The sequence below is a fragment of the Marmota flaviventris genome, chromosome 2, assembly GCF_047511675.1.
Source record: "Marmota flaviventris isolate mMarFla1 chromosome 2, mMarFla1.hap1, whole genome shotgun sequence".
Classification (NCBI taxonomy): Eukaryota; Metazoa; Chordata; class Mammalia; order Rodentia; family Sciuridae; genus Marmota; species Marmota flaviventris.
Window position 1 is genome coordinate 96,260,963 of NC_092499.1, and position 288,358 is coordinate 96,549,320.

The 288,358-nt window shown below is 38.6% G+C and overlaps 1 protein-coding gene across 1 annotated transcript; it reads right to left on the reverse strand.

Annotated features, from left to right (window-relative positions):
* Positions 1-16,288: 16,288 nt before the first annotated feature.
* On the reverse strand, positions 16,289-239,930 carry Fbn1 (fibrillin 1). Its single transcript, XM_027925732.3, has 66 exons — positions 239,776-239,930; positions 238,810-239,154; positions 211,645-211,727; positions 209,406-209,504; positions 198,847-198,942; positions 195,096-195,191; positions 136,889-137,086; positions 133,279-133,404; positions 125,300-125,425; positions 120,141-120,299; positions 116,835-117,011; positions 116,049-116,189; positions 114,277-114,396; positions 111,032-111,157; positions 109,424-109,546; positions 106,200-106,322; positions 104,987-105,139; positions 101,169-101,222; positions 99,466-99,591; positions 97,464-97,589; positions 96,803-96,922; positions 96,445-96,582; positions 95,588-95,638; positions 93,187-93,312; positions 90,405-90,632; positions 89,605-89,730; positions 89,354-89,482; positions 88,409-88,534; positions 88,180-88,305; positions 86,842-86,964; positions 85,604-85,729; positions 83,420-83,545; positions 76,990-77,112; positions 76,712-76,834; positions 74,760-74,885; positions 73,032-73,154; positions 71,208-71,330; positions 70,797-70,961; positions 68,875-68,943; positions 68,654-68,779; positions 67,383-67,505; positions 66,366-66,524; positions 63,292-63,363; positions 59,510-59,635; positions 55,664-55,786; positions 52,349-52,474; positions 50,585-50,701; positions 49,627-49,755; positions 48,728-48,847; positions 46,162-46,287; positions 42,290-42,439; positions 41,869-41,934; positions 41,512-41,628; positions 39,593-39,712; positions 37,965-38,087; positions 36,405-36,536; positions 36,158-36,283; positions 35,391-35,597; positions 33,609-33,734; positions 32,539-32,661; positions 28,163-28,279; positions 27,635-27,763; positions 26,559-26,678; positions 21,884-22,115; positions 18,789-18,963; positions 16,289-17,604 (listed from the first exon to the last, which is right to left on the reverse strand). Exons 2-66 carry the CDS (start codon positions 238,971-238,973, stop codon positions 17,215-17,217), a joined length of 8,613 nt encoding a protein of 2,870 aa, XP_027781533.2. The 5' UTR covers positions 238,974-239,154; positions 239,776-239,930; the 3' UTR covers positions 16,289-17,214.
* Between the last annotated feature and the right edge of the window lie 48,428 nt (positions 239,931-288,358).

Genomic DNA, 288,358 nt, shown 5'->3' on the forward strand with positions numbered 1-288,358 from the left:
TACAGGGCTCTACTCATCCTGTCTTCAGTCCTGAACCGGGCCAGTGACTGAAAACAGTTTTTAGGAAGTAGAAAGGACTTTGGAGCACTCTATTCCAAATCACACCCAGTAAAGGGATAGACATCATTGTCCCTCCCAATTTTGGTTAAGAGGCCTCTCTTTGGACACCCAATGTTGTCTCTATATGGTGACTTTATTTCTTGGAGGAGATAGACTCACTTTCAATGATGTTAGACAGAATGACAGAAAGATTCAAATCCAAATCTGTCAGTCCTTCCGTCCAATAATCCATCCATCCATTCATTCATCCACTCATCCATTCATGCTTTGATAAATATTTGAGCACCTTTAGTCAGGCAGGCTTTGTGTTGTATTTAAATGTGTTCTCTGTCCTCAGCGATAGGGAGTGGGAGGGTGGAGGTGTAGGGGGGAGTGGGTAGAAGAGGTGGACACTAACCAAGTAGGTCAGGAACAACTAATTAACAATTTACAGTTACAATAAATGGCATGAAGGACAAGTAGCAGGGTGGGTGATGGGGCTAATTGTAGGAAGACATAACCTAGACTGGGGATCAGTTGGAACTATTTACTAAAATTCTTTGAGTTTTTCTCTTATCACCCAAAGGAAGCCTGGGGTATAAAAGTCTGGCTTAGAATTTCTTAAAGTAACTATTCATGAAAAGGAGCAAGAAGTTTTATAAATGAGACAGAAATAAAACAACCTGGATGTTCTCAATAAGGGGATACAGAGTACTTTATAATATACACTATTTGGCAATATTATATAGCCTGAAAACTAACTTGGAAAAGAGCTTTTTATTAATATAAGAAAATACTTATGTATAAGTATAATACTTATACTTATGTATCAGTACTTCATTACTTTTTTTTTTGCGAAAAATATTCCACTACCTGATGACAATACATTTTATTTAAACTGTTTACATGTTTTTGAGTAGACCTAAGTTTTTATTTCTCAAGAACTTCTTTTTTTTATCAATTCATAAAATATTTTCTTTTTTTTCTGCAGTGCTGGTGGTCAAACCCAGGCCCTTGTGCTTGCTAGGTAAGTGCTTTATCACTGAGCTATCCTCTAAGCCCTGGGTTCATTATATATTCTGGTTACTAGTCCTTTGTCAGCCATATATGTGGATAATATTTTCTCTAACTAGTTGCTTTTCTTTTTACCCTCCTTATATGGTCTTTGATGAACAGAAGTTTCTAACTGTGAAGAAGTTGAATCGATCAACTTTTCTGTATTGTTAGTGTCTTTGGTACCTAATTTAAGAACCCTTCTCTAAGTTCATGATAATATTTTCTCCTATGTTTTCTATGGGACATATAGCTTATATTTAGATTTAGGATATACATATATTTGCCAGAAGAAATCGTGCAAATGAAAATTTTTTATTTCTTTTGCAAATGGATCTACTTATCACCATTTATTGAAAAATTCACTTTTCCCATCTATCTACAGTGTAAGTTTATTGTAACACAAGTTTCCATATATGTATGAGTTTCTTATAACAGAATATTATTGATCTGAGAAATTGTGATTTCCTTCTATATGCCTTTTTGTAGTTTTCAAATTTCCTGCAATGAGGAAATATTATTTATATAATTAGAAAACATTACCTCTAGAAAAAAACTAAACGTTGAAGATTAAAGGTGCACACAGGACATTTAAAAATCTTCAGACACCTAAAAGAGTCCTATCTTTTTTGCTTCCCCTGCCTTATATCCTATTATTCTCATTACTAGTGGCAAGTGGTCAAGAACCTTTTTTCTGCAGCAGGGAGAAGAAATGGAACCTCCTGCCCAGACTTCTAAGAAATCTGGGTCTCATCTTCTCTCCCATACCCTGTTTCTCCAGGTTCAGTCTAAGGCTACCTTCTTCCTCTAGAGCTTTATGTATTTTCTGGGCTTTGCTCTGACCTAAGTCCAGAGACCATGACTTCCAGAGCAAAGCATGAAATAGACCATCCTCTCTCAGTGCCCAGATACTATCCATCTAATCATTAGTGAAGCCTTTCCATTTGCTTCCTCTCTCCTTCCGTCCTCTGCTTCTCACACAGATGGTCCAGCTATTCGTGTAGGAGTTCTTCACTCTTTCCCAGTGGTGCTGGGTCTTCTTGGGGATCTAGACAGGCACTAGCAGTGAGTGTGGGCCTGGAGTCAGGCTGCCTGGGCTCAAATCCCATTCCTGTTATTTATTAGCTGTGTACCCTTGGAGAAGTTACTTTACCACTCAGTCTTTAATAACTTTTTCTAGTGTGTAAATGGAAATAATTGTGTGGATAAAATTACTTACATGAATGACTTAATAGTGTTTGGCACATGGTAAATTCTTGTTAGCTTTAACATCGACCCCCTGTCATGAAAGAGATGTCATATGTTTAGCCACATGTAGTAGCAACATGCTCCTTGAAAAAGCCCAAAGGCAAGCAGACATAAGAATAAAACATTGTTATCCATACAACTGCTTTACACCATTGGGGTGTAGCCTCTCCTTTCTCTCCTCTCCAACCCAAATCCTTCAAAGTCTACTTTGAAATTGAGGAGGGCGGAGGTGTGTAAAAATAGAAGGTGGCTGTTGTGTTTCATATCTGAGTCACAATGATGCATAACAGACAAAACACACTAGAAAATAGAGGCGTGGGTGCTAAGGACAAAATGATAATACAAGCTTCAGGAATTCATAGAAATTGGAGGGAGAACTTTGGAGTCCACAGGCTAATAGTGGGTAAGGGAGTGTGTGTGATAGGATTCAAACCTAGTGTACCAGATTGAAGGGGCAGAGACACCCCATCTGAATTATTCAGGAAGGAAAGCCCAGAATGCATCACTGCTCCTGTTGAGGGCGCTAAGCAAGGAGCCCTGAGTCTCCTCTCCTCTCCCTGCTGTGTTCTATCTGGGCAATGCTCCTTATGCATAGGCCATGTGTGCAGCTTTGGATCCTGTATTTGCTCTGCCATGGTGGTTTGTCACTTACTTCCTGTAAACATTTCTATACTTCTCACCCCAGAATACAGACTCTCTGAGTGCCACCTGTTCCTTCTCTTCTCTGTGCCCATAGTCTTAGCTTTCTGATTTCTCCATCAATTGCTTGACTCTTGACTGGGACGCAAATTTAACTTCTGTCCAAAGATTTTTCCATCTGAACTTCTGTTTGGAGCAGATAGTATTTCACTGTCATGGGCCTTTATTGGGACAGAAGGGGGTAACAGGAGTGGTACTAAAAAATCAAGTTCATTTATCCAAATGACTTTCAAGTAAGATCTGAAAAAAATCACTTCCCTTGGATTTCTGTCCAAAAAGCTTCAGGCCCCCTGTAGAGGCAATTATAGCATTGAACTTTAGGCCAAAGACAGCTTAGGAGTGGACAGAGGCTTATGGCTGACACACATGTCTTTGGGTTCTCTCACATTTCACCTTTCTGGGTCTTCTTAACCCTGGCTGTTGGCCTAGAAAGAGTGCCAGGCCAGACCAGGCCACAGTCCAAGGCCAATGCGTGTACTAAAACACCACACCCCACATGTTGCATGACATGTTCTGACGACTCACCAACCACTTGGGTGTTCCCTTCCTCTGGGAGGATTCACACGAGAGCTTTTAGGTTGGCCACCTCCTCCTGGCTTTCCCATCTTCCTCATGTCCAGCTCCATAGGGAACCAAATGTACCTACCTAAGGAACATCTTTCCTTGACTTTAACTCAGATAGGTGTCCCAATCACAACTGCTCTAGCATGAGGGAGCAGTCCTGTGGAGAGTGTGTTCAGAGTGCAGGTTTGAATCCCATGTCTACCATGTATTAGCTGTATGACCTTGAACAATTCCCTTAGCATCACTGACCAGTTGCTTTGTTTGCAAAATGAAAATAACACAAAGAGGTGTGAGAATTTAGAAAGATTGCCCACAAATAATAAGGTGGGGTGACTTCTTGAGAAGCATGCCAGTTGTGTTGAAAAAATAGTATTGGTGTCACATATGTAGAGGGGGCCCTTCCATACATATGGGGATGAGATCCTTATTTCAGTAGAAAGTGTAGTGGGAAGCTGGGACAGGAAGAATGATTTTGTGTGTGGAATCAGAGCACTGTGTGTAAGGAGCAGATCTGGGAACCGATGCTTGACAACTGAGGGTCGCTGTGTTGAACTGGCATAGACAGAGGACAGTGGTGTATAGCAGGTGTATGTTTTGACATCCCTAGTGCCTTTGGCCTTGTTGGCATTGCTAGGAATGCCTGTGTGAAGGGGTCTGGCTCCTGGAATAAGAGGCTGCCTCAGGTCCAGGTCATTGGTTTCATTGGGGGGGGGGGTGCCTCCAGTGGGGGGTTTGTGACTATGAGCAGAGGCAACTAATGCCAAAAAACAAAAACAAAAACAAAAACATGAGGCTCCTTGGAAGAAGAAAGGAGGTGTTGTGCTCAATGCCATGGAGCCATGCCCAACTGGACTGACCCTTTGGACTGAAGAAGACTCGTGGGGGTCTTGGATCCTTCACAGACATTGCAGGGGCTGAGGCATTTAGTGTGCATGCACAAGAGAATGTGACTATATTTTATATCCCAAGCTAGTGAATCAGTTATGTTTGTGAAGTGGTTATAGCAGGCTGCCTGACACATTTCAAGGGTTCCATAAACAATGCTCATTACTAGTAAGCACACGTGCCTTAGCAGCCAGAGGACAGAGCAGTGTTCCTTGGCAGCTGGAGCTCCCTAAGGGGAGGGCGGCGTCTTAGGAGCTGGGAGAAGAGAGTGGAATCTTTTAGCAGCCGACACATACCCAGTGACTCCAAGGAATCTCCCATCCAGGCACAGAAGTCTGACCCAATTTGCTGGGCTCCTCTCCTGAGACCCTCTGGTTCCAGCTTCAAATCCGAGGCAGGAATGTCCGTTAGTGGGCTGCAGCTAGGAGGTGGAGGGAGTGGTCCAGAGCTGCCAGAGCTGGGAGCCTTGAGCGCTAGCTCATCTCCTCCAGCACTCCCTGGGGGGTAGGAGGCTGTGAGAAAGGGAGGAGAGAGGGTGTGGGGTGCCTCTTGCGGTCAGGAAGGCTTCCCCTCCCTTGGAACACACAGCAGCCAGGTCATGGGCTCCACTGTCGCTGTTTATCATCCTCAGTCTTAGGAAGAACAGGCCTGCATGACAGCGCTTTGCAAGTTGGAAAGTTCTTTCCAAACAAAGCCTGGGCCTGAGAGTTAACTGTAGGACTTTTAGAACTTTGGAGCGCAGGGTCCTGTGTCATTTCTCTCAGAAGGAGATTGACATTGATCACACAAGTCAGGTCAGGGTGGAGCTGCCAAACTATCTACGGCAGTTTGCAACACCTGGGTTCCTTATTCTTTCCTGCACCTTCTCTGTGCCCCTAAAGAAACCAGAGAGGTGGAGAAAGACTTGTGGGGAGCTATCCCAGTCATGGATTCTCACAGGATGTGAGAGCTGGGAGTACAAGGGATGGTGGCAGAAGGAGGAGATGGGAACAGGTAGATGCGGAAGGTCTCCAGGGTGTCTTCCAGACAGAGCCGAGGCACCTTCCCTTTACAGATGTGCCTCAGAGGCACAGACCTGCTGCACCCTCCCCACCCAACGAACGCCATGATACAAACAAAAGGGTTCATCTTGTTTATGTGGAATTGGTGATTGGTAGAATGTGGTTTTGCCTTGGTGGCTGGGAAAAAAATAGGAGCAGATAGATAGGAAGTAAAACATTTGACTCTTGTGAAAGTTTAGGTGGATACAAGGAGACAGACTGGAGCGCAGCAGGAAGAGGCAGCAGGTGGGTGGCAGGTCTGGTCTAGTGGCTGCTGGAGGGGCACAGGGAGGGTCCTGGCAAGGCAGAGTGCCCAAGGCTTGTTGGGCTAATGTGGCAGCTCCAGGTCCACTCCAACTAGTCACACGGCTTCACCTCCCTTTTCTTTTAACAAGGTCCTGCATGTGCCCTTTTGCGTTTAGTCTTCCACAGTCTTCTCTGCGATTCCATCTCCTCTGTCCCACCTCCTGGAATCTTGTAAGGAACTACAATAAAGATGGAAAACCCGAGACCCCAAGAACAGTGGCTTTGCCTAGGTTCCTGCACAACCAAGCAGTAAAAGGACCTCTTCATCCACGCGTGCCTCCCTCTGCCCAATGCCACCACCTGGCTGAGGCCCTCCTGCATGGACTCCTGAGGGACTGCACTCCCAGTGAGTGACTGAGGCCCACACAGCCCTTTCCCTCAGGCCTTAGTGACCAGTGTGATAGGTGGGCCTGGGGGTGGGCCATGGACAAGTGACTGTCAATGAGCAAAGGGGAGTCAGGGGCTTCCTGATGTAGTCCACCACCTCATGCCTTGGCTTTTCAGACATCCTGTGCACCCCCGCTGGATCAGTATTCCTAATAGTCCCACAGCAGCCCACGGTATTCCAAGTTACTCCAGACAGGCATTCTATCCCCCGCCCCCACAACCACAACCTCATAACCCAGCTCCATTTCCACACGGAACCTGCCAGCTGGCCAAAGCCACTCTGTTCTTGCCCACTTCAGTGCCTCACTCAGGATGTCCACTCCATGGAAAAGCCCAGCTCAGCCACCACATCCCCAGGAAGTGTTGGCCAACACTTGCAATGGGAAGGACCTCTCACCACCTCTGCTATAACACCACACCAAATTTTAGGAGCTTGGAAAGGATATATGCTACATGACTTGAGGAAGTTCTGACTCTTTTTTTCAGGTAATGAAAAACCCAATCCTAGACAGGATGAAACTGAAAGACCTTGTACTATCTGTCTCTCTGGAAGTTCTTGAAAGCCCAACCATGTCTACAGAACACTCATAATTCATCTCTTTTGAACAATTTCCAAGTCCTGGGTACATCAGAGCAAATACAGCATGCAGAGCAGGACCCCTGGCCTCTGTGTGTTTACATTTTTGAGAAATTCCTGAAACGTCTACAGAGTCTGCAGCAGCTGAAAATCATTTACTAAGCTCTATTTTTTTCAGAGAGCTGTCCTTCCCTGGGAACTTAGCCTGTGATATATATCATGAAGCATCACATGAACATCACTGGGAGTGGCCATGAACACACCAATTCTGGATATCCACTCTGGTTCTTCTCAGCCACTGCTGTCTTCCTCACTCTCACTTTTCAGCACCGTACTCGGGTTCCCTTTTTCTGTTCCAAACTTATGATCTCCTACTCCTTTCAACTTCTTTCAGGATTTGTAATTTAGCACCACATAATTTAGCTCTTCCTCTTAAGTGATTTAAAAGCAGTGAGGTTTAGTGGCTTTGGAGCTTATATCAGAGAACCAGATTATTTGCCCTCCTTCCATTAGAGTGAGTTGTTTCTGGGACACAGCTCCCAAATCACTCCATTCCCAACTCCCGCACTTCTTACTATAACTAATTTACATGTGACTAATTATGGACAGTATAATGAAGTGACTTATGTCACTTTGGGGTAGGGTTGTTACAGTATCTAACATGCCATCATCGCTCACCCTTCCTTTTTGATGATCTCGGATGCCATATGTTGGAAATTATGGGACTTCAAGATGGAACGAACCTGGATTCCTGAGTCACACTTGGAGAATGATCTTCCAAAATGGTCTTGCCAAACAGGAACAGCTGCAGAGGACTTTGGGCAAGAAACAGATTTTCACTAGGTTAAACCACTGAGATTTTCCTTGACCAAAACATAAATTTAGAACTGAATCCCATCTCTGCCGCTTGTTAGTGGTGTGATGTTGGGAAGATTATTACCAAACTTACATTTCAGATTATCCATCAATAATAAGGGGTCAGGAGAACTTAACTTTGCAGGATGGTTGTGAAGAATAAAGAGCATATTTCTGAAGTGCTTGGGATACTGTAGAAACCAAATATTTGATTTATGTGTGTGTATGTTCCGACATAGTAGCTTCCCATATGCTAATCTTGCTACTGAAGTATAGATTTCTTGAGTAGTAACTCAACGTTATGAACCTTCTGCATTCTCCATTGAGTCTAGCACAGTGCAAAGCTCATAGAATGTCTCGATAATTGTTTGCTAAGAAGAACAACCACCTTGTTTTCAAACAGGTGAAATGAGCTTCCTGCACTCCCTAAGATATCCCCCATGCCATCCCAACCCTTCCCATCACAAATCTTCTCCCTTTACTCTCTTCTACCCCAACTCTCTCCACAGGCCCAGTTCTACCCTTGGATTTCAAAGTGTATTTTTGTGTAACTTACTGCTCAATATGTAAGTAAATGGGTAGATCCAATTTGGATAAAAATGCTTTTGTGGCTTGGAACAAACGAAGCAAAGGCCAGACAGGGAAGGGAGAGGCAGAATATAGAGCTCTTTGGGAATAGACGGTGCGGAAGCCATGCCAGAGGTGACCTTGTTTCATATTTTTATAACAAGCTGTAGACACGAACTATATGATGAAATCTCTGAATTGGAAGATGTTACTAAGCCCTCCTGCCCAGTGTAAAATATCAAGTTGATGAGGATCGACCATCTCATCAGATTGGTATGTTGAGATTTTGGGCATTGTGTCAATGTTTTTTGAAAAGAGGACACATATTTAAAGAATATGAGCAATGAAGGAATGATGGATTATCTGAGGTTGTCATAAGCCAACACAGTTAGTTAATCTTAAGGAAATTCAGACTGTTGAGGAGGCCTTTGTAGCTCCACTTCAGTCTGCCAGTTTTTTTTTTTTAATATTTATTTATTTATTTTTTTAGTTTTCAGCAGACACAACATCTTTGTATGTGGTGCTGAGGATCGAACCCGGGCCGCACGCATGCCAGGCGAGCGCACTACCGCTTGAGCCACATCCCCAGCCCAAGTCTGCCAGTTTTGACATGCCTTTTGCATATTAATATACCTCATCTCACAAAAGCCCTTTAAGAAAAGGACGGTAACACTGACAACTCTTCCAATGATAGTAGATAGGGGAAAAAGGCCCAACCAAAAGGAAACATTTCAGACTATTCAAAAAAATTTTTTCAAATGTATATGGACTTAATTTTGAAAGGGGATAGATACACAACACACATACATGCAAGCACACATACAGCATCAGAGAACATAACAGCTATACTTGGAGTAAAGTCTTTACAATCATTTCCCTGATAGAAGGAGTTTCATTGAGGGGGAGCTACAATTTCACAAACAACATACACATATATGTAAATAGTACACATTACAGTATCACTTTGCAATTTTCAGCCCTCAAACACATTTTGTGTGACTTGAGGACTGGTGATGTTGAGTCGGGGTAGACTTGAGAGACTTTAATGGATTTGAACATCAAGATTAGAAACTGTAAATAAAGAACCAGACCTGGTGGACATGCTGTGTGGTCTGAGGCTGCACCCAAGGTTGGGAATAGGGCAAGGATAGTGAGGCACCATTATCAGGTACACCAGAAAAAGCTCAGGAACCATGCATACAATGTTTTAAAGCAATATTTTAAAAATTCAGACTGCAAACTACCAACTGTGGTCTGGGTGCCTGTTTTGTTAAGTAGAGGTTTATTGGTGCAGTGTGGGCATCTCATAGGTGTCAGAAATGCAGACTCTCAGATCCTCTTCTAGCTCTTCAGACTCAAAAGTCTGTTTTAACAAACACAGCTGATGTGTATGCCCATTAGAGCCAGGAGATTTACAGGTAGGCTCTACTGACGTGTGGCTGCTTCAGGCAGGCTAATAATTTGATGCCCTTCAAGTGGATAGTCATTAAACATTTATTATTAATCATTTATTTACTAAGGACAGGAAGACATTAAAATAGATCTCTTTGTATTCATAGGGAAATTATTACATGCAGGTAACATAACATTTAAACATACTTGGAATGACTTTTTTTATCACATCTTTTCAATCATCTATAATTGCAGTGTTAACCTCACATAATTTAGTTTTCTTATTCAGAATATATTTTAAATTCCTTTTCAGACCCTCTATTGGGAAAGACGTTCCAATTTTCTATGATTCTTGCTTTGATTTTTGTGATTTTCTGAATCATAAAACTAAAACTTAAGGTCTAAGTTTTAGGTAAAAGAATGTATCACCTGTTCCAGGCTGCAATTTCAATATTTCAAGACCAACCACCTGAGCCTGGAGGCTGGGTGGCAGGCTGTTGGTGGCTGGGCCCAGTATCCCATCATGTGACTTGTGCATTCTTAGAAGAAACTGATGGCTTTTCAAAAAAGGGGTTATTTTTACTCCAAAGAACTATCTGCTTCAAAGGAAATAATTGTATCTCCCAGTTTTGTAATGAGTAAACCTGGGTTAAGTGGACCGTATTTCTGATTAACATTTTTAGGAGGCATCCTCAGCATTTTGCTATGAACAGTCTTCTCATTGGAGATGATGACTCCATGGGAACAACCCAAAATGAAGGCTAGTGGGAGAGATGACTTGTATCTGGCCATGAGTCCAGCCTCACGTGTGCTTGGTTGTTCTCTGACAATGCTGCACCAAAAGCCCCAGTGCAAAGATACAGTTTTCAGAGTCAAGAAGCATCATGTGTTATTATGGAATAACAGTGTCCTGTGGAATAGCAGCAGCAGTGGAAAGGGTACATATCAGAATTACCTGGTGAAGTTTCCCGAGAGAACACAATCATGTGCCTAACTTCCAGAGTCTTCAGAGATTTAAGGCAGTGGTTCTCAACCATGGCTGCAAAATTGGAACCACCTGGATAGCTTTCAAAAATGATAATGACTGGAGCTCAAATCCAGATTCTGATTTAATTTGGTCTGGGGTGCCACCTGGACATTGGGATTTCTCAAAAGTACACCAAACATTTCTAACATGCAATCAGTGTGAAAACTGAAGAGGTGAACACTTTGTAGTTGAAAAGGGGTGTGTGTGTGTGTGTGTGTGTGTGTGTGTGAATTAGGGTAATGGTAGCTGCTATAACAACAACAAAAATCCCAAAATAATATCATTGGTTTAATGCAATGAACTCTATTTCTTGTGTGAATGAGTGCATGTTTTTCCCACCAGACCTGGAAGTGGCATATATCACTTCTCCTGACATCCCACTGGTTAGAATCCCACCACATAATCCCACACTAACTGCAGAGGAAGTTGAAATATATAGACTTTTAATGGGCCAAGGGGAAATAAACAGGGTTAGTGAACATCTCCTTAGTTTCTATCACAAATAACATAAAAATATTTAAGGTTCCTTTTTGTTGACATGATATTTATCACTCCATAATTTAAGAACCATGGGCTTAGAGTTTTGGTATCAATGCCTAAAATTAATTTTATGTATTATTTTTTCTCACATTTGTGGAACAAATAATACTCTAAGAAACCTTTTAGTTGTAATTTTTAATAGGAATTTTTTCAGAGCAGTGAGAAGAGGGACTCCAGGCTGCTGAGCTTTGCTTTAACTTACGCAGCTCTGCCTATATGTTATATATTGGACTTCAGGGTGAATTTCATTTAGTCTTATGAATCTAATTCTGAAAAAAGAACTCACCCATGAAACTCACCACTTTCTGTGGAAATTGCCACAGTATAATGTGGAGGAGATATGGTAGAATGGTGTTTCTAGTTTTGGTGATTCATAAAGGTCTAGACAAAAGGCCTTACAGATGTGCAGGGTAGACTTACTACAGAAGTTTCCTGTTTCCTGTACCTTGACTTCTGTCTCTTAGGACTGTGGAACTGAGGATCACACATCCTGCTACTTCCTTCAAGAGCTTACCAAGTGTAACCATGTCCCCACTAAAGTACTATTGGTGGAGTGAGGCTCCACCACCTCTTATTTAAAGTGTCAATGAGCTAGGAACCTGACTTTGTTCATAGTTGTCCCTAGTGCTTCATGCAGAAGCATAATGCAAATTTCCAAAAATATTTGCTGAGAAAAACAAAGAAGGGAAGGGAGATAAAAAGAGAGGGGCAAAGCGGGCAGAGGGGAAGAAATTGCTCTTATGAAGGTATTTTTCCTATTTCACAACCTCCAATATCACTCATTGAAACTTTCAACATGTATCCAGTGTCTACTGTGTGCCAGGCACTGAGCTGCGTGATGGAGCAGGACAAAGCAGGCCCAGTCCTTGAAAGCAGAGGCCTCTCATGGTGCAGGGGAGGAGACAGTGGGTTACAGAGGCTATGATGAGAGTGGGCAAGGGGAGAAGAAAGAGGGCTGAGAAGTGTGTGACTCACTCTCCCTTGACCTTCTCTTGGTTCCCGGAAGAGCAAAGGTGAGCCTAGATTTTGAATCACAAGTGAAATTTGTAGCTTTATTGGTTCGTATTTTGCTTCCATACGTGGTAGTTTATTCATCCTTCTTTAGACCTGTGCAGTGAATCAAGTACATGTGGTGGTATTGGAAAATCACAGGTTTTTCAGTCTCAGTTCAACCTCTTTAAGGCAAGAGACCTCAATTCTGTGCACAATGAGGATTATAAACTTCAAGGATCAAGGTAAGGGTCAGAGGCAGACATAGTTCACATGTGCTTTTGAAACTATGAAGCTCTGTAGAGGAATTAGATTCAGAAGAATGTATATAGTGGGTAGTAGTTATGCTGTGGGAGTGTAGAGAAGGTATTGCTATTATTCACAATTACCAGGCTCAGAGCCTTCGAGGAGGTGCAACTGAGACTTGAGCACAGCTTTTTGACCTCAGGTGTCCTGCAGTCTCAGGACTTGTGGTCAAGCCTCCTCAGAGGACCAGATTAAGATCTTAGTGAACTAAGAAAGGTCAAACTCTGTAAACCAAGAATCATATGCCCTGGGCAGGGGAGGGAGGGGAAGAGGTTGGAAAACCTTACAGCTGAGAACATATGCCCTTGAGAATGGTGCACCATGTCCTCTCCCAGCAGGTATGAGACTGTGTGGGTGGGTGGGTGAGCAGGTAGGCACAAACTGGAGCTACTGTTTCCTGGGAAGCTGGTTCCACAGTCCATTGCTGCCCTACCTGGTGGTCCACACTTGCTTGTGAATAATCCTGCTGCAGCTAATCTCCAAAATTGCAGGAAGCAGCAGGCCTCAGGAAGGAGCTTCCCACCTTGGCTGAGGCCTGATCAGGGAACAGCCCTAGAAAAATGCAGCACACACAGCACACATCTTGAAGGGGACCAAAAACATAAAGGGTGAAGAACACCTCATACTGATTTCATGTAGTTACAAAAATACACAGATACAAACCCAGTCCAGTGTGAGATTCTGATGTATCAAGATCTCATTAATCTTCCCTGGCAGGTCTGGCCTTCTCCACAGCAGAGCTATTGGGGACACCCAGAGCAGAGCTCACTCTGTAGACACAACTACACAGGCCTATGACCTCTTTCTGTCAATGTTTGGTTGGATGGATGAGATGTGTGATTATCATCAGGATGTTTTCAAATGTCTCCATTTCCAGGAGAAGAAAAAGTTTAATCATTTAGGTTTGATTTGATTCTCCCTGGGAGAGTATTTTACGGTGAAAAGGAAACAGATCTCCTCTTATTTCTGAAACTCCCAGCACAGCTGCAAAGAGCACATCAGGTGGGACATGGAAGTCAGGCAGGAATTGCTGAATGGAGCAGCTGCTTTCTGCCTAATGTTGCCATCTTAGTGTTGTTTGGCTTCAAACCCAAGCTCTGGATTTGAGAAGGAGTTAGAAGTTTTTGTGGTGTCTGGCTGGCACTATAATCCTTCTCCAAGGGGTAAAGTGGGGGCATAGATAGAGTGATGTTGCATTCTTTTATGAAATGGGAATAGTCACAGGAATGAAATATAACAATGAAGAAAGAGCAGCTAGCTGCAAATCACACCCACTTACCTGCTATGACTTCATTCAACTGAAAAGGATCCACCTTCCACTGTCCAACTGTAAAACTGAACTGACATCGACTTACAGAGTCATAATTCAGGTTTGGATCAAGGATGCAAAACAGCCATGTCCTAAAAAGCTTTATGATTTTCTTTGCAAAAAAAAAAATTGGATTCATTAGTAGTTGAAATAATAGATTTTGTGATATTGCCAGGTTATGACAAAACCATGTTGGGTGTCAAATGTACAAGACCCCTGTGTTTATTCAGACATTTGTAACAATGTCAGAAACTTTAATAGAGACCCAGTCTTGTAATGAATCCAGTCGTGGATACATATAGGAATTTGCAAAATCAAATTCATAGCCTTCTGATTTTTCTCAAACTCTATAGTCAAAATAATATTGAGAATCTGCTCATAACTCATAAACGTTAGGCTTATACTGTGTTTCAAAAAATTTTAACAAGATATATTGGTTTGCTTTTTTCAAATTGTATCTAAAATTGGCAAATAATTAATAATGTTCTTCAACTATGCATGCAAAATCTTATCTGATCATGAGCAGTAATGATTTTCTAACTTTAGAAACAATGTCCTTAAACTATTTAATAATTGCATTTTTAACATAGAACTATACTTTAATTAAATAAAAACTAAATTAAACCCAGAATAGAGTACATTCTCTGGAAAAGCTGTGATTGTAGTGTAGTGGTTTTAATGTATATTTTAATATATGTGGTTTATAGATATGTAACTTTTAAGTATATTAACATAGTATCAACCTAATTGTCCTTCAAGTTGGCTCATTTGATTTACAAACATGGTTTCTGAAGTTTAATAGTATTTGTAATGGCAAAGTCCAAAGCAATTTTGGCTGAGCAAAGCGCTATTTGTTGAACAAAAATGTAGTTGTTTGTGCAAGTTTAAACATCTCACAAGGCCAGCTGAGTTCATTTCAACCCTACTTACAAAATAATTATTGGCAAATGAAATGGGCTAGGGGTAGAGACAAGATATTTTCAAGCTTCTGAGAGGTTCACAAAACCAAATTTTTGCTTATTGAAAGTGAAATTAAAAGGTCACAGACAATTGAAAGGTACATATTGAAATCTCAGGATTAAAAAGGGTTTTGACAAGAGGAATATTTACAATGGAACAATGAGGAAAATGTTATGTTACAGTCAGAAACATGGAAAATATGCTGTTCAAAATTGTTGGCTCTGGAATAAATAAAATCCAGACTTAGACTATTAAAAATATCAAAGTGATCCACTATGTGCCAACTCCATTTTCTTCTGTTGTTTGTTATAAAGAAAATCCATTATTAAATATAATACAGTTCTGGCTAAATTATCAAAGACATTTTCCATATGCAAACTGTAGTTTACCATATGCTATATATTCTCTAACAATTTTAATACCCTTCTATCACAAAACATAGATGTAGAGTTAAAAGGAAATTTCGAGTTTTATTTCAACCTCTTATTCAGGGCACAAGTCCCTCCCTTCCGAGTCATTCAACTCATGATTATTAGCACCTATCATGAGAAAGAGTTTTTGGATGGAAATTAAAGATTAAACAAACAAACAAATAAAAATCTTCAAGATGTTCCCCACCTGTTAGGTGGAAGAAAGTATCCTTGTCCAGTGATTGTCATTAAGCCTAGACTGACACTCTGCTAGCTCATGACAGAAGCTCACCACATTGAAGGAAGCGCATCCTTTCAATGGGTCACTTCATAATTAGGAAGGTGCATATTAAACTGAGACTTGCATCAGCTTACCCTGGTTTTGCCTTCGGGAACTACACAGAACATACCTATTCTATTTTCTTCAGCTTAACTCTTCAAAGAATTTGAGAGGACTTTCCTATGTCTTGTAGTTTTCCCCCTTTGAGCAATAATCTTAATTTAGCTTATTTTCACTACCATAGAATTCTTTCATTACACTTAGGGATTTCAAAAACTACCTCATATCAACCTTAACAGTTCAGTATTGCACTAAAATAAAACAGCATTTTCAAATTAGGACATTTAGAAACCAAGAGTTATAGCATTCAATTGGATTTGATTTGACATTAGTCTTTTGTAATCAGGCTAGCATTGACCAACAACAGATGTTTAGGGAAAAAAGATGAAACACCTAAGTCTTGCCAACACTGGGTATTTGAGGGAAAGGGGCATAAATCTTCTTTAATGAAATTTGAGTGATCTAAGACAATGACAACTTCATATTTGGAAGTATTTAAATCTGGGAGTTTATAAAGTCTCAGGATTAATGAGATCATGTTTTAGAAATGACAGTCTAAATTTCTTATTAGTAAGTGAGGTTATTATGACCAGCACTCTGCCATCTTTAATGAATATAGTAAGGGACTAATTCAGATGTGTTCATTTGTTCTTCTAGTGGTTATACATATGGCACCTTTATTATCCATAAATAACAGACCCCAGAATAATTTAAATCCAGGAGACTTTATTTAGCCTCCAGAAAGGCCCCTCCAACCCCAAATCCATGCAAGAACACAAAGCCAAGGGGTAAACTAAAAAAAAAGAAGAGATTGTTTTATTGTGACACTTATGACATTGACCCCTTGCTGACAGGAATGACCTAGAGTAATTTTGGCATATTGCACATTCTGCGACGAAGGGTGCACTGGTAATCCTCTGGCTGCTGAGGTGGGTTCCTGGTCCTTCCCAACCTCAGTGCACATGTGGGCCAGTCACGGAAATTCCATTACCACTTGGTGTAGACATTTAACAAGTCTTTGGTCTTAATAAGCACCATTACAAACCCTCACATTAAGGGCATTATTATTCTAGTTTATAAATGTTTCAATGATAAAAAATAGCACGATTACAGTATACACACACTTAATTTACATGAAATGTATTATACTCATAACTGAGATAAGCTATTGAACTAACTTTGGTTGATTGAAATTAATGAAGTATTTGAACTGGAGACTTGCAATTTGGTTTCTAGGTTGTGTAAATATTACAGTGCATTTATAAATCTAGTTTGAAAATTTACTAGCACCAAATAGGTATGATAAATGGCCAATCTAATACTTGTATTTGGAGAAGCAGAGTTTCAAAATTTGAAGAGAAAAAAAACCAATAACAACAGAATAGTCCATCAAATGAAAGCACATTCCTGTCCACCTGCTGGGAGGGACACATTGGCAAGATGGGCCAAGACCCCCCAGTGGATATACAGGTCCCAGTTTTCAAGAATCAACACATGACCAGGTAGCTTAGCTACACATATGAGAAGCCTGAGAAAGTGGTTGTTCAACTAGGGTAACCGCCTGTACCTTGCTTTTGAAATACAAGAATAGTGCCTATTTATAAAAATTTACTTGGTGAAAGACTGTACCTATAATATGAAGATTCTGATGGGGGGAGGAATATAATTCTACCTATCTATAGTTGTTTTTCTTTTAATTATTTGGTCTCTGGATGGTGAATTAATGAAGCAAAATCTGAATTTTCATCTTCAGATTATCACCCAGTTCACCACTGAGGTAGTCTTTGTCATGTCTGTCTTCTAGCTGGTCAAGTTCTTTCTTTCTGTAAAGAGGAGTACTACTGATTTGTAACGAGTAGGTTCCAGCCACTGGCTTCTTCTTGGTAAAGTGGAGGTAGCTGATCCCTTCCTTTTGGTTGATTTTAAAGAAGCCATCTTCATTTCCAGATTCAATCAAGTATCTGTTGTGATTCGTCAGAGTTGTGAGGGCTGGAAGGAGTTCTAGGATTCGGACCTTATTACTGACATGGGAAATATTGAAAGCAAAGGTGGCTGTCTTCTCAACATCCCAACTTGCAAGACTCACGTTGGCTTCTGTTTCAGACAGATCCTGGGGAGATACGAAAATGTTTTAAATTCTGTGTAAATATGCCACTTCATTCTCATATTAAAGAAAAAGGGAATAGACTTTTATGCTAATACAAATTTCTGTCCATGTTGTACATGCTGTGGTGAAAATGCACATTCATCAAGCACTTTGTTTAAACCACAAATGTGTTTAAATCAGCACATATTAATAATACTAAAAACTGTTAAACTGAACTCAGGAAGGAAGTCACCCGTCTTTGAAGCCACTTGTATGTTTCTGAACCAGCAGTATCAGCATCACCTGGGAATCTGTTAGATGTGCAAATTCTCAGCACCACCCAGACCTACTGAATCAAATTCCCTGAATCAAATCTCCCGGCATTCCATGTTAATAACCCTTCCAGGTGATTCAGAGGCATGCTCAAGTTTGAGAACTGCTGTTCTAATAGATTATTTTCTTTCCAAAGACTAATCTCATTTCCCAAACCACAGCAGGTGGTTGTACCACTGATACTAAGAACCAGTCTCTTTTAATTTTGTTCACTGACACACTACCACCCCCTCCTCAGGACACACCTAGGAACCTACTTCCTGACTGTGATGACCTGCTAATAGTCAATGCTTTTCACCTGGCTTCTTGCTTGCCTCTCTGGGACCACATGTGCTGGATTCTCCGGCCAGGAGCCAGAGGGCTGGGTGAATATCTGTGCATTTCCGAGTTGACTGAGAGGCTGCTGCAGCCGCAGGCAAAGAAAGCCAGGCTGCTTGAGCTCTGTGTTGTTCTTGTCTACAGTCCAAGTTCCCTCACACTCCACATGGTTCCTTTCAGTAGAGGAGCCTCTAGCTTTCAGAACTTGGCGTCCCTGTGTAGGGAGCACTATGTCACTTCGCTATTCTGCCCACTTGCTGTGCTGGATCTCAGGCCTTGTCTTTTCAGCAGACTTTGGGTGGGTGTTTGACTTTCTTTTTGGCCAGACAGAGGAAATGAGTAAGTATGTGAAAACCTTCGGATGGCCACTCCCGAAAAGAGTAAGGAACTTCAGAAAGCCTCACAACCTCTTATAAAATGCAGCCCAGAGCTCAGGGAATGTCTGGATTTTCTCCCTGGGGAGGTTTTTCACACTTTGGAGCATCCTTAGAGGAAACCACAGGAATCTGGGAAGGGTTTCCACAATAGGATACAGCAGGAGAAACCTTCTGACCTACCTTGATATTGGAGGCATCTGTTTCATTAGCACTTCTTCGTTTCCTGCCTCGTTTGGGGTAGCCATTGATCTTACACTCATAGCAAGCCTCTGGGGAAAGTGAATTGTCATCCATTTCACCACTAACAGGTGCATCTGAGCCTCCTCGGCCCATGCCCATTCCAGAAACACAGTGCCTGCATCAAAAGGGAGCATAAGCGTTTTTCATTAAGACCAGGGCACAAGGGATGCCATATGAGAATTCTGGAGAAGCCTGATCTGAGCACGTTGACTATTTGTCCGTTGGATGATCAGCTGGTGCTAGAACCACACCAAGGTCTTCTATTTTGGGTCTCTCATTCCCAGTCTTGTGAGTTTATTGATTTTTTTTTCTATTACATCTCAAGATGCTGTTTTGCATATTTATTTATCCCTTCATTTCCCAAACCAACCAGGGTAGGAATTTTGTAATACTTGTTCAGGGGAGGGGGATACAAATTGAAAACCAAAGAAGAATGGGGGATGAAGGGACACTAAGTTAAATATGCCTTATTTTTGTGAATCAGACTCTATGCATGTGAGAAAGGTCTTTTCCCATCTCCACCTCCAGGAAACATCAAGGACTTGGACGAATGGGCCATGTTTGGGGCATCTTGCCTGGACACTGTATTTGTTCTTCATTCTCTACTTTGACCTTGTTGTGGTTAGAACTCGTCAGTTCTCACTGCTACCGCTACTACTACTTCTACTACTACTACTACTACTACTACTACTACTACTACTGCTACTACCACCACCACCACTACTACTGCCCCCTGCTGGTTTGAGAAGGTTATTGTAAGTTCAGAGTGTTCCTTCCTTAGCTCTCTGTGTCTCTGGGTTCACTGTCCAAGTTCTTGGCCTCTTCCAGTGCCAATACCACCTTTCCTTACTCAAGCCCCCAAGCAATCACTTCTAGTCTTTGACCTCTCATTTTTACTTACTCTAGGTAAGAAAGTCATAAGAAATAATTGAGGGTTAATTTAGTAATAAACTGTGAAGATGTGCAATGTGTATTACATATACTACACTATACATATAATTAGTATATATATCAACATATAAAATGCTTGAAGAATCAGAGCTTGCCCAAGTGTGGGAAACTGTTTCAAGTCATTCAAAACCACTAGGGCCATTGGCTTTGACTCATGTGAAGCTGGATAAACAAACCCATGCCCAGGAGAGATCCAGTTCAGCTGTTTTTCTTTGCCTTTCAATTATCAAAGCCAAGTTATGGAGTGAGGCTTGCATGTTTCACAAGTACCTTGTTTTGTTATTCTGCTTACTATTTCAGAGGCCACTTGGAATGTGTATTTATCAGGTTCCCCTTTCCAAATGTGTTGAAACATTTGAATGATCCTATAAAAAGTCTTTATTTTGGGGTAGAATCCACTCTAGTGAGTAGAAGCCAAAACTGTTATAAAGGGTAGATTTCTACTAATGCAGCTAAATGTAGACCAAATATTACTTATCTATTTTTCTGTAATAGTTGACCTACTCTTTACAACTAATTTTCCCTGTATGCCCTTAGGATTCAAATTACAATACCAATGAGTAAAATATTGTATTTCATAGCAATTTATAGGTTCCTACTATTTTCCACAATCTTGCTCAGGTCCAACACATTTTCTTCCTTGTTTATCTTGCAATATGAAATAATAAAACAATAAAATGCTAGAAACAATAAAATGGATGAAATGATATATGCTCATTCTCATAATGATTAAGTTATTGGGAGGTTAAATCAAAATATTCAGGCTTTGATTCTTTTCTCAGAACTTCTTTTCATATCCCAAGAGCACTACTTATAAGAAGTGTGACTAAAATCCCACTGGCCAAAAGCCAATTTGGAGTGTCACAATTTTTGCTGGGAAAAATGTTCTGGCATTAAACTATAAAGTATGAATGGACCGAGAGTCAGACACCACCACCTGGGGAATTTGTGTTCTGTTGCTGGCATCCTGTATACTTTCCCAGGAAACATTCTTTTATCTTCAAGTTTACCCAGACCCACGACAAATCACATGCCCAGGAAATCAAGACCACTAAATCAATAATTTGGTATGAGTGTGTATATGTGTGTGTGCATATGTAACTCTGTGGGTGCTTGTGTGTGTGTGAATGAGGAGAGTATGCAGGAGTGCATGTAGATTTAGTGTCTGTGTGTTCCTAACTGAAAATTGAAGTCAGAACTCTTCACAGGATAGCTAAAACTAGATGGACACCCAAGTCAGATTAATTCAGCAGGGGAAAATATCTAAACTTTGAAAACTTACCTCTAAAGTTTGAAATCATTGAGTTGAATTAAAAAATGCCTTCCCTGTTCCAACTCTCACATACACATGCATATAATTTGGTGAGACTTTCTTTTCTTTTTTTCTTAGATGACATTTATTTAGTTAGTTAGTTATGGGGAGTGAACCCAGGGTGCTTTACTACGGAGTTATATCCCAAGCCCTTTTCTTCTTTCCTTTGTTTTACTTTGAGACAGAGTCTTGCTAAATTTCTCAGACTGTCCTCCAACTTGTGATCCTCCTGCTGTAGGCTCTTGAATTGCTGGGATTATGGCATGTGCCACCATACCTTGCTAAAATTTGGTGAAATTTTCTACCTGGAAAATACCTTAATTACTTCAACTCAATGTTTAATGCTCAGTTGATAATTTTTAATATAAATTCAAATTTATATTATCTGGACTAGTTCTCTGTATGACTTATCCTCGGGGGAGCTGGACAAGAGGGCATCCGAAGCTAGGAGGATCCTGCCTGCCCCAGCACAAGGGTGGGCCAACAGTGGGCAGCCTGAGTCCAGTTGTGCCATGGAGAGAAGAATAACTTCCCAACAAGATCTGAAGATCAAGAGAATGGGACTGAGAAGTCACACAGTGGGAAATTTACAATACAGTTTCCTTGGTTCGATGTTCTAGACATCTTCAGAAATCCAGATGCCTCCTTACAAATAAAATAACCTAAGGGAACAAACAGTATGGTTCTCCTCTCATGAGACAGGCAATGTTGAGTTAAATATACTCCTATGGTATGAATACAAGCATTGTCAACCAGGAGGAGTAGTGCTTACCCTTGGCCTATTCGGAAGTAACCAGGTGGACAGCCACACAGGTAGCCACCTTCGGTGTTAGAGCAGCCATAACTGCAGGGGGCCTGTGAGGAGCCACATTCATTGATGTCTTGGCAGCCCCCACTGAACTGTTCGTACTGGAAGCCAGCAGGACACATGCACTTGTAGCTTCCCAGGGTGTTGTGACAGGAGGCTCCTCCGCAGATGTGAGCACTGAGGCATTCGTTTTCATCTGCAGGGAAAACAAGAAGACAGGGATGTGTGACACTGACCGGAGATTTCTAATGAGGGGTCTGGGCCAGGCCACTATGGCTGGCCACTGGCCTCCAGCTAAGCTCTCAGGAGGGGAAGGCAGGCAGGGGTGGCCAGGGTGGAGAGAAGAACAACAGAGCAAGATGTGGACGTGGATGCGGCCTCTTGCCATGTCATGACTAATTGTGGCAGATGAGGTCTAAAGTGCTGGGAGGAGAGGACTGGAGGATGGCATTCTGAGGAGCAGCAGACTCCAGTTCTCATAGGAAACTAACACTAGTATGTTCTGCTCCATGCAAACATCCAGTAAGGAATGTGGGGCTGGTTCACAGCTCAGATTCAGGGTCCAGGGATGTAATGGAAGGAAGAATTTGTGTAGTTCTCTGTACTCTTGCTTCACAAGTGCCCAGCAATGGGACAAGTATCTCAAAAGCAGAAACAAAATATTTCCCTGGAGGTTACTCTTTCAGCCCTCTTTTCACGGGATGTGCAGCATTGGGGAGGGCTATTATTCTGCAGGAAGTGTCCGCCCCATTTGGACTTCCTTTTCAACAATCCGCAAAAGCCCTTAGGTGCTTGTTCTTGAGATGAATAGTGCCTTCTGGTATGTCTGTTCCCATCTCTGAGTGGCACACCCCACTGCATCCAAACCAGCCTCCTTCCCCGAGTGTCTGAACCATGTTGAAAGTTATTTGAGGCTGGAAGAGATTTGGTGCAGACTTCTGGAGCAATTAACTGTGGGAAACCCACAAGACAGACAGATGCTGCAGGACTGGATACCCACAGCGACCTGCCAAATCTGGTGGTAAGAAGAAGGGAAAATAATCTAACTTTAAAAAATTCAACTCAAAGGAAGAAAACTGAATTTCTCATTACTTCCAATTTATACTTTTTTTGAAATCTCCAATACAGTTTTGTAGACCTGCCTTTGTATGGCAGGTTGGAAACTTGCTGGTAAGACATTTCTTAATTGCTCCAGCCCATTTCCAAGCACATGTTCATGTGACTACAGGTAGATTGGATTGCTCTTCACTTAGTGAATATTTGCTTAGCAAGAGGGGAAGGAAAAGAACCTTATTAGATACCCACTGACCAACAGATAAGATAGTAGGTGTTTCACACTCCTTTAGGCAACCTTCCTACAGTCCTGAGAGGTGGGGGTCCTATTCCCTGTTCTATAAACAGAGAAGGTAAGGTTTAGAGAGCTTCTCCTGATCTCACAGCTGGTTGCAGCAAGGCTGAGATTCACAGGCAGCTGTTTCTGACTGTGAAAGGTGATTTTCTTCACACCACTGCTACTCTCAAGAAACTCGCTCACATTTAAATTGGTGCTGCCTTTCTCCCATAATTAGCTTTACCTTCTTTGCTAAGGCATATTCATCTGTAATGGAAAAAAATACCCAATAAATCTATTTTTATTCTTTTTTTTTTTAAGTTAGAACATAGGTGAGTAAAAGTGGTGGGGGCAGGGTGCTTGATTGTATCTTTTCCTCCTTCCCTCTGCCCCTCCAACTATGGGTGTGTGAGCCTGACTATATCTGTTTGAAGATCCTCTGTATCCAAGGATTCTAAAGTCCCCCACCTGAGGCTACAGGTTTCTAAAATATAAATAGTGGAATGGGCCACTATCTGTGTTCTTTTTCCCCTAATTTTAAATTAGGGATGAGATGTGTGATAGAGGCTCATGAAGACCACGGGCACTAAGCCCTCTGTCAGACTCCAGGGCTGAGGGTGTTTTCTTGGGTAGGGAGAAGCCCTGGCCTGGCCCTCTTTTCCCGGCTCCTCCAGGGCACACTCTCAGGAAGCTGATCTTTGTGGAGTGTCTACAGCTCTGTTTCCTTGTCCTCCACTCTGGATTGGGCTCAGCCATGTGTTTCTTGCTGGGACCCTGACTGATAAAGCCTATAAGGCATGGGTGGACAAAGGGAAAGATCTCTCAATACATCGCTCAGTTTATTCTGCTTTTTGACAAAAGGCAAAAGGACCATTGGTTAGAAGTTAGGGGGAGGGAAAGTTTGTCCCTTATAAAAAAGACATTTCTAAGTATTAAAGTTGTCTGTATCTAGATTGGGCTATCTGGGGAGAAAATAAGTGCCTTTCAAAGTGGTCTTCAGGTCAAACTGGAATGATGAGGAGGCTGGAGAGGGGTTTATATGTTAGGAAAGAGGTCAGACTAGATAATCTCTGAGGTTCTTCTTAATTTAGAGCCTCTGTCTGTGTTATTACAAACACTCATCCCAACCAGGAACTCTCCTCCTTCCCTTTCATAATTTTTCTATCGTATTTTACTTTTTTTTCCCTCCTGAGAATTTAATAAAAGTGTAAATTAAATTTACTGATCTGGCTCAGAGAGTTGTGACGGAGTGAAGCACAGATTAAGATAAGAAATCGGCAGATGTTCAGTGTTTACAGCTAGAAAACCTGTTCACCAAACCTTCTCATCAATATCCACACTCCTCAATTTGGTGAATGTGTTCTGCATTTTTTTCAACCTTTTTCATCCCATGTATCCAGGGGCAAATGGCTCTGCAGGGAATTTTTCTACACTCTGAAATATTTGTCTTATTCTTTCATTTGGTATTTCAATCGATAAAGGGTCTGTTCTTTTTATAAAAAAGAGACAATTCTACTTTTATTGAAACAGCATTAGGGTCTCTGAAAACTACTTCACAAAAGTGAATCAATAGCACCAGTTTGACCTCTACAATTGGAGGCTCCAGTATCAGCTCAGAGTGTAAATTAGCTGTGGTATTAGGGAGTACCAGCAGGAAAAACTCAAATGCCTGATCAGGTTCTTTTTAGTAAATTTGTCTAGGGCAAAATGGGCTGACTCCAACTGCAAGCTTAAAATTTGGTATTTGCAATGAAATCAGTGGCACTTTTCTCCAAACCCAGGCATTGGGGAGAGTGAACCTGAGGACAGATAGGAGTGAGATTCAGGTGGGGCTGGTGCAACAGATCTGTTCTGCATGGCTCTTAGGAAGCCATTCTAAGCCCAGGGCAGTACTCATTCTGGAGAACTCTAATTCTTGAGATTTATGAGGTCAGTTTGCTTTTGGGGGGACATCAGGATCCCCAAACTTCTTCCTAATCAACTTATTCTTTCAGATCATCCAGCCAGGAAATGATCTTCATAGGACCAAAACAGATTCTCCAGGCAACTAGGGCAAAGCCTGACGGTCTCTAATATCCCTGGACTAAAGTTGTCCTCTTTAACAATTTTCCTTATAGCTCCAAATTTGTTCAAGCAACCTGCATAACGATAACAAAAAGGCTCATATACTGGGTATCGAATCAATGAAGTTCACTCTGAAGTTTTGTGAGCAATGTCAGAAACTGCTGATCCAAATCAAAGACCCCCACCTCCACCATCCTTAAGTTGATAATGAACAAAGATGTTTTTATTAAAACCGGATTGCACAGACAGTTGTGTAATCTAAACTCTTCTAGCACTGGGGCCACTTAGCCAGCCCACACACCTCTCTGAAAAACTGTCTCCTACAGAATCAAACTAGATGAGAGACAATTTGGTAAGTGAAAACACACTAAATATGTCTTCATTCGGGGTAAAGTAGAACATTTGCCCAGGAAGCAATAATTTCTCGAGTTTTTGCTAAGGAGGTCTCTGTACCTAAGAATGCATCAGCTAGAACAGGTTACCCAAGCACCAAGCTTGTGGTGGTGCTCCTAGATAACTTGCTGAATGAAAAAATAAGTGACCATGGTACTTGAAAGTTAAAGGCCTTGGGTTCCAGTTCCAGACATGTCATAAAAGAACAAAGACATCTTATTCCTTCCCCGAGCTTCTGGATCCTCATTAGTTAAACCAAAGGGCTTGAGCTAGATCATCTCTGGTGTCCTTCTGATATGTATTAAGAGTTATTTTCCCATGACATTGTGGAATCAAAGATTGTATCATTTCAACTTAATGAGGGAGTCTGTTGATCTCCCTTAATTATCAAAAGAATTTAGCCATCCTGAAAAAATTCTGTCTCTGCAGTTTGCTTTCTGCCTCAAGGATGCGTAGGGCTGAACAGAACTACTTCCGTTTCTTCAGGTCAATGAGTCACCCAAAATAGCCTCTGGCTGATATTTCAGTCAGAAGTAGAATTTGTTGGCCTCTGATATAAAGAGAATGCAAGTGTTCTAGAAGGCCCCAGAAAGGCAGGGGGGTGTTGATAGTCAAGGAATTCTAAGGACATTTCATTACAGATGCTTTCAAAGCTACTTCATCATAATATTTTTTCTTAGTTTGCTATTTTGCAAAGACTGTTACTCCCCTTTGGTTTTAATCAGGTTAGGGCAATTTGAAATTAGTACTTGTTGCTTCAATAACCAAACAAAGGTTTTCAGAAAGAGCCAAGTTTGCCTCATAGAAGTTGAGAGTGATACACTGAAACAAGTAAAAGTAGAAGCTACTTGCCGACACACTGGTTCCACTGGTAATGCTGAAGGTAGCCCTGGGGACAGCTGCACCTATAGCCTCCAATGATGTTCTGGCAGCCATGCTGGCAGCGGTGGTTGCCTTCACACTCATCCACATCTGAAAAAGAAGTAGAGTTGACTTTAAGCCACATCAACATTGATCTCGGAGTCACTCTCTGAAGCCACAGGTATGTGCATGTGGAGGTGAATGGCAATTCTAGTGAGAATCTGTTTCCTAAAAATTATTCTACCACCCAAAACTTCAAAATATCTACTATAGAGCTTTTAATAAGTCTAAGAAGAAAAACATTCAGGGATTCCCAATAAAGTCTACAAAATAAAGATCATGTTGAAATTTGTGCAAAGCTCAAAGCATTCTGTGGGACAGCTCTATACATTATTTGTGTTTCCTTACCTGTACTAGAATTAGAAGTCAAAAGGTGTCAATGCAAAAATAAAATCCTAAAAATGTCATTTAAACTTTTAATTACCTATTAGTAGAAGAGTTATTCCTTATATGTTTAGTGCACATTGGGGAAATTCCTTTATGGCTCAGGACACAATAACCAGGAATCTAGCTATTTTTCTTGACTGAGTTATTCCCATTAGATCACATTATTAACTTAGCAGAAAAGTTTTGTTATACCTAGGAAGAGTATATTATAGCTGGGCGCCATGATGCACGCTGGTAATCCCAGTGGCTCAGGAGGCTAAGGCTGGGGGATCACAAGTTCAAAGCCAGTCTCAGTAAATTAGTGAGGCCCTAACTGAGCAACTGAGACTCTATCTCAAAATAAAATACAAAAAAAATGGCTGAGGATGTGGCTTCAGTGGTTGAATACCCCTGGGTTCAATCCCTAGTATAACAAAAGCATGTTATAAACACAACCATGCATCAATCTCTAAGGTATGGGACCTATGCAAACCAGGCAAAATGTTGCCAGCTTCAGCTGGGTGCTTCCCCTGAGCTCAGCCCTGACATCTCATAGAAGATGACGATTGAAGGTGGTGATAGCCACATAGTCCCCCTCCACAAGGGTCTGCTAGCTACACGCAACTGAGGACTCCACCCACCTTCACAGCTGGCACCACTCTGGTCAAGGGAGAATCCCCGCTGGCATTCACAGGTGAAGCTTCCAGGAGTGTTCTGGCAAATGCCCTTAGAGCCACACAGGTTGATGTCGGAGGTGCATTCATTGTTATCTATGAGAAGCAGAGGGAGAAAACAGGATTAAAATTCCCCAAAGTGCTCTTTGTTCTGTTTAAAAGAAAAGAACAGGGCTGGGGTTGTGGCTCAGTGGTAGAGCACTTGCCTAGCACATGCAAGGCCCTGGGTTTGATCCTCAGCACCACATAAAAATAAATAAATAAAATACATGTATTTTGTTCAACTACAACTAAAAAATAAATATTAAAAAAAGGAAAGGGACACAATGATTTAGAATAGGCCAAATAAGACCAATAACCCTTATATATGTCCACACACACACTAACACATTTTTCAATATTTTTGTTTTCTTATCCCAACAGCAGAGGAAATAGAAAATAATCCCTTAAGTGAATAGCTATTATTCACACAGGGCTCTTTTCTTTTCCACTTACCAATGCAGGCAGTGTGGTGCTGGGTAAATCCAGGAGGACATTTACAAGTGAAGCCACCAATGGTGTTAACACACAGGAACTGGCAGTTGTGCTGCTTAGTAGCACACTCATCAAGATCTACAAGAAAATGCAAGATGGCATTGGAGTTGGGCTGACCACACAGACAGCTGCCCCTAGGTAGCAGCCCTAAGTTTTTATTTGTAATTCTTACATGACACTGGCCAGAACACAGCCACAGAAAATGGCTAGAAATAACCTTGGTGATAAGACATTGAAAGATAAAACAAGATTTCAATCTAGACAAAATAAATAAATAAATTAATTAATTAATAAAAAATAAGATAGCTCTTTGTGTGACCCAAGGATAACCTAATTCCCTTTAGCAATGTAGGAATTTTTCAACAAAGGAATTTCAAATACATTCTAACATTTTAAACAAACTAGAAAGCGAAGGAAAAACTGATCCTGAAAAATTTCTAGAGCATTGAAAAGATGCATTTAAGTTGAAACTTAAAAAGAAATGTTGAGGCTGGAAATTAATTTGTTTAGCCCTTTTCTGTTTGCTGTTTTTAATCTACTCAAATGAAGTAGTCAAAAATTTCTGACTTCTTTGGTTAGGGATTCTCCTTTGGATAAAACAAAATTGAGCAATCCAGAAGGAAATATGGGAAAGGGAAAAACAAAAACAAAAACAAAACCCTCATCTGATATGCTAAGAGCACTTTAGAAAATGCTGACTACAATATTTATTCAACATTATTTCTCATCTCATAAACTTCCTCTATTATAACTGGGCTTCTCTCCTCATAGTCTCAACTTCTAGGCTCATTTTGAACTGCAAAAGTATTTAAAAATATCTAGCTTTTAATTGAATTTTAGTAAATTTTAAAAATTATTTTTTGTTTATATATAATAGCAGAATGCATTACAATTCTTATTATACATATAGAGCACAATTTTTCATATCTCTGGTTGTACACAGTTTTTCATATCTGTTTGTATATATAGTATGTTCACACCAATTCCTGTCTTCATACATGTACTTTGGATAATAATGATCATCACATTCCACCATCATTTCTAATCCCCTGCCCCCTCCCTTTTCCTCCCACCCCTCTGCCCTATCTAGAGTTTGTCTATTCCTCCCATGCTCCCCCTCCCTACCCCACTATGAGTCAGCCTCCTTATTATCAGAGTAAATATTCAGCATATGGTTTTTTGGGATTGGCTAACTTCACTTAGCATTATCTTCTCTAACTCCATCCATTTACCTACAAATGCCATGATTTTATTCTCTTTTATTGTGAATAATATTCCATTGTGTATATATGCCACATTTTTAATCCATTCATCCACTGAAGGGCATCTAGGTTGCTCCCATAGTTTAGCTATTGTGAATTGTGCTGCTATAAACATTAATGTGGCTGTGTCTCTGTAGCATGCTGATTTTAAGTCCTTTGGGTATAGATTGAGGAGAGGGATAGCTGGGTCAAATGGTGGTTCCATTCCCAGTTTTCCAAGGAATCTCCATATTGGCTGCACCAATTTGCAGTCCCACCAGCAGTGGATGAGTGTACCTTTTTCCCCACATCCTCACCAACACTTATTGTTGTTTGACTTCATAACTGCTGCCATTATGACTGGAGTGAGTGCAAGAATTAAAATGAAGAATCAATAAATGGGATGGACTCAAACTAAAAAGTTTCTTCTTGCAAAAGAAACAATCTGTGAGGTGAATAGAGAGTCTACATCTTGGGAGCAAATCTTTACCCCTCACACATCAGATAGAGCACTAATCTCTAGGGTACATAAAGAACTCAAAAAGCTAAGCACAAAAAAAAAAAAAAACAACAACAACAAATAATCCAATCAATAAATGGGCCAAGGAATGAACAGACACTTCTTAGAAGATGATATTCAATCAATCAACAAATATATGAAAAAAATGTTCATCATCGCTAGCAATTAGAGAAATGCAAAGCAAAACTAAACTTTCATCTCACTCCAGTTAGTAATTATTTTTAAATAGCTGTGTATTCAGACATGCTTTGTCACAAATTCAGCCACCAAGCACCCACCTCTCAGAGGGCTGACTGTTGGAGCTGCAGCTCAGTTCTAGGTCTGTTAGTGACTGCATCTGCTCCACTGTGCCTACATCCTGGCTTGTGTGACATCTGGAATGGACCTGCCCTGAGAGAACCTCCCCATGCTGTGCTCCATGGGTCAGAGAGGCTGACCCATGTTAAGGTCTCTCAGAACCCATGGACCAGCTTCCCCTCTCTTGGGCCCTAGGAACCTTGCTAAAGCAACATCACACATTCACTGATGCTCACCTGCACCAGGTGAGAGAGGAAACTCTATGATCTCTTAAAACAATGCAACTTCATAAAAGTGACACAGTTAAGAACAGCAGCACTCTATCTTTTCCCTCCTCCTTTCCTCTTAACTGGAGCCCTCCCTTTCTTTTACAGAGAAGATGCTCCCAAGTCCTTCTAGCTTCTTTCTTCACAATTTCAATGGGATATATGTCTGTACCACTTATTTTGATTTTTAGTCAGCTATGTTAAGTATGTGGAGAAATTTGGAATTTAGGAGGAAAAGGGGAGAAAGGACTTATCTTGTAAATGGATGTGTAAAAATCATATAATTGCTTTCTACATTCCTAAAGCCTTAAAGAGGGATTTACTGATGCTTTTTTTTCCTTTGTGAAAGAACATAATGACCACTATGTATTTAACTTCCATTCTTGAATCTCTTAATTGCTAGGAACTTTTTGAGGATTTTGTGCCACTGAGGTTATGAAAATGTTGAAAATTTATTTTGTTACAGATAACACACTCAATGAGAGGTATTCTTTCCCTTGAATTTGTTTCATTTACATGGATAAAATTCTGGCTCTGAGTTGTAACCTCACATTGCCTGGGACTCGCTGATCCATAAAAGAATGAGTTCCATGTTTGAGAAGAATAAAACTAGGAGCAACTTTTCATTTAAGATGGTTAGAATTTTTAGTAGGTCTCTCAACTTCCTTTCCTAAAACTACAGGATTATATAGGATTTGTGCTGTACAGGACAGTCTCACGCAGTTGCCCTTTATTTCATCCTCTCACATGCCTCTTAACTCAGACACAGGAAAGAGGTCCAGGGCCTATTTCTCACTGCTCTCAACCCCAACTCCACCCCATCCTTTATCTTCCCTTACTTCTCTGGGAAAATGCAATAACTCTTGTTCTACCATCAGGTCTACGTTTCTTTCTCCAAACCCCTCATTTCCCAAATATATCCTTAAGAATAACTCATTTATGCCACTCACTCAATATGGAGTTCTTATTGTTGAGGAAGATATTTACAGGAATAAATTTACACAAAAAGAATTTGCAAAGGGTAACTTCTAGTGGAGAAGGGATTCCTGCCCCGAGTTGTGCTGTTTCTTAATTTTTATCCTTCAGGTAAGCTCCTAGAAGGCAGGAATGGTTTTCATTTGCAGAAAAAATCTGGACATGGTGTTTAATTAATCAGGCACAATGTCTTCTGGGATCGTGGCACTGATTATTCTAAAGCTGTACTTTGCTGGAGATTGAGACTATATAATTTTTGAATAATTAAGACAGCATAACTGCAATAAATAGAAAGCAGAGAGGAGGTAATCAATTAAGAATCGGCCTCAACAGAGAGTCTTAGAGAGAGGTTATAGCCATCTCTGAGACTCACATGAATGGCCCCTGGGAATTTAACAAATATATGAAAAAATGTGCATCATCACTAGCAATTAGAGAAATGCAAATCAAAACTACAATTTCATCTCACTCCAGTCATAATGGCAGCTATTATGAAGACAAACAACAATAAGTGTTGGCAAGGGTGTGGAGAAAAAGGTTTACTCATACACTGCTGGTGGGACTGCAAATTGGTGCAGCCAATATGGAAAGCAGTATAGAGATTCCTTGGAAAACTGGGAATGGAACCACCATTTGACCCAGCCTGTAGTATGCTGTTTTTAAGTCCTTTGTCTATACACAAAGGACTTAAAAACAGCATACTACAGGGACACAGCCACATCAATGTGTATAGCAGCACAATTCACAATAGCTAAACTGTGGAGCCAACCTAGATGCCCTTCAATAGATGAATGGATAAAAAAATGTGGCATATGAATGGCCCCTGGGATGATTGTGGGTGTCCAGTGAGGTGGATGCTGCCACTACTCCTCTGCAACCTCCCTCTCTTCCTATAAAGGCACTACCCCCAGGGAAGAACCTCTTGCTTATAGAGCAGAGGTCTTTTGGCTTGTCTATGGATTCCTCCTAGGCACAAGGAATGGGATGATATGGCAGGTGAATGGGCAAGGGGATCAGGAAGGGCAAATTCTACTTTACCTTTGCAGCTTCTTCCATCCTCTTGCAGAATGTAGCCTTTCGGACAGGAACACTGGTAACTCCCTTCTGTGTTTTTGCAGATAAAATTGCATGGTTTGGGAGCCTGGTTGCACTCATTCAGATCTATGGTTAAAGAGATACAGTGTGACTGCCCATCTAAACAGACGTCTAAATGTTCAACATTTACAGGGTTTAATAAAGAAATAAACTCCGTGTTACCTTTGATCACGGTCCTACCCTTTCCTATGAAATAACACAGTTTGTTAAGATTTTTAGTTGGGGAATTTTCCTTTTTTTGCCATAATCTAAAATTTCCACTCAGGAAAAAACCACCAGAATTTGTGATAGAGGATAATTCAATACTGGTCTTCTATCTCAACTTTAAAGATTAATACTAATTCTTATGTCATGAAACTTAAAGCCACATAGAAATGTTGAAATATGGTTGTCGGGGGCCACCCTGAACAGGAACTGAGCACACCCTCTTAGCCTTGAGTAATGGGCTTGTGGAACTGCATTGCACACAGTGCGAGGGGAGGCAGGTGGGCCTCACCTTCGATAGGCAAGGAAGTGCAGTTCTTGGAGTGGGCATCAACCAATGGGACTGCGCTACACCCCTGTGTTTGCTGTAACACAATCCCTTGCCTTATTTGGGTGGAATTTTCTATCCAATGTCTTTCCCCTAAATAAAAACAAGGGTTTTGGGTGCACTCACTCTCTTGCCTCTTGCCTTCCCTGATCCCCTTGCCCTCCAGTGTGGGAGATCAGGTCTCAGAGCCATCTTTGACCCCTGAAAAAGGTATTTCTGTGTTTGTGTGGTCTTTTTGTTGCCAGCCCAATTCACATGGAGTGACCCTGCCTGCGCAGGATGTGGGCGATATATGGTTGTTCATAAAACCTTTTGTTTCCATGGAAATATTTGAGTAGCATCTTTATTTTCTGAAAGGACTCTGTATTTGTGAATTTTCTTCTTGAATTGTAAAAAGTCCATAAAGTTTTCTTTCCTTCTTTGTATGTGAACAATGGATTTGAATGATTTGAGTTCTTTGGATTTTGTTTAGAGCACTCACCGACACAGGAAGTCCCAGTTATATCTGGAGTATAGCCAGTTTTACAGATACAGTGATATGATCCTCTGTCATTGACACATTCTCCATTTCGGCAAACATCATGAATAACCTTGCATTCATCAATATCTGTAAGTTAATAAATATAAATTTAAATAATAAAGATATTATTATTAAATAGCCAGCATGACTATATAGGGGTCACTTCAGTATAAATTCTAACAGATTGTGTTGAATTTATATTATTGTCCTACCAAATTAAACCAAAGGGATGACAGCATAAATTACATATGCAATAGTGGTTATATTGAAATGCAGACTAATATCTTCATGAGACCATTGTGACAAACTAATCAGGCTAGAGGAAAACTTTTAAAAATAATTGCTCTTCTAAATTTATATTGTTTTTCTCTTCTGGACCCCTCAAACAACGCCCCACTTAGACACATGGGTTTTTTGCTGTCCTCTGCCATCCAGCTTGCCCACTGCTGACACGTCATAATCAAATCACAGCAGTGGGCCCTTTTGATAGGGAAACTCCATTCCCCCTCTAATACTGCATGTTCAGAATAAAAAAGAAAATTCTTTTACATTCTCCCTGTTGTGTTTGAAGTTAATTCTGAAGAATATCTAATTATGTAATATTGGGGAAATGAGATAAACTTGCTTCCTTTGGTGAGGAAGGAGATGAACCAGGGCTCTGGGGTGGAGGAGAGACTCTTATTCAGGGCTCCACCCGTTGACACGGTCAGTGTGCATTGCTGAGCATTAAAGCCACTGTTCTTCACCTTTTGACCCATCTTTCTCCTTCCTGTGTGGTAGGGTGCCAAGACAAGTAGTTTGCACACGAGTTATCAGTCCCTGATGGCCAAATAACCATTCTATATCAATGGCTGGGTGTGCCTGACCTTTCCAAGTTTACTCTGAAGTGTCATTTAGCACACTCTCTTTGGTCTCAGGAAATGAGTCTTTTCCACCACCTCATTTTGACATCCTCCAAAGAAGCATAAATTGCTTTTGGGCACTCCATCCTATCTGTCCACTTCTGTCTTTTACCACACCCAGTTTCACTAGTCGGCTTTCTGCCACATCTTTCTAACAGAAAAACAAAACCTTTTAAAACTCTTTTCTTTCTTGAAAACCTACAATTTCCTCCTCCCAAGGAGCTCAGTAAAACAAAACAAACCCAGTAAAAAACAGCAATAACAATGACAAAAAAAAAAAAAAAAACCCAACTCTCATTTTCTCAGTCCTTTTATGAACTAAGAACCATTGCTAAACATGGAAATACACAGTAACAGGCCTGAGACACTGAACAGCCTCCTTACCTCCTCCTGGTTGAAGCAGCTTGTGCTTAAAGATACAATTGTTCTAATTGCTGGCATAACGTCATTATTTATAATTTTGATGCTATATGTTTTAGATAATTTTATGAGTCAAAATACATATTTATTGGCGGACTGGATTTAACAATCCCATATGTCAAAAGATTTATCTAAAAAATTACCTGAGTAACCTACAACTGATTTACAGAAAACTTCTATTTAAATAGTTGAAGATTCTTGCTATGCAGAGGCAGGGGTCCAAGCACACACAACTTCATCTAGTGGACCACTGACACTTTGGCAAATGAACTTGAATGTCTAAAACACTATAATGAAGAGTTCTTATTAATCTCAAATAAGCAACTCAACCTAGGCCCCATATCATAGATTACACATTCTCATCTGTATTTCACAGAGAAATAGTTTCCTTGAAAGTACTTTTGCATGATAAATCAAGTACCTGCTCCATTGGTCATGAATCCTCGGCCATGGGGACAGAGTTTCTTGAAAGCCACGGTGCCCTGGAAAGGGCAGATCTCACAGTGGGGACCCCAACCTCTCCCTCCGTCACAGCAGCACTCAGACTTGGTAACGGGGTTCCTGTTGCTCGAGCCGATCTGACACATGTTTTGCAGCACCTCTGTGAAGCAGTACCCTTCCCGGTTGTCTGGAAGGTACATTATGTAGCAAAGAGGATTTAGAGAATTTTATGAGCATACTCGGGTTTTAAGAATTTGGTCAGATATAAAAACCAAAAAGAATGTAACACTTTACCCTGGGCAAGAAGGGGCGAGAAGGGAAAGCTGGAGACAGCAGTGAGAGAGAAAGGATGACGTCTGAAGGAAACAAGACAAGAAATTCAGTAAATTGGCAGAAAGACATCGGCCTAGACAAGCTTATAACTCTATGTGCTCCCCAAAAGATGGAGAAATAGCCTTAATAGTCATGCTATTGCAAGAGGGGCAGAGAAACTTGGAAATGGAGGCTGGTCACCAAGGGCTCAACAAAGGCAGCCAACAAAGAAATTCCAAGCAAGTGATTCAGTGATACAATTAGTAAAGGAAGAATTTAGCTGCAGGGTGGTGCTTAGCCCAGGGGACAATCACAGTCACTAAGTCATCTCCAAAATATGAACATTTTAACCCTTCCTCAATTTTGACATTTTCTCTTGTTTTCCAAGCAGAGACCCGGGTCTCAAGCATCCCAGTGTGGGGTGGAGGTACTCACCCAGGCACTCATCTTGGGTGGGGCTGGGGGTGAATCCATCATTGCACTCGCAGGTGTAGCTCCCCAGGGTGTTGAGGCAGCGCCCGTTCTCACAGATCCCTGGCTTGGTCTGACACTCGTTCTCATCTGTTTGGTTTCATCAAGGGCCCAAAAAAAAAAGAGTCAGCTGACTGTTTTATAGAAAGATGGATTCCTCTTCTTCCTCATTTCTGTCTCCCCTAAGCTCCTTGCACAGAGATCCTCTTACCGACACAGCCTTCTCCATCAGGTCTCCGCTGGTACCCAGGCCCACAGATGCACATATATGTGCCAATGAGGTTCTTGCATTCCATTTGCTTTTCAGTACATTCATGTTTTCCCTCTTCACATTCATCCTCATCTGTAAAGAATGCATAATCATAAGTTCATAAAAGAAGTTGCATAAAAATGCCTGCCTTTTAAACTGAACAGTAGTAAGTAAGCAATTTTCATCTATGTTATTTCAGCATTGGCCTTATTTCCTTCATTATTTCTTGAACGCTGACCTCTTAATAATGGGAAGGAGTCTTCTAACCACCTTTGAACTTGAAGTAATTGCTCCCTAACCAACAGATAACCCCTTCAGAAGCATGATTCTAATCATGCCTTTCCTCTATTCCCTTCCTTGTTTACATTTCTTTGTTGAAGCATTTTGATTCTTTTTGACTAAAGGTCTTGTTATTATATTATACTATTTTATAACATAATGATAATATAACAGCATTATAGTCACAACATATGATAATATGTTATTATATAAGCATAATGGATTATGATATAATAAACCCAAACTTCCATTATACAATAGTTATAACATGATATGCTATAATTCAGTCTTATTTTAATATTGTCAGATTCATTAATATGATATAATATTTGGGATAATAAAAGCTTTGTTTGTTATATGTGGATGAAAAGACAAGCATCCACAATATCTTATTTTCCACTGGTTCTTCTCTCTTTCATTTCCTTTTTTTCTGGGGTTGGCTGGTCTTCTTTGCTCTTTACTTTCCATTGTGTTGCATTTCCTTCTTTTGTTACTCTTCCCTTGAATGTGTTCTGAGCTAAGGAATTTTGACTTTATCCTGCATGTGATCAGGAGCTCCCACTTAGGAAATCTCCCCATTCTCCAGCATAATTGGATTGAAGCCACCTGAGAGAACAGGTGTCTGCTCATTTAAGACCTTGGGAGGAACACACTGGAGCTCTTCAAGGGCCAGGTGCAGGATTATCCAGGTTTGCATAATGCAGAATAGTCAGAGCTTTGGAAACTGCATGTGTAGTATTTTTAATGGATGTGGTTTAAGTAGGGTAGATCCATGTGCTAGCCCATTTTTGGAACACAATATCCATTGGTGAGGGGGGATATCTTCTCTTTGTTTTCTCATATACTCCTTCCTTCATAGCCTTGGATCATTGTGTCTATATGACCCCCATAGCACTTATCACACTGTATTATGCTTACTTATTTATATCTTATCTCATATTGCTTCATATTGATGTGAAAAAATTTTTCCCATGGACGTGGGAAAATATTTTTTCTTTATATCTTCACATCTGGTGGAATGACAGGCAATTTCAGGCAGGATCTGCACAGTGAACTGACAAAGGAACTGCAGTGCTAGAGCTTAGGGAAAAGGTGGCAGGGACAACCCCTAAATTATCCATGGCCTGTATGTTTACAAATTCCCAGCTCTCCTCTACCAAGGAAAGCTTTGGAGGGACATCTCTCATCATAGATAGCATTAGAGCTTCCTGGCTTAGCTGAGCTTGAACGTGGATATCTCACCTTTGCACATCCTCTTGTCTTCTCTCAAAACATATCCAGTGGGACATTTGCATTCATAGGACCCATAAGTGTTCACACATCGGAAGGCACAGAGCAGAGGATTCTGGGCACATTCATTTATATCTGCAGGAGAAAATAATGGATAATGGACATCAACAGCAACAGAAGAAGAAACCTACTCTAATCAAAAGTCAAAATTGTCATAAGCCTGGATGATTTCCAGGAAATTATCAAATGAATTGATTATTATATTTGGTATAAGTAGGGTGATCAAACATACAGTTTTGTTTGTTGTCCTGGTGTAATTATTAATGGTTATTTAGGTGGATGAGAAATCATAAGTCACCCTCATCCAGGGGACTTTTCTGAATTTATGGCTTAGAAAACTCAGGCTAACCACCTACTACCTCCTACAGTTATATGGAATTGGGATCTGTTTTGCCCCATTTAGTCAAAACCATTGTGTCGGAGCAGCAGCTGATCCCTCTAATATTGTTAACTGCCTCTCCTCATACCAAAAGGTTCCTGTTTGAGATAACAGTGATTCTTCTGCTCAAGAAAAAAAGCATTCTGGATCACTATATTCTTACAGAGAGACCTAGATCACAGAGAGGTCTTGGTTACAGCCTTAAATAGATAAGAATGACTTCATCATTAATAGACAAAAGTGATTTCAGGGTTTAGAACCATTAGAATATGTTTTTGAAAAGGAGGGTTAAGCAGACCACCTTGATGATCCTGTTGCTCTCCAAGACCAATCTAACTGACTGAGAATATATTGATAGCCCTGATCAGGTTTTAGTCAAAACCTTTAAAGACTCACCAACAACTCTGAAAATGGGTATTGATGGTCTTTATCTGTGATGAAGAGCTCCCTTTAACACCAACTTGGCCAGGTACCTCCCCACACCCTACTTCATTTTTTTCGAAGGCTAGTGAATTCAACTTGAGAGGGTATTAGATCACCTGGAAGATCTCCAGACCCCACTCTAACAGTTTCTTATCCAGTAGAGATCAGAGGCTGACATTTTGTGTTTCTAGCAAGTTCCCAGGTGAGGCTGAGGTAAATGGTCCAGACACCACCCTTGGAGAACACCACTCTTCCAGACCTGCCTGCCCCTTTCTTCTTTCTATACATTCTACCAGGCTCAATGATGAACAGTTTGAGATGAGAGGCTTTGGCAACCTCATGCTGTGACTGCCTCCAGATAGCTATAGGATGTTGTGGTTATCTCGGTGTGCAAATGTTTCTACAAATAGAAAAGAAGAGAAAAGGAGACAAGAAAAAGAAAGTGATCAAAGGAGACAAAGAAAAAGAAGAGGAAATAGAAACTAAGACAGAAGATGGTATATAAGACAGGAGCTGTATCCAAATACAAGTAGTGGGGACACACCAACCAGAACTCTGTGTGATATACAGTGTAACTTATGCCTTGGCTCACCTACATCTTTCTTTGATGCTCTTCAGAGAGAAGGCCCCATAGAGAAGAAATGATGGAATGGTCCATCAGGTCCACATGATTTTTATTCTACACATTTTGCCTGGTACTTAATATTAAAGAACTTCATCAACCAAATTGTTCCTATTATCAATACACCTACCCACCTACTGTGTTTAAGAGATTTACCTTCACATGTCATCATTGGACCAGGCTCAAATCCTTCCTCACAGGTACACTCAAATCCTCCAATCACATTCTTGCAGGTTCCATTTCCACAGGGATTGCCCACAGAACATTCATCGGTATCTGCAAGTGACCAAGAGTATGTCCAAAACATGATGCACTGAGATGAAATGAGCTTGGATTCAGATATTCCTTTTCATTCTATCAGAGCACTCTGGTCTATAATATCTTATCTCATTCTTATTCTATTCTTACAGGGAAGGAATTTGCATATCTTTGATCACAGGTTTGTAGGTGAAATTTGACTTGCTCTGTGGCACTGACAGTGAGCATACCTAAACTTCTGGTCCTTATACTGCCTTTCTGCATGTCTCCAGTCTCCCACATTATAAAGAAGTGCTATCTTCTCCTGGAGGTGGATGCCCTAATGGTTAACACAAGGCTTCTATAAGCAGTCAGAAGTTTCTGCTTGTTTAAAGATAGAAATACATCTCCAGTTCAGCCCTACATTACATCACTCTACAAGAAGCTTTAAACATGGTGGATTCTTGCCAGATATAAAATAGAAGACTAAACTTACGCAAAATAAGAGACCAGAGGTTAAGCAGAATTAATACACTGGATAAAATCAAGATTCAAGCAGATTTTGTTGATTCCGTTAAAACCAGATGGTTTACATTAGGCAGAAGAAAGGCTAGAAAAAAATATATTTAGGGTATGACCTCTCTAAACAACTGTAGAGAGAGAAGACATCTTAGCAAGGAGACATAAAAAATATATATGCCCCCTAACCCATCCACCTGGAGTATTCTGTCCTTGATGCTGACGTATCCCTTGGGGAGAGTATCTTCCCTTGGGAAAGGAAAGATTTTATAGAAATAACACTGTTATTTTAGCAATCCAACATTCAGAAAAGTGGTGGACTATCATAGGGTTACATCTTATGTTGGGGTCCTCAAGTCAGAGAGCGAAGGCAAGAGGAGGACATCGGAGAGAGATCCAAGGCAATGGGTTTCATTATGCGCATGAACTTGAGTACTAACTGAAGACTCCCAAAGGAAAGTGTTGACAAATGGGCTTTTGTTCTGCCACTAATTCACATTTCACAGTCAAGAGTATTATTTCTCCTTCAAGTTGATAAAAATGACAATATCATTGCATTTTAGAGTGCAAAGGTAATTAGAAATAAATTAGTTCATCTGCATAATACTACATTCCGAGGCCTAGAAAGGCTTAAGAACTTGCCTGAATTCTCTTGCCTTAGCTGGGGCTGAAATCCTCAAACCTGTTTCCTTGTGTGAAGGAGCACTTTTTAATTTACACAAACTCTGAGCACTTTTGCCACTGTTAAGTCAGGTTACACCGAATTGCTTTGGAATTCTTTGATAAATAAAAACAACACTTGGATTTAACTTGTAGTTAGTCTGGATTAAGAGTCAGAGGTCCGCCACAGAAGCTATTCTTTGAAATTTTAATAAGAAGGTTAAAGCAAGAGGAATTTAAACTGGGCCTTTCATATTACTCAATGTATAAAATCCAGATAGATTTTGTATTTTACATGTTAACAGAATGAGATTATTGACCATATATATATATATATTTTGAATTTCATAAAGACTTTCATTATGGTGTCATCCTATCCTCTCTCTCTTAAGACATGTCCTGTGTCTGTCTTCCTTATGAGATGGTGAGGTCTGTGTCAGGAAGGACCTTCTCTGCTCGGTTCACTTCAGCAGCCCCAGAGCTTAGCATTGTGGGGGGCAAATGACGGAGACTTAGCTATGTGTTCTAAGTGAAGGAAACATGAATGGAAAGACGGACCTAAAGTGCCATGTTGGTAGTTATACTTCCCAGTATGAATGCTGTGTAGCTTAATTTTTAATCTGCAACATCCTAATGGAAGAAACTGACTGATTACTCACCCACACATTCATTCCCTTCTAGAATATAACCAAAGGGACACTCGCAGCGATAGGAGCCGTCTGTGTTGATACATTGCCCATGTTTACAGACATCAGGTTCTTTGCACTCATCCATATCTTAAGGGAAGGAAAAAATGGTGAATAAAAAGGTATTTTTTCTTAACAAAAAATAAGTTATGATCATTGCAGTTTAACCAATACATATTTGTGTCAAATATAATTGGTATCTGAATGAAATAACAAAAATGTGGAGCTTAACTTTTCAAGACAGATGTGGAAAAATAAGAACTGGAGAAAGGCAAAGAAGAGGCTAGCTGAGAATACAGAAATGTTGAGAATCTACCACAAGCTACTCACCAACTGCTGAATCATCAGGTCCCACAATGATCCCACTTCCATAGGGACAGATCTGGCGGAAAGCCTCTGCATCGGAGACACAAGCTCATTAACAGACTAGTGGCAATTAGTCACAGGCTTTCCCCCAAGCATTTTGTAATAGTAAAATGGCCGCATGCTGCACATACTGAGAAGTAACAAATAAGATAGACCCAGAAACCCAGGGAAGTTAACAAGACTCCCAAAGGTATGGTGCCTACTCCTTAGGCATCTCTGATTCATAACCAAGAAGATACCTAGCCCCTGTGAGAAAATGAATTTTAATGAACATTCTAATTATACCTCAAATTAAATTGTCTTATTCTGTGAGCCTATAATCTTAATTATTTCACGGCCCTTTTGTACATGGAATGGTGCAGAGAAATAGAGACGTCAGACGTACCATCAGGCTCCGTGGGACATAGCTCACAGGGATCTCCCCAGCCTTCTCCCTTCAAGGCACAGCAGCATTCCTGTTTGGAGTGATTTCTGGATTTGGGGGATGAACACTTGCCTCCTTCAAACTTCGCATAACAGTAGCTCATTCGCAAATCTGCAGCATAAATTCATGATATCCTTCAGTTACTTTTCTACTGAAACTTTGTTGTATAATAGTCAATAGGAAACAACCTACCAAGTCAAATATGTTCTCTCATTACTATAGCAATACTCCATAAGTGACTAAGTGCCTTAGCCGAGATGGTTAAAGTCCTGGGTAACATCTGATGAACAAACCAATGCAGTTTTAATCTTATTATTTCTTGTTTCAGCCAGTATGTCAAAATAATCTGATGTGGATAATAAAATCCAACAATGTCAGTTTTCAAAACTGATATCCATTAGTGACTTCAGGATTGGAATGTTCACAGATGGAATCATTCAGAAGATCCCCTCATGATAGCTATGCTTCCACGGGTTTTCATATAACACTTGGCAAGCACATAGGGTAAGAAAGACTTATGGTCCTAATATGTAGGTGATAGCACACTTTAGTTGTCGATTCTGAACCTCCTAAGCTGTGGAACCAAAACAAAAACCCCAGTTCACAGGTGTAGAGCAAGTAAAGAAATGGCAATTTTGTGGATTGTCGAAAACAACATAAAGGTCAGTCACTGAAGTAGCTGTTGGGGACAAGCTGCAAGTGGGGCTTTCTGCAGATTCTACAAACACATGCACACATGGCCACATCAGTTAAATTTTCAACAGATGTTTGTTTAGCTCAACAGAGCGGGAAGGAAGGAAAAAGGAGGGCAGAGCTATAGGTGGGTGGGAGTAGAACAATCTTTCTTTCAAAGAACATACATATTTCTTTAATATTGATTATTGCTTGGTGACTCCAAGGAAGATGGGATCTCTTTCTTAAAAAATTCTCCAACATTTTGCTTGACATAATTTTGGAAACTGACTTTTCCATTCTTACAGAACAAATTGGGTGATTCTAAGAAGTGAGCTCATCCAGTGGTCTGGAATGTGTTTTCGTTCAAGCTCGACTTCCAAGGCCTTGCACAACTCCTCTCATTACACAAAGGCTGCAATCTGCAGGCATTAGGGAAATGCTTTCATATCCATTTTCTTAAATGCTGACTATCTCTGCCTTCTTCATTCTCTCCCATGATTGTTTTCCAATCCCAGGAAGCCTACTGTGTGTGAGAACCACCTGTGCAATTATGTTAAGGCAAGTTCACCAGCCTTAATTACAAAAGCTAAAAACACAGTTGCTACAGATCGTGGAAGAAAAATCTTCATGAGTTAAATTTAAAAATTATCTATGGATCTATCTATCTTTCAAACTTTGTTAGTCAAATTCAGTTGGCCTCCCCAATGAACTTGTTCACCTCTTCCTGGCTACCCACTATTCCAGAGAAATCGTCTCTGCAGTTTCCACTCCACTTCCCACCTGCTGAGGTCAGTTTCTAACAGGCCCCCTTCAGTGAACTACCCTTTTGAAGATCAAGAGTGATAAAATTTAGTCCTTGTTCTTCAGCATATCTGCCACCCATGTTAACTTTGCTGAGAAACTTGAAGATTTAACAAACTTTTATTTCTTGGAGGACACTTTTTGGTTTCCTTTATTCAAGTTTTTGTTGTTGTTGTCATTAGAGTTGCTTTATTATTTATGCCCAGGACTGTCAACAATTTTATAAAACTTAACTCTCCCCTTTGTCTTCTACTTTGTTGTATTTCTATTAAGCCTAGATCTATTCATGTTCTACTGCTGAGGTGTTAAAATTCCCTCTCTTTTCCTTCAATTGCTGACCTTATTCCAGACCCCTGCCCTATCTTCCCCACCCCATTTCACTGTACCACCCTAGGCCCAAATCTTGGATTTAGATAGATTTAAATGCATGAAGTTTCAAGTCAGTGTAAGTGACAAATTCCCTTCATTAAACTTTGCAAGTGGGAGTGGCTCATTTACACCTGTGGTCTCCAGGAACAGTATCTGTCCACCTGAGTGCCATGGCATTTGCTGCTTCAAAAATATAATCCATGGTTCTGTGGAATTTTCTCCCCGGCTCCTAATTTGTCATCTTACAAGAAAAACCCAGGCCTTAGTTTCCGGGCTCCAGCAAAATCCGCGCTCTGTGGGAGATTTACTTTTGCTGGTGGTGGTTCTCTAGACTGGGTTTGTTAATCAAAGGTGCTTGCATTGGGAAGGAGAGCCTTGCTGGCACAGGTAGGTACTTCAGGGCTTGCTAGGCCGCCTGTTTACCAGTCCATCTGCAAAGAGCCCTCACTGACCTCTGAAATTTCTTCAGAACTACGAAAGTCACTTTCCCTGCTTGCATTCCTCCACTCTGGCTCTGCCTCCTGGAGCTGAGCATGTGGCAGGGCTGCTCACAGCTGGGCTGATTCTCCCTGTAATGTCAGCTTGCTCTGTGACAGGCCAGTGCAAATTGAATTAATAGCCTCAGCGTTTCCTCTGGGCTGCCACATCGGCAGATTCACACCTGGTTTCTCACTGCTTTCTTTCCAAGCCCGGGCTGAGCCAAAGGCACACACAAATAAGGGAGCCGGAGCTAGACTTTATCTGGGCTGTCTGTGCCATCCATACAGAATATCTGCTTGAATCAAGCTCCACCCTACTCACCACCCTGAAATCCATGTGGACCTCTGATAGGGACCTACAAGACCAAACTAACCAAAGGACTCTCAACTCTGGATTTATGAATGACCAACTGAAAGGTAAACAGCTAATCAGACAGAATAATAGTAACAAGGGTCTATAGAGGACTCAGAAACTAACAAAGCTTTGTCACATATTCAATAAGATCAGTTGGGCAGGTATTACTATTGTTTGAAATGAGGAAACTGAGCTCCCAAAACATTAAAGGACTTGCTCCAGGCTAAAACATGGTACGCTGGGCCCCCAAACTCAATTTTTGGAATCTTAAACGATACCCAGCAACTCTTATGTGGTAATATGGAAGTAAGAACAAAAATACCCACATACACTAAACAACAACAGAAAACTCTAACTCCACACCAAAAACCATTGGTAGGGAAAAACAACAACAACAACAACAAAAACCAACAAGACAACAACAAAAACAACAAAAATGTGTATTTCTGGGTCCCCTGGAATTCATGAGACTTAATTTGTATATGTGGATAGCCATCTAAAAATCCCATTGTTTAGAAACAGCTAAGGTGTTTTCTGAGACTTAAGTATATATTATGTCATGTTTAAGTTCAGGCTCTTTTTGATTTGTTTTTTAATTTGAAAGTCAACCTGGTGAACCTTGAAAATCTTTACTGAAATAGTTGACACATAGTATTCTTGAAAATGGACTGTGACTCAGCAAGAATCCTGGGCCCTTCATATATATTTTTCTGCTCTTTTAGAGAATTTGTGATGTAGGGGATGGACACCTGATCCTGAGGGCACATGGGTGAATCTGCATATTTTTCTGTCTGAAGGTCTAGGTTTGCATCCACAGTTATGCAGGGCAAGTGTGGCTGAGTGTCACCTAGGCTTTAGTATTTCAGTGGCTCCTGGTGATACTCCACTGATAGGTTTATCATCATCCGTGTTCTTAGGGGCAGAAGGGGTTTAAGTACTGAGACAGTTTAAGCAATCATACTTGATGGATGAGTTTTTAATCTTAAAAACCTTAAAAATTAACCTTCTAATATATGGTTATCATTAGACCTTGGTGAATGAAAACTCTCCATCTTCCCATTCACAAAGAATCAGAGCTTTGCCATGTTAAAAATGGAAGACCACAACAAATAAACACAGGATAACAAACCTCTGAAGCCTTCAAATGCATTTACCTTGGCATCGTCTTCCAGTAGAGGACAAGGAGAACCCTTCTGGACACAGACATTTGAAGCTGCCTTCAGTGTTACTGCATGTGCCCAAGGCACAGATTTCTGGCTCCTCCACACACTCATCAATATCTAAAAGAATTACACGTGTCAAACAAAGTCAAAGTAAAATGGAGACACCATCAGGTACCAAATGCAAAACGTACAAGAACAAAGTGCAATGGAACTTCAAAATTTCCAATAATGAAAGCTTTTCCCTGTGTCATAACACTGTGAGCTGAACTTCTAAGTTGTGGTGATGTTTTAAAAATTAGTTTTGATCGTTCTTGATGTAAAAATGGTTACCTGCGAAGGTCTTCTAAGAGGTGCAATGACAAATCTCTCACTGGTTGCTTAGTTAATTGAAAAACTGGAACAATACTGCCCTGGGCTAAGAAAGCGGCAAGAAACTCCACTTCACCACTATACAGTACACAGAAATTCTTCTTTCCCCCTTTTTTACTTCCTTTTGCTTAGGATTGAACCTGGGACCTCACACGTGCTGGGTTACCACATGTCCTACTTTGCTTGGGAGACTCTCAGCTTATACTTGTTAACCTCACTTCATCATTGATAGTGCCCTTTTTCACTTCCAAAATTGCCTCAATTTGGTCTATAAATTGCATGATCACTTTGCTTTTAGAAAAAGTGTGGCCAGTCTCTCTGAAAAAAAATCACTCATCACATCTCCCTCCCCAACTTTTTGCAGGAATTTGCAGTGAAGAAATATTTAAATTGAATCCCGAGCCATTCTCTTTTGGGGAAAGTTTTTTTCTATCAAAATATGAAATATCTTGCTTGGTGCAGTGGCTCACAACTGTAATCCCAGCAGCTCAGGAGGCTGAGGCAGGAGTATCACCAAGTTCAAGGCCAGCCTCAGCAAGTGAGGAAGGCTAAATTAGTGAGACTAAAAAGGGCTAGGAATGTGGCTTGGTGGTTGAGAGCCCCTTCTTTCAATCTCCAGTGCCATAAATAAATAAATAAATAAATAAATAAATAAATAAATAAAATATCTCTTATATCAAGGGACTCTAATTTTAATGTGCTTGTGCCAATAGTTCTGCTCATGTTAAAATGTATTTGCATTACATGACTTTATTTGTAAAACATCCAGCTCAGGAAAAGTTAAGAAATTAACTTATTATCTTGATTTCATATGGTAAATAACACAATTAGATATTCTAGAAATATCTATGCAATTCAAAGTAATCATCTTATACAATGCAAAGTCAGTTTTTCCATCACTACATATTATCAGATTGTTTTTAAAATTGTATTATATTCCTTGTGGTTTATTAATGAACTCAACTGCTCTCAATTGAATTATTCTAATCCCACACACCCTCCATTCCCACATCCAACCTTTTCTGTAAAAATGCTCAAATATTTATTTTTGGTTGTTGTTTTTGTCATTGGTTAATTCTTTTTCTTATAGTAGAAATTAGCTTGTAGGTGCCAGCTTTTTAATAATGAGAACAAATATTGTAGAGTGGGCAGATCTGTTGACCATTTAAGAGGTCACTTTCCTTTCTATATATTTTTATTCTGTTCAGATAGGGACATTATTCATTAATTAAAGAGTAAATAAAATCAGTCTTTAATAAAAGTAATATAATACTTAATAAATTTCATTTAGACTTAATTTGGACAAAATATTTCCATTTTTAATATATCACCACTTGACAGTGATATTAATTGGATATAAAATAAAATTCCTCATCGACAAATATTAAGAGTAGAGAAAATGTAAATTTTCTGATTTCACTCTGGAATTTATTTAGTCACTCATATAAAATGTTTACATATAAAGCAAACTATTATGTTATGGTTATGGTTTGTAAATATTTAAAACTGATAACTATTTTGAGCTCCATATGATTAGAAGAAATAAAATATAAAAAAAGAAAGAAAAAAAAAGAAAATGGGTACTCATTGTGGATGAGTTTAAAGACTGGTGAGTTAGCTGACTTCTTGAAAATCCATTTAACCCTGTGTATTTATGAAGTTCTGACAATTATTACTATTAACTTAATGCCATGACATGTGTTGAGAGTAAAGGAATGCAAAACTACAAAATTTACTAAGAATTTATTTGTAGTAACACATTTCCACTGCTCTATAGGTTAAAAAAAATGAGAAATTCTATAACCACTTTCATTCAATTTCAAATGTGGTCACTTAAAGATTTTAAGTGGGTTCAGGAGTTATTATTAGTTTTCACCTATTGCCACTTAAAAACATACGGTTCAAGTATACCGCCAGAGGAACACAGCATGTTCATAAGCTGTAGAAGAGCACAACAAAAAAGAATCAAGGTCATATGACCAGCCATATGACCAACTACATCAGAGATTAGTACAAGGATAAGCTACTTCTGTCTCTCCAAAAGGATGAAACTATATCTACCTTTTGACTTTGGATTTTTTAAAATAAAGTATTTAAAAATGAAAACACCATTACAGAAAGGCTACTGTGGTGATTCTAGTACGATACCCAAATGCAGCTCATTTCCAAGCATGGATAACTCTCCTACCTTCACACTTGTCATTCTGCAGACTGTATCCAGGGGGGCAAATGCATCTGTAGGACCCATCCAAGTTTTGACAGGTTCCTGGTGCACATTTTCCCGGTTCTAGAAGACATTCATTAATATCTGCAAAGTAAAGGGAAAAAGAAGGAAAGGTTTCTTACGGGCATGATTTCTACCAAGCAATTCAAATTCAAAGAAACTGGAATCAAATAAAACACAAACATAAAGCTAATTAAAGTCCACAATTCTACCAAAGAGAAAAATAAATAATTCAATTAAAAAATATCAGCTTTCCAAGGTATATAATAACCATATTTTATTCTATCTACCACAAATTAAATGTATCTTGGAAAATGTAGTATATGAAAAGTCAGTGAGTACAATGAATTTAAGGGCACACAAAAGATTATATGACCCAGGCACAGTGGTTCACGCCAGTAATCCCAGTGACTTGGGAGGCTGAAGCAGGAGGGTCACAAATTCAAAGGCAGCCTCATTAATTTAGCTACCCGCTAAGCAACTTAGCTCTGGAAATGAAAAATAAAAAGGCTGGGGAGGTGGCTAGGTGGTTAAGTGTCATTGGGTTCTATCCCTGATTCCAAAATAAATACATAAAATAAAATAAAATAATATGAGCATACTACAAAAGTATTTGAAATAAACAGATAATAAATAGAACTGCAACTGCTTAATTATTGATTTAAACAGTTAATTGTTTTTATTTTAAGTATGATAATTTAATGTTTAAGAATAAGAAGAAAAGTCTTCACAGGCCTGATAAGTAAGATTCTTCTCTGATTTTTCCTCCAGGCTTCTAGAAGGAAGGGTTAGAATGGAGACCCCTGATTCTGTGATTGGTCTCCAGAACATCTTTTCCAGGGTCTTCCTGAGCTTGTACTTACCCACACAGGTCCTCCCATCTGGAGCCACCTCATAACCTTCATTGCACTGACACTGGAAGGACCCTACTGTGTTGATGCACTGGCCATTGCGGCAAAGGTTCCCATTTCCAGTTGCACATTCATCAACATCTGCCAACAAACAAAACAACAACAATAAAACACTTTGTTTTTTTGATATTTTCCAAAGAAAATGTCAAAATTCCAGCAGTATCTATTTTGAATTTCCATGGCCTTTGTGGACTCAGCCAAACATAAGAAATTACAATGAAGGTCTGGTTTGCATCAACAGACCTGGCTTTATGCATCTATCCAGATATAGCAACAAGGTGACATTATTATATTAGAGGTTGATATTTTACTTTAGAAATTTATATCAATTTCACATTGATATTCATTTATATTTTATTTTTAAAAGCTAAAATGAATATCCTGAATTATGTAAAACTGATTATTCAAGTCAGCTTAAAATATTCTTTAATATTCTTACAATTAGAGGTCTATAAAATGAGCTTCTAGCTCAATTCAATATTTGGTTCATTACTGTTCCCTAGCATAAGGGAATTTTATACACTTGGTCATTTACTTTTTTTAAAAGAGGCTGCAGTGAAACATCTAAATGAGAAGGTCTACATTACTCCTGAATTGTGTAGCTTCTACATAAAGAATTGCTTTTGCATATTTTAAAACTTAATTCCATTTATTTTGAAACTGAATTAATAAACAGCAAAGTAGATACAAAAATGATAGCTGAATGAGCATTTTAGTAAAAGTAATGGATGTAGTTACTGTAGCTGACTTTCAATGAGCACATTATATTTGACAAGTCCTGTAACCAACTGTATGCACAAAACGTATATATTTTTTCAAAAACCATCTGGCACACTGATGATGATCCTAATTACAAAGAACACAGATAAAAACTGATGTCCCTTGGTAATGCGCTATTTTGCACACGCACCTATACAGTCATTGTTGTGAGAAAGGATGAAGCCATGATTGCAGCGGCAGTTGAAGGAACCAATTGTGTTGCGGCATGTTCCGTTCCCACAGGCATCTCTTTCACATTCATTTATGTCTAGAAGGAAGAAAGGCCATAATTATTAATGAGAAACGTGGTCATGGGGTTACTGAAGTTAAAGAGCACTCCTATGCAGGTTGAGAGCTTCTCCATATTGGCAGCAGCTCCACACACAGTAGAGGAAGCTCCTATGAGAAACCAAAGAGGCCAGGTTCTAAATTTTGGGAGTAAACGGTTTCCTTGGTTGGCACATGAAAGGAGGCAAGCTGAGGACATGAGAACTAGACGAGAATTACTTTATTCTATTTACTTCTAGAATTCTCTTCCCTTGCCACTTTTCTCAAATATTTTCACTTAAAAATGGAAAAAATTCTGTGTGCATCTGGGTCTTGATTCGTTGCCACCTTTGGCAAACTTCAACTTTTGGGATTTTCACTCCAATTTACCAAAAAGCAGTGACTCACCTGGCATTACTCTGCAATCAGCAACAAAATAACTGGCACCTTAAATGTTTTTGTACCTCACCACGGCAGCTAGCATCTTTGTTAAAAAGAGTTGGTGAATGTCATATCATGTTAAGGAAATAAAAAAAAAATTAAGTGAAAGAAAGTTGCTACCACTGGCTTGAAAGAGTGAGGCACAACGAGGAGAGGCAAGAATGAAGGAAGAGAGGGGATGGGGAAGCAACACTTAAGGAGAGCAAAAGGTGACGATTAGAGTTAGGATCAGATTGTGGGCATGAAGATAGATTATCTGTGATCTGAATCAGGAAGTGATTACTGTCTCCAAAGTGACTCTAACCAGTGTCTGTTGAAGACTGCCTCCAGATGAGCCAGCCACTGTGCCAGCAGTCAAGAGCCTCTGCCTGGATTTTTCTTTAGCCAAGCTGGTGGAGTTCTTTATTAGGACACATTCTTTGTTAGGAGATTCCAGAAAATTCAGGTGGATCAAGGAGAAAAAAAGTGGGGAGCATCTCAGAGCTATGCAAGGGTTAGATCAGCAGGGCTGATTATGTTCCTTTAACTTGACTCTGGAGAAGATGAAACTTGATGAGAATGCTGTCTGATGGATGAACTAGTTATCGTCAAGGGCGAGCGGTTTAAACATTGCTCTACTGATTCTTCTTCTTCCAGATGTGAAATTAATTCATGTTTTTTAAAGCCCCCAAAAGACGTAATGGTAGAAAAGGACTTTAAAGTAGAAAAAAAAGGAAGAAGGTGAGAAAATGAGTGATTACATATTGGAAGTTTATTCTAGGTCAGTATCCTGACATTACTGAAACCAAGGAAGAGATTTAAAATCTTCTTTTTCCTCTAGAAAAATGATTCTTCAAAAATTTTTCTTTGCCTTCATGGGATATGTAACTTTATCCTTTGGTCAAAAGTTTTTTTAGGACTGGGGTGTGGCTCAATGATAGAATTTTTGCCTAGCATGCACGAGGTTCTGGGTATAATCACCACCACCACCACACACAAAAAGTTTTTCTAAAACTGTGACAGCCTAACGAATATCAAGAAAGAGGCATATTATACTCAGATTGCTAAAGATTAAACAATATATCACTACTATGTACCTGCCTGTGTTTTTATTTTATAAATAGCAGAATAACTATAGAAAGACCAATGTTCAATTTCATACCTATTCAGATGCAAATAAATTTCTAATAAAGATGTGAAAAAAATGAAATGATAATCACATACTTACCCAAACACATGGTTTGATCAGCATTTGTTTTGAAACCAGTATGGCAAAGGCAGTAGAAGCTTCCCACAGTGTCAATACACTGTCCATGGCTGCATATATTGGGGATTTCTTGACATTCATTGCGATCTGCAAAACAAAGCATTTTAAGTGAGATTTAGAAGACAAAAATCAGACAAATCTGGATGCTGAAATTTAGTTTTTCTTGATGGTCACTCATATTGTCCCATGTCACCATTGCTTTATCTAATTCCTTTATCTTTTAATTCTATCTGATCAAGTCTTCATCTCTCCAACAACTCCTTTTAGCCCTTGACAATCCTAATGTGTCTTTCTTTTTATTCATATTTATTCATAGGAGAGCTCTCTTGCTTTGCTTCTGCTGGCCTTTAAGCTCTAAATTAGATTTGTGATCAACTGAATCTCTTGCTTTCCTGAAATCTGATTATCTGAGGGGTGGAATTTAATGCATAGGTTCACAAGAGACATGATTACATGCTATTTATCATCTCTATTTTTTAAAAAAGCTTTCAAGACTCTAGGTTTAGAGTAAATGTAATTTGAATGGCTTTAGATCTTCATGATTTTCCTATTATCACAAAGGAAAACATCTCTACACAGGTGCCATTGACCATACAGTGTCCTGCTTTTGGTTGAAAATTCAGACTGTTTGCCTGCCCTCTCTACCGAGCACACAACAATTGGGAATGAACTCTTTTTGCTACATAGAGCAACGCTGCTTGTCCCAGGACAGATATCTCCTCTGTTTGGTGTGTGCAGGCTGCCATTTTTGTAACTCTTAGCAGAGCCTATGGATCACCATACTGTTTAAAAGTTCTGAATGAGGTTAAAGATATCATTATGAGAAGGAAATTGGGATTGAGCAGCTCAGGACTTATGGCTAGCCTGTGCAGAAATGCTAGTTAACAAATTGTGATTACTCTTATTTTAGAAAATGAATTTAAAATGAGAAAACTGCTTCCTACGATGGGCAGAGGAAATCAATTTTCAATCCCAATTCCAGTGAAGGGAGAAGAGCTTGAGGAAGGCCTTTATCACTTTCAGGGAGAACTGGATCAGGAAGTGTGCAGGGGACCAGAACTGCCTTGTGTCTGGGTCCCTCAAGGAAATAGAGAGCACTGAGGATCTTCATAAAAAGGGACTCTCAGTGCTTTTTTCTCCTTTATTGCCCTACTTCATTCTAGTTAAAAAATAAATAAGAAAATATGTAGTATTCTGAGGTTCCTGAGGTGAAATAAAAGTTACCATTCTAGAGAACTCCCTTGCTAAATTCTTGCTTTGTCTTGAGACCAGAAAACTAGGTTTCTACAAGCACCAAGATTTGAACTCCAAGGAGACAATTTTTGAAGTTGGAATAAGAGGTTTGGCCATACTACCAGGGGGAAAAAACCCAAATAGTCAGTGGAGAGAGAGGAGACCACTAGGAAATGGCTGGGAAGAAACTGTTTCCTCTCTTGAGATAGACATTTCAGAAGGTGGCTGCATTTGCTATCCACCTCTGAGGTCAGACTAACATCCTGAGCAGAGATATCTAGTTATTCTCTCAGCAGCAATGCAGTTGCTAAAGTCAGTCATGATTTGGGATTAGAATCAATCTATTTACTAATTCAAATAAAAATCATATGATAGAAGGTTTTAGTTCTTTCCCTTTTAAGCATAGGCAGAGAGGAGTACTTTACAATATGCCTGAAAACTGCCAGGTAGAGGTTAGCATTTCAAGATATTTAAAAAAGATTTTTGAAGTAGGATGTAAATGAAGACGTTTCCAGAATAAAGTCTTCAACCCTAGGGGCCAAATAGTTACACAACTCAAATACATTTCCTTTCTTCAGAGGATTTCAATGAATGAAGGAAATCGAGCTTTGGGCTACAAAAACAGTCACTCACTACACTTATCCTGATAGAACCAGATGCATTTTATGTATTTTAATATTCTTCAAGAAAATGTGAAAGGGCTTAAGCCCCAGCAGGCTATGGCGGGATGTCTTATCTTGATGTATAAATAGCTCTGTCCCATTTCATGCCCAAGTGTGAAAAGGTGTGAAATGGCACATTCTATATTATCAGCAGTTCTTTATTTTGACTGGAATTATTTCACCCAGTTCCAAAGAAATATAAATTAAGAGTAAAATGCAGGGAAATGGTATCAATGCCAAGTTTCACTGAGGGTATTGTGGTTCATATCAGAGACGTCCCCACTTTTCCTGTCCCGTATTTTTAATATGGATAACAACAGCTCTGTTGACAAAATGCTAAATACTTGCACATGTTCCTTTAAACTCAACAAAACAAGTCTTGATTCTCAAAGTGATTTTTTGTTCTGCTCTTACACCCGCTTCCCACCAAGGTCTCATAAAACAATGCAAAATACCCTTCAGAGAGCACTGCACTTCCTACCACTTAATCACTGGCAGGCAAGGAAATCCAAGGAAAATCTGACCATGTTCCCTTGAGTTGTTTCATTCACAAATGCATAAAATATCCAGGAAACTCACTTGGAAATGATCCGTAAGCAGAATAACACATTTTTCCTGACCTCTTTACTAAATATACAATGATTTATAATTACTTTAAAACTTACAGGAAAATTATTCTGAGGTATTATTTTGCTTCTGGTTTGAAACACCGGTGTTTTAAGCTTCATGCCACTGGCTACAAAATACCATCGAACACGGAACAAATACACTATCAATATAAGTTGACAAGGCAACCATCCTTATTTCTATCACATCCTTGACCAAAGTGAACCATGAACAACTCTAACCTCTAGGGAACACAGTTTCTCATTTACTATAGGTGTATTACAGCTAATAAAAGATTATTGATGTTTGCTGCCTTCAGTGGGTGATCTTTTGTCTGTAAGACATTTGGGAAGACAAGTAATGCTTCTCTTCAGGTTGATCTGGTCCAGCTTGAGAATCGAGATTGGGGTATGAGGTGGAGAAGCCTCCCCTGCTGCTCAGGGAGAAGGTATGGAAGTAAAAAAAGTAATTTGATCCTGAATACTGAGTATATGTGAGGGTAGGTGTTTGCATGTGGGACAGTAGATAGGCAAACCTGAAATGTATTTATGTAAACAATCTCCTTCTTGTTTTACAAATATCATCAATAAAGTGGCAAAAAGCTAGGTGTTTAGACATTTTGACAATTTTCCATTTTTCTCATTTTGCTAGAGTTTATCTATTTCAATCATATCTCATATATTCTTCAGCCTTAGATCTCAAAAGAAATCTAGTTATCAGAGGCTTGTGAAGATGACCTGCAGGGGGATAAGAGTGGCTGGTGGGCACCACTTACCGTTGCACTGTCCTGTGGGCGTGAGGCGATAGCCAGGCTTACAGTCGCAGCGGTAGCTGCCTGCAGTGTTGATGCACTCGGCACTGCGCTGGCACACGGGGCCGTTCTGACACTCGTCAATATCTGCAAGCAGAAGAGAATGTAATTCCAAAGAGCACAGAATCTGGCGTCCAGGCAATGCAGTCTTACTTACATCTGATCTACTGAAAAGTCAATATGGATGTTTCATAGCACATTTATTCATAATTGCTAGAACTTGGAAGCAACCAAAATGGCTTTCTGAGGTGAATGTATGATAAGTAAACTGTGGTACATCTAGATGGAATATTAATGAATATTCTAAATTTCTAAAAAAGCAATGAGCTATCAAGCCATGAAAAGTTATGGAAGAAACTTAAATGCATGTTATTATAAGTGAAAGAAGAAAATCTGAACAGGTTATATAGTATATTATTTCAAGTACAAGACATTCTAGAAAAGAGGACACTGTGGAGACAGTAAATAGGACAAAGTAGTTTCCAATAGTTAGGAAAGAAAGAGGGATGAACAGGCAGAGCATGGGAAGTATCAGGGCAGCAAAACTATGCTATCATACTGTACTGATAGATATGTGGCATTACAAATGTATTCAAACTCACAGAATCTACAATAGAAACAGTGAACTGTGGACTATGGGTGATAAGGACACGTCGGTATAGGTTTATTGATTATAACAAATGCAAGAAGGTTGTAGATAATGGAAGAGACTATGCATGTATAGGGCTGTGGGTATATGGCAAATATCTGTACTTTCTTCTCAATTTTATTGTGAACCTAAAACTACCCTAGAAAATAAAGTTTACTTTTAAAAAAAGAGAAGACTGAAAACCCATTATCTAAAAACTCCAGAGCTCCTCTACTTCAGTATTATCATTCATATAGGCAATTTCTTGATAATAATTACACATGGACTCTGATGATGCTCATATCTTTAAAACAAAAAAGTCATTTGGGGTTAGGGATACAGGTCAATAATGGCATGCCTGCCTAGTATGCACAGGCCCTGGGCTCAATCCCCAGAAAAAACAAACAAAAAGCTAAGTCTGAAACTCAGCTTTTTAAGGCCAGGACTTGATATAGGTATAGTCTAATGATCCCCAAGATTTTATGATTCAACAGGGCTGCTTTGGTCTGGAAGAGTGTAAGATCTGCAGAGCATTTCAAACTTTAATGTCCATATGAATTACTTGGGATCTTGTTAAAAAGCAGATTCTAACTCAACACATCTGGGGAATGGTCCCAGAGTCTCTATTTCTAGTAAGCGCCCAGGTGACTGGGGTGCTCCCTGTCTTCCAGCTGCAGGGTTACAGAGACTGCTGCTTAAATTACTGCCACAAGACAGTCCAATCAAGAAAGCAAACATGGGAGATTGCACATAAAACTACTGAAAACAATCCAACTCTCAATATCAAAGCAAAGAATAAAATGAATATCATGTGTTCTAGAGCTTTTACTTTGCTCAGGAGTTGTTTGCCTGCTTTTATTTTATTTTATTTTTTTAAACTGGGACCAATGTCTGCATTGGCTATCTCTTTAGAGGTGTTCTGAATGGCTTTCACCCCCATTCCCACAACAAACACAATAGGCAGGGAAGTGACATGTGCGAATTTCTCTTAAACACTTGTTTAAACAACAAAAACCCCAGATACCTGATATAGTTCAATTTCATGACATCACAAAAGTTCTTGCACAACTCATGGGGCAAAATACATGCTCCCCTCTCTCCTGCTTCAACAAAATGATCTAGTCGTTTATGTCCAGTAAAGGGAATATCTGGAACATTGGTGAGAAGTCCTTAGCACCAGTTTTGGGTTTTCACACAGAAGTGGACTCAGCCAAAGAAGTCCCACCAGGAGGTGGCAAATGCATCAGCAGATGCCTCTCAGGTGTGTTTTCTGTGGTGGGAGAACTGAAGGACCATTAGTATGAGCTTCAGTAAGTGAGAGTTCCTATGAGAGGTGGGGTGGATCACGCCTCTCCATGCAAGAGATAGAGCAAAAGTATGCTGCCTTGTTATGATGGACCCAGCACCACCTCACTCACTCGGTCTGTCCTGATCTTAACCAAGACCATAAAGAAACACAGAGGAGAAGCCATTGGAGAAGCCAAACAGTGTCATGGACAAGCACTTCTGTGATGCATCAGCCTAAAGTCTGATCAAACACACACGTGGGGAGAGCAGACATATGGAAGCTCCCTAAACCACTTCCAGAATCCATTCCAGTTTCAGTGCTACTGAGGCATGTATTAAATCAACCTTCATTTTCCGATTTTCTAAGAGTGTGTTTCCAAGAGCTAAGAGTGTGTTGGGAAGCAGCTGAGCCTGATTAGTTTTTCACATTGAAGAAGAAGAGTGTATGAAACCAAAAATTGGAGCCCTCAGCCATCTTACTGGCCACTAAATGCTACCCTGACAGCAAGGTGACAACTCCACTTGTCCTTAGCACTCTGACAAATGGTATTTGCAACTCATGTATGTCGCAAGGTCTAGGTTGACTCTGGCCATGGCTGCTGCTTTAGCATATATAAGTAGTGAAGAGGTACCAAGGTAATCACCCAAGAGACCTCTGAGTGGAAGGGAAGAGGAAATGCCATGAGAAGTTGACAAACATCCTGGTGGGGTAAGTACCAGGGGGAAAGAATATGACCAAAAGGAAGACGGCCACCTCCAGCACTATAAGATCATTGCCATGGCCTCCTTTCTCCTCTCCAGTGTCCACGTTTCCTCTCCAGGAGCCTGGTCTTTGATGACCTCCAGAAGGTGGGGACTGGGACCAAGGTCTGCACTGGCAATCTCTTTAGAGGTGTTCTGAATGGCTGTCACCCCCATTCTCACAACCAACACAGCAGACAGGGAAGTGACATGTGCAAAGTTCTCTTAAACACTTGTTAAGAAAACTTAACAGGTATGTGGTTACTAACAAACTAGAACTTTCCCTGTGGTATATAAATCGTCTTTAGTTTAGAAAACCAAATGTTTTTTTTTAAATATTAAAATGTTGACACATGCTATAATATGTGCCCTAAGAGGATGATAACCTTTTCTATAATGCATAATACTCTACCAGAAGACCAAAGTTCAAGTATTAAATAGAAAATTATTCCAGTTATTCTCAGGCACATCACATATTTAATATCCAGTAATGTCTCCCTGTTATAAAAATATAGAAGAATACTATCTTCCCCAGATGTAGGAAGAAATATGAAGTGCTATAAGGAATGTTCAGACTCATAACATAGGAGAGAGAGTGAGTGTGTGTGTGTGTGTACACAGCAATAGGAGGTAATTTGAAAATGAAAAAAAGTACCTTTTGCATGCATGCCAACATTTTTCATATAAAATCAAATTTGCTGTCCTTGCCATTTGGAATTCTCTCATGCATTTGGAATATTTGCACTAACCTTGTTTTCACTTGGGAGTAGCAAAGTCTCCATTTGTTGGAAGAGAACACTGACTTTAAGATTCAAGTAAAGATGACTGTCCACTGATGTTTACTTTCAAGCAATGTGAAACAAAAGAAATCTATGTGACACACCCAGGAACTCAAAAGATTTTTCATATCAGTCAGGAAATCTAATACATTGTGTCTTGGGGGAGGGGGCTGCGGAATGCACATCCTGGCTTTTCCACTGGGAGTTAGAGAGGTTTTTGCATGAAACTTCATGTTGTTCCACACCATGCCCTTCACTATACCTAGAGTTTGAAGCACTTCTGAAATTTCAAGTTATGAAGTTTGGTGAGCGTGTGTTTAAGAAGCTCGTCAGCTGGCTCACTGCTGGATATGACATAGTTACAATGCCACTTACCTTCACAAACCAACAACTTGTCATTATAGAAGAACCCCACTGGACATTCACATCTGAAGCTGCCAACCATGTTGATACACACTCCATTTTCACAGACTCCTGGGATTTCCCGGCATTCATCAATATCTAGAAACAGAGAGTTGCTTGTGAGTGATGGTGCAACATGTGATCCCTGCACAGGGAAAGAGAGGACTGAAAGGGCATGCGTGCATGTGTGTATGTGTTTGTGTGTGATGGGAGGAGGAAAAAATCAATGAAGAGCAAATTGAAATAACTAAGCTACTTTCCAAACATTCATGTGTCTATGTGGATTTAGTATCTTTTTGGCTTTGTTTCAGAACACCAACTTTGCACAGGTAAGGGCCATCTTCATATCCACTGGGCACTGTGGATATACCAGATGAGTAGGTTAAAAGTGACTGTTAAGAGGAAATGGCCTCTTGCCTCCAAGTATGCAGCGGTGTTTGGCAAAAATGGAAAGGTGACTTGAGGAACAGAAGAGAAGTCCAAGGTTATGGAGAAATGCCATCTTTCAAGTTCTACTTCTAATTCCCCTTCCTCCTTCATGTGGCTATAGAAAGGAGTAAATGAGATGTGGGGCTGTAAGCTGGGCTGGAGTTGAATGTGAAGACAGGGTTAGCACCAAGGAAGGATGTCACTGCAGACTGTGTGCTTCCTGAAGCTGGGGGCTGGGACAGCTCTACTTGTCCTTAGCACTCTGACAAATGGTAAGTGGCTAATTCTAATTTGTTACATCAAGAACCAGTGTCTGGCTGGGTGTGGTGGCGCATGCCTGTAAGCCGCTAGGGAGGCTTGGGAAGCTGAGGCAGGAGAATCTCGAGTTCAAGCCAGCCTCAACAAAAGTGAGGCACCAAGCAACTCAAGGGGACCCTGTCTCTAAATAAAATATAAAATAGGGTTGGGGATGTGACTCAGTGACTGAGTGCCCCTGAGTTCAATCCCTGGTATCAAAAAAAAAAGAAAAAAGAACCCGTGTCTGGAAATGGGTTGGTAAACATTAAAACAGGACCAAGGTAGGAATGAAAGCAGAGCCAGGATCCTGGCATTCATCAATATCTGAAGCTATAAAGGGATACCTGCGAGCAAGTCTCAGAGCCTCCTCACCAGCCTGGCTTGCCTCATCTGTTTCCTACCTGTTTCCTACTCCAGGCCATATAAATGTCCTCTGAAATAACAGTAAAAATAGTAATAATAATAGTATTCACAGTCTCTGGCTGCATGGCTAGTGTGCTTCTCAAGGAGTTGACCTGTATCTATTCACTGAATCAGCATAGCCACCCTGTGAAATGGTGTCTAGGTCCTATGCCTGTCTTCACTGTGCAGATGAGGCAACTGAGGCCAAGCCAGAGGAGGTAACCTGCCAAAGAGCACGTAGTCAATGAGAGACAGAGTCAGGATTTGATGGAACCTGCTAACAGGATATCCTGCTCCCTTATGCTTCTCCACATCACCATCCTATATTCTTCACAGGATGGTTTTCAAAGTGCTTGTTCCCCTGGAGGACTGCTCCAGCAATCCCTTGACAGTGTAACAGAACACTTCCACTGTAGTTTACGTAAAGCTACAGTCTAGGATACAAGTCACCCTTTCACTAGGCTTCTATTACTATTGTTGAGCCTCTTGGTTTACTTATAGCAAGGAGCCTCTGCAAGGTACTTTGCATAAATTGTAGGAAGATGCTCATAGATTCTAGGGTACCTGGAGGAGCTGCTGCAGATTCAGAAAAATCACATTTAAAACCAACCTGTTTCAAAGGAGAAATTTCAAAGGCCACAGGTAGATTTAAGACCCTTTTTCAAAGGGCTTGATTCTGTTTGAAAGCAAATTGAGCTACTTAATGGGGGGGAAAAGTTTTGAATCTCAAAGGGTACAATCTCAAAACACTGCTATTTTGAATACAGGCACTCATGTTTTCAGTCTTTTCACACTTTTCTCATGTTATTAAACATCTATGAGAAATCAAATCACAACTTTATATTATCAGCAAGAAAACAAGCAAAAAAGCCAAGTAGAATCCATTCTGTTGGTGCAGATTAAAACATGAAATATCATATTCATATTCATTTGTTTAAATGTAAGTGATATATATTACCAAGACTAACAATAACAGGCTGAGTCAAATCTCTAGCCATTTCTAGGTGTAAAATAGCAAAAAGATATATTAACAATCTTGCTTTCTTTTCCTGTCTGGATTTTATTTGAACTTCAACTTAGAGAAGTTTATATTTTAAGACAAGATTAATAAACATACTATGATTTTAGTCCCATATGAATGGACTCTATATGCCAACAATCTTAAAACCTTTCAGAAAGAAAATATAAAGCTTAAATAAAACAAAGTTTTTCAGCCATCTAAATATTTTGTCATTGATGGAATTTGGTAACAGTAAGCATATTGCTAAATACCATGTTTCCAGTTTTCAAGAGCTCGAGGCAAAGCAAGCCATGAGTCAGGGCTGGGTTCAGGTCCCAGCTCTGTTATTAATTAGCTAGGTGGCCTTGGATGTGTCCATTTCCCTCTCTGGGCCTCTGTGCCCTCAACTGTAAAGCAAGATATTTGAACTGGATGGCGTTTGAGGTCTTTCCAGCTCTACTAGTGGACAATGCTAATGCAGTTTCAAGCTGCTTCCTGCCCATCCTGGAGGGCAAGTCTTATAGAGTACACGCCTAATCTGCCCATGGAGAACCAGTACTACCAAAGACCACTTATCTGCTGATCACAGATTCTAAGGAGATTAAAAGATCTGTTTCGGGAAGGGGAAAAACAAAATAGCTAGGGCCAGGTGTTTCATGCCAATGTCATTTAGCAGTTTTTCTTTCCAAACCATGAAGTTTCTTTGGATGTTGACTAGACTGTGGAGCTATATGGATTTGGCACTAAGGAAGCCAGGCTGATTTCTGGACCAGATCCTTGTTTTCTTAAACAAGGTCATTGGAAAGGCTGATGTAGTTTTCAGTTTACTTATTAGGAACAAGGTAGAACAAAGCAAGTGGTGATCTTTGCTACCACACACAATAGCTCAGACTTAGGGGCATCTAAGGATACATATAAATCACACCAGGGAAAAACTCTGAGATCACAACAGCTTTCCATCACTTTTATGTTATTTGGTTTAAACCACAAGGGCACTGCCTACACAGCTGAATGCTGTGTAATACTTGTGAATCTTACATAAGCACCTCTATCACAGTGGTGGTTTCTGCTCCAGTTATCAGACAAGGTCTTAGATGGAGAAGATTTTTAGTTTAATTCTGAAATTCTCCAAGCAGGTGATCCAAGGAGAATCCATGTAAGATAAATTTGATCCACAAGAAGGACTTTACATGAACAACCCACATGTAAGGTATTGGTGTGAAAAATTCATGTAAACTCATCTTAGAAGGAAGGAATGGGAATTACAGTCAAATCAAATGTCAACTGGCCATACTCCCAGAATCTCTCTCTTTGTTGATGCCTAGGCTTGGTTTAACTAAGCTTGATTGTAATTTTGTGAAAAGCTTTCCAGTCCCCTTAATCATGAGCAGCAAATGCTTCTGCCAATTAGGTGGAGCAACACAGGGTGTTTGCACAGCTTATTCCAAACTGAGAATCCATGTTTCAATAAAGCTAAAGGCATGGTTTCACATTTTTTTTTCTTCTAAGAAGAAGAAGAAGACAAAGAAAATAAACAGAAAATGACTGTACGCACTCCCTTTTCTAACACAAGGACAAGGAGGGAAAGTCCTGACAACGCTCACGTGCACGTCGTCTCCTAACTCACCAACGGGTAAGCCGGTGTAAATGTCGATGACAAAGCCTGGCCTCTGGCTTCCACAGAGCGTAGCAAATTCATCTGCAATAAATGAACAACAGGAGGGGTGGGGATCAGTAAAAGAGCAAGAATTGGCTGAAAGAAATTACTTTTTCTTTTTCCCAAAAGGTTTGGTGTGGAAACCTTTTAAACAATATTACAATACTGAAATGGTCTCTCTTTTGAAGAATTGACAATGAGAAGTAAACCTGGAAATTCCTACAGATGTAACTCTCTCTCTATAAGACAAACGCTGAAGGAAGAATGGTATGTAGACTGATAACGAGGGAGAAGTAGAAGTCTCCACGTCGCATGCCACAGGCTCCTCTGAGCTGCCTCTGAATTGGCTTTCTATTTGAATACTGTTCAGGTCTGAAACCAGAGACTGACAAGAGTGCCTCTCTCCACTCTGTAATGAGGGATCTATATAGGGTCCAAGGAATGCTTACAGAAGCCATTTTCTCAGTAGACTGGAGGCAGATTGTGGCAAGTTCTTAACATCAGATCTATTAATGGCCAATTCATGTCTATAAACCAACCTCATCATTAATTTGGTTTTTGGACCTGGATTTTACTCGGAATGGCACTCATGTACTCCTGTTCTCTCTCTTCCGTGAATTCATCAAAGTTGGTAATAAAAGATGAGCTAAATGTTATTGGTGATCTGCTCTAACTCTGAGATTTTGTAACTCCAGGTAAGCACGACTGGTAAGGTATGGTATCAGTCTAAATCCAAGATGGCCATTGCCTTTCTGGTCATGCCTGGAGAAAATGAGTAAAAGCTTTCTGGAATTATTTGAATTAGAAAATAGCCTGAGCCAGGCATGGTGGCACATGTAAATCCCAGCTACTTGGGAGGCTGAGGCAAAGGATTGTTTGATGCCAGGAGTTCAAGGCCAGCTTGGGCAGTATAGTGAGACCCTATCTCTAGAACATTTTTTTTTCTAAAACATTTTTTAAAATCCTAACATATAGCATGTTATTCTCCTAGTGCTTTATTTTCTTAGACTATGAGTATCCACTTAGAGCAACTGCCACAACAGCTGACATTTTTCATCCAGAGAAATTACAAGAACTCCTAAAATATGTGCAAATTTCAGAGTTAGTGAAAGGCCAAAACTAGATTTGGCCAATATTTATCATGAAGAAGAAATCTTGAATTTTAAATGATGCATATATAGGTTCTTAAAACTCAAAGACAGTCATTTCTGAAAGTAAATATTGTCTATATCAAGGGTTTCCAAAGTGGCCTCCAGGAGAATTGAAATGACCTATTAGGACAAAATAGAAAACAGTTGAAATTCTATTTTTGTAGAATCTGATCTCTTTAAAAATGTATTTTCTGTATATTTTATATTGGAACAGTTCTCAAAAAACAAATGCAATTTTCAAGATAACTTAAAACAAATACATACACATACTTTTATATATAAACACACATGCCAAATTTGTATACCCTCCAGATTTTTCATTAAGATTATATGATCCTGAAGACCATTATTCAGTCAGGGTCAGCAAACTTTTTCTTAAAGGACTAGAGTAAATATTTTAGGCTTTGCAAGCCGCAAGGTCTCTGTCAAAACTTTTTAACTCTTCCATGAAAGCAGCTGTAGATAATGGGTCAATAAATTAGTGTGGTTGTGTTTTAATAAAATTTTATTCATGGATACCAAGATTTGAAGTACATGTAACTTGCATATGGCATGAAATATTATTCTTGTGATTTTTCCACCCATTTAAAGTGTAAAAATTGTTCTTAGTTTGTGGGCCATTCAAACACAGGTGGTAGATTGAATTTGGCCCATAAGCTTTAGTTTGTCAACCCTGCTCTAGACACTTTTTGAGGGGTGAGGTAAATCACAATTCTAAGTGGTGGTTATTACATTATTTCTGGAGCAAACAATGGATATAATGGTATAATTTAGTAAAAAAGAATGTTCTGTTGCATAAATGATCAGACAGAATCCAAAAATAAATTTAAAATTTTACATATCACTGTGTGGGATGGGATAGGTACTACAGAATACCTTAATCAATATCTTGCATGGATTAAATTTAATGCAAATCATAATATTGGCAAATGATCCCATCATAATATCTTTGATGCATAACATGTATCACATGATATAAGAATACTGCACCAAATTTTTTACTTTATATATTTATTTAAAGAATATCATTTGGGTCTTTTAAAAAATGAATGACATGGGCTGGAGTTGTGGCTCAGTGGTAGAGCGCTCGCCTAGCACATGCGAGGCGCTGGGTTTGATCTTCAGCACCACATAAAAATAAATAAATAAATAAATAAATGTACTTAAAAAAATGAATGACATAGTATAATTCTTTCCTTTACAAAAAATGTAAGAAGAAATTTTTCTTCTCTCAATATAAAAAAGAGATGTACTTTTTTTCAGTGTTTAATTTGCTCTATAGTTACTGAGGATTACTTGATCAGGTTTCCTTTTTCAAATGAGCTGCTAGGAAGTTTGGAACCAAAGTCACTGCTCATCTCTGGCAACTGTGTAGGAATTCCCGGTTTGGATTTTGTGTATTGGCCTTGTTCCTTGTGTAATTTTCTTACTCTTCTTTGTTATTTGCCTTACAGTTATTTCTTATTTTACAATTGCATCTTTATAGACTGGCCTTAATTCTTTTGGGAATAAGACTAGTTTTGAATATTACATTAAAAACAAGAAGAGTTATCGTTTGTTTATTTATCACTTTGGTTTGCCTGTTTCCAGTCTTTTAATTATTATATGAATTCTGAAACAATGATAACAATGTTTATATTTTTGTGATATGCTATAGTCCACAGTTCTGGTTATGAATTAGGGTACACATTAGTAAGTATATTCTGTGATTCCAGTTTTCAGCTGGATAGACAATGGTCAACTCTGAACTAAACAGTTGCCTTTGTGAATCAATTTTTTCCTTATGCAAATGAGCATGCACACTTTTCTTTCTTTGCTGAGACTGATTTCTCCTAACAATTCATGGGTGATCGATCAACCTCTATTGTTAGTAGTAGTGAAGCTAAAGTTCACCTGTGCTTGGGATGGGACACTGTTCACAGGGCTTATTCCAGGCTCGGCCAATGTTGTAAGAGCAGCAGCACATCTTCTTGGTCATATTGAACAAGAGCTCTCCATCACAGGTCTGGTTGTCAGCATAATAGTTTCTGTAGCACAAACTTCTTCTCATATCTAGAAGAGAAAAGGAAAAAAGGATAGGAAGTCGGGAACAGTGGTCCACGTCTGTAATGCCAGCAGCTGGGGAGGCTGAGGCAGGAGGATTACGAGTTCAAAGCCAGCCTTAGCGAAAGTGAGGCACTAAGCACCTCAACAAGACCCTGTCTCTAAATAAAATACAAAATAGGGCTGGGGATGTGGCTCAGTGGTCAAGTGCCCCTGAGTTCAATCCCCAGTACCACCACCCCCCACCCCTGCCAAAAAAAAAAAAGGATTGGATATGCCCTTGGGGAAGCATAACACATGTTAAAGGGATACTCAAAGAGAAAGCTCTTTTGAGTTGTATTGTAAGCTGACTTTAATACGGGCAGGAAAAGCCTACTCAGACACAACATTTTAGCTATCAATACTGTTACAAGAAAAGGACTTTGAGGAATGTATTCCCTGGTATTTTATGCCACAGAACTAAGTCATTATGTGGCTGTAGCATTAATAAACTTTACATGACTCTCCACCCTGTCTCCTAGTAACAATTCTCCACTGCTATTTGGCAGTAAGTTTCTCATTTCCGACTCACGATGTTTTAATACTGTAGGTCTGTGCTGTAAATATAATTGTATAAAGATACACCCAAAAGTAAAACAAAAGAAGCACTATTCAACTTTTGTTTGGGATTTTCCAACATTACACTTAAAAGAAAACTCCCAACCACCCACACAAGGTGCTGAAAAATACTTAAGCTCACGGTCTACAGGGGAGGAGGCTCTCAGTGAGACAGTGAGGATGGCAGCACTCAGTCTAGCACTCAGGACCATTTGCTGGGCTTTCTACACAAGAACCAAACATGCCTAACCAAGAAAAACTTAGACTTACCCATGCAATTATTTCCCCCATTCACTTGCATGTAATCTGGAGGACAAATACAGGTGTAGTTGCCAACAGTGTTGTAACATGTCCCTGGGCCACAGATTCCAGGCGTGTCACATTCATTCACATCTATAATCCAAAGAGAAAGTGGTATGTGAATATGAAAACATCACTCTCTGGAGTGGCCTGGTCCTCAATGTCAATACAAATGTTGACACAACAAAGGAGAAAATCCACAGGGCACTTTATAATCCAGATGTGAAAAGCATGTGTTTAGTTCATCAGGGTCCTTCATCTATGCAAATGCATGCAATTTCAGGAAAGAAGGTTTTAGAAAGGAACTCCTGCCTTCTGATAAGAATTCCTAACAAATGAGTCCATAACATCCTCAAAGGCATGCAGATATGGAACCATACAGAAAGTCTAATTCTCAATATCCTTCAGAAAGACAATGATATCCTTAAGCCATTAACAGCCAGCTTCAGGAATCTCCACTGGTAAGGGAACATGGAAGCAGGTACTTTGTCCCCTTTCCCATTTTCAAATAAAGGGGATGATTTGATGTTTGTTAACTCAGTGAGTCTGAGAGCTATGTCTTATGTACTGGATGCTCAACTTAAATTTAATGAGGTTGTCATGGTCCTGTGTCACTTAATAAGACTTTGGGAGAGCCAGGGGAACTTTTCTTATACAGAACACAAGGACTTCTCTTCCCTAACTACTCATGTGATTCTCATATCTACATAAAACCCACCGCTCTTGCCCTGGTCCATGGCTCAAGTGCTCTAAAACCGTAAAATGGTCGATATTCTCCATCTTCCCAGTAATAGAGGTGAAGAAGGGCCGCAGAGCTGTCAGCAGTATCATGAAGCCAAAGCTTTCCGAAAGAATCTCATCTAGGTGCATTAGTACAGATGGTTAAGAAGAGGAGCCCTGAACACACAGGTTACTGAAATGGGGCCTGTGCTACTCTCATTAGAGTAGCTTTGCTGAGGACCATGGAAAACTGTTTTGTAGGCATAAGTGGGACTATGGCCCAGCATAATAAAACTCCACTTTTCTCAGGAAAAGAAGGAGATTTAGGACTTACTGGAAATGACATCATTTCAGTAACATTAGTGCAAGTGACCACATGTGTGGCATATTTACCTGGCTATGTTCATGTTTAGACCACTGCGCTACGTTGCTAAGTCCTCAGTTCCTAGTTTACTGTACTCTGGTTTTTCAGGCGAGTTCTCACTATTTGAAAGATCATGTCTTCCTATGGGGCCACTTACCATCACACACTCGGGTGTCCTCGTTCAGGTAGTAGCCCGTTGGACAGCGGCACTGGAAACTGCCGAAAGTGTTGATACACTTTCCCCCTTGGCACAGCCCTGGCAGCTCCTGGCACTCATCAATGTCTATCAAAAGAAAACAAAAGAATTTCTTCAGCATTGTAAATATATCCAAGGAAATTCAAAATGTGCACATTTTAGGAGGAAGGAAAAAGAATTACCTTCCAGTATTACAGTGATAGGGTTTGGGCGAAAGCCTTCTCCTCCAGGGCACAGAATTTTGTACTCAGCTATTGAAACAAAAAATTTGAAGAGAGTTATTTCAAATCTAAAATTTCTAGAAATAATATTCTTAAGAGAAATGAACTGAAATATTCACTCTCAGGAAGCTTTAGCCCTCACTCCACCCAGCTGAAGTTAAGTTGACATCTTAGTGCACACTGGTCATTTTCTAAGGGTAGTTGCCAGTGTCCTCAGTCTTCGGACCCTCTAATGACTAGAGTCCTTATGTTCTTCTGAACCATTTTGTTCCTTATCTCCATCACTATTTCTTTTAAAATGTTCTCTTTCCCTTTTTATTTTCCATTAAACTCATCTCCATTTGTATGTTCTACTCAGCTTTTCTTCCCTCGAATCACAGCTCCCATTAGTAGTGTTCCTCAGCCTGTCTCCAAAACTTTTTCCAAACAGAGCTTAGGTAAAAGTGCCTCTTTGGGTTCCCATCCCACTGCCCTCCTCAATACCTAGAGAGCGTTCTTACCCCTCTATTTCTACAGATGGCAATATTAATTCTCCTGGTTTCCAAAAGCAACTTTCTATAGTGTCTTTTATTCCACCATTCCTCTATTCCTCCAGGTTTTCCACTCAGAAACATTTATTCCAGTGCCATGCACTGGCACTGTGATACACATAAGAACACACGAATAAGAGTGACCCTAATTGGCAGCAGCATCTTTTCATAATCATGCTGGTCCTTCCAAATCTGATCATCCCTGCCCTGGCTTTCTGAAATCATATGTACCGTGTGCATATGTGTAAGTATGTACACATTCTCTTTCTAATTTTGATACAGATTTGGGGTGGGTGGTTCTTTAAATCGAAGGCTCAATTTAAAATTGCACAGTTATCAGTCCCCTTTTCCAACATGAACTGATCCATCTCTCTGAAAAGAAGAGGGAAGGCAGTGCCTGCTAAGCTCTGGGGCCCATACTGGGGACTTTATCCTAGGAGGTATTCTACGATGCTAAGTAACTTGCCCAGGGTTACATGGAAGCAAGTGGTAGAGTTCGAATTTGAACTTGGTGTGCTCTTTGGCAAATCATAGACCATGTCTGCTCTTGTTTCTTCTATTTTTGAGACTTATGTTAGACTATAGCTCTGATGTTTGGGTAATATTTTGCCTATTAAGCTGCGCACTCCTGGAAGATGCAGGATCTAGTCTAATTCATCTTTGAACATTCAAAATAGGTGCAATAGGTACTTGACAAACATTTTCAGAAGAAACGAATAAATGACCCTTCTGCAAGGAAAAAATTGAGTGCCTCCTACAATACATCCCATAAGCAGCAGCCTCTGACTTTTGCCAAAGAGGTGGCATATGACTGAATTGTAATATAGGACTCACTTAGAAAAACAGAAAGTCCTTTTATTTATTTATTTATTTATTTTGGAGATGTATTATTTATGTTTTAAAAATCACATTTGAGAGCTTTCTTTCAAGCCCCACCCTAAGAATGGAATAATCTTCCATTTAATAGTTGCTTAATGAATTACTTCTCTTTTGCCCAGGGATACTCTGAGTTTGTTCCAGAGTTTCCCAAACCACCCGACAGATAAGAAGAGGAGAGATCAACCCATGTGTCCCTGGAAGGGAAGCAATTGGGAAGAGCAACCTCACCTGGAAAATCTTTAAGCCATGCTATCTGCCTGTTTCTCAACAGAGAGAAGTGAGATACTCCCTGTTCCACCTGAGCTTTTAGTGAAAGACAAAAGGGGCACTTTCTGATTCCCAAGTAGGAAATGAGGTCCCTCCATGGGGCGAGAACATGATCTCCCTTTCCTGATGGAGGCATAAAGACTACAGGTGCTCCCTCCCTTGGTGAGTATGCTTGGAATAATAAGGAACAGGAGGATGCCCACTTACTTGTGTTCACAGCAGGGCACAGCTCACAGGGAGTACCCCAGGCTCTACCCAGAGAACAGCAGCAGGAAGCCTTGGAAACACCAACTCCGATTTCATTGCTACAGGCTGTATCTCCATTGTCTCCTCGGGGCCGAATATCCAAATAGCAATTTCCAGAGCGGGTATCTATTTACCGTATATAAACAAAAAAGTGTCATGCAGATTCTTTCTTCTTGAGGGTTGAAAATTTAAACTAATTTCCTAAACTGTTGAAAAACTATGATTTCCTTTTACTTAGAAACTAAAACATGTCCAAGAATATATAATAGGAATTTTCTATATTATTATTTTGCAAATTTTGAAAATAGGATGTTCAATACTATTTAAACATAATAAACAGCCTGCACCTCTGAAAACTTTTTAAGATCTTACCAACACAGCCAACTCGAGTAGGATTCAGCTCAAAATCAGGTGGACAGTCACAGGTATAGCTGCCCGGAGTGTTGATACAGTTCCCACTGATACACGTGGTTGGATCCAGACACTCATTAACATCTAAAACCAAATAGCCAGGGCCAGAATTACCAGTGAGTCAATGTGGGGCCAACATCACCATAAACCACGCCACCCAGTCTAGGGCTCCCAACAAGAACTTTTAAGAATCACTAGTTGTAATTATACCTAGAAATGTCATCCTCCACTTCTGAAATAAAACCCCTCAGGAAGGAAATATGTCATAGTCTTTGATCTCCCCCACCCCTAGAACATATTGACTATCCAAACTTGTCATCAGGATAAAATATAACTTTGGAACTAGGAAAAATATTCCAGTGAAGGTAACTGAAGGCAAAACATTGCTGTGACCTCAGTTAACCAAAATTTCAGACACAGGTTTTGAAAAAATATATTTAATATGTGTGGCTTGTTATTTTGTCAAATTAGAGCAAGATGTCCCAGAGAACTCTCTGGAGCAGGTAATTTCTGCTGTTTCTTCCACATAAACGCATGGGGCTTAGAGTGTGTCTTCAAGTCTGCAAAGAGTCTCTCTCTCATCACTGATGCTGAGTTGAATGTTTCCCTTTCAATTTCTATTCCAAAAATTTGTACAGAGTTCCAGATATTTAGGACATGGGTTTTGGCAAATACCACCCCTGTACAATCCTTCTGTCTCTTTTGAACACTTAGGAAATAATCAACACTGGATAAATGGATTCAGAGAATAGAGGTTGGGGACTGGGGACACCTTGTCCTTGGGTGTTCCCTGTGGAACTGGTAACCCCCCCATGGGTTCCAAAACAAACAATTCTTTAGCTCAAATCTCACATAAATTTGGATGGACAGGGCCAGGCCAAGAGAAACAAGGTTAGAATGATGCTGACAGGGACTGAGGTTGACGAGAAGGCATGCACCATGGAGAGGTGACTTCCTGAGGTCTTCTAGAGACCTGATTGGTGTCATCCTACTGCTTAGAAAAGTAGGATATATGCCTAGAGAAGATGTGGGCCTAGGGAGGAATACTCCAGTCCATAGCATTTGTGGGGAGGAGGTGGTGGTGGTGGTGGTCTTGATCTGGAGAGCCACTGAGTCATGGCTTGTTTAGGTGGCTAGAAAAAAAATTCTCCTGACTCCTAAACTCCTACAGAATGGGACCTATTTCCTCAATACCCTTGAACAGAAGGGTGGACCAGGAGAATTACAAATGGCTGTCACTACCAAAGAGGACTAAAGGCAATCTGCTGGGTGCTTGTGGCTTTTCTAATTTTTTCCCTTATATTCCCTGAGAGTCCTTGTTCTTCAAGAAAATGTCTTATACATTAGAAATGGGTAATGACTCTCTGTATCAGCACTCTGGTGACCACTGTCAGGGGCAGGGGTGGGAAGAAGTGGGTATTGCAGTGTAAAAGTACAAGGAGAAAACCCTTGATCCTAGAGCATGGCCGTCTGAAGAAAACTCTGAAAATGCACCCATGAAGAAAAGGAAATGGCTGGGAAGCCATATGGCTGGAGCACACCGATTCCTCCACAGCCAGAAGAGCAATTCTAAGGCTTCGAGCTCTGTTCTTTCCTGTCTTTGACTCTTTCCTCTGCATCTTCATATTTAATCAGTTCCGAGTCTGAGAATATGTAGTCTGGGTTCCTGTTCCCTCACCCTGCTTTAGTTTTCTTCTCTGTCTAGTCTTGTATGGTCCCAATGATGCCCCAACTGTAGGGTTCCCTGGGACACCTGGGAGCCAACCATGATAACAGATGTCTTACCTGTGCAGTTTCCACCACTTCTGTCCAGTTCATAGCCTATCTCACACTCGCAGCGGAACAGGCCGGGAAGGTTGTGGCAAGTTCCAAAGACACAGATGTTTGGAAGGGAGCACTCATCAATATCTTGAGGGAGGAGTAAAAAAGGGAGAAGTTAGATTCATTTTTTGCTAAAGAAACTGCCTACTATAATTAGGCAAATCAATATCAGTGTTGGGAAAATGAAGTCTACCTGAGCTAAACAGGTCAAGGGAGACTAAGTTCTTTTGGTTATTCTTCATATATATATGGTGCTTTTGTTGTGAGATTAAATTTTAAGCATCACAAAGACTTTTCTTTGTGATAACTTTTATAACCGGCTTTATAATCCTTGCCCCTAGTACTATGGTATGTGCTTGGTATTGATAGACAGCTAAAAACTGCAGATATCCCCTCCAGGCCTCTGCCCTGCTTCACATTAATATCTGCTTATGCAATTGTTACATGGGCACATTTTCAGACTTGAGACTGACTTTAAATAGCCATGACTACTCTGCCAGTGGTGATTTATATTACGAACAAACAAACAAAACTTTTCCTTATAGCATTAAAAGAAGCAAAACTTTCACCGTGACTATTTGTATTACCAAAGGTGGCGCAGTACCTGTTTTCCTTGGATATTTGGAGTAACAAAAGTAAACAAGGCATCAGGCACATGATCAAGAACATAATCTAGTTTCTTGCCTCAGAAGGAGTCTTACATCAACTCTGCATATTAAATATAAGCTGTACAAAGAACCCAATGGTTCCATAACAAAATGAAGTATTTTCATAGAAATACATGAAGAAATTGGTATATATGTTATAGCTGAAGACTGATTCTGAGTTCACATCTTGTTAACGAGCAATGACTATTAGCTAATACATTAATCAGGACCTTGTTTAAACTTCCAAATGATGTTATCACTTGTTTATTTCTACTGAATTCTTTTTAGTTCATTGTAGTCACTAATTATTTTCAAGGAAAAATAATGTGCTTTAAACTTTTAAGTGTTGGTAAAGAGAAGAATCTTAGTTTCCTAACTGAATTTATCCTTAGCCAACAGGTCCCTGGGGTCCTGTTTGACCAACACTTCACAGAAAGACAGAGTCTGGAGCTTAGGGACACCATGATACATGGCATTAGTCCAGGGGGTTCTCTACTGAGCAGGTTTGCAAAATAATACTCCATGTTCATATATGTTAGATGTTTAGAGAATGTTCTGAGACATCCTCAGGTCATTATTTTGTATAAGGAGAAGACTATCTGCTCTGTCATTATTTTAAAGGCTTTATTTCTAGAAACCAAACCATGGTAGAAATTGACAACTGCATTTATAAAGATAATCCTCCAACAGCACACTAAGGGACCTAATGTTACTTTGAGTTCTTTTCCCCCAGCATTAGAAACAGTTGAGTCTCACTGGGTTAGTCACACTTGGATATTCTCTTTTTCTTATTCCTGATGGTATACTCCTGCAGACCATTGGCCAAGACTGGATGTGTAGCTTATGGCAAGACAGCAGACATTTTTCTCTGCCCAAAGAGAAATGGTCCTGCTGGAGACCTAAACCCTCCACAAACCGAACTGACCAACTTAGATGTGAAGCCCCAACAAACCTCAGTTTTTTAAAAAGAAAAGCACCAGAAGTGTTAGGATAACCCAATCTCATGGAGTTCTGCAAGATTCCCAGCAGCTTCTTCAGCAGTTACCTTCACAGGCCTTTCCATCGGCACTGGGCACGAAGCCCATGTCACATTCACAGCGGTACCCTCCAGGGGCATTGAGGCACTGGCCATTGCCACAGAGATTCAGGTTCTCAGAGCACTCATCAAGGTCTATAGGCAGAAAGAAGCACAAGTCATGCTTTCTCAGATTCTACAATTTTTACAACTGTCAATGTCCTGAGTGCAGCCATGTTTTGTCATAACTTCTATTTGATATATTTAAACTCATTTGCTTTTCTCATTTGAATGCTAATCTTTTTTTTTAAAATTTTTTATTGTTGGTTGTTCAAAACATTACATAGTTCTTGATATATCATATTTCACACTTTGATTCAAGTGGGTTATGAACTCCCATTTTTACCCCATATACAGATTGCAGAATCACATCAGTTACACATCCATTGATTTACATATTGCCATACTAGTGTCTGTTGTGTTCTGCTGCCTTTCCTATCCTCTACTATCCCCCCTCCCCGCCTCCCCTCCCCTCTTCTCTCTCTGCCCCCTCTACTGTCATTCATTTGTCCCCCTTGTATTATTTTTCCCTTTCCCCTCACTTCCTCTTGTATGTACTTTTGTATAACCCTGAGGGTCTCCTTCCATTTCCATGCAATTTCCCTTCTCTCTCCCTTTCCCTCCCACCTCTCATCCCTGTTTAATGTTAATCTTCTTCTCCTGCTCTTCGTCCCTACTCTGTTCTTAGTTACTCTCCTTATATCAAAGAAGACATTTGGCATTTGTTTTTTAGGGATTGGCTAGCTTCACTTAGCATAATCTGCTCTAATGCCATCCATTTCCCTGCAATGAATGCTAATCTTGAATGTGCAATAAACTTGGGGTTCAGATTCAGAATCTCAGATGCTAAAGTATCCCTAATGCTGTAAAATGAATATTAAGACAAGTGAATTATTTTAGTCCCCTTCAAGAAGGGTCATCCACATGGATGACATATCCCTGACCAGAAATAACAAGTCCATCATGAAACTGCAGGTTCATGATGACAAAGCACCATTGAGCAGAAATGATTTCAACTATGATAAAACTTTCAGTGAGTTAAAAAAATTCTAAATGAATCACTTAATAAGCCTTAACCTCTTTTGTGCTTAAGTGACATCTTATTAACAAAGTGTTCAGGATAAATTAATGTTTTAAGTCATATAAGTAGCTATTCTACTTGATGCCAAGTAATGCATCTCACTGTTATTTAATCCCAAAGCTCTGACATAACAAGTGCCATTTGTGTATATATGCTATAAGTATATGTATAGTTTATATACAATCATGTCTCAATCATATATATCAAAATATATGTAGTAGCACGTTAATCTTGTGACTGTTAATTAAAGCTAAAAAGGAAGAACATTTCATTGATATATTATAAGACTGGAAGTGGATGAATTCCTTAAAGACATTATGGATTGTTACTTATACCAATATAAAATATTGATTGTGATGAAAATGGCTAGTAGAAGTAAAATGTACACTGTTCTCACCCAGAACATCTCACCCTTTTTCTTTACATAGCTTCCTACAGCCAGTTTATCCCTGAAAGCAAGTTATCAGTGAGAACGAGGCACAAAAATACAAAGGTGAAGACATGTAAAAAGAAGTGTGGTTTGTTTGAAGCTAAAAACACCATCATATGCAATAATATATATGAATGAAAAATATAATGTGTGTGTGTATGTGTGTATGTGTGTGTGGGGAGAGGGAGAGGGAGAGGGAGAGGGAGAGGGAGAGGGAGAGGGAGAGGGAGAGGGAGAGAGAAAGAAAGAAAGTTTCTGAGACCTCTCTAATTCCCTAATTGACCTGGCTCCAAATCCAGTCTGTTTTCTGTTAACTGACTCAGACTTTTAAAAGAACTGTTAGTCTGAGAGATGTGGAATACCTTGCTTTTTGGACTAAGGTTTCCCCAGCTGTTTTCAGGGCAAGCTTACCTGTGCAAGTGAAGCCATCACCTGTGTATCCTTCCTTACAGAGACAGCGGTAAGATCCCATGGTATTCCTGCAGTCTGCATGTTGGCTGCACATGTGGGTTCCATTGGAGCATTCGTCCAAATCTGAAGGAAAAAGGTTCATATTTTTATTAGCACAAAGTGTGGCATTTAAATTCAATAGTGCACAAATTAAATTTGACTTTACAGGATTAATATTTTCATATTAATTGCTTGTTCCTGACAAGCCATTGCTGAATTGCTATTATTTTCCAAGTCACCTGTGCACTTAATGCCATCTCCAATCCATCCGGGGCTGCAGCTACATTTGAAGCTTCCTGCCGTGTTGGTACATACAGCATGTCTGCCACAGTTGTGTGCTCCAATTTCACATTCATTGATGTCTGGAAAAATAACCAGTGGTTTAGAAAAAAAAATTGGCACAAATGCCTTTTTTGGTCTTTAAATATCTAAACAATATTCAAAAGCTGACCAGCCTTCACACTGGCCATAGAATAGTACAGATTGGTTTAGTATCCACATGTAAACTCTCCACATACTCAACAGCTTCACATTTCAATTTATAAAGAACTATTTGATAGTATTTGCTATGATTAACTCTAATTATTTTCCATATTTTAATGTAAGTGTCTAGTCAACACAAAGAAAAATAAACTTCTTTCCAGGCAAAGACCTTAAAAAGTGAGTTGCCAAAAGAACTTCAGTACTAATGCTTATGGTTAATAAAAACATTTCTATTTCCAATATTTTTATTATTGTCTACTACAGAGTTATGATGCACAATCTTTTCATATCCTACGTACACAAAGGAATACAATGTTTTTGATATACCAGAAAACTTGCATCATATTAATATCAGATATATTTTATTCTTAAACTTCAAACATTTTTATTATAATTATGCTTTATTCCTGTACACTGTTCTCACCCAGAGCATCTCACCCTGTTAGGTATTGCTCATTCAAACATATGCAGAAAATGTTCCTTAAGGAAGATGTGAACCATTTTACTCTAGTTTCTGAGAGTCCTTCCACATTGGAGAGCCAAGCTTTCTTGCATATTTCATGTAAAACTCAAGTCAACCCAGTGGGAATTGTGTCAGAAGGAGGAGTAGCAGATCAGGGTCACATTACTACAAGATGCCAAATTCTCTAGAATTTTCCATTCTTCAAAATTCCATTTCCACATTTAGCCAACAGAGACTATATCACATAAAAGTGTTATAGAAATATAAGGTATGAAGTGAAATATGTGTATTTCTCCAAATTAACCCATTACATTAACAGGTTACCCTCATAATCAACTTTGTCATTTATTAGAACAAGAACTCACAGATAGGATCTATGACTCTTAATGAAAACCAATACTTCACACAAAACTTAGGTCAAGTAGGATAATTTTGACATATAAAATGTTGCAAGAATTTCCAGGGATCACTTGAATAGTGGCATGAGAAAGAAACTGGGCAAGCAACTTATGTTTACCCTTTTGTTTACTTAAGAAGCCCAATTAAATGATTTGAACGTGTTTGGGAAAATGCTGTTTGCCAAATTTCCATCTGAAGTCCTGAAATGGTCCTGGGATTTTTGGCTTCTTCATAGCTTCTAGAGCAAACATAAAATAAAACAATGACAGATTTCTCCTGCAGAAATTTTTTTTGTAATGTCACTAATAATCACAAGATGAAAATGTGCCAGGAAGAATGTCCTTAGAATTACACGTATGGTATAACTGAATTTTAACATGCACTTACTGAGTACTTAAGGAAGGTTGAGGGAGGCTTGCAGCTTTAGACTTGTGACAGGGAGCTTTAACCAACTGAATAACTGAGCACTGTATATTCCAAGGCAAGGAGGAGGAAGGCCAACCCAGGGACAAGAGTGGTGAGCAGGTCCAGGGATTCAGAGGGTGAGCCTTCCTATGCCCGACATATGCATTTCCTATGCAGAACTGGCACAGATGCATTCTTTTTCCTCAGATAATCACTTCCCTCAGAAGTAAAGGCACAACCACCACTTTTGGGCAGTCCTGCTTTAATTTCACTTCCTATTTGTCAGGATTGCTGGCAAATCATCTTAGGTGTAAACAATGAGCTTCAATTGCATAAGTATTCAAAGGCTTTAGACTTTTAGAGAATCTAGGAATTTTCTAAGTGGAAAGAACTCAGAATCCCACTCTCCCCATCCTTAGTTTGTCAGAGGAGGACACAGGGGTGGGGTCCCACAGACAGTGAGGGACAGAGCCAGAAAAGGCTGGGATTCAGTTTTCCTGTCTCCTGATTGGCATTCTTTCCTTGGGGCATAGCTGCCCAATTGAGCCAATTTATTTCTTTAGGAACTTCAGGATTTTATTCTAAACTGGGCTTTAGAGAGTTCTTAAAATTTGGTAAATATCGACGGACTTACAGGAATATGAATCTCTTCTAAGCACAATTTTCAGAGATGATCAGAACCTATCAATGTAGTAATTCTGTAATCTTTTCCTTTCCAATTTTCTAAGGCCAAAGATACCTTTATTTTCATATGGCTTTCATCTTCCATATTTAATCTGGCATTTAAGAAAATTTTCATTTGGTTTAAATGGAGAATCTCCCATTATTATTTATTTTTAACAATATGTTAATTTTGTAATTAAGATTCTAATTTACAAAATATTTTAAATTTTTACTGAAATGTTTTCAAGGTAAAAAAAATATATATTTGTAAGAGACTGTGTATCATGGGCTTTGGGGTGCTAGGAGAGGGTAACTCAGCCAACATTCACTTTTCCATTTTGTGACCATTTGTGTAAGTCACCTTCTTAATGCCTTACATTCTCATTGTGTAAAAAGTGAATGAGAAAGATAATATGGTCATAAAATAGAGGCATTTCTGAATAAAATGTTTTTACATGTGTGTGTATGTGCATGCATGCACCAATTATTATTAATTGCTTCTATACCCAACTTGGGCCTAGAGATGTACTTCATTATAGAGGTAATAAAAGGGGAAACTGAGCCATAAGGAAAACAAACAAAATCACTGTATTGAAACACTTCAATAATGTGAAGGAAACCGCCCACGCTTGCCAAGAACATCTCTTTCTGTGCAAATGTTCTCTTCCCCCACAAGTTTGCTCCACACAGAAAATTCCTTTTTAAGATTAAGAATATGCATAAGCCAAGAAAAGCAAAGAAATTCAAATTTTAGGCTGACACTGCAACCTCCTTAACCCCACCAATCCTTTGCCACAAGGTTCTATGAGCCCCGCTCCCTTGAAGGGCAAGGGCATGGGCTGAGCAAGCCCTGGGTGCAGGCTCTGTGTGCCCCATGTGAGTCTGCCACTCAAGGGAGGATTTGTGCTCTGAGCTGCTATGGCCTGGTACTGACATACAGGGAGAGGCCATATCACCCACACAGGGCCTGCCTTCCGGCCACCTGAACCTCCATCACGTGGATCCTGATTCAGCAGAGCTGGCACACTGCAGTCTCCATTAGGGCTGAGGAAGAGGATGTAACAGCAAATGGAGAGGCCAAGTGCAAAGGCTACTTGGATTTCTTAGTTTGGATTGAAATTTGGGCCAAATCTATTAACCGAACACCCATGGAGTTTTCACAGGCTGACAGCCAGAGGAGGAGAATTAGCAATGATAAGAAACTAGAAGGAAATGAACACCAATTCTCACTGACTGCTGGTGGATGAAGTCCATGATTTTCTCCCATGGACTTGAGACCCACCAGAAACATTTCTCACATGAAAGGAATCAGATAGTTGGAGAAATGCATTTATCCAGAAACCCAGCTATTTTAATTGAAAACAATTCTGATTTTATTCTACCTAATGGCATGCTTTATTCACTAAGCATATGATAGCAGGTAGGTTCTTACAAAGGAGCTTGTGGGAGCCAAGACCTGCTCAGGATGGCAACCAGCAGCAACCTTTTTTTTTTCTTCTTCCAATTACAATTATGTAGAATGAGCAGCAGGAGGCTTATATTGGGTCACAGGAAAATTGCAATCCAGTCCGCTTCAGCCAAGGATAGAAGGGCTGTGCTTTAGGATTCCAGCAAAGGAACATTCTCTCTTGGTTAAATCAAACATTCCTCTCATCGATACCCACAATTTGGACAAAGCTTAAGGAGAGTAAAAGAAACCCTGAGCATCTGTGTGGGCTGGGAATGTAAGTCAGTGGGTGGATTCTTAACACTGCTGAAGTGATTGGGGGGAAAGCCATGTTTATTTGTTAAAATGGAAACAATCAGTAATGACAAGGAAGCTGAAACATTTGGACAAAGCTGTGATGGAGCCCAGAGGACATTCTTCAGTTCTCATGAAACAAAGCTCCTCCTTATGAAATAGCATGCATGTTTTCCTAATTCCTTTCCAGAGTGCTCATTAAAAAAAAGTCTATATAAACAAATAAATAAGTAGACATATTCCCTTTGTCTATGATCACAGCACAGTTCTTGAAGTCTGTATTTGCTGTTAGTTGTCCTGTGGCTTGATTACGCAATTAGGCCAGATACATATCTCTATTTACATTAGTTGCCTGGAACATTATAGAATTCAGGGTTCTACCCTTTAGATGAGAATATCACATTATGTTACTGATGTCAAAGGGGTCACGAAGCTCAAGTCTTCTTCTAACAGTGCTAAATGAATTTTATCAAACTGAAAAATCATCCAGGTTGCAAGTTAAAAAAAAATGGGAGGAAGCCATTGACCTTTTGTAAAGCTAAAGTATTTCTTCAAATTCATATCTAGTTTCCGTGGCATTTACTAAAGGGCTGCTGTTATTAATATAAAACTGATGTCATCTCATCTAACATGCAGTACACAGCTCTTGTCACCAAAGCCTCAATATCTCTGTAAATTCAATTATGAAAAACAAGCCTTCAATATACAGAGTAAAATTTTTCCTTTTTTAAAAAACTGATTTTAAGCATGTGCCAATAGACAGACAGTAATGTAGAATTTTTGCTGGACTAGAAATTATGTCTTTCATTAAAATGGCCTCCAGACCTGGCGTCTGTATGCCTCATTTAATATGACAGCAATAACTCTTATTTATTGGTCAGCAGTATGCCAAGGGTGTTATATACATTATATCTCATTTACCTAAAATGATATTAACATGGCATGAAAATTTTAGTTTTCTTCATGGTAAGAGATCTAGAATAATCAGTCACTACCTACGTCCCAATTGGCTGAAGTTTGGAGAACAAAATTCTAGAAAGCCTTTCTTTTAAGCAATGGGGACTGTCCCATGAGATGAACTTCTCCCTTCATTTGTATCACTGCCCTTGCCCTGAACTTCAGTGAGCTCAGCTGAGCCAGACAATGGTGTTACCCTTTAATAGGTAAAACACAGCATAGAGCTATCCTACCTTTTCCTTCATTACTGGCAGACCACTGCCGCTTACCAAGTCCTGTATTTACACTCAAAGCTAAAAATAAAGCTTGAACCACAGACATACAGAGCTAACATCACTTGGACCTGTGAGGCCACATGGGGGAGTTGAAATTTTAAACACTATGCCATTTATCAGAATGGACCCCTAGTCAGGCTTCCTATGAAGAGCAACATAGCATGAAAACATTTCAGCTTTATGCTTCTTTTCATGGTTTGGATAGAGTCTGTCAGTTTTGAACCAACAGCAATATTACTGCCATTATTCCATGTGTTAGTAAATTTGACACAGCACCATCGGCCAGTTCGTGAGGATGAGAGATATATTTTAGTGCTTTCTTGAAATATGTTGATACTGTGAAGAGGAAGATCTGTACATTTACCACTGCCAATCTGCAAATATTTTAATGTTTGTTTTAAGTCACAAGGGCTTGCCAAACTGGCTTTTGGAATTAAAGCATGTTATTTGAAAACAAAAAATTATACGGTTACCTAATTCAAGCTTACCATCGTCTCCACTATGTTTTAAATTATGTTATATGCCATAATCTGTTATGTTAATATATTACCATGGGAAAAATTTATTATGCTATTCCATACACTTAATATCATTGCCTCATGTTTGGAAATAGCAACTGAACACTTAAAAAACAATGTCATTGCCATAGAGTGACTGCTTCCATTTGGCATTTAACAAGATGGTCTCCTACAAATATTGTGAAAGATTTTCTCGGGTGCCATTGGTATTAGACAAGCAAAACTGCAAATGATTCAATTAGCACTTCACAAGATTTGTTAAGTCCAATGAATAAACACTTATTTGGGTAAATTGATACATCAAAGTGCTCTAATTTAAGGAATTGGAAGATTGGGGAGAATTGATGAAATGTAGGAACTCTCAGATGTATTTATTTAAAAGACAAGTTCAGCTATACAACCTTAAATGAAATATTGGCAAAGGAGATTATTGAGAAAGAAATACTTTGATAAAGGGATATGAATATTTGATAATTACCATGTTCACTATTTAGATATGAAAATTAATTTTAACCTTTTAAAAATTGTATCATTTGTAGTGTTATTCTATACATCTTTTTTTTCTACAGGAAAAGAAAAAAACTACAACTTGGAGCTAATATAAACTGGCAAATTTCAAAGATGTAAAAGCTAAATTTAATGGAAAGTGGTATACAAAACACTTTATATTGCAGTCAAAATGTTAGTAGTTTTAAAACTTGTGTTAATCTATAATTATGATAGCAGCCTCTTAACCACTTTTTATTTTATTGAAAAAACCCACACCTGTACAGCCGGTTTTCCCTTTTTTGCCTGAATAGCCCATATCACAGTGGCAGATGAATGAGCCTTTAGTGTTTTCACAGGTCCCACTTAGGCAGATATTCGGATTTAGGTCACACTCATTGACATCTGTAAAACATAAATGTTATTAATATACAAAACTGTTTTATACAAATTAATACTTTCTCTCTGAGATAAAATAAATATGTCAAATAAATTAGAAAAGGTGAAATACTTTCACTCAGCAAAAATATTATTAAGTACTACATTTAGATGTTTTCACTCAGCAAAAAAAAAACAAAAAACAAACAAACAAAAAAAACCTTAAGGATCCCAGTTCACATTGGCTTTCGAGATTGCAGGCTAATTACATAAATTGGCTTTTACGTGGTCTAAAAGGAGGGGCTCAGGTGATCAAATAAGGATCAACTCAAGGGTGAGTGTAGAGCTTGTTCATGTGACAGTCTAGAAAACTTTTTAAAACAGCATACTCTATTGCAAAATAAAAATTTTAATTCAGTCTGCCAATGCTGATAATTTAGTTTCCATAGTTTAAAGAAAAGATAAATTTGCTAAGTGTAAGTAATTATAAACTCAATTTCTTTCCCAAGTTAAAAAATTATTTATTTTTTAAGTGTTCATTTCTATTCCTAGGACTTATAAATTTTCAGTAAAGGTTTTCAGAAGAGATAAACATGGTAAGAATTTAGATACAAGCAGTTCTAGACTCTTGCTTCTGGACAAGATGGAATGACCTTCCCACCCAAAACAAGGAAAAAGTTGGACATGCAACATGATTCTCTAGACAGTGGACACTGAGCAACAAAATATAGTGATCTCTGAGAGAAATAAAATAAACTGGGTGAGTTCCAGATTGCCCCCAGGTTACTGTATGGAGGAAGTTTTAAGACAGTGGCATAAAGAGGGGCATGCCGAATGGAACAAGGTGATGTTACGGAGATGAGGAGATGAACCTAGAAGTCCTTGAAGGTCAAGATAATAACTGGAGTTCACAGGCAAAGAAAAGGACAGAAGAGAGCTGCACAGAGGAAGAGCTCCAGAGATCTGTAGAGGGTCTTCCTCAAGTGATCAGAAGAGCAGGCACGCACACACTCATAAGGAAACAAACCTCTTGAGGCTGGGGAAAGCATGACCCAAAAGAATGAGGGAGACAACGATCCTGAAAGTTCATAGAAGGCCTGGAATTGTGCCTGTTTTCAACAGTCAAACTGGAAAACCTCATAATTCACAGGGAACTGGATACAGTATCCAGAAGGGTCTTGCCTCAGTAATGCAGCAAAATTAGCCCAAGACTAGCTGCTGCTTAAAAGCTTAAAAGGAAGACTTTGAAAGAATCAATCTGTTTCCAAGTAACCTAATTGCATTCCAGAACAAAGCTCAAGAGTATTTCTAGGAATATGAAAATATCCAGCACCTACTAAGGTAAAATTTACAATATCTGGCTAACAATCAAAATTACCAGGCATTCAATGAAGGAGGAAAACATGAACCAAAATGGGAAAGTCAGTTTATTAAAATGACCCAGAATTAACAAGAATGATGAAATTAGTAGGCAAGAACACGAAAACAGTCACAACTACATTCCATGTGTTCTAAAAGCAAGAGGAATGATTAAACATAGTAAGCAGAGACAAGGAAGATATGAAAAAAAGACCCAAAGTAAAATTTTAGTGATGAAAACTACAATGTCTGAGATGAAAAATACAATGATAGAATGAAAGGCAGATTCGTTATTGCAGAAGAAAAGCTAACCAATTGAAGGCACGGCAATGGAAACTATCCAAAACACATATGGTCAATTCTAGAGTTCACTGCATTCTTGTCGAAGATAAAATCTTGTGTGGCTTCAGACAAGCATTTTAAAAGCTTGAACTCTAGTCAGAGCAAAAGAAGGATTAAGTAGACAGAAATAATGGATAGATATTTAAGATATATCTACATGGAGTTGATCAGTGATTGGCTCAACCCACATAACATATCTGACAAAAGCATCATCACAGAAACAAGAAAGTACCTCTTTGGAAAGCTGTCTTTAAAATATGAGTACCATCTCCTTAAATATTCTTGCTTTCTTCAAGGGATCTATGTTTCAACTAAACAAACTAATCTTTATGTCATTTAACAATGCTTGTGAGTAACCAGACAAATGGAAAATTCTTTGCTTACCTACACAAGTTTTCATATCTTCAGAAGCCATAAATCCATCATAGCACAAGCACCTGTATTCTCCAGGAATGTTTGTACACTGACCACCATCACAGATATTGGGGTTATCTTCACATTCATCGATGTCTACAAGGAATAAAACCAACAATGTTGTTGGTATTGGGTCCATTATTCAGTGAGAATTTGACCCAACCCAAATAAATTCCGCCTGCTAGCATAAGACAAGTAACTCTCAAATCCAAATGAAACTATATATAAATTGTCCTTTCAGGTTATCCTGGGTGAAAAGGAGAAAAACTTTCCAGATTCACTATACTATTTAAGGATGAGATCCACACCCACTCAAAGTCCATCATTTAAATCATAAATTTTAACTCATATGAATTCATCATTCAAAAATGATTATGAATCTTATTTTCTCATTGTCAACTCACAAATGCCAAAGATCTATCATCTTCTGTTTTACTTACACTTTAAGATATGAAAAAAGGTGAAAATTGCTTGAAACAAGAATCTACTTAAATGAAATTTTAGTAAAAATACTAATTTTTAACATTTGCTTTTTATAGTTAATATCAAGAGTTTTTTTTAGGGAGAGTTTTCTAGGTCCCATAAAATAATTGTGGTTCCTCAGCCCAAATTTTCTTCTTGGCCCAAGCCAAAATCAAAGTCTGTATCACCCATTTCCTCTCATTTCTAGTTGGTTATATGGCTCTTCCAGCCCTGTGTGATACAATGGAAAGTAGGACAGAGGCTCTCAAACTTTAGAATGCATCCAAATGATTCGGAGAGCTTATGAAGACACAGATTACTGAGACAACCCAGTAATATCTGATTCAGTGGATCTTGGATGGGTCTTGAGATTTTACATTTCTAACAAGTCCTCAGGTGATGCTGATGCTGTTGGTCCAGGGAACACATCCAGAGAAGCATGGAATTTGCTCAAAAGATTGAACTCTTTCAAATTTTGATTAATGGAGAAAATGCATTTTATACTTCGCTTATTATATATCAGGTGCTATATTAAGTTTTGTACATACTCTTTCACACAGGCAGCCTAAACTCATTATAGATGAAAAATCTGGTGCTAAGTATCCTCATCAAAAATGCACAGCTAAAATGTGTGACAAAAGAGGATTTGAACCTCAAACTGTCTGACTCCAAAGCCCAAATCCTGAACCACTATACTTAGGGAGCTTTTATTGAGAGATTTCAACATGAAACTAAAACCCACTCACCAGTGCAAGATCTCTGGTCAGGCATTAGTGCAAATCCTGGCTGACAGCTACACTCATAGCTGCCTTCAGAGTTTGTGCAGAAGGTTTCACATCCACCATTCATTATGCTGCATTCATCAATGTCTAAGAGAAAAGATTTAAATGTTTATTCCCTTCAAAATTCAATTTATTCATTCAAGGATATGTAAATACCATTACGACAGTATTAACAGGTGGGCCCTTTAAGAGGGGTTTGGGCCACGAGGACTCTGCCCTCACAGGTGGCACTGGTGCCATTTAAAAAGGGTGCATTGGCCCCCTCTTGCTTTCTCTCACCCTCTTGCCTTCTGCCATGTTATGGCACAGCAAGAAGGCCATGGCCAATGCCAGCACGTTGATACTGGACTTCTCGGTCTCAAAAACTGTGAGCCAATGAATTTCTGTTCATTGTAAATTATCCAGTCTCAAGCATTTTGTTGTAGCAGCACAAAAACGGACCAGGACACCTTCTTCTGTGTTTATGATCATGGCAATGCTCTCGGTCACAGATTCAGTTATAAACCTGCAATTTGGTTTGACTGACTGAGTTTCCAATCATTTTCAAGAACCCGAGTTGAAGTTCTGAGTTGTCCTGGGCCATGTTTCAGAAGAATTTGTGCTGATTTATGGTTTTGGGTGGAAACCATGTGAAACTTGGCAGTTCCACACGGTGTACACCCCAAACCAGGCAAAAACTGGCAGCATCTACAAAATTTCACTTTGACTTTAGGCACAATTAAGCCACAGGGCCTCTGTGCCACCCTTCACAGCATGACTAAACCTACAGAGGTCCAACCACAAAACAAAATGCTTGTCCCACAAAAACCCATCTTTAAGGAGAGCCAGGCATGGTCTCTATTTCAATATAAGATATGAATGTTCCATGGGCTTCTTTCTCATAGTTATTCTTTGAATCTTTTAGCTGATTTATACCACCCACAATGAAGACCTCACTCTAGGCTTTTCTTTTCGATAGCACTCATCATGTGAAATATATCTCAGGTGGTCAGGAACCACTGGATGACGGGCCTTGGCAAGCATATACATGAACAAGGCACCTACTATGGCCCATTTTTCAAAACTACTTGGGTCAACTTATATTTGTTATAGCAAAAACATCTGATACCCTTCAGTGGTTCTTTAAAACAGGTAGGGAAGGTGACATCTAAAGCTCATGAGCCACTATTTAAAGAGTTTTATGTATAGGAAAAAAAAAGAAATATTAAGTAAAAGTAATGAGTGAGGAAAGAATTACATTGCTTATTTTATAAAGAGACTAATTAAGATAAAAGAGTAAATAAAAAGAAGTTTAGGACTCACCAACACAAAACAGTCTATCGGGCGTTGAATGATAGCCAGGGTTGCAGGCACACTGATACTTCCCTATGAGGTTCACACAGCGGCCATTGGGACAGAGGTTCCCGCTCAGTTCACACTCATTGATGTCTATTTAGGAACAAAGAAGAGCAAACATAAGCTGCTGACTCTGGAAGAGATGTGGGTCAAACAACTGACCTAGAGCAAGCGGTCTGAAGGTCTTCCTCCTTACCAATACATGCAGAGATGTTTGGGGACAGCTGATGACCAGGTGGGCATTCGCAGCGGTAACTGCCTTCTGTATTAAGGCAAACACCGCCTCGGCAGAGGAGTGGATCTCTCTGACACTCATCAATATCTGAAAAATGGAAATGACCTGTGTTTAATACACTGGTGGGTCCCTTTCCCTTTCCAGGCCATCCCCTTTACCATCCCTCAGTTGCTGGGAGTCCTGGCTGCTAATGGCCAGTCCACCACACTCAAAAATGCCTAGGATGTGAGAGACTGGACCCCTCTCCCAAGCCAGTGACCACCCCTGGTGAAAAATTGATTGAACTGACATGGAAGATTAAAATCTTGACCTTGTCTCAACATGGGACACCTCTCTGGGGCCATATATACCCCAGAGCTTCCTGTGGGATCAGACTAAAGTTGCAAGACAGCCAAATGCTTGGCTTATCTTCTTCTCTTGCACTAACCTTGCTCCTCTCACTTTCTCACTTCCTGACAGGCTCTTCCCCAGAACACTCTCGCAAAACAAAACACTCTTGCAAGAATCCTCATTTCAGACTCTGTTTTTTTAAGGGAATCTGATCTAAGGCAGTCAGATTAATCAATCTCTTTTTTCTAGAAATGCTGGGTAAAAGCCAGAAGTCCTCTAATGGGACTTCTTTTATAGCTTAAGTTTCAATGGTTCTCAATGTACTGTCTATTCCAGGCATTGATTTCACTTCTCAAGGGATCACAACTGATTTTCAAAATTACCCACAACCCTACAACACAAATTCCCTCACTTCTTCTGCATGTCGCTTTCCCTCTACCACAGACTGATTTCTGACTCCCTGGTCAGGAGCACAGTGTGGTAGGCAGCTGGAAGAACCTGTGACAGAGGCTATGAGGCACCCAAGCTTCTTGAATTCCTTTTCTTCCTGTGTGGATCACATGACCACAAACCTACCCATGCAGTTCTTCATCATCATGAATCCACTCTCATAGCCTTCATCACACTTGCATTCAAAGTCCCCTGGGGTGTTCACACACTGGCCTCGGCCACAGAGGTCGGGAGATATGCGGCATTCATCAATATCTGCACAAAAAGAACAAGTGGCAGCAAATGAGTAATGGGATGGCCTTAACACTTGTGGCAATATGAAAGAGGATGGGTTTTAAAGAATGTAACCTCTCTTGCCCCTGGAAGCTCACACTGACCTGTGCAGTTCCTTTCTTCAGAATCAAGAGCAAAGCCACTGTCACACCTGCACTTGAAGCTGCCAATGGTATTTCTGCACTTGCCATGGGTGCAGAGGCTGGGTATCATCTTGCACTCATTGATATCTTCAAGAAAAACATGGGGGAGAAAAGTTTATAAGCAACCAGTTGGGTGGTCTCAGTGAGTTAACTTACCCAGTAAGTTGAGATGGTAGCAATACTCATTTCAAAGAATGTGTGATGACCCATAAGGCATGACTTTATAAACATCTCTAGCCTTTTCAACTTCTCCATTATAGAAAACATTGTTAGAGAAGCAAAGTGTGCTTGAGAAATGACATTTGCTGCATTTGAATAGAGGACTTAGCACTGGTTTCTTATACCACTTACCCTCCATTATACACTACGGTGGGTGGCAGTGATATGGATGCTTCAAGCCAAGAGACAGATGGTCATATCACTTGATTTTAGTAGATGGCATGTAAATTTTCCTGGCAGATTTTTCTTTGATTTACTTCTGGCTTAGGATAGTATAAAATTTTATTTTACCACTTAATGACTAAATAGGAGAAGCAAGAGACCCCGGGAAAATCTGGAGAAGTGGAAGTGGGGACGGTCTATCACAGAGTAAACGTTTTGCCATATATAATTCAGAAAGCTAAAAATCCATGCTGAGATGACCAAAGGATGGCCACACTGATAATGTTCATGGTAATTTTTCTGTTAGTAGAACTCTGGGATCATGAAAAGGCACCTGTTGATCTAAAAAGAAAACCAACTGACCATTCAAAACATTGTACCTTTGAAGAAAGGTTTTCCATTTGTAATATCTTTCGTAGCAAATCCTGGTCCTCTGGGGCAGAGCTCCTCATACTCTGGGGTGTTTCTCATGGGACACTCCTCACACTCCTCCGTGCCCCAGGCTCCACCTACAGAGCAGCAGCAGGCATCCATGCGGTGGCGTCCAGCAATAGGCAGAGTGCACTCCTCATCATCATACCTCAGGTAACATGTTTCTAGGCGGATATCTGTCAGAGGAACAGAGGGAGGCTGAGGAGGGAGCTATGGTTTGGATATGAGGTATCACCCAAGAAGCTCATTTTAGGCAATGCAGGAATGTTCAGAAGTGAAATGATGAGATTATGAGAGCTGTAATCTCATCAGTGGATTAATCCATTTGATGGATTAATCTATTTGATGGATTAATATTTCAAATCGAATACTGGGTGGGGGGTGGCTGAAAGAAGTAGGTCACTGAGGGCATGCCCTTGAGAATTATATTTTGTCCCTGGTTGAGCAGCCTTCCTCTGCCACACCCTTCCACTATGATCCTCTGCCTCACCTCAGGTCCAGAGCAATGGAGACGGCCAACCATGGTTTCAGACAGCTCTGAAACCATGAGCCCAAATTAACTTTTCCTCCTCTAAGTTATTCTCATCAGGTAATTTTTTCATAGTGATGAAAAACTGACTAACACAGAGGGCCACTCTGTTTTTACTACCCCTAACTGCAAATTTTGTTAGGCAAAGGATAATACATGGACTAATTTTCTATCTACTTATTGACTGGAATAAGTCTTTTCCTTCAAAAGAAACCAAATGTGTGGTAAATATTCCTGACTAATAAGCACTCTCTTTTCTTTGTAGGTCCATATTTGCCCCTCTTATTTGAAGAAAGCTCCCTTTCAACCTCAGGTACTTTCTAATAGTCTTACATAAGGAGTGGTACTCTGAAAACCCCCACAGTGCTCCCTGACACATTTAGCACTAAGTCATACAGTCCAGAATGTCTTGGCATGTCCTCCCCAGTGTAAAGCAAACTGCACTCTTTGTTGTTGGATCACATCTAAGCTAGCTCCATCACCTCTTCCTCAGATGCACTTCATTTTGTAAAGTCTGCCCTACTTGGAGGAACCACAGCACAGAAAAGCCATCCACTCTTCTCAAGTATTCCTTTCACCTCAACATGTGATCATGTGCACATTTCTTCAGGATACAAATAGAATTCTTCTTGCCCCAACTCCAAATTCATGGCATTGTGAGGAAGAATAGAAAGACCAAAGGCCTAGAAGACCTGGATTCTGGAAATATTCTACAACTAAGTTGTTTGTCTTAGACAAATGATTACCTGGATCATTAATTTCTACATTTGTTAAATAATGTTGCACCCATCTCTCAGGAGGTACTGTGAAGCTCAGGTGAGATTATGCACCTGAAAACTAAAGTATAATTAAAATGTAAGTTGTCCTCTTTCTTCTCTGTCTCTTTTGCCATGGGATTACTGACTATTCACTGCAATGTCTGAACCTCTCGTATTGGATGGAAAGTTGCTGAAGTTTCAACTTTATGTTCAGTTTTGCCTATATCAAGATGGGTCATTAAAAAACAAATCCTAAATTAAATAACTGAAGAACCTAGAAGAAGATTTTTATTAAATGCTGATTCCCCCTAAACAAAGAAACTAAAACTAAGAATGTGATTAACTGACATTCTCAGTTACAAAAAGCTTCTGGGCTCTGAACTTGCCCTTCTATTTCATATTGCGTATGCCTTAAGCTTAAAAGTTCTCTCTGTAGGGCTGGGGTTGTGGCTCAGCGGTAGAGTGCTTGCGTAGCATGTGTGAGGCCTTGGGTTCCATCCTTAGCACCATGTATAAATAAATAAAATAAAGGTACTGTGTCCACCTACAACTAAAATATATATTTAAAAAGTTCTCTCTATAAAGGTTTGTTAGCTCTAATTTGTAAATGATCAAAACCTTGAACTGCATGAACTCTTTTCACCTCCTACACTGACTAGTGATGCTCTTAGAGTGGTTTAGTTTCAGATATGCAAAAGCCGAGCACCATTTCCAGAGTCATGGGCTCAGATATGAGCAATATAAGGGGCATATTCCTGACAGTCAGAAGCTACAGTAGTTATACCAAGAAATGCTGCTGGATAGCATAAGTGGCACTTAAATTTGCTGCCCCTGGGTCAGCCTTCTAAAGACAGCATTCTGGATTCCGCATCCAATCTCTTCCATTTCATTCTGATGGGATGACTGGGTTTGAGGTGCTTCTTTGGGCTCCAGCAGTTGGCCTGGAGGATCCCACGTAACTGGCAGTGACAATAGCTCTGGATTCCCTCAGGTTTACTCCCCAAGGCAGTGGTATCTTTGCTCCTGATACCCACATGCATTTGCTTTCTGGCCAATGACAGGACATGTCTAGAAGTCATTGGTTATAGTTTTCTATTAAGTGCAAATGTTGATCTTCTTGTCACCATTCACCTGGTATCCTATATTCCATGGCATCTGGGGACAGATCTCAGAACTCTGGAATAATAGCTGTGATAAGACTGATTTAAGGAATGTCTATATAACAACAAAGGCCTAAAGTTTCTTCTCAATAACCTTTTCTATACACTTTTTGTAAAGGGGAACATAAAACTTGAGTTAGGAAGGCCATCTGTCAAGGAAATTACCATGGATCCTAATGTTGCAGTCTGAATTTGGTGCTTAGAACCAAATATTCAGCTGTGTCTTATTAAGAGTTTTGAATATTTAAGAAAGGATTATTAGAAAAATGAGCTCAGTATTTACCAAGGCAGATCCTTCCTGTGGCATCCAAAGTCATTCCATTGGGACACTGACACTTGAACGATCCCCTGGTGTTGACACACAGGCCATTTTTGCACACTCCTGGGAACACTTCACATTCGTCTATATCTAAAAAGAAAAGGAAAAAAAGCATGAAGTTAACATACATGTATAAGGTAATTTTACCTTAGTCCACTTATAGACTCATAATTATTCTCACAATAGAAAAGGCCACTCTGCAGTTGTGGAGGATGCCACAGGGTTTGTGCTTGGGAACAAATTAGATTCCTTGGACTTTACAAAATCATTAACTTCACGATCACATTTTCAGTATGACATATGGTTAGACAACTGTTTGCTATTTTCTTTTGGTCAAATATTTTACATGTAATTTCATGTAAATTTCAACCAAACAGCATAAGTGAAGGAGGCAGTGGGGGGGGGGGAGATATTGGTGGTTTGATATTATGGTAAGGGGATGGTTAAACATGAATCATTTTACTCCATGTCAGCTAATGTACACACTTTGATTATACTATGAGATAAAAAAATCAGAACTCATCATATTGTTTGATTGTTGTTACCATAGTTACATATTTCTCCTAATTTCCTAGATGATTATTTCAAACGCTTTTGCTGCCCTTAATTCACCAAAATCTTTCTCTTCCATCTAAGATGAAGATTGTTTGCTATTTCATTAGAACAGAAGTCTAGTGAAATTTCTATAAGCTTCTACTGCATCCATCCCTGCATGCCCCACTGGGCCAACATTCTCTGTCTTCCCTCTGGTTACCATCATATTAAACTTTGGGTCTCCAACCAAAAAAAAAAAGAAAAGGACACTTTGAAGCTGATAAGTTCAAAAAACTAGTTTCCATACAAGCAGTTCACGTAGAATTTCTAGGGTGTCTAAATAGCAACCTATTACTAATAATAAAAGAGATTCTCCATCAGTCTCAGGGGTAACTTTTGAGTCAGAGAGTGGGTATGTGAGTTCTTGGGGACAGATCTAGTAGCTATAAACAGGTGATGTTCCCAGGGGCCATATAATTAGCTTTATGAGATGAGGTGTCTCATAAAACTTAAAAGTTCTATCTATAGGGCTGGGGTTATGGCTCAGCAGTAGAGTGCTTGCCTAGCATGTGTGTCTAGAAACAGAGAATTAGAAACCTGCTATTTCAAGCTAGCAAAGAAAAGAACAGCCTGAAGATGAGCACAGAAAATAATCCTGAGGGATATGTGGGTCAGTCGGGAGTCTCTTTTGATAAGTGCTAAATCACTAGAAATTATGTAACTAGTTCTAACCTAGCAGTGGTCTCATGCTATCCTGGCAATATCATGGTGGTCCCTGCCTGGATCAAGGAGAGTCCAAAGGTGCTCACTCATGTGCATCCATTCATCACTCACCCAATCTCTCTCAAGTGGACCAATCCTTCCCTGTCTGCTTAATGGGAGCCGTGTGCTCACTGTACTTAATTTGGAAAAACATTCATCATCCAGTTAGTCCAAAGAAAGGTACTTACTTGCCAGTGCCAAAAAGGAGAACATTAGTTAAGAAACACACAAACTGTGTCCCTATTTTGAAGAAATAACTTTCTAAGCCAGGAATGTTGAAAAAAATTTCTGTATCTTTCCTTGGAGTGGAGAAACTATACCTTTCTGGTTTTTGTTTAATTGCTTGTTTTGTTGTTGTTATTCTGGCCACTCAAATACCAAAATGTGCTGTTGAGCTCAGATAAGTTATTATAGCGGGTCTGGACCAGGAAAAGGCCAAAGGATTCAGTCATCATTTGGAAAGCAAGACCTTGGGTGGGGGTTGTAGTGTTCTTTGTTTTAACAGGGAAAGAACTTCATTTCATCCCACATATGGGACTAATTGCTGTTTTTAAAATATTTCAGCTGCTGTGTCATGTCAGATTGTGTTAGTCACCATGACCTATATCTATCTGGGACTCCATGAGAAAGAATCACTGCAAACTGGAGAGAATCCACCCAGACTCAAAAAAGAGGCAAGGGAGTGCATCCCTCTAAGTCAGCCATGAGCATGAAACAAACAAACAAGGCCCAGGGAGAGCCAAGGAAATACAAATTTTACGGCTTCACCAAAAATTTCCTGCTTTCCTCTTCCTGATAAATGGCATGTTGAAAGTGCTGTCACTCTAAACCGTAGTCAACCTAAACATTTTCAGCCCCCCTGACCTTTGGCCATAGTGCTCTGACACTGGGAACTGCACCATACATGCTTGTGAACTTAACATCTGCTCTGCTCTGCAGTTCTTGTCATTCTTTTCCTATGCTGTGTATTTCTCCCTGTGAAGTTATAGGACCTCTTTAGCCAGCACAAGTTAACACAAGCATTCTTCACACACCCAGAAATGTATGGTTTATAAATAATCGGAAATACCTTCACATTGTGTTCCTTTAATTCTTGAGAAGCCTTTACCACATATGGGATCTGTGGGGGGGAAAAAAGAAAGGTGACAATATCCAGACTTTGTAGTTATGATGTATTATAACAAACACAAAAGAGGACCTGGAACAGGAATTAGATGTTATGAATAAGGATGAGATACAGTGTTTCTGAGATTGCATAGGTGAGGAAGAACAATAATGAAAGGCTCCTATGATAAAGCTCAGTTCCTCTAAGATATCTCAAAAGATACAAAGTTACATCACACTAAGGTGACAGTTAAGAAGGAAACCCAGTGCAAGTTTCTTTCTATTATCCTGAAGATGGGAATCAGACTACTACAAAATGAAAAGGGGCAGAAAGCCAAGAATTTGGAGGTCTCAAGCCCCACAGCATTCACATCACATAAATTCACACACTGATATATTAAAACATTGGATCAGCAAACGATTAGCGAGGCTCTCAAACCTCAGCTTCCCAACAGATTTAGAAGTTGAGCAGAAACCCTTATAAAGCTTAGTCATAAATGTTGGTTTCTTTATAACAATTAGAGTTTTGGAAGAAAAGCTGGAATTGCTAAAAGCTCAGGACCCTTACCAGGAACTGGTGCCTCAAGGAAGACTCACAAACTAACCCCATCATCATTTTGAGATAGAAATTAACCAAATCACATAAAATTATTGTACTTGACACTTCTCTGATTTCCTATTCAAGAATGTTTCATTGAGGCCATCAGAATCAAATCCTTCAAAATTCCCAGGTGAACTTAAATAAATAAAATACTTGTCTTTCCCTTTCTATGCACATCGACCAGTGGATGAGGGCGGGGGGAACAGCACCATTTCTCTTACCAACTTGGCATATGGTGCACGGGCTCCCCCAGGCAGCACCGAGGGAAGAGCAGCACTGGGACTTCAAGGTGGCTCCATTGATGTTGATCTCACACCGCCCATCGATGACTGTTTGCCAGCAAGTGCCCTTGATGGTTTCTGCAGGGGAGGAGGATGATATTTAATGGATATTTAGTAGAACCTATTTCAAAAATTCAAACATGCACATTGGACTTATAGCAGGAATAGCATGACAAAACAAGGAACACTGATGGTTTTAAATGCTGCTCCCACACTTAAACTCTTCTCAGCAAAAGTTGATGTTAAGTATAGCAGCACTAATAAACATAAAAAAAATCATTCTCAGAAAGATAAATACCTATGCAGATGGTTTTTGTTGGATCCAAAGTACTTTCAGAAGAACATTCACAAATGAAAGAGCCAGGACTGTTCTTGCAGACTCCATTAATGCAAGGACTTGATTCACATTCATCAATGTCTGAAACAAAAACAGGTCTACATTACTGCTAAAAGCCAGTCTTGGGCATAAAGGAGTGTTTTGCTTTTGGCCTGATTGCTACCATACACTTTTCATCAGATAGCAAAACTTGGACCGCATAGTTTTTCTCTACTAGATGAAATGCCAAAATACTAACTGATATTTCTGTTTGGTATGGAATCTAGTAATTGGCTGAATCTTTTCATTCAGAAAGTGTGGAACAAAGGTACAATGTGATCCCAAATTATGAATTCAAATGGTACATGTATAATATTGTCTTCGTTTATTAAGTGATAGAAAATAACATGCCAGGCAAAATGAACACAGTGGCATTTAAATGGTAAATAATACACCAATTGAAGACAAATACCATCAGTGGCTTGCAAAGTGTGTATAAGTGCCATTTAGAGCCACAGGACTTCAATTAAAAATGGGCATGATTGTCTAAAATAGAAGTGACTCTAATTTATTCTTGTGATTTTCCAACGACATTCCAAAAGAAAGCAAAGTACATATTATAAGAATAAAACATATGGTTTACCTTCACAGGTTTTCAGATCAGGTTTATATATAAATCCCTTGGGGCAGGTACAGACAAAACTTCCAGGAGTGTTTCTACACTGTCCGTTGTCACAGAGTAGACTGTTCAGCACACATTCGTTAATATCTGCAAAGTCAATGAAAATGAACATTTGAAAGAGCCCATCTCTTGAAAGCAACTTCTTTGCTCTTTTAGATTAGATCTTTTAAAATGATATGATTAATTACACCAAAACAGGTAAAATTCCTATTCCATTGGTTTTCACAAAATGAGGTAATTTTAGGAAAATAGAAGCTTGACCTGGTTATCAAAACCAGATATCTACAAAGCCTTAGGTCACTAGACAATGTTTAATTCACTTTCTTTAGTATGAAGAAAACCTGGGTTTGCTGGAAATCATTTATCATTGCTTTGTATAATTGCTTCATTGTGTCAGACTCAGAACCAATTTTATTGTGTTAAGAAACTAGATAAATATTTAGAAAGTGTGGTCCATCTTTGATATGCATTAGTTCTGGGATGGGCATTTCTTCCTTAAAATAATTTAAATTGTCTCCAGTTATGTTTACAAAGTATGAAGCAATTTGTAGTGTTTATAATTGTCATGGGAATTCAGACTTGCAATTCAGAGGACTGAGGAAAACTCCTTGTTTCCTGCTGAATAATATGACTATCTGAAGAAAAAACAAGATTTAACATATGAATTACTATAGGGAATGTAGAAATTATGCAGTTTGTAATATCCCTTTGAGCTAAATTATTCCAGACAGCCTATGAAATGGGCTAGACATTTATAAGGAATTTTTTATGCATTGAGAGGGTCTGATTAGATCATCAGCTAGAACTGTCTTAGAAAAGAGATGGAACTTCTTACCAATACAGTTTTTTCATCCCAGGACCCACCTGGTGGGCCATAGTGCCTCTTCCATGGGGTCTTCTAGGCATCCCAGGTACATCATGCAGTAAAAAAATATATCTGAGGTCCCCTAGTTCATCTTAAAGTATATTAATTTTTGTCCTATTCCATAACATATGTTTGCTCATATGTAAAATGTGTTTGGCCTCCCAATCAAAAAGATGTACCATCTTACATTTTAGTTTTGGCACAGTCTGGCATATTCTATAAAAATGAGTATGTTAGCTTTGGAAGCTCAGCTTCAGAAAACTTGAGGTATATGTCACTCCACTACAGAATGGACAATGCATTTCACAAAATACTGGTCTAGGAAGAAACTGACCCATGTTGAACATTTTCTTCCCAACCAACTGATTCATTTAGTTATTGGCTGGTAACTTCATTAAAGACTGTCATCATTATTATACAAGGTACATGTATGAAGACCTGAATTGGTGTCAACATACCTTATATACAAACAGAGATATGAAAAATTGTGGTATATATGTGTATTAAGAATTGTAATGCAAAAGAAAGTACATGTATAATGGCATAAATTGACGTGAACATACTTTATATACAGAGATACGAAAAGTTGTGCTCTATATGTGTAATAAGGATTGTAATGAATTCCACTGTTGTCGTGTATTTAAAAAAATAATAAAATAAATAAATAAAGACTGTTAAGAGCATCAAAGCCAGTACTGCTCAACTTAGGAAACAGTAGTTATTACCGAAAATAAGCTGTATTCTGATTAAATCCAATAAGTGGTTGGAAGAACTGTTTCTCTCTTATTGAAAGTAGTGATGACTTTGTAGCCATATGAGAATGGCTCAAAATCTTTGCATTTTATAATATCTAAGAAGCTCCTTTTATGGAAGCTTCTTTTATGGAGTGAATCTGATACATGGCTATTAATAAAAACTATCAAGATTCAGTTATGTGAATGTTTGCTATTAAGACATGTAAATGCAGTGCTGACACACGAAGTGTAAAGAATTCATCTGCTTAGTCCTTTAAGTTAATCAGAAGCAGTTTCCTCCAAGCAATGAAAGAAGGGATACATTATACATGAAGTGTCTTAGAAAACAGGTGGAACTTCTTACCAACACAGTTTTTTCCAGTTATATCCACTTCATATCCTGAATTGCATATACACTTGTAGGACCCACGGAGATTTTCACAAATTCCATTTGGACAAATATCAGGATCTAATGCACATTCATTTATATCTGCACCACCAAAAAGTTCAAAATCAATGACATTCTAAAATAAACATCAAATTAACTGTTAAAAAATAAACAGCACAATAAATGTAATAGACTTGGAATTTAAGGAGGGTTGGAGGGTTCACTTAGAAGAGGAAAGCTCATACCCTTTTTCTCATTTTAAGATATTCCTAAATCAAGTCTTCCTTCCACCAGTCCCTGAGAAGAAACCCGCATCTGAGCTAGAACTTCAAGATTACCTCCTGAATCAAGCTGAAAGAGACATCCTGGACTTCTCCTGGTTCAAGCACCAAGATGGAAAAGTAGATCCACTACAGAGCTCAAGTCCCTAGCCCTGGTTTCCTGGCCCCCAGCCCTTCACTCTTCCATTTTCCTTCCACACTGCACCATTCTGAGCATCCTAAAAGCAAGATGATCATGCCATACCCTTGGCTCAAACTTTTGTGGGTTCAATAATATCCTCAAGATTAAATTGAAATATGAAGCCTTTGTTTATTTGCTCCAAACTTCTCACTCCTCTGTGAACACACAGTGCCCTCTTCACTCTGTGGAGGTAATGCCTGGAGCAGGTCTCTTTTTTTTTATCAAAAGCCAGCTCAAACAAAAGCCTTCACTTCCCTGCCCTCATGAGCTGGGTCCTCTCTCTTCTGAGCTCTCAAAGACTAAACAGAGCTCTAGGAGTGAAGGAGATGCAGAATGACCATGAGTGCATGGGTAGCCTCAAATCCTGTTGCTGGAACCTTTTAAAAATTAGGGTTGACTTTTTTTTCCTTCTCCAAGTTCCTATTACAACTTGTTACTGTCTACCCACTAGCTCCAAATTTGTTATAAATTTCTTGATTTCTCCTCTTTTCTCCTTCAAATATCCACTCCTTGTCTTCATCCATACATACTGAATGAATTGACAATTAATTCTACCAGTCCACTAGAACTCTCTTAATCAAATCATTTAATTTAATATTAGTAAGCCAATCCCTTCTTCTTTCTTGTCACCTCTTTTTACATTTGTTCTAGTTTTTTCATTTTTCTTTAATTTTTTTTATGGCCCCAACATTTCTCTAGTTCTAACTCCTACACAAGCATCTTATTTTCTTCCAACTTGGTTGCTGTCACTGCTTGCTATTACATATAAGATGGCTCCTTATTGTCACCTTATAATGACCAAGTCCTTGAGAGATAAGAAATCTTTCAGTATGTAGACGGAGATAGTTCTATCAGCACATAATCATGAGGTATACTTGATGGAGGAAAATCTAAAGAAGGTCCAGGCTGCCTCTTTTCAAGAAAGAACAACCACAATCATTTCATCTCATCCTATGTTCCCTGATCAAGTGCCCTGGGAGAGATCCCAGCCCCTTCAGCGAGCAAGCCCCACACCCACATTCTGAAATCCCAGGAAACATTGGGCGGGCATAGTGGCTCTGCCATGGGGACTTCTAGGCATCCCAGGTATATCATGCAATGGTGGCCAGAGAGGAGCCAGGCCAGACTAGTGTCAAGGGACCAACTGAAAACCCACAGGAAGGCCAGATGCTGCCTCGGCACATGCTTAAGGTAGTAAATTTGAAACGAATCCTTACCACTGCCTGCTGACGTCATTCCTGGCCCACTGCTGCAGAGTGCCTGATATTCCGCTGCAATAAATTAACAGATAGTAAATGATTCCCTTGTTTGCAGAACAGGTCAATCCTGCCCTTGGCTTTGCACACATCATTTCTTCCAAAGTGAGCAGAACCAAAATAACGTGGTAAAGGGAAAGGAGGCATCTCTTGAGGGAGTCACCTTTATACCAGGCTCTTTTTTAAAGGATCCGCATCACTGAGGAAATCGACTTTGAAGGATACAGGCAAGTTATAGCAATTCCTTGTGCAAAGCACTTTTGGAAAAGGTATTTTTTCCCATAACTTGATTTGGTTCACCAGGGAACACTTTACACTTTACAGTGAAATGTGCCTGTTAAAATGTGGTTTCTTAACTGTTAATAAAACTTTCTCCCACCATCTTGGGAATAATTTTGTTTCTGAGTGCAAGCTCTTTTTTTAGTACAATCAAGTTCCCAATATTTTTTTTTCACTTTTCTCTGCAAATTCTCGAGCCTCCCCTCAGAAGAACAGCAACAAGGTGTCTACTCTTGTGTGTGTTCAAATTGCATTTTAAAAGGTAATATTCATCAGGATAGTAGATGCATTCTCTAAGATAAATTCAAAGGGAAAGCATTGCTTAGTATCAAAATGTGAGATCTTTTAAAAAATTTTTGATATGTAGAAAATTTATTAAAAGTATACAGTGTTTTACAAATAGTCCCAATAATATTTCAGTGAACATAGAGTGAATGGAGAAATAACTAGAGTCATATTTTATGCAAGGAAAGGAAAGTAACATGTCCTTCAGTTGCCCATGATTTTTGGCAGCCACTATCTCTAGTGCTTAAGTGGAAAGACAACTGGTTATTAGGAATGGGCCTCTTTTTCAGAGGCTGGCTGAACCTCACTGCTAAAGCAAATAGTTCTTGTATTTCCATAGGCTAGAGATTTGCATTTTGATGACAGCAGATACAAATGAGTTCTACAAACGTTAAGTTTAAGGGTGAATCCTTCAGAAGTGTGTCACCTAACAAATGTTAATATGACAAAAAAAGTAAAATTCTTTCTTTTTTAAATCATCATAAAAGAGGCCAACAAAGGCACAAATGGAAAGGTGGGTACCAGAGAAAAAGAGAAAAAAGGTCCTTTTTATTCTTTCACATAAGCAATTAATTAAAATAATAAAACAAAACAAGAGCATACCAGTTTTGTAAAAAGCACTTTTACAGGTAATTTAGATTATCTGATGCTTGGCCTAAATGGAATCAAAGTATTGTCTCCATTATTTTTCATTTGAGCAGGATCTGGCACTAGACTCTGAGGTGAATTCAGATCATCATGGGTTTGAACGTTGAAGACTGTGCTTATTGCTGGGTAGCAAATACTTTCCCTCTGATAGTTTCCTTTTCTGCAAATTGGGGCTAATGATATCCATTTCATATGACAGGTCTATAAATCTAATGAGATAACATGTAACTGTGTACAGCTCAAACACTGAAGTAGTAGATGTTGCTGAGCTACCTCAAGGTAGCATCATGGAGACGGCAGTATTGGGGTCACACAGGAAAATTCCCAGAATTGTACTCAGGCAGGCTTAAATGACTAGTTTCTGTGAGGAGTAAACACCACTGTCTGAAGGCTGAGGAAGTAAGAGGGCCTGCTGAGCCATGTAAATCAGCTTCTCTAGTCAGTGAGAAATAGCTTCATATGTAGCTTGCTCCACTCACTGATAACTTTAGAGGTTGCACAGTTACAATTTCTCATTCAATGGATTAAAGACATTTTTTTGTGGATATTTTCAGTACCTTTAAAAATCTCCCAAGATCTCATGAAAATGGAAAGGAGATTGGTAGAGTAGAGGAAAGAAGGAAGGAGAGGAGAGAAAGAGGAAATACTGGGAAATGATAGTGGCCAAACTATATTGTTATATGCATGCATAAATATGGAACAATGCATCCCACCATTATGTATAACTATAACACACCAATAAAAATATGAAAAAAATACCTTTTTTCAATTTAGCTCAATTATTTTGTGTGTGTATAAATATATAACAATGAATACCACTAATATGTATAATTATATTGTACCAATAATTTTTTTTAATTCCCTCTCTCTCCTGAAATGAGGGATTATCTCATGTTTGGATCTTTCATGGTTTGAAATTTTCATCCACCAAAGAGGTGGAGAAATCAAACTGAACGAAACCACTTCCACGGATGGACCTTTCTTTGCAAATTCATTCAAATAAAAATCAGAAGTTAGCAGACCTGGGCCTCAAGTTTAACTCTCTTCAAGCTTTACTGCTTAGAGAAATCAAGTCTATTTTGGTCATCTTTTTTCTAAACCCTCACCATTCCCCTATGTATCATAAGAATTTTTTGGAGAGGCATTTGGTCCAGAGGAAAATGTCAAAGCAAAAAACTGTATGCATCAAGTTCCCTGGATTCTAAGTCTTAGACCTCAACATGACCAAACCAACATGAACAAATCACCTACACTGTGTGGGTCAGCTTTCATGACACTCATCTATCATATAAATTTACAGTATGTAAGAAAAGCATTTGAATAGTTAACAGGCAAAGGATGGTATTAATAACACACAACTATAAAGTTGCATCAAAGTATTTTGGTTTGAAGGAATGATATTTATGTATAATTGGAGTATATTAAACATGTACTTAGTTCATTGTTGATCATATATAAATGATAATTTGCATCTTATTCACTTAGTGAAGTAAAAAGTCAAAATAAGGCTTTCTTTCAATTGACATTCCTCATTTTATTAACAGTCTTCCCTTCATATTTAGTGTCTCATAGTATATTTTAATTTCTAACTCTCTAGCTTCAAAGATTAACATTTTTAAAAATAACAGATCTTTTAAAATTATGGGTTAATCTTTAATTCATTTTATTTAGTGCAGAAATGAACAGACTGAATCTTATATGTAAACTGACCCACTGGAACAAAGTATTTTCAATATTAGGCCTAACTTTATTTTAGGACTTTAGAAGTCATCTGCTAAACTACCTTAAAATCATGTTCAAATATTGATAGTCTATTGTTTTAATTTCAATAAACTATTTTTGCTTTACAAATCATTTGCAACTGCATAGAACCTTCTATATTATCTAAGGCAACTCATTTTCTAGAAGACCAAAAATCCATTTTCCTTATTGTTCTATTTTATAATCATATTTGTTAATGTAAGTTATTTCAAATCCTTAAATGAGAAAAAAATGTACAAATAACTAAACACCCAATTAAGTAATTTGTCTGCTGTGAACAGGGAGCAGAATTCTGACTCACCATCCAGTTCTCTTTTCACTGTGTCATGCCACCAGGAAAATACTTTTTCCCCAAGGTTGAATAAAATCATTTAAGAAAAGCACACCAAAATCAACAAATGGGATGTGAAAAAATTCACAAATGGCCTTCTGGGAAACTGCTGGAAATATTCAGGTAGTCTGAAAATTATTTACTTTTACACTATATAAAATTCTGCTTTTATAATAGTTAGCTCCTGCAAAATGCAAACATCATGAACTTGCATGTTTTCTACAGACCATGACTATTATTGAGGTGGCAGAGTTCACACGGGAGGCATAAACACACTGCCTACTACAAATGATTATGAGGAGAGGGTGAGTCAAATGTAAGGAGACACTGGCTAAACCTTGCCAAGGCCCCAGTAAGGTTCATGGTGTACCTGGAAAGCATAATGTAATCATTCCATGTCTCTTCCATAAATGCAAAGATCACAGATGGAGCCAGAAGGCTAGAAGCGTGAGGACCCCTCCATGATACCACATACCTGAATTCTGGGCAGGACATGGCTGGCAGGGCTCCCCAAAGGCATACTCAGTGTTGGCACAACAGCATTCAGATTTAGTAACAGCACCAAACAAAGGCTTGACACACTGGCCCCGCTTGTATCCTCCGTAGCATGTGCTCCGCATGTGTGTGTCTAAACAGGAAGAAATACCTATCATCATACTGTCACTTTCAACACATGAGACCCCTCCCCCAAATCAGAGTTGAAGCTGCCTTTATATATGCATAGTCCCTGTTCTAACTCACTGAGAATGCCTCTGGTACTAGGAGTCAAAACAAACAAACAACAACAAAACACATTAGCTCCCCAGAAGTGGAAACCAATGGCCAGACTCTGACAGTTTCTTGGGGATTACCATGGTTTACCAAACTGCGAGGCCTTTAAGTGCTGGGATTATGTCTCATTCATTTTTTTCTTCCCTAGGCATGTACTGAGCAGGCACTTAATAAACGATGAAAGAATGTTGAATTTCACACCATGATAAATAAGACCTTTATTAGAAAGGCACCCTACCCCAAAGTAAACATGCAATTATTGAACATCTGAATTAGGTGTACTTTCCAAAAAGGAGAAAGTTTGATGTGTAAAAGGTTCATTATATAAATCTGTAGATGTTGGTCAACTAAGCCATGTTATCTTTACCACCAAGGTAGGAGTTTCTGGCTATGCTCAATCCTTTCCCAATTCAAAGGGTTTTCTGAGTACCTTTCTTAAAAATAATCTGGATAAAATTCGCATCTATTTCTCAATCTTCTTATACAGGCTCAAACTTCTTATGAAGTCACACAAAACTATTATCCTACAGGTTTCACAATTATCCATATTCTTTGCATTCTATACTTTCCTTGGTCATTTAATTCATTATTAAGATGTTCACCATGAGAGAGTGAGCATGTCTACAAAATATCTACAAAAAGAAGTTGGAGAAAATTGAGGTTAGCTGTGTATTTAGAGAATGAAAGAAAGAAGGAGAGGTTAGGGTCCCCTGGCTTTCCCTTTATTTCAGCTCATCTTTCTATTCTTTAAATTAATATACAATTATGCAAGAAGAGACCTGACCCTGTTGGTTTACTGCTCTGCAACTATCCATTATATCCTATCCACTATGGTAAAGGACATTTGTTATTGGTTGGCTTTGTTGATGGATGGAAGGTGCCTCTCTATCATAAATCAAGCCATTGCTTTTTCTTACCAACACACACACGTCCATCCAGACCCACAGCCAGTCCAGGGAAGCATTCACATCTGTAGGAGCCATCAGTGTTCACGCAGCGCCCATTCATGCAGATCCCAGGTGTTTCACACTCGTTAATATCTGCAGTGGGAAGAGACATTGATTAAAAATGAAGTGACTTTTATCTAAACCATATCGTTTATCATTATAACACTTGAAAATGGGTACGATGGAAAATCATGCAGCATCAACAATACAAGCTCAATGAGATGTATTCTCAGTTTCCTTTAAAAGAACAGAAACAAAACAAGAAAAATTGTTAAGATTATTTCTTTTCCATAAAAAGCTTCCATATAAATATTCTCCCAAGAGATTTTTTTTTAAGTCCAAAATAAAAATCACAAAGGCCAAAACAGAATTGGAGGAAGAAGAAAAATGCTGAAAGACAAAGGGTTTTGTGTAATGCATCCCATGGTAGCTGTGCCAGAAATCTGGCTTGATAACAAACTGCATCTCTGCCCTGGGCAGGAAGCTTTTCCTTTTGGCATTCAACACCCGGGCTGTGTCCCTGATCTAGTACTACCCTTGCCTTAGCCCTCTGGGACAAAGTGTTAAAAGAGAGCAACTGAAGCCCTAAAGGAACAACATAGAAAAGAACAGAAAATGAACTTAGATGATTTTGATGATGACTCTGGACCAAAATAAGAAAAGTCTTCCTTATTTTGTACTACCATATGTATATACTTAGAGGGGTCTGTTAAAAGACTTTATTAGATGCACACTAGTAGTAGTAGTAGAGATTTCTTCTCCTTTAATATAGGGAAACAGAAAAAGGTATTAAAATTGTGTGTTGGACAACACAGGATGCTTAGAAGAAAGTCATTTTATAATGACTCCTTTTACAATATACAACTAGTATATCTGACTATTTCCTTTTTTCTGACCTTAAAAAGGCAAATTGAGAGTGAAACACCTCTGTGTTTTACTTAGCTTGTGTTGTTTGGCACAAAATATATTCAGATGGTCCAAGATTCCATGTACAGATTGTATTTAAAACAGTGGTTATATTTAAATACATGAACTCAAATTGGTTCAGTTATTTCAGTCATCTTTTTGTTCAAGTTGAAATCTACAGTAAAACAGTGAAGACTACAGTCTGAAAAGTAACACAAGGGCTTTTTAATGGAGACAAAGATGTCGCAGAGATCCAGAGGAAGGTCACTCAGAGTTGGCAGCCTCGACTTTTAGAAAGTGATCAGAGAGGCCATGCTGTTCATTGGAGTAGTTCACTGTAGAGATTAAATGAGCATTGTTGATCAGCCTTGAACAGTCACACCTTTGCGGGGCTCAGAAGTAAGTGTATATTTAACACTAAGAGAAAGTCTTACAGAAAAGAAGAAAAAAGGGGAAAGTCAGAATTTCAGAGAATTCTTTCTTTTCTTGTTCTGTTAGTCTTATTACTGTGTGTGTGTTCTACATTCTATGCACTAGAAAAAACAGAAGAACCGGAGCTTCGGAGCTCAAGCTTGCTTGCTTGCATGCTCTCTCTCTTTCTCCCTCTTAAAGCCGGAATGCTAAAGTCAAAGCAAACCATTGGAATCATCAACGCTTTGAATGGAACAATCCCTTTATTGAGAAGATATTATTTCAATGGTTGCAAATGGTTGCAAAACCAGTTCCATCTATGAGGTCATAATGTCTTCTGAAATAGCATTATGCATTGGTCACACTTAATGCTGGGGAACTGCTGCCTGGGTCACCAGCAGCCCTGAGGCACTAAAAGCGAACCTTAGTGTGTGCTGCATATTGGCAGGAAGAGTAAGCGTTCTCGCAGAAGTCCCACTCACAAAGGGGCTTTCACATTTCCTTCCGTTATTTTGTTTGGAAGCTTAATTCCAAATATTCCAGCAATCATTCCCTTGGCCTTCCTTTCTTTTTTTTCTTTTCTTTCTTTCTTCTTTTTTTTTTCAACTTGTTCAGCACTTAATTTGCACAATTTGACACTTTGTTTTGTACTGTCTTACATTGTAGAATATTTCCATGTACTAATCCTGTCTTCCCATGTAAGTTCCGCCCAGCACGGAGCTTAAAACGACAGAAACCATTTTCCTCCCTCGAATTTGAAAAATTCAACTGTTTTCTCTTGCTGTGAAGACAGATTTTCACAATATTAAGAGCCACCCATGTGAGGTCATAGAGAATGTAGGTAAACAACCAAGGCCTAGAAGCTCTTTTAAGCCCCAAGAAAAAGCACATCTTGCCAAGGACTGAACACATACAAAGCTTTCTTCCATAACACCTTTACCAAGCCGTACACTAGGGACACTCAGAGAGGAGGCCTCACATGGCTTTTTCCTGCTTTCTCCACCTTAAGCAGCTGGATGAGCTACACTTCTGCAACTAGAACTGGAGAGTGGCTCTGAGTACACCATTTTAGCAGATTTTATGTACCTATTTTGAGTTTAAGGCTCTTTGAAAAGTCTGGTTCTAGTTCAGATCTCAGAACCAACTGCAGGAATCACTCATCCCTGACTACGTAAGGCAGAAGACTAAGCACGAATTTATCTCTGATGACTCTTCTTAGGATCCTGACCTCAACAGAACAACAACAAAAAAAAAATTCCTCTTAATTTCTGCTTCAGTACTTGAAGCAAAGAGATGATTTCAAAAGTCATCAAGCTAAACAATGGCTCCTGGTTTGTTTCTGTCTTCTGCTTAATCCTGTTTTCCTTTTTGCTTATATAACTTGATAAAACTTAAATATATTGACCACAAAAAAAGTTTCTTGTTTCTTTAGTATCTCAGGGAAGTTGATACTGAAGTTGATATCTCATCACTGCAAATGAGAATCTACAATGTTTTGTCCACGTGAAGATGTAAGAGGTGGAAAAGACAACCATCAAGAAGCCTAAATGCTCTGAACCCCCAGCTGGAAAGAAGAGGCAGAACTCCACTTATTTAGAAAGATAACCACATCTATCAGAAGACCAGTTGGCAGTTTAGCTTATGTATTTGCTACATTGAAGCCTTTTAGGCTCCTTTGAAAGGACTCAAATACCTTTTGTGAAATAAGAATGGCCTTCTGGTTATAAACTGTCACTATCTGGATAGCTGGACTTCAGAAGGAATTCCAGCTAAGATGCCTAATCCAGAATAAGGGATGCTTTATGTGGGGAGAATACACATGGAAAAGTGGAGAAAAAGAAGGCAGAGAATGCGGGTTTGAGCTTTGTAGCATATACCTTTGCAGTAACGCCCATCTGATGCCAGCTGGAATCCAGGTTTGCAAATGCATTTGAAACTGCCATCTTCATTGATACACATCCCGTTAAGACACATGTTCCTTATGCTGCACTCATCCATATCTGAAAAATAAATACATAGAGTGTCCTGAGGTCCAAAGAGTAAGCTTACAAAAGGAAACCAACCTGCATGAATATAATTTTATTTCTTCACCTTTCTTTCTTTTTGGCATGTACAAAATATTTATTCTTATATCTCTTTCTTTGTTATTATAATGTTTGAGGTTTTCATCCAAATTACATCATACAAAGAGAGATCATATAAAATACGTATCTCAAGTTCTCAAGCTTTGACATATGTGCAAACAACTAGATTTATATGTGTACATATATGTACACACACAAAGTTTTAGTAAAAGTCTTACAGTCTGGTGAATATATTTATTTCACAGGATCACATTACTTTAATACATCATATTACTTCAAAGCTAAAACTAGGAGGAATCTGAAATGTATTTAGGCTACATCTTGATTCTTTAAAAAGTGGAAAGCAGAAGACAGCTTATAGCGTGAAGCAATTTTAAATAAGAGTAGGAAAAATGGATTTTTTAAAATGCAAAACTCAACTATAGAATATAGTTTAGCCAGCTAGCCTTTAGGATCCCTTGATTATGGGGAATTTTATTTAAAATCATCAACATGCTATTTTATGTAATATTACAGCTATCTTGGGAGGCACTTGCTCCTGTAGACATGATATGTCTTCACTTACAAGCTTTAGTCAGACCAGAGTAATTTATTATCCTTTTTCCCTTTCTTTCTTTCTCTCTCCCACTCCCCTTTCTCTCTCTCTTTCTTTCAACAGGATTCTATTCCAACCAGGAATTTTGGCATTACGTCTCTGAATTGAATCACTGAGATAGTATTTTGCCAAAAATGTTTCTAAGAACAATTTTGAAATTCTTTTAATGTATGAATAGATTCTTGGGACCTTCCCAAAGACATTGGGAAACAGGATAAACAGCATTCTTTACTTTTTGCTAAAGGTCTGCAAGGTGAAAACCCATAAATAATAATCATATTTTCTAATCAAGGGGAGACTGTCAAGAGCAAAAACAAAACTTTGGAAGCATCCCATTTCAAAATGAGGTGATGAATGCAAGAGGCAACAGAAAAGGCTGGTGCTCAGCAGTCAGCCTTAAACAAATCTGACATTTTGAGACACTGACTAGTAGTATTTGATTATTAGGCAGGCACTTCAAATAAAAGGATTACAAGCGACTAGAGAATATATGGGCTTAGGTGTCTCAAATTTTTTCATAAAAGAATTGCATAATATATATGGTCCAATTGGATAAAATTAGAAAGCAATGATTTATGCTATAAAAGTTTCCTCATCACTACTGATTTTTTCAGAGGCAAGCTCTCAGTATATTAGAATGTTATCTGACTCATATGAATGTGAGTTATAGACAGGAATATTATGGAAATGTAGGCTTGCTTCTCATATAACAATATGTGAAATACATTTGACATATTTGCCTTGAGACTCCTGATCTCAAGACTGCGAGGGAAGAAGAGAAATGGGCTTATCACACTGTTTGTTACCTTCACAGTTTTTCCCATCTCGGGTAACATGGAAGCCTGCATTACACACGCAATGGAAACTGCCATCTGTGTTGATGCAACGTCCATTATTGCAGATCCGGCCATTCTGTAAACATTCATCAATGTCTAAAGTCCAGTAAGAAAAGGAAGAAACAGCTTTAGTTAGGGGATTTAAGATTATTTTTTCCTCCCTCCATTTCAAAACTCACGGCCTTAGCTTTGGGTTTCAATTACTCAGTAATACTCTTCAACATACATTGGGCACCAAATAACTCAATGTTTAGGATTATTAGTGTTTTAAAGACACATGACAGAAAAATATATATACCTATACAAACATATTCAATCTAACTTCCTTTGTATTAAGACTATTTAAATCAATTCCGCAAACAAAATAGATTCTTTACCATTTTCCTAGCTAGTTTACTGAGCCAGTATGTGTGTGTGTATGTGTGTGTCTGCATATGTGTGTGTGTGTGTGTGTGTGTGTTGTTAAATACATGATTGAAAGGGCAGATACTACAGCTATACCAGAACAGGAAAACAGAAATGCTATTTTTAAAAACCAACTTAATTCCCCCTGAAAACCATCAATCATGTGACTGTGAGATATCTATGTATCTTCCTTATGGCAGTTCTGGTCCAAGAACAGTTTTACTGCTCATTTATTCTTAGTCTTTTTTTTTTTTTAAATAATTTTATGAGTACTCTATCTACCAAATAAAATATTGGTACTTTGGGTGTATTTCTCCCTTTTTTCTATTGTGCTTAATATTATGCCAAAGTAAACTATAGGGCTTGATATGAAAGTGTTAAAAATGACAATAACTCAAATAACCTGTATCTGATCTCTCACTTAAAGATTGACAACCCACCCAAAGTGAACAATATGGTGCCCTGGGGTATCTGCTTCCCTCTATTTGTAGAGGCTACAAATTGGCTGAATATCAAAGAGGATGATCACAGACTGTCTTGTCTACCCGGCATACAGCTGTTTCCAGGGCTCATTCTCAGCAGATAGGAAACTGTGCAGATCTGAATGGGAGCAGACCTATCTGTGCAGAGTTGAGGACATATTTGCCTGAGAACAAGTGCCCCACATATCCCCTGGACAACAAGAATGTGCATTTATGGCGTCTGGGTTATTCTGTCTGCACGGTGTCTTGTGGTTGACCTTCAGACGCACTTTCTTTCTGGGCAGATCCTGCAGTGGTTTCCACACAAGTCATTGGACTAGCTATGGCAGTCTGGGCTTTTCTTCTGTCTGATCTTTGTGCCAAAAACCCACGATCTTTTCTCTCTCCTTTATTTCTTAATCCTTGCTAAAATCTGACTTGCTCCACGCTCCAAAAAGTAGTAAAAGCCATATATTCTTGTACAGACTTTTTTTTAAAGGATTCTGTAATTTTTTTGAGGCAAAGGTTAACATAAACAGGAAAAAGAGTTCATCTTTTTCCTTCCTCACCAACTTGAGAATGCTATGGGGCTCCACTGCCTTATAAAACAAATGAAATGCTTGTCATTCAAATATCTCAACTGTGTTTCTATCTCTTCTGTCCCCTTCTACCCACTCGCTCATGTACTTTTTCTCTGCTAAGTACACAGCCGTTTGGACCCTTCTGCAGTGACTTTCATCTACCAAATAACAGGAGTGTGTCCTCAACTTCTATTCAGGATAAACTTAGCACTTACTTTTTTTTTTTTTTGTACTGGGAATTGAACCAAGGGGTGCATTACCACTGAACTACATCCCCAGTCCTTCTCATGTTTTTTATTTTGAGACAGGGTCTCAATAAGTTGTTGAGGCTGGCCTTGAACTTGTAACCCTCCTATCTCAAACTTCCCAGTAGCTAGAATCACAAGCATGCACCACTGCACGTGGCTTAGTACTAACTCTTTAAGAGGACAAAGCTGGTGGCCTGCAGGTCATCTTTAGTCTCCAGTACCTTAAATCCCAGACTGATGACAACCACATGCATTTACACTGTCTGGTCCTCATTCCCATTTAGGCCACTCAATAATCATTTATCTTTGCTTATTTAACAGTGTAGCCTCTGGTCAGTGGTTTCATTTTATTCTTTATTATTTAAAATGCTTAGTACTGCTAATTATTTGAACCAATAGTTGCAATATTAAGAAGGTTCTCAACTCAATTAAATACTTAGCCCATCTGATTTAAAATTCTGTAGTAGGCCATTAATAGAATTATCAGCATGTTGAAATGCTGCCTTATAGTTTTTTTCTACTCAAAGTTGCCATTTCAATATAGTATATTTAAAAAATACTGATGATAATAAATCTCTAAGTCAAAGGAAAATTCAAAGGATTGTGAGACCATTTTGCTGATAAAAATGAAAACCTCTGTGTGTCGCCAATGCACATAAACGGCTTTTGCTAGGAGAGGCAAACAAAATTACATCTTATTAATGGCTTCCAATTTTTCTAGTGATATACAACTCCTTACTTCTCATCATATTTGATTTTAACAGTTTTTGCTTATCTTATCTGGTTTTACTGGATTAATGACAGTTCAGTTTGTGCCAAATTTATAGATAGAGATAAAGATCTGAGTCCTCTGAGGGAGGGCAGTATATCTTATTTATTTCTACCTCAGAAACTTAGTACATAAATGTCATTTAATAGAAGCCATATTGAATGGCTTAACAATTAATTAATAAATAAACCTGAAGGCCGATTTTTATGAGAAAACATTTATAGCAGTGCCTCTCAAACCTTAATATACATGCAGATCATGAGGGAATCTTATTAAATTGCTGATTCTGATTCCAAAGGTCTGAGGTGGGACCTGAAACCCTGCTAAGTGCACTAATATACAGCAAGAACTTACAGGTAACTCCTTTATCCTTCAGACCATCCCACTAAAAACTGAGCTGCCTGCATAATTTCACCTGAATATTTCCTCACTTTCCGTGACACAAAGAATAGTCCCATTCCCCAGCTTCCAAACGAAAAACTAAAGGACAGCAGTGAGGAAACAAAAAAAGAAGTGAAAATAAGATTTTTCTCCAGTCAGAGAAGTTATCTTTTAAAATAATTTGAATTTGGACTTTATGGTCCTGTCCTCAGACTGAAAGTACCATATTTGGAATTCCTGGAAGAAAGTGCAAAAAGCAATGGAGCTGGATTTGCCTCTTCTGGCAAGGGTTATTTAAACTTCATTGAGCTCCTTCGAAGCAAAGAGCTCATTAGGCACAGATGGCTCATATTCTGTGAGGGAACTGTACCTCGGCACTCCGTCCTGGTAAGTGTGCTCTGATAGCCAGCTCGGCAGTGGCAGGTGTATGACCCTTGGTTATTAATACATTCTCCACCAACACAAGGGTTTTTTTCACATTCATCAACATCTGCAAAACAGTGCATTTTAGATGAGATTACATAGTGTATTTTAGAGATTACATAGCAGCAGCTCATAAGACTTTATAGGTTTCTTTTACAGGTATAAAGCATGTTCCTTTAAAGAAATAAATAGCACAACAAAAGGCTCTTTTTCCTTTCCACTACAATGCATGCTGGTTCTAGCCATTGGAAGACTGGTAGAAGAGTTCAAGTGTATTGCTTTCATGTGTCATTTTTCAGAGAAAAATTCCAAGTGCATAGCAACTCAACACTCTAAGCTAATAAACATTTTCTCTTCCATGAGTCTGACCTAAAAAAATTGAACAGGCTAACATTTCACAAGTGGCTTCTGGATAGGATTCAGAGTATCTCTTAATGCTCCGCTATTTTTTTTTCTAATATAAAGAAGGCCTACCCATATCTAACATCCCCTGCTCAGTTCTGTTAAGAATATTAGAATAAAACATGAAGCAATTGTTGCTTAAAGGGCAGTTATCACCCAACATGGAGTCCACCCCAACCCCCAGATGTCCTCAATATAAGAAGTCCCACTGCTGTTACAGTTGTTTAGAATAATCAGTGTAAGTAGAGGCAAACGGTTTTACCTTCTGCTTGTAAAGATGAGTAAACCAGGGTTTAGTGAAAATAACTCTCTTGTCCACAGGCTTCCTAGGGGAAGATGCAGGCTGACCTCACATTCCCTAACCCTGAGTTACTTGCTCCCTCTCCGACCCAGCTTTGGATGACCTCCAGAAGGGGTGTTCATATCACCAGGAAATGAAATAGCTTGAGAAAACAAGAATTACTCATTTTTGCCTGACTCACAATTGTAGAATTTTCTGGAATTTATTGGAACTAAGAGATGAATTTATTTTTAAATAAGATGGCACCTGATTGTTCTTATCCAATCAATAAACTGATTGCATTACACTTCTTCCCTTCACTAGCTTAAATGCTTTGCCCATGATTTGAAGTTTCTTTATTCAGTTTTTAATAACTGAAGAAAGTTGGTAAGTTCTACATTTACATTAGTAAAATGTACAAAATTTCATAATTTGGGTCAGGCTTTTATAACTTAATGGTCAAGCTTTTGATAGGGAGACTCAGGCTAGAGTTACCAGCAATGCCTTGAATATATTTTATAATGGGTTTGAAGTCATTGGTAGCAAGTAGAATAATGTCCTTCCAAATATGTTCATATACTAATCCTCAGAATCTGTGAATATGTTACATGGTAAAAGGAGAATTAAAGTTGTAAATGAAACTAAGATTGCTAATCAGCTGACTAGAAATGGGGAGTCTCTTGGATGGTGGACCAATGTCATCACAAAGGAACTTAAATGAGGAAGCAGGAATTGGGAGAGAAAAACAGAGTTGGAGAGAGATAGGTTGTGAAGATGAAGGGTCCATGAGGTCCTAGGAGAGGCGGTGTCCTACAGAACCTGGAAAGGGAAGGCAACATACTTTCCCCAAGAGCTTCCAAAAGAAACATGGCTCTGCCTACACCCGGATTTTAGCCCATTAAGAACTGTGTTGGATTTCTACCTATGAAACTGAGAGATAATAAATCTGTATTGTGTTAAGCTACTAGGTTTGAGAGTTTTTGTTACAGTAGCAATAGAAAACTAATACAGTGCCAACCTAGTGATCAGTCACTTACCAATGCACTCCCCCCGCAGATCCAGCTGGAATCCTTTGTTGCACTCACACCGATAGCTCCCAGGAGTTGGAATGCAGCGCCCATTTTGACATAGATAGCGGACCAGCTGACAGTAATCAGTGACATTGAATGGCAGCACCCCTAGAAAAATAACATTGAACCCCATTGAAATTACTTATTACACCATTAAAATGATCAGACTTAATATGGCAATAACGGACAAGATGCTGAGTTAAAAAGGAAGGAGGGCTATCCCTGGGCAGAGTCATTGCTACAGGAGCAACGATAGAGCATATTTCCATTCCTGATGTGAGAGTTCACCTCTGCACTGTGCTGCAGGTGGGGAGGTACTGCAGCCCAGCTGCAGCCTGCTCCTCTGCCTGCTCCAGACTCCCACTTGCTAACTCACCCTTAAGCCTTCAGTTGGGAAAACAACTAAGGAAGCGAATTATCAATATTTAACTATTTATAAAAGTTCTTTGTATGCTATATAACCTGAAGTGCAAGATTCTATTATTAACTCATCCTGTGAATATGATTTCAGTCTTTCCTATAACTCTCCCACATGTGGCTGAAAGCATCAAAAATAAAAGGGCATTTACTTCTAGAAAATACAAAAGATTTCCATTTTTATCTATGCAATAGGAAAATTAAAAACTATATACTATATAAACTAAAAAACAGATCAATAATTGATAGATTTATCAACGACTAAAGCAGCATAAGCAAATAAAAAATATCACCCTGACTAGTACAAGAAAAATAAGATGACTTTTGAATTCTTACTTGGTGGCTCCCGAGATGGATATGGATATTCTGGTGGCCTGAGGACTACATGTGGAGGTCCAGGAGGAAAGCCAGGAGGAACAGGTTGAGCTGGAGGAACGGGGCCAACGGGTGGAAGAGGATATTCTGGTCTCCCAGGAATTACCATTGGGACAGAGCAAAGCTTGTTGAAATCCTCTGGAAAAACACAACACAACATAATACAACAAGCTGAGCTGTAGCTGATATCATAGGCCCAGAGTAATCACCCTTTGCAAAGAAAAATTGATCTTCAAAGCACATTGCACAATTGGAGAAAAGGAAAAAACATGGATTTCATTTGCATTTCTTATGCCCATAGTAATAACCATATTGGAACAATGATTCAAAACTCCAAACTCATCATAGAGTGCACAATATGTTCCTCCCCAAAGCCAGAAAGTCATGGACTATATCAAAATTCACCTCATGGAAAACATGATTCTTGCATAAGTTTTAAAACATAAGATGGTCCCTCCTGTGGATTCCACAGAGAACTAAAGAGTGTGCAGTTGGAAACCAACTGGAGGTCTTCAGCAGGGGTGAATATGATCAGATAAAATTTTTTCAGATGATCACTTTTGCTGACATTTGGAGAATGAACTGGAAGGAGGCAAGGGTGTTGCAGAAAACCAAGGACAAGATAATGATGATTGGACAAAACCAGTAATGATAAAATTTGGCAGAAGTGGACTAATTTGCCCAATCACATTTTAAAGATAAATAAGTAGAATTTGGTAAAGAAGTAAATGTTAGAGCTTAGAAACAAAAAAAATCAAGAATAACTTCTAGTTTTTTTTTTCTTTTTCTTTTTTTTTTTTTTGGCTGAGTAGGTGAGTGGACACTGGTATCTCTTACTGAGAGGGAAAAAGTTGCCATGGGGGCAGGTTTGGTGGGTAGAAGTCAAGTTCCATTTTGAACACACAAGTTTGAGATGTTAGATATCATCACTTAGCAGTTGTAGAAGAGAATCTGAAGTCTAGAGGAAAAGCTTAAGTTTTGTAGTTATCAGTAGGGAGCAAATGTTTAGGTTGATACTATTTTTCACAATTTTATGTCTTTATCAGAATAAATGATCTTTTGGTTTGTTACACATTTTATCTGAGCTTTCAAAAATGTATTTTAAAATAATATCCAGTTTTCAAGGGCTACATTTATTTTATTAATTTTCATATTCCCTTCTATAAACTAATGGTGGGATTTTAAAATTTTTAATCTTTTGCCAGAATGCTGATATTACATAGTTACACAGTAATTCTTCCATAAATACTTTATATACTAGTTTTAGTCATTGATAGAGATCAGGCTAATATCTTCATTTTCATGTGGACTGAAATTTGACTTATTCTAAGGAATAGTAATGTTTTACTGAGATGTGTTCATAATTTAACCTCATGGGATAGGATGACAATTTACATGTGGCTACCTACACTAAGCCACCACATATCCTGCTATAACCTGCTGGTCTGTTTCGAAACCTTCTTTAATCATACTTCACATTCCAACTCAAGTCAAGTTGATGTTTTCAGTAGTTTCCATTACTACCTTTTAATTATTACTTTCTGGAATTGAAGCCTACAAGATTCCATAGTACTCCCCTATATTTGGAAAAAAAAAAAAATCCCTTTTGTCAAATCACAGCGATTCTTTCTATCTGGTCATGCCATATCCATCAATCCCTGGGCACTTGCTTTCATCAAATCTCTACCCCTGAGACTGTGCAGTCTTTGAAGTCAAGGATCATATGCGACTCATAACTAATTCTCACTTTTAGCCCAATCCTGTAAATTGCACATAAGAGGATTTCATTAACTATGAGTTGGATTTAACTGAATGGCAACCATATCAAGGGACTCACTTTGTTTCCAAAATACCTGTAAGCACCAGTTCAGCCTTTCTTTTTTAATTCTTTAGGATTTATATAAAAGAAGTTGGATAGCTTATCGGCATTTCTGTTAATTAGGTGGGTATATTACTTTAAGAATGCCATTAAATTGGTCTTAGCCCTCTAGGAAAGTGTCTCACACCAGGTCCTTTACTCTTTCCTACTTTCTACAGATTAATAACTTTCCAGGGAAACCCTTTGTGCTCAGGATCAGCCAACTGATGTCTAGCTTTCCTACTTAATTCAGAGATGATGCTGATTTTTTTAAAGAGTAAAAAGCTGACTATAGAAGTAAAAAAAAAGCATGAACAATATGAAATTATAATGATGAAAGAGACCTCTTAATGAGATTTATCAAATAGTAAAAAAAAAAAAAACCAATATGGTGAACAAATATAGGCACGAAGCTGAGCCACAGCAAAAGTACAAACTGGAACCACCAAAGCACAAGGGAGTATTTCCAGCTGTGGTGACCTTGGGATGCCCAGGATTAGGTCCTGTTTAGGTGGGTCCTTAACACACCAGAGGGTCTATAACAAGCAAGGGTGACAGTAGGGAGTAAAGACCTGAACTAGGCAAGGATTTCAGAAAAATAGGACACACTGAGTTTAAAAATGCTTAGACTGAGTTCAAGAAAAAATTCAATCATATAATTTAATTAGGAAATAAAATTACTAAAAAGAACATTAAAAGATTAAGATCTGGAGATCAGATTTGGGGACATCAATCACGCCATACTAAGTAGTAAAATCTTAGGTGTGTTTTGGTGGTGAATATTGCCTAAGTTCATTCTGAGGAAAATTTTTCTGAATATCTCTCTTTACTTCTTCTCCAGACATAATTTTAAAACTCAACTTTAGATGAGTTAGACTTTGGGAAATGTACGTGGCGCCTTTGGATTTCATGTAGACAATTTGGGAGGTTACTGCAATAGTTTGGGCCAGAGAAAAATAAGCTTTTAGTTGGAAATGAAAGGAATATAACAGAGAAAAGAAACGTCATGAAGAAAAAAAATCAACAGGAGTTAGCACAGAAAGAGCAAAGTTTCAAATGTCAGGCAAAGAGGAAATATATGTTCTGGGGGAGCTGAATTCTATCCTACTGAGTCTGATTACTGAACATGAGCTACTGAGTCCCTAAGCGAGAATAAAAGAAAACAAGAACTTCCTGAAAAGGTGGCTCTTCAGTGTTGATATGCAAGCTAAGTAAGTAGTAGTGTCTCAAAACAGTCCTTGCAGTATAAACAACTGCGATTCCCTATACATCATCTGGGGAAAGATCCCTGGCTGTCATCTCTTACATTTCCTGGAGTCTTACTTATTTACCTAAGTTTCCATTAGATGCGCATCATGCACACTGTCACTGGCTTGGAATATTCTGTAGATGACTGGAAGGGACCTTACCTGTTGCTCTGATGGGACACATCTCAGGGGCGACAGTGACCCCCGGGGACCAGCATCGGCCAACATCACAGCAGCACTGCATTTTGGTTATGGACTGTGGCAGCTGGTTAGAACAGCGCCCATTTGCCAGAGCCGTGTAACAGTATCCTGGGCGAACATCTGAGAAAACAAAGAAACACACACTCATTCGTTGAGATCCAACCAGTGACCACACCCCATTGCCTCAGCACCTCTATGCCTCATGCGTAGGCAACGGCTGGGTGAACTCACTCCTCTGTCCCCTGCAGGGGACACTGTGAGCACTGTGTCTGTGCAAGGCTCAGTCAGAAATGTCTTGTCTCGCACCTTTTGCCCCTGCACGCTGGTGCACTTGGCCAAAGGCCCACATTCCATACCCAAGGTGGCAATGAATGATTAAAACCATATGTGCCATAGGGAAAGAGAGACTAAGAAAATCACCGGCAGTGACAGTTAATTATTTATAAAGACATGTCTCTGTACTGAAGAGAGACTTAGGTTGTCCTTGGTTTCCATCTACTTAATTTGAGCCACTTTAGGCAAATATTTATATAAATCTATTTTAAAACAACACTAAGTCTGAGCTATAGTCTATGTTTCAAAAAGATCTTTCTTATATTTTAGTCTGAAACTGTGAATCAGACTTGTGAGTTGTTTTTTTTTTTTTTTTTTTTTAAGAAATGAGCCACTTTACAGCTAGATCTAATGCTTATTAATCAAGATTTCCTTTTGTCCTGGGGCCTAAACAGATTTTTTTTAAGGCTGTAATGACTTACAAGTTCAAAGCATAAAGGATTCCAAATTCTTAGCCCTATAGAATATAAGAATTCTAGAAGATTTATTTTATTTTTTATTTTTTTTTTGGCAGAAAGGTATCTTCTCAAAGCAACATGGTAAGACACATTTCTATTTATCACTTTTATTGGGTTACATCATGTCTGACTGTCATGACAATATCTGACACAGGCAGTATGACTCTGGATTATTAAAAAGAGTGTCTAGCATAGGAAAAGCCTTGAGATAGTCCTAATAAAACAGAGAAGGAAGCAGCAAAGTATGAAACACCTTTATCTACCTGGCACATGTTGAAGGTGCACCTCTCTTTAAGTAAAATATATCTCAGTTTGGTTCCTATAAAATTATGTTTTGAAAAATAAATAATATTTTAACTATGCTTGTCATTTAAAAGAATATAAATAGCAAATCTTTTTGTAACATGGAAGATCTTTTAGTCCCAAATCCATCCCTATGTTTCCTATGAGTCTAACTATTAAACATCAAGTTTTCTCACAGAGGGTCATGCCTATAATTCTTATCATCAACATCATTCTTAAAAACACAGAGCCTCCAAATTTTGAGGGTTGTAATAAATCGAAAAAATAAAATTAAAAAAACTAATTTTGAAACATTTAAATTATCAACATTAAGTGAAGAAGGCTAAAACAAACCTAGACAAACCGTAAAAGAAAATTATAGGTCAGCCTTACAGATATAAGATTATTTCTGAGAAGTACTTAAAACCACTAGCAAGTATAAATGTGCTTTCCAGAAATTTTTTGTGGTTCCAGTTTCTGTACCTCTGGTCAGATTAACAGTCTCAGTAAAGAGCTGGAACAAGCTTTATTCTAGCCTGATGCTGGGCAAATGGCTAGAGAAGGGGCTGCGGAGCAAACTCTGGGACGCCTGGGGATGGGGGAGGAATGGCACTTCCTACATTCTGATTTGCAGTGCCTTAAAGCCACTAATACTCTATATACTCATTTAGTAAATATTTTGGGCATGGAAACCAACAATTATTAAGAATAGGAAGAGATACTTAAAACTGGCTCAGATCCCAGCTTACAACTATTTTGGTGCTCAAAACCCAGTATAAACATTTGACCAAATGATGAAATTTGTACATATAATTTTCAGTATGACCTATCTCCTTCAGAGAAAAACTGGAATCTACAGCTGCCAATGGTAAACTCTTAATGGGCTAATGTCTATTATTTTGCAAATTAACTGTGATACCATGTTATTGCCTGTCTGGCTGACTAATAAGTTAATTCAATGGGTCAGAGACTCTTGATCAAAATGGTAAATGTCCACGCTCAAAAAATTACAAGTTGTGTTTGGATTAGTGGAAGTCCCTGATTTATGGATTAATTTTAAAGAAAACCTAAAGCTAATGAGAAAACGAAGAATAAAACTGTGAAAATCAGGGACCATTTGGAGGAACTGAGCTCAGAACACAACAGCCTGAAGTTTTTCCACTTCTGTAGGTAGCAGTGCCATAGTCAGGGGGAAAGCAGCCCTCCCAGGACCTGGACCATTTTTTGCATAGAGGGTCAGGGTGGCTTTAGGAAACGTGAAGACCTACAGGAGCCAGGGATGAAGACTTTCAGGATTTGGAGGGCCTAAAGAGAAGTAGGAGGAATCACAGACATCTTCAACTATTTTCAATCTGCCCTGGCAGACATCCTTTCCCATCTTCCGAATCACTTGTCCCTTATCCTAGGAAGCAAAAATCGTATTGTACCAAAAAAAAAAAAAACAAAAAAAAAAACCCCATATTAAAATAGATATTTTCAGGTCATCCCAGGCCTCACCTAACAAATCATTAACATTGTTGTGTCCAACTAGGACCTAGGAGTTGTGAAGCTAAAGTGGGAACAGGACATCCTTATCACCCCAAGAAGTTGAAGTGATAAGTCACACTAATATAAAAGGGAAGCCCTACACAAAAATATTATCAAGTGGTACTATAAGAGCTCAGAGAAAAGAGGAAGTGTTGCAGGTGGGAAGCCTGAGAGGGTCAGAATGTGATGACAGAGGGTAACAGTGGGAATTTCATTGTTGTAAGAGATGCATAAAGAAAATACTACATAAGACTATTTACAAATAGGTTTTTCTATTAGTTAGATTCACTAATTCTAAACAACCAACTCACAAACAATCCTCGGATTCGTTTGAGTTGGGGACTATTTGTATTTTCTTGTCACTAGGGAAAATTTGGGGATCTCTATGGTTGGAGGGAAATATGAGTGATAGGAAAGGCAGCGGTGTCACTGGGATCAAATTATGCAGCAAGTTGCTAATTGTGGTTGCAATAAGGTTCCAGGAATGGGAAAACAGTGCGTGTCTGGGGTGATGGTAAGAAAGTTGTGACTGCATCATGGCAGAAGGTAAGGGGAGAGGTCTGTACTGCAGACTCATACAGGCCCACCATGGGATCCCAGCTCCCAGGCTTATCTCCTGATTAAACTATTGTACCAAATTATTTACTAACCTCTCTCTAAATTCCGCTTCCTCCCAACTATAGTACTTTGAACATTAAATCAGTTTCCATAAAATACCTCACACCTAAGAGGTGATCCGTGAATCTTAGTTCCCTCCCCCTCTTCCTTTGTAAAAAGGCAGCATGGATAGATTTGATTAAATAAAGAATTTTCAAAATATAAACCATCTGGTATGTAAATGTATTTTAATCCCTTTAATGTAATCCAGGGCTCTTGTTGAGAGTTAAAAACAAAATGTACCCACTGTCTGGACAAGAAAAGCCCCTCATCTCTTTCTTTTTGCTGGTTAGACCCACTGGAGGTCACTTGCTAATTGGGGCCGTTTGGGAAGAAAAAGGAGCTATGTGGATTGCGCTTGTCCTTCTTTCTCTGCAGTTCCAATGACTATTCCAGGAAACCAGGCAATCCAGACACCACTGCTGTTTTTAAGGAAAGTTCAGGTAGACTTCCCTCACTAGCTATCAACTCTAAGAGACTGCCTGCATTGTTGTTATATGTGACTGAGGAAAAAGTAGGCCAGACCTTCAAATGCCCTTCAGTTTGGTCCAAAATACATGATGAAGATGTGAAGCTGAGTGTCTTGGAGATTATGAACCAGACACAAACATCAAAAAGTAGCATTTATTTTTGGCAAGGTAAAGCTAATAGTGAATGACCCCTTTTGATATTCAACAAATACTGAGTACCTACTATGTGCAAGAAAGTGTGCTGAGAACCACCAGGAATACAAGGAGAGCAGTTACCAGTCTTTACAGAGAGCTTTCAACTGAATGGGGAAGACAAAAACGTGCCAACACAGGTATCCTCACTAGGCCATTCGTGAGAGGCATGTCCTCAAGTAAGGGAGTAAGTTGCTTTCTAATAAGTTGATCTGGGACATCTTCAAAGACAGAAAACCTGGGTGGAGGCATGAAAGGGGCAGGAGTCGGGAAGACACGTGTTCAGAGTAGTGTAACATGTATGAGTAGAGGCATGAAGGGGCCCTAAATGAAGGGCCTACTTGGTGGTGAGAAGGCTGGACTGTGCTGCCAGGTTAGTAAATCTGGGAAGGGGCTACAGAATGAAGCCCCTGGACTATCAGGTTGTGCTTTCTGGAATGTGAATTTTATTCTAAAACAATAGACTTTGAAGGAAGTCTTAACAATTACTAGATCCAGCAGTTGCCAAACCTACTTTTTAAATAGAGCCCCCTTTAACTGACAACTTGCATGGAAGCCACAACAAATAAGAGTGAAATTGCCAGCATGGAGGATGTGTATGAAGGAAGAGCCTGTCCTATTGTCACTGTCCCCTTCATACCCAGCAGCCTTGGAAGAGTCTGTAGCACCTGAAGGATCCAATGGACACAGACTGAAAACTGCTAATTTCCAAGCCTGAGTGGAAAACTACCAGAGATTTTTGAGCAAGAGTGTTATTTAATCAAAGCACTATTTTAGGAAGATAAATCTGACAAGATGGATTGTAGAGAAGCCAAGAAACAGGGAGACCAATTAAGATATTACTGCAAAATTTCTGTCCTAAATTAACATAGACCCTAGGAAATGATGGAAGGTGGGGTTATAAATAGATAATAGCTTCAAGATTTGACACTGCACCACTGCACTGCTAATTTGGAGGATATCTGTAGTGTCTCTTGGATTATCCACCTTTCATAGGAGACAATTAATCCCAAAACAAGACCAGAAGATTCCTCTGTTCTTTGAGAGAATGCTTTACAGTTCAATATATTTCCATAAATGCACATTTTTTTTTTACCACAAATGAGAGATTATATGCCCCCCTTAACAAACTTGTCGAGAAAGATGTTCACTGCAGAACTGACTTATACAAACCATACATGCTGTCTATGATTAAACTTACCTACACATCTGGTACCATCAGGAGAAGTGTAAAAGCCAGGGGGACATTTGCAAAAGTAACTGCTGACTGTGTTTGTACATTCACCCCCATCGCAGACTCCAGGGATAGTGCTGCATTCATCAATATCTGGAACATAATAAAGAGTTTCAGTATTCATAGAACAGTATAGAACTTCATCATTATGATTCACATATAATATTGGTCAAATCATGAGACTAGAAATAGCCATCTTTAGAAAACCTGTGTAGAGAATAGTCCATTTCAAGAGTGAGTACTTCTTGCAGCAGATTTGCCCAAGGAGTTGGTCAAATTCAGGCGATTAGAACATAATAAACTAACTTCCCTTTAGAATCTAAGACTGTGTACAATTGTTTCGCAAAGTCATGACAGCATGCTAATACAATAATAACATGCCAAATGTCATTTATTTTGTAATTCTGTTTTCCCAGTTCTCTCATGTTTGGCATTGAGTTAAACTCCCCTACTTATGATTTTAAATTTGGCATCACTTCCACTTCCTGTACTTCTTTTCAACCTGATTTTCTACAAAGCATACATTGAAATCCTTCAGAGAAGACCTTGTGGTCTGGGTGCTAACCAAGAATTGACCATCGTGGGGGACAAGACTAAGGGTAAAACACAGCAAGACCCTGTCTCAAAGCATAAGGGTACAAACTCTGTTTTTGTGGGGGCACACCCAAATTACCATGATGATGGTTTTCTGTGGGTTTGGTGAATGCACACTTGATGAATAACTGACATGGAGCTGTGTGCTTCCCCCAGATTCTATTCAAGGAAGGCCTTGCCCCAGTCACTGGAAGTGCTGCCAGCCCCTTCAGGGATCACCCGAGCTGTAGAGGGCTGCCTTGCCCAAAGTCACACCATCTCTAGGTATCCCATCTGATGACAGATAATTGAGAAGAGGAACGAAGGTCTGATCATTTCAACCCCACAGTGACAACTCCAAGGCCACTCCAATTCTCCACTTCCCCATGGGTGGGGTCAGCTGAGGCTGTTGCTGGACCACACCACAGCTCCAGTTCACCTTCTCCATCTGCACAATTTTGTCCTTTCCCCTCTCTTCCTCAGGGGTTGAACAAGGACATCACTGCCTAGTAGCATCCTAAATGCTACAGAGGCCAAATCTGGGGTCAGCCCTCAAGGGCCCCGATCACTGATCTCCTCTAAGGAAGCAATAAGTGTGTCCTTTGGGACAAATATGACCATTTCCTTCAAGGGAAGCTTTCCACAGCCCAACTCACATATAGACAAACTTCAGTATGTGGCATCAGGAGGGGGAGAGATAAAACTGAGAACTTCCTGCTTGGGCTCGGGTACCCCCTGATTTGCATGGTCTCCTCTTTAAAACAAATAGAGGGCTGTCTGGCCTGATCTAGGACTGGCTGGATTTGCACCAAGCCTCCTAGGAATGCTGCAATGGCCAGGTTGACACCAGTGAAACTCAGAAAGGGTTAGGACCTCAAAATAAGAACATGTCTTCTCCAGTCTAGAGCTGCTCTTCATTTAAAAACCAAAATAGGGAGCCAAGCACAGTGGGCCACTACAATCCCAGCTACGTGGAGGTGTAATGCAGGAGGACTGCAAGTTTGATGCCTGCGTGGGGAACACAGCAAGACCCTGTCTCAAAGCATAAAATAAAATAAATAAAGCTGGTTGTGGTGATGCGTGCCTGTGAAGGCCAGTGTCAGCAACTTAGTGAGATCCTGTCCCAAAATGAAAAATAAAAAGGTTAGGACATGGCTCAGTGACTAAGCACCCCTGGGTTCAATCCTAGTACTAATAATAATGATGACGACAATGATGATGATGATAAATGAAACAACAACAAAAAAATAGGGTTTTAAGTGGATCAGATTTAAGTACATTCTACCTCAAGTTCACCCTGTTAGTCAAAAAGGCAGCAGTGACACTGTTTACAAGCAGTTTAACCTTTTGAAAAGCAAAATCACCATCCTTCCATGCTAGGCTAGAGGCTGAAACAAGCAATATTTCACTGCTGAAGTTAGAGTCAATGCTAACATAAACAGCACTGCCATCGTGAATTTATGTAATGGTAGAGGTGCATACTCTATTCCAACAGATATAAATTTCACTGGAGTGAAAAACGCAAAGAAACCACCGAGGGCAGAGCTGAGGGTTCTAGAATCAACATATTATCTCAAGGCGCATTTTTAAGACAGCTCCTTAAAATGGAGCCTTCTGTATTCCCCCAGCCACACTTTACTTAATACAAACAAAAAACCCAAACAAGACTATCAAACAGCCTACAGGGCTCAAAACCTCATTTAAGGACAGAGAACTATAAGGCAAAGGTATCAAAATGTATCTTTCTCAAAACGTCCCTAGAAGTTAATGTCTGAGTCACAAACATCACAGGAGAGAACACTATCTATTAAGAATACCTACCAAAACATCACATGAGGGGACATCATCTATTAAAAAGACTTTTTCTATCTATTAATATAAATAACTGCTATCATCTTTATTAAGTCAACTCAACATGTTTCAATAGCCAAAGAGGTAAAGAGACTGCATATATTTTAAAAAAAAAGACATTTAAAAAACAGAATTTGGCTAGATGGTGGAAACATCTTCTACCTGCTGGTTAGGTTAGATTTGTACCCTTTAATGAAGATCATAATAAAAGCAATAATAATAATGAGAGTTCACAAGTGCAGAGTGCCAGGCATTGTCTAAATGCTGATTGGATATCAAGTCATCCAATCCCCACAATTCAGGTGTGACAACAGGACCTTAGTCCTACACCTCTGGTGCCTGGGCATTCCACAGAGACCTTCAGAAAACTGACATGGGTAAAATTTGAAATAAAAGCAAAGGAGTTCATCATTTAAAAATTGCTGCTAAACTCAAGTCTCCACTTGACCAGGGCTGGCGGGGGTCAGGGGAGTCTCCTTGGGTACATGCCTTTAGAGGCCAGCAGGTCAGGAACATGTTCGAGTGCACAGCTTCTTAATTCTCAGATAAAAGTGGGACTAGAGCAGATTATGATGTTCAAAGCGGCTTAAATGACTTGGAACTTCCCGAATGTTCCCTCCTCAATGACATACTTCTTTCTTCAGGCACCTTTTGTCTTTCTACTTTCCTGAACCACCTCTTCTCCCATTATTTCTAAATGAAAAGTAAAAGTTGATCTCATTATGAGGCTGTGGTGGAGCTGCTGAGAGGAAAACAAAGCATCTGAAGGGGAATCAAACTCTGATGCTCATTCATACGGATGTATTTATTCCCTCACGCTTACCACTCTGCATTTATCTCCTTTTAATAGAATTTCACGAATCCCAAGTAAGAGAGAAATTGAGAATGGCGACTTTTGCAGAGTTTCTGCAAGTCAGTCTGTATCAAATGCCAGTTGTAAAAGTCAACCAGCTGGGGAGGCTGGCCAGCAATGGGGCTTGGCTGGGAAGAGCTATTACTGTGCTCTGGGCACCTGCTCCTGTCTCCTTGTGGTGGGAGAGAGGCAGAGCTGGTAGGAAGTAGCTGTTCCTGGGTAGCTGCCATGGCCTCATGGATTTCTTGATAAGACCCTGAGAAGATGCACAAGTGGCAGGTTCTTTCCCTCCCTAGTTGTCTTAAAATGTGCCGTTAGATAATATGTTAATTCTAGAACCTTCAGTTCTACCCTTGGTGGTTTCTTATCTCTTTTACTCCAGAAGGGAAGAAAAGAGATGGCATGGAGCATGATTCAGTTCCAGAAAGGGCATCACTGAGACAGACACTCAGCCACCCAGAAGCTCTGTCCAAGACTGTGGACTTGACAAGGGAAACCAATTACCTGATCCTGACTGTCTAAATCACTGACGCAGTGAGATCAAAAAAAAAAACAACCTAGAAAATGTGGCAACTGTTTAAAAGTCATGTGTGACACTAAAGATTGTGAAGGCACTGAGTCTGTGAAATTAACTTTGTTTTATTATACAAACTCAACCCAGTGTAAAAGGTGTGACTCAAAAGGAAACAAGCTGACTCCTCAAGCCTCGTCGAGAAGAGCATCAGCTGTGCTATTCTAGAGCCCCAACCGCGTATTCAGTTTTCATGGTTTCTTACTCATGCGGCATCAGTTAACTGATCACAACTTAGAAATAATATTAAGTGTAAAGGTGGGTTCTGGATGTGAAACTGAACAGAACCTCCATATATCTTCTTGTTCAACCTCCTCATCTGACAAGTGAAGTAACTCAGAGATGGAAATTGATATGTCTAAAATTTGAAGAGGACTAGTGATTTGACCAGGATGAGGGCCAGCTCTTCTTTATTCTCAGGGTTCTTTGCCCATACTGCAGAGATTTTATCCAACTAATTGTATGGAGAATTAGTTACCTGGAGCAGTAAGAATCAGGGACCTACAACCAGCTCAGATGATGCAGCCTACCTGGAGCAATGGGTTAAACAGTCCCAGGAATTATTCTTGGTGCCTGAGAGAATAAGAGCCATTATTTTAGAAAGGGTAAATCCTGAGGTTTTTGGCTCACATATTAGGGAGTGCATGGACTTAAGACCCGCATTTTTAAAAAGTCGTTTGCATCATGCAGTGCTATTCTAATTGTTAGAGGCTGGGCTGACGATAATCTAAATCCCAAAATATTAGTGGTTAATTAGGAATCCAAGGGACTTCTTCCAGAAGTAAAACTTAATCCTTTAATTACACTTTTTATTTCTTAATTTCCTCCCACAGTAACCTATGCAAATATGGACTTGATTTCCAAAAGGAAAAGGCTCATGTGTTCTTTCAGTACATGCACCCTACAGTCATTGGAAAAATCAACAAAAAAGATGGGCATGAACTTAATTTCCCATTTTCTCAAATCACAGCTATAAATCTCAATCTTTTTCTTCTTAAATGTATGAAGCTTTAATAATTATTTAATCAGTTCAGCTTATTAATTTACATTTTAAATGTACCTAAACTGTGCATATTTACATAAATCTTGGTCTGCAACATTTTATTTAAATTTGGGGAAAAGGACATTGTATAGGAAAGAAAGGAGATTTATGGAAAAGAAAGATCTCATAAAAAGTAACTCAAAGATAGACTTTGCATGTGAGGCATGATGATTAGGATCTTGTGGAACTGCTAAGACCAATTTGATTGAATTACTATAATTTGGATCTCAGAATGTTCTCCACAGATCCATGTGGTAAGGGCTCCGTCCCTTGAGGACCAGCGCAGGAGGTGGTCGAACCTTTAGGATGTTGGGCCTAGTGGAGGGAAGACAGGTAACTGGGAGTGTGCCCTTAAAAGGGTTATTGAGACCTCACCCCTTCTCTATTCCTCTGCTGCCATGAGTTAAACAGGCCTCATCTACCAGGTGCTCCTGCCATAACATATATTCCTAGGCAATGGAGTCAACAGACTATGGACTAACACCTCTGCAACCATGACACAAAATTAATTTTTCCTCCTTTGATGTTGATTACCTCAGGTATTTTGTCACAGTAATGGGAAGCTGAGTAAAACACAAGGCACAGAATGCCACTGTTATGCCTGATCAGCTTCCTGGGACACAAAGAGGATCTCTTATCCTTTCAGTGGTTGTGAGCCAGATTTCCTGGGTTCTCTGTATTGATTATCTAGAGGCTAGCCTATGCCAACTAGTGAGGTGCCATAACTGGAAAGTAGTAAGGGAATTGAAGGAGTGGATTCAGCTCGCCAAGAGTTCTCAGAGGACTTTCTGATGACTTTCCTACCAGAGCAAGACAGGTCAACAGAGCTTAAATATCTTCCAGGCCAGAGTACATGCAGTACTAACAGGATATTCTAATCTAATATCAATTTTGCATAGGAAAATAAAAAAGAAGGGGAAAAAAATCAATCAAATTTAATGTAACAGTAGATGGCAAGGAAAAAAAATGTCTAGCCAAAAGTATTCTGTTTTTATTTTGCTACTGATTCTAATATGAAGCTGGAAAAATTGTGTGTGTGTGTGTGTGTGTGTGTGTGTGTAAAAGGATTAAGTAATTTTCAGGCTGAATTTTTGGTCCATTTGATTTACCACCATAATTAGTTTCTTAGCATAAAAGGATTTGAATCATTTTTCTTTCAGTGTGAGAATTAAATCTGTGCCTTCTGTCTAGTCTACATCCGTGGACCATTCCTGTTAACTACGTGGTCTGAGTAAAAATCAAGAGTCAAAAAGTCAATTCTATTTGAGCCTGGAAGCTACCATTATTCCAGAAAACATGGTCTATACTGCCCCAACTCTTGAAGTTGACTGTATATCTTGGAGCTAAATATGTTAAATTGATAATTCTTAAAAATTTGAGACACAATCCACTGTTGAGATGGGCTCTGCATGTGAGAAACCTTACTAGTTCATTGGATAAACTTCACAAAAGATATGTATGGCAATACCTGAAAACCTATACCATAATATTTTACAGAGTTCCAAATATTAGATAATAAATATAGTTGGTAAAGTAGATATAATAGCTTTCATCTAGGAAAGAAGACTATACAAAATGGCTCAAGAAAACAACAGAGTGTGAGTCAAAAAAGGCCAATTTTAGCACTTTGCAGAACACTTAATGTACCACAGACACAGTCCCTTAATTTATAATGTCAAAGGGTGGAACTAAGAGAGTTCTTTGCCCCTTTCAGTATCAACACTCAGCTTCAAACTCAAATATACAATAAAACTTCTAAAGTACATTCAGCCATAGAGAGTCAATTATACTGTTCTGTGAAACTTAAAAAATGTTTTTAAGAAGGCTTATTTCAGAGGGAATTAAAGGATTTTTCACAGCTACCTCAAATAACTATGCATAACATATTCAAGAATGCAACAGTAATTATAAATTCTATGATTAACAACATAAAAACAACTCCAACCTATACATGTAATTCTGTCAGAGTTAGAATATTCCACTCAGGCCAAGTTGATATTTAATATCTGACATGTAATTTATGAATTGCACCTTAAATTTAAAGCTGTCTTTTGCTGATATTATATATTGGGCAACCAAAAAAAGAGGTTAAGGATTTCAGATTCAGACATTGAGCTATGAATGAACCATTCCTCATTGCTAGAGTCTAGGAATGAATACCACAGCAACTGTTTTCAATAAAAATGCATGCACCTAAATAAATCTCAGAGCACTCTAGGAAGAATGAGTTGAGAGCAAAGGAAAAAATGTTCTCTTCTGAGCTCAATGAGTGATGTAGCTGTGAGGGTACTGTTCCATGGCTATCGGACATTGCTGTATGTAAGTTACACGAGGTCATCAAAGAAAAGAGAATTCAATGCCACCTACTTATTTTTCTGATGCTTCCTTCTCACAAAGAAATGATGACCACACTTGGAAGCCAGGCCTCTTTATGCAAATAACAGTTGTAGCAAATATGAACACATCCTCTATAATTCACATTTTTAGAAGCCTAATCAATAAACTAAATGCATATATAAAAATGTACTCCATGTTCTTTTTTTTGACTAACATTAGAAAGGTTTCCATTTGATAGGCATATGTCATACCCCAGAAAATTCTAAACTTGTACTAGAAGCTTAAATGTAAGAGTTAACAGGTCTCCCCCACATCCCCCAAATGAAACACACATTTTTAACGTGAAAAACATCAGAAGATATATCATTTTTAGTGCTATCTAATGATCAAATTTAAATTCATGTCTCTAGAACTATGCAAAAACATGTGTCTTGAACATTTTAAACCAAATATTGGTTCAAAAATATTTCATGTTTTAATATTTAATTTGATTCAGATGGACCTCTTATTTTGGGTCTACAAAACTGGAAAAAGCTGCAGGGTGTTTCTGGTTCAATGGCACAAAGGCATATTATTCCTGGTAGGAATATTATATTTACACTTTCATGGGGATGACAAAGACTGAAGGATTTAGGAGAAATTCGCAAACAAGCTTGTTGCTGATGAGTTCTGTCTGCCCTCCCCCACCTCCCTTGGCTGCAAAGCATGAGATTTCTTACCTTCACATTTTTGTGACACTTCATTAAATTTGTGTCCAGCGGGGCATTTGCACTCAAAAGACCCAACAGTATTAATGCAATTTCCTCCTTGACAGAGCCCAGGGATGGCCTGGCATTCATCCACATCTGTCAGATTTTAGAAGAGAGAGAGAAAGATTCATATAAAATTTATTGCAGAAGAAAATGTGACAGTTTGTCCACAATTATATTACTGTATTTATATCAAGTTGTCCAATACCATATTTGGACTATGATGGGAGAAGCTATTTCTCACAATTACGTTATGTGAAATAAAATTTGTTATTAATATAGTTGGTCAGTAATGTTCTGTAAGAAGTACTCTTTATTTTCCCACCTTTCATCTTTCCTCATACAGAGGATAATATTTGTATTAGCTTTTGTGGGTCTTATTGCAACAAAGTATGAGGGTACAATGATTCTTTTTTAACGCACTGCCTTGCTTTAGTCTCCAAAGTGGAAGCAATAACTAGTTATTGAAGAAATCCTTGAAATCAAAATGCAATCTATTTTTACAGTGAATCTATTTTCAAGAATTGTACTGATGATTTAGTTAAAACAATTGATTTCAGATCTCTTAGGCTACAAGGATAGCTAATGTTTTTTTTTTTTTTTTTTGTATAAATGAAGTGAGAAATGTCGTCTTGACATTCTGAAGAACTGTCTTGTATGGTAAAAATTCAAAAAATCAGGGCAAGCAGTGAGAGATGTTTCCCAGTGAACATGCTGTCCCAGCTGAAGCCTTCTCCTGCTGGCAGAGTACCTGCCAGGAGGAAGTTTTTAAAAGATAAGTCAGATCATGCCCTTCCCAGCTCAAAACTCAAGTCCACATTGAGTCCTAGAAAGTCCTCCATAACCTTTCTGCTCTCTGGTCTCACCTCCCCCTCTCCCTCATTCCCCTCCCATCACACAGTCTTCCTCAAATACATCCAGGGTGCTCCTGTCTTAGGGTCCTGTATTGGTGGCCCCTCTGCCTGGAATATTTTTCCCTGAAGGGCTGTGTAGCTCATCCTGTTCCATCCTTCAGTCTCTGCTTCAATGCCACTGGAGAAGTGAGCTTTTCCTCGAGCAGTCAGATCACAACCTCTGGCCCCCTGACCCTCAACACCAAGTGACCTAATTCATATGTTTGTTTTGTTTTGAAAACTCTTCAACATAAGCTTCCAAAGAGCAGAAACTTTGTCCACTTTGTTTAATGCTCCTTCCCCAGCACCTAAGGACTAACCTGTGCTCCTCTGTGTAACCCCAAATACTAAACTTCCCAAAACAACATTGATCATCTCAGGCTCACTGCATTCATCTATGAAGACTGCAGAAGTACACACACACTCGCTCCATCTCTGCATCCCTTCACATCACAGAAAAAGACCCCTCAGTAAGTCCATGTGGGAAGACATGAATGGGTGTGACTCTACTCTGTGTACAGCCAGAGATATAAAAATTGTGTTCTACATATATAATGTGAATTGTAATGCATTATGCTGTTATATATAACAAATTAGAATTTTTTTTTAAAAAGAGCCCTCATTGAAACAGTTGTTTCCTCCTGTACTCTGTTTTTCTTGAAACCTGGAAGACCAGTGACTTTAGTTTCGTTCTTTACTGCATAGAGTAAGGAAGCCACTGCTGTTTGTAAGGCCTTCCTCAAGAAAAGTCACCACATAGTGAAAGGAGTAAGAGCTCTTTATTTTGATATAAAAATATCACTTGTTGTTTTAAATGTCCTGACAAATGAATCACTATATTGAAATACAATTGAATTTTATTTTATAGCCAATTTCAGTTTCAACTTAGATTGGAATTTTCCATTCCCTTGATATGTTAAATGTTTACTAAAAGGCTATATGAAATCAAGATTTTTACATACAGGCATATCTAGAATGTCTTGCTGATCAAGATATTTGGCCAACAGGAAATGTCTATGAGGGTAACTCTCCCCTGGCTGTATGTTTCAAGACTGACAACAGAATAGGCTCCTCTATGAACCTATTTGCCAACAACTCCTCACATCTGGCCCAAGGGCTGGGAAAATAGCAAGAAGATATCCCATGATGGTCCAAAAAACAAAAAGGCAAATAAATAAACAACAACAACAACAACAAAACAATAACAAATAAAATGAAGGACTCTATTCTCCAAGTGGCAACCTAACAGTTATTTTGACTCCATGGGTTTTCACAAATTTTCTTGTTTTAAAAAAAAGCCTTTAAAAAAATTCCTTAGATGTTGAATAGCAGTCAGAAAGGAACAGGAAGCAAATTGGAGAAAAATCCAGATTATATGGAATGAACATCAATTCAAAGAGGAGGCAAGTTCTTCCCACTCCCTGTCCCTCTCTGTCCCTCTCTGTCCCCACTTCTCAACACCCTAGCCTTGGACCATGACTCGATGACAGGCAGCTGGGCACTCAAGGCCTGCCTTTCTAGTCACTGTCAACAAGTTCAACAAGTTCATGGCTAGCTTCAGAACACTAAAACCAACAAATTCTTCAAAACTTTGGGCCTTTCTAAGAATGGGGAAAATAAGAAGGAATCAAACATGGCACTTACTCTTAATTTTATAAAATCCAGTGATCAAGCCCTTTATAATTTTAGGGCTCCAAAATGACTTCTGGCTGCTTCGGATATGTTCAAAGGCATACAAAGGATTTGTCTGTTGTATTTGAAAGTCAGGGTGCAGGGCTAGCCATATCAAATGTGGAATTTATCGAAGTATAATTTAACAGAGACCCACAAAACCATGCGACCAAGTTCAAGTTCTGCTTTATTGCATCTCACCCTTAGAATTAACATATAGAACAAGGCCAAACTATTATCTGTTCACCTCAGAAAAGCATATCTTGAATTTTCTGAAACTATTGCAACTGGCTTTAAAAAAAGCCCTGAAGACATCTAAGGAAACAGAGATAGCCTGAGAGTTTTCAGGCCCATCAGTTTAGTAGAACTGCCTCTGTTCACTTCCTCCTCCTTCCTGCCAGACAGCCAGACAATAAAAGAATTTGTACAGCTGGAGGAACAGGAATAAAAGCCAAAAACAGAGTAAGGGCTTCTAGGGGAGGTAGAAGAAGCAGCGAGCAGGCGACATCTGGGGATATTTAAAACTGTGAAACCAATCCTAATTTATTTCTGACTTGTTTTAAAAAATGCATAATGTAGCATGTCAAATGTCGAGAGGAACAATTTTCTTCAGGTCAGTTAAGTACAACCCATGAGACTCAGAACTCAGTTTCAAATGAAGGGGCGAAAAAAAGAACAACATAATCTACCTTGTTCACCTATCTTGCTTTGTGCTTCCACACAGCATTGACATAGCTCACAGCACCACTGTAAACAGAATCACAGCACCCCTGGGGTCAGAGGTGCATGGAAACACATCCTGGGTCAGGGGGAAGCTGCTGGCAAGAAAATCCACTGAGACTTCAGCTTCTCTCTCGTGGGCTACGTTCCTAAGCCCTTAGCTGGATGTCACGCTGTCAGTGAAACTGTGGGGTTATGTCTCTGACACTGCTTTTCCATTCTCCCTTACTCCACTGGAGAACATCTCTACAGCAAGTACGATGCATTCACTATTAACTCCATGAGCCCAGGTTTACCTTGACACGCTCCTGTGCGGATGTTTGGAATGAAGCCCCGGCGGCAGGGGTGAGGTTGGGCAGGACACATCTCACAGGGGTGGCCCCAGGCTCGGCCGACTGTGGCACAGCAGAGGGTTTTTGTGCAGACAATCCCGCTGAGCTGTCCCTGGCACATCTGGTTGCTGACCACAGTGAAACATGGGCCTGTTCTGTAATCTGAAAATAAAGAAGGAGTCCATGAAAGTCCAGAAAAGCAGGAACAATCATACAGAGAAACGGCTAGGCCCTGTCTTGTTCAACTCCAAATGGAGAATTGGATTCTGGGAGAGAATCGTACATCACTGATTCCGTATGAAGCCCTAGGCTGACCTTTCTACTTCTGAGCATCCGTTCCTAGCCACTTTGAAGGTGCCATTGTGAGGATCAGGTGAACTGGTAGAAAACTCTTTATAATTGTGAATTGCTGTAGAAATAGAACATTTTAATATTATTGTCCACTCATTCACTAAGAAAATGTGTGGTGCATACACTGAATCAGCCCTGTGCGTGACACAGATGCTTCAGTGAACTGGAATAAGTTTGTCGATTAGACTCTTCCCTTCCATGATCACTGCAGCACTCTTCTCAATACTCAGGAAATGGAAATGACCTGAGAGTCCATTGACCAATGAATGGATAAAGAATATGTGGTGCATACACACTATGGAATACTATTCAACTTTTAAGAAAGATGAAATCCTATCATGGGCCTGGAAGTAGAGATCATCATGTTAAGTGAACCAAACCAGAAACAGAAGCGAGTACCCCAGGATCTAGTTCATATATGTTGAATGCAAAAGGCTGATCTCCCGGCAGTTAAGAGTGGAATGGTAGTTTCTAAAGCTGGTGGTCGGGGGGAGTAGGGAAGAGAGAGGATGGGGAGAGGCTGACCAATAAGTACCAAGTTGGGTGGGAGAAAGAAGTTCTGGAGTACTACTGCACAGTTAGTTGACTACAGATAGGTATAATGTTACCTATACATATAAAAAACTAGAAGAAGGTATGTTTAGAGTTTTCACCAAAAAGAAATGATAAGTGTTTGAGGAGATAGATAGGTTTAACCTGGTTTACACATGATACAATATGTAGATGTATTAAAACTTTACATTACCACATTACTAGGGACTATTTTTATATTTATGTGTACCAGTTAAAAAATTAAATGATAGAGAATAAATGTCCGCCTTCTAAGAGCTTATAGCCTGTTTTTATTTGGGTGAAAGAAAGCAAAGAATTTCAAAACATTCAATGAATCAAGTCATGGAACCTTCTTCCTGAGAATTTCTTGAACAAAAAAATGGTTGTTTCTTTTGAATTGAGACCATCATATTTCAATAAAAATAATCAACTAAACAAAAGTTTTTTTAGAAAAATGTACTCATATATAACACAACAGGTATTTAATATGAACAGTAAGGACGATAGGCTAAAGGACCATCTTAAAGCAAACAGAAAAAAAAAAAAAAAAAAAGCTAAAGGCACCGGAGGATTTCCAAGCACAGCCCTCTCTTTTTATTTTTTGTTTGCCCTATAGGGAGAAGGTAGATCTGAACTCAGCAACCAACAAACAAGGAAGATTAAGGCGCATAGTGAGCACAGAGGAGGAAATCTAGCATGTGAGAGAACTAGGGCCCTTGTACTTCTTTCTGTTCTGCAGTGGCCTTGACAGATAGGGAAGGCAGGGCTAGGGCAGGACTCATAAGCCCTTTCGACCTCCCAACACTTCCTCATGTCATCTTTGAAATTGTAGAATGTTCACCATGAGACTGAGGTTGACCTAAATGATCCCCAAATTGCTATTCACCACTAATTCTGCAGTTTTATGAAAATCACTTGTCATGCTAATGAAACCACTGGGTTATTCTTCTTTTCCCCTCCCTCCCTCCCTTCCTTCCTCCTTCCCTTCCTTCTTTCCTTCCTTCCATCCCTCCTTACTTCCTTTTGTTCTTTAGTCAAACAGTTCATAGGATTCAGACATGTAACTTACTAAGGACAACTCTTCTTTACGGTAGTGTCTGGAGTGAACCTCTGGTCACTGGCTTTGCAGAAATAGCACCTCCCCAAAGCCCGTGCTGCAAGATCATCCTTCAGAGGAATTCCAAGCACCAAACTCCACCCCAGGAAAATACACTGAAATAAGCTCTAATTATCATAGCACCTGGGAAACAGGCAGGATGGTAAAACTAGAGTCATATCCACATCTCCCCTCCTCTAAGCCAGCGTCTACCAGTGTGCTGTGTGCATTACTGATGGGATGCAACACCCTTTGGATTTTATTTTATTGTCATTTATTTGTTTTAATTTTAATTAATAAGAACTATAAATGTGCCATACTTGTGATTTCACAGTTATGTATGCATGATGATGAATTTTAAAATACTTTCTTTTTTCACTGCTAGGGATAGAAACCAGGGCCTCACACATGCTAGGCAAGTATACATTGAATTATATATATCCTTAGACCTAAAGACACTTTTAACTCAGTTTAAAGAAAAAATTTAAGGGTACACTAGCACAATGATATGTAAACTAGTAAAAAGGAAAAAAAAAACTGTGTTTATTTTACATGAATATCACCAGCCTTACTTTTCCAAAAGACCAAACTTAGACCCATTCTCCCAATCTCTACATCTTGCCCTACCTAGCCCCATTGCCTGACAGAAAAGACAGTAGTACATAAATAGGAAATGTAATTGTTCATACTGAACCACCTGATAACATTGATTATATTATCATATATAAATTCATGTTTTATTTTTTAGTCACAAAATAAAGATTTTACTAAATATACAATTTTAAATCTTTATTTTCTTGCACTAAACAGTGACAACAACATCCCAAGTAATTAAATACTACTGCAAAACAATTTAACTGTTCTCATTTTCCATCAAGTTATAATTTATTCAATAATTTTCTTACTATGTATCATTTAATTTATTTATAATTTTCCATTATTATACATAATGTTCAGTGTACACTGATGATGAAGTCTGTTTAGAATGAAAAATGTCTAGTTCATGCAACAGCCATCAAGTTTTTTATGATTCTACGAACTTTGTATGTGAGATTAAAAAGATTACAGCAGTGTAATCTTTTATTTAAAAAATAATTACAACTTCCTATGTTAGCTAACAAGGAAGAGAATTTAGCTTCATTTATTTCTTTCCTGCTAATTTACTGACACAAGTGCAAATGCTTTAATCAAACAGATTCATGTTAGCATGCCATTTTCAATCTATTTTGAAAAAGCATAATGGAAAGTGAACTTAAATTTATTATAATCTGTTCTTCAACACTTCTTGAATTTGTTTTCCCTCCTCATTTTGCCAAAATACTCTATGGAATTATATATGAGGTTTTCAAAAATTCAGGGTAGATGCAACATAGTGTTCTGTGAGTGACACTGGCAAAATCCAGGCACCCCATGAAATGCCAAGAAAAATTCAATTTGGTCTGTCTCACACTGGTTCATGACTTCAGATGTGATTCCTTGTTGGAAGATCTTCATAAAAGGGGGAGGAAAGAAACTTCAAGATTTTTCTGCTCTTATTTCAATAAAAAAAGCATCGGACAGGTATGGCACTTGTCAATTGACAACATACATCAAGTGTCTCCATAGTTCACAGGGACCTATCTTTATTAAGTTTATTTGGGTATTTGGCAAATAGTTTGAGTTTATGGAATAGAAAAATTTATGGACTTCACCTACTTCCATGCTAGATACTTCTCACTACAAAGTAATTTTGTCTGTAAAGAAAAAGGAAGAATTGGCTTGACAGTGAAGATTAATGGCAGTGCACAGTGGCACATGTCTGTAATCCCAGCGGCTGGGGAAGTGGAGGAAGCAGAATAGGAAGTTCAAAGCCAACCCCAGCAAAAGCAAGGTGCTAAGCAATTCAGTGAGACTCTGTCTCTAAATAAAGTATGAAATAAGGCTGGGTATGTGGCTCAGTGATCAAGTGCTGCTGAGTTCAATCCCCAGCACCCCGCGCCCCACAAAAATAAAGATTAGCAAGTGAACATAAATATACTTGAGACTCATATTTTTACTAAAAATTTCTGATTGGAGAGAAGTATAATGTGGATAAAATATATTTGGAGATAAAAATCTCTTGGAAATGTGTGTTAACATGGTTTTCAAATGTCATTCCAATTTGGCGGCATATGCTTTTTGTCTTGTACTTCATTGAGTTTGCCAAAGTTTTGCTGTTTTTAGTTCAATACTCCAACCAGAGAAAGAAATCTGTCCACCTACCAATTCTTTAGTAATAATCCAATTATTTACAATTATTCACATAGCACTTATGTGATATTAAGCTAAATTCACATACTCTTTTTTTTTCTTTCTTTTATTTTCAGATAGTCCCAACACTGGTCAAGGAATGTACCTAATTCAATGCTTGTATAACGTCTGACTCATTGTTGGCTTCAAAGTAAATCATCATTCCGAATGCAACGAAAAGCAACTAAAATATAGTATTAGAACTACTTTCTATTTGCGAATTGCTCTACAATCACTTCCTTAAAAGACATTCATCAACTAGGGCAACAGGCCAAGCCTTTCCAAAATTAAAATGAAATTTTAATTGTTTTTAACTGGCTTACTGCAGTGTGGCTGGTTCCTGGGAAATTCTGCCGCTACATGTTCCCATTCTGAGTGGTTAGTACAAGGACTTCTCTCAGTCCTATTCAATCTGTCCTCCAGGCTTGGGCTCAGACCATGCATCTGTGGCCTCTGAGCTCAGCTCACTCTCAGCTCTGCAGTTCAGAATGCTGTGGTTTACAACATTATTTCACTTTCATTTCTAATCAGACTTCACCCTGAAGCCAATGCATCATTTACAGGGAAAGAATATTCTGTGGTGCAATGAATTCTTGTCACTCCTGCCCAGTCACTAAACCACAAACTGCAGGGAAGGCACAAGGATATAATTTTGGGCACTAGGCTCCAATTATTTTAAATCCTTCTTTTCATGAAAATTACAAATAAAAGAATGAGATATCAATTTATTCATGACAGAGAGGGTCACAGTAGGCCTATTTCTCCCAGGTAAGTTGGTCTGTGGGATTTCAATACAACTTTCAGAGGAAGGAGTTCAGAGAACTTTTAGTCGAAAGGAAATCAAAGCAAGAGGCCCCATTATCATAATCCGCCTCATAATAACAGCTGTTACTTCTTCTTCCTCCAGTCATCATTAACCTTAGGACATCACAGAATCACCTGGGGAATTTTTACAAAATACTGATGCCTGGGCCACACCCTTGTCCCCTCCTAGACTTCCCCCATGAAATCGGACAGGTGGCATGGGACCCAGACATCCACATTTTGCAAAAACTCCCCAGGGTGATTCCCCTAAAAGGCTCAAAATATTCTCTCTCTCTCTCTCTCTCTCTCTCTCTCTCTCTCTCTCTCTCTCTCCCTGTTTTACTGAGGAGTGCTAATGTTCCATAATGAATTGGAGATGTCTATAAGATGGTTAACTGCTTACATGAAAGTAAAACCTTAAAAACATAAAATAGCCCATAAACTGGCATCACTGACTTCAACATAACCCAGTATTTCTTCACTAGGATGGGCATTCTAATCACAGCAAAATAATATTCATTTCCACAATGTTGCTCTCTTATGAAACTTTATTATATTCTTTACTAATTATATTATAATAAACTACATTAACTGAAAACTCATCACACTAAATAACAAAGGCAAAATTTTAAAAGACTGATTACCCACTATTGCATTGTTGTAATAATTAACTGGAATCCATTTCCAGTCTCCCTCCTCCTGGTTTTTCAAAGTGCATTGATATATATGACCTTGTGCCACTACCATGAATGTCCATGTACAGTACCTTCCCAGTGCTGAAGCTCGTAGTTAGGTTGAATACAATAATCAAAATTTGCTAAGTCAGGGGCTGGGGTATAGCTCAGTTGGTAGAGTGCTTGCTTCCCATGCACAAGGCCCTGAGTTCAATCCCCAGCACCACCAAAAAAAAAAAAAAAAAGAAAAGAAAAGAAAAAAATTTACTAAGTAACATCATGAAAAATGATTCTACTTTAGCCACTGTCTCTCAAGCAGGCTTTAACTGTCACTAAATTTAAAATAACTAAAAATAAAGCATAAGAATATGCACAAAATATTTCTGTTAGCACTTTCTATTTTAAATTTGTTCATAAATTAAAAGTATTATCACTATAAACTTAAATATAAATATTATTCAAAACTGCAGAAACAAGGTGGTTTGTTGTACACCTTTTAATCTAACATGCAGACTAAGCAATTCACCAAAATCCTGGCTGAAGTTCTGTGGGACCCAATTATGTGTGGCAGCAATTCAACTATAGAAAATTGTTACCACATTTTATTCTGTTCCATGATGAAGAAAACAGTAAGAAATCATGTTCAGGTTAAGAGAATATCTCAGTTTGAAATAACAATTTACCTGATATTATTTATTCCTTCATTGTAAATCCTTCATGTCATTTTTGACTTGCATTTCCCCCCAAAGTTATCACTGAAATACGTTTACTAGAAAAAATGGATGGGAAATGGGTAGAAGTCAAATCCTGGTTTGGTTGACATATTACCATCAAGATAATAAAATCATAGAGGATTTCTTCATTTTTAATGGTCTGCATATCCTACTTCAAAGAACCAGTTGGCTCTGATTTATTCACTTTTAAAATGGCTTGTACGAAGTGCCACGTTACATCAAATTCTATTTTCACCACAGAGCAGCAACTACTGAGCAGCAGCAAGAAAAAAAATAACAGTGTCAGAGAACAATTTGATTTAGTTGCTCTGTTACAATTTCTTCAAAGTCACCAAGCAAAGAATATTCTCTACAATCTTAAAGCAAAAGTAAGAACATAACAGTACAGGGCTCTATAATCAATGACATTAAATATAAATATTTCCAGATCAACCTGCGTATCTTAAAGGTGCCTTATGAGATTATTTATTTTCCAATTATAAGTTTGACAAAAGATGAACAAAAATTTCAGTGGATCTTAATGTTTTTATCATTAGAGTATTATTACAAATGAGATTTTCAGTAACAGATCAGTAGCAACATCGAGTACTGAATAAAGGCCTATGTTAGTAAAAGGGCAATAAAAATAAATTTATTAAAAATACCCTACTGTAGATTCCACTATTGTGAGGTACCCAGAGTTGTCAAATTCTTAAAGACATCAGTAGAATAGAGGCTGCTAGAGGTTGGGGGACAAGGAGGAAAGGAGAGTTAATGGACAAAGAGTTTCAGTTTAGAAAGATTTTTCAAAGTTCTGGAAATAGATAGTGGGGATAGTTGTCCAAAAATGTGAATTTACTGAATGACACTGGACTACATACCTAAAAATGGTCAAAGTTGTCAATTTCATATTATGTGTACTTCAACACACACACACACACACACACAAAATCCTACAACATAAAATTAAATATTTTTACTTCAATGCTTAGGTTCAAGAAGTAAACTTTACAACTGTAAACTAGAATCAAGGGCTTCTTTATTCACTCAACAAATATTTATGGAGCTACTGTGCTGTATTAGTGAGTAGCATAGCATGAAGTCCTTGCCCATACAAAGTTTATGATCTGGTATGGGAAGTAGCCAATAAATAGGTAAATACAATAAGAATAATTTAGATTTGAGATTGTGATGTAGTCTACACATGAAATAAGTATGCTGCTATGATAGAGAGTGATTGGAGACTCCTCGCTTGGTAAAGGTGATTAGGGAAGACTTCTTGAGGAGGTAACATTTAAACCAAGGCCTAAGATGAGAACAAGTCAGCTGTGTAAAATGTGCGCAGGTGCTTTCCAGGTATGGGAGATAGCAAGAACAGTGGCTCTGAGCTGGGAGACAGCCTGGCTTCTCCAGTAATGAAAGAAGGCCACTGCGACCACAGCAAAGAAGGGGACGCCTCCTCGTTGGAGGATTAGGCAGAGACTGGATTATACAAAACATTCCAGGCCACAGTAAGGAATTTGGATTTGGCCCTAAGTTCAACCAGAAGCTACTAAAAACATGATGTATTATTTTCAGAGTACTGCTCCAAGGCCTCCAAAGAGGACATGGGAAGGCTGGCAGGGAGGCTACTGAGGATTTGAGGTGAAAGTCGATGGTGGCTTGGCAAGGTTGATGGTATAGAAATGGAGAAAGCCTGGAGGTAGGGGATGTCTCTGAGCAACAAGATCAACATCGATTGCTGATGGACTGGAGGTGAAGGATGAGGGAAATCAAAGACAAAGATAAGTCCAGGCTTCTGGCTTCTATAGTGGAGTATAGGAACACTCGTTCATTAACATGGGGAACTGAGGGAAGAGTAAACACTATTTAAAGTCAGTATAAAAATTCTTCACATTTTCACAGTAAAGAATCTAGTGCAGGGGGCTGGGGCTGTGGCTCAGCAGTAGAGCACTCGCCTAGCACATGCGACACCCTGGGTTGGATTCTCAGCACCACATAAAAATAAATAAATAAAGATATTGTGCCCAACTAAAAAATAAATATTAAAAAAAAAGAATCTAGTGCAGGACAGGAGGTTAAAATTGATGAGACTGGCCTTGAATGAAAATCTTGATGTTGTCAATCAAAAAACCTGCATGTAATAAAATTATATCTTGACTGTATATTTTCACTAAATTTCTTTTACTTCCCTTCTTCTTTGTGAACAAGCATTTACTCTAATCATATTCAGATATTCACACATAAATGCTATGGATGAGAATCTTACTTCAAACACATTTGGCCAATTCTCACAGAAACCTGAGTGTTAAGTACACACGGTCCAGACCAATAATATGTGATAGAATTCTGGCGTGGTGGGTGGGATTGCCTCCAGAGGAACCTCGCTGCTGCTTTTGAAAATAACAGGGCATGGGAATCCAAGACCACTAGACATCTAGCTGCCAGCCCTGAGTTCACTCTACAGGAAACAGATACACACTCATTCCAGTGACATCATCAATTCTGAGAGATCTGGTGGAAAACTTAAAGTAAGGACAAAAGTTCAGTCATTATTAACCACCACTGAGAAATGTCTCATATAAATATGAGCTTTCTGTAATATCAAGTCAGATAACAGCAGTGAGATAGTCTAGATATATTGGCTGGCAAGTATTATTTCTAGAATTGGCCCCTCACCAAATATGCATTTGATGATGAGCATGTGGTATATAGGCAGTTCTGTCCTCTTTCCCCCCACCCTTCTCTCTCTCTCTCTCTCTCTCTCTCTCTCTCTCTCTCTCTCTATTACACTCACACGCACACCCTGCTGAAGTATGCTAACACACTATTAAGCAGTTCTCAAGGTGGCCCTCCTAGTCTCAGAACTTCGGAAAAAAATGTCTGATGAATGAAAAATTCCTGAGACTGTTTCCAGCCAGGATCTGGCACTGAACTCAACTGAAGAAAGACAAGTTGGAAGAAAGTACAAGCGTTACTCAGAACACGTGAGTGAACTGTGTAAAGGACAGGCATGGAAGCTGTGGGGACAGGAGAGGCAGTGGTACCCAAACCCAATTATGTAGGTTGAATTAGTCAATAAAATATGACAGAAGGTGGATTTTCTGAGACCAGAGACTTAAAAGCATTAAACCCCCAGCAATGGGTTTTTGCGGTTACTTAATGGCATCCATTTTTAAGATCTGCTACATGGACTGAGAACATGTCACTAACAGGGCAATCATGGTGGCGTCTTGTGACCTTCACAGAAACCTCCAGATTTTGATGTGAGTGGTGACTGTTTACAGCAGAGAACAGCAATTATACAAATATGCCTCTGTTCTTTGAAGTGAAGAATTGTCCCAGAAATCCCAGGTAAATGATCCGAAGAGTTAACCATTAATAATACTATGTAATATAGGCAGATAGGTCAATCCAGTTATTAGCCAGTTTTTGCCCACTGCTGTCAGTTCATCTTATGGAACTTGAAAAAAATTTAAAATTTTCTGAGACCATGAGGTCTACAATCATCCCATCGTATACTGTTGGAACACAAGCAGGGGACTGTGTTCCTCAGTTACCACTTGCCACTTGCTTGAGATTTACATCTGCTTGGCCAGACATCGGGGTTTCATCTAAGGCAACTAGTTAGATATGTGTGGAAAGTGTATATGGTTAGAAAATAATAAAAGACAGCGTTAAAAGTGGTTTAACATGCCCCAAGAGGCAAGCCAAACACCACAATTTTCTCCAACTGTGGAAGAAAAAAACAACTTGAACCAGAGTTTAGCTTTTTGGATGTATTAACAGGTCTACATTATATTCCCTTGGATATTTATGAAGCATGTTAACAGTAATTAAAATTGAATTTTCCAAGCCTTTAAGAACAAAAGTTAGGAATACAGTATTAATGACCTTGGAAACTGTTATAATTCAATATAATATTATATTATCATCTTGTTATTAAACATTTAAGAGCAAAAGTTATGAATATAGTATCAATAACCTTGGAAACTTATAATTCAATGTGCATCATATTCACCATACTGGAATTTAACTATTGACATTCAACTGACATTCAAAGTTCACAACTCCTACACAGAGCAAATGTTCTTAGGCTCTATATTTGTGTAAGTACCCTCTACTCAAATGTATTATCATTTTTTTTTTTTTTTTGCAGCAGTTTTATAGCTAAAAAGTAATACTGCTGGTTATCAGCACCTAATTTCTCTAGTCAGGGGTTTGTCACTTGAAGACCATAGTTTGGGGGTAGTAGGTCCAAAGATGCCCTGAATTTATACATAAATCGTGTGAACAAGTTTGATAGCTATGAACACAATTTAAGTAGGCAACCGCATGTTCTCTTCCAGAAATTTGGAATTGGGATTGAGGGACACTGGCCTTTACTTCTGCTGCTGGCTGGAACCTCAGGTGATGTTGCTTTGGGAACCATGAGGTAACATGGATGCAAAGAAGTGCAGGGCAGTTCATTTGCATGGAGAAGGGACAGGAATATGGAGAGACCATGTTACTCGTGAGAGAGACCCAGCATCGGATTCTTGCTTCCAGCTGTTGGCCAAGCCCTATTTCAGGACTTCCTTCCCCAAGTTGCTTAGAAATCAGGATGTCCTTGAGTTCCTCATAACAAATTCCTCTTTCTGCTTAAGCTAGTTCCTTCCTTGAAACCAGCAGAATGTGATCCAATCCAGTATGTACCTTTTTGAAGGAAGAGAGTCTACAACTTTTACCATATTCTTAGAAGTATCCATGACTCAAAACAGTAATAAAGCTCCACACTACTTAATAAGAAGTAATTAATGGAGTGTGATACTAATTAGGTGACTTGTCCAGACCTATCCGAAAGCACTTTATATTTTCTTTTCATTCTTGAAGGAGATTGAAAAATAAATACATGAATGAATAAAACACCGCCTAGCTCCCAGTTAGGAGCACAATCACAAAGAAACTAAAACAACCCCCCCCCCCCCAAAAAAAAAAGGCCTTTCAGCTTTCACCTTCCCTTAGTTATAACTCAAAAGAAGTCAGAGAAACAGATAAATTTGCATGAAAGTTATGACAGCCACATATAAGTTGGTAGGTAACCTCAGCCACACACAAAATTTGGGCTGATATTCCCCAAACAATGGCAGGCATGTTCTGATAATCTTAGCTCACCTGTTGGAGCAAAACATGGAACAGGGGAGAACTGAAAGCAGTAGGCCCACCAGTCAGGAGGCCTGCATGGAAGGCTCAGATCAGCAACTAATTGGCTATGAGTCTTTTTTTTTTTAATATATATATTTTTTACTTGCGGGTGGACACAATATCTTTTATTTTATTTATTTATTCTTATGTGGTGCTGAGGATCAAACTCTCTCATACATGCGAGACGAGTGCTCTACCACTGAACCACAACTCCAGGCCCGGAAGTGAGTCTTGAGTAAGACATCTCACCTGCCTACTGGGGGTCTAAGAGGCCAAGTCCTGAACCAGCCAGATGCCCGGGTGAGCCTTCATCAGGCCTGAGCCAGGAGGGCAGCAGTCAGGTGAGGGAGAGTAGGCTGTTTCTATCCTGCAGAAAGGGCGGAGAATGTAGATGGATATCTCTGACAGGAGCTCCTCCTGCCACAGACTTGCTGCTCCCACACTTCTCACTCTGGCGAAGGCCATTGCCATAGCCCTGCTTACTTACATAGCCACAGGCCTGGGTGAGAGACACAGTAGCCCTCTCATCCCACACTCAATCACCTGCAGACCCTGTCAGTTGAATAACTAACTCAACAGCTTCTTTACCTGACCCTCTAAAACCCACTGTTTGCTGGTAGTATAGACACCCTTTCCTATCACCCTGTAAGGGTGAACCTAAGTCGTGTGAGACAAAGGCACTTGGTACAATGCCCAGCTGCATCTCTGGCCTCTTCCTTAATTGCAGTCCCTCTCCAGAAGCACTGAGGGAACTGGCATTCCTCAACTTACGCACCATTTCCTACCCACACATTTTTCAAAATGCTATTCCCTCCTCCTGGAACACCTTTCTTCCCTCTGTTTTTCTGGCTAAATCCTCTTCCTGGAAATCCTCCCTAACATTTTCTCCTTCCTTCCTCTGTGGCACTAATCACACTTCATGATAATACTGATTAATATGATTGTCTTTCATCAGACCGTGAGCCTCTTTTGTCTCATTAAACTTTGTATCCCCTTGGCCTAGAATAGTTTGTAGTCTCCTAATAAGCATGCAAGTACTTATGAATGAATAAATGACAATGAAGTATTTTTAAGTGAGTCTAAATCCTTACTTAATCTTTTACACTATTCATTCCCTGTGCTCGAGGCATAATTAACTTCTTATGATTCCATGAATCAACCATGCTTAATTTGAGTCCTGGAATGCTGATCATCAATGTGGCAGTGAGTGAGTTACCTTTTGAGTCAGTTTGATCTACCTCCTGAGGTTGTCTGTGTAGAGAAAGGAACCACATATATAAAATACCCACCACAGTCCCAGGTGCTTCCATTTGTCCTCCCCAATTCCTCACATATGATGGCTACAGATGACCAATATATTCTGATGTTCTAAAAACAGATGATGCCACCAAACCCTAGTTTCTAGGACACACATCATTTAACCCTTTCTGTAGGGCTAATAGATTAGCTCTAAATTACCTTTACTTTCTTGCTTGGCCCTCTCATATGAACAAGACTTGAAATTTTCAAAACAGGGCCAAGATGAAAGTGATGTGCAGGCTGGGCCCTAATACAAGTCTAAATCTGGATCCATGACAATCATGCTCTAAGACAAAAGACAGGTGAAGAACCAATCCACTTCCTTCACAACTCACTTCTTCCTAGCCACTCTCAAACTAGCAGTGGACACGTGCCCATCTGGTCACTAAAATGCAAGGGGAGGCCGCCAGAGTTCAGGAAAACTTTTCACTCTCTGATAACATGAGGGATACTCACATGGACCACCCTTTGCCCTTTAACACTTTCATCCTTCTAGAAAGATGTGATGCCTAAGAGTACATCAGCCCACTTGAAATCATGAAGACTCAAGTTCACGCACTAAGGAAAGTAAACAGAAAGCAAGCAGTGCCCCAGTCCTTCGTGACATTTTTGAACAGCTGAATCACCATCTACAACTCTTTACCTCCAGATTCATTTTCTTTTTCCTTTGCAGGGCTGGGGATTGAGTCTGAGGTTCTTTCACATGATAGACAAACACTCTATCACTGAGTTTTAGTACCCCAGACCTCCAAATACATTAAAATAATTAACCCTATTTGTTTAAGCCATTATGGCTGAATTTTATTTTACTTTCATCCAAATTCACTTCTGGTGGAGACATCAGTGCATAGATTTTGTTGTCCTTTGACACATATCTGTGTGAATGATCCAAGAGTAAGATACTAATTTCTGGAATTTTTATGTATCATGTATTATAAAGACTGGGAGCAAAATGATCAAGCAAAGTAGGTCAAGTGCATAAGCAAATTTCATCCAAATTCAAATGAGAATTTGAGATGTTATTCCTTCATCAATTTGTATTCTGAGAATCAATTCAATTTTCCTTCCTGGAAACTGGGTAAGATGTCTAATGCTGGGACATGACTCAAATCAGGTGACCTGCCTTAATATACTTCTCTTTGAGGTATATATATTTTTCAAATTAAATCAACATACAAATAGCCATGTGTATCACTGTCATCAGTGCTCATTTGCAAAATTCATCCCATTTTTAAGAATAAACTTGTTAATACCTCTGTTAGAAGACTGTGTTTCTCTACTTTATAGATGATTGAGATATTTTCAATGTGATACATCCTATGTTACCCTCACTGTAGACAGATGACCACCATTCCTTCCCCCGTTTCCCAAATGTTATGTATTTGATGTTACCATAACAATCATAAAGACATAAAAATATAGTGTATATATCAAAATAACAGAATTCCTGAGTTATTACCAAATAGTGGCCAATTTCAAACTATATATAAATAAGAATGGACAGAGAAGAAAGCAAAGAACTATGTAAATGCTTAGCAAGTATATAGGTAAGAAGACACGAGAAGAACACCAAGAGGTAACTATTGCAGTAACATGGGGAAATCATTCAATTTTTAAATAGGGGAACAGTACTGATACTTTATGTAAATATGAATGACTTATAATGAAAATAGAGTCTTCACCACAGAACCTATTGTTTTGGCTCAAGGAAAAGTGAACTACTATATTTGTCTTTCTTTTCCTTTCTCTTCATTCTGAGTGTGAGAGGATTGTTTTTTAATTTTTTTATATGGTGCTGAGGATCTAACCCAGTGCCTCACACATGCCAGATGAGTACGCTACCACTGAGCCACAACCCCAGACCAGGAAACTTTTTTTAATCCTAGATGTTGTTATTAATTTGAAAAGAATTATCCAGACCTTGGAAAGTCTTCTGATGACAAGTCTGATTTGAAAGAAATGTTGAGCCCTTTACTACAGGAAATTCCATAATTATGAGATGGTTGTGCTTCAAACGTTTAGGCATAAGATGAGCGTTGGAATCTCCTATTTTAGAATTGGAAAGAAACTTAAAGAAGAAAAACAATGGACATTTGTGGAGCATGATGCTGGCTACTTTAACATGCTGTCTCATTTAATTCTCTGAAGGAAGACTTTTCTCCTATTTTACCAAAGGGGAAACTGAGGCTCAAAGTAAAGTTAAGAAATTTGTCAAGGTTGTACAGAGTAAGTGGTAGATCAAAAATTCAGAGCTGGGGTTGTGGCTCAATGGTAGAGAGCTTGCTGAGCATGCGTGAGGCACTGGGTTCAATCCCGGCACCACATGAAAATAAACAAAATAAAAGTATTGTGTCCATCTACAACTAAAAATATATTTTTAAAAAATCAAATATTTATGTTTCTGATTCTAAAACCCATGCTTTCTTCCAATACTTTGTCTTTTTGAAAGAAATCATACTAAAAACACAAGGGTAAATTAAAACCCAGTGGGTGAAGTAATTTTCTGAATGTCACCAAACAAATTAATGCAAACAGAATTAGAACTGAAATCTCTCAAATCTCAGATCAGGCCCTGTCTTACTTCATGCCTCCTCTTCAGACTCACCATTGCCTTCCTGTGCTTCGGGATTAAATCATAACTCTCAGAATAAAAGCAATGTCTAGATCAGTTTCAGCGTTCTCACTCATGTACTCCTAAATCTTTAGCTATATTTAAATCCCCAGTGCAGTAATGGGTATTATTTGCATGAAATGCTGATTATCCCTATTTTGTTTTCATAAATATATTCACCCTGAACCATGATAACACAGAAGCAATTTTGATGTCACCTAAAAAATACATGTATTAAAATGTACAACAGAGGTTACCTCCCCAGGGGGAAGAAGGAGATGGGGTTAAGAAGCCAAAATACATATTGGTAATGTTCTAGCGTGTAAGTTGGGTGATACGTATACTTTTGTTCAATTTGTAACTGGCGTAGTGACATGTGTATTCTTCACATGGGTCACAGAGCATTGAAAAGCATTGAAAAATAGAAATGGTAAGCCACATACATACACATCATATGTGTAGATTGAGCTGGAAGTACTTTATGTCTCTATGTGAAAGTGGGAAAGTTGTTTATTCTCTGTTCCTCAGTTTTCTCAATGATAAACAGTGATAATAATAGGAAAAGATATTTGAAAGAATTATAGGAAATAAATATTTAATCTTATGTCTAATTATAGTTCTTTCTATTCCATGACAATCACTCTGTAAATAGAAGAAATCTTTTTACCTAAGATACATCATTGGATTGGTTTCTCAGACAACAGATGGAACTGGGCTTTGTGTACTATTCAAATACATGGCCAGGTTAAGATGTTATGTGGAGTGTCCTACTTACACATGGTGTGCAATGGTGATGTGTACATTTCACACACTGTTCCTTCAAGTTCTGTTCCCTTTCTTGCCCTTTTCCTGTGTTCCCTCTGTAATCCAAGACTAAACTGTCCCAGCAGTGAAAATCCATGCTCAGTTAAAGGCTGTCCATGCTAATCCCAGCTGCTCATTATTGAAGGACACAACCCCCTTTAGCTCTGTGTAAGCTTCCAAAGTTCTGATCCATCTCTGCAGACTCACCCCACCCCATGTCTAAGCAGGGAAGAAATCTGGTAAGGCTATTTGGCACTGTCATATACCCAAAGACGTGTCAGGCTGCCTTGTCTCAGAATGCCCCTACCCCTCCAAAAGTCTTCTCATCCTTCCAGACCAAATTTAAACACTACATTTTGGGGATAGCCTGTCTATCCTGCTGTTCAATCAAAATGAACATCCTCATCTTCTAGGCTTCCATGGTTGTGCTGCTTTATGTTGCCTATTTGTCAGTCACATCATCTGGCCTTATGATACAGAGAGAAGCATACAGGTCACCATCTATGGATGGCAAATTCCCTAGGAGAAAAAGTCCCTTGTTCATCTCTGGACTATTGTCCTCTATCTCCAACTGCCAAGAACAGAAAATACTCGATACATGTTTATTGAACCAAACATATATTAACCAGGTACAACAATCATTCTTACTTCCCTTTGGGTCATGCACAACTACCAATAATTAGACACATTCCTTAGAGGAGCTCATGTGAAATTAATTTGACAAGTTAATTAAATCTCCAACTCAGCAGGTTATCAGAACTGAATGTACCCAACGCATCTAAATGCAAAGATAATAAACAAGTTTTGCCTTCTACATTTCTAATGGGGGTCTCTGAATGAAACTTTCCACCAGCTATACAATTCTAATGTCTCACACACAGAAAATTCTATGCTAAAAGCCCTTTTCCAAAGTAGCAATATATCTAACATCCAGAAATAACTTATATCTCAAAGATGGTTTTGTTCCATGCCATTCCAACAGGAAAATGTCACATCTATATATTTATTTTTTACTCTCACAGATCATATCCACACATGATTCAACAACTTATTGAGTAAGGCTTTAGGTGAGTGCAACAAACCTCAAAAGGTAGTAGCTCTCCTTTTAGATGACCGGACTCTTGGGTGCAGTTTTGGAAGAGATTTTTATGACTCACCTTATGTACTTGCAGGATTAAACCACTATGAAATAGTGGTTAGAAAGAGGATTTAAAATCAAGCTTCAACCATGGCAGATTCAAAATCCAGGCAATGCCAGCCAAATATGAGCTCAAAAGTCCTCATAAGAAGAGACTAAGGTTTACAAAACAATCCTCTTTGATGAGTTAAGTACAAGTGAATCAGAACCATATGGGTTAAATTCCCCTTGAAATACTCATGGATTTAAAATTAAGTGGAAAAGTGCATGGCAGAGCATAAATTCCAAGCATGTGAAATGCAGTTAGAAATCATCTCTTCAAGACCTTAACAAGGAGACCTTTTGCACAAAATACCAGGTACTCTTGAAATAATAGCAAACACTTCTCAGTGTGAAGACAGTGCCACAGTTGAGTTCAGGCTGTGGATGTACATAAGTCTGATGCAAATTCCAGTCCTGCTGGTTATTAGTGCTGGGTCATTGTATAACCTCAGTGGGCCTCAATTCCCTCATTTGACAAGTGGAGATGACAGAAGTTCCTTTTAAGGTTGTTCAGGTTTGGGGGAAATATTATATGTAAAATATCTTTTTCTAAGCACAGTTGTTTTTTTTTTATCAATGATATCTTTGAAAGCCTCACCTAGAAAGGGGTTGACAACAAAATGAGTAAAGGAGTAAGTTTTTAATAAAAAGTTTCTTAAACTAATTAATGTAAAGCATCCATGAGAGATGAGTCAATAAGCAGAGTCACCTGCCCAATTTATAGACTTGTAAGATGCCCTTCTTTGCAGTGGATTGTATGGCAGAAAGAAGGGCTTTCGAGGTAATCCCAGGATGGAGAGCTAAGCTGAAGCTACAGAGAAAGCATCCGTGCTCCATGGAAAGAGACAGCAGGACATGGTACAGAAATGCATGTGGAATCAAACTCTCTTCATTTGAGAGTTTGTTAGCCTAATGTGAATCCCTAACTTTCAGGATCAGGAAGGTCCTTAGGGAACATCTAGTCAAACTTTTCTCTACGGTTGTAAAACCTGAGGTTGGGTGGTGAAATGATTTGCCCAAGGTCATATGGCTATTGAAAAGCACAGCCGGCACCAGAACTCGAGTTTCCTACCTCCTTGTCCAGTACTATTCTCACTAAATCATGTTACTACTTTGGATGCAAGCCTGATAAACTCTGGTGCCAAGTGGCAACTGGTTCCCCCTCCAGAGGAGCGATGGAAGGGGCAGCAGGGGCCTTTTTCACCTTGGAACATGCCAGAGATGGCGTCAAGAAAGCCAGGTTTAAACCAGGTCAGCCAGCAGGGTTTGTCTAAAGCACAGCTGAGCAAGCTCTGTTCCAGCCAGGATTCCGTCAGTACAACGGGTGTGTCAGCAATGGAGTTGAGTGAACGAAGTTCAAGCCAAGCATTCATTGAGAAGGCTAGGCAAGATGGGTCTGGGTTGAGGAAAGCAAGAGAAAATGATTAGGTGAAATTTGAAGGAAAGGTACTGGATGGCTGGGTTTTCCTCTATGGCATCTGTCCCACACTGAGGCTGCTCAGAGCACACTCAGCTGCTTATGGAGGGTCCCTAGGACATTTGCCATCACTTGATATGTTTGCTTTTGCTCTATTCTCGCTTTAAAAATTAAAATATTTAACCTTCACCTTAAACAGTATCCTAAAATATAATTAAGCCATCACTAAGAGATGAATTTGCCAGGATTAAGGCTTTCAGGTCTGAGTAAGTAGCCTTCTTCTGTAGTGAGTGGCTAAGTCAAAAGTTAAAGTGGTTTTCCCCTCCATTCAAATATGATTTCCTGTAGAAGAGAATTCTTAAATAAGTTGGGCATAAGTAGTAATTAGCACCCCATGTCTTCTCAGCCAGGCCAAGTTACCGTCTCACCCCATTTTCCACCTCCCTGCTAATTCTCCTTGCTCTGTATGATCTGGTAGGCCTTTCATACTGTGACACATTTCCTATACTCCTATGCTCAGTCTTGTTTCTGTCAACCATTTCCTATCCCAGCATATCTCCTCTCTGTTCATCTAAACAAAATAGTTCAGGATTTAAAGAACTGCTAATACAATGTGAAAAAAAAAAAAAGGTGTTCCTTTATAAAGCTTGTGCTATTAAAAGATAAAAATAAAAAATAAAGAACTGCTAATATTTGGGTATCATTTTGAACATCAATTCAATTTCAGCATTATTAACAGGAGGCTTAATTTTATATCTTGGTAATTCCAGGAGGGAAAGTTTTAAGTTATTAGATAAATTCCAAGCCAGGATATAAGACCATTTCCCTCAAATGCGGTGAAGGGAAACATAAATTATCTAAGTCATCTTAGAGCCCAGTCAAGCAAAGCATGAAGTAATTTTGCTAATGTGAAGGCTGTTTTGGCACACTGACAACTAGCTTTAGAAATTCTATATCTAACAAGTTGGGTGGAATTATGAAAAGGTAAAGAAAACTCATATAAACTAGTAAAGTATCTGGCTACAGAATACACTAATACAAAACCAGAAATATATGAATATAAGAGGGATCAGATTCAGAGAGATTTAGTAGGAATAGATATCAACAGTGTTTTCAAAGAAGCAACAACTGTGGGATGAGGTGATGAGGTCTATTTTTCTGAGAGCTAATTTTTATAATGTCATGGCCATCTCTGAAGTAATCTGGGAGTTCCTGCAAGTGCTAGATAGCTCAAACTTTCTAGATAAGCTTACTCAGTGAACTATGATATACGTGCTTATAGAGAAATCTTACTTCCCTGACAAAGAAAATGTTGTTTCAGAGTTCTTTGGATTCACACTGGGAACAAGCAGCACTGATTACCTGAAGTTCGGATTAGGAAGCAGGTGAATAAAATGGCATTCCCTCAGTCAACACATGCCCCAAGGGTTTTGGTAAATGCAAAGAGCAGAGCCAGAAGTCTGCTTAGAAGCTTTTACTGAAAGTTGCTGGAAATATTGAATGCAGAGCACTAGAAAAGGGAGTGAGAGAGCCGTTACTGCAAACCATTTTCTCTATCTTAGGTATGTGCTCCTTTGACAATTTATTGGCTGCAACGGCCTAGTTCCTTTCTTAACAAATTGTAGCCACAAATATATTATGTCTAAAGAATTTTGAGATCCCTTCGAAAGGGAGCTGCATCCAATCCTCCAGGCTCCAGGCACTTTGAGCATCAGCAGAGAGCTCTCCAGGAAGTCTGGCGGGTGGAGGCTGGGTTCCCCCACACTGAAACCCAAGAACTCTCTCATTAGAGAAGTCTGACTCAAGTGAAAGGCCTGCCGAGGACACAGACTAAGGACAAGCAGACAGACCTCTGCAAGGAGCCAGGGTCCCAAGCAAAGCAGTTTTTACAATCTTCACAAGCCTCCAGCCTACCCAGCCAAGCTACATACCTTGCCTGGGTCCATGTGAACTAAAGAAACGAAGAAAATTCCCCTCTCTTCCCAGAATGACTGAGTAAATGCTAAGTCTTTTTTAACTGCCAAGGGGTTTCTTCAGCATTCATGGGAAGAATGAATTCACTCTGGCAATGGGCAAGGGGTTGAAAGAAAGAATGGCATAAGCATGATAAAAAAGTTCTCATATCTAAGTGGCAGAAAAATAATGAACAAAACATATTCAAAAGAAAGACTGAAAGTTCTTTAATCCCCCACCCCCACTCCCCAAAAAACCTTCTTTTACAGAGAAAAAGGCTGTCAAATTGTTTACTATGCCTATCATTTGCTTTCAGGTGAATGAACTTACCTACCAGAGTGAAGTGTTCCTACTTCTATTTCTACTTATTATAAATGAAGGCAAAATGAGATAACATGCTACATTAGGAGAAACTAGGCTCACATAATAGTTTAAGACAAGAATGCCAGAGCTCATGGGTTCATTATTGATAGACCCACTGAAGGTGACTTAAATTGCCTCTAAAGAAAATCAAGCTTGTCCTATGGACTGGCAGGGGTTAGTTAAGTTCTCTCTACAAGACATCCATCTCAGGGCTGGGGCAGTAGCAACACTTGCCTAGCATGTTTGAGACACTGGGGTTTGATTCTCAGCACCGCATATAAATAAATCATATAAATAAGTGAATAAAATAAAGGTCTATCAATGTCTAAAAAAAAATTCTTAAAAAAAAAAGAGACTCATCTGAAACTACACTGCATGCAGTCTCCACTACGAAGACAAGACAGGCACCAAGACAGTGCTCACAACCTAAAACCAACAAAGAGCCCTGGCAAGTGACCTGGCTCTACCACTTACAAGCCAGTCACTCAAATCATTTGATCTCTCAATCGCATTATCTATAAAATTGGGATAATAATACCTTTCTCAAAGGGTTGTGGTAAAGGTGAGATGGGATGATATACAACAAATTCTTAGGTCAAAGTGTTCTCTTTGAACTATTATTATTCATAGAGAGGATGAGACAGTAAAATGTTATTATTCCCTGGAAACTGGGATGGTCTACTCTCTTGGCAGTTTGGTACAGAGTTTGTGCTATGTGATAAAAGATCTTCTAGTATATTTATAATTTGCATACTTTAACATATAGATTCTTAACTATTCCTCAGTTATCTTCAAAAGGACATGTTCTTTTACTCTAATTACAATGCAAGCTCCTAAAATTGAGGATCCATGGCTACAATTTCTTTTGGATTTCTCCAAAAGACTATACAACAAAAGTCGATCCTTGAATAGCTCAGACTAATGGACTTTAATGCTGGAAAGGGCCCTGGAAATTGCCTCATTCATGTCCCCTTCATGTCACTTTGGAAAGAGTCCAGTAAGGAAAGTTAGCTGACCCTTCCTAAACCATGTAACCTCTCTGGGCCATAATTTTCTCATCTGAACAATAGAGATGGCAGCATACGGCCCACCCCTGAGTTGTTATGGGGGTTAAATGAAATAATGTATTCAGAATAGTTGGAAAATTGAAAAGCAGGGAGTGTCCATCATTACTAGACTAGAAAACTATGTCTCAAGAGGGTTAAGTGGTCTGTTCAAGGTCACCCAAAACTCAGTGATGAGTGGCCTGTCAGGGAGGGGTTTTAAGATCATGGGTATAATTGCTACATCACAATGGCCCATATTTTCAAGCCAATTAGTGATTTCCTTTAAACTAGCTGCATCTGCAGTCTTTCCCTTCCTGACTCTGACCTTTAGCAATGTTCATTACCTTCTGCTGCAGGAAGATGTAGATTCTAGAATATGTGTTCTTATAGCATGGGCAGGGTTAGAGTGACCACCTATGAAGGCCTTACAATGCATGACAATATTTTAAACTTTCATATTGTTCCAAAGTTTGTGAATAGGCAATCTATTCATAGGGTTCAGGAATCAAGAAGCACAGAAAGTCTTCATGGAAAGCCTCTTCCCGCCTCGCCTCTCCCCTGCACATTCCTCCCACCAAACAGGAAACCTCTGTATTTGAACCCTAAATATTCACCCATAAAAATTTCTGTGAAAGCACAAGCAGATTGAATGCATTCAGTGTCAACTCAAGATCCATTAGACACAATTCAAAATACTAAAGACTTACACTTAACTTTTTAGACTTTATCAACAATTCCAATTGATCCAATTAATCAAAAACCTTCAAATGAAAATTTCCCACTCTTACACTATAGAGAAAATCTCTCTCTAAATTAGAGGCTTTAGCTTCTAGGAGCAATATTTTCACTCATCTTTAAAACTTATCTTTAAGAACTTTATACAGTCAACATATTCAGCAGAGAAAGCAAAATAAGAAGGCAGATAGTTTTTCTTTAAAAAGTATTCTGGAAGAACTATTTAGCAAATGGCTTTTCCTGGGAAGAAGGTCTTGAGGCTGCTTGGTATAAGCCCAAATGCTAGTGCGCATAAAATGTAAATATCTGGATTGAACCCCTCCCAGTAATTCTGATTCCACTGGGGACCATAAATTACAGTTTACTGAGGAATCATGGCAACTACAATGTAAGTGGGAAATACTTAGACTGATAATTAGGAGAGACAATTCAAATCTGACTCTCACCAACTAGCTATGTGACATTCTGGTTAGTAACTGTGGTTCACTTAAACACCATAGAATCCTCTACAAAAAGCAGAGATTGAGCCAGATAGCCATCAAGTCCCCCTCTTCAGGTCCATGCCATGATGCTGGGATATTCTGGGCAATTTTGATGAACAATGGGTCACAAGGCATCGGAGTGTTATTGTGATGCATCTACATCAGGTAATTGCATATTCTAAAAGAGCACACGACACAGTATTCTACAATTTTTCTTTGCTTTAATAAACTTATTTGTGTCAAATTCTGTGTATTACAAATTGGGAACTAAGTCAACGTCAGAAACTTCAAATGGAATAGTGCTTTGTGCATGTGATCGAGTTCAGCCATTAGCAAAGGGAAATGTGCATGACTTTAAGGGAACCTGTGCCTTGGATATCTTAGAGAACCTATGCCTTGGATTTCTTAGAAAGAGAAGCATATTTTTAAAACCAAAACATTTTCATTTTCAAGGATAAAATGATAGCACTTGGGTGGTAATGGCCCACTGGCAGATTGTCACTCCAATACTGGCATACCAACCTGCACCCAACTTATGCCCCTGGCTTTGGGAAAGCACCTTCCCCTACAACTGCAGCTGTCAGTCTCAATTAGGCAGAGAACATCCCATATGAGCCCTCTGATTACATTTAAGTTAGAAGGAAAAAAATGTATTATTATTTTGATAAATGCAAATTTGGTCTTTTGAAATACTAAAAATTTTAATGAAACATTTTAAATTGAGTTTTCATTAGTTTTTCCTTTATTTAATGAAGACATCATGCTGCATTATAGTTTAATGTGATTTTATCTATGTAAATTCCTTTGGAGCAAGGTTATACACCCCCTACCTAGCACTACAGTTCTTAGCAAGGTCTTCACTAGATGTTTGAGGGATAGATGAATGAAGAAACAAACAAGTGAACTAAGAAGACATTTATTCCTCACATTCTTGTCATGAATTCTGTGAAAAGCCACATTTTATCATTGATACTTCTTGAGTACCTACTGTCAGGCACTATTTTAGATAATGAACATTTACAGTTAAAAAAAAACACAAATAAATCAAAAACAGGTAGCTAGCTCCTACTTTTCGGACACTTAACTTTCAATGTAGAGAAATAGAACTTGGGAAAAATATTTTTTAAATATAATCATGTAGTAGAGGGACTAGGGGAGCAACATTAGATAGGATGGTGATAGAAAATGAAGGTATTAGGATAAATAAACGAATGAATGAGTCTCCTGTGAAGAGGATTGATGACTTTTATAAATCTATTCTGAGGGGAAGGTGGAGGGGTGAAAAAGCCACACCTTAAATTTGTTTTGAACAAACTATTGCAAAACCATTATTGCACCAGTTAAACCACAGTAAAACTGCCAAGTGGCCTAAGTTCCAAATATATGTTTATTTCCAAAAGTGTATAAAATGAAGCATGTTTTTAAATTGCCAAATGAAGCTTTAAACTATAAGTTATCTGTATTTAGCCAGCTCTCTTCTGCTATTTTGCAAATGGATAACTCCACACATATGGGTGCTTGCTCTTCATGATTATCACTCTCTCTCATGGGACACTCTCTTCTTTCTCCTCTACTCCTCACAACCTATTGCTAGAGGTCAATGTGTGTGCACATCCTACAATCCACTTTCCCTGTTCTCAAAGGAATACTGAAAAGAGGTGCAGGCTCTAAAGACACAGAGACCCCCGAATTAAGTACATTTTTTAAAAAATGTGTATATATTGCAATATGTTTAATCCTGCCACTCCCAACCACAGTGCTCCGAAAAGTGGACTTGGGGATGAAGTTTGATCTCTCTAGTGAGCCAGCTATGTGAAAACAATGCTCCAAAGCTCTCAGGGCCAAGGAGAAGGTGTCATGAGTGCTCTATACTTCACTCATTCTCTTTCCAAGCATCTGGATCCTTTTACATACTGTATTATTACAGTGGGTGGTCTAGAAATGTCAGGGAAGGCTGCAATGTTTGGTATGGGAGGCAGGCATGTGGGGAGCGTGGAGTGACACTGTGGCTGTTTCACTGCAGAACAGTGACCCTGTGATTAGCTTAGCTTTCCTCACATCATCCTCACCATTGCCTGTACACCAACACCACCCAGCCCATTCCATGGTCACTCCAGAGAATTTTTATTGTACAGGATTATTTGTTGGACAGTACCCCTTGTAACGAGATCAATAAAGCAAACTTATTAGAATCACCTGCTGGGACAGAGAAGCATTTCTGTGATACAATGCCAGTGAGGTTTTAAGTGTGCTTTGTTGTGAGGTCACAGGAAAGACACTTTGGAGAGACTTAAGTGGATGTTCCTGGACTCAACGTCTTCTTCGTCTGAACTGCTTTAGATAATCCTGGATGTATTTTTTTCCTAGTTATATCTGTTTCTTCTCAAATGCTCATTTTCAAGTGATAATATAAAAGTAATTTAATTAATTGAAAGGCAAAAATCTCAGGTGGCCCTCGCATATCTACAAAATAAATATCTACCGGATAAAAATAGTTGCATAACTACAAAATAAATCCTAGTTCCTCACTATCCCTCATGATAAAACCAGAGATGTTTTCTTAGAGAAAAGTTCCAAAAGAAACTTGACTTGGAAGGAATGAAGGTATTAGGCAAACTTCTAGTAGTTAGTATTTAAAAGTATGCCTCGTGGAAGAGCAACTGCAGGAATGGCAGAGGCTTCCAGAGACAAATTTCAGTTGGTGTGTAGTTCAATTTTCTCCCCAAACCATCCAAACACAGACTAAGTTGCCTCTGAAGGGAATGAGTGTCCCATTACCACAAGCATGGGAAGCACAGTAACCATGACAAGTTTTCATCCGTACCACGTATGAGACAGGTGCTTTACATGCACAGTCTCAATCAACTGTAAACAGTCTCAATTTAACACTGTAGGTGAGATGCACAGAATTACTGCCACTTTTCAGATGGTAATTGTAATGGGGTACCATTTCTTATCCCCCATTGATCATATTTTGGCAAGATGGTGAACCAGGGCCTGAACTCAAAGTAAACAGCTGGCTCTCACTTATCTCCTTCTCCCTCGACTCAACAAAGCCTGGCATATAGTAGATATACCACATACATTACATAGACACATGAAAAGTTCTCTTCCTCTGTGGATAAATAATAAAGATCCCTGGTCTTTAAACCTAGAAAATTATTGGTCTTCCAAGAACATTAAAAAGACATAAAAAGAAAAGCAGAAAATGAAATCTGACTATAATCCCATCATCCAGGAAGAACCACTGCAAATATTTTGATCCATGTCCTTTGTAACATCAATGGATGTGTCTTAACAAGTGCTACAATAAAGTGTTAATTAAAAAAAACGGTCTGTCAAGCTGACTCCATTATTCTAAATGAATAAAAGGAAATGTACCACATAAAATATTTTGCAGATAAGCCAAGAATAACAGAAATACAGTAAGTTTATCATTTAGTTAAATGATGTTCAATGTGTTAAATGAAAAATGAGAAAATTCTACTTTCCATTAATCTCTTTAGCAAATTTTTTTAAAACCCATATTTTTGGAGACTTCCTATCTCTGTAGCAAAGGAAACAACAGTATCAAGGGAAACGACTGTTCAATGGTATAAAACTAAACATTTATCTTATAGTATAGCATCAATATAAGTGTAAATGAGATAAAATGGATATTATTTCTGTTCAAAATTCTAAACTTTTTTTTGTTTTTTGTTTGTTTTTGTTTTCTGTACTGGGGATTAAACCCAGGACCATGAGCTATACCCCAGCCCAAAAGTCTGCTCTTAAATAGAATTGAATAGTGGCACATAATGTTGTGATTTGCATTTGAGTCTGAGGAATTAAAAATGTAATAGAAGAGCTGAGTATTTTAAATCTTTTGGAAGAACTGAAAAAGGAATATGAACTCTCACACACCCCGTAAACCAGAATTTTTTTTCTATTACCCAAAGAATATGTTATTCATGTGCTCTGTACATTAGGTCAATTATTAGTCACTTTCTTTGGAGGCTGACCAAGCACCTCACCCTTCATTGCAAGAATTTACTGTAATCCTCTGTAGGAAGAATAGCAAAATCAGTCTAATATGTGCTGAAGGCTGAGGGTACAGCCTCTGGAGGTTTCGACAACACATTTCTATCACTGATTTACCACCCTTTTCATTTGCTTTTAGGCAATGAAGGGAAAAGTTTCAAGTACTTCAGTAAATATAATGAAATATAAAGGAAAATGAGATCATTTCTACTTGGCTAAAATTGAAGCCTTTCAGCTATTTTGTGTCAACTTGAATTTCATAATATAAACACCTATTTTACTTGTCTCTCCACAGTTTAAGCAAAGTCATTATTTTTTAATTGGATTTCCAACTATAAGGTTAAACAAGACCTCCGCCCTTTTTCTCCTAGACTTCAACATGGAAAAATCCTTGAATGGTGATATTAATCTTTCCGGATCATCCAAAATTTAGTAAAGTATGTTTATTGTTATTTTTTTAACATCATGTTAAGAACTGTTGTAACATAAAACTTTGGGTTCATATTTTTATTAGGTTTATATGAAAAGAAAATGCAAATGTAGCCATAATTCTCCCATGACATCAAGACTTACAATCACAGACTGTGAGATCTGGAAGGGACTTCAGAGATCTTCTAGTTCAAGTCCCTTGATTTATAGATGAGCTGTTGGAGGCCCAGAAAGGTTACGAACCAAGAAAAACAACTGATATCTAGAGAATCATGATGATTGAGCAACAATATAACAGCCTTTGAAAAACCAAATATGTCCCAAAGCAATTTCTTACAGGGTTGTAAAAAATTTCACATTATTTACTGTCTGCATTGTATTTCACAGCTTTGGTATGCAAATGTGGTCGGAAGACTAATGGCAGTGGCCATATCACCTGGAGCTTGATAGAAAAATTACGTATAAGAGAATGTGAGGGGGAAGGGAAAAGAGAGAGAGAGAGAGAGAGAGAGAGAGAGAGAGAGAGAGAGAGAAATGAGTTACAGTAGATGGGGTAGAGAGAGATGATGGGAGGGGAGGGGAGGGCAGGGGGAATAGGAAGGGGATAGGAAGGGCAGCAGAATACAACAGACACTAGTATGGCAGTATGTATAAACGTGGATGTATAACCAATGTGATCCTGCAATCTGTACACGTGGGAAAAATAAGAATTCATACCCCATTTAAATCAAATGTATGATATATGATATGTCAAGATCATTGTAATGTTTTGAGCAACTAATAAAAAAATAAATACAGAGCCTTGTGCCCTGCCCCAGACCTACTGGGTCAGAATCTGCTTTCAAATGGGATTCCCCAGGTGATTATGAGGCATATCAAAGTTTGAGAAGCATGGATCTACACCAGTTGATTGGATCTACACCATACTCAAAGTTGAGTCTCAGATTTGTGAGAACTGTGTGTGTCCAGTCTGTGGTGAAGTAAATATAGAAATTAAGAATAAGCCTTTGGAAACATTTGAATCAATTTAACAGAGTAATTTAAAACAGGTTGAATCTATTTTATAAATGGGACTTGTATTTGCATATTTTATATAATTTTTCTAGTGATTTATTTTTATTGTATCTTATAAAAGTGTCAATTCTCAAAAGATGAGAAATTGTTTTGAAATGGAATTACATCATAGATAAAGCAAGAAACACTCTGTACGTCATTCTTCCCTCACCCTAACTGAAATCATTTGAAAAAATTGGCTTATTTCTCACTCTATGAGCCAGTATTACCTTGAGACCAAAACTAGACAAAGAGAGTAAAAGCTTCCCCCCCACCCTATGAACAGAGATGCAAAACCCTCAGCAGAGTATTATCAAAATAAATCCAACAACATATAAAGAGAATTATCTGGCAAGTGAAATTTACCACAGAAATGTAAGTTTGGCTTACCATCTAAAAATCAATTGATGTAATAAACATATTAATAGAATTATAGAAAAAAACACATTATCATTTCATTAGATAAAGCATATGAAAAATCTGTTCATTCATAATAATAAAACTCTAAACAAAATGTAAAAAGAAAGTAACTGAACCTGATGAAGGATATCTATGGAAAGCCTAGAAATAGTCTCAATACACACTGCTGAAATAATAATGCTTTCTAAGATCAGGAACAAGGCAAGGACATCAACTCTTGCCACTTCTATTGAACATTATATTTTGGGTTCTAGCCAATGTAATAATGCAAAGAAAAGAAACAAAAACCATACAGATTAAAAAGAAATAAGTAAAATTATCTTTAGTCTCAGACAACATAATCCTGTACACATAAAACCTAAAGAAATCTACAAAAATTAATAAACAATTTAGCAAGGTCACAGAATATAAGATTCTATATACTACAATGAATAATCTTAAATGAAATTTTCAAAAATTCTATTCACAATTACAATAAAAGCAATAAAGTTTATAGGAATATATTTAACAACAAAAGTGTAAAATTTCACATCAAAACCTATAAAACATTGCTGAGATAAATTAAAGAACCTTTAAATAAGTGAAGAGACATTCCATGTTCGTGGAATGAGCAAATCAATACTGTTAACATGAAATTTCCTCATAAATTGGTCCATAGATTCTAGACAATCTTATCAAAATCCCAATAGAATGTTTCACAGAAATTGACAAGATAAAGCTAAAATTTACGTGGAAATGTAAAGGACTCAGGAACTAAGACAATTTAGAAAAAAAAAATTACGTTGGAAACTTCAAAACTTACTATAATTGCACGTACAATAATGAAGAGACAGTCATAAAGAAGGAAGAATAGAAATTATTTCAACAGAATTGAATAGAAAGGCCAGAAATAAACCCTTCCAACTGGTCAATGAAAGTGTCAAAGAAATTCACTGAGAAAGGATGGCACTAGGAGAACTGGATATGGATATCTACTGCAAATGAACAAACAAACAAAAAAAACATGATCCTTACCTCAGAATGCACAAAATTAATTCAAAATGGAGCAAAAACTTAAATATAAGAGTTAAAACTATACAATGTCTAGAAAATATGAGAAAAAAGTTTAATATCTTGTTAGGCAAAGAGTTCTTAAATAAAATACTGAAAGCATGATTCATGGAAGTCATAAAAAACTGATAAATTGAACATTATCAAAATCAAAAACATATACTTCAAAATAAACCATTAAGAAAATGAAAAGACAAGAAACAGACTTGGAGAAAATATCTGTAATATCGGATAAAGGACTTGCATTTTAAAAACTATGAGAAACTCTTACAATTCAATCAGAAGATAACCCACAACAAGCCAAAATGTCCATTTTAAATTGTCAGAAGATTTGAATAGATATTTTACCTATGAAGGCACAGGAACAAGCACATGAAAAGACCCTCAATCTCATTAGTCACTAAGAAAACAAAAATTAAAATCATAAGACATTATTTCACACTTGCTAGAATGGCTACAATGTAAAAGACAGTAACAAGTATTTAGGAGGACCTGGAGAAACTAGAATATCAGTTTCACAAAATACTTATGAAAACTGTAAACTGGTACAGCTACTTTAGACAGTAATTTGGTAGTTTTTGCAAAGTTAAATAACTGGTCAATGGGTATAAAGTTACAGTGAGATAAGAACAATAAGTTCTGGTGTTCTAATGCATAGGAGGCTGACAATGTTTAACAATATTGAATATTTCAAAACGAGGATTTTTAAAGTTTTTTTTAATTTATAAATTTTCATTTTTAATTGACACATAGTAATTGTACTTATTTAAGTAGTATGGGGTAACATTTTAATGCATGTATACAATATGTAATGATTAGATCAGGGTGAACGACATACATATCACCTCAGATATGTATCACTTCTTTGTGCTGTTACCATTCAAAATCCTATCAGCTATTTTGAAATATTCAATTAGTTGTTGTCAACCATAGTTATTCTACTGTTCTATAGAACATTAGAAGTTTTTCCTTTTATCCAATTGCACCCCCGTACGCATTAACCATCCTCAGAAAAGAGGATTTTAAATGTTCTCATCACAAAAAAAAATACAAGTATTGAAACATCACATTATACCCCGGAAGTATGTGCAATAATTGTTTTTCAGTTTAAAAAAAAAAAAGTTAAACATAAACTTTAGTATATGATCCAGTAATTCCATACCTAGGTATTTACCTAAGAGAAAAAAATATATAGGGCCATACAAAGACTTGCATGTTTGTAGCAGAATTATTTTTAATTGCCCCAAGCTGAAAACAATCCAAAATATCCATTACCTGCTGAATGAAAAAATAAACTGTGGTATATCGATACAATGGAATATAATTCAATAATAAAAAGGAACAAACTACTGATACATATTATTACTTTATACGAAGCCAAGAAAGCAAGATATAAAAGACTATATAAGATTTCCTTTATACACAAGGGGAAAAAAAGGTAAAATTTTAGAGATGAAAACTAGTAATTGCTCAGGGCTGGGGTTGAGGGCAGGAATTTTCTGCAAATTGGCCCGAGGGATCTCTTGGGGGGCGGGTGATAGAAATCTTCTAAAACTGAATTTCGGCAAGGGTTCCAAAACTCTAAATTTATGCGAATCTATTGAACTGTACAATTAAAATAAGTGAATTTTATGGTATGTAAGTTACATCTCCATAAAGCTGTTTTGGAAAAAATATCAGTGAATCAATTCCTATAACTATTGAAAAGATGCATATATTATCAACTGATAAAACAATAAACTAAATCCTGTGAGTCTGCAGTTAGATATCCTAGTATATTGGCTTACTACTTGTTTGCTTTATTTGCTAAGTGTTTCTAATCCCTGGGGCAGATTAACTTACTTTCCAATCCTATTTTTTCCTATATTTTTTAGAATCTATTTTCTCCAAACTGGCCCTAGATCTTAAAAACTTTGTTTTGTGTCTCTGTGACTATAAATGTTGAGAAAGCTTTGAGAAAAATAGGAAAAGTCAGAAATGAGATGTACATTTAATTTTAGAATCATAGGGTGGGTAAGAATGTGATTGAGAGACTACCTTCTAAGTAGTTACTACATAGCCTCACTTATTTTAATGTCAATGCTTACTCAGTTATTGAATCATATGCACCATACTCATTCCTTAAAAAACAAAACAATGTTGTTGCTATAAACAGCATTTCTGTTTATTCTAGAGTTGTGGAGCTAGAAAAGAAAACCTTTCAGCTTACTAAGGAGGCCTATGTGTGCAGAGTAGGTCACGCAAACAGGCATCTGCTAGCCAGGCTGCAGGGGATGAAGGGTGAGCAGGGCCTGGAGGAAAGATGACTAGAAGGGATTCTGCCTGCAGATGAATGACCCTCTGTCTTAGATCTTCCAGAGCCTAAGGAAAATGGCCAATGCTGAGTGCACATTATTTGCTGGAAGGCAGAGCTCACAAGTTCAAGAGAAAGGCCAAAGAACTAGCATGAACTAGCTGGAGACACTCAAAAAACAAAGATAACACACCTTCAGATTCCCACTGATCCACAGAAAGGCAGCCTGGGTACTGGAAGTCCAGGGTCAGCCCAACATATTAACAACATCCCTCAGTATGATGTAAGTAACACTTTTAATAAAGAATCAGGTTCCAGGAGGAATCCTGGAATCCATTACTCACCACTGGTTTGAACCTGATACAGCAGAACAAAAGTACCCAGTAGCATTTATCTTAAAGCTACAACAAATTCAAATTGGACTAAAGCATCCAATGCATTTAAAAATCAAACCATAAAACAAGTAGAACATAAATCAAAATATTTATCGAATCTTTAGATGCAGAACTCGCTAGTCTCAAAAGCTATGGACAAAATCACAAAGATCCACATGTAACATTAAAAACTAAAAATATCTGAATACTAATAGAAATTAAAACACCTGAAAAATATTTAAAGTAAGTAAGGTAATCAAAGATTTAATAGCTTAATTCTACAAACAGCTAAGGCTTATCAACAAGATGAACGAGGTTTTTTTGTGTATTTGTTTGTTTTAAAAACTCATATGTTGGGGCTGGGGTTGTGGCTCAGTAGTAGAGTGCTTGCCTAGCATGCTTGAGGCACTGAGTTCGATCCTCAGCACCATCACATCAAGGTAAACTAAAGATATTATGCCCCTTAAAAGTAAAAAATAAATATTAAAAAAAAATTCATGTGTTGCAATGTTGGCAAGGATGTGGGGAAAAGTGTATCTCATATAATGCTGGTGCAACCACTCTGGAAAGCAGTATGGAGATTCCTCAGAAAACTTGGAATGGCAGCCATTTGACCCCATTATCCCATTCCTCAGTATATACCCAAAGGACTTAAAATCAGCATGCTACAGTAACACAGCCACATCAATGGTTATAGAGCTCAGTTCACAGTAGCTAAGCTATGAAACCAATCAGGTACCCTTCGACAGATGAATGAAAAAAGAAAATGGAATATTATCTATAAAAAAAAGAATGACTTTATGACATTTGCCCGTAAATGAATGGATCTGGAGATTACCATGCTAAGTGAAATAAGTCAATTTCAAAAAAACCAAAGGTTGAATGTTCTCTCTGATAAGTGGATGCTAACATACAATAAGGGGAGAAGAAAGGGGAAGAAAAGAAGCTCAATGGATTAGAAAAATGGGAATAAAGGGAAGGGAGGGTGGATAGGGATAAGAGAGTAGAATGAATCTGACATAAATTTCCTATGTACATATATGACTACACCACAATGAATCTCCACATTATGTATAACCACCAGACTGGGATCCCAATTAATATAAGATATATTCCATATTTTTATACATTATGTCAAAATATACTGTACTGTCATGTACATCTAAAAAGAACAATGACAACAAAAAAAGGTTCAAATGATTGAAAGACCTAAATAGAAATATTTCAACTAAAAAGACAAAATAAAAAACTTCAGTTTCTTAATGACCTCGAAAAAGAAAAGAAAAATTCATGTTGAGAAGAATAAGGCAAAACCAGAACTAAGACACTCAGCCACACACATGAACACAATGACAATACATATTAAGACCTTTAAGAATTCCATAACCACACCTCAATAATTGTACTCTGTTCAAAGTCCAGGGAAAAGTTCTACGTACAAAGGTAATACAATAGAAAAAAATGAGCCCAATGGCTTAATAAAATGGAAACAGAGTATTATGTAATATTTTAAAAATGTTTATGTGTAGGTAAACAGATAATACAAACTGCACTTATGACCTGATTACAAAGGAAATCATTATGTAAAAAAAATAGAAACTGGAAAGAAATATGAATAGTGATTATATTAGCACGATAGATAGTTTTCTCCCTACTTCCCTTTGCTTTCTACATTTTCTTCAACAAGTACATTAAATATTCATAGCAGTTGCCCAGGGGCCTATGATTGTTTTTTTCCAACTCCTCTGAATGTTTCTGACTTCTTTTTAGGTAATTTTCACATCATCTATTATGAGCATGTTATTACCCTGAGATCAGAATTTTTAAGGGAATAGTTGAAATTTTTAAAGGTCTTTGTAGAGATTCTGAACTTAAGGACAAATTCATGAAGACAGATGCCTCTAGAGAGAGGAATGGCCAAAGAAGCAGAGCAGAAAAAAGATGTAAGTTTTACCTGAGATAAATGGCAAAATTCATAAAACACTGATATTCTTTAGTGCCAGGTGGAAGGTTTACACATGGTTGCCAGGATGTGTGATGGTGCACATTAATTTTATATGACACACTGAGTGACATCCATCACATTTCTGTACTAAACATCATCATTGTCTCATTATATCTTAATAGAATATAGTAAATTATACATTAAAAATATGGCTTACTATGTTATGAAAACAAAAAGCACAATAGCCAAATTTTTTAAAGTAATAATTATAATGAAATAGAAAGGTCTTATAAGGCTAAATGAAATGGCAGTTAAATATCAGTTAAATTCAGCAAATGTAAAATCACACAATCTATATTACCTTCCTAAGACATAGCTCTTAATTACAAGTCATGGCCCAGTAAGGAGACCTTGGATTCTCATTAATCCCTTGATGTCTGTCATAATATCTTTCAGCACATGCTTGACAAACAAGTAAGAGAACCATCAGAACTAGACACAGCCTTCTGAGGGATCTTCTGTCTCAGGAAAGCCTTCTAGTGACGGACCCAGAGCAGCACAATCAAAGGAATCATCTCTGAAGTCGGCCAGGCAGACACGCCTGACCCAAGGCTTCCTAAAGAGGCAATAGTCACTCTTACAGCCTGTGGCCAAGTAAGAGGCTCCAGGTTAAACTCAGCGTGGGTAGGACCCTACAGTACCCCAGCTGAGGGTCAGGCCTCTTTAGCCTTGTGGCAACTGCGAGGCACCTGTCTTCATGGTGTGGAGTAGGGGCCATGGAACCAGGTGGTTCTCAGGCAAAGACACAGTCTATTCACCAAATTTATTCATTCAAAGAATATTGCTGAGTCTGATATGTTCAGAGGCACAACATTAGACCATAGAGATGCAAAGGTAAGTAACATAGAACCTGTCTCATATGCCACCCAAAACAAGACATAAATACAGAAAGCAAAATGACCAAGTGGGAGCTATCATGGAAATACATATAAAACATTCTTCTACTGTACAGTTAGAGTGGTTTTCTCATCTGGTGGATCAGTAAGAATATGTCAGACAGAAGGAATAAAATGAGTGAAGTATGGAGCTACCGATATTACAGACTGCATCATTTTGTGACAGCAAGTGATAAAGTCAAAAAAGGTCCACCAACTCCAGATTATAAATGGTCGAGTAGCTCTACAAAAAAACCTGGACTTTTTCATAAAAGAAGTAGGAAGCAGTGAGTGAAATAATGTCCATTTTAAAAATATAACTCTGATTTACTCTTCAACAAATATGCATTAAGCACTTACTTTGTGCAAACAACACATATGGATACATCTTTACCCTAAATATTTCCCTTTCTTCTTATCACTATAATGCCAGACCAGTATAAATGTAATAATTGAGAAAAGACTCAAAGAAACGTTATCAAAATTACTAAGAACATAAAGAAGCTCAGGAGAAGGTAGCAACTTCCATGTGGCATTAGGAAAGGATAATTAGGGGTTTCCATTTGGAAACTCAAGTATGACACAAAATAGCGTCCAATTTTATGAAAATCATTGTTGTTGTTTTGTTCATATAATATTAAATGTCAATTTAAATGCATACATATGATGATGAATCCATCACATATAGATATTAGTGCTTTTTTTAAATCACTAAAATTCAGATCAAATTAACACAGCAGTCTAACTTTACCTAACAGTTAGGTGTTCCTAAAGCCTATAGTTTTAAACATAAAAACAGGTTCCAGAGAGCAACATTTGCAGATTAGAGACCAGAAATAGGCCATGAGTGGCATGAAGTATATATAAACTCAAATGAATAGCGTGAAAGACATGTGAATTTTCTCAGAGATAAGCCCTACTCACAATCACAGATAAGGAAATTAGCCTGAAAGAGCCATTGTCCTAACATGGACCTAACAGCCTTGAACCTGGTTATTAAAAGCTAAAATGAAAGTGTCCACACTGAGAATCATGCACTGACAAGGAAATGGCAGCCCTGCTTCAGAACTCCACATAACTCTTAGCCTAGGGCATGGTCGGGGGGGGGGGGGGGGGCAAGGGGGGGTGCAAATAAGAAGCTAGGAAATGTATGGACAAGACGACCCAAGCTCACATTGAGTAACCGAGTCTTTGAAGCGTTGTGCAATCTATTCAGTTCACTTGATGAAAACAACAAAACACCCTGCAAAGTCAATGATTTTTAAATGACTATTTTAGTACCTCCAGGGTCACTGCTACAGATCATCTCTCTCCATTCCCAATGAACTATGGGCACTCTTCCTGATCATGCTAGCTTGTTCTTCCAGGTCTTATCCTTTTTACCAAGTCATTTTTTTAAAAATCGACTCTCATAAGTCCTTCTATATTCTACAAATCTTTAATTTTCAAATCTTTAAGTCTCCATTAAGAAAATGTTTTCCTTAACTTCCCACAGCATGGGAGGAGTCCCAAAGAGGGTACTGTTGGTGGCTCTCTGTCTAGAGGTTTTTCTAGTGTTTTGATGAGGAATTAAACTTTCATAGGAAAGTCTCTCAATTGTTTTCTTTTTCTGACTCAATTGAAAGTACACAATTTGAATTGCTTATTCCCATAATGGAATGGTTTAATGTGTTTGTTAACCTGAGTTTGTCCTGTACTTGTTCCTTAAAATATAAGAATTGCTTGGGTTCAAAAACAACTCTTTAGGGTTGACTAATGTTAGGGTAGTCAACGAAGCCTGGGGCAACAACACAATGTACGGGCATCCAAGCATAAGTGGGGCCTTCCAGTCAGGCAGCCCAAAAACAAAAAATTTGCTTTAGCCTAGAGTTTTAATCTGGGGTGGTGGGATCCTATTCTCCAAGTCCCCCATTTCTTTCTCATTTCTATCTACCTATGGGTAACCTATCCCCCATCTCAGCAGCACAATTCACAATACCCAGGTTGTGGAACCAGCCCCGATGCTCATCAGGATGGATTAAGAAAATGTGGTACATATACAGAATGAAGTTTTGCTCAGCCACGAACAGTAGTATAATTGTGGCATTTACCAATAGATGGATAAAACTGGGGAACTGGAGAACGTCATGACTCAGAAAGTCAAGGGTCAAATATTTTCTCTCGTGTGTGGAAGCTAAGTGAGGGGATATGGGGGACTTGGATACCACAAGAATATAGGGAAGATCAGTGTAGTGAAGAGGGGAATTGAGAGAGAAAGAGAGGAAGGGTGGGAAAGGGGATGAGTCCCTGCCCTCATGAAGTTTAATAATCTAACAAAGAGTTAGATAACCAGTAAGCTAGACAAGGTGGAAGAGGTATCATGGAGGACTACAAAACAAAGATAGTTAGGGTACCTTGGCTGCTATGAAAAGCAAACTATTATGTTTCTCATTCAATGCCTTAACATTTATTTCTCTTCATCTAAGGAATTCATGCTTTTCTTCTTCAGCATCTCTTCCAATGGCAAATCTTTTAGAACTCATAATTCTCAAGCCATTTTTTTTAACCTCAGCCTTTTTTTCTGATGCCCAACATCAATTGGACTATAAATCTGTCAATGTACTACTACTAGTTCAGGTCTCTCCAAGTTATAATCCATGTGATCCAGCCAAGATACAGAGATTCCCAAAAATGCTTTCATCACATCCCAGCTGGAATCTTTTAATTCATTATTTTCAGATCTAGCCAGTACCTCCAAGAGTACTTGCAGTACGGGAATAACTAGGTCACAATCATGTTCTCGAGATCCCAATCCCTAATTACAATTCTCCCATGATAAAAGAATCTGTGCGCAAATTCATGTGAACCAAGGTTTTTCCTTTCTCAAGCCAAATAACACTTTCTCTTGTGTAACTCGAGTCTAAAACTTGGTTCTCAAAACAAAAAAGTATTTTAGGTTTATGAACCACTGATTAAGTCCAAGGGGGGCATTCAAACATCTACCACCACTCTTCCCTCGCCCACTTAAATTATACTCTTTTTCTCCAATTTTATCCATTGTAATATACTTTGGCATTCTCACAATAAGAATATAATCAGGAAAAGATGAACTGGGCTCTTAAGTAAAGAAACCCTGTTCTTTCTTGAATTAAGAATGTCCACTGCCCCTGTGGTCAACAGCTTGTGGTTCGTCAGCTGTGCCATTTCTTCTTTCATATTTCATATGTTGATGGCTGACTCTCCATGAATTAACATAAGTTAGGAAGTGAGGCGGCTAAAACAGCATGAACATCCTATTCATATCCCCTTTCCACACAGTCCCAGGTGCAAACACCATTAAGATTAGCATATTTATAACATTCCTGTTATTGTGGAAGATAGATTTATTCAGTTTAACACTTCAAAAGAGCCTTGAACGATTATTATGCACTTGTTCCTAAAGTAGTATGTCTCCACACCAACAAACAAATAATCCTGGTACAGGCTGTCTACAAGAGGAACCTGAAGATTGGAATATGTATTTTTGCCCAGGGAATGTGAATAAGGAATCAAAAGTGATTCTGTTGGTTCAACTATCCGAAAAGAAAAAAATGTTTCTAAATCAAACCTAAGGTTGGCAAATAGCTCAAATTCATTTTTAGTTCACTCATTAAAACAGAGAAATAGGGAAGAAAATTCCAGTTCCAAGGTAAGAGGAACAGGGCATTGTACATTCACATGGCTCTGCAAAAGGCGGGTTCACAAAGGTAATGACTGAACAGTTATGGACAATACTTTTGTTGGTCTTCATGTTATTTTTTCAGGCTGTGTGGCAACACTGTGAACTGAATCCACTAGAAGTGTTTGTGGTTTGACTTACCCTTTGCTGATGTTCCACTTCTAGACATGTGCTCTCCAAAGTGCAGCCTGTGATTTATTATTAAGTGAAAAATGTCATCTGCAGAAATGCATCTCCAGCATGTTAAAGCTTGTAGACACTTTGAGTGATGAGGTACTAGAGGGCTGAACACAGCCTTGAAAGGAGGGCAGGCAGGGCAAACGTGATGTGAGAACCAGAGATTTTTAAGAGCAGCAATGAATCTTACTCTGTGAAATGCTAAATATCAGAGTGCAGCAATGAGGGTGGAAAATAAGAAGTTATTCTTTACATGCTTGGAGCTGACAATTTCCTGACAAAAGTCAATTCATAGAAATATCATTCAATTGAATTTAGGAATAAATCCCACTTACGAAGCAAGATAGCAACACGATTACTGTTAACTCTGATGCTTGATTTTAATAATGATCATTACTTTCTCTTTTTATATTGCAGTTTCAACTCCATACAGTTGAATGTGTACTTCTACAAACAAACAGGGAAGAATTGATATGCTCATTGTTTAATTGATATGCTCATTTTTTAATCCGTGCATATTTAGGATGGTTTGGGACTCTGCAGAAGAATGGGGAGAATACTTCTGGAAAACTTTTGACTTATGTGGAGTACTTTAACTCATCTATAAAGTTTATCTCAGTCCACACTGATCTGAGAAAGAACTATGTAAGAAAAGAATGAACACTCTATGTCCCTCTCTTCCCAAAGAGTTTGGAGGAAACTATCAGGTTACAAATCAGGCTCCTATGAAATGCTCTTAATCAATGAATACCTCTTACATACTTAATAAAACCTACACATACTTTGATTCAATTCTTCTAAATTATCCTCAGTGGGGTTGGATGCATATATTTTTAGCAACCATTGATACTAAAGGAGTAATGACTTCACAAAGTTTAAAAAGGAGACCCTTAAAAGAACAACATTTATTCTAAAATCAGATTACTGTATATTGACAAACGTTATTATAGGATGGAACAAACTACTGAATGATAATAGAGGGAAAGAGCCCAAATAATAATTGTAAGAATAAATTCATGATGGATAAAGGAATAAGTTCTTCCTTGATTCTAAGACAGGAAATGGCCTGCCTTGTAACTCCTTTGAAATACTTTGGATGAGAATACTCCCTGTGATAGCAACCTCATGTTAACACTTTACTTCTTTAGAGAAAAAGTTTCCGAAATATGTCTAATAATGTATAGTTAGAGCATAAAGAAGAAACAAGAGCCACTGGATAGTTACACAATAAACATTTTGAAATTGAAGAGATAGAGTCTGACATTTTGATTCCTCCTCCTCCTCCTCCTCCTCCTCCTCCTCCTCCTCCTCCTCCTCCTCCTCCTCTTCTTCTTAGTGCAGTTATGGAAGTTAAAATTAAAAGCAAAAGCTTAAAATTTCCATCCTATTTGTTATTTCTCAATCCAACATCTTATTTTCATTTTCTTTTTCTTCCTCGTCCAATTTTTCCAGTTGTTCCTCAGCCAGCAGATCCTCATACCTAGCCATATGGTGACACTATCAGAGAACATAAAGCCTGTACATGAAGCATGGCTTAAAGAGAACATATAATCCTTAAGACCATTCACTCCTGACAAGCTGACAAACATGACACTTGTATTTCTTGGGGCAATTGAAAAACTTCTGTTAAAAGTGTGCCATTTCCAAGCACTACAAAACACATAATGTAACCCCTGCCCTTTGGAGACCAAACAATCAACCAGTCTTTTTCTCCACTCTCCTGGGAAGCTCATATTCTCTCCTGCTTGTCATCAGTTTTCAGGCTCTCTGAGATGCTTCAGCCTAGTGTTTGCACTGCCCCAAGTGGACTCTGAAAACTGGTTTCTCTATAAGGATTAGCAAGACAATGCTCAGTCTATGGATGGCAGACAAACCTCCGGTCAGAAGACCGGGTCTTTCTGAGCAACCACAGTAAGGCATGGGAAAAAGGAAACAAAAATCTACTTTAGACCATTCCAGTGTTGCTGAACTGTGCCAAAAGCCACACACCCAAATTTGAATTTCATCCGAAAGCCAGATCTCCTTGTGACCAAATGTTTCTCAGGGGAAGAAAATTGATAGCATATTAATCCATGTCACTTCGGGCTACCCAAAGCAATCCATTTTAATTCCTTTCATTCTTATCCCCCTATGTTCAGCCACAGATTAGCTACAGTTACTATTCTGTCTTATAAACTAAAGCCAATTATAATCTCATAATCAAGTATAGTGAGTCAGATGGGTAGGAAACGACCCACTAAAACAGTGATTAGAACTGCATGACTTTAGCAGAGGTGCAGAGAACCAAATTCCAACTCTGACAGGGCTTGAGCTTGCTGTCATTTCACAACTGGGGCAGGGTAAACTCAGAATCTCATCACAGCAATGGCCTAGCTAAGCACTCACTGCACTCTGAACTCAGTCCTATTACTAAAAGTGATGTGATGGGCAAACACTAGGTAATTCTTTTATTCAACCAATATATATTGGGCATCTACTATGTGTCAGACATTTTCTAATGATTATGACAAGATGGTTCAAAAATCCCAATTCTCGTGGAACTCATGAGACAATCCTACTCTAAATTCCCAGTCATTTTTATAAGAAAGAAACTTCAAATTTCCTTATATGTGTATCAAACTGATCACAAAAGGAAACTCATTCTCAACTCTTCCCTGAATCATCACTCCAACCCTGGTCTAGCTCTATGCTTACAGAAATTATACCAGCAGAAGGTCCTGGGCAGAGCCACATGGTAGCACTACCTCCATCCACGTGCTGCAGTTCTCTATCCTGTGTGTCCTCAGGCTCCTTTGGGACCACATTCTCTTCCTCTTCTATCCACAGCTCAATCTCAGCGACTCCCACATTCCTCACTAACTTCATCACAGCCTGAGCAGAAGTGTTTTTACCGTACCACATCCACTCACAATTAAAGATGAGCTCTCCCCAATCCAAAAGATTTATCTAATTACCTAAAACTGAGAATTTTTAAAAACTGACCAAAAGATGAAAATATATGGAACAAAAAGGGCCAAGTGCCAGAAGCCTAACCAGAAGCCAAGGAAGTATGTGAAATGAGAGGAAAGAACAAAGATAGGGCTACTATAAAAGGATAGTTAATAGTTAATAATGGCTAAAAGTAACGTTAGAGACAACTGTTGAGTTCTAAAAACACTGCTGAACATGCACCACCATCATCTGGGAGCCGATTCAGAAGACACACATCTGGTTCCTAGGCACCTGCCTGAGCAGTCACAGAGGTTCCCTCTAACCTCAGGTTCCTTGGTTATAAAAGGTGTTATTCCAAGGACTGGCTGAGGTAGGGTATGTTTATAAGCTCTGCATAAATGGAAAGACCCCATAAATTTGGCTTCTCTGAAGTATTAACATTTCACAGAATTCACTTGGCTATGTTTGACACTGTTCGTGGTTTTAAAAGGTCATGGAGATGGCAAGTTCAAAGCCAGCCACAGCAGTTTAACGGGGCCCTAAGCAACTTAGTGAGACCCTGTCTTAAAATATTAAAAGGGGCTGGCAATTTGGGTTAGTGGTAAAGCACCCCTGGGTTCGACCCCTGGTACCAAAAAAAAAAAAAAAAAGAAAGAGAGAGAGAGAAGTCAAGAGGAAAACAATCCACTAAAGATATGGACAGTAGATCCTTCATTTCATTTTTGAGCTACACAAAAATGAAGAGATAAACTACGCCTAAAAACTACTCATAGATTCATATATCTAGTCAACAAATGCTTACTTCAAGAGCTATGGGATGCTAGACCCTGGGCATAAAATGTGAACAAGACAAATACAATTCCTCTCTCCCGGAGTAGAAAAGTACTTGTATGCAAAATTCCATGTATCATTCTTATATAAAGTCACACACCATGCATCCTGATTTCACCTGTTGTGCACAGTGGGCCTCCAACAATATATGCTGTTTAATTTTCAATGTCTTTTTGACACAGTAAAGTAAAATTTTACCTTCTAAAGCCTATAAACCTACATGTGGCAATAGGAAAAACGAGATGACCAAACAGTATTATGTTGCTAAGTGGTTGTTGTTATTGTTTACATAAACCATTACAAACATATCTGGTGACTGAGGTGGTGGCCACAGCTTGTCCAAATACTAAATGATTTATTGAGGCAAGTTCCTCTATTATGACATCCCGAGGCGTTCCCTGGGGACAAGTCTGCAGGCATCCACTCAAAAGCATGCATTATCTCAAAATGCTTGAAGCCTAAACAAACCACTTTCATGGTATGCTTGTTCTGTGCATTTTTAGGGTACATGAGTTCCATTTAAATAAACTATGCGGAAGTCAGGGGTCAGCACTCCTACAGGAGCATGAGGATTAGAGGAAAAGCAACATAAATAGCCCGAGACTGGAAACACATAAGTAACTCTCTCACTTTAATAAAGCCAGTACTTGGAGGCTCTTTAAGGCATCGTCTCGTGGGTAGCCTAAGCCATCAGGCTTCTGATGTGCTGTAGAAAAATTGACAGGAGTCATGGTGCACTGCACATGTTCTAATGGGCTGCCTGCAATGCTTCCCACGGGCGTCCTTTGCCCACTTCTCCCCACCGGAACACCACAGTAGGTGGGGGCAGCTGCATTTCTTCTACTACTACACACCTCCAGTCTTTATCATGGTGCCTGGAAAATAAATGATGCACTACAGATAAACGCATCTCTTTTCCTTCTTGGAACAATTTCTTTTCAGATTAATATCATACAAAACTGAACAATAATGAAGGTGGTTTGAAATTTTTGAGTTTACCCCAATATTTTGGTTTTGCTAGCTTTAGTCTTCGGGGACTAACACCTTTATTCCTTTAAAACCAAAGAAGAAAGGCATGCAGTTCTTCACCCCCATCTCACCTGACAAGGCCACATTGTAGACTCAAATCCACCTCAAAATGGACTATTTTTTTATTTGTGTTCAATTTATTTTGCTGATGGATAAGTGTCCTTTGCTTCCCATGTATTCTAAGACAGCACTTTTCTAATGTTCCTCTCATATTTCAATGCGGGCTTTTTATAAAGAGACAAGTTCACTTCCCCTTGGGTATCTGAGTATGTGTCAGTAAAAGAAACAAAACAAAACAAAAAACCTTTTACTAACGTTCAGTTAGTTGCTAGGAAGACAAATGTTTCTCAGGGCCACAGTCACATTACGTGTTACAGAAAGGGTTTTCGTGGCCCCTTCACTTTCTCCTCCCTGTGTTGCTATTTGCCCTATTGTGGTTTTAGGCTTCCTTGGGATTGCAGCAGTTGGGTGTGGATTAAAGAAAAGCCCGTGGTTGCTCTCATATCCATCAAGGAATGCTGGCTCCATCTGAATAGAGCATCCGAAAAATACATCGTGCACATAAAATAACAAAACTTCTAAATGGAAAAAAAAAGTGCAATGGGGTGTCTAAGTTTAGGTCCAACCTTAGTGATACATGAAAACTTCATGATATCATTAATAAAACAATAATTTTCTTCTTTTTTCTTTTTCCCTCTTGGTACTGGGAACTGAGATGCTTTATCACTAAGCCAGAATCCCAGGCCTTTTTATTTTGAGACAGAGTCAAACTAAGTTGCCCAGGCTGACCTTGAATTTGGAATTCTCTTGCCTCAGTCTCCTGAGTGGCTGGGATGATAGGCATGCTCCACCACACCAAGCTGAAACATCAATTTTCAAGCAAGAATACTCTCATTTTTATGAGAATAAAAATATTAACTTTTTTTTATTAAACATGTACTACATGCCAGGCCCTGTGCTAAGTACTTCATGAATGATTGCACTAAATCTTCCCAACAATCTCATTAGATAAGTACTCTTATTATTCCCATTGTATAAATTAGGAAAATGAGGCTGAGACACTGTGTACAGTAACTTGCCCAAGGACCCACAGTCTCAAATGGCAGGATTTATCTTCAGAGTCTGAGTTCTTAACCAGTTTTCTAGGACTGATCAAGCAATTAAAAACATAGCTACCTACATAAGCATTTTAAATGAAAACATTAAAATAATCACTTAATATTGACAAGTTGGAATGAGGATTCCTTTGGGATAAAATTTAGTTCTGGAAATAATTTCCCTATCATTTGTTCTCATTCATAAAAAGTAAAGACTAACAACCCAGGAGTCATGAGAACAGGAGAGCCCTGTGTACATTGGAGTTGGCTCAGCAGAGAGCTGTGAAAGCTTCTCAGAGTTGTGGCCTTTTGTTAGGTTTTGGGATAGCTCATTCTGCTTGGCAATGTGGAAAAACACTGGAAAGAGAAAGGAGGCCTAAATAAGGTCGGAAGAGAAGAGCCCTGTCCCACTCCAAATTATGCTATCTGAAAAAAAATTAAAGAATTTTCTATGGTGTTTAAGGGTTGTTTTTCTTGAAAGGATAGTTCAAATTCTATTACACACTACTTTCCAAAGCCAGTTTTATATCACTGAGACACTGTGTATGCCTCTACTTTTATTTTTCCCATAATACAAAGAAGGTTCCAAAATAATCACTCTTCAAGTGAAGTTTAGAAATCATTATATAAAGAATGAATCAAAATTTACTTTTGCAGGACTATGGCTTTGCCTTGGTCTTCTAAAGGTCATTTGTTTTAGTTTAAAGATTTATCATTGGATTCCCTAACAGAATATGAGCATTTCCACTGGAACTTTAGGAAAGAAGTAACTGCTTAAGAGCTCATACATGCCTACACAACCACTTTCACTTTGGGCACCTGCAAGCCTTCCCTTTTGCCCTGGTTTGGTGTCCTGCAACAGTGAAGATCAATGATGCCCCCTATGAGAAGGCAGGTAAGAACATAAGGGTTCTCTAGGGACAGGAATAGAAATGGGCCTATTTTATGAATTGAACCATTAGAATATAATTTTCTGAGGAAACGAATATCCCAATCTATGTTGACCTATAAATCTCTTCTGAATAAGTTTGAGAAAAGGGAGTATTGTTGAGGGAATATGGTAGGAGAATTAGAGAACAAGTTCCTTTCATGTACTTCATAGAATTCATTTCCCACACATTTAGATTATAAATATCTATATTCACATTTCCATATTAGATACAGATGGATTTGTAACTCTCCTAGTAACGATTATTCCACAGCTAAATTAGGTAAATCATCATCAAATGCTTAATAAATACCTACTTTCTTTATAGCCCTTAGGGGGAAACAACAGACATAATTTTGGTCTTTGTTTTGTGGAAAGTGCCAAAGTCTGACTGAGATACACATAAATCAGTATTTTATTAATCCTCAAAGTAGATTAGCAAATTTTATAATTTCCACATCATGGGACTGATAGGCCAAGTCCACTTTTCAGGGAAAATACTAAAAGATACATTCATAATTACTTCATTTTAAAAATCAACAAATCATTTATGTTTCATTCAGTAAAGAAAAATGTTTTTAAGAAAACTTAAAATATTCAAACTTGTTGAGAAGGCTTCTTGAAACTCCTAACACAGGATTCCAGATGTTATGGTGATATTAGTATTTAAACACAAGAATCAATAAGTATACAAAGAAAAAAGTTTTTGAGCAAGGCAAATAATAAGCTCATTATCTATTAGTAAATATCATTAACAACCATCAATACATATCTCCAAAGACAAGGAGTGTTTCACCCAATTATTTTAAAATGTAATAAAAATAAGAAAAATAAGAACTCATTAGAGGAATAAAAAGGCTAAAATGGCTGATGTAATCTTTAACACGAATGACTAAAGACCAAAAGTTTAATAGATGAATGGGGTTCAGGAAGCCAGAGGTGGTGATGTCAGCAAAGTTGCATGGAAAGTGATGAAGTTAGGTGAGGAAGCTCCCTATAATCAGGAAATGACTGAGGAGAGAATGAGCCTTACACTTGACACTGAAAGAAAAGGATTTAACCAGTCCAGAAAAATGGGCTCCAGCTCTAAGAATTCTTGATTTTACTAGTTCTAGAAATAGTACCCCCAAGGCTGATAAGAAACAGGATGGCATGCATGCCAACCACATCACACCATTTAGAACCATGGGTTTACCAGTGTTTAATGGGATGATCTACTTTGTGTAAGTAATTCTTTAAAATCTTTGAGAAGCAAGGCAATGAGTATCTTATGCCACACTTAAATTTATGGTCAAATTAATCTTCTTAGGAACACAAAGGTAGTGACTATATAACAGAGAACTTCCTCCCCAAAACGTCTAGATTTTCAGACAAATATTCATCTCTTCAAAATAAAGATGATGTATAGAGATAAAATATCTACATAGAATATGAAGATGTCATAGACCTATCAAATGAATTACAAAATAATCAGAATCCAGATTTTCAGGATAAGAATATTGAAGGTGTTAAGGGAAAAAAAAATGAGGGAAAGGATTCTAGAATTGATTGTTTTGGAATCACCGGGTTAAACTAAGACAAAACAGTTTCCTTCTTGCAGGACTCCCAAGAGGTAATAAGCTAATACGCTCAGTGCCTCTCCAACAAAGGACATGGAATAGAGTTTCCAAAATGATATTGACCATGGAAACTTCATTTCTTGGAAGCCCCCACGGGACTAATGTTCTACAAAAAGTACTTTGGCACATCATCTGGACCATGAAGCTCCATATATTTGTCCAACATATATTCATAAACTAAAAACAGCATAGACTCTCTAGAGACCATAACTACTAGGGAGCATAAACACTAAGTGTTCTGAATACTCTCAATTGAACCTATAAAAATTGGTAAGGGTCTCCAGACTGCTATCCATAAGATTAAGCTAAAACAGTTTCAGAAATAGATCAGACCTCTCCCCCAATTTATACACACAAAGGAGAATTTTTTTAAATCCCAATATGCTGCCTCCAACAGAACATGCGCAGAAACACAGTTGAGCAGAACGGAGGTGAGGCATGCAATAGATTCTCCCTTCTTTGAAATTGGGCAAATTAGCACTGCACCTCCGCCTCTTCTCCCACAGGACTCCAGCACCATGAAAGCTGGCACAGAAGGGGTTCCCTACGGACTATGTCCTCCCTTTGCCCCAAGTCAAACTGAGCCTCAACATGTATACTTTCTCTTTTCTTCTGTAGCACGTTCCCTCATCTTCCCTGTCTAGCTAAATCCTTGCCCTGATTCATGTATATTTGTCTGTCTTTCCAGAAACATTTTAAGGCCATGATGATAGAACCATTTACTTGATTCTATCACTATGCCTAGCTCTCTGCTGAGCTTTTATTAAATATTTGTTATAGTTGTTATATCTAATTTGCATGACTACAGAAGACTGTGCTTATCACTTTTATTTGAACAAGATTCCACTAAGAGATCCTGAGGAATTAAACTCTAATTTGAGGCCCCTCAAATTAATTTGGTTCTATTTTTTTAATTGGTTTGATTTTCAAATAATGACATAGCCTCTCATTGATTCTCTTACTAAGGTGCTGCTTTCTGAAAAGTTGGAGAAGCAGAAGCAAGAGGAGGAGAAGGAAGGGAAACTGGAGACCTATAGAGACCTACTTGAAGTTTTGATGTAAATCAATGGAAGCAGGGTTTGAGAGCTAAGCTGTCTGATATGGTAGCCATCAGCCATATGAGGCTATCAGCTGGTCCTAATTGAGATGCAGTATAATATATGCATTGGGTTTCAAAGACTTGGTATGGAAAAAAGAAAACAATATATCTTACCAGTATATCTTACTGAGTATCAAAATAAAACTTTTAGATATATTGGGTTAAGCAATATATACTACATTAAAATAAAATTCAACTTTTTCATTTTATTTTCTCATGTTGCTATTAGGAAAGTTAAATTATAATGGAACTCACATTATATTTCTTTTGGTCAGTGCTGTGTTAATGTTTTTAATCCAAGACTCAAAAGTAGCCCAAATATTAAATTTGGCTGCTAAATTACAAAAATTAATTTTATCATTTTTAAAGTTTGCAAGAGCTAAAAAATAAAAAAAAGTTGGGCTAGGGTTGTAGCTCAGTAGTAGAGTGCTTACCTAGCATGTGTGAGGCCCTGGGTTTGATCCTCAGCACCACATAAAGATAATAAATAAAACAAAGGTATTGTGTCCATCTACAACTAAAAAAAAATTTTAATGAAAAATTTTTTTAAAAATTAAAAAGTTGAAACAAACTTTGAAAATGAAACCATGACATCAAAATTTACAACAAATTTAATAGCTGTATTAAACTATTAGCTTTGTTAACATAAAACCATGTTTAAATGAAAATTTCAGTTGAAGCATCAGAACAAACAGATGACACGATCAAAATCCAATGTGACACTATGATGCATAATTTGTAATGTGGGTGGTGGTGATGACTTCTTAAACCCTATGCATACAGAAAATATTAATGTGTCCAAGGTAGGAAGAGATGGAAAAGAGAGGGAAGTTACTTGGGAGAGGGCTGAGCTGTCACTAGCTCTTTCTGGGAAACTTTATGATCCCATTCATGAGAGAAACTTCAAAGCAATTGCTTAGACCACATGCATATATCCTCTGCACTCTGAAGGACACTGAGCACTGGATACTGTCAAATGTCCAGAAATTGGCTGGCCAGATGCTAAGTCACTGGTCCAAGGAGGGTTTGCTACTGTGTCAAAATTAGTTTGCACTCCAGCAATTTATTGTGGCAATGCATGAGTGGTTCTAGCAGTGAGCCACTATGAGAGAGGGCTGAGGTGGGGTGCGCTTGGATCCTTTCCAGAGGGCTGCCTGGGGCAGCAACAAGGATGCAAAAGGCTGGAGCTACCACTGGACATCAGAGGCTAGGAAGGAAATGTAAGCAACAGTGAGAACATGGACACCTTTGCCCACATTAAGGGATCTGCAGGGCAGAAATTCTGAAAGGGATCACAACATCTTATCCACCAGCAGAACTAACAACACACAGAGTAGGAAGAGAGGCACAGTGAACTGGGAGATGAAAATCAAGCTGCTTTCCGATTGCATCCCACCAGTCCTGTTGTGCATACCAGGCACATAGACAGGCAGGATAGAGAGTATGCCCTCAGTTACTCAACCATAAAAATGAATGTTTTTGTCAACAATTGTAGTTCCTGGAACTATTCTAGGAAAATCAAGTTTATTTAATGATCCACCAGCTGCCAAATGTTACAATACCACTTTAAATGCACAGTAACATGTAGGGCATTCTGTTTCTGCTATCTACACATTGTTTTTTGTTTTGTTTTGTTTTGTTTTACTTTCCATTTCAACTAAATACCAGAAGTGAGACTCATATTTTATCAACAACAGGTTATTGCTTGTTACCTCTTGGAAAGGAAAAAAAAAAAAGAAAGAAACATACATAGTTCACAGAGCTCTGCCTTCCAAAGGCACTGGCAAATGGGGGTCAGCCTGTGGCATTTACTCTAGGAACTTAAAAAATAGCCACCTACAATTTAAAATTTGATCAAATTAGTGTCAGAAACTGAGCTTTGGCCAGGTGCAGTGGCACATCCCTATAATCCCAGAGGCTCAGGAGGCTGACACAGGAGGATCATGAGTTCAAAATCAGCCTCAGCAACTAAGCAAGGCCCTAAGTAACCCAACAAGACCTTGTCTCTAAATATATATATATATATATATATATATATATATATATATATATATATGGCTGAGAATGTGGCTCAGAGTGGTTAAGTGTCCCAGGTTTAGTCCCTAAGAAAGAAAGAAACTGTGCTATGTAAAATTTACTTGCACACTGAGAAAAAGACATGAAATGTACATTTGATCAATGTCTTTCAGAAAAACACCAAGGGAAAAAGAACACAAGAAAAATAACTCCTCTTATAAATTAGATCTCTACACTTATTCAACCTACATATCTGCTACTACTTTGACCCACCATTGTTTTATACTTGATCTCTATATATTTGACCTTTGAATTGTTTCGTTCAGTTTCCAGGTATAAGTGAGACTGTGATATATTTTTCTTTCTGTGTCTGGCTTATTTCCCTTAACATAATGTCCTATGGGTCCATAAATGTTGTGGATAATGGCAAGTTCTCCTTTTTTAAGGTTCAGTGCTATTCCATTACACATATGGATATACCACATATCTTTACCCAGCCATCCACTGATGGACACTTAGATTATTTTCGCATCTTAGATATTATGAGTAATGCTGCAATGACTATAACTGATAAAATTGTACTAGGGATTTTTGTTAAATAAGTGGGTTTCAGCTGCTTTTGTCATCAAAAAGTAACTCTGTGAGATGATAAACTAATTTGCTTCACTATAGTAGCCATTTTACTTTTTTGGGGTGTGTGGGGGATATATTGGGAGTTGAACCCAGGGGTGCTTAACTACTGAGCCACATCCCTAGTCCTATTTTATTTTTTGAGACAGGGTCTTGCTGAGTTGTTGAGGGCCTCACTAAGTTGCTGAGACTGGCTTTCAACTTGACATCCTTCTACCTCAGCCTCCCAAGCCACTGGGATTACAGGCGTGCACCAGTGCACTTGGCTCCATTTTACTCCTTATCTGAATCACATAACAACATGTTGTAAACTGTAAATATATAATAAAATTTATTTTAAAAATTCTTAAAGACAAAGCAACTCTTGATACCATGAAGCTTTCCAAACAGGCCTCTGAGATAAGGTCATGTTTCTACTTTCTTTTATGAGATAAGTGTACCCAGAGTGGACCATCTGATTATTATCAATTTACATCATTAGATATTAGTATTTTTCATTCCTTAGGAACAGTGTAGACACCTCACTGCCAAGATTTACACAATGAACAGTTATTTATTGACTACTTAATGTGACATGTTTTTCTGATACTTGATCAATGAAATTATCATAAAGATATCTGGGTAAAATCATCATGTATATATCATAAGATAACCTAACGGATGGGAACAGCAATTTCTCAAGTGACAACTTCCCATACAAAAATGAGATGGTCGCAGTTAACCTAGTTATTGTTCATTCTATTCTTTCCATCATTGTGCAAACAAACTAAAGCCTTTCTAGCTCCATTCACACTGCAATTCCCAGGAGGCATGTATGGACTCATGCATATCTAGTTCACCTCCTGATCTGCTTCTCTAGGGGGATATGGGCTATTTCCATATTTTCATTTTTTTTCTTCTTCACCTTTGTCCCCATTGTTCCTTTTTCTTCAAGCTACCAATTCGACAATGCCTTCCCCTATACTTACCTACTGATAGTCAGTGTAACGGCCAACAGACTTTCTGGAGCTGGCAAAAATCCAAATACTGTTTTCACAGATTAGACATGGGTAGGAATTTAACAGAACAAATGAATCGGGATTTAGAAGCACTCTTGTGCATGTTCACATTCTGACAGTACGTGATGAAGATCTCCAGATGGACTAACGATAGGAAACTTCTTGCTATTAGCATTTATGCTTCCAAAAGGCTTTATCCTCTGGCTCACATAAAGTCTGACATTAAAACATTAATCCAATTCTACATGCTTTATGAGCCATGTGAGAAAATTATTCTCACTAGTTTTTGTTTTATTTTCTCCTAAGTCCATTTTTGACCCCAAACAGCTAAAACTTTTAATTACCCACTGTTGTCACTAGAATTAACATTAAATTATTTTAGGCCATTTCTAAAAAATTCAAAATGCCTCCCCAAAGGGGAAAAACGGCCACATGTTCATTTGAATGTATTGCTGACTCTGTAAAGCCATTTCCAAAAACAGAAGATTCCAAATATGTTTTGAGCAACTGTAACATTGTAGGGAAACTATATAGCCTGCCATGGTAACCACACTAAACAATAATATTCATTTCCGACGTCTATGTTTAGGCATGTTTTGTTTTGGTCCTTTGGAGCCCATTTATATGTTCTGCAAACAGACAGAAATCACTCTCCCCAAGAGTGAGCTGACATTTTTAAATCACCAAAATCAATCAAACAGAAGAGTTTTCTAGAACCCTGTGTTAGACACATCCAAGCAATATACTCAACACTTCTTTCTCTTGCTTTTTAAAATTTTTTTTTTTTTTTTTTTTTTTTTTTTTTTTTTTTTTTTTTATTGTTGGCTGTTCAAAACATTACATAGTTCTTGATATATCATATTTCACAATTTGATTCAAGTGGGTTATGAGCTCCCATTTTTACCCCATATACAGATTGCAGAATCACATCAGTTACACATCCATTGATTTACATATTGCCATACTAGTGTCTGTTGTATTCTGCTGTCTTTCCTATCCTCTACTATCCCCCCTCCCCTCCCCTCCCCTCCCCTCCCCTCTTCTCTCTCTGCCCCCTTTACTGACATTCGTTTGTCAAACAACTTAGTTGAACTCTACCATGGAGGACAACCATCCACCTAGCCCAATATCTTTGTATTTTGTAGTTATTTGTTTTTTGTCATTTTGTTTTCAAACCCAGGGCCTTGTACATGCTAGAAAAGGGCTCCACCACGGGGCCACAACCCCAGCCTGCCAAACTTTTTGAATGGCACTTTTTAAAAGGTTTATTACTGCTACCCTAAAATTCATGCTTCTGGGTTTCTTTTCACCATTCCTCAGAAAATTATCTATGGCTAAGCAATGACCCCTTCCCACTGAAATCCAAGTGTAGTGCAGCACTGATGTTTACAGTCTTAAAAGCCAGACTGTTCAGATTTGATCTCTTTTTACTTCTGTTATTTCCCTGTAAAATTGGTCTCACTATAGGAATTTTCTCATAATGTTTTTGCAAAAAAGCTAAAATGCTCAACACATCACCTGCGACATTGTAAACAGTCAGTACATGTCAGTTGTTAGTATGTCAAAAACCTCTGTGATTCTCATTCTCTTGACCCCTCAGTAAGTCTTGTGACCACCAAACTAAGTCTCAAACTCCCTCTTGCCTCAGTTTCTTTGGCTCCGTGCTCTCTTGGTTCTCTTGCTTCCCTTCATGTTTCCCCGGTGTCTTTCCTTTCTTTCTTTCTATATGCCTATTCACCATGACATACACCCTCAACTCCAAGTTTAGGTCTGTCCCCATCATTCTTCTCTCTTTTTTTCATGACCTTCAAAGACCTCATCTACTCACATGATTCACTGTGTTTGATGCAAGATCATTTAACTAGATTTTTAATGGTCTGCATTTTGAAGCAAATGGCAAGAGAAAGCATGACTCCACACAGTCTTTTGTTGGCAGTAACTATAGCAATACACAACTCACTTGTGTTGTCATTGCAAAAACAGGCACTGACCTCATTTCAGTATTCTGATAACAAATGTTAACATACTATACCACTGAGCTAAGGCAACGATAAATTCTACTGTTTGGTCAAAGCCCAGGAAGAGAGAAGGAAAGGGGATGGGGAACAACAAGAAAACCATAAATGTAAATCTATAGGAAAAACAGGTAAGAGAAAGAAAAAAAAACAGAGAGAGATACCATCTTTGATAAAGAATGCAGCAGGAGGTGGCAAACTTAAGTGCCCACAGGGACCAGGGGAAGCTAAATGAATGAAGTAAGCAGGGTATGTAACAACAGGAAGTGGTGGGGACTGTGATAAACTCTAGGCTATATCTAATGCTATTCCTATACAGTTTTTACAAAGTAAGCATTGCAGGTCAAATAACCCAGTGGTTTCAACGTTTCCTTCTCTGAGTGAAGAAAGACAGGCAATGCTACAATATATCATCACTACCTGCCTAAGGTGGCCAACTAACCAAGACATTTAAACAAATTATTTTAACAGATAAATGTTGCAAATGAGACAAATTTGATAACCTGATTGTCTGAATAAATGTTATGATTCATAATTCAAGCATGAATATCCATCAAAAACCAAAATGTGAGGTTCATGGATTATTAAGTTTCATTTATTGACATTAAGTGATCCAAAGCCTGCACTATCATTCCTAAGGGGTCTTGCACAGTCACATTGGGTCCCTGAGAGAGCTAGGCAATTTCTAGGACTACCCACAAGCAGGCAAACAGCAATTATTTCCAGAAGATACTTAGCCATATCTGATAATTATATCTCCAATCTTCTGACACTATACAAGGAATCCTGTTCAATGTCTATCAATCACATGCCCTCCATCAGGCACTAAGATTGGTGTGAACATACTTTATATACAGAGTTAAGAAAACTTGTGCTGTAAATGGGTAATAGTGAGTGTAATACATTCCATTATTGTCATGTATGTTAAAAAAATAAAGAGATGATGAAACTGTAGTTGCTCCCAAAGAGATTGCATTCTAGTGGAGTAAGTGGAAATCTGAAGTTTTGATATAAAGTGGTAAGTGCTATAAAAAGAGGTATCGACAAAGAACTAGTGAGAATGTGAGTTGAGCAAGGAAAACAGTGAAGGCTTCCTGCAAATTTATTTTTTTTAAATAAAAAGTTACACCCCGATAAAAACAGATTATAATTAGCCTAGGCATTATCCTGCTATTCACAACGTAAGAAGTGTACTAACCCACCATCATGAGAAACCATGCTGAATATTTTCTAGTGCTTCAGGATGGATTTGTCCTGACTTGGTTCCACATATTTATCCTTCACTCTTGAAATCACCAACATACATCTAATAAGAGGGTAGACTGACTCTAATTGTTTAAGGAATTAAGTGGATAACTTTCAGAAGAGCCCTCAAACAGCAGACTCTATAAATGGAAACACAGTTCTGGAATAAAAAAGATTCCCCTCTCCCATTTAATGAGGGAAATGATATTGGTGTCTCCGTGGTCCCACTGAAGGTCAGAGCTGTGCTCATGGTCCAAATAAGTAGAGGACAATGAATAGAGACAGTCCCTTCCTGCTTCTCCACTCCCTCTCCACTACCACAAAGGCCCTGAAAGCTGTCATTTAAGGGATTGTTTTGATTTACATAATCACCACTATGAAGATTCTCTGGAGCCAACAGACATTGACACCTTTATGCAGGTTTCAGGATAGCCTTTCTCCCTGAAAGGGAGTGGTTATAGACACCCCAAAACTTGAAGAAACCCTGAGTAACACTTAACCCATTCAAGCCATTTCCTCCTCTTAAGCAAAGATAAAATCTTGAAGAAATAACTGTGGAGTGGTTCGATATTATGCCCTCTTTATTTCAGACTGTTATCATCAATATCTGAACTATTGGAATCAATATTCTTTTCAATAAATGATTAACAACTTCATTAGAAATAAAAATAACCTATAAATTCCTTTTATTAGTAATTTTTCCAAAACAAGTAAAACTCAGCATTATCATTCTGAGAAATTATCTTCACATGTAAATGATTTTAATCTCCAACATCTTCAATGAGTAAACAATAAGGTATAGAATGATACTACCTATTATAAACAGTTATCTTTATTACTCTCAATACCACTGGATGATGTATATTAGCTGTAAATCAACAAAAATAACCAGTGCAAAAGTTGTAAGACAGTTTAAGGAGGGACTTCAGAAGGATGCCAAGGGTCTATTATGCATCATCAGCAAAACCTTGCAGGGATTTAATTAAGTTACAATATCATTTTAATCCAATAATAACAGCAATTGACCTAGAGTTGCTCACCAAAATATGTACTGTTGCTTTGTTAGAAAATGACTGAATTTAGTTGAACATGTACAAAGAGAGAAAATAAACAATTTTTCACATACCACTTTCTGCTCTTTGCTTTTCTCAGCTATGTTTTAAATGACACATATTGAATATCTGCTACTTAATCTTTACCGTCCATCTTAGAAGAAGATCTTTATACAACTTTGGATAAAAGTGATAAGTGCCACTTAAAAAGTTCCCAAGTAATCTTCCAGTTCAGTTCTGTATGACATGAACTTCCTAAATGTTCACTATAAAATCAGGAGTGATGAGAAAATGACACGTAGAGACAAAATGATTAATAAAGCCAAGTTCATGGGGGAAATTTAAGAATACTGCACATCCATATAGATCTCAACATCATATTTGCATGTATAGGCAGGCAAATCAGGTAAAACAGTTCTTTTAATCAGAAGCAACAGTGAGCATTGAACTTGAAAACAGAAACTCACATTAAAATTAAAGCTATTTATTATCTGGAGTACTCCTGGGACATCCCTGGACATCTATGAATCTTACATATATGCTTCCTAAGGAATATTGCATTCCACCAGCATGATTGCTGAAAAACATGCACAGACTCGGGGCCAAGGCCTTGTCATACTTTCCAGGGACAATTCAGAAACCTCCACAAAGCTCAGCAAAATTCAAAACATAGCTGGACAAATCCAGGGTCTACACAAATCAATAATAGGTTAGCCACCAGAAGGTCTTTATGCATATGATTTCAAAATACATTACCTCTTTCACACTGGGGTCCAGTAAAGCCATAAGTGCATGCACATCGATTTGGGGCCACACACCTCCCTCCATTGAGACAGCCACTTTCACAGACAGCTGTAAGATAAGGAGAGAACTGAGAAGTTTTACCTGAGAAAAGATGCTAATGAGGTAACACTGCAGTCCCCTGAAAGGACAACAATAAAAATATACATAATCACTCTGGTATTTATTTTTGTTTTGAATAGCTGCCCCACAGTCAGAGATCCTCAGATGTCCCTCAGGCAACTGCCTGAGCAGTGACTTCTTTCCATGTTAATGCTGTCACATCACACGCAGTATCTGAGCAATGCTTTCTGTCTTGCATCCAAAGTGGTGTTTTCTGAAAAACTTCACCAGAGAGCAACTACATTTTAGCAAGCTGACTCTTTGGCTTATGATTTGTTTCAATTAGAGAGGGCTCCCAGGAAGGGAAGCACTGTTCCCACTGATATCACCCTTACAGAAATGTAGCATGTAAAATTACACAATTAACTGCAAACAATGAAACATCCATACTAACATTCAGTAATTTGAGTGTCATAATGAAGACCCAATGAAGTGTCATAATAGAATCTATAAAACTATTGGTGAGATAACCCCTGAGATGCTGGAGAGAGACATTTTCCTTGACAGAAAAGGCATTAAAATAAGAGTTGAAAACTTATGCTCTAAACAACTCCTCCCTGTACAATTTCCTATAACTCTGCAGGCATGACTTTGTAGGCATCTTCACCACAGGTGCTAGGCTCTTCCCTACCAAATCTGCCATTCCACCCTTTCTTCTAAGCCCAGCTCAACCTCACTCTTCCATGATGCTTTTCCTAATACCTCCTTCTAAATTTAAGGTTCCTTCCCACATTTTCCATGAACTTTGCTTCTACTCCTGTGGCAGTCATGAAGTTGAGCCACTCAGTTCTCCCTTCTGGAGAAGTTTCTGCAAGGAGCTGAGCTGGCAGTCAGCTTCCAGTTGCCATACCTTCAGATGTGCTGCAACAGTCTCACCTGAGGCACCCCCTCAGCCAATGACTAAGATCTGGCCATTGATGACAACACGGAACTCTGATGGGCAATCTTTGCTCTAGGCTTGCCACCAGCCTAGCCAAGGCTCTATCAGAGGTGCACTTGTCTGAGGCTCCTGCCCCATAATTGTTCATCCTCTTTTCTCTCCTTAAACAGACCACATTGTGGTCTGAAAGCCAAGCCCTCACTATCCTGCTTCCTCTGCCCATTATCTTTCATAAGCCTCTCCCCAAATAAATCTCTTATAATCTAATGCTTTCTTGGCATCCACTTGGCAGCAAAGGACCTGAACTGATATAACCTTTTAATGCTTAAAATTATGACAGGTGTCTATTTCTCATCATAAAAACTAGAGAGATTTATGATTATTGGTTGTTCTGCTTCATCTCTTCATTTGTAGTCAGGGAAAAATTAAGAGATTTTTAAGCAGAAAAAGAAATTTTGAGATTGCTGAACCCAACTCTTCCATTTTACAGATGAGGAAAATGAAGTTAAGGAAAGGTTTGGTTGTCGAATTCAGCAAGAGTTACATGAGCACCTGTTGTGTGCAGGGCTTTGGGCTAAACTTCCCCCAAGGAGCGTCAAATGGAGCAGGAGAGGTGCCCTCCTGATTCTCCTTCCAAATGCCTCTGAATCCATCCCCATTTTGCCATTTCTGTAACCAGAGCCTTACTTTAGCCTAGTCTTTCTGCTTTCTGTTTCTTCCCCTCCAGTTGATTCACCACTGGGGCCACAATGATCTTTCTCATTGTAAACCCTCTTAAAATAAAGTGTAGAAGATGGATATTCATAGTACTAAACACATGGGCTGTAGAGTCAGACTGCCTGGGTTCCTGCTAAGAGCCATAGCCAAGTAGTATGATGCATGGCATTTTTGGTTGAAAGGTGACGCCAGCAAGCCATTGAGATGATATGATTATGTTAAGATCTGCATTCATATGGATATTACACCCCTGCTGTCCACCTCGGCATGCTACGGGATTCCTGGAGAGTTCCCATTGGTTGGGGAAGTGCGGTAGGAGAGAATTCCGGAGGAGGGATTTCCTGTTGCCGGTCTGGGAGAACGCCGCGTGTGTTGGTCGGCATTTTTTTCCCCCAGGAGCACAGGGGGCATTGGCAGGGATTTTCAAAATAAAGTTTGTTCCTGTTTGAGTGGCTCATGATTTTGTGCCCAGCCAGACTGCGGCAGGTTCCAACACCAACTCTGCCAGTTACCATCTGTATATCCTTAGAGAAATTACTGAAGTCTCCGTGCCCCAGTTTCCTCATTGTTAGAAAGTAGTATTCATGGCTTCTCACTCCAAAAGCCATTACATTAAATGAGTTAAAACATGTAAAGAGTGTTTTAAAAGTGTCAGGCATAAATAAGTAACTCATAAGTGCATGTTGTCATTTGTTATCTTAATATCCTTTCCTATCTTCGGAAGGAAGATTGTATGTATAAAGGCATCAAAACCTAGCCCATGATTCCTATTTGATCTTATTTCCATTCCTCACTTTTCTCTGTATTTAACCTCCAGCAACACCAAAGCACCTGCTACATCCTACATTCCCTGTTATGTCCTATTCCAGTGCTTCGGGACATGATGTTATCTGCCTAAAAGCACCATCCTCCATCACTTGACAGGTGAACTCTAAAACATCCCTGGAGACTCAGGCCAAAGGGTCACTCACACTGGGGAAGGCTGCACTGCCTTTCTTCTCTCTCCATGCTGAGCTGCACAAAACTCAGTCAATATTCTTACCAGCAGCAATGTGGGGATGGTCAATAGGCTATTATATAAATTTTGGTTTATTTATAATAGTAGTTTTCATCAAAACAAATATATATACAATGGCAAAAACTGGAAACTACATAAATAATATTCACCATTAAGTAAGTAGTAAAGCATGAATACATAGAGTTTTATGAAACCATTAAAATGTATTTTAAAATGTTTAATGATATGAGTATATTTCTAATAAAATTTTAAGTGAAAAACTTGTAGTAAAAATTATTATACACAATAAGATCTGAATAGAATAAGATCTAAATATGCATTAAAAATCTAGAAGATGGGATTAGTTATAATTTATTTTTCATATTTTTAACTTTTTTAACTTTTCCCAGTTTTTATATATTCTTCTTAGAGTAATTAAAAATAAGCTTTTTGAAAGGAATTTTCATCTTCTGCAAAGCACAGGGACTGGTAGAGAGCAGATGCAATAAATGGTGGTTGTGAATGAACCAACCAACTGAACACTGTGTAATAAGTACTACAGTAGCAGAACCTAGTGTGGGAAACTAAAAAGAGTTGCAGACACCATTAATCAAGAGAAAAGACATGTTTAGGGAGAAACATGAGGTTGAGTTTTCGAATACTTTATTTGAGATGCTTCTGGAAAATCCAAATGGAAAAGTTCAGCAAATGAATGGAAGGTAACATTGGGAACTAACAATGATCTTGCACCTTAGGTGGTGACTGTCAATCAAAGGTCTGAGGCAAGCAGGGTGGTAAAGACAAACGAAAGGAAAATGAATCAAACAAGTTATTATCAATATTCCAAAAGGAAATCTGGTGCCAAATGTGTTGGTTAAGTGATGTGTTCATCTGTAAGGGTCCTTAGGTGTCTTTAAAAATGTCGTGTCTCGGGGAATCAAAGAAAATCCATCAGCACTTATTTCATTATGCTACGTGTCTACATCGAGGTGACTACCTGGTTTACTTACGTTGTCCACAGTGAGTTCCTATGTATCCTTTCTGGCACAGACAATGATCATCACTGCAGCTGCCTCCATTCATACAGCGAATAGTGCAGTGTTGTACTTGGAAAAAAAAAAAGAAGAAGAAGGAGAATGATTCATTTTTGCAATTTAAGTGCATAGATTTCAACAGTTCAGTTGATTTGTAGTATTTGAAGAGAAAATAAAACAATGTATCAGGATCCACATATTTATGCAGAAGTGACCTAATCGACAATGCTAAGCATGATATCACTTGTGTGCATAAAATCATTTACAATGCACCGTAATTGTTTCTTTGGCATTTAATTTAATAGAGCTAAATGACTTCCCTAATTTAGCACAACTTACAACTCAATGTCATTTCTTATAATTTATATCAACAAGAAAGTAGTGCTGTGAGTAACGATACAAGACAAAATTACAATGGCAATAATTTTCCCGTGAAATGATTCAGAGTCCCAGGTAGGTGGCCAGGGAAACAAGAGTAATAAATTCCACATGATTTTGTTAAAGGAAGTTTTGGAGGCAGAAAAGAGAAAAAAAAATACCAGAAAGGCATTTAATAACAAGGCTGCCTGCAGATGGGAGGAGGCTAGACTGGGCTCAGAAAAAGCTGCTTGTTTAAACTGTAACCTTAAACTCAAGAAGACCCTCAGTGTTTAGAATCCACTCTTTGCCACATTTTCACCTACAAAAGTATACATTTCAGGGCTTAGGGTGGACAGTCTTAGACCCGAGACCATGAGATAGCAGAAGATCCTATATTCTTAAAAATGCCAGGAGGTTCTACTAGGAGAAATAACAGCATAGGTATACTTAGGAAACTTAGGTATGCTGATAGCACTTTCAAAATCCCAAGCTATTTCCTCATCATCTAGAAGTGTCCTACTTGGAGTGGATGGAGAGGACTAAAGGCTTGATTGGATTAATCATGAATCCTTGTTAACACATCTCTTTACAAACAGGCCAGAACTGGGAATTGGAAGTTTAGCTTATTTTGTCCTCTATGTTGTGGGAGGAAAATACTCCACAATTTTATGTTAGGAGAAAAGAACTCCTTCTTTCTGTCCAAGAGCTGAAATTGGCTGCTCTGCTCATTCTTGAGGCTCAGTCTTCCTGAGGCACAGGGGCCAAATCTTCTCCATGAACCAGAGAAGACTCCTCCCAGCAGCCACCCTCTTCAGTGCCCCTTATGGAGAGTCCAGTACAGTCTCAGAAAGTGGCCACAGGACAAAGGGCCATTTTACTAAGCAGCTACACAAACCCCAGCCTGACAACAGGGAAAGAAAGATGCAGAACCCAATACTTATAATGGCCTCTTAGATTAAAAAAATAAACAACAAAAAGAAAACAGAGTCGAGTTGAAAACAATATGCCTTTTCAAGATCCACACAATTACTGAAACACCATCATCATGAAGGACTCCCTGCACCTCAGCATTAAATGCTCTCCTGAGCATGATAACACAATGTGTTTCATGGCTCGTCTGCACACTCATAAGATGTCTTGTGAACCAGTCCTCCAATCTACACATCAATTTTTTATTCTCTTAACAAATATTTATGGATGCCTATTATGCAGCATGCCTATGCCAGGGGCTTTGTGCTAGCCTCTTTTTTTATGGAATCGCCTCTCTAATCACCCCATCTCTTCTCTCTTTCCCTCCACACCCCCTCCCCCAATTTTCAATCACCAACACACAATTTTCACAAACCTGAAATTCCACCTGCCTCCAACATCCTTTTCAAATGTATCTTCTTTTCCTTGTTCTTTTCTGATCTCTGTTCCCTCCCCTCTCCCAAACCCTCCTTCCTCTCAAAGTACTTTATATTTCTCTTTGAATATGTATTATTTTGTTATTTCTCCTATTCCCAACTGATCTATCCTAAAACTTCTTGAGAGCGAAGAGTGCCACAATTATTAATTACATCCCTTCAAATGCCTAGAGAAGCACCTTACCTGTATGTAGGTGCTATACATAATGATGCTAAATTAACTTCTATTTTCTCAACTCATGCTACATGATAATGAAATCAAAAGCCACGCTCAAAGACTGAGACTGAGAAGCTGCCTATTGTGTACTAAGCACTTACACAGCACTTACACAGTACGCTGCTTCTAAAAATATTTTTGTCTTTTTTTCTCCATGCATAAAAGCTGAAATAACTCCTTTGATGGAGCATTGTTATAGAAGTCAAGCAACCCAGAAAACTGATTCAAACAAACTGTTATTTTAGGCTCCTATAAGTCCATTAAAATATCTCAGCCAAAATGCTTTTTAACTAAAAAGTTATCTATAAAGATACCAAGGCAAAAAGGATTTGATAAAAATGCTGGATAATATTCTAAGTAGGTCAGGAAAAGGTGTACAGTTGCTTTAAAATCTGAAGTTATACTTAGCTTCATCCTATCTTAGAAAAACAGTGAGGATTGGGAAAAGCACAGGAAATGATGTCATCAGTCAAGCAGCATAGGAACTCAGCCCACAAACTGATTTCAATTAAAGCAGTTCATGCCAAGAGCTAATTTCCATTCCCACATGAGCAACAAAGCCATTTAGCTACTTTGAGATAAAACTTTTAAAAAGACCAACAGTAGTTTAAATAGTGACTTTACATTATTTGTTCAAGTGAAAAATCAGAATAAATTCTTCCCAGGAAGAAAGATTAAGTTTACATTTAAATGCAGTATAATTAAAACCTCCCTTGATATGCATTTATATGTTTTTTTTTACTCTGTTTTTCAGGTGAACTCCTTCCATCATAAAATATTCTTTCTCTTTTAAAAAATAAAACCACTTGCTCAGGCTGTTAAAACAGTAAGGCAAGGTTAGTCCAGTGGTCCACACAAACCAATGAACCATGGATCCTTGGGGGAGGAAGAGGAATGAGTCCACTGTCAAATGAAAGGATCTTCATCACCTGCTTTACTATAACATGTTCACCATGAGAAACTTCACATGTCTTGTGAGTTTCTTAGAGCTTTAGTGGGGAAAAATATTTCTTTAAAGGTGTGAGAGTCACTCAGGATATCTGCAGGAAAATAAAAGGAGTGAATATGTAGCTTCTCTACCCAAGCAAAAAACAGTTTAGAGAGTACATATAGATGGATTGGTTGTAATTTGGATTGAATCCTGCCACTTATGCATATTCTAAATTTACTTTTATTTGAACAAGAATTCCCTATGTGTCATAATTAACAGACCAGTTTCTACGGCTCTAGAAAAAGCCAGCTAAAAAAATAGGTGCTCCACTTATATCCATAAGGTTGCTATATCCTTTGAATGAGCTAAATACCCCACATCCAAATATATTCCTCATCTCAATCTGTATTAAGATTTCAGCAGAGGGGCTGGCGTTGTAGCTCAGTGGTAGAGTGCTTGCCTACCATGTGTGATGCACCGGCTTTAGTTCCCAGCACTACATAAAAATAAACAAATAAAAAAGGTATTATGTCCATTTACAAATGTGTATATATATATATATATATATATATATATATATATATATATAAATCTTAAAAAATATTTTAGCAGAAACTGAGAATACTAGGGGAGACAAAGCATCAGTGTTCATCTTATGCTGCCACATGCAGTGACCCTGTGAGTCCTTACACCTAAATGAGGATGTCTCCTTGAAGATGAGCAGACAGAATCAAAGGGTTTCACATAAGGCTCACTATCTAGAAGTAACAGACAATGTTGTCATTTGCCTGCATTTATAAAAGATCCTGAATCATTTTATGTTCTTTTCAGATGTCAGTCATCTGTTTTAGTCACTCATCAAATTCTGACTAAACACCTTCCATTGCCCAGGCAGCAGGAAGAGCAGAAGAAGAGACTTTCTTTAGATGACAGCATAATACAAATTAATTCTTAAAAATCAATACCCAGAAGAGAATGACATGAGTATGCTATAGGAACAAAGAGATGCAGGGCTGGCACTTGTGTCTAAACACCTCAGGCAATGATTCTCTTTGGGATGCCCTCGCTCTGGAAGGATTTTTAAGACCAAGCCAACCTCTGTGCAGCACAACCCACAGGAAGAACACTGGGAGCAATCTGCAAAATAACATCTGATGGTGAGCATGTGTTTTAATTTCGGTACTAAGGAAAGCACAGACAAACAAATTCAACAGCCAGACCAACTCCTGAAACTACACCTGAGACAACAATCCACAGGGGCAGCCAAAGTCACTGCAGGACAAAAATAATTTTCATTGGGAGACAGAACAGCAATGACATTTCCCTTAAAGTGCATAAATGTTCTGTGATGCCTCAAGACACACAGCTTGGAAGAGCAATGTCACTAAAGTATCTCAAAATATAAAAACCTATCAGGGATTAAAAAAAAAAAAAAAAGGTCCACAGAAGGACAATTAAATGACAGCAGTGATAAAGATTCTTCCATAAAGGACCAACCAGAAAGCAAACAACTATTTCTAAAGGCAAGTCTGAATAGATTCCATGCACTCCTCTCCTACCTGCCCATATAAATCCAACAGTTCTTTGAAGAACTTTTCCAAGAGTCACATCTTCCAGAGTCAGCTACAGTACCACTTACCTTTCCTCTGAGCATGCTTACTCTTTTGGCATGTGGTCACACTACACTCCCTCAAACCTGCTAATACATGGCCTAGAATTCCTCAGCCTTCTTACAGCTTTAGAACTCAGATTCATGTAGAGAGCACTAGCGCTCCTAATTCTAATTGAATGGAAGTAAATGGAAAATGATATGACTTGAAAAAAAAATTAAGTGGTTACCCCAAATGTCACTGATCCCCAAATTGATATACTAGCTTAACATAACTTCTACAAAATAGTCAAAGATTTTGTAGATCTATAGACAAGATCTAAAATTTTTATGAAAAGGCAAAGGAGCTAGGATAGCTAAGACAATTTTGAAAAAGAAGGACAAAGTGGGATGAACTAGTCTACCCGATTTCAAGTTTTATCATATAGCTACAGTAATCAAGATTGTGTAATTCAATGACAGACATGTAGATCAATGGCATAAAATACAGAATCCAGGAATAGACTCTCAAAAATCTACCCACCTGATATTTTACAAAGATACAAAAGTGTGTGTGATAGTCAATTTTCTGTCCTTATAACAAATCCCTGAGATAATCTACTTATTAAGTGAAAAGGTTTTAGGCTCATAGTTGGGGAGGATTTGGTCCATGATTCATTAGCCCCCATTGTGCTTGTGGTAAGGCAGCACATCACAGCAGGAATGTGTGGTGGAGGAAAAAATGCTAACTTCATCACCAGGGAGCAACAGAGAACAAGGAGGGTGATGGGGTCCCATAATCCCCTTCAAGGGCACATCACCTAAAGACCACCCACCAAGCCTTGTAAAGGCTTTACCACCTCCCAAAGCTCCTCCCTGGGGACCAAACTTCTACTGTATGGGCCTTTGCAGGACATTTAAGATTCAAACTATAGAATAATTCAAGTTGTGAATGCCTTGAATAATATAGAATATTTCATATATAGAATATTGAATAATATAGAATAATAATAATATAGAATAATTCAAGGCGTTTTCAGAAAGAAATGGTGCTAGAGCAATTGAACATTGGTAAGTAACCACTGAAGCTAGAACTCAACCTCATATCTCAGACCAAAAGTATCTCAACATGAGTCAGACATGTAAATGTGAAACTATTAAACATTTTTTTAAAAGTTGAAGGAAATCTTTGAAATCTAGTATTAAGCAAAGAATTCTCAGACTGAACACCAAAAGTATAATCTAATAAGGAAAAAATTGATATGCTGGACTTCATCAAATCTAAAATCTTTCTCTATAAAAGAGCCCATTAAAATATGAAAGAGCAAACTTCAGAGTAGGAGAAAATGTTTGCAAATCACACATCTGACAACGAATTAGTATTTAGGATATGTCAAGTGATCATAAGCAATCCAATAAGAATCTGGACAAAAGATATGAGGACACATTTCACTGAGAAAGATATACATACAAGTTATAAATAAGCACATGTAAAGATGTTTAACATTATTGACCATTAGGGAAATGCAAATTAAAACCATAATAAGATACTGCTATATGCTAAAATTTATGAGAATGGCTAAAATTAAAAATAGGGACAACACCAAAAGCTGGAAAGGATGCAGAAAAACTGGGTCATTTATACCAGCTGGTGAGAATGTAAAATGGTATGGCTACTCCAAAATAGTTTGACAGTTCTTAATAAGATAAACATGCAAATACCATACAAACCAGAAATCGCATTCCTAGGCCTTTATCCCAGAAAAATGAAGAAGTGGGTCTACATGAAAGCCTACACATGAATGTTTGTAGCTGGTTTATTTGGACAAAAAACAAAAAACAAAAAATGCCAGATACCCTTCAACAGGTGAATGGGTAAGCCAACCATAGCATATCTTAGCATATATTATTACTTAACTGTAAAGGAAATGAACTGTTTGATGCATGCAACAGTCTAGAAAAAACTCCAGAGAATTATGCTGAGTGAAAAAAAAGCCAATCCCAAAAGATTATATACTGTGTGATTCCGTTTACATTCCTGTATTGACAAAATTATAGAAATGGAAAACATGTTAGTACTTTTCAGGATAAAGGCAGGCAGGGGGCAAAAAGGAAATGACTGTGAGGGAAATATTGTGATAATGTAAATGTCCTATGTCTCGACTGTATCAATGTTAGTATCTTGCTTATTATATTGTAGTACAATTTTGCAGGATGTTATTATGGGGAAAACTGAGTAAAGGGTACTCAGGATCTTTCCAGGCTATTCTGGGTCTCTTATTTCTTTCCAATTTATTTCTTACAATTGTCTCTGAGCATACAATCATCTCAATGTTTAATTTTAAAAGTCCTTTTTAAAGAGTGTGAAAACTGAAACAGGATGAACATAAAGTTAACTTCCAAATATAAATTTCCCAAATTTCTAAAATATAAAGTATAGAGAATAAATGTTACAATATGTTTTATATAACTATATATATATATGCTGTACTCTGAATGTTTGTGTTCCTTCAGAATTCATTTGCTGAAACTTAATCCCCAGTGTGATGCTAGTATGCAGTGGGGCTTCTGGAGAGGTGATTAGGTCATACAGCAGAGCCATCATGAATGGGATTAGTGCCCTTGTGAAAGCTCCCCAGGGAGCCCGTCTGCCCTTCTGCCAGGTGAGGATGCAGATGATGACATGCAATCTGCTGGTGCCTTGACCCTGGATTTCCCAGCATCTGGAATTGTAAGGAATGTTCCTAAGGCATTTGTTAGAACAGCCTGAATAGACTAGGACAATCTATTAAGGTGAAGAGTTTGTTACTCCCAGTATCACATGCTAACATGCATTTGCGTGCGTGTGTGTATATACATAGTTAAGAAGAGTTAGAGTAAATTCACAGATCAGTGAACCGTGATAGGTCTTTATGAGAACTAGGATTGCTCAGCATCCATCTCTAGCCTCAGAGACTGACAGAGTAAAGAAGAGTCCTAAAGAGACCTGGAATTGAAGTCTAGATAAACCACTATTCTGACCTTCTTTTGCCTTGGTGCCTCAATGACCAGTGTAAAGAATTGCCCCAGGATTAAGGGAAGCCACAGCTTGATGTCCAAGATATTTGCTGACTGGTGGTTTGAACCTTCTAGAAAAGTATCCTCTCATTTAGACCACCAAGAAAAATCACTATCTATTCTCAGAGGCACAGGACACTCAAGTCAAAAACCACCTGGAAGAACAGCCCTGATAACATTCTTTCTGTTTTCAGATGAGAAAACTAAGGCCCTAAGAGGTCCACAACTTGATAGTCCTCCTTCACCCAATCACAGAGCAAGTACAAATTTAAACATAGGAAAAATTGGTGGAATGATCTAAACTGATTCCTTTTAGTAGAATGATAGGTAGTTAATGCAAACATTTAACTGAATTGAGGTTATCTTATTAGCAGAAGAGTTATCCAGTGATCTCTTTACATTGCTGTCTACCACCCTGTCACCAGAAAGTTCTGTATAAAGACCAGCTCTTCCCTAGAACATCCAAGAATCAGAAAGGAATTCTGATCATCTCCAATTACCCTTAATTTAAAACCTGACATCTTAAATTTTGCAAGCTGTATAGATAACATTAGTTCAGTGGGAGTCCAAGTCAACAATTTTAAAGGCTCCAAAATCCTGGTAAAATCAGATCATCCTCCTTATACCACTCTCATCTACAGGCCATTTGGGGACTTTGTCCAATGTCCAGGTATTAGAGATGAGATTCAAACTTCTTCAGAAAGTACCACCCCCAAGTCTTGGAGTTCAGTCTCTTGCCTAAATCTGGCCTCAGGACTTTATTACTTTATTACAGCACTTCTAACTGCCATTCCATGTCCAGTTTGAAGTATACTGGGACCACACTTTCCCTTCTGGCCTTGCTAATATCCTGTCTCCACATCTCATGAATTTTACTTGACAGAGAAGTCATGAGCAGTTCCCACTATTATTGAAGATCTTTCCAGCTGGAAACCCCGTTTTGCCATCTGGCCTTATTTTCTTCCCCCAGAGAAGTGCAGTGTTAGTCGATTCTGAGAGAGGGGAGCTATTCCCAACTGGTTATCTATACTTCTTACCCAATTTGAGAATGTCCCTCCTCCATGGCAGCTTGGAGGTCTTCCTGATAGAGACAGAGATGTCTGACATATTCCTGGAATTGCTGATTTCTCTGTCTCTTTCTATTTCTCTAGCTCATGTGCCCTTGCTGTGTTGAGTGAACCTGCTGTTACTTGGAGAATGCACATTCAAAACCAAGCTGAAGTCAAGTAATAATATGCTACATTTAGTGCAATAAGCAAAAAGTCACCATCCTATGGGGAGGTTTCTATCCCAATCTACAACAGGCTGTATTTAGTATTAAGCTGTTTTTGCTGGGTTCCCCCAGAAGCAGATTCTGATACAATAATTTCAATGGATGTAACTTGTTTTTGAAGTAACTCCATGAAACACTGATAGGCGAGTAGAACAAGGAAGAAGTTAATAAATTACATTATCAAGTCTACTAACTCCATGAATAAGATTTCCATTCAGTGGGGAATTTCAGGAGACAGTGCAGGATAAACCTCGTAGTTATCACAACTGGGAGGCAAGGAAGCTGGGGCCCTTATCCAACAACTCTCCATATGTCATTGGTTAAAATTTGCTTCTAAGTCCACTAACTCTGCAGCACTTCTAACTTGCCCTGTATGTACATTAGACATGGCATGATCCCATGCCAGAAAAATTATACAAAGCTCTCAGGCAGAGTCTGCCCTGTTCACCTGTGTTCACAAAGGACATGAATGGATACCAAGAGGGTCTGCTAAACACGACAACTCACCCTAGCCTGTTAACTGGTTTATGAGAGACACATTTAAATGCTAGGACTCTTAAAAGGTAATGGACTTTAGCCAGGCATGGTGGAGCACACCTGTAATCCCAGCAGCTTGGGAGGCTGAGGCAGAAGGATTGTGAGTTCAAAGTCAGCCTCAGCAAAAGCAAGGTGCTAAACAACTCAATGAGACCCTGTCTCTAAATAAAATACAAAATAGGGTTGGGGATGTGGCTTAGTGTTCAAGTTCCCCTGAGTTCAATACCCGGTACTCCAGGTCCCCCCCAAAAAGGTAATGGACCTTGACACATCAAAGTCTGTATTTGAAATCAAGAGGAAATATTTACTCCACAACATTTTTTTTCTTAAAACCCTGACAAAAACAGAATATACTATAAAGAGAACATGTTTTCTCACTAAGAATTAGAAATGGAAAAAGGTCCCTAGATTTTGTTTTTGTTTTTGTCTTGGTGATGGTTGAGGTATTGAGAGGCTGTTTATACAGATACAAACTTCAACTTTTTAAACAACTAATGACTCACCTCCTTTTCAACCCCCACAATTCCCTAATTCACTGCTGTAGATACCACACTTTAAAAAAAGTAGAACAAGAGAAAAAGCACAGGCTTTTTATGATGAACTATAGACATTTATTTGGCATCATAGGATGATGATCATAGAAAAAAGTGGCAAAACTCTGAAAAGGAAAATACATTTGTGCTTCATGACAAATCATCCCCAGGAACTGCCATCAAGACTTCCTAAATTTTCTTCTTGCAAAGGCAGGGGTCTTTTGAGTTTTAAACAAGTTTTTAATCAAATTCATATTTCAGTACCACAAGGAAAAATGCTTTGTTTTCTTGAGCCAAAAATGGTCAGTAAGCAATCATTTCATTGAGCATCTTTTACAGTGTTTACGTTGGAGATACAAAGATGAATAAGGCCATACCTACATAGAAAGTCATAATCCTTATATTATTCATATAACTATGCCCCATAGGTAATTTTCCTATAAAGAGTGAAGAAGGAAATTCAAAGCCAGTTTGGGGAAAGCCTTTCCAAGTATTTTGGGCAAAGCAGACAAGGCAGATGTTATAGTGAAAAAAATGTATTGCAGGCAAAGAGAAAAGCCAAAAGCAAATTTAGGAGAAAATAGGGCGTAACCACATAAAATAATATTATATATAATGACATGTTAGACTCACTAGATCTGGAGCCACAGGAAGGAGATATCTGACCAGATGGGCAAGTGCACATATTTGGCCTCGAACAAAATCCATCCCCACAGGAATGCCGGCAAATGGCTGTGAATAAAACCAGAGGTCTGTCAGCATGTAGACTGAGCACACGGTTAACTGCAGGGATCCAGTGCTCAACTGAAGGGCCCAGAGCTCTCAGGCCCCTCACTAACTCCACTGTTGGAACATGACCTTAAGCCTCAGGTATATTGACCTATAAAACAAGTCTGTTGGACTAAAACTTCCTTAGAAGATGGTAGCTCCTTTACCCTGTTAGTGGTCCTCAGTCTCTCTCTACTTACTCAACAGCACTCAATCTATCAAAAGCCCAGGACTGGCTATGAAGGGGGAAAAAAACCCAAAATCTTGCACCTAAATATATGTTTACAAGAACTCCATTTTTTACTAACTTTATAATTTAATGATTAAAAAATTGCAGTAATATTCTTGGGAGACAATTTTACTGTTAAGTGTTTAATGTTTAATTTTTGTCCAGTTCTGAATGACATTGACAGCCTGAGGGGAGAATCTGGAATCCACTGCCCTAGTTCTGACTCCCACTAGGAAACCCTTCATCTCTTAGAGTTTTATATTTTCATGCCACCCAAAGACCAATGTCATGGTGGTTCCAAACTCTCTGCTAGTGGTCCAAGGAGTAAGTTTAAATAATACATTCTTGCACAGTCCTGTGAGAGGCATGCATGATGTGCAGGCTAAAATACATTAAGTTTAATTGCATTAAACTTATTAAGTCCCAAGTTTTCATTCTGTAAAGATAATATTCAAATATTGTTTCAAAATTACCATAAGTGGCATATTTGTTGCTTAGTTTAAGTTTTTATAGGTATTTCATATCTGGGACGATGAGACAGAATGGGTTAAAACACAAAAAGACCTTAGAATGGAGAGAAGAAACTATTATGAAATAAACTGTCAAAGAATTCTATAAACATTTATTTCAGTACCTGCTGATAACATTTTTCAGAGAATTCTACAGATCACTGGGAAACGGTTTTGTTGTCAAGTTCATTTAGAAAATTCCAAATACCATTATCTCCCCTCCTAGTGATTCAATTTTGATCTTAAAATGAACTACATTATGCCAGATGAATAACATAACTTTCTAGTCAGAGTCAAGAATTGGCAATGGATAAACTTTTTCAGGTCACCAAGCAAATTGGCACATGCCTGTAATCCAAGCAACCTGGGAGGCTGAGGCAGGAGGATCTTGAATTCAAACCCAGCCTCAACAACTTAGCAAGACCCAAAGCAAGTCACTGAAACCCTTTTTCTAATAAAATATAAAAAAGAGCTGAGGATGTGGCTCGGTGGTTAAGTGCCCTTGGATTCAATCCCTGATACAAAAAAAAAAAAAAAAAAAATGCCTAAAATATTTTATTCTTCTCTTCTCCATACAACACTATTATGGCCAATAAAGTGGACCTAAGTGACTCCTTAATGTTCTCTCAGCTCTATATTTCCTCATTATACTAATGGGATTTCCTGAAAACTGGAATTTATTTCACAGGAATAATGTCTGTAAAGGTTCATGGAGAGAAGACATCATCACTCATTTGACTTAGTGTCTCCATTAAATAGTACTTTGTCTGGCATGTGATCTGTCACTCAACACTTGTTATTATGAGAATATGGAGGTTTTTCATACAGTGGAAATCAATAAAAGAATGTCTGATGCCTCTGGAGTTCTTCCTTAGTCTTTATCCTGATCTTTCCTGGATTCTCTGTCCCCTTTCTTTCACCTTTGTCTAAGAATTAGATCTGCTTCTGATTACCCTAATTCAATGTGCATGGTATGGGGAGACCTGTGGCCTGCTGTGGCCAACAAATTTAGAAATTACAATAAGAAAATCAGCAATGATACCCTTTATTTCAAAATCAAAGTGATTACATAGTCTGTGCATCCAAGCACAACATATGCAAATGACATACAACCTCCATCAAAGTATCTCTATGGCTTTAAGCTCTATATCTCAGTAATATTCTAAAGGATATCATCGAGTCAAAAGTGTGAAAATACTTTGACAAAACTAATGCAATCCCAACCTGGTTCAGAAAAAAAGAAAAGCTTAAAGTTGAAAGGTTCAACTTTAAACATATTAATGGCATGTGGTTACAAGGGAACAAATTCTAAAGATCGTCATACAACCGAAGTAACAAAAGAATAAGCAAAATGATGTGTACTTACGGACAATACACTGATTTCCACCAGGTAAGGTTTTCCATCCAGGACAACAATAAGCATTATAACGTGATCCACATACATTAGGTCTGAAACAAAAACATAAAATTCCATACTTTTTTTTTAGAAGAGAAGATATGACTAAATAACAAGGAGGTAAAAATTCTTAAATTAAAAAGCAGGATGAATCCTGGCAAACAGAGAAAATAAAATCATGGCACTCAATGCTAGCTTAGTAGTTTGGGACATTTTAACATAATGATACCAATAGAGATATCCCTTAATACCATCTATGTTTACAGTACATCGGGACAATAAAATCCAGAGATGCAAAATGCAGTGCATCATATGGTAATACACAGGTACTCCTGTAGCCACAGGAGTCTAATTTAAACAATAAAATTTCTACCAATCTGGTTTTTAAAGGTCATAATAAAATCTACTGCACATAAAGATCTAAATTTCTACTCTTTCAATCTAGCTATATATTTTTTCCTATGGCCCAGCTCACCTCTAAAATGCTACCACATTCTTCCTTTCACCAAAATTACAGGAATGCAAACTCTTAACATCAGTCAGAAAAAATAAAGGCCAAAACTTGTAAATATTTTTTTTTTCTTTAGCAAAAGTTTGGAAACACAATTGCTACCAGCAGTTACAGGAAAATAAAATCAGTGTCACTCTGGGGTTCTTGTTTACAGACAGCTCATCACAAAATGACTTGGAGCACAGACTCCATTCAGAATGCAGATGATCCATATTTAACAAAGTCAGGGAGCAACTGGGTAAAGATTTGGCTACTCCTTCATTGGAAAGTAAAACACAATGTAACACACAGAGACCCAGAAGAAAATGTTCACTTTATTCTGCCGCGTCCTTTGAGCCTAAATGTTGAAGCTAGCTGTTGAAGGTCAAACGTTTTGCAATCAATTTCACAAACTAGAGGCTGTTCCAAGGTTTGCTAGCATAAATACTGTAGTTCCACAAGCATAAGCCTCTAAACACAAGATCATAGCTAAAGTATATTTCTCAGTTGAGGGGCACTCACACATTCTCCCTCCACATGCAGACCATAGGCAATGGCATGGAGCCCTCCTGCACTTCCTCTGAATTCTCCTTCCACCTCATGCAGGATTGAAAACCAAGGTAAGGTCTTTGCTCTGTCCTTTACTCTTTTCATAGCCCAGAAAGCCTGGATCACTGTGCAGCACACAATATACACATACATGGTTCAGACTGACTGATGCCAAGATCAGAAAGAGAACTAGGAAGGAAGATGGAGGTGCCAGGGAAAGGACCCTAACTCCACGCCCAGCAGCCTGGGGCTGCTCCAATGTAAGAGGGGAAATAACTGGAAAGAGGCTTAATATGTGTATGACTTTAGGGCCTCTCTGAGTCCGATTTTATTTTCTGCACAGATCGGGATAATAAAATTTTTGCTTTGTCTACTATGGGAGACCATCCGCGCACGTGACTGAGTTAACTCCCCGGCTGGGTGAGAGGCACTCAGTCGTCTACATGCAAGGCTTCATGTGTGAAAAGGACAATGTGTGTGCAGCACAGATGATCATGATGGGATCATCTTCCCAGTCTGAGCTCCTACTTGTCCTCTCACTCAGCCAAAGGAACTATAAAGGATTCTATTGGAGAAGCATTGTATTGAGGATTCTAAGCCAATGGTTCTCAACCCTTTCTCCATCCTGTGAAAAAGTAGTGTCCCAAACATCAGTGTCCAGAACTTCCTGGGCAGACTCAGAATCCCAGAAACAGAAGTGAGAGAAGATAGGGTAGAAGGATAGGGCATGTGGGCTGAGATACTCAAAACTTTCAAATTTCATAAAATTTCTCTCAATTTAAAACGATAATCCAGGCCAAAGTCAACTGCCTCAAACCTTCCCACCAAAAGCCAGTATAACAGTTCCCCTGGATCCAGTCCAACCCCAAAGCAAATCCTGGAATCGCTTCACAGAACCCCTGGGCCTTCACAGGGTGCCCTGTGGCTGCAGTAACTATGTTTTTCAAACAAAAATCAGGTCATATTGTCTGACAAAAATGAGCGTATTTATGGAGTAACAACACATATAACAGGGTGAAAAAGCTAACAGAAAAGGGTCACAAATCAGTCATTTCAGTCCTCCAAAGTGAGATATGCATAAGAATTCCCAAAAGTACCCGGAAAATGATAGTACTATGAACTATAAACTATCTTTTTTTTTTTTTTTTGCAGTGTTTAGAATCAATTTACAGCCAAAACATGGAAGATCTTACAATTTATTATAGTTGTAAAATAAAATTTCACAGTGTAAAAGCAATGACACAGATAGATGAACGAACTGGAAAATGAGTTAGGAGGAGGCGGGGGCAGTTGACCCAAGAAAGAGTTCATTACATAGTGTTTTAAAATACCCAATAAGTAAAGTTCCTACTGCAATTATTTTAAAAAATTAAGAAGAGAGAAAAAGTATAGCTCTCTTGGTGATAAGTCCTCACCTTTCATAGCAATGGGTACTGTTTAAGTCTAAACACAGAAGTAGAAGCATAGTAGATGGTGCTATAGAGATAAAAATGAGAAGAACTCAAAACAGAAAGGATTAAAACTAGCCTTAAATGAATGAAAACCAGGAGAGCAAAAGGAGCTTTCTTTTGCTTTGTCATCTAATGCCCATTCACAAAATTTGTGCTCTTACACTTCGACATCCATATTTTAAGGCAACATTACTTTAAAGTATGACTATCTTATCTTTCAAACAGAATGCTTTCACACACAGTTTCCCTTTCATTAGTATATTCCATTTTCATTTTACCCCACTTCTTAAAATTCTATATAATTTTAGATTGTGATTGTGTTTGCATCTCTGAATTTTTCGTTTTATAACCTTATCTTTTCTAACTAGTGATATATTATTTAATTTCAATTGTTTTAATCAACAATATCATATGACAATGACTTTTACTCTCCTTGACCCTCATTCTTTAGCAGTGTTCAAAACTATTACATTATGTGGCTCAACAAAAAGTATTAGAAAGATGTACAATTTCTCCCCTGATAATTTTGGTCTTCGTAACTGCAAACTCGCGGAACTCATTCAAACAAGCTGGGTGGCATTTCTTTCTACAGAAAGAAAATAGCTCTAATTCTAGAAATAAATGAATGTCTTATTTAAGTTGGAAAGCAGTAAAACATGTAAAGTCTGAAGGAGACATGCTGGATTATTTCCATTATAAAAGACTTTATTCTAAGATTTCAGTACAAACAGCATTTACAAAGAAGATACATTTTTAATAAAGTTACTCTTTTGTATAAATCAAAGTGTATCATTCACACCATTTTCTCTTCCTTTTCTCCTCAAAAGCCATCTCCACCAACCCATTCCCCCCAAAAAGTCAGAGTTAAAACTCTGCCTAGGAGCAGTAGTATTTAGTAAATTAAAGAATTAAAATTTAAAGGGAAAAGATTTTTGTATGCAAGAGGATTTGAACCCAAGGGCACTTAACCACTGAGCTACATCCCTAGTCCTTTTCTATTTTTTATTTTGAGACAGGATCTCACTCAGTTGTTTGGGGGCTCACTAAATTGCTGAGACTGGCTTTGAACTTGAAATCCTTCTGCCTCAGCCTCCCAAGCAGCTGGGATTACAGGCACGTGCCACCATGCTTGGCAGGGAAAACAACTTTGTGCTAAATGCTAAAGATACTTTCCTTCATCCTCATTGCAACTCTTTGAGATAAATTCTATTGTTATTATCTTTTATACTGTGGAAACTATGGCTTAGGAGGGATAAACTAAGTAGCCCAGGTCCCATAGATTGGAAGTACATAATGGGGCTGAGAACTCAGGAAACCTGACTCCATTCGAATTACATTCTTTAAACCACTATGTCAGAGCAGAGATTCATTTTAAAAGACAAGATGATATTTCACCCACTAGCATTTGTAGTGACATGCGTAATAAAAACTACACAACATCCATCAATAGACTAAAGATAAAGCATATTTTGTCTTTTTAACCTGTATTCTAACAGTCCATGGGGCAAAGGAGTTCATATTACACTTTACCACTGTTACATTTTTTAAAATAGCAAAGTTTTCATCTGTAACTTCTCTTACCAATTACTTTGAATTTTGTGCTCTGTAACAACCCAACTCCATCACTCTGGAGGATGGGTGAGCCTCAACAGGCTTGATATTTGGATCCGGTTCAGACACAGCATTCATAGAGATTGTGTGGGCTAACTAAAGCCTCTCTCGATGGAGCAAACAGCTGGGCTGTACCACATCTGACCACATCATTGCAAGAATTGGCCTCTGTGCAAGATGTCTGCAGCATGTCCACATTCCTTAGCCAGAACCCACTTCTGCAAGTTTGGCCTCTCATACAGCAAGATAGCCTTTCTGCTTCTTCTCCCAAGTGCAAACTCTTTTTCAGACAAGGTTGGGGTAATAAAAACAAGGTCGGGGGCTCTTATTTCACATGTGAGAGTTTCCCAGGCTGTGTAGTGATTAAAACCCTGGGCAAGGAGAACACTAAGCATCAGATAAAGGCTAATGAGGTTGACCCTGCTCCATGAGTAGCCTGCTTTTTGATCTTCCAAGGGAAAATGACTATTGACCTCTTGAGTATAAATGTGAAGGGATATCAAAATGCATAGTCCCTCACAAAAGAAAAGGCACCCAAAAGCTCATGTAATATGTCCCAAGATAATACATTAATAACCCACTATTCCAGAGTGAAAACACTTCCCAATGACAAATATGTGATAGGTCACAGGACAATTATACTACCAACACATATGGGCTCTATATATTGTTAAGTACACATCATGATTTTGGTTTTGATAAACTTTTATCAAGATTAAAAAAAATAGAAAATCCCTGAGTGCTGTCTGCTGAAGGTTCCTATAATTCTTCAACAGACTTTGCAAATCCACCCCCACCTTTGTTTTAACACTTTCATTCTGGTCCTCTTTGCTAAAGGCAGAGGTCAAGTCTGTCAGCAATGATTTGAATACCACGTGTGACTGTCCCAGCCCGTCTGCCGGTCACAACAACTAGAGGAATAAAACGTCAAAAACCCTGGTAATGAAAACAGCTTCTGTGGCCTCCTCAAGCTTCAGCTGGGCTCTGTAGATCACAGACTCAGTTTTGGATTGTCTGGCTCAACACTGGCGGGGACACAGACAATCCTGGTTTTCTACTTTGAAGATGCAAGCCAGCCAACCTCGCTAGCCTACTTCATGCAGTTTTTCTTAATAAAAATAATCTAAAAAGGAACGTAAAGAATAGTTCATACTCTAGTTTTCCAAAGTTTTATTATTTCCTTGCTTTCTCCATCACCAGTAGACTAGTGACTTCATTATCATTTCCTCCAAACCAAGAAGAATCTGTTTTTTACTCTTTTCTCTCCCCTTTTCTTCCCTCCCTACCTTCCTTACCTCTCCTTTTCTCTCTCCTTTGTCCTTCTCTCTGATTCTCTCTCTCTCTCTCTCTCTCTCTCTCTCTCTCTCTCTCTCTCTCTTTCTCTCTCTCCTAACTTCAGTGCCTATTTTCAGGGCATATAGAATCAAATGTCTTGTTACCACCTTGAACTCACTGTATCCACCTTTCCGTGGTTCATCTTCCTGTGTAATCAGTAAGTTCATCACCACACACACAACAGGTACACAACTGATCAAGTGCCTTGCCCACAAGCATAAAGCCATTAATCAATCAATGTTTAATGAGAACCTATTATGTACCAAGTACTCTGTCAGATAAGAAATGAAAGTGACTAATAGCACATCTAATTCCCAGATCTTGGCTTCTAGACCAATTCGCCACAAAAAGTACCAGAGACACTAGGAGAAACAACCAATTCTAAGACTGGAAAGGAAATACACAAGATGAGTCTATAGCATCTTGCAGTTACAGAGAGTAAGAGAGTACTCTGCAAACAAATACTCACAATGACCAGGAAGTGGCAAGGGACAGGAGCCAAGTAAAAGAACTCTGGATGCCCAGAGCTAGAAATTCTGAACAATAAAATCCCAAAAGTAACATTGGATTGTAGACAAATTAGAAAATACATATCCATGAGTTCATGCTCATAAATAAATGATTGAATAAATGTATAAATGGGAGAAAAGTGATGAATCTCCTGTGCTGGTGCGTTGCAAAGCCTGACTGTCTGCCTTTGAGATGATGAAGCAAGACTCCTACTCCTTACATATGTGTTGCACATTCTGATGTCCATCCAAAGAGCACAGAATGGAAAGGAGAGAAAAAAGCAACATTACAGAGGAGAAACTGACGAAGACTACGTCAGCCAGGTGATCCAGGTTTACAGCAACAGTAAGGTCATTTTGATACTGTAAACCCTGGAGATGATGTGATGAAAATGGAGCCCAACCTCGGTGGTCTTCTTCCCAAAACCCATAATCCCAGTTTAATGGTGACAAAAACATCAAAGAATTCCAATTAAGGCTCATTCTACAAAATTCCTGACCAGCACTCTACAGTACTGCCAAAGTCATAAAAAACAAGGACAGTTTGAGAAACTGTCAATAGCCTAAGAAATCTTCACAGCTAACTATAATATGGCATCCTCAATGGGATCTTGAACATAAAAATGACATCAGGGGAAAAACTAAGGAAATGTGAGAATCAAGAATAGACTTTGAGGGTGGGGTTGTGGCTCAGTGGTAGAGCACTTGCCTTGTATGTGTGAGGAACTGGGTTCAATTCTCAGCACCACATATAAATAAATGATTAAAATAAAGGTCCACCAACAACCAAAAAATATTTTTTAAAAAAGAATAGAGTTCAAAATAATGAGTATGTATCAATACTGGTTCACAACTGTGACAAATGTACCATGGTAATATAAATACTAACAACAGTGGGCACCAGGCAGGCCCTCCACCCCACACATGGAGAGAGCTGAGGAAACTGAAAGCTGAAAAGGCAGTTCCCCAAATCTGGGAGGTCAATTTAAACTGACAGCCAATTTAAATCCTGTTAGAATCCTTTTACAGGAGACTGGAATATGTGCTTCTATGGGTTTTTCTTTGAGGGGGGTGGATTTAAAGCTCAAAAAGCCATGGGGTGTACTATAATAGGAAACAAGACATTGAACCACCAAGACCAGAAGCACAGATGTTTAAAGAACATCTGTGCCCAGCAAGTCCTGACTCCTCTGAGGCATGAGGCACTTCATGCTTCTGATCTCTGGATTAGACATCACTAAGAACCCAGGATTCTGCTCAGATGGATAAACCACCTGAGTGGCTCCCCAAAGTCCCTAATAGTAATGATTTAACTTGCTGGCTGACTTTGCACTGGACCTCCTTTCTGGAGAAGGGATCTGTCTCTGGCCTGCTAGCATCCTTGACTTGTTGTCAAGGATGTAAAAGGTGCTCCCATTAAATATATGGAGAGAGATGTTATTTATTTCTAAGTTGGAACTACTATTTGACCCTTTAGGGATGAGAAAAGGCTGCCTCAAAACAAAACGAACAAACACACAAAATAGCACATCTCAGATTTGTATTTCTTGAACATCTGAGAAAATCTGACCAATGACATCACAAAAACATGGTGTTTTGAAGAACTGCTTCCCAGAACTCTGCAGCCTTCCCTGACTTTCCCCATGAGTTCAAACTACCATGGCATTTTCTTTGACTGGGATATTTGCTCTATTTTATTCAAGCCAAAGCCACAATGTACTTTTCCAAAGGGTAGACAAAATTATAGAAATGATTAAAAACACAAAACAAGTGAAGCAGGGTGGGAATTCAGAGCTTGTGCAGTGAGGCAGGTTGGGGTGGTGTCATGGAATTCACTGCCCCCTCACCTCCTTGTTATCCCCCACAGAAGCAATGTGGGTTTGAAACCATGATTCTCACCACTTCCCAGAAATTCTCAAACCAAGAGTTCTGTCCGGGGAGATAATATCTTTTGAATGTTCTGGCAGCCTCAGGAAAACCAGCCAATGGGGTCAAGAGTAGAGGACAGAAGTGGGTTCTCAGGATCTAGGAGTGCAAGGTGATTTGATATGTTAGTTTTGAATACTGGCAGCTCACAACTGACAAACAGGTAAGCTCTAAAATTTCATTTCTACACATTGGTATTTAGAAGTTGGAATGGCCTTTCCAACAGAAACAATGTTAATAGGTGGTGGTTTAGTCCCCAAACTAGTCAAATAGCGGTCTCTAGGCTACATTATCAGCTAAATAGGTCATTGTGGGCTGGTCTGAGAACCTGACCACAACTTAAAATGTTGTTTTATGGGGAACATTCCACAGCAGGCAATCTGAAGGAAACTTGGCCATGAAAACCCACCATGCTTCAGCTGTAGTAAGCTGCCCAGTGATCTGTAGAACCCAACACCTTAAACTCAAGCAACCCCACACAGTCCTAAGAGGACAGCCAGCCCTAGGTACAACACTCTCCCCAACCCCAAGCAGAAGACCATTATGACCAATATGGAATATCCATAAGCCCATTAATTAGGGACTGAAAAAGTTGTAGGATGTTCTAAACTTCTAAACCTGATTTATTTTAAAGACCAAAAGATCCCACCCTGCCAACAACTGTAATACAAATTCAGCACCCAGACCTAGCTTAAAGACCAAGAGTTTAGTGAATTATTTCCTAAAAGAGTGGTTTCCAGATGAGGCAAAGAAGTAAGTCAGTTTTGAATCTTATTTGGTGGCTTCATTCCAAATTATTCAAGCATTTCAGATCCCCCTGGAACTGGATAATTACCCTCTTTTGTAATGGGGGTTCCTTAAAGAGAGTTCAGATTTATCTTTGTAACCTCAGTTGCTAACACAATATCTAAATCTTAAGTGGTAAGTAAAGATTTAGGGTTTCAAACATACTTCCAACTAAGATAACATATGCAAGCAAGAATTCTATCACAGTAGTATTTAATTTACTGGAAAGGTTTATAAGAAATAATAAAGGAAAAAGATAATTACTAGTAAGAAATCAATATCATTTCATTCACTGTGTTTTAGTTTTAGAAAATTAAAATTAAAAAATCAAATGCAAAACAAAAGATATCCATCAGTGGAATACATGAAGTCTGAGAGTGTAATTCTTCCACATTACAAATGCATCACTTAGAAACTTTCATCTCAAAAGCTTTCCATATTTTGTAGCTCAAACTCACGGATCTTTTAGCTCAGACTTTACTTCATAGCTGTCAACAGGCAACAGATCTTTTAAAACATTTCTCTACCAAACCCTTTCATCAAAGCAGAAATAATACTGTTGCTAAGAAACTAAAAAGTAAAAAAAATAAAGAGATCATTGATAAATTTTAAGTTTCTAAAGAGTCAGAGAAAGTTGGGTAAAAGCATAGAGCTTTAGAAGTCATTTCACTGAAATTAGTATTTCCTAATATTAGGGGTATAAAACTTGTAAAGCTTTTTTTTTTTTTTAATTTTGCAATTGAAACCAAGTTGCAAACATTTATTTCTAAACATGCAGATATCTGGAAATTTTTAAATAAAATAACCTAAATGTGAAGGAATTTAATTAAGTCAGTAGTTTTAGTCCATGTGAAGTCATACTGTAAAATAAAAATAATTAGCCATTCTCAGAGAGCTTTATAATTTACAAAATGATTATGCAAATTTTCCCCAAAACCCTATCAAGAAAATGTATTGCTGTATTCGTTTTCAAATGAAGAAACTGAAAAGCAGAGAAGTGAAGTAGTCTTTCTTCTGCAAAGGTTACCCAAAGGAAATATGTCCTAAATCACTAATAAAAAAAGAGAGAATTTATGAATAAAATATTCCAAGATTAGTGCTAAAGATTTTTAGATTGAAGATCAGAAAGATGTTTCCATAAATACGTCAAAGAGAATGTGTTCTCTTTTTTATAAACTCATTTGTACAACATTTTTTGTGCTCTGGTTTTCCTTTACCAGATCTGCAAAAAATAAAATATATTGGGGGAGAGAGATGATACTGAGCTTACAGATCAGTATTTCTGATTCTGAGTTAGCTTCTGCATGGTGAGAACCCTGTCCTGCTCCCTCTGATAAAAACACCAGTTTTCTCTTAACATGTCCAGTGTTTGAGGAATGGGGAGCAATATAATGAATCAAAATGTAGATAATTTGAAACCTACTCAGAGCCGACCTTGAAATATGTGCTGTATGTACCCTTGAACATGGGTGTGTCCTGTCTTTTGAAAAGTAGTTTCTGAAGCAAAATCATCAGGCAATACCAGCAAACATCTGAGATAGTCCTGAAGACAATGAGTTGCACAAAGGCCAAAGGCCAAGGTGACCCAGATGGTCCTAAAACCACCTCCAGTTTCACAGTCTGTAACTTAAGGAAGAGGTTGCCGAAGAACACAGACAAAGCGGCAACCCTGCTCATCCCCCCCACAACATAGCTCTTTCCTGAAATCCAGTCCAAAGAATTTCCCTCTCAATTTGAGTGGTGCCAACACTGTCCTCTCAACACCTTTCCAGCTCTGAGGATGGTGACAGTGTTTTGTGTTTCAAGCTATAATTAAGTAGAATGAGTGCTAAATGCCAGCACAAGCTTCAACCTAAGGAGCACCTAAGGTGGATGCTGTCACTGTCATCTGCCAGGTCTACTTCCAAATGTACCTATGATGTTTCCAATCCTTTGCAGCAGCCCCTGACGACAAACTAAAATCTTGTTCTCGAAACCAGAGAGTTTTACTGCACTTAACAGAAATGTACCTGGCCTTAGGGGACCACAGTGACCTTCCATGACATGAAATGCATGCAGACAATGCGCCTTTCACACACACACAAGCACACACCAATCCTCACCAGCACTCAGAGAGAAGCTGCTGGGGCACCGGGTGTACCACTGGTTTTCAGAACCTTTCATTTGAACTGCTAAAGTTATATTCAGTCCAGTTTCTTAAATAAATGAGCATTCCTGAGGAAGACATGCTGAAATGAGGGTACAAACATTCCCTTCTGAACGTTAGAAGATCTGAAGATATCTTTTTCTTTCCACCAGTAGTGCAAAATCTTACCAATTTTTCATAATGTCCTTGCCTGGAACTCCTTAAAATAACACTGAGTGTTTCCATCTTGACTTGCATAAAATAGTGTAGGATAAGGGCAGAGGTATAGATCTTTGCAGAATTATTTCCTTCCTTGTCTGCTCCCTCAAGTGTCAGGACCATTCTGTGTGAATTGTCCACAAGTGTCTCCCTTATAATAGCCAACCCTTCCTATTAGACATTACCTAATTTTTCTACAACCCTCAAGGACACGGATCAGAAAAAGCAGACCCAGCAGCACCGCAGACATTGCTGGCTGTGAAACTTGGGTGTAAATTCAGAACTAGGTATAAAACTTTACAGCGTAAGTAAATAAATAGTGAAAAACTGAATTAAAATATTTCCACCCTGGGGCTTTAATAAATTAGTGAGTTTAGGCAATGATCACCAATGGCTGCTAAAGTCACAAATAGAGAAACTAGTGGTTGTAAATGTGCCTCCAAATGAAATGACACTCTCCCCTTATCAAGATTCTGAGATAGACAGAACTTTTAGCCATAGCTAGCAATTCACAACACACACAGGAGACCAAGGAACATGGTAAGCTCCACGCCAGAGGAGTGCAGTTGTCACTGGATTGTGAGAAACTCCACAGCAGTGTACCCAAGTGTGACCCAAGGACTGGCCAGTGCTGATTCACACATTAGATATTACTAGTCTTTAATGAGAAAAGGCATATAAGTAGAATGTGAATTATTTTATTGCCTCTTTCATTGATAAAGTCTTGCTATGGAAAACACATCAGCTGAGCTAAATAGTGCACCTAGTAAAATACTGAATTTACATCTATGCACAAGTTTCTTATCTTCTCCCAGACTGGTGACAGTTTGCAGACCCACATCTTGAGAAGCACTGCTCTACAGGACATGACCAATTTCTTTAATAAATAAATTACAAGGCAAAAAAATGACAATCTATATTTTTAAAAATTTAAAAGATATCAATCAATTACAAAATATGGACTTCATTTGGATCCTGAATTGAATGAACTATGTCAAGAAAATCAAATAAAATTTATGAATCAAGTGCAGCATTACATACCAGTAATCCCAGTGGCACAGGAGGCTGAGACAGGAGGATTGCAAGTTCAAAGCCAGCCTCAGCAACTTAGCGAGGACCTAAGCCACTTAGCAAGACCCTGTCTCAAAAAATGAAAAAGGTCTGGGGATGTGGCTCAGTGATTAAGCATCCCTGGGTTCAATCCCTGGTACAAAATATATATATAAAATCTAATCAGGGAAACTTACCAGATCACCGACAATACTAAAAGATTAATGTTAATCTTAAATGTAATAATGCTGTTGTGTTTATGTTTCCTAAAGAAGCCTTATCTTTAGAGATATATATTAAGTGTTTACAAATGAAAGAATTTTTCAGGAATTTGCTTCAAAAGAATCTGTGGCACAGAGAAGTAGATGAAGCAAGACTGCCAATTAATTGATAAATGCTGAAGCTGAAGCATCATTGCATCCCTCTCTCCAGTCTTATAGGTATCTGAAATTCTACAATTAAAAAACTGAATAAAACAGACAACAGCAGGATCTGGAAGTCCTGATGGGTAGCATCACACCACACTTCAGTTTTCTTTTTTTCATTCACTCGATGAACCACCTGCATCTATTAATATACCTCCATGCTCCTGAGAGGGACAAGGACCCAGACATGGAGATAATAACAATCCAATCCCAGCATGTTTGCCATCTTGAATAAATGGCCAGGGCTGGCCAGTGTTTATGTGAATTTCAAATATCCAACAGCTCTGAAATAAGGTTAATATTCACTAGATGAGGAATCCAAGAGCAAATGGCTTAACTACACTCATGCAAATAATTGAGCTTATGTCAGCCCAGGGGATAGATTCCCTTGGGCATTACAACTACTTTCTGACATGATTCATTTTCATAAGTATACTTCATCTTTTTGACAAACAAACTCATCAGGTAACAAAAGATGCATCTAAGGGAAAAATTTGAGGGAAAAGTATTGATTCGTATTAGGTCTGTAAGTGTTGAATTTTGGCTTTTCTGTACTCAAATGCCAGGATTCTTATAGCTTAGAGTCATGGGAACTATGAAATGAGGGGAGGAAATCATTCAGCAAGGAATCCTGGTATGTTTTCTGAGCCTTCCATGTGTGAGAATGTGTGTTAACCTACTTTCAAGAAAAAGTCCAAAAGCAACTGAGCAGATGAGTCAGTCTGAGGTCAAACAGACCCTGTTGTCTTGCTGTCACATATTCGACAATGTCTACATTAAGTTGGAATTGCTTACAAAAGGAAAAAAGGGTCTGCATATTCTTGTAAAATTCCTGAAAGGTTTTCAAAACTTTAAAAAGAAACATTTATTTTATTTGAGGTTTATTTTTCTCCTGGGAAGTGGCTGGAGCACAGAAAGTACCTGATATTTGTTTGTTTTTATATTTTTGCATTTTTTAGAAACTTTGTATTTGTGGTGGTATGATTTACCCCACGCAGAAGAGCCACATTTGGGAAGTTGAACATTTCTAATGGCTAATAGAAAACTAACCATTATCTGTTTAAGCCACTCCTTATTTAAAATGGTCTTATTTTTATAGGCTGTGAATGAATATGAAGCAAACACAACTTCTTAGAATTTGTTGCCAATCAGTTAACCAGAGGTTGGCATGTAGGGTGCAGAGTACAGGGACTCTTCCAAGCTTTGCCTAAATTAAGATAATGCATGATTTGTTCCAGTTTCCCGGATGTTCAATATTTAAGATCTCTCTGGAAGTCCACCCACATTAAAATCAAAATGGAAATCATTAAAAGAAAAATGAAGATTAAAAAAAAAAAGATTTTTAATTTCTGAAGAGAAATAGGGCATGGAAGAAAAAACAACAAGAATCCCTCTGTACCAAATGAGCATTGTGTTGCTGCATGGCTTGAAGCCAAAGAAAGGGGATACTCAGCTGGAAAGTGAGGCTCTGCTTCTTCTCAGGGGTGGCCAAACTGAGTCAGCCTGGCCCCAATCACACAAGTGGGTCCTGCCCACAAATTACCCTGAGAGACAGGGATAACCAAGTGAGTGGACAGAGTACGGGCTCTATGGAAAAGGTTTACCCACCTAATACCCCTTCCCCTTCCTTTCTAACCAAACTCCTCTTGATTCTAAGAGCTTAGTAGCCATTCCACATGGTTCAGGCAGGACTGACACACGGCTCAGTCTTTTGGCCACCATGATGTGTATGTGATCAGGGAAGTACCCGAGTTCTCCAGGAGATGTGATGTGTAGCCAGGAGAGAGTTCATCTCCCTACCTTAGATCTGGGGCTAGATGGTCCTGAAACTTGGAATTGCCAGTAATCATCTTGTCTACCTGATCATAACCAAGTCCTTACTCTAATAAAGGCAGTCAAAGTACTTTTCAATAATGACCAACCATCTTGCCACAAAACAGTCCTAACTCCCAGAATATTTCTTTGCATTGCTGCCAAAAAGAGTGGTTCTCATCAGTCCTTCCATTTCCTAAAATCTAAATTCTTTCACAAAAGCTCTTGAAGGAGGGGAAAAAGAAAAAAAGTACTTACTCATTAGGAAGGAGACAAGGCCTATTTGCTAGACATGCCAATTAAAAGAGTAAAATTTCTTTGGAAGAGTTCAGGGGGATATATTAATATGGAATAATAGTCAATAAGTTCATTTCCCAATAAAGGTAACACAACTGTGTGTGGGGGGGTGGAATCTAAAAGTAAAAACTTATGTACATACTACCTTTAAATATAACCAAATCTGCATAGAAAAAGAATGTTTCTATTAAAATTGCATTGAAAAATGTTTTAAATTCCATGTTTGCTTCCTATGTTTCTGAAAACAACCAGTTCCAAGAAGAGAAAGTGAAGTATATGATATTCAAATATTAGTGATTATCCAGTATTTGGCTCTGGCCATAAAAGAAAAGATCACTTTTTGTACGACTCCACTACCCATTCTCCTGACCTGTAATAGCACATCTTAACCATCACAACCAAACATGTCAGGCACTGTACTAGGAACCTGAAATGTACTCTCATGAATTCTTGAGGCAATATAGAAGAGTGTGTGTCATAATCCTGTTTACAAGTGAATAAATGAGACTTTGAGAGGTCAAGCCACTTGTCTGAGGTTTCTTCCTAGTAGGTGGTGGAGCCAGGATTTGACCCCAGGCATGCACACCCCACACACACACTTCAAGCCTTCCTGAAAACATGGCCAATGTTCATTGAAAACAACTCCTCAATCCTTTAAAATATAGTCCCACAAGCAATACCACTCTACCCCATGACCCACAACCAGGCTCAAATAGGAAACAGTGTGAGGTAATTATAGCATATACCCCAGCCACTAGCTCTGGGTTTTTATGACTGAACTGCCAAATAGCTTCTAGCCAGCTCTTCAGGAAATGTTCAGACACTTTCTCAGATTCCAGCTAAAACATCAACTATGTGGCCCTGGGGAGTACAGAGCTCACAGGGTGGTAATGGGATATAAAATTTGCAAACTTGAGGTCAGTGGCCTAAACTCTGGGGTGTGAAGCAGCAGCAGTCCATGAAAGATTAAAAACTATTTGTCGACTTGAAGGTTCATATCAAGTTCTTCATTGCAAAGCACTTATCCTCGTCACCTCCGACATTAACCCTCTCAGTAAAGGGAAAGCTATTATAAATGGTGGTTTTGCCTAGAATCACTGGAAAGAAGAGAATAGTATCAGAAGGCTTCACACAAGATGTTCATTCTGAGAATTAAACAGTCAGTCCAATTAAACCACATCTAATGCTCAATAAGTAGTTGTCATTTGGGTTATGCAGATGTTCTACAAATTTATTTGGGGAGATGATATAGGAGAAAAGGCAAGAGTTCAAGAAATTCTTTCATCTTCACATACTTATTGCCTGGAATCTAAATGTATAAGTTAGCAGCATGGATAACTTAGTCAGCAAGTTATAAAATAAGAGACTGAGCTCAAACACAGATCCAGAATTGCCTTGGTGCACCTCAGAACATTTCATACCTTAACTGTCAATTAGAAGTGTAAGATCATTTGTGGTAAGGGCTCTCAGAAAAGACTCCTACTTCTCTCTCTGATCCCCCCACTGCTACCTTACTAGCAATTACCTCCCTAGAAAAGCCCCATCCCATACAACCCTACTAATCTGGAAGCTTCCATCAATAGCAGGGTACCATTATGGATCCAAAAGCCTACTGCACAGTGACACCCCCGCCACCAAGGGTTGGCCACTGAATCACTGATCACATCCTCTAAAGCCAAATAAATGAGAAAAAGAAAAGCATCCCTGCCTACATTTATGTGGATGGTTTGCTTATATCAAGCTCAGTGGAGGACTTGCAGAGAGCAGCCAGCTGTCCAGGATATGAACACAGAGAGGCACCATCTTCTACCCAACACCACACTTCCACTTAAATCAGCTCTTGACACCATGTGACTTGGCTTCCCTATCTATGAAGCACTTTATAATGGACCTTCTCTGGCTCTGGCTTCAGCATCTATGAATTTCTAAAATCTGTCCAGTGGGACAGATTTAACTCTCATTTGTAATATTTTTGTGAAGATGAAAGATCTGACTATGGAAGAAGACCCGAGTCATGGCTTCAATTACAAAATAAGAAAAAGAGCCTTTGAAAGATATTCATCAAAGGTACAAACCTATTAGGGTCTGATTACACACTCTGATAAATTAGCACTGAAGGGATAGGGGAAATTATGGACAATAACCATTATCCTTGGGGCAAGAGGATACACCAAACTCTACATAGTATCTACACAGTACACAGTAAATGTGGATTAACCTGCTCTTCCACTGCATTCCTCTAAATGGTTTGATGGAATATTTTTTTTCATATTCAAGTATCTGTCTTTCTGTCATGCTTTGACTCTCCCCTCAAAGCTCTCTGTCCTCTAAAGAGGCTGGTGAAGGGCTGAGGTCACCTGGTACCAGGGCTTCGAGGAGAGAGGAAGCTGTCATCCACACTTGTGGAAACTCAGCACCTGCTCTGCCCAGCTCAGGTCCAAGGGCGACAGGGCTCTTCACTCCAGCACCTCCTCCTCCTTTCTCTTCAGCTTCCTCCTTCCTTCCCCTAACAAAAACCTTACACCAATTTTTCTTTTTGAAGACCCCAAGCTTCCCAGGTAAAATTTTTACATTTTACTCCAAATTTATTTATTTTCTTAATGTTTCAACTCCTATTTGATATTCTTACTCTCCCTGTTTTATTTGTAGCTCAGATTTTGAAGGCACTTTAAAAATAGAAGAAAAAAGCCAGGCACAGTGGCACAAACCTATAATCCCAGCAGCTCAGAAGCTGTGGCAGGAGGATCACGAGTTCAAAGCCAGCCTCAGCAAAAGGGAGGTGCCAAGCAATTCAGGGAGACCCTGTCTCTAAATAAAATATAAAATAGGGATGGGGATGTGGCTCAGTGGTCAAATGCTCCTGAGTTCAATCTCCAATAACCTCCCCTCCCACCCACCCACCCCCCCAAAAAAGAAGAAAAAGATGAGACAAGAGAATAAAGAAAAGAAAAAGATAAAGATAACAATGATAAAGAAGAAGGAAGAGAAAGAGAACAAACAAAAGACTAGATAAAACCCTGTCTCTGGAATACATTCACTTTATTAATAGATATTGCCATTGCCATACTTCAGTTCAAAACCATGAAATTTAGCAGTGTATCCATAGGGCCCACATAAATCCTGTCTCCTGACACCAATATCATAAAATGGTGTACTATATTTGGACTTAGATGTGTTTGGATACTTATATTTGAATGTAAGTATGACTGATGGTCTAGGAATTCACAACCCTTCAAAACACTGACCCGAATCACTTGTCTAATGGAGCAGTTCTCCTGCTCAGAGCCTGCTTGCTGTCTGGAATACATCTTTGGCTGGGAAAGGTGGAGATAGGGAATTTTCCTTTCTCCCTTCCGCTCTGAGGGGGCTGAATAAATATTCTCAGAGATTACTTTAGCCATAAAAAGCCACTTGAGTTAAGAAGTTAGAGAGTCACAAGAAACTTAAAACTAAGATTAAATACGGTATAAAACAATCACAATCTAAATCTGACCATAGTTCTAATCTAGTTTCATTCTACTAACAATGTGCTTAATTTGTGACAAAGCACTCAGTGAAAAAGTGCTTGCCTAGCATGTGTGAGGCCCTGGGTTTAATCCCCAGTCCTGGGAAAAAAAAAAAAAAAACTAGAAGGCCCCCTACTAGAAGAGTTGAACTGTTTTACAATATCAATTCTATTGGCAACTGCATATCTATTTTGGGTTGTTATTATTAACTCCTAACTGAAAAAAAAAATTGAGATGGCTGACACCAACAGACATATAAAAGTGAGGCTATTAATAGACATTTAAAGTAAAATTCCATATAGGGGAAAGGCAAAACATATCAAATACCCAAGTTAAATAAGTTAGATTATGCATTAAATTTATCAGAGTTTCTTAAAAGCTAAAAGTAAAAAAGGTAAGGAGTTTCATAATTTTTATATTCAAATAAAATGTATCAGTTTATTAGGAACTATAATCTTGTTCCTGATGTTTGAGTTCTTTAAATGCGGAAATGTGGATAAACTAAGAGCAATGCCCTTATCGCTTATCTAACAGGAGATGCTGTCACATTATTATAGAGCATTTTTCATTCTGAGGTCAAAGCAGCAAAATACATTGAAGCGTCCTCAAAAGAGAGCTCAGCTAATCTGACTAGACCAAGTTATAATTAAAAATTTAAATATCTGATTATCCTTCTCAAAGATCCATTGCTTCACTGTGCTAGTTAGTCTCTAAAGATGGCCCCATTTATTTCTTCCTTTCCTTTAAGATGCCTCACATCAAAAGGCAGGGCATTAGTCCGTGCCCCCGAATCTAGGCAAGGCTGTGACTGTCATGCAATTCCAAGTCATGCAATTCAAGACTATTTGAAGATAGTTGGGTAGCTTCCACTTTCTTGCTCTTGGGAGATCCTGAGTTGCCAGGTAAAAAGTCTAGCTTTGCTGCTGGAAAGATAATGTACAGAGGCCAAGTGTAAAAGGAGACAATCTGAGACTATATGCAGGAAAATCAAGGACAAGAACAAGCCCATTCAAGTCCATCCAGTCATTTGAGTCAGCATGCATTCAACATGTAGGGTTCAAGGCCAGGGGTCAGGAGACTGTTGTTCCAGAACCAGCCCAAACAGACACAAACCTTGAGCAAGGTTTACTTTGTATCTGATACTTACTTTCCCCATTTGGGAAAACACACTCAATGGCTCCATTCCCAGGGGCAGGTCCAAGCCAGAGACTGCATGAGAGAGAGCTTCAAAATCTAGAAGGTTGGCGGCAGGGAATATAGCTTAATGAAACAGTGCTTGCCTAGCATGTGTGAGGCCCTGGATTGAATCCCCAGTATTGGAAAACAAAACAAAACTAGAAGACCCTCACCAGTGCAAGAAAGTGGCTCCTTGCTTCTTTAGTCCCCTCATCCATCTATACACTTAGATAAACCATGCTAAAGCAAACGGAGTGGCAAACACCATGCATACATGAAGTCATGCTACAGCTCAATCCAGCCCAACATTGTGGAAAGCACAGACAAGATTCCCCACCGTGTCCTGTCTGAATTCCTGACCCACAGAATCATAAGAAATAATACGTCAGTTGTTCTAAGTCACTAAGTTTGGGGTAATTTATTACATAGCAATAAGAAAATCAAAACACTCACAAGTGAGAATAGCTGGTTGCAGTGTAGTGGGAAGCTAAGCAGCGATCTTGTTCGCCTTTGGTTTCTCATGAATGGTGCTACGATGTCTTTGCATGTGCCATGTTTAATGTGGACCAGGCGAGAGCTCTCCAGGTGCCTTCGCCCTTACTCTCTTCAGCCCCTCCCTTGCCTTAGCCAAGACCATCATACACTTTCATTCTGACTGCCCCACCCTCCTCCCAAGCCTCCCATCTCTGTCTCCCCGCTCTCTAATCACAGTGTTTACACCACAGCCAGTGGGAAGATCTGATCATGTTCCCATCTTAGCAGCCTCTAATAGCTCCCCATCCTTACCTTTTATTAGCAGGAACATTATGTTTTTATTAATACCTCTCTTCTCCCAAACATCACTCTGAAGCTAAGCACAGGCTCACAAGGTCAAACTGCACAACTCCAGGGGCACTAGTCAATAGACTACACTGGGGGCAACCCTGCTTGGAGCCATGCAGTGCAAACCCTGATCTCAATGTCCCAAGATCTCAAACACTTCATATCCTTTCCACTTCCTGCCTTTTTCACTCAAATGTTTCCCTTATTTCTCTCCTACTCTCCTCTAAGCTTTCATTTATATAATCAAACTTGCCAAGCCAATCAACCAAAACTGCTCACTATCTGATCATCAAAAATATTTACTGACATGTCCAGTTGCTAGGTATCCCTAGAGATAAATAAGACAACAGAATCACTACCTTCAAGAAAGTCTCAGTCCTAGCTGACTGTCAGTTTTTATCATATATCTAGATCAGAGGCTGGTCAACTATTTCTTTAGAGGGCAAAGAGCAAATATTTCAGTTTTGCTGGCCATGCTCTCTGTCACAGTTACTCTGCTGCCACACAGCACAAGCAGAAAATCCGTAAACAAATGGGCATGATTTTGTCTCAATAAAATTCAATCTTCCAAATCAATCGGCTCGGTCCACAGTTTGCCAACCTCGAGACTTTCAGTACTTGGAGCTTTCTGATTAAGCCCATTCCCATTGTGATCTTTCCCTTGGCTTGTAATAGTATCTGTTGGGTCTTCCCCACAGCAATAGTAGAAGAAGATTCTGGGGAAAGGAGGCATGAAGGGTGTGAATGAAAGAAATTCACCAGCTACAAGAATTATTGTAATTGAGAAGCAGTAACATATATTGGTTAAGAGATCTAACTATGAAGCCAGATTTCCCAATTTTACTCCAAGTAAGTTTACACCCCTGAAAGAATTACCCAAACTCTGTGTCACTGTTTCCTCACCTGTTAAATGTGCAAAAAAGTTTAATGTCCCACCTGAGGAACTTTGTATTAAAGAAATTAGTATTTGTAAAGTGCAATCATGAAGAGACAAATCAGACTTTGTTTTGTTTTTTTTTAACCCCGATTGCTTCAATTTAATGTAAAAATAGATGGATCTGAGTTCACAGGCAACCAAAGCAAAAAAGTTAAACAGAAAGCATTAAATAACTTATCTTACCAGTAAGGATTTAAGATACATTGTTTCCCCTGGAAAGAGAAAACCCATGCGCAACTCTATCTGAGAGAAATTTCTCACATGGGACATGAGAACAAGAGATTCCTGATGACATAATAAGCAACACCTTTGGCTCAGAACCCAGAACAATGTAGAAGGAGAATTTCGTGACTCTACCACCATCATAAAAATTCAAAATATGACATTAAAATATACTATATGTGCCAGGCAGGTTCTCAAAAGTCTATAATCCCAACAACTTGGAGGCTAGGGCAGGAGGAATGCAAATTCAAGGTCAGACTAGGTAATTTACCAAGACTCTGTCTCAAAATTTAAAATAAAATGGTCTAGAGATGTAGCTCAGTGGTAGAGCACCCCTGAATTCAATCACCAGTACCAAACACACACACACACACACACAATACATGTGCCATCCAAGGTGCCAGCTGGCTGTGACATTCTATGTTTCTTTCTGTGTTTTATCATATCATGGTAGAAATGAGAGAGAACATTTCTAATTTAAACACTATACGATTAACTATACTTAGGATTTGTAAACTAACACAAAGCATATTAGGAATTTTTTTTAACTTTAATTTCATATTAGGAATTTTAAGTGGAATTTTACCAATGGATTAGTCCTACATTATCATCCAGTGGAATGAGAAACCAAAACCATAAAGTTAATGGAGAAAGACAATTTTAGTATTAGGACTTTGTCTTTAGAACATAACCTCTGCATACCTCAGCTCTCATTGTAAAAGGAAATTAATAAAATGACCCATCTTATATAGAGTTGTCTGGCACATAAATGTCATCTAAATATTGGCTACTCTAGCTACAATTATTATTACAGAGGCTCCTGACTGTTCTGGATTTACAATTTTTTACTTTATGATGATGTTAAAACAGTAACTATTCATTAGAAACCATGCTTCAAATTTTGCATTTTATTCTTTTCCTGGACCAGTGAACATGCTGGTGCGATACGCTTTCCCGAAATGCGTGGCACCGTTTATCAGGACAGAACCCCATTGTAAGTTCATCTGTTTTATTGACTACTAGACTACATGCCCTCTGCAACCTGCCTGTTAACTCCTAGTTCCTATTCTCCATTCTCCTACTTTCACTGCTCAGCCCCTCCAGGCTGAGGGGTATGATTCTGGCATTCCACAGCTACATTTAGACTGGCATTCAATCAAGCCCTCCTGAATTAATGAACTCTGAAACCCCACTTAATGACGAGTTAGTGGTAAAATGCTTACAAGCAGACTCTTGCCTTTGATGATTTTACAAACTAATGGGAAAATCAAGTTTAATCACGGTGAAACACTAAACTCTCCTACACTTATGTGTAAATTAGTCCTGCTATAATACAGATTTCAGTTTTCACAAAGAATTTCATGGCAAAAAATTTAGGTCACTAAAGTAGGCCCATTTGCTAGATTATTTTTTAGAAACAAAGAACTTGTTAAACTAGTTTATTTCTCTTTAAAGAAAACAATCACATTAAAAATTAAAGGAAAAATGACCAGATTGTCCAGATAAGCTATTTGGCTTTTATATGAATACCCTAATAATTTATTTAGTATTGTATTTGAACCATGGGTATAATACTATAATTTTTAAGTTCTTCTGCTACAGAAGACAACAAAGGAATGTTTCGACAGTCTTTAAAATTCCAAGTAAGCTTGAAGAGATGTCTATACTTCTGTTTCCTTCAGCCCTCACCTTGTTTCATTATAGGTTGATATGTTTTAATTAATTTGTGTTACCAACAATTTATGCAATTCTGTGAAGAATCTCAAATGTCTTAAATGCTACAAAAGAGTCACATAAATACATATTTTATCTCTATCTTTTTGCTTAAAATGTGGAATTACTGAAACCTTCTATTCAGGAATATCTTTTTAAAATTGTGTCTCAATATTTTAGCTTAAATTTTTTGGTAAATACAAAATCAAACCATACCACAGCATGAGTCTTTCCCCCATATTTAATTATCAGCCCATCTGACTTCGGATGAAGTATTAAAGTCTTCTTTGTAAAGTTAAAATGGACGGTATAAAGTTTACAGAACTTTTTCTGTGTTCTCTGTTAAAGTTCTTTATTTTAATAGCAGACTTCTGTGTAATTAATCCCTTGGAGTTTGCCGTCACATAATCTACCCTGTGTATGAACTGTTCCATGTGTATTTTTCTGGTAACAAGACCTCTGGAAAAAGTAAACAAATAAACAAAGACCAAAAGGAATATGCATGAGGGGACAAACTACAATCAGGTCTCATATACTTATGAGCTGAGAAGAAAGGACAGAAGACTCAATCCATGTTACTGGAGATTTAGGAAAAGGTTGTCTTACTGTAAGGAATTTTTCCCTTTGACATGAAACTGCAGTATTTCCATATTTGGGAGCTAAAGCAATAAGGCAATCATAAATAAAGGGCACATAACTACTGCTATTCAAGTAGAGTTAGTTTTTTTATGCATGTGTTTTTAAAAAAAATGCTGTACTGTCTCCCACACTTTTTGCCTAATCACAGAAGTTTAGAACTTAGCTGAGAAAAATTCTTGTGAACTGAAATACAGACAAAGTTAGGATTTTATTATTTCTCCTAAAGTCATTTCACACGTGTTAAGCCATGCCCAAGGGAAAACTATTATACATTCACTATTTGAAAATATTTTTAAAACTTGCAAAATTCTTACTTGAAAACAGAGAAAAGCACAATTTTTTGCAGAGTGAATGGGGACCACACTCATATTAAAAAAAAAAAAAAAGATTTCCTGTAAAAGCAGAAATTGGCGATTTAGTCTAAGAAAACACAGAAAAAGCTGGGAAGAAACTTGAGGATGCTTAAATTTCCACTGTGGAACAAATTCTGCTGCCCACTGGAGGGGGGAAAAAAAAAACACCTGCAACAGGATGAGAGGAAAGGAACATGAGCGAGGATGGAAGACATATCCAAGGAGGAAAGACAAGGCAGGTTCCTGGTTTATGAAGAGAAGGAGCTGAAAGGAAAGGAATATATATTTTTAAAATAGCAAGGCAAATTTTACAGTCACTTGACACATCAGAGAAAAATTGGAAGGCAGTATTTCAGGGGGAGATTAGACCAGTGCACATCAGATACCAATGAGCTTAAAGCACCTTTTAGCCAGGGGAAATATTAGTGAGGTGCTGAAAGTTGCTGCCACCAACTTCACATCAGGCAGCTTGAGGGGTTACAAATCACTTTCACTTCATAAACTATGCATCTCCATCAAAATGGCAAGCAGGTTTTACTGCAGTCAAAGGCTTAGTTTTGAAGCGGATAATATTTTAATGAGAAAAAATAGAAATTTCAAGCAGTAACTGGAAAAATGTAATACATAGCTGCTTTTCCTGATGATTTACACAGCAGGACATGGTTAAAAGACTCATTCATGTGAGACTCTAATGGCAATAAGTAGAGAGAATAAATTTCAAATGCAGTTCAAATTTAACATCAGAATGGGTGCTTGTGTAAAATCTATGGGAAAAACTTTGATCCAGCAATTCTACTTTTATAACTTTATACGACATATAAACTTGTGCATGTACACATAAGCATATATATAAAAATGTTAGTAACAGCAAAATATTTAATATAATCTAAACAGCCATCATTAGTGAACTGTTCCAGCCACATCATGGAATTCTATACACCAAGAAAACACTCAGGTTAGATTCATATGACTTAATAGATGACTACACTAGAAATACATAAAAAGTAAACAAAGTTCAGAACATTATGTATAGTATATTCCATGTACTAAAAATGATGCATGCATATGTGTATATATAATATACATATATTTATGTGTATATATACATACTTATTTCTGGAAAATTCATAAGAAAATGGCCTCTGAAAGTCAGGAGAGAAGTACTTTTAATTATATATTCTTCAAAATTATTATTTTGAACCCACAAATATAGATAGGCAACTTTATAGATAACATGGCAAACAAAAGCACTCAGAATTACTAATCTGTTCATAATATGTTTTAGGAAGACCTTATAAATACTTTGCAATAGTATTGATATATTAGTGATCCATTAGTGCAATGATACATTAGTGATCAAATCTGTGAGAAGTACAAAGAGTGATCTCTTTGGTGATTTAAAAAATTAACTAGAAAAATCAACAGAAATAAGTGCTGGTGTGAGTAAAGTGTGGCGTCCTGTTAAGCAACAAAGAAAAGCTTAGTTTCTGTTTTTGCATGGGGTCTGTGCCTCCCAAGGAAACACTAGGGTTGGTGACAGCACATGGAGATGAGCCAAATGTCTGGCCAGACCTAATGTCTCCCCACAGATTTTTATCCACAGAACTGAACTCCAGCTTCCTCTGTCTATATGCATAGAAGCAATGTCATCAAGAATAGTTATTATGATAATATTGTATAGCAGAAATATACTTTTGAGGGGGGAAATGAGATATTAAATGAAGCTCTTTAGAGAACACATGAAAAGCAAAGTTTCGGTCCATCTATTGAACTTATCATGTGGCTGGCACACAGGGCAAAAATGTCTGTCGCCTGATCAGGATCAACAAATTTCATTTCCAGTATTGGTGGAATCCTGGATTTATTTCCCACAAAGGCCAAGACAGAAACTGAATTAATCGTGACTACTTTCTGGGGTTAGAAAATCACACACATTTCACTGCTGTTTACATACTCAGCTCTCACAAGCATCTTGTCCTTAGTCCAGACTAGGACTCAAAAACTGGTCTGCTCCATTCACTACACATCTTCTTCTCATACCTGGACCATGAAAACGCAAACTTCACTACATACACATAATTGAAACAGCCCATAGCAAAAAAAAAAAAAAAACAGTATCCAGTGGGCACCTTCACTTGGTCATCCAAGGCCATGTAATAAAGCTACACAACATTCAGGAAAGAGCATCAGTGAGAATTATACAAATTTATTTAAAAAACTGTATGTTTACTGCCTGAGTTCATTTAAAAGGATCTTCCAAGTAGATAAAAGGGATCATTTATAATCCATCCTACTATTTCTATGCAGGCTTGAACTTGATCTCAGAAAGTGACTTCTCTTTTGATCTGAAAAATCTTAAAGTGTATTCATTCACACCCTCCTTCAATTCAGGGAATTGACAACCAACACTTAGTTCAACCTACCTAATTTAAACTTTCCTGCTGAACTATTTTCTGTAAGAGGAGCATTTAAAGCCAGTGAAATAATGCTGCATGCAGGTAACACATACACCACTAGTCTGAAACACACACTAGCCACAGCGACATAACTGCAGCAGTGACATGGAAAGCTCCGCACAACCCAACCACAAGTGCTCAGAAACACTTGTCCAGCTTTGCTTCCAGTGTTGACATTTGAGGGGGTGTATACCCCCAGGAAACTCAGTCCCCAATCTTAATAAGCATAATTTCCGGAGGGCCAGCTATTAACCATGCCTCTTCTCTGTCATTGGAATGTTTTCCTATCTTTGCTCCCTTACAAAAAGAATATCTGCAAAGACGCCCACAAGCAAACTACTTTGCCCTAAACACAACCGGAATTACCGTTGAAGGGAAAGGAACGGGCTTCTCCTTTTCTCTCAGTCACAGCTCCTCCCCTTTTTCCTCAAGGAACCCTTCTCGCCTCCCAAAATCTGCCTCAACAATGGCCCAAGATTGCTTTTAACCAAGACCCTTCTGCTGGGGCCAGAATCTTTCAGGAGCCAGAGCAAGGTGGCTTAGCTCCTAAGGCGGTGAGGAATGTGTAACCTTAGGACCTCCAAGGTGTCCCCGGGAGATCTTGCTAAGGATCCTTCCACTGTGGCACTGTGGAGAATTGACCCGGTCAGTTGCTCTAGATCTTAAACTCAACTCGGGAGAGGGGGAAGGGAGACCCACACCAAAGAAGCTGACCCGTTACATTACCCCTTAAGCGCGTCGAGTCCTCCGCCGCCTCGCCTCTTGGCCCGGGTGGCTCTGGTTTCCTTCACGTTTCCAGCCTCCAAATTGGCATCCGCCCCATGGCTCGTGTAGGACGCTAAGAGCACGGTAAATCCCAGGGCGATCTCCAGCAGCCCCTCTCGCCGCATGATGCCGAGCGGCCGCCGGCTCCCGCCTCCTCCTGCCGCACCCGAGGCTGTGTCTCGAGTAGCCTCTGCGCCCTTAAGCGCACCGCGCCGCCGGGGTCCCGCTGTCCCGCCGCCCGTCCCCCGGGCCGGGCTCCTCCCGCCTTCCTCAGGCGCTGCTCCCACTTCAGGAGGCCCCTGCCAGCTGCAACAGAAACAAATCCCCGAAGGGGGGAAGAGATTCAGGGCATCGGGATGCTAAAGCCTCGCGGTCCCCATTCCGGAGCCCAACCCGCGCTCCGCCTGCGCGTGGCGCAGTTAATTTGGGTAAGTGAAGACCGTTTGGTCCACATCTGGCTAAAAAGCCCAGGCCCCCGGAGGCAGCGGCTCCGGCGGACCCCTCGGCCTCCTCTGCTCCGGCTGACGAGCGCGGCGCAAAGTACCCACGCCCGAAACGGTCGTAAGCCCCGGGGCGAGCTTGCTGCGTTTAGTTTTTAAAAGCACGAGTTGCGCGCGTTGCGCTCTCTGAACGCCCCAGCTCCTTAGCCCGTCCTCTCCGCCAAGTCGCGGGACTGGAAACCCGTCCCGCCGGCTGCGGAGGCTACCACCGCCCCCAGAGCAACAGACGCCGAGCCCGGCACCAGGCGCCCCGGGCCAGGAAGCTGTCAGGCAGGAGAGAGCCAGCGCCAGCTGTGAATGTTCCGGGACAGCCCCTCACCCCTGTCCCTGTCCCTGCCCTCGGCGCGGCGCAAACGCAAAGCCTCCGTGGCTGGATCCCCAGCCCTGGTGGCCGCCCGACCCCTGTCGGGACCTCGGCTGCACCCACTGGAGAAGCTTCGGCTCCGACTCGGAAGCGGCGGCGGCGGTGACTGCTCCTCGGACCTGGCCCCAGCAGCCGCTGCTGCGCTGCACTGCGCTCCGCCCGCAGCTGTCCCAGCTGTGGCCGCCTGTCCGCCTGTGGCACCCACAGTCTGCCCCGGCTCCCGCGGCCCCCTCCTTTCCCCACCTCTTCAAGTATCGTCAGAGCAGCGGTTTCTCGCGAGAGAAATACTTTTTTTTAAAAAAAAGGAAAGAAAGAAAATGACACCCCCTCCTACATCCCCCTCATCACCACCCCACCCCCCAGCCCCATCCATCCTCCCTTTCCACTCCCCTTTGCCAGCCACCGCCTCGGCGCGGGGCCTCCCTCACTCGCTGGATTAGTGCAGTGGGAGGAGGCAGAGGTGAACGGGTCCTGCCTAGCCTGGGACTTTTCGTTTTGGGGTGGGGAGGAGAGAGAATGGGAAGAAGTGGAGTAGCGGTTTACCCAGTTCTGTGGTTGAGAGGTCTGGACCCGAGATTAACCTCTCCCGTGATCAGGAAGCCAGTCGGCGCGGAAAGCTGTGCCACCTGCACCAAGAATGCACGCTGAAGACCGCAGCCCGGAGGCGCGGGAGGCCCTGGCCGGAGAGGAGACCCATCCTGCCTGCCCGAGCGTCCCGGCGCCGCCTCCTCTGCGCCTCTTGGATCCAGCATTGAGCAGAGGCAAGAGGCCGGACCGGCAGGGCACATCACAGGCCTGGGCCATTGCAGGGACTGAGTGCAGGCGGGGAAGGGGATTCTGCTGCGACCATTTGCTGCGCGGTGTACAGAGCCCACTGGAGGAGTGGTTTTTCTGAGACTCAGTTCAAGCCACCCACCCAGGCTAAATCCAAAATACTCCAAGAGTCTGAGCCGGATACAGAATCAGGGGCCTGTGAATACGGGGATTTGGAATGGGGGCAATGAAGAAATAGTCCCCTCACCCAGCCCATAGTTTAGACTAAGATTTGTTTGCACGGATGATTCCTTTTACGTGTATACACACACACACACACACACACACACACACACAGAGCTGCTTGTCTAGCATATGCAAGGTGCAATGAATACAATGATTCCAGAGCTCATAGTATTTATGGCCTCCTTAGAAAATCCAGTATTGCCTGCACCTACAGAAGTTAGGGAAATTAGGGAATCCAAATTGGACCCTAGGTCTGGAACTGAAGTCCCCCAGTTACAACTACCAGCTCTCAAGACAAGAATAAGAGCTCACCACAAACAGGAACCCAAAGTATGCATCTTTTAAAGGGAATTTTCCTTATTTGCAATAGTTTGTGCCCAGGGGCTTATGAAAGTTACTCAACTTCTTTCTAATTGCAAGTTGGACCACACAGACTTATAATAGTGATGATGAACACGTTCAAAGTGTTGAACATATATTAAAGTCATGGTCTTTTAAGTATGTTGTCTAACTTAATCCTTACCTGCAAAAATTCTCTTCACGGATCCGTGAATTAAAGCCTTGGTCACACAACCTCACTTGAGTAAAGTAGGTCATTCATTCAAGATGTATTTTTTGAGCACCAATTTTCTACCACATGGTGCATGGAGGACCCAGACTTACTGGTAAGCAAGACAGAAATTTTCTCTCCTCACACAACAAGTAACCTACAGGGAAAGGCAAACTTGAAACAAATAATGACCCAATTTTACTTGCTTGCTTGGAGGATATATAACAGGGTGACTTGACCTAGGCTAGGGTTGATGGAGGAAACAGCATTTAACTCAAGTCTAAAACATGACTAGCCTTAACATGTAGAGAGGGTGGTGGTTCTTAATCCTGGCTACACAGTAGAATGACCTGAGAAGTTTTTTTTGTTTTGTTTTGTTTGTTTTGTTGTTGTTGTTTTTAAATCCAATACCAGAACCCAAAACCAGAGGTTCTGGAGTGGAGCCTTGACAGGGATATTTATGAAAGCTCCCTAAATGGAGAGGTAAGGATGTTATTTAGGATAGGAAAAGGGTCTAAGCAGAAGGACCAGAGAGAAAGGGCTGCTAGAGATCCAGGACAGCCCTATCCTGACCTCCAGAGTTTTCTGGACTGTTTTATACCTTAAGTAGAATGTGGAAACCCCACCTTCTTTCCCTGTACTCCAGCAGCATGCCAGACACCACATGCCCCTCTCTTACACTCTCCCATCCAGTGACACGTTGGACAGCATAGCAGCAGCCAAATGCAGGGCTTTTCTAAGGCTTTGGCCCAGGAAGCAAAGAGCAAACTCTGGTGCTCCTTAAGTTCCCCCTCCCAGCATTTCCAGACATCTCTATTATTCCCAACTCAACCCTATACCATCCTCCAGGGGTTCACCTTCAAGGGAGAAATTTAGATTAAATGCTTTTATCTGACCTTTGGTTTTCCATCTTTCTCTTTTTTCATTGGCCCCTTCCTCCAGTAGAGGAAAGACTCTTTAAGAAATTCAATTCAATTCAATTCAATTCAATTTAAGAAATTCAATTCAATTCCACTCTTTGAGAAATTCAACCATAATAGTGGAAGCTCTGAGGGGGGAGTAGGGAGGATAACTTAATTGATTACTGAAAAGAAAATACATTTTTAAATATGTAAGAAATAGCCACATTTTCTGGGCAGGCAATCATCACACTACTTGCAACAAAATTCAATAACCGATAATGAAAACACTCATCTTTGCAATAGGAGTTTCAAGATCCACCTCTCTTTAAATTTAGCACAGTTCATAGCACTGTTTGCAAAATAAGTCTTTGAGTTAGAATTCCCTTGTCCCACCTTTTCATTTCAAGCAAATTTGTTATGCTAAGAAAATCTATTTAACTACTTTCTCCTTGTTTATAAGATATAGCTTATTCTAGTCTCTCTTGTTCAGATTTAATGCACTTATTAACAGAATAATTTACTTAGAAATTAATAATGACACATAATTATAGTATTCCTATTATGCATTACACACTATGTTAAGTACTGACAATTAGAATATTTATTCTATTGTTAGAGTGAACTATATATTTTTTCCTGCACTCAAGCTACTTATTGTCCTTACCTATACTGTTGATTTTTAAGGAAAAGGTTGCATTTCATTTTAAAATTTTTTTTATACGTTGATGGAGCTTTATTTTATTTATTTATTTATTTATATGTGGTACTGAGAATTGACCCAAGTGGGGTCAATTTGCTAGGCAAGCACTCCACCACTGAGCCACAACCCCATCTCTGCATATCTTATTCACAGAAACTTGCACAGTGTCCTAAAAACTATAACAAAAGACAAATAGTTTATTGACTGATCAATTGGAATATAGCATTTTAGCTTTAAACCCACTCTCATGACTTTTTATCTCTTAAATAAATATCTGTGTCAGTAAGGGTTCTTGTCTACAAGCAATAAAACTAACTCTGGGCCATTTAAGCTTAAATAATATTAAGTATCAGATTGCTCATTGAACTTGACTTTAGAATAAAATGTGGAGTAGTGTAGTTCTGTTGTAGATACAGTAGAAACAAGTAAAGAACTTCTTCAGGGTGATGCCATTTAGGTTGATCAATTCCAGCCATGTTGGTCCTTCTGTCATTCCTCTCAGCATTCAAATTCAAAGGATCCTATTGACCTACATATTTCAGAGAACCTGCCCACAATCCTGAATAATGGAGGATAATGGAGCATTTTATGTGGATGGTCCCAACGAGAATGCATGCCACAGGAAAGGGGTGGTGTGTATATAGAGTTTGGTTATGCACCCAAAATGGGAGTTATTGATGCTTGTTGGACACACACAAAAGTCTTCATATATTTGTAACATTATCTCACAAATTTTTGATTATGTTTAGGACGTACTGAGATAAAGTATTTTCAAGTGCATAAGAAATATACTAAATTCAGCTCCCGAGATCTGACATTACAAATTAAAGCATGACTTCACAGAAAGAGTTAACTAAACTCTCACACAGCTCCAATTCCCCACATTGAGGGTAGATCACTCATGATGCAATTAGTTATATCATCAAAAACTAACTTTTGATTCTTAGTATTATAGAATTTTGTAGTTATATAGCTATATATATATATATATATATATATATATATATATATATATATATGGCTGCTGTCAGAAATCATACCAATTACAGGCATGTGGAGAAAAATAATAGCTTCACATACATAATATCATTTAATTTTTACCACAATTTTACAGTATATTGAAAACTAGATTTACAATATTTCTTATCTTCTTCCATCAAGAAGTGGGGTCTATTTCCAAACTCTTTATATCAGTTTGCTCTGTGTCTTTCTTTGACCTATAGATTATGGTGGAAGTGACACTGTATGACTTTAAGACTAGGCCTTATGAGACCTTGCAGCTTCTTCTTTCACTCTATTAGATGTTGCTCTAACATCTAATAGATGGCCATGCTGTCAAGATGTCCAAGGTAAAAGGCTAAGTGAAGAGAGCCCCAGATGTCCCTGCTCAGTCAAGACTTTCACCAAGCCTCCAGCTACACATAGCTACATGTGCAAGCCCAGAAGAGCAACAGAACTAACCAGTCAATCCACAGAATAAATATATTGTTGTTGCTTTATGCCACTCAGTTATTAGAGTGGTCCCATACAGCAGGAGTAGATAACTATTCCAAATTTTATGACAGAAAAAAAATTGTCACAACAAATAACAATTGTTACAGATGAATAAACTCACATTCAGAAGGGTTAATAAATTTGTTCAGATTTACAAAATCAGAAGGAGAGGCAGTTCTGGAATGAAGGGCACTTTCATTTCATCACTGCTACCTCATCTGTGGCCACAAAGTCTAAGCCAAGGTCTAGGGTAGATGTAGCTTGGAGCTACTCCCAGGACCTGCAACACTTTTGCTTCATTCTTCAGGAAAGATACAATTTTGCCACTCAAGCCTCATTGCTATCTAAATCTGTATTCTATCCTACTTAGGAGTTCCATTTATTTCATGTTGCAGTCACCACGCTCTCCCCAGAGATCACAAGAGCCTCCATAGTCAACTTACCTGCCTCTCTCCTTCAGTTTCTAGTTCCCAATCATGTTCCTGTCTGGAAGGACAATTCTTCATACACAGCAGGTGCTCAATAAATATTAGATGAATGAACAAATGGATAAATAATTTTCTATCTAGATGGTGACATGATGAGAACTTTAAAATCTCACCCCATTCTTCTTTCTCATACTCTGTGCTCTGTGTAAAAGGAAGACCTACACCTACTCAACCACTCAAAAAGCCTTAGTGTGTTGTATTGCCCAGTAGAGTTTCAGTTGTCCCATTTTTCCCTTCTTTGGGGTAATAGGAATGGGCAGATCTCAGCTGTGAGGACCTTAAGACAGAGTTAAGTTGCCTGATTGTCAACATAGTGTATGTCCCTTTCTTTTCTTTTTTGGTACTGGGGATTGAACCCATTGAGCTACATCCCCCAACCTTTTAATGTTTTATTTTGAGACAAGATTTCACTAAGTTTCTTAGGGCCTTCCTGATTTGCTGAGGCTGTTCTTGAACTTGCAATCCTCCTGCTTTGGTCTCCTTTTTTCTTTTTAAACTGTTTAGTTCATTTATTCACTTAAACAATTTTGATGAAAGCTAGACACTATCTACCAAATATTGTGCCAGAGCTGAAGCCTCAACCGTAAAGAGGATGCATTTCTGCTTTCAAGAATCATAAGGCCTAGTGCATCAGAGCAGGTCCTCTCAGTGACAAGCACCATTTTCTTAGTGCACATACTGTTCTAAGTGAGATGCTACAAATGTTCTTCCAATTTTACAGATTCATAGAGATTAAGGTTTAAAAACTCAGTTTAAAATGACATAAACCAGTATTTTCTTTTAGGGAAAATTTGTATGTGTTTGTATGTTATATCCAGAATCCCGAGTAATTCCCACTTCAATGTAAAATTTTGATTTTGTGAGGGGAAAAATATGGAAAAAAAATGTTAAAAACAGGTGAAAGTGAATACTGCTAGAAAAACAATAAGAAATTTTTTTTCATTTTCATGATTTACTAGAAATTTTATTTATTGTGAAAAAAATTTAACAACTTTAAGGGTTTTTTAAAAGTATTTTTCACAAATCTCACCACCCTATTGCAACTGCTTGAATTTTTCTGTTTCCCTCTGGTCTTTGTCATCCTGGTGCACCTTACATAGTCAAAACCCTGGAGTATATATAGTTTTGTCTTCTGCTGAACAGAATTTGTTCAGCACGTCAGTGTTTAACCTTTGCATTTTGCAGATGGTGTCCCTGGGTGAGGTTTGCCTAGCCATGCTTCTGGCAGAGAGCATGTACAACTGTTGAATTATGTTATTGAAATAACTTTCATTACCTCAATCCCCCAAAGCAAACAGTTCCTCTCCACCCAAAACAAAAGCTCTGGTTCCCAGACTTCATTTCACTTGTGTTTTCCATGAGTTCTGTGACCCACCCTGGTATTCCCTGTCATTTTTTCTACCAGACATAACAGATACCAGCCCAACAGCAGAAGAGAATAAAGAAGAGGCCTGGCCAGCAGGAAAGGATATAACATTGTATCCATCACAAATTAAAAACACATTCTCTCTCAGCTCCATTCAATAAGTGTTTACCAAACATCAGCTTTGTGTTCAGACTATGGTAGAAGCCACCAAAAAGTGTCAGTGCTATTTCCTGCCCCAAGGGGTTACACCCTCTCTCAGGAGAGAGAAAATGACTGCATTATCAACAGACTTCCAAAAAGTGACAGAGAGTAAAGAGATGAAGGCAAATTCCCACAAGCATCTTACAGACAAAAATCCAACTTTACCCAAAATTTGAATTTCATTTCACTTTCATGTGTAATAAAATAATATTATTCTTTTGATTTTTTAAACTTATTTAAAAATGCACCAACTATTTATAACTTACAAGCTATGTGAAAAGAGGCAGTGGGGAGGAGGGGAGGTTTTGTCCTATGTGCCATAGTTTACTGACCCCTGGTGTAGAAGAAAAAAGCTAGTGCACAAAATGACTTGGAGATTCCTCTCCAAACTGGGTGTCGCCAAGACAGGAGTCCAGAGAGGACAGAAATGGGGTGGGGTGTGCTGGGCTGGGCTGGTCAGGAAGACTTAATGGAAGAGATGGGATTTGAGAAGAGCCTTGGAAGGAGGGCAGGATTTGGCTGCATAGAACAGTCTGGGCAGAACATTCCAGGCAGAAGGGATGAGCAGGAGGAAAAAGCACAGAAGAGGGGAAGATCATGGGCCAATGGAGACAGATGAGGTGTTTCCCCATCCTTCATTGTGACATATTCCTTAGCTCTCCAAGGTTTCTGAAACACGCCCAGAACCTGGTGTTTATGGAGGGGAGGGGTATCCTGTGGGAGTAGATCTTTAGACTGTGATTAATCATACTATATGGATATTTATAATATCCATCACCCAAACTTGGAAACACTGAGATCCATCTGATCTCTGGTTTAAAACTAATGAAGGGCAAACTAGATTTGATTTTTCTCCATCAGGAAACTTTCCAGGTTTCAATTAGTCACCTACATCAAGGCATTTTTATGGACAATGAACTTTTTCTCAGGCTCTTAATAATATTCTGATTATACCACAAGCTCTAACCCATATTTTCATGGCCAACCCAGAAAGCCTAGTTAAGAGTGACAACTAGCCTTAGCTAGTGAATTTATCTTTTTCTACATCTGTTTTTGTTTTTACTTTCAATTGAATTTTCTCTTAAAAGTTTAGCAATTAGTGGATACTAGTAATCAGTGGATACCTAAAATTGGGGGGGGGGAGGTTCTTGCCCTACTTTATCTCTTCCCATGATTTCAACCCCAGCTTATAATACTATTAACTCTCAAATCAGTATCTCCACCCCAGACCTCTCCCTAGAGCTTCAAGTTCAGACATCCAAGTTCTTGCTGGAAGCCTCCACCTACTCCTCCCACAAATTTTCAAACTCGCTGTGGTAGCAGTCTCTAAGATGGCCTTCAGTGATCCCCACCATTAAGGATTCACACCCTGGGATAATGAATAATCCCCTCCCCTTCAGTATGGGTTAGACCTAATGAGTCTCTTCTAGCAGATGGGATATCACTTCTGATGTTATGTTACAAAGACTACAGATTCCACCTTTTTTTTTTTTTTTTTTTTGGAACGGGGGTGAGGAGATTGAACTCACCCTTTCTTGTTCTCCTGTCCACCCACAGGAAATATACTGCCCTGTTGTAAACTGCCCTATAGAGAGACTTAGTGGCAAGGAACTGAGGGACAAATGGCCTGCCAATAACCCTTGATGAACTAAATTCTGACAGTCATGTGAGTGAGCTTGGAAGTCTTCAGATGAGACTGTAACCCCAGCCAAGCTGTGAGAAAAGTCCAGCCTGAGCAGCACTCCAGTGGTGTAGTGTTGGAAACCACAAAATTTTGAGGTCATTTGTTATATAGAAATAGATAACAACCATATCAGCAAACTTCCTAAACCTGTTCCTTCTAAATTCTCTATTTTAATTGTGAGGAGCACCATGTACTTATTCTGACAAATGAGTCTGATTTGCATTTTCCAATTATAATGGACATAATTTAGTAGTCTTAATTTGTTCCCTGTAAATTCCATCTGGACCTCAAGCCATTTACTGCAGGATTTTGTTAGCAATGATGTTAATGACATCATACTGGGTATCTTTCCACAGATAATAAACCCCTGGGAAGTGTCCAGAGTGATAGAGTGGGAGAAAGGAGAGTCTGAAAAATGCTAGAAAATGCTGTCCATAGTTTAAAAATCAACCACATGAATAAAGATGCAACAGGCATGGGATTAGAAGAACAACACTGGGATTCTGGTCTGGGCTTGCTACTAATCTGCTATGGCTTCAGTAAGTCATTCTGTTTGTAAGGGCTTTGGTTTCCTTTTCAAGAAAATGAGGGGCTTAGATTTCACTGAAAGCAGAGCCAAGGCTAGGCTGTCTCAGAATGAACTAAGGAGCTAGTTGAACTTCAGATTCCCATTTCTAACATTCACTTGATGAGGATTCAGTAGGTCTTCCAGGATATCTAGGAATCTGTATTTTAAAAATGCACAGTTCCCTGAAGTATATCCAGGTGTGGACATCTGAAATTTAGATCTGTTCAAAGGATACTTACAACTTATCTGTCATTGTTAAGCAGTTTTTTTTAATGCCAGTTCTACTTTGCATGAATTTTATAAAACACTAACATTTTAGAAGACAATTTTGTGTGTGTGCATATATGTTTTGTTTTCATTTTAGTTTCTTCTCAAACCCTGATAGATTCCCTTGCAGAGTCACTGGGATACCTGCATGTCAGTGGAATACCAGCTGGAGACCATGACAGGTCTGAGAATTGAGTGAAGAGGGGCACAAAGGTAAACACCAGAGGCAAATAGCCAAGTTAGCAGATGGGCTCCTTATATTCCCAGTACTGCTTAGCAATGCATGGGACAGCAAGAAGTACAAGAACTGTGTGTGTGTGTGTGTGTGTGTGTGTGTGTGTGGTGTATACAGATTTCATCCTTCTTGAGCTCACCTGAAATCACACCTCCACCCAGTGTCTGACTCAATGAGAAAACATTTGACATGATCTTCAATATAAAGTCATGGAAGCCCTTATTGAAGGACTGTTGAGGATGGGTGAAAGAAGGTCATGCCAAGTCACACACAGTGACTTTCTCTCTGTATTGTAGAAACCCTATGTCTCCTCTCTCAGTCCAGCCACGGTGCTTACCGCTCCTCCTCCTCTCTGCCCCTATCCTCTCTCTTGGGTATTCTTCAGCCTGCCTTCCTAGCCACTATAGCTTTGTAGGCAGTTATCTCCCCTTCTACCAGCTCCTCCCATTTGCTGTACAAAAGAATAGGCTCGACCTGCGATCCACTTTCAGTAAATGAGGGACATGGGATCATCGTTATGAATAACATATTTTTAACCTGGTACAGCAAAAAAAGGGAACTAACAATATAAAGTAATACATACAAAGTAAGTATAGAATTGAGTTCCAGAAGTTCACAGGAGAGGAAGAGATCTCTGTATCAGAATAGCCAGAAAAGGTTTTCATGGAGCAAAGATGAGACAAGCTGAGGGTTGAAAATCCTTTACAGGTGAACAGTAGAACCCTGCTCTTCTACAGGCCTCTTCCTCTATCAAGGAAGGCCATAAACAGGGAAGTTTTCAACCTGCTTAAAAGGGGGTCAAAACCTGATGGGTTAGATAAAGAGGAAAAAAAGAGAGAAAATTAGAAAGTAGGTTGGGCCAGAGGGTTGAGGACTATGGGGAAATACACATCATTAAAGAATTTAGAGCATGGGAGTAACATGATTTAGAAAAGTAATTTTTTGTCACCATGGAGGTGGGACTGGAGAACAGAAATCTTTTAAGAAAGGTCAGGAGGCTAATGCAGCATCTGGGTCTTGGTGATGACAGTGTCCTCTAGGAATGTAGCAACACACAGGCAGATGGGGAGAAAAAATGCAGTGTGATTTCATGGTAGAACCATGGTGGCTGCGTGAATGATTGAATATGAAAAGCAAAAGAGGGGAAAGCCAGTGTTGATACTGAGATCTGAAACAGGTTGGCTGAGGGGTACACAGAAATGAGGACTGAAGGAGAGAAAAAAATCAGAATGTGGGAGGAGAGAAGAGGATGAATTTGATGTTTGTTCCATGTAGCAGCTCTGGTCAACCCAAGCAAGGTGAAGGAGCCAGTAGGCAGAAGACACTTTGGAGCAATTTTGCCAGCAGTTTAAGGGACAAATAGCAGTTTGGGGAAGAGTTGGAATTTAGATTTGTGAGCATCTGTAATAAATTATATTTACCAGCTAATTAAAATTGCATTTTCCTATAGTTTTAATTCCTATTATTTAATTCTTATTAGACTAAAAATTGACTTGGAAAGGATAATCTTGATAATTAGCACTTGTTCTTTGAATTTCAGATATATTCTTGGGAACAGATTCTAATGGCAAGAAGGGTAGGAATTTTAGTAATTAAAAAGGAAAAGATGGATAGCCTTTAAAATCAGAAACAGTCTCTACTTCTGGCAAAGATTAGGAGAAAAAAGTCCTTATCTCTGTGTGGGATGATAGAATTTGAGAGAGGGGATACAAAATGACATTTGCATAATACATTCACTTCTGGATAATTTCTGAATGATAAATACTACAATTGCATGTAGACACTCAAATGATGATCCGTTAAAGTTTTGTAAGATTTTTTTTTTCCTTTTAAGAGAGAAAAATTCTTTTAAAGCCTGTCTAAAATACACAATAACAAAGCTGTGTTTCCAAAGTTAAATTTGCAGCTCTGGACTTAAGATTTGAGAATACATTAAAATTACTCTCTTGACCAGGAACATAGAGGTATACTGTATTTATTGAGTAAAAATGAACATACATCTCCATTGGTCTAGGTGTTCATAAGCTTGAGGTAATTAACATTAGAAGATAGAGTTGATAGAGTTAGGGGAGCAGAATTGTCACTGTTTCTAGAATTCACATGACTGTTTCCCCAGTCCCCTAGGGACCCAAGGAACCCAGGTTGGTCAGCACTACCTTTGAGCCTTTCCACATTTATCTCTCTATTCTTTGGCCCTCACCAAGCCAAACTCCATACTATCTATACAAATCTTTTCTACTTAACACACTGCTTTTGCTCAAACGTTATCTCACACTCAAGATGTATTTTTCCTTCTAGAGTGGATTGCTAACAGCTCACAGCAGTGTCCCTAACTGAGCATTCATTACCCTTGGCCTTAAGCTAGGAAACTGCCTAGCCCAAGGTGACACTCCCCTTCCAGGGTGTGGCCCAATATTTTTAACATTCCTAAAAGCCTGTGATGGATAAGTTCAACACTCTTAAAGATGAAAGTAGAGAAAACATGCATTCCCATATCGGGAATAAAAGAGGGGACATTAAGGAAATATTATGGTATAACTTTGTACCAATGAATATAGCAACTTAAATGAAATGGAAAAAGTTCTTAAAAGGCAATAAATTACCAAGTTGATGCAAAAACAATAGAAAGACTGGAAATAAATAAAAATTCATAATTAAAAACATTTTAAGAAGGAAAACAGCCAGATGGCCGCTCTAGAGGCTGAGGCAGGAGGATCACTTGTTCAAAGCCAGCCTCAGCAAATTAACAAGGCCCGAAAACAACTTAGTAAGACCCTATCTCTCAAAAAAATATTAAAGTGGGGGGCCTGGAGTTGTGGCTCAGTGGTTAAGCACCTGGGTCACAAATAGTTTCACAGATATATTTCAAACATGTATGAAGAAAATACTAACAATCCTAAAAAAAAAAAAAATTCCTTCAGCAAGTAGAAGCAGATCAAACAACTCCCAATTCATTGTATTAGCCCATCATTATACTGAAAACAAAACCAAAGACATTACAGGAAAATAAAGGGCAGGCCTGATGTCCCTCAGAAACACGGAGATCCTCAAACAAAATTTTAGCAATCAAACCTAGCAATATAGAGAAAAGAAAATACACCATCAACAAATGGAATTTATTCTGGGAGTGGAAGTTTGGTTTAACATTCAAAAATCAATGTAATTCAACATATTGACAGACTAAAAGAGAAAAGTCATGATCATCTCAAGAGATGCAGAAAAAGCAGTTGACAGCATTAAACACCAAATTATAATTTCAGCAAATGAGGAATGAAAGGGAATATCTTGATAAAGGACATCTGTGAAAAACCTACATTAACATCACATTTAATGGTAAAATAGCAAAAGTTTTCAACTTCAGATCAAAACCGAGGAAAGGTTTTCTGATATTGCTACTTGTATTCAGTATTGTCCTGGGATTTGAAACCAGTGTTATTAGGCAAGAAAAAAAATGAAAGACATGAAGATTGGAATAGAAAATGTAAAACTGTCATGGTCTCTCTATCTGTCTGTATCTCTCTCTCTCCATATATGTAAATATATTAGATACATATAACATTAATAATCTACAAGAAAGTGACTATAAAGTAAATTCAGCAATGACACAGGACATAAGGTTCTTATACAAAAACCCATTATAATTCTATGCATTAGCAAAAATGTAGAATGGATTTTTTAATTTTAAAAACAATATTGTTGGGTATTTTATTTTTAGTATGGCTAAATGGGATCGTACTGGTCAGACTCTTCCAAAGATAATAACAATAAGCTTTGAGGAAAAAAACAAAAACAATATTATCTAAAGGCCTGGAATGTAAAAAAAGTCAGACAGATTCTGGATGAGAGGAAGGAAGTAATGACAAAGGGTAAGTTTCCTATTTCTTATGGCATTAGTCTAAAGACAGGCTGCAGGGTAACTACATTTTTGAAACAAAATCCAATCTTTCTGGACTAAAGAAATAAAATACAGATTTCAGGGTACCCTCATTGCTAGAAAGTGAGGGGAGAATTCAAAAAAGAGAGAATCAGATAAAAGGAGCAACAAATTTGAAACTTGATTATTAATCAATAGAGATTATCCAATATTAATGTAACATAGAACATGGGGTTGTCTCATGAATTCAAAAAATGAAATCCATGGACACAAGGGGAGGGGTCCCAAGAGAGGGATACTGGAGAGTGTATTGTCTATGGGATTTATATAGATCTACCCGGTTAAGGGAGTTAGCTCTTTACCCATCCCAGCTAAGGCACTCAGGGTCCATGAACTCTTTATGTGCTCTTTGGTCCAACCAGGTTACCATACTTTTTTGGGTACCAGGCAATAGATGTCTCACTATCAGTTAGTTCTTTTTCTTCTCTACTTGTGAAGGAGTTGGCCTGACCTTGATGAGGCCTGGCTTGTGTCCATAGTTTCTCAGCCCTGCTACAGAGACCTGACCTTGAAGGACCCCAAGTTTCCTGCCTGTTCATTTTAACCCTTTCTCCTGCCTCATTAAGAACACAAAGAAAGAATACCAAAGACTGAAAAAAAAAATAACAGAGCTTCTAGGACTTGTACAACAATATGAAAAGGTCTAACATAAATGTATCCAAAGTTATAGAGGAACAGGAGAGGAATCAGAAACACCAAAGTTTTTGAATAGCTATGACCAAAAATATTTCTATTTTGGAGAAAACATATTTAAAGATTAAAGATGCTCACCAAATGCCAGAAGAATAAATATAAAGAAAACTATACTTCAACTGCTAGGAAAAAAAAAGAAAGAAAGAAAGGTAAACACTGAAAGATACTGAAAGGAGCCAACAAAATGACACATTGTGTACAAGGGACCAATGCAAATGAATGTTGACTTCTTATCAGAAACAACGGAGGCAAGTAAACAATAAAGCAACATCTGTAGAATGCTGAAAAACAAAAATATTGTTATCCAAATTCTATATCAACCAGAAACCAAACATATCCTACAAAAATAAAAGCTAGTGTTTTTGTTGTTGTTGTTGTTTTTCTGTACCTGAAATTGAACCCAGGGGCTCTTAACCACTGAGCCACATCCCCAGACCTTTTTATTTTTTATTTGGAGATAGGGTCTCACTAAGTTGCTGAGACTAGCCTTGAACTCGAAATCCTCCTGTCTTGGCCTCTGAGTTGCTAGGATTATAAGTATGTGCCACCACACCCAGCAAGATATTGTATTTTATTTTTTTATGTTTATTTATTTTTTTAGTTGTAGTTGGACACAATACCTTTATGTCATTTATTTATATGTGATGCTGAGGAATCGAACCCAGGACCTCACGTGCTAGGCAAGTGCTCTACTGCTGAGCCACAACCTCAGCCCCTGTATTTTCTTTTAAGTGTTGAAAATATTACCAAAACTATTAAATACTTAGGAATAAATTTACTTTTGTACATGAAAATTGTTAAACATTTCTAAAAGAAGTTTAAGAAGACCTAAATAAATAGCAAGATAAACAGTTTATAGATTAAAATACTTAATATTAAGAAATTATTTTCTTTTAAACTCACATGTAGATTTACAACCTACAGGCTAAACATAATACCAATTAAAGTCCCAGTGAGATATTATGCAGAAATTCAAAGGCTTAGTCGGAATTTATAGGAAAAATATAAGGGACCTAAAATAGCCAAAACATTTTTCTGTCTCATAAATCTATACATTGCTGAGAGCAGGATATTGAAGTCTCCACCTGTGGGTTTGCTAATCTCTCCTTTCAACCTGGTGATGACTGAATTGCCTCCTACTGCCTCATTCTTACCGGTTGCTTTACAGGTAGAGTGGAAGCTCCATGCCCACTGGTCCCTGCAGACATGACTGCCCTGGCATGAGACACTGAGCACCCTTTTCTTTCACTGGACAGGGAATGGAAGATCAGCTTCCATTCACCACCATGCAGGGAGAAATCAGCATACTCAGTGTTTCCAATTGATGTTTGAATGGAGTCAGGTGGGTGTTGACAAAAATGTTTTTTGTTGTTAGGCCACCCTTTCTCCCATTCTTTAACGAGAGTAAACAGGCTGTTACTTTTAGCTTTCTTTGTCCTGTCTGTTGGCAGTCTAGATCTGAGGGTTTGCAGTTCCCTGTCTAGAATATAGGAGAGATAATAAGACAATAAGGAAACCTGAAAGCACACCACCTTCTTCTTCCTTAAATCCCAAAGTCTCTAGGAAGTCCATTTCTTTTTCCACACTTTAGAGACTTTGTATGCTTGTGGTTGTGTTCAGTCCTCAGCATCACATAAAAATAAATGAATAAAGTAAAGGTATTGTGTCCATCTACAACTAAAGAAATATTAAAAAGAAAAAAAAAGATTTCTGGTTGTGGTGTCCAGATATTTTTAGTTGTAAGGGGAAAGAGCTGGGAGGAATGAATGGGCTATACAATCTTGGCAGAACCAGAAGTGCCCCAATTTGGAAACAGAAGTCTCAAAGTTAGAAGACTTACACACTATAATTAAGTAATCAAAACAGTGTATTAGTGATAAGTTAGACACATAAATCAATGGAATGAACAAGCAAGTCCATCAGTAGATCCACATGTATATGAATTATTGACTTTATTTATTTGTTTGTTTGTTTGTTTATACTGGAGAGTGAACCCAGGGCTTCATCACTAAGCTACAGCCCCAGCTCTTTTTTTGAGATAGGGTCTCACTAGGTTGCCCAAACTGGCCTTAAATTTGTAATCCTACTGCCCCAATCCCCTGAGTAGCTGGAATTATAGGCACCATACCTGGCTAGATTATTGATTTTTTAAAATATGTATATACCAGGGATCAAACTCAGACATGCTAAGCTATATCCCTAGTGTTATTTAGTTTTTATTTTGAGAAAGGGTCTTGCAAAGTTGCTGAGGGCCTCACTAAGTTGATGAGGGTAGGTGGCCTCAAATTGGTAATCCTCCTGCCTTAACCTCCCAAATTGCTGGGATTACAGGCAAGCATCACTATACCCAGCTGGGTTGTTGATTTTTGATACAAGTTGTAATGTAAGTCCCTGAGAAAAGGTCAGTTCCAAATAATGTTGGAACCACTAATAACCACATGGATAAACATGAAGTTTGACTCTTACCTCACACCACACAAAAAACTCATAAAAGACCTAGGTAAAAAATAATATTTAAAAAATTTTAGATGAAAGTATAGGAGAATATTTTCATGTCCTCTGAGTAAAGAGATTTTTAGATAGGCAAACAAAGCACCACTATGAAGAAGAAAAAATGGTTAAGTTGAACTTCATCAAAATTAAAAACTTTTGATTATCAATGACACTAAGAAAGTAAAAAGGTTAGAAAAAAGAATTATTGGTTGTGATCTATATCTGACATAGAACATAGAATATAAAGAACACTTACAACTCAACAAGAAAACAATCTAACTCTTAAAAAATGTACAAATATTTAAATTTTACATGAGAAGACATATAAATGACACATGAAAAGATGATCATCATCATTAGTTATTAAGGGAATGGAAATTACAACCAGGGTAAGATGTGGAATAAATCATAGTAATATTGACCAATCAATATATTCTTATATATATGAACCTTATTTGAGTAACTAGCAAGAGTAGCTTTGAAAGAACTAAGGAATCACACGAAGGAAACCTGTAGCCTCGGGAGAACACACTAGAAATAATATGTGCAGCTGGCACATCTCATGGGAAACATGCATGCTATCACAAAATAACTGTGCTTGTTAGTAAATGAGATCACTACACACTGGAGGAACCAATTCATTATATTGATAAGTAGTGCTATAAGACAGAGTCTGTCCAGCAGCCATATGAGACGTATACTTGGATTTGAGATCCAAAATTTCCAAGAACAACAGGGAATACAGCAGAAATCCCCAGGGGTAACCTCAATTCCAGATGCCATATGCTCTATCCCTTGGTCTCTCTGTACAAGCTGCTAATGATGAGATGTATGTAAACAAGCAGCTGGAAAGTGATAAGAAATAAACTGTGGATTTTAAGATTTCCCTGCCCTGGGGATGGGGTTGAAGCTCAGCGGTAGAGTGCTTGCCTATCATGTGTGAGGCACTGGGTTCAGTCCTCAGCACCACATAAAAATAAATAAATAAAATAAAGGTATCGTGTCCACCTACAACTAAAGAAATATTAAAAAGAAAAAAAAAGATTTCCCTGTCCTATGGTTATCAGAATAAAATGTCCTTTTCACATCATCCCAGCTGTGTTGGCTGCTTCTCAGTAGCCAAAAAGTAAATGAATGCAAAAGAGGAACTATTTTTCACATATCATAATGTAAGCCTGATTAAGTAGGACGACTATTCCTGTACCACTTGGGTGCTTCTGCTAATTTATGCAAAGCATGTTCCAATGACAAGAGAATTAAGTGGAAATTACATGGTGAACTCCAAGAACCAAAAGAAGAAATGCTCTTCCAACTTCTTTCCTGACTCTTCACCTTGGTTTTCCAATCCTCTTTCCCAGTGTTCAGAGCCCCCAACTTCTACAAATAGAGATTAATTTTCAGGGATAAGTAATATCTAAACATTCATGAATATTTTTCTCTTATGAGGGTATAGATTCAGCTCCTTTGCTGAGTCCACACTTTGACAAGGGATCAGTGATTGAAATATCAGCAGAGTTGGTAAAAGAGGGAAGGAAGAAAAAACTCCACAGAAACGGAAGATAAATTTTGAGGTCTTCACTCACAGTCTCAATTTATATTTTTAAAAATTTCATATGTATGTGATTTTAAACTAGTGCCATTGTTAAAATGAAGCGCTTCTTGCAAATACAAGAATGTCATGACATTCTCCACCGCTGCCCCAGATTTCTGATCTTGGATAAATTTACTGAACTGCTCTATGAACAAGTTTTTTTCATTGATGAAACAGGCATTGCTTGCTTATTTCCAAGGCTATGGAATAAATCAAAGTAGTATTGTCCATCTCTAAATATTCTAACATGCATGAATCTAACTTGAATGACTAGCAAGAGTAACTTTGGAAAAGACAAGGAATCACAGAAAGGCAACCTGTAGCATCATAGAAACACATAGAAAGTGGGACATGTAGCTGGCACATCTCATAGGAAACATGGGCATTATTACAATACAGCTGTGCTTGTCATTAGAGGAAGCCAATAGTCCCCTCCTCACTCTCTAAGTTGGCCCCATGTCATTGCTACACTTCTGATCCTGAGTTAATATACCCTTTACCTGAGTTCCTTTAGGTTATTACTATAATCTATGTAGCAAAATAGATTTTAATCAAACAAAAGCAATGTAAAATTTAATTAGAAATATCTATATAACTTTTTCAGAAAAGGGATCTTTACCAACTTTAGAAGTCACTGTCATTTAGAATGGGTAAGGAAACAGCTGACTTACTTGAAAACTAAATCAGAAATGTAAAAAACTAACATGAGCACTTATTTCAGAATGCAAAGGAAGGCAAGCAATCAGAGGCAATAACAGGCAGGGAGGAGCAGAGATGCACACCCCAAACTTATGATCATTCCCTAGGGAGACATGAGAAAAATTGGTACAAAAACAGGACTGAGGAAATTATCCTAGCTAAGAAAAAAGGGAATGGGAAATCTAGTTAGCTTTCATCTAGGTTAAATAAGTCTTCAAAAGAGGCTTGCATCTATCATAGAGAATGAGCTAATGAGAAATACATGCCAGAAAACATGAAGGAAATACATCTCAGCCAAAGTTTCTCAGAAAGAACAGCCTGAGACAAAAACTTATATTTGAGCACTTTTTTAGGGAGTGTGACCCCACAGAGCTGGAGTGAAGAAGGGTGGGTGAGTAGGGATAGGGCATAGAGTGTATTAGTTACCAATTTCTGTGTTACAAATGCTACATTACACTCCAAAACTTAGCCACTTAAAACAACACACATGTATTATTGCACAATGTCTGTGAGTCAGGATTCCAGGGTCACTTAGCTAATAAGTGCCTCTCACAAAGCTGGAATCCAGGTGTCTGCTGGGGCTGAAGTCACCAAGGCTGGATGGGAGGAGGATCTGCCCCCCACCCCCCTCGTGGCTGTCAGCAGGTTTCACATTCCTGCTGGCTACTGGTTGATGACATCAGTTCTTTCCACTATGGGCATCTGCACAGGGCTACTCAAAATGAGGCAAATTGCCTTCCTCAGAACAAGGACTTCAAGAGGATGAGGTGCGAGAGAAGGCAAGCAAGTTGGAAATCAGTCTTTTCTAACCTAATCTCAGAAATGGCATTCTATCTCTGTTGCTACAATAATTTTTTAGAAGAGTTCCTAACTCCAGTTCCAAGGGTGTGACCCGAAGGTATGAATACCAAGAGACTCCTAAGACACTGGAGGTTTTTTAGGAGTTTTCTACACAGGAGGGTAGGGGGCACAGAATGAGGGGAAAGGAAGAGCCAACACTAGATGTGTTAGCAAGTTGATGAAGAGCCTTAAGAAATACTTCTCAGAACTCTTTCTCTAGGATAGAATGAAAGGGACATTTATCCAAATGAGCTTTGCTCCAGAGGCATAAGTTCCTTCATTCTTCCAAATTGTGCAGGCACATGCTGAGGGTGGCCATTCATGGGAAGCCTGTGTGCAGGAGGTGAGAGGCATGCAAAGCAGCCATGGGGTCATCCTGACATGGATGGCCTTGAGAGAGAGGCCATAACCCTACTGTACCTGCATGAGGCTGGAAGGAATCTGCATAGAGCTGTTGCCACAGACAGGTGAGACAGGAAGGTCAGAAGTGTTGCATAAAAGCTACCTGACAACAGTCCAAGCTCTAAATATTGAAATGATAGAAAATGAGTGTTCTAATTTGAGGGACCAAAACCAGCACAAATTTTCACAGACTATTACATATGGTCACTCTCAGTCTCCTGACATTTTCCATGACAACAGTGACTTCAATAACCCCAGATCAGGTAAAATGTAAATCTACATGTTTTGTTTAGTAATTAGGCAAGCATCATCATCATCATTCACTAAGTGACTGATAATTTGATATCATGTCTTAACATGTTTTCCAAAGCAGTAAATTTCTTCTTATTCATTTTTTAACTGGAAATATTCATTATATCAAGAATTGTCATAGACTTCAAGAATGTAATGTCTAGAAGAAACCTAATTAATCACCTAATTAAACCTCCTGTCTCTAGGCAGAACTATCCTTCAATCATTCAAATCAGAAATACATAAAATAGGGGCTGGGGTTGTGGCTCAGTAGTAGACCACTTGCCTGGCATATATGAGGCACTGGTTTCAATTCTCAGCAACGCACATAAACTAAAAACTAAATAAAAGTCCATCAACAACTAAAATTTTTTTTCAAAAAAATACATGCAATATTTTTAGACCTCCAGACAAATCAGTTTTAGATATTAGTGGCTGATTTTAGCAACCTATTTTTTTTTTCTATAGTCTTTAGTATATTTTCTTTTTTTTTTTTAAATTTTTTATTGTTGGCTGTTCAAAACATTACATAGTTCTTGATATATCATATTTCACAATTTGATTCAAGTGGGTTATGAGCTCCCATTTTTACCCCATATACAGATTGCAGAATCACATCAGTTACACATCCATTGATTTACATATTGCCATACTAGTGTCTGTTGTATTCTGCTGCCTTTCCTATCCTCTACTATCACCCCTCCCCTCCCCTCCCCTCCCCTCTTCTCTCTCTGCCCCCTCTACTGACATTCGTTTGTCCCCCTTGTATTATTTTTCCCCTTCCCCTCACTTCCTCTTGTATGTACTTTTGTATAACTCTGAGGGTCTCCTTCCGTTTCCATGCATTTTCCCTTCTCTCTCCCTTTCCCTCCCACCTCTCATCCCTGTTTAATGTTAATCTTCTTCTCATGCTCTTCGACCCTACTCTGTTCTTAGTTACTCTCCTTATATCAAAGAAGACATTTGGCATTTGTTTTTTAGGGATTGGCTAGCTTCACTTAGCATAATCTGCTCTAATGCCATCCATTTCCCTGTAAATTCTATGATTTTGTCATTTTTTAATGCAGAGTAATACTCCATTGTGTATAAATGCCACATTTTTTTTATCCATTCATCCATTGAAGGGCATCTAGGTTGGTTCCACAGTCTAGCTATTGTGAATTGTGCTGCTATGAACATCGATGTAGCAGTGTCCCTGTAGCATGCTCTTTTTAGGTCTTTAGGGAATAGACCGAGAAGGGGAATAGCTGGGTCAAATGGTGGCTCCATTCCCAGCTTTCCAAGAAATCTCCATACTGCTTTCCAAATTGGCTGCACCAATTTGCAGTCCCACCAGCACCGATAATAATAAAAAAAAAAAAAAGATAAACTATACTGAGACAGCAAGTTGTCACTAGAAGGAGTAGCTTTGACCTTTACTAATAAAAGTGAATTAAGTCAACCAAGGAGGTACTTGTAGTTTATCACTTACCCCAAACCTTTCTCTGTCTAGGTACATTCTGAGTAGGCCTCTAATTCCTGCCTTTACTGTGTGCATTGCCTGTACATTAGCAGGCCTGTGGTGAAGATGCACAGGAGCTTCGAGTATAGGTAGACTGGTGGGAAACAAAGGCTAAAGTCAAGAGGCCTCTTAGGAGCCTACAGAAAGCTTTACTCATAAAAGAAAAAGCAAAGATCTCAGAGGAATTAGCCTTCATCATTCTCCACAGAGACAAGAATATTTCACTAATGTGGGACCCAAATTAATTAATTCAGGCCTTGGTAGTTAGTCCCTTGGGAACATCCCAGTCATAGATCTTACCACTGACACAAGTGCTTCTGCCTCGCTTCTACTCCCTCTGCCCTGTTTTACCAGTCTGCTCTGTTACAGCCTCTTAGGTTACATCATTTAATTTCCACACTCTTAGGTCAGTTTTGTACAACAGAACAAGCTAACTGAAATGAAGTCCTCCAAGTACTTCATTTTTTAGGTTCAATCCTCAGCACCACATATAAATTATAAAATAAAGGTATTATGTCCATCTATAACTAAAAATTTTTTTAAAAAATATTTTTATAGTTATAGTTGGGCACAATATTTTTATTTTAATTTTATGTAGTGCTGAGGATCAAACCCAGTGCCTCACATGTGCTAGGCAAGCAATCTACTCCTGAGCCACAACCCCAGCCCCCTCCAAGTACTTCTAATGATAATGATTTTGTCTTTGTAATAGCTTAACAAATAAAGCTAGATTTTCTATTTATTTTTTTAGTTTGTTCTAATGAGTTATACATAATAGCAGAAAGATTTCAATTCATTGTACACAGATGGAGCACAACTTTTCATTTTTCTGGTTATACACAAAGTAGAGTTGTACCACAGGTGCAGTCATACATGTACCTAGGGTAATGATGTTCATCTCATTCCACCATCTTTCCTACCCTCATGCTCTTTTCCTTTCCCTCCCTCCCCTTTACCCAATCAAAGTTCCTCCATTTTCCCCATGCAGCCTGCAGGCCCCAGGTCCCCACCATTATGGGTCAGCATCCATTGATCAGAGAGAATATTCAGTCTTTGGTGTTCAGGGATTGTCTTACTTTGCTTAGCATGATATTCTCCAATTCCCATCTATTTACCTACAAATGCCATAATTTTATTCCCTTTTAATGCTGAGTAATAGTCCATTGTGTATATGTACCATTTCTTTATCCATTCATCTGTTGAAGGGCATCTAGGTTGGTTCCACAGTTTAGCTGTGTGAATTGAGCTACTATGAACATTGATGTGGCTGCTTCACTATAGTATGCTGACTTTAAGTCCTTTGGGTGTAGACCGAAGAATGGAATAGCTGAGTCAAATGGTGGTTCCATTCCAAGTTTTCCAAGGAATCTCCATATTGCTTTCCAAAGTGGTTGCACCAATTTGCAGTGCCACCAGCAATGTGTGAGTTTACCTTTTTCCCAACATCTTTGCCAACATTTATTATTGCTTGTATTATTGACTAGTTAGTCAATACAGTTCTACAATTCTAGTCAGAATTGCCATTCTGACTAGAGTAAGATAAAAATCTTAGTTTCAATTTGCATTTCTCTAATTACTAGAGAAGTTGAACATTTTTTCATATATTTGTTGATCAATTGTTTTTCTTCTTCCGAGATGTGTCTGTTCAGTTCCTTAGCCCAATTATTTATTGGGTTATTTATATTTTTAGTGTTAAATATTTTGAGTTCTTTTCATGTCTTGAAGATAAGTGCTATATCTGATGGGTTTGTAGTAAAGATGTTCTTCCACTCTGTGGGCACTTTCTTCATGTTATTGATTATTTCCTTTGCTGAGAAGAAGCCTTTTAGTTTAAATCCATCCCATTTATTAATTATTGATTTTATTTCTTTCACTTTAGGAGTCTGGTTAAGGAAGTCAAGACCTAATCTGACTTGATGAAAATTTGGGCCTACTTTTCCTTCTATTAGGTGCAGAGTGGATTTTCTATTTTTTAAAAAAAAGATTGGTGGGCAAGAATAGAAGTAGGGAACCAATTTGGACACTGTAGAGGTGGTCCAGGTGAGAGGTGATGGTAGACTGGACTAGAATGACATAATGCACATGGAGAGGAAAAGACATGATCAGGACATATTTTGGAGATAAAATCAATGGAATGTGCTGATCTATTAGATGTGTGGCATCAGGGAAAGAATTCAGGATGAGTTCCAGATGAGACGGCAGACACCAGGTATCTGCTTCAAAATAACCCAGGAGGAGGAAACAAGGGCAGTGGTGAAGGGAAAGCAGGATTATCCACAGATTGATCAGTGCTGCAGCTGAGTAATGGCTGCAGGTTACATCAGTTCACCATTCAGTTACTTTTCTTTATGCTCTAAGTTGTCCATAATAAAAACAGCTTAAAATTCCACTGTACCTGTACCTATTAATTTCAATTACAGAAAGAAATCCTAAAGAAGCCATCAAAACTACAAATAGACTTTATAAAAGGATGTTCACAGTAGTAGTGTTTATAATATTAAATATTAATGCTTTTGGGAAAAGCTTATAATGTAAGAGTAAGTGAAAAAGAAATAGGAAACAAAAAGCATGCAATGGAGGAAGGATAGCATCTTCAACAAATGGTGCTGGGAAAACTGGAAATCCATATGCAACAAAATGAAACTGAATCCCTTTCTCTTGCCATGCACAAAAGTTAATTCAAAATGGATCAAGGAGCTTGATATCAAATCAGAGACACGCCTTCTGATAGAAGAAAAAGTTGGCTACGATCTACAGTCGGTGGGGTCGGGCTCCAAATTCCTCAATAGGACACCCATAGCACAAAAGTTAATAACTAGAATCAACAAATGGGACTTACTCAAGCTAAAAAGTTTTTTCTCAGCAAAAGAAACAATAAGAGAGGTAAATAGGGAGCCTACATCCTGGGAACAAATCTTTACTCCTCACACTTCAGATAGAGCCCTAATATCCAGAGTATACAAAGAACTCAAAAAATTAGACAATAAGATAACAAACAACCCAATCAACAAATGGGCCAAGGACCTGAACAGACACTTCTCAGAGGAGGACATACAGTCAATCAACAAGTACATGAAAAAATGCTCAACATCTCTAGCTGTCAGAGAAATGCAAATCAAAACCACCCTAAGATACCATCTCATTCCAGTAAGATTGGCAGCCATTATGAAGTCAAACAACAACAAGTGCTGGCGAGGATGTGGGGAAAAGGGTACACTTGTACACTGCTGGTGGGACTGCAAATTGGTGCAGCCAATTTGGAAAGCAGTATGGAGATTTCTTGGAAAGCTGGGAATGGAGCCACCATTTGACCCAGCTATTCCCCTTCTCGGTCTATTCCCTAAAGACCTAAAAAGAGCATGCTACAGGGACACTGCTACATCGATGTTCATAGCAGCTCAATTCACAATAGCAAGACTGTGGAACCAACCTAGATGCCCTTCAATAGACGAATGGATAAAAAAAAAATGTGGCATTTATACACAATGGAGTATTACTCTGCATTAAAAAATGACAAAATCATAGAATTTACAGGGAAATGGATGGCATTAGAGCAGATTATGCTAAGTGAAGCTAGCCAATCCCTAAAAAACAAATGCCAAATGTCTTCTTTGATATAAGGAGAGTAACTAAGAACAGAGTAGGGAGGAAGAGCAGAAGAAGAAGATTAACATTAAACAGGGATGAGAGGTGGGAGGGAAAGGGAGAGAGAAGGGAAATTGCATGGAAATGGAAGGAGACCCTCAGGGTTATACAAAAGTACATACAAGAGGAAGTGAGGGGAAAGGGAAAAATAATACAAGGGGGAGAAATGAATGACAGTAGAGGGGGTAGGGAGAGAAGAGGGCAGGGGAGGGGAGGGGGATAGTAGAGGATAGGAAAGGCAGCAGAACACAACAGACACTAGTATGGCAATATGTAAATCAATGGATGTGTAACTGATGCGATTCTGCAATCTGTATATGGGGTAAAAATGGGAGTTCATAACCCACTTGAATCAAAGTGTGAAATATGATATGTCAAGAACTATGTAATGTTTTGAACAACCAACAATAAAAAATTTAAAAAAAAAGAAATAGGAAACATATGTACATATGTATTTACATATATGATATATGAATACCTAAATCAATGATAAAAGTATCAAAAAATATACATTAAAATATTGTCATTGTGATGAGAAGATTATGGGTATTTTTTATTTTCTCACTTATAACCTGTATAATTTAATACAAAGAATATATATTAGAAAGAAATATACATTTTGAAAGGAAGAAAAAGAATGATTTATTGGAATTCATCTCCCCTAAGTATGCCAGTTTAAACCACAATGGAATTTCTTTCATTCCAGAACAATTTCTTGACTACCTATTATTTGCAATACACTGTTCCCTATTTATTCTATATTATTTACATTTATTAAAATGACTCACACCTCAGCTTAATTCAAAAGAAGGAGATAAAATTGATGGGAGCAAAAAGAAAGGAATTTGGTGTTCAAGAAGCTCAGGGTAACTTTCTAAGAAGATAATGTGTGCCATTTGGAAAAACTCAAATGTTCAGTGGAGTTAAACAGTTCCCCGCCCTTTCCTTCATTGCCGTTGCCTCAAGATGGTCTCAAAACCACAAAGTATCTCATATGTCCCACTTCTATGAATTCTAACTTCATGATGAAAACTAGCAGAAAAGTAAGTATTGTTCATTGACATCTGCTACAAAAATGTGTCAGCATTACTTGTAAATCCCTGGGAGGCAGAGATATAAACTTTTCTGGGAAACAAAGTTGGGAAAAATGAGTAAACATTATAAGAACTTGTCATTAAAGGGCAGAACTTACAACCCAAGCTGGCAAAATCTTCTTAAGAGTTTTCCTTTCCTTTACTTTCTTCTGGGAAGGAATAGGGATTCTCCACCGAGTTTGGGTATCTTCCTAGCCGACTGGGCCACAATGACTATAGAGAGAGCCAGCTGCCTCAGGCAGGATGGTAGATGGACCCTGGCATGCAGTCACTAATCTCTTGATAGCAACAGGTGTCCCTGTAAACATGTGAGCTTCAAACTGCTGGAAACCACAGAGCCATTGACTTTGGGAAAACTAAGTGAACTAAAATGGCAAGTGACACATGCCATTCATTTTGTTGATCCGTTCTATATGGAAAGGGATACTGCATTGATCCACTATTACATTGCTCCATGGTGATTTTAAAAAGCAAGAAAGACATAAACACAAACAAAAAAATGCAGATAACTAAAGAACAGCAATCTAAGATACTATTTAGACTGACTTCTGATTTCTGATATTTGCATATTTGGGGACAAAAATGAGAAACAGTCTGTAAAATAAATTAGACTTGGATGGATTTGATATCTAGTGGGACATTCATGATGTATTTATGTATCTCACATGTGACACATGATGATTATGGCATATGAGGTAATGTTATATAATACAGGGTGTACATGAATTCAGAGAGAATTATGCAGCACATAATCATTTGGTACACAGATTCCTGACAGTCAATTTATATTCTGAAAGGAACAGATTTTTAGCTCGTTGTGTTTGAAGTTGCATAAATTGCCAGAGGATTAGCAATCCTATTCCCATCCATTCCAGTCAAACTACTTCCCACATTGACAGGCATCAAGTGACTTTTCTTAGCTGTGTATAAAAGCTTATATCTTTAACAGGAATATACCTTTCTTCAAGATGAATGAATTTGTCTATTAATCTACTTAAATTGTTCTTCTCCACTAAGATCAGATAAATAGAAGATTTTTAAAAAATAGTCAAGTTCTTATCTAATTAACATTTTCAAGTGAATATAAAAGATGTAGCCACTATTAGAATGAATCTTGTTTTTGAAAATTCATAGTATATCTGTGTACATAAATATGGATTTCCCCAAATTAGGTAAAATGACTATATTTTTATTTGTCTCTGACACAGTAGAGTTATGAAGGGACAAGGAAATGCAATGGTATCATATTTGATGGAGGAATTTGGGTTAGAGTAGGGTCTCTGTGTCTTAGTCTGTTTTGTGCTGCTGTATCAAGATACCTGAAGCTAGGGAATTTATAACAAAAATAAGTTTATTTAAATCACAGTTCTGGAAGTCGAAGAGCATGGCACTGGGATTCACTCAACTCTAGAAAAGGCCTCATGGTACAGAGCACCACATTGGGGTCAGGGGCACCTGCAGAAGAATGAGTGGCATGTACAGAAGATTCAGGGTAAATCTCTGGACTTCCCAGGAGAACAATGTACTCCCATGAGAAAGGCAAGAGACCCTCCTAAAGATCTACTCATGTCTCTTAAAGGCTCCACCACCTCAATACCATTACATTGGGAAATTGAACCGCAATATGAATTTTGGCAGGGACAAAACCATACCACTACCTAAATACAATCAACAAAAAGCTTAGGTACAAAATAGAAGAGTATAGTGGGATGTAGGATAGCATAGTGTAATACAGGAAAGCACAGGACACTATAGTCTATGTGTTAGAGTGAAGCCTGCTCCTGGTTGAAAGAGTTCATGATGGGATTAATATATATCAGACCATTAGAGAGATGTGAATGATTGCTAAACAGTATGCTGCAAACTGAAGGCCCGGGGAAGCTCACAGAAAGAGGATTCTTGCTCTCCACATAGGAGGTGACCCTTGCATTCTACTTTAGATGAGAGGTGTGTGATCCGTTGAAGCCAGGGGAAGTAGAGACGACTTTCCAGGCAGAGAAGAAAAAGCATGAACATAATTGAAATGAGATTTGTACATTTGAGGGGACTTAAAAGATCCACCTGATTAAGAGCAGAGACTATGTATTGAGAAAAATGGAAAATCTTTTGGGGAGTCACTCCACAAGATGGCTCAGAAATCTGGCTAGGGTTTGATGTTTGATATGAACAGGGAGTAGCAAGACTAAATCATATTTAAGGAACATTTGCCTGGTTCCATGTGCAGGATAGATTGGAGCAGGGGGTACCTGAAGTCAAGAAGCTTCCCTGGGAGACTGATGCACTTAACAAAAAATGAGCTGGAGAGGACCTGGGGGTAGGCGGTGAGAACAAAGAGACAGGAAGGAACATGATCAAAGAAGTCAGTAGATCATTTGATGAGAGATATAGGAAGTGACTGAAGACAGGGTTTCAAAAGGAACCTGCAAAGTGAGAGGGAAAACAACTGGTGTTGATGACAAAGATATCAAAACTAGGATAGACAGCTGTTGTGGAGAGACTTGTTCACTCTCAGACATCTTGAATTTTCATGTGGCTGTCCAAGAAGTATTTAAACTCTAGATATAAGCCAAGAGTTTAAATGGCCCATTTTGGTGCTAAAGTCTAGAGAGGGAGCAGAGGATGTGATAACAAAGCCTGAGGATCCTCTCACTAGTTATGAGACTGAAAGAAAAGAGCAAGCCATGGAACCTAGAAAACCACATTTCATTTCTCATGATCATGTTGTGGGTGTGATATATCTTGGTCTTGCAGCTGCTGTAACAGAATACCTGGGACTGGGTAATTGATAATGAAGAGAAGGTTCACAGTTCTGGAGATGAAAAGGTCACATCTAATGAGGGCTCTCCTTTGCTGAGGGCCATCTTGTCACATCACAACATGGAGGAAAACTGTTAGGGTCTGTAAACAAGTCAAGATGGCGCCTGGCATTTTGCCAGAGGGAGTGGTTTGTGAAGTAACGCCAGAGAGCCATTAAGTGTGGAGATTCCTTATTGGTTGACTGCTGTATCTAGTTTTTGTTAATTAAAATAAGCCGTGTGTAATGTATATATACCCCTCCGGTCCTACAATAAATGGCTCCCACTCCTGCTGTATCAATCTACACAAGTTCCTCGTCACCCCCCGGTTAGTTTGCCCAGCCAGCCAGGCTGCAGCAGAAAACATCACATGGTAAGAGTACATGTGAGAGGAAAATGGGGTCACACTACCTCCTTTATAAATAACCCACTCCTTTGATGACAGCATTAACCCAATCATGGCAGGGCTGTCATGACATACTCACCCCTTAAAGGCCCCACCTATTAATATTGTCACAATGATAATCAAATTTCAATATGAAGCTTTGGAGAGGAGAGTCAAACTATGACATGAAGAGAAAAATGAGTTAAGGCAAAGTGTGTTAGACCCTTATCATCCCTTAAGATGCTAATGAAAAAATGGCAGGTTACTGAGGAGTTCATAGTAAAACTTTAGAGCCTCTTAGGATCCATACAGAATAACCACCTCTTATGTAGATAGAATGTAAGATCCATGAGGGCAATCATTTTTTCTCAGTTTGTTATTTGTGTATCCCAAACCCTAGAATAATGTCTGATACAGAGTAGACACTCCATTTATTTGTTGAATTAATGAGTAAATGAGTGAACAAGTAGATAATGTAGACAGGCATAATGGAATTTTTATTTTTTTACTCAAGCCACAAGTCTTTTTTTTTTTTTTTTGACCGAGAAAAACATGCAGCAATTCCCATTTCCACTGTAGAGATACATGCGGTAAAATCCCTGCTGGATCTGAAGCCAGTGTTCTACAGGCAGGTGTGTAGCAGCGCTGGAGAAGGAGCTTCACTTTGTGGGGCAGGGTAAAGTCTCCCTGGGGCATTAGAAGTCATTGTCTCTTCTAACTCCCTGGTTGTAGATAACACACTATGTGAAGAGAGCCCAGCACAGCCGGGGTGATCTCATACTTAGCAAAATTCCCTGAAGCATGCATAGTCATTGTTTCATTGGAGGCCAACCCAGTAACTGCAGCCAACACTGCTCCTCCCAGCACTGAGCTTCAGATGGGATCCACTGATGCTGCCATCCCCCAAAACATGGTGTTCCAGCCTCACATACTTTTGGCATGTGTGATGTAGGTGTCTCCCCCAAAGGGTTGAGTTGAGCTAAAAGGGCCCCTTTATTCCTAATCCTCGAGGGGTTCACCGTCTTGATCTTGCCGGGTGGTTTTCTACAAGTTACATTTAATAAGCTGAGTCTGTCTTTAGTCAGACTTTGGCCTCTCTGGGTTGAGATGACTCAACTTTTGTGATTTCTTACTCCCCTCTGGTTTGATGGGTGGTGTTCTGCCAGAAGGGGACAAAGTCAATCCAGAGGATTCTCTTTTTCCATCAGGAATCCTGTCTGCTGTCTAAAAATCTTAAAAGGGAAGTTAGAGAATCAGACATTTTGAGGGTTAGAAAGGATCTTAGAGATCTTCTGTTCTAGGGCCCTAAACTCATGCAAACAAGGGATGAGCAAATAAAATTCACAGATGGATAAAATAAGAGTTACAGGGTCTATATCAAGCAGGAAATTGATGCCCCACCTGGAGGACTCACCTTAAATGATTTCATAACACCATTTTGGCCAAAGCACATCTGGGCACTGATTAGACCTCTGAGCCAGTTCAATCCTTTCATGTACCAATGACGTATTTGAGAACCAGAGAAGTGGGGAGAACATTTTGCATTAGAAAGAACACTATATTTGAAATCACCAGACCTGAGGTTTCTGATCAGACTTTCCACACACTATATGACCTTGACCAAGAGGTCAAACCTCATTTCCTTAACTATAAAATGAAGAATTTCCCTGAGATATTTTGTGTTCTAAAAGTCCAGAACTTCCCAAGTTTACCCAACTAACTAGTAGTCTATCCCCAAAGGAGTCTATGTCTCCTAGTAGAATGTACTTCTCACAAAAGGCAAAAGGAGGAGACTGCAAAGACACCTAAAAGCCAATCTTCATTTATGAGATTTTTCTGGCTACTTGGACAAGTTGGAAGAACCAAGCAGTAGGGAGACCCCTTGGGGCTATAAGCAGGGCTTTCTCTTTACTTACCTGTTGAGCACCCATGTGTCCCAGGGCAGGATATCTGAAGAGAGAGTCTGAGAGGTTCTGAGCATTTATGCTTCTTCTGGGTATAAGTTAGCTAACATCAAAAGAAATGGGAGGAGATGATGGAGACCTCTATTTTGTTTCTTCTTCTCCTTCTCCTTCTCCTTCTTCTTGATTTTCTACTGTAGGAAGGTGGAAAACTAAAGAGCTATTCATACATCTCTGCTCCAGCCCCAGATACATTCTCACTTCTGTTGTGTCATCTTACTCTCCTATCAATCAATGCTACTCTAAAGCCAGTATCTGTGTCTTGACCATAACAATCTGGCCTCACCTACATCCTCACTTTTATTTGGTATAATGGTCTTTCAAGTTATAACTTTCAAATACCTTGGGACATTCTGTTCTTTAAAATATTAAAATCTATTCTCATGTCCAGCCTTTGTATATGCTGCTACCTCAATCTCAAAAGTCTCTCCTATAGCATGGGGGACTTACTTCCCTCTGGACTTAGCCAAAATCTCGATAGGAGATGACTGCCCTATCTAAAGTGGCCCACAACACCACCAATCACTATCACACTTCTTGGTTTTATTAAGTGGTGTTTATAAAAAGTAGAAATTCCCTTTCTTTATCTTCTTTGCATTCTCTGAATCACCCGTTTGAAAGTGACAGCCTTGTTCACTTAACATTCTCAGTGCGAGGAACAGTGCCCGAGTTCATAGTTAGGCAGAATAAATATTTGACGGATAAATAAATTATTGTTCCACGCCAAGCATGGTGGCACACACCTGTAATCCCAGCGTCTCAGGAGACTGAGACAGGAGGATTGTGAGCTCAAAGCCAGACTCAGCAACAGTGAGGCGCTAAGCAACTCAGTGAGACTGTGTCTCCAAATAAAATACAAAATAGGGCTGGGGATGTGGCTCAGTGGTTCAGTGTCCCTGAGTTCAACTCCCAGTAACCCCAAAATAAATAAATAAACTATTGTTCGAGTTTCCACAGCTAATTAGTGGAGAGCCACACCTTGTGCCCAAACTATCCAACTCAAAAGTCTCTCCTACAGCATGGGGGACTCAGTTCTTTCCCCTAAACAGCTGAGCCTCAGAGCAATGACTTGATCAGTGCATTATGTAAAGAAGAGAGAACGAGGTCTAAGCTTCAGGGTATTGTGGGTCAGAAGAAAGAGCAGTTCACCCAGCTCAGGTTCAAGCTCTGCCTAGGGTTCATGAGAGAACTGAATGAGATGTTGTATATAGAACAGCAAATCCTTACAACAAATCAACTGTCAATTCCCCAGTGTCTGCCAGATTCCTCTACATGCAGAACTTGTAGAACACTGGCAGACTTCTGGAAAGACTTTCCCCACATGCCATCCTATTGAACTCTGCATCAATTACTGAGTAACTGGACCTTCATACTATCTTTGTTTTATAAACTACATATGTTCTCTATGAGTCTGAGGAAATTCCATTAAAATGACTCTGCCTTGGGGAATGTTTGTGTCCTTGAGCCTGCCTGGTCCCTGTGTGGTCATCTTTCAGAGTTCGGTTTGACCTATAGTTATTACTCCCACTTTGTTTTATGGAACATTTTCAGCCAGCCACATGATTTAATGGATTTAAACACATCATTATTGCCATTATTTAATAGCTCACATGCCTAAAATAATATATGACACATTTTAAAATGCATCTAAGGACTTATTTTAAAATTTTAGTATCTAGGAATTAATAAAATCTCCTTGTTAAATCTTACCACCCAGGATATTGAAGTCTTAGTTCTAGCTGGCAGTTGGGTGGTCAACACAAATTTTAGGGGGATATATTTTGAGGTTCCACAAGAAGGTAGGAGCCAGACACCACAGCAGGGAGGGAAACCCCACATATCAGTAGAGCCAACACCCTCTTAGGTGGCCCAACACAAAAACAAATGACCCAATAGTTCAAAGCCCCCAACTGACTTCACAGAGGTGACCAATGTAGGCTAGTTATTATAAAATGCTCCTTAAACTCTCCAGAGGGTAGGTTATGCACATGAATCACATGTTATTTGGGAAAAATGAGGAAACTGGGAAGGATCAGGAGGAAACCTAGGAAGGCAAAATTATAAGGAATGTGGCAAGGATTCACTACATCAGCAGTAAGTCTTCCCTCCAGGTGCTTAAACTAGTATTACCAGCCCATTCAACTTTCTCTTTATTATAGACAAAGGGCTACAGAAGGATAAGCATTAACACAAATGCCAGAAAACCACAGGAAAGTGTCCCACATTATGAACACCTACATGACCATCTTCTCCACTATTTCTGGATTCTGTCTTCTATTGTTGGGTTTGTTGACTTTTCAGTATGGCTTATTCGACAGCTGGATTCCTAGCCAGTTTTGTCTGGAGAACAATAGATGTGAGAGTATTTTAATTTTTTTTAAGATGGTAAATTCATACAATAAAACATCAAAGCATATTGAGTGGGTTAATTTTTATTAGATTCACAGTGAAATCGGCGTCTTATGACACGGTTATCATTCTAACAGTTTTCCAATATACATGCTGTTTCCTATAACAAGAATTCACAATTACAATTCAACTTAGAATTCAATACTTAGAGGTGTTAAAGGAAAGCTTTCGATATTTTTGCAAGCAGATGTATAAAAAAAATCAATGACAAGACAAGGATTTAAAATTAATTTTATTAAAATTGAGGTATTTTTTCTTTTTATATATATCTAAACAGAGGCTAATTTACAGCTTGATTTTCTAAAGCAATAATAAAATAATAGTAAACCCAGAATCATTTCTGGGTTTCTTAGTTTAATTTTAATCTAAACTGAATGAGGATATCTAAAACATTTTTTAAAAAGTATTTACATAGGTGGCTTCTACTTGTAAAATTCTATTCTAGATAACTTCGTATATCTTGGAGAAACAGACATCATCCCTGCTTAAGAAATGAGAACACTAAGATTTAGGAAGGCTACGTAATTTGTCCCAGATTAAACTATTTATGAGTGACAGTTTTGGGATTGGGACTCAGTTATTTCTGACTCCAAAGCTCAATAATTTCTGCTATGTGCCCTTTAGTTTCCTTGTCAGGACTGCAACCACTAAATAAACAGCCCAGTGTCTCCTGAGGCAACATAATTCATTCCGCATGAACCTGCAGACATGATGGGTAGATGCAACTTGGGTTCGCATTGGCCATCTTGTTTTGGAAACATAATCCAGGAAAAATGCATTCTTCTCTGTTCGCAATGGGTGGGCTCTCTGGGCTGCCTCCATTCCTCTCAGTGAGGAGTCTCCACCCATTGACATCAATGTGTCCATTCCTCAGACTGAGATTGCATAGACTTCCAAACACTTAACTTTGGAGCAGGAAGTGGATGCTGCTCTTTGCTTCTGACAGTTTTCTCTACAATCTAGTCTCTCTGTTCTTTTGAACATCTTGAGAATGCTATCTCTTTTCTTCAATAATTCTTGACATATTTCCAACTTCTAGCTTCTTTATCAAGAATCTGCCCACCTCCAGCTTCTTACTTTAAGCATTTGAACTGCCTTCAGAATTTCTTTGACTCTTCTAATAAGCCAGAATATTGGTTGTTTCTCAAGGTTTATAATCTTATCTTCAAACTCAGTCCCTACGTGATTAGTGATTGCCTCATGCACAAAAACAAACACAACACAAATCAGGTTACTAGGGTAATTTTCTATGTGTGTTCAGACTTCCTGAGTTTTAATATAGCATCATGGTTTCCCTTAAAAACAACTACTGAAAATTAATAACAGATATAGGCATTCAAAAGTAGGAAATACCACACAGATGAAAAAGAAATGATCATAAAAGATAAAGCATAGGACATTTATAAGGAGAATTTTGAAAACTATGTCAAGATTTTAAAGACTAGGAAAGGGAATAAGCTCTTGTTCCTCAAGTCAAAAATCAACCTGTCCATTGAATTAAAATGCTGCCTTGACCAACTTGTTCCCTGAGGATTCAGAAGACTGGGAGTGGAAGAGGAAGCTGATGCTGATGGTGATATGTATAAGGCCAAAGTCTCTTCCAAGAATTTAGTCTACAGGGCCCCTGACTTCTGTGGGTTTTATGGAGAAATTCATGGAATACTCTGTGTGCCCCTGAGAGCTCCCTCCCTCCTCAACTCTGGAAAGGCTACATAATTTGTCCCAGATTAAACTACTTATGAGGGACAGTGATATAACATTAGACTCTGGGATTTATAAGAAGTACAGTTATATCATCATCTGGCCTGACAGGTGATTATGAGAACATCCCTGTGGTCCACAAGGTGAAAGCACAAGAGGGCTATGATGGCACTTACAGAAGCCTCCAGAAAAAAACTACTATGGCCAAGCAGGAGCGCTTAGAGTCCAAGAAAGTCCCTTACCAATCACTGGAATGTAACTCTGAGATTAAAAAGCAAGGTGTTTTACAAGCTAGCAAATAAACACAGAGATAAGATTCAAGGCAGATGCTGTGGATGTTTAGGCAATACCCAGGAGACACACATTTCTAAGTTCCACCTACAAAGATGACTTTAACATTGCATATATTGTGATGGAAAGAAGCAAGTGATCTCTTTCATAGTCTGAACCAATAAAATTCGGTTATATCAACAAACAAGAAAATGTGACATCTAAACCCTCCAGAATTGTGTCAAAGAGTAAATAAATAAAATTGCATTTCAAAAATTAATAATGAAACTGCCTGTTGCCAAATTCATCATTCTGAGACTGCTAGGAATGGTTCTACTGAAAGCTGTCCAAATATTTAATGATGTATCCTTCCTCAAAAATTTACCATATATGTTAATATATTTAAAATATTTTAAATTCATTTCAAAGCAGTATCTCAAAAGTATTTCAGCAAGAAATCTTTGTGGCAAATGATTAGCTTTCATGGAACATCAATTTAAGAAATGGTAGTCTGTATAAAAGGACTTAAATATATGAAAATATGGGAAACATTTAATGTTTCCTGGAAAATTTGAAGCTGTAGTGATTGACAACAGTAATTTACAATAAAAAACATTTGTGGGGCCTTTGAGGGCAAATGAACTGATTGGTATTTGTTATGTATGAAAAATAAAGACAAATCCAAATTTTTGCCTGACATGCTTAGAATCTTTATGCAAAGCTATATGGTAAAAATGGCTTTTGTCACCCAGGTTGGCTGTAATCCTAGACAACCATCTTTCACTACTAGAAAACATGTTTGTTGTGATCAAGTTAAATGTTAAGTCCAAATAGAACATGCAGAATTGACCTTGTTCAGTAACAGGCAGATAAGAGAATGAATCACACATATATATATTTCTACCCAATTATCATGTGTTAATTTTACAATAAAGCCCAGCTTGATGGTGCATACTTATAATTGCAGATGACTGGGCAGGCTGAGGCAGGAGGATCACAAGTTCAAGGGTAGCCCCAGCAACCTAACAAGGCCCTCAGCAATTTAGGGAGACCCTGTCTCAAAATAAAGCATAAAAAGGGCTGGGGATGTGGCTCAGTATTAAAGCACCCCTGGATTCAATCCCCAGCACCAAAAATAGCAACAAAAATTTCAATAAAGACCAAAATGGAAAGTCAATAGAAGAAGATGAGGTGACAAGACATCATGTGAGGGATACACTGAATGAGGAAAAGCAGGGAGATCTTGTAGGGGACCATGCACTTTGAAAGGGTGATAGCTATTTTAAGTACTTCTTATAAATCCCAGAGTCTAATGTTATATCAGATTCTAGTCTATCTATCCATGCAGTGAATGCTTACATCAATAGCTATGTCTTGGAACTGTATAATATATGCCTTTTAGCAAAGCTTAATATTCGATAAGTGCACCTGGAAATTAGACTATTCTAGTGCAGGAGCAGGGAGCCAAAATTAGCTTGCTATGAGTTGATGGTGTCATGGAATTCCAGGATATAAATCAGATGATTACTTCCCCCAGGGGTTTACACTCATTACTACCTACATTAGCTTATAGGAAAATTCTGAGTAACTCATCTTTTTTTGAGGGTTCTATGAGGCAAAGAAATGAGGCTGAACAGTCAGCACAGGCTCTCTCTAGTAGCAAAAACCTTTTCCAAAATTGATCCAGGGTTTGCCTCCAGGCTAATGTTCTGTCAGTTGTGCAAAGTCAGTTGTGCAAAGTGTCATATTTAAATCTAGAAGTATGCTTGGGTAAGGGAGAGATTAAGTTTAGGAAATCCAACATTAGAAGAAAAGGACTCAGAATAACCACCCATTCTGCCTTAGACTGAGTAAGAAATTAGGTAGAATGTTAACACTCTGAAAAACAAAAATTAGATGTCAGTATGAAGCAGATTCCATGGCAAATGCATAATGTTTCGGTGGCAGTGACACACACAGTTCACATTTCCTAGGGTGTTGAGAAAATAGTTGAATGTTGAAAACATGCACTTGGTTCCGTGCCACAGGGGATTAAATAACAGAGAAGTAAGAAACAAACTGAACCATTAACAAAAAACATTATGATAGTGGATCCTTACGACAACCCAATTACAAAGGTGGACAGTCCATACTCAAATCTAATTTTCTTCTCCCTATTACATAAATCCAACTAACAAATGAGCATGCTGTCATATCTTCCAGCCTTAAAAATCAAGTGGAAAACTTCTTACCTGATCACCCTACAATGTATTCATGTATCAAAATGTCACACTGTACCCCATAACTATACTTAACTGTTATGTGTCAATTAAAATAAAAATATATTTAAAAACATATAAATAAAAAATTTCTTTACTAATAACTTTCTTCAAAAAAACCTCTGCAAAACTCTCAGCGCTATTTCTACCTGCCATTGCCACTCTCTCCTCTCACTCCTTCAAAGCCACTATTCCCATAAACATCCCTTATCAAAGTTCCAAATAATCTCAATATTATTGAATCCAGTGGTCATCCCTCAATTAACCAACCCATCTGCCTCAATTGCTCAGCAGCACTTGACATAGTTGATGTGTGATGATCAGATAATCCAGTCCTCTCAGACCTGGGGTAGTGCAGGAGCTTCCTCTCTAGTCTGGCTCCCAGCTTCTGTCTTTGCTTGCCTACACCCTAGTCTTCTTCTAGCAGCTGAAGCCATTCTCCTGAAATTAATTCACATCATGTTACTTTGATAAATACTTTTGTCTTACTCTGAATAAAACTTAAGTCTTTACCAGGGCTTACAAGACCCTATGTCATCTTGCCTTTATCTCGTCTGTACCACTCCCCTCCCCTCTCAGCTTACTTGATTGCAGTCACACCCACCTCCTTGATGTTTCTCAAAGAAGCCAAGTACACCTCCACCCAGGACCTGGACACCTGCTTGTCCCTCCATCTGGAAAGCACTACCTTACATAGTCACAGGACTATTCTCCCTCGTTTTTTTTTTTTTAGTTTCTTACTGAAATGTCATCTTATCATAAAAGCCTGACTACCGTACCAAGATATATGCACACACAGAAATTGCTGTCACTGCCTCCCAATGCTTTTTTCATTGAACTTATGACCACTTTTCACATGATATATGTCAAATTTAGAGTTAATCATTTATCCCCTCCATCAAGAATGGGAACTCTGAAAGGAGGGACTTTGTCAATATCCCTTATGTCTAGAACTCTACCAGATACATAATAAATATTAAAAGATTTCTTAAATAAATGAACAAGCAGAATAACTAGGAATGCTTATACATTCCAATAATAAATGCAAGCGATTGCCGTCTGAAGGGGAAGTTTTTCTTGGCCATTCACATAAGCATTTTGCAATTATAGTATATGAATGTGGAATTTTATGTCATGGACCATCAACCACAGGAAAAATTAAAATAAATTGCTGGCCACAAAGAAGCAGAAAGTAATAATTAAGGGCTAGAAAAAGGATTAGACAATTAGTCACCACTTGCTTTGCCAGAGTGGCTGAGAGCACAGGCCTGGGAGGGAGGCAGGCCTGGGTGAGTCCTCAACTGCTGGGCACATCCCCACTCTGGGTCTGAGTTTGCTTATCTGTAAAATGCAGCTAAAACCTTCCAGAGGTAGATAATATAATGTTCTTAGCACAGCCCCTGGCACAGAAAAAAACTTTTAATACATGCTGGTTTTATTATTTTTAATATATTGTCACACTACTTCTGATTTTCAGTACACTTCACTAACTAACAGCTGGTGGTACACATATCTTCCTCAAGAGAATTCTCTAAGGGATAAGAAGCTATTTACTGGCATTACTGATGAGATTCCTCACTCTTTTGTAGGGATGTACAGAAATCTACATGTAATACCATTAACCGGTCCATGAACCCAAGCCTTAGGCACACATGAAAAGTTGTTGAGAAAAACAGAACCCACACTCAGCTGATATCTCTATTGAATGAACTACATGAGCACACTTGAATTTTGTTTCTTATGTGCTTCCTGTCCCTGTGCACCAAGGAGCAGGTGACAAGCCTATGCAGTGAGGCTAGGACTGTGCTCTCTATACCGATCTGGTTAGAGTTTCTTCTGTGGGTCTCTGATACTCTTGCTGTTTATGACCCGGTTCATCTGTGCTGGGATACCTTCTACTTTGCTTCCTTGCTCCTGCTACTAATGTTATTTCTAATTTATACACTTTCCAAGCCTCAAGTCTGTTCATTAATCTTTTATTTTATTGGTACTGAGGATTGAACCCAGGAGTGCTTTCCCACTGAGTTACATCCCCAGTTCTTTATTTTTATTTTTTATTTTGAGACAGGGTCTTGCTGAATTACTTAGGCTTTGTTAAATTGCTGAGGCTGGCCTTGACTGTGATCCTTCTGCCTCAGCCTCCTGAATGGCTAGGATTACAGAGGTGGATCATTGTGCCCCGCTATTTATTAATTTTAAGACTGGCTAAGATTAAGTGGCTCCCAAAAGAGTTTGGAAGAATTCTTTCCTTTTCCCTTCATTACTATGTGGCAAACCTCACAGCAAGGTAACAGAAAACAAGCATGGTACCTGACCTCTTGGAGCTAGATGTGTGTGTGTGTGTGTGTGTGTGTGTGTGTGTGTGAGAGAGAGAGAGAGAGAGAGAGAGAGAGAGAGAGAGAGAGAATGTGTAAGAATTTAAGTTCCCTACAACACACAGGAGAAGTACTATACCTAATCATAAAATACTAGAGAATTACATTTAAGGAAATGTTTTTCAAGTCTTTTGACCATGACCCACATAAGAAATATGATTTATATTCTGTGAGGTTTTTTTTTTCCATCTTGGTGTGTATACCTACTATATTGATTTTATGGCCTTTTGATTAATGATAAAACAGAAAAAACATTGATTTAAGGTGAACATTGAAGATGAGTATTGATCAGCTAGCTCTAGGGTAGTAGAGCAGGGATTGAGGGAAAGAGACACAAGTTCCAGGCAATAAAATATAATGCAAAATGTCCCCACAGTGAATGCACATTAATTCATTTTCTCTCACCCCTACTGTTATGATTATGATCAATTGCTAACCAATTATTTCTGCTTCCTTATAGGGTGTCCTCCTACATTCTGAGGACTGAAAAGTAAAAACTACATTTCCCAGACTTCCTGGCACCTATGTTCTGCATTTCAAATAGGTTCTGCCAGTTAGCTGCAGTTGCAAGATGAGGAGGATGGAACTGAATGAGACATTGCCTTACTATGAGTTCTAGGTGGTTATGGAGAAATCATGATCTTGAAAGGCATGGCATCTACACAATAGTGGCCAGGTACAGGGTTCTGCTGTCTAGTCACCAGATTTTGCTACTGGTAGGTATGTCCATGGTGGCAGCAACATCCTGACTCTTAGATTTTGACTATGACATTTATTCTTAAATTTAACAGTGGTCTCGGATTCCTATTTCCTTTCAGTGGTTTCTAAGCACCTATTCACCTAGTCCCTCTATTAAATCCTCTCCACCAATGCTCCCCTTTTTATGCTGAGTATCAAGCTCAAGGTCTCACACATGCAAGGCAAATGCTCTACCATTGAGCTACATCCTCAGCCCTTAAATCCCTTTCTTCTTAAACTCTTTACGCTGTGTCTTGGATCAGTTTTCTCAGAAGCAGACTATGAGATGAGGATTTATGTACAAGTGATTTATTAAGGAAATACTTCCAGAGCTAATACAGAATAAGGAGGAAAAAAAAGAAAAGAAGAAAAGAAGGGGGGGTCCATTAAAACAGAAGAAAGATCCATGGAGTAAAGGAAGGGGATGGAGGGTGAGGAGGGGCAGGATAAGGAAAGACAGTGGAATGAATCCCATCTAACTTTCCTATGTGCATATATGCATATACCACAGTGAATCTCACCATTATGTACATCCACAAGACACTAATGAAAAAACTGTGTAAATAGCAGAAAGATCAATAGAGTACAGGAAAGGAAATAGGGGAGAAAAGAGGGAGGGGGAAGGAAAAGGGAAGTACTTGTGATTGAATTAGAGCAAATTATATTCCTTGCTTTTATAATTAAGTCAAAATGAATCCTAATGTTACGTATAACTAAAAAGAACCATTAGAGAGAGAGAGAGAGAGAGAGAGAGAGAGAGAGAGAGAGAGAGAAAATGCTTCCAGGAGAAACCACTGAGTGTATGGGGGAAGTGGGGCTGGGAAAGGGAAACTGCCAGATCCCACAGAAGTGCTCTGGAGGGCAAATTACACCTCAAAGGTTGACCTAAATTGAGGCAAGACAGATAGGCTTCCAAACCTCACACCATCTGTCTGTCAGTGGCTATAGCCCACGAAGAAGGGCACAGAGGAAGCCCTGTGCTTACATAGTTCAGGAACCCCAGGGTGAGGTAAGAGTGATTAAAAGCAAAGACTACAGAATAATGCAGGAAGAACACACATAAACACTGGAAGTGATCTTGAGGGCCCATGAGAAACAGGGTCTTTTTTGTTTCTGGCACTCAAACACTGACAGATCTAGCAACAGAAGATCACAAGTTACTGTTCACTCACTTACTCTCACTGTCATTAGGCTATAAATACCTGAACTAAAAATGCTATTGAAATTGAACCTGTGGAATTTGTATATGATCCATACCCATAAGCAAAGGGCTTAGATTTAGCCCTTTAGGCTTTGGATTTTCTACCTCAGATACAGGATTGTACTGAAATAGGTCGGCTTTTATATTTTTATTTTTCCTATTCATAGACATATAACAAGGGGGAAAATACCCCAACAATCATAAAAAACTGACATTGGCAGGAATCTTGGCATCCTACCACATAGTGGGGAATACATCCATGTTAACCTCAAACTGTTACCCGACGAAGAGATATCCATTAGCTCCTCTGCTGGCTCCCTCAGTGTGCAAAGAAGCATTGCTTCCAAAACAGAAATCTGAATCATTTAATTTTATGTCTGTTTCAGAATCCGGTGAGGATTTTCTGTTACACAATATACTTATTTCCCCCAAAGTATTTTTCCTTCTTCAAGTCATCAATTTGACAAGCATGGTTTGCCCAGCTGATTAACAAACCATTACTAATTCCCTTCTCTTTTCCAACCTTTAATTTTAAAACCTTGCAAAATTGGATAAGACATATATGTCAGAGTTTTTATAATAATTAATTAATTGATTTTTGGTACTGGAAATTAAAAGTTTTCAAAAGGTAATTTTGTTGTTTTTGATAATAAAAGTAGATAAAATTGTTTTTGATTTTCTGATGGAAAGTCACATCCAGTCTTTTTCTGACAGATGTGAATAACACCAAAAAAATATCAATCAGGATCATATCACTACATATTAAGAATATGACTTGAATACAATGCAGTAGTTTGGACCTAGGTACTGATTTCTTGGTTATTGTTGGTAATATAATTAGAAAGCATGGGTGATTGGTTACTTGTATTTAGGCATTCTACATCATGAGTACCTAGTTATTCTCTTTAAGAAACATCACTTCCTAGTTATTCTCCAATAGAGGAACCTCATAACTTTCTCTCCAGAGCAGCCTAGATGACAGGATCCATACTTGGCTCGTTCCATGACTTTTATATCTATCTTTATCTCCAAGGAAAATTGCTGTATTTCTCCAAGTGAGCCCCATGGACCAGGGTGAACAGGGTTGGGCTTGGGGTAGGATGGGACAACATTTGATTAACACAAACTTTGTTTGTGAGTCCTCGGTGTAAAGATCAGTGTGGGGGGTGGGGAGGATTCTCACTTTCTTCTTTATCTCAACTAAAACATTAGGGAGGCATTATTAAAGATAACATTATCAACCAAGACTGATACTTCCCAGGATTTCTTTCCTCTTTCTGCTTATTCTGGCAATTACACCAACACTTTTCGTACTCATTCCCATTACCTCTTTTTTATTTTATAATTCACCTTTATAATATTATTTTAACCATTCAAAGTATTCCTCCACACCATCCTACAAAGAGTCACAGTTTACTGATTCAGAAGACTTAACTGCTTTTGGTTAGAAATCAATGGGTCTATTTCTGAAAGTAATACTATTCCAGGTCAACAAAATAATCTCATTAATTTCTCAAGATTCTGAAGACCATATTCTCTAAATTGGAATTTGTAACTGAAGGTTAGGTAGAAAAAATAAAAAAAAAATACTTAAAAATCATTTTCTGCCTAATTTCATGGTTCAGAAATAAAATGGTTAAATTACCAATTTAGATAAAGCAAGATATAACAACAATAATAATATTATACCTTTAAACATGAAGATTCTACCAAAACTGAACTAAGGAAAGTTAATAATTTTAATTAACAAATAGCCCTTTTTTTAGCAAATAGAAAAAACAAAGTAAATAGTTAATCCAAAGATCTAGATAAAAAGCAATAAAATAAATCCCAAGAGAAAAAAAAATATATTCTTAAACTTTTAAAAGAATAATAAAATAAGAAGAGCATTACATAATAGAACTTTCTACTTAACTAGAGGTAAGTCTATTTAAGAATGGATTTTTTTTCAAAATGACCAGTAAAATAGACAAAAGTTTGTTAAAACTAAATGAACTAAATGCATACACACACACAAAAGGCAACAAGTAAAAACATTAGGATTAAGGAAGGAAAATTTACTAGAAATAACAAGAAACAGAAAATTCATAAGAAAATGTCATATAAAACAATTAGATCAAACTTTTAATTTTCCCTGTAAAAGACATTTTTCTAAGGAAATATAACTGCTTTAGTTAACTACTGCTGAATAACTGTCTTTTTTTTTTTTAAAGAGAGAGAGAGCAAGAGCAAGAATTTTTTTAATATTTATTTTTTAGTTCTCAGCGGACACAACATCTTTGTTGGTGTATGGTGCTGAGGATTGAACCCAGGCTGCACGTACGCGAGGCGAGCGCGCTACCAGTTGAGCCACATCCCCAACCCTGCATAACTGTCTTAAACAGCAACTTAAGACAATACGATGCATTTTTGTTCACAAATTTTTAATCCAGTTGAGCAATTTTTCTGGTCTTCAGGGCTCACTCACTAGTCTACATTTGGTTAGGCAGTTCAGTTGGTCTTGCCTGGGATCTTGCACATGGTTAGGGAATGACTGACTCCAGGCTAGTCTAGGATGATCTTGGATGGGCCACTATGGTTTCTTTCATGTGGTTTCTCATTTTCCAGTAGGAGAGCTTGGGCTGATTCACATCGAGATGGCAGATTTCCAAGAGCAACAAAATGCCATATGCGGCCCAAGTTTCAAAATGGCATAGCGTCACTTCTATCAGATTCTATTGGTCAGAGTGAGTTACAAGTTCAGCCCACAGTCAAAATGTGGAAAAAGAATATCGATATCTTGATGGGAAGAGCTGCAAAGACACACTGTGAAGGGCATGGATACAAGAGGCTTATTAATCGGGCCCATTGATGTAATCAAATAAATACAAAAGCTGCCTAAGAGGAAGTATGGATATACCATGAAAGACACAGAAAAGTTGTTAAACTCCCTCCAAAATATTCATCACAATATTGTCTTCACCCGATAGTTCTTTCAAACACTTGAGAAACAGAATTTTTATACCAGTATTCTGGCCCATGGCTTAGATAAAGTATAAAGAACTTAATTCATTATATAAAGATACAATAGGCTGATAAATTATTAACAATTTAGAGAAAACTGGAAATTAATACCGTTCAGGACTGTAGATCTGAAAAATCTTAAATAAAATACTAGCAAATAATATATAAAGGAATTTTAAAGGGAGAAAACTTCATGGTTATTGAATGATTTATTTTAGGAATTAAAAAATAGCTTAAAATAAAAAATATTAATAAAATCCAGCACATTGAGCAAAGAAAAATATTTTCAATTATCTTAATTAAATACTAAAAACACACTTGTTAAAATTTAGCATTCAATTACTAATAAGAATCAAAGTAATTTATATAAGTTGGTTTTCAGAGTAGTTGTTTTTTTTTTTTTTTTTTATTTTTTAGTTTTCGGTGGACACAACATCTTTGTTTGTATGTGGTGCTGAGGATCAAACCCGGGCCACATGCATGCCAGGCGAGCGCGCAACCGCTTGAGCCACATCCCCAGCCCCTTCAGAGTAGTTTTAAACCAAATCCAATTGCATGTTTAAACATGTACAGCACTGGTTGAATAAGATTATAATTCTGTATTTTAAAAAAAAATGTATGAGATCTCTGTTCATGTTCATTATTAAATATATTTAGGAGATGTTAAGCACAGACTAATCACATCTAAACAATTTTTTTAAACAGATATTTCAGAGTCTATAATATGCTAATATGTTTCCAAAACATATTTGGACTACTGTTTTTTTAAATAATACTTTGAAAAAACAGTGTTACAAAGGCTTTCTCTTCTAAATTAGTTGTAAGGCAAGAATGAATCATGTTATCCTTAGGATTTGATATCATTCTAGTAGTGCGACACAATATAATCAGAGACGTGAACAAAGCCAGGACAGGATATATATTTTGGAAAGAAAAAGGCAAAAATTATTATTATTTACTGCTGATAAGCACACTCCTGGAAGACCCAGAAAAACAATCAGAATACTATTTGCTATTGTCTGGATTTTGAATGTTCCCCAAAGGTTCATGTTAAAGGTTTGGTCCCTAGTGTACAGTAGAACCTTTAAGAGGTGGGGCATGAAGGGAGGTCTTTAGGTCACTGGAGTGGGGTATGCTCTTGAAGAGAAAGTGGGACCCCTGTTTCTTCTTTCTCTTTCACTTCCTAGTCATGATGTGAATGGTTTTTCTCCACCGCAGACTTCCTCCATGTTGTATGATCTATAGGCCCAAAGTGACAGGGTCAAAATAATGACAAACTTAAATGTCTAAAACTGAGGAAAAGTAAACACTTTCTCTCTGTAAGTTGATTACTCAGGTATTTGTTATAGCAACAGACAGTTGACTAACATACTACTATATCTAATAAACAACTAGTGTTATGCTAATTGAATCACAAAAATTCATAGGTTTCTTATATACAGATATCAGTTAAGAAATTATAATGTCCAACATTTTAATTGTTTTAAATTCTTCATTTTTGTACAACAACAACAAAAATCTAGGAATAAACTTAAGGAATATGCAGGACCTATATAAAGAAAACAAAGCAATACAATAAAAAATTTTCTGATAAACATAAAAATTAAAATAACAAATACAGTACATCTTAAATTGAAAAACTGAACAATACAAAAATGTCAGTTTTACCTAATGAATCATAAATCCCATAGAATTCCATGTCATTTTTTTTTTAAAGAGAGAGAGAGAGAGACAGAGAGAATTTTTTTAATATTTATTTTTTAGTTATTGGCGGACACAACATCTTTGTTTGTATGTGGTGCTGAGGGTCGAACCCAGGCCACACACATGCCAGGCGAGCGCGATTCCGCTTGAGCCACATCCCCAGCCCCATCATTTTTTAATTTAAATAAACAATTAAAAATGTTATCTGGTGGGGCACAGTGCCACATGACTGTTTTCCCAGTGAATCTGGAGGCTAAGTCAGGAGGATTGTAAGTTCAAAGACAGCCTCAGCAAAAGCGAGGCACTTAGCAACTCAGTGAGACCCTGTCTCTAAATAAAATACAAAATAGGGCTCAGGATGTGGCTCAGTGGTCAAGTGCCCCCGAGTTCAATCACAGGTACATCCCCTGGAAAAAAGTTATCTGCTTTTCTATGTTCATATGTGAATATACCACCAGTGAAACTCCACATCATGTACAACCACAAGAATGGGATCCTAACTACAATAAGTTATATTCCATGTATGTCCAATATGTCAAAATATACTATTTTATCATGTATATCTAAAAAGAAAAAAGAAAAATTATATCAAAAATGTTATCTGGAATGAGTGTGCAATAATAGCCAGGAAAATTATGAACAAAAAGAATACCTCTATCAGATATGAAAGTTTACTCTAAAGTTATCTACATTATCATCTATGTGATATTGGTACAAGTACTATGAAATTAATGGAACAAAATAAAAGGTTCAGAAATGCTGATATTTTATAAATTATCCTGGGAATCAAGTGAGACTTCATACCTTTGAAGAAGGAAAAAATTTGTTATTCAATATATAGCATTGTGACTCTGCCTATTTGGAAATATACTGACAACATACTAAGAACTAAAAAATAAACACTAAAAAAAGAAACCTTAAGGGTACTGAAAGTATACACATATGTACATGTCTTGGAGCAAAAAGTTTCTAAGAAAGACCCAAAAGGTAGAGACCACAAAAGGAAAGAATATATCTACATGTGAAAAACAAAGTCCACCACATTCTAAAGATACACAACAAATGGAAGAAAATATTTGCAAAACATATGACACAGGGATAATACCTGAGATATTAAAAAAAAGTACAAGTAAAATGATTCAAACCCCATCTGAAGTGACTGTAAGAAATCCAGTCTGTTCTTTGGTACTCCCTAAAAGCACAGAATTC

Excerpts from the sequence above, each read along its gene's own strand:
- Fbn1 (XM_027925732.3), bottom strand. The coding sequence starts at position 238,973 with ATGCGGCGAGAGGGGCTGCTGGAGATCGCCCTGGGATTTACCGTGCTC. Across the intron at positions 89,731-90,404 it reads TGGAAAACCTTTCTTCAAAG|ATATCAATGAGTGCAAGATG; the intron begins GTACAATGTTTT and ends TTTTTCTTGAAG. Across the intron at positions 89,483-89,604 it reads TGAAGAAAGGAACTGCACAG|ATATTGATGAATGCCGCATA; the intron begins GTCAGTGTGAGC and ends CTTTTTGTGCAG.